A 288,358-nucleotide genomic window follows, 5' to 3' on the forward strand; every position below is an offset into this window, starting at 1 on the left:
TTTAGTTCCAATTTTTTACAATAGGTTTTTCTTTAATAAGTCTAGTGTATGTGATCCAATTTATTTAGCTACTTTTTAAAAAATATTAACTTTATATAGTATGCATTTTAAAATGAGTTAGTTTTTGTAAATACAACTAAAACTTTCTAAAAAACATTGAATAAGTAAAGAAATAATATCAAGTGTGACGTGTGCTCTTATTTCCATTCAGAATAAAGTCATTAATGCACTTAGATTCTCAAAGGTAATTACCATTTAGTTGGTTTCATTATAAAACCCACAAACATTTTTTTGCGTGTGTGGAAATAGGTTTTAGAATGTCTAGAAATGAGGGATTTTCAATGAGGGAAGTCTAACATTCTTTTTTTCCCTCTCCAGACAACAGTATCTTACAAATCAGTACCAAATGATGCACAAAAATCCCTAGGTATCTTAAAGAGGAAAAAATTATGTAGGTAAACAGATAAATCTTCAGAACATTTGTCTTTATGGGAGCAACTCCTGCTGTTGGTTTCTAATCTATGGGGCATTAGTCTTCTCTAAATTGCCAGTGGTGTCCCACAGCTCAATGATAAATAGAAATCACTGGAAGAAACAGCACATTCTTCCACAGAGAATTTCCAGACAGACACGGGCCTTTAAGAAAAATACATACATAAAATAGATTCTCTTCTACTGTAACATTTTTCACCCTGAGTCTTTACACAAAGTCATTTTTAGCTGAACAAAAAAATAGTTTTCAGTAAGCTGTAGGTAAAAGTGTACACTAACATGATATTTTAATGTTTAAACTAAACGAGGAAGAATGTTCTACATAAGACACGATTCCCCTTATATAATGGGTGACTAATCATTAAATACAGTTTTTCATTTTTGAATCAACATTGACAAACTTGTACAACTATAAGATTTTTGATCAAAGCTACTAAAAATAACTTTCTTTTTTATTAGCTTCTTTGAGGGACAAATTTAAGGACTTATTTCTGGTTATATTATGAAATAATTTTACTGGAGGTATTTCTCATGTTTTTGTAAAATCATCAAAATACTTGGATAGACTCTTCAGTGTCTAATGCTTTCAATGTTTGCTGTATACACCAAAAAAGATTGCACAAGAGGCAAATAAAAAGTAGAATGTGGACCTGGGGGTAAGAGGGAGGTACAGGAGAGATAAACAGCTCTACATATTGTCTTCACAGATGGCAATGATCCCTGCTTTGTCAAAACATATTAGCACTACGATTTTGCACTAAAAGTAGAAGGCAGAGCTTTTGGTTGAAAGTGTTAACTCTTCTTGATGGTTCTCACTTTTCTCTTTCACACAAGACATATCTATTGTTGTATGGTTTCTCTTTTGTATTTTTAATCATCATTTTTAAACCAAGGATTTCATGTTTATTTTGCACTGAGGCTCACTTCCTGATAGATTTCATGAACCAAAACCTGTTTGCTGAACACTTTCTGCAACTCATTTTCCAGTCAGATAATCGATAAATTACTTTCATTTTTCTTTAAAGAATGAGTTGCAGCTGGCAACTCATCAAGCTGTAGCAACTGTTGTTGAGAATTCTTATCACTGTTTTCTAGTTTCTCACAGCTAATAACATTTTATCTTTCTTTTTGAGCAAAGTTATGTTTAAAAATAGTAAGTGTAAGGTTGAAGGCATAAAGATACAGGCATTTTTAGGATTTTAGTTTTATACTGGTTGAATCTTTTTTTTTTTTAAGTGTAAATATGCATGTGAGAGAGATTGAGAGAGAACAGAGATAAAGAGACACTGAGGAAATAGAAAGTAGGAGCATCTATAAATGTGTTTGTGCCGAAAATTACCTTCAACCACACAACAATGCCCTCTAGCCAAACCAAACAACACTCAGAACACATCTGTAGCTGAACAAGTCCAGTGCATTTCTTCACATACCATGGGGAACCACGGGGCATCACAGTAAAGGCTGGTTAGAAACGGCAGTTTATGAATTTAGACTTGTATTAGGTGATTTTGGAAATGAAAACAAAACAAAGCTTGGATCCTGTCAGAAAGCAGAGATTCAGTACCCTAATAAATCTAATCTAGAAGGAGGGAAGACTAGATCAAAGTAAAGCTGTAATTGTTGGAAGCTTCAGTCATTCATATTGTCCAGAATGGGAGCATAGTGGTCACTTTATGTTTTGGGCAATTTTTGTGTTTTGTTTGTTTGCAGACATGATTGCAGAATGGTCTACTTTTTGTCTTAATCTTTGCCAGCCAAAAGGCTTTATCTGATGTTCATGCTCTGTGAAATTGTTTATGCTCAACAGCAGAACACCAAGGCTGAGCTATGAGTCCCATGTCAGCTCATAGCAAAACCAAGTTCCAGCTGATAATGCAACTCTTTGATGTCAGGAACTGCTTTACTCTCTCTTACATTTAAGAAACATATTCTGATCCCCTATCATGTGAACTGTGTTAAGCTAAAAATTAAGACAGAGGAAGGAAAGAAAATATCAAAGAAATATTGATAAGCTTATTAAATTACATTGTCGCCATTTTGTTGCAGAATGGATACATTGATTCTCAAACTTTTATTTTAAAAACTATGAACTTGTTATTACCTTAGAAAACAGGGCCTATGTTTTCTTTTAAATAAATTCTAATTTTTATTATTTTAATATTGTAATTTAAAAAATATCCCTAGAATATCAACCAACACTCAAAAAGTCATCAAATGTAATCAGTGATCATTTTCAAATAAATGGTATTAAAACATGCATACTTAATCATATTGGCTTTGAAATCAATTTCACAGTTACTAAAGCCAAATCCTTTCCATAGTTGGCTTAGAAGCATCACCATGTAGTAAGGTTAATTTAATACATTTTACATGGGTAAAAGAATTGAATGCCCTTCTACAATTTACTACAGTAAAATGAATAAGCTCTATTAATTTATACTCTATAGTGAATTTTTGCATTTTATAACAAAAATTTCTTAAAGTACTGAGCAGTTTCTGAAGGTGGGTAATTCATAAATATGAATTATTTAGTTTATATTCCAAGTGGAATAAAAGAAAAATTGTCTCTGCTATCAGAATTCCTGGGTTTTTATTTCTTGCTCTAACAGGTATCAATCGATAAGTGAGCTAGTTTTCTATGTTGTCTATTCCTGAAATTAAAATATTGGTAGTAATTCTCTTTCCAATCAAATATATATTGGTTAATTATTAAATGAGATGAACTACATTCAAGAGGATAGTTATAATATCTTACTATCCCCCAATTTTCTGTTTATGTAACTCTATCATCTTTGAATTCCTGTAAGAGAGTATACAGTTTAGCTAATAAACATTAAAAATTGAATCAATTGTTATTGATGAAATGAATGAATATATTTGAAAGTAATTTAAAAGTGGAAAAAATATCATTTATTTTTATTACTATAGTTTAAAAAGCTTACTAGAGAAAGAGAAACATAATTTTTATTTAAGTGTTGAAAACTATTTTTTCTTTTATTTTCAACTAACTTGAATGATGTTAAACCAGAAAATCTTAAATTTTACCAATTAACTGTACATTTAAAATTGAATGATTTAGTGTAAAACAATTCAAAAGAGTCAAAGGCAATACAAAACACAGAAAAGTATGCATTGATTACTATCTCATTCTGTTTTAACAGAGGGATATTTTTATTTGCTGCACTTCAAAAGACTACACTGAAAATTACTAAAAGTGGTAAATGTATCACTGAACAGGAATTTTAATAAAGAAAGATAAGCAGATATATTTGAGAAATGAGAAATATTAATAAAAGTCAAAATCAAAAAACAAAATAAAACAGAAAATGTGGTCAAAGTTTGGAGATAAAGAATGAAAGATAAAAAATTTGAAGAGATCAATGCAGAGAATTTTCTAAACCAGATTAGAGATATTAAATTCCATATTCATGAACTATATGGACACAATGGACAATAAATGCCAAGGAAATAATAATCAGATTAATCATAATAAAACTGCTTAAAAGCATAGACAAAGGGGAAATATTAAAAATACTAGGAGAGCAAAAGTCGTATTTATTTCAAAGTATCAAAAGCGAGAATACAAGTCAATATTATAAAAGAAACAATGAAATTCAGATGACAGTGGAGTCACAATTTAGTTTTTGGCATTGGGTAGAATCAGTGTGCTATCATACATAATGGTGAGAGATTTTTTCTGAAGATTAGGATGTCCTTTTTGACCACTTCTATTCACAATATACTGGAGGTTCTAGTCAGTGTTATAAGACAAGAGAAAATAAAGTTATCCAGTTTGGAAATGAAGAAATAAAACTGATTTTACTAAAAATTGAGCAATAGTCTATATAGAAATCTGATGAATCTACAAAAATCTGTGAGAACTAAGTGAGTGAGTTTTGCGTGGTTTAAGGATACAAGATCAAAATACCAAAGTCAATTGTATATTTATAAACTAGTAATGAACACTCTGAGTTTGAAATAATGACTTAAAATTAGTATTTGCAACGGCATAAAAATTTGAAATACTTAGGATGAATCTGGCAAAATATATGAAAAACCAAAAAACAGAAAAGCATTCCTGAGAAAAATTTTTAAAAGATCCAAATTAAAAAAGAGTTCTCATGAGTTGAAACATTTAATATAGATAAGATGTCAATTCTCCCTAAAATCATGTATGGATTAATCACAATACCTATCAAAATCATAGGCTTTTTTGGTAGAAATTTGCAACTTGATTCTAGAATACATTTGGAAATTGAAAGAACACAGACTAGCCAAACAAACATTGAAAAATAATTATTTGGGTGAACTAGACTCTTTCATATTTCAAGAATTATTATAAAGCTAAAGTAATCAAGACAGTGTGCTAGTAAGTCCACAGATATTTATATAGTTAATGGATCAGAGTACAGAATCCAGAAATAGAACACGTATATTGGCAAATGATTGAAGCCAAAGATGCTTCAAAGGTGATTCAATGGGGAGCAAATGTTCTCTTCCACAAAATTATAAGGAATAATAAGGTATCCATTTGCAAAAGTATATGATCTTCAATCCATACGTCATGCTATGCACAACTTACTTCATAGACCTAAATGCAAAACATAAAAAATAAAACTCTGATAAAAACTTTCTGAGAAAAATAATACTAAATTTTAATTCCTGACCTGGATTATGGTATTTAAAATATACTAAAGGAGTTCAACTCCTAAAGGAATACTGGAAGAGCAGTGACCTTAGATTCCTGCCATGTATAGATAAGGCAAGATAGTAGAAGGAATTTTCTGAGTAGATAGGAATAGGGGTGTTTTTTTTGTTGTTGTTTTTGGTTTTTTTTTTGCTTTTTTTGTTTTGTTTTTTGCCAGTGACTGAAATAAAAAAAACGACTAGCAAAACTTTTTTCTCTCATTAATAATTACCCTTATTCTTCCTAACTCTTTAATAGGAATGGATATTTTCTCAACATTATGTAAAGTGGCATGGAGATGTGGCCAAAATATGTTTACTATCCCTTACTCTCTTTCTGATTTCCCCTCTTCCTCAAACTCTGCTCAAGATTCATTCCCATTTCTAAATCACTTCTATCTAGAATTTTTGGAATCTCCACTGTCCTTGCCATCACAGTACTAGCTTAGACGTGGCTAAAATCTGTTCAAAGTGGATACTTAGAAGTGTAAAAGTTGGATTGGGAGAAGGTATGGAAAATTGTTGTGAAATCTGTATTTAAAAATTAGAGTTCATTTCCAGAGATTTCACACGTAATTGGAGAAGCTTCTGGAAAGGGTGGGTAAAGACTCCATCCTCAGATCTATCCTTGGCATTGCCATTGGATTATATAGAGGCCATAATAACTGAGAGACTTTTATTTATGGTAAAAACAGAGAAAATGGGGAAGTGAAGAAAGTGAGGCGTGATAAAATTTGTCAAGGTTTTTGTTTGGAAGAGAGAAGGCAACCAAAACTACTGCTGTTCTCCCTTATTAGTTGAAAGATGTTTTTCCTCAACTACTGTTCTTGAGCGATCTCTTAAGAGTTGAAGTCTACTTGTAAGACTTCTAGGTTGATGTCTGTGCCAGTTTGAATGTACTATCTCCCCCCCAAACACCATTATCTTTGATGTAATCTTGGGTGGGTAGGACTATCAGTGTTAATTAGATTGTAATTCTTTGCACCCCACCCAACTGTGGGTGATGACTCTGATTGGATAATGTCCATGGAGGTGTTGGCCCGCCCATTCAGGGTGGGTCTGAATTAAATTAGTGGAGCACTATATAAGATCAGACAGAAGGAGCAAGCTTCTACAGCCAAGAAGGACAATTTGAAGAAAGCATAGGAGCTGCAGATCAGAGACAGTTTGAAGATGGCCACTGAAAGCAGACTCCTGCTGCAGAGAAGCTGAGAGAGAACAAATATCCCAAGTGCAACTAAGAGTGACATTTCTGAGGAACTGCAGCCTAGAGAGGAACGTCCTGGGAGAAAGCCATTTTGAATCCAGAACTTTGGAGCAGATGCCAGCCACGTGCCTTCCCATCTAACAGATGTTTTCCAGACACCATCGGCCATTCTCCAGTGAAGGTATCCGATTGCTGATGTGTTACCTTGGACACTTTATGGCCTTAAGACTTTAACTGTGCAACCAAATAAATCCCCTTTATAAAAGCTGATCCATTTCTGGTGTTTTGCATTCCCACAGGATTAGCAAACTAGAGCAATGTCTAATATTGGTTCTTTTTATTCCCTAAATGAATATTATTTTGAACATTGAATGATAAATTCCCATAAATGTCAAGGTAATAGAGTACTGCTACTGGTTTCTATTGTGACATAATCAGATTAAAACAAAAAACACAAAAAAATGAAAGATTGTGAGACTTTCAAAACTAAAACCCAAGTATTAGTACACAATGTTTTCATATAGAAGGGCATGTTTATGTTTTAACCAATACAACACAATTTTAAATAAGATTGAAATAATTTTTTTTTAAATCAATCAGTGATTTATTTTTGCACACACACCCAAAAGTTTCAAAGGGCATTATTAAAGAAGAGATTTGGATGTTATAGAGGTGAAACGATGACACACATGCACACACACATTTAAACACAGATGCCCCTGAATTTCATTAAATTAAAATAATATTTTCAAATTAATAATTTTGGAGGCCTATGGACTACTTTCTACTATTTTGACCCCTTTTCATCCCTTTTACTTCTTCCTTTAAATGACATGGTATCAGCAATTAAAAAAAAATCTAGTACATTTTATCTTGTGTGTTTTATATCTTCAATACTTTATCATCTTCCTTTTTAATAGAAGTATTTCCATTATTGCAAACTTTTTGATCTTAGTAATTTTTATTTTCCTCAAGATTATTCTTTAAGCAGACATCTCATTTTGGTGTTTGTGTTTATTTCTGAGAAAAATGAGAATGCAACATTGAACACCCAGTTTCAGGTTGGAAGAAAGTTCATTGTTCACACATCTTTTGTTGAGCTTTGTTCAGAAAAGCATTGGGTGTTAAGCTTGTGTAGCACAGCTGGGCAGAGAAAGAGCCAAGAAGAATTGATTTGCTGAGCTAGCAAATATATATAACAGTCATCAGTAATTAAAAGGACTTAATAATTGTGGTAAACAAGTTGAGAATAAAGTTAATGATTGTAACTGACTTGGAAGGATCAAGGCTGTTTGAAAGCACAAGGGATAATGTTGAAACATTAAACCTTATTTTAAAATCTAAAGCCTTATGATAATGCCACCTAATCATGAAAGATGGAATAAAACATTGCCAAGGGAACCAAGAAATATTAGAAGTGAAAACTAAAACAAATAAATAATTCAATCTTAGAAATATTTATAGTATAAAATTATTGATCCTATGTTAAAGGAACACAAAATCCATAAAAATGTTGATTTACCCTCAATGTATTTTCACTATGAAATCACGTTTTTTTTTTTTGGTGGACACAGCACATATAATATTTTCAGCATTGATCTCCCTGTAGCTTTCATTGTGTATTGTAAATACAATTTTATTAAGAGCATTAGAGGCAATCCAAACTACTGCATGAGGGAATTATGAAATCTTGATTTTTTTTTTAAATTTACCTATTTTATTGGCATTAGTGTGCAGTCTTAAAATTAATGCAGATCAAATGTGTAATGTGATAATCAAATGTCAAAAGAAAACTATAAATTTTTTTTCTATCACCCATCTCTCCCCACTGCAAGCCTTTCCCTTGGTTTAACATTCTCTCCTGGTATTGATATCCTCCTGGCATGGAGTGAGTTGTTACAACAGTGCATTGTGGGAACACAGGTGCAGGGCACAACACAATCTTTCAGCAAATGATCTCTTTATTACTTACACAGTATAAAGAGTCCAGAAAAGGCACATAATCTCCTTGTTACTTAAATAAAGCAAAATGCCCAAAAGAACAGGGAAGAAGTCCCATCACATCCTGTCACCTGGGATGATGGAAACTGCTCAAGCCTGAGTCAGTCGAAGGTAGATCTGCATGTCCCACTTTACACTTGAAGAAGAGAGACAAGTCAATGCTGTTTGAGTGTAGTTTCTATCCACTCAGGAGGGGAGGCCTTGCCACTGGGAATTCTGTTGTGATGCACATTTGAGGCTGCTTGTACCCAGTTTCTGGGTACAAGTTCTGGCTGGGTCTTTTCATTGGACTTAACTTCTCCCCCAGGATGTGGAATGGCACTCACTAGAAAAGGAGGTGGGGTAGCAGAAAGTCAGCAACTGGAGGTTGGCCACTGAAGAGTGTGGTTGTCACTTACCCAGAGGAGGAGGTGGGGTGGGTGATGTCTGGACAATGACTACTTAACAGATGGCTGCCACTTCCTTAACCCCTGGGTGTCCATCAGGTATCTACCATCACCAAATAACATTCCTTTCAGCCCAAGTTTAGAATCACAGATAAAACAGGAGTCTTGAGTAAGACAGAATACAGGTTCCTATCCTTTTACATTGTATTTGAAAGGTAAACATATGCTGAAATGCAAACAAATTAGTCCAAAAAAGGCTTTTAAATATTTGTTTGTCTTTTGATAACAACTATATCATCCATGTTACTATATCTGGAAAGACCTAGATATGTGTTTAGGAAGTTTCACCACATATATTCAACTCCTGGCTCAAATGTGATTGACAATTTGTAGCTCTGCCTGTAGCAGAAGGAACAAAAACAAAAGCAAACAAAATAGACTTCAATCTGAATGTTGCTGCTTTTCAAGCTGTACTTATGATCTTCCCTCTTTGATGTTTTCTAACCTCATGGATCTCCTCCTTTAAAACTGCTTATGAAGTTGCAGTCACTATGCCCTCTGGATCTTTCTTTGTCTACTTTACCTGTTGACTTTCTTCATGGTTTCTCCAAAGAAGAGCAAATATTTCAGAGATTCATTGCTGTGGTGAAAACATTGTGTATCCCAGTTTGGACATGTTCTCAGTCTTGGTCCTCATTCCAGTGGGTGTGAACCATTGTAAAAATGATCTCTTTAAGATATTATTTCAGTTAAGCTGTAGCCCAACTGATTCAGATTGGGCTTTACTCCTGATTCCTGGAGTCCTTTATAAGCAGAATGAAGTCAGATGGAGGGAAAAGCTGGGGTGGGGTGATGAGGTTAGGAGGGAGACAGGAGCAGCCAGAAACCAGAAGGCAAAACCCGTAGGAAAAAGAAAATATTGTCCTGTAACTTCTCAGATGACAGAAAAAGCCAAGAAACCCCAAAGATTGCCAGCCAACCAGACCTTGGGGGAAAGCAATCCTTCTATCCTTTGAAATCTGAGCCAATAAATCCCTGTTGTTAAACCAGCCCATTGAATGGTATTTGCTTTCAGCAGCTAGGAAACTAAAACAATTGTGAATTATTTACATCTGTCCACTAAGACAACAAAGTTGTAGCAAACATTACCTACAGTCAATACACCTCTCAAAGGTAATTACCATTCTGATTTGTATTACCATAGATTAGTTTTGTCTGTTCTTGACTTTAATATAAGTGAAAACATTCAGTAGTTAATCTTTTGTAGCTGGCATTATTTTTTTTTTTTCAAACAACACAATGACTTTGAGAATAATAACTGTTACTGCATGTATGAATAACTCATCCTTTTTTATTAACATTGGGTTACTATAATTAAAGCTGCTATGGATGTTTCAAAAGATATCTTTTGTATTAATTCCTCACTCCTTACCTTTACCCTATCCCCTGGTAATTTCTATTCTAGATTCTGACTCTATGAGTTTACTTATTCAAATTATTTCATATCAGCGAAATCATACAATATTTCCCCTTTTGTGTTTGACTTATTTCACTCAACATGATGTCTTCAGGGTTCATCCATGTTGTTGCATGTGTCAGAATAAGGAGCTAATGTTTAAATTGTACAGAGTTTCTAGTTGGGTTGATCATAAATTTTGGTAATGAATGGTGAATGACAACACTGTGAACATACTTTACACTGAATTAAATATGTGAACATGGTTAAAGGGGGAAACATTAGGTTGTATATATGTTACTAAAATAAAAATTAGAAAAAAATTGGACTGTACAACACAAACTTTGAACACTATTGTAAATGATACACCATAGTTAATAGTACAATTATGAAATGTTCTTTTGCGAATTGTGACAAATGTACCACACTAATGCAAGGAGTTAAAAATATGGTGGTATATGGGTACTCTGTATTCTAAACATGATTTTTCTGTAAACCTACAACATCTCTAATTAAAAAAAAACAATAAAGCTGACATTCTGATCTCAAAAATATGTATATTATATATTATATATATACACACATATACATATATATACATTTTTGGTGGGCTTAACCACTCATTTCTGTTATATACCCAGAAATTGAATTGCTGAGTCATAATATTTCTATATATTCAATTAGATATTGCAAAACAGTTTTTCAAAGTGGGTGAACAAAGTTAAACACTTGCCAGCAATATGTGAGAATTCCATTCATTCTACATCCTTACCAAAATTGGCAATACTCCATTGTTTTAACTGCAGCTACTCTGGGGTAGAATAGTATGTCAATGCAGATTCAGTTTACATTTTTCTCAAGAGCAATGCTCTGAACAACTTTTCATTTGGATTGCCCTTTCCAACAGCCTGTTTTGAGATGTTTGTTTCTTTTCGTTTTCAACCTACTGATTTTTCTATGAAAGCACATTCTGTTATTAATGGATTGGAGCTATTAATAGGTATGATTTCTATCGTACTTTAAATATAGTGTATGGAAAACAATTACAGATAAATATGTTAAATGGATACGCAGAACAGCTCAGTGCCTTCATTAAGTCTTGCAAGTAATAAAAGTGTGTAAAAAAAAAGATGAGGCCCTTAATTTGAAAGGCTCATGGGACTGCTTCTGTGATAAATACGTGCTGGGAAATGGACACAAGGCAAGACTGCCAGGCAAAATTAATGGTGTTTTTGTCCCAGTTGAGTCATAAATATTACCAATTCCTTGCCAATTATTTGAAGTTGGTAAGATAAAGATGGGAAAATCCATAACACGATTAAAGAGCCTTAATTCTTTTCTCTTTTTTTTCCTCCTGTACACTAGATCCTCTTATTTCAGTGTTTTGGATTTTATATTCAAGTTCTGTTTGAGAATAAACTGTGTTTACTTAGGAGAATCCTAATCTAGTATTTCTTTTTTCTGAGATTCAAACTTTTTTGGAGACATGAGAGAACTGGTTAATATAAATATAATAAATATAAATTACCTTAATAATAAAAAGTATGAAAGAGAACATAGACATTTCCTTCTAATGATTTTTCAATTTTGTGAAATTGTAATTTTTCCTCTTATATTCCCCTTCCTCCAACTCATATTTCCAAATTTAAATGTCATCAAGTTTCAAATACTCAATATGTAAGTGATATTATCTACCATAAACTGAAAAAAAAATGTACATAACACTAGGAATACAATAAGAATTAAATGTAATGTTTACCATTAAAGAAAACTTCTCAGGAGTAAAACATGGAAACAACTAATTATGAATCAAATATGATAAGTGGTATAACAATATTTTATAACACCATGCATAAGTGTTATGGTAACAGAAGCTATCATTTTTTTCTATAAGCATAGTGAGAAATATCTACATGTAAGAGATGATATTTGAAATGGCTTTTCAAGGATGAATAAGAACTTACAAGTTAAAGAAAAGGGCAACAGACATTGATGGTAAAGAGAAAAAGATCAGCTCAGAGAAATATAAGAATAAGTAGGAGAAAAAGTATGTAAAAAAAAAGATATCCTAACCTCAGTCCTCATAACTAATAAAATAAATTAAAGAAAAAATAAAATCTCTTCTGTACTGTATCAATGCTTGGAAAGTAGAGGCAAAGAAGAGCCTGACAGTGAAGTTTCTTTACATATTCCTATCTCTTTGTCTATCCATATATCATTAAAAAATGGGTTGAGGTATTTTTAAAATTTTCGAAACAAGAAATGCTTGGCTAAATGTTGTGCATCTCTAAGTGGGGGGGGGGGTGAGGGTTGGGAGAGTGGGGTGGGAACTCAGGAAATAACTTCTACATATTTCTCCTTAATGAAAAGTATATTAGGTCTTTACCTTAGAACAATTCTTGCATTTTCTACCAACTTGTTTCTTTATATATTCTACTAGTTTTGTCTATCCTTAACTTAATGGGATGCTTTCCCATTACAATTACCAAATGTGTCATCATTGTTCACCCTATAAAAATGAGAAATAATTTTTTATAATCATCCTTTATTTGCATTGATTTATTGGCTTGACCATTTACAAATGAACTAAGACTTGTTTACACTGAAATGTTACCTTAAGCAGAAATGTGCATTTTGTCTCTTTCTCTAGGCTAAATCTATTTCAGAGACCTGAAATGGATGGGAAGACATGCTTTGTAATTAGATTGGTGGATTCCACCTGTAATAGTTTTTTTTAAAAACAAACTCTGGCATCTAATGTCCAACATTTATGAGTAAAATACGTAAAGAAAAATAATGAAACTTTTCTTGATTTCCCTTGTTTATTCATTTTACATGGACTGAAGTGTTGATAAAGGATTTTTTATTAGTATTTCTGTTGAGTACATTATAGGAGATAATATACAATACTACAAAAGAATCCAGATGGTTTTCAGGAGATTGTTTTCTACGTTGCACAAAATAAAAGGAAAATTGTAATATTTGGTTAACATGATTGAGAGCTAGTGTACTTAGCCTCATTTGTAATTCTGCTTGTATTCTTCCTTAGGGATGCCGCTAGCTCTTACAATTCCTGTAACTGGATCTGAAAGCATTGATGTCAAAGGTATGCAACTGTGCAAACTGGACAAGAGTGTTCTTTTTTCGGATTGATGCAGCCACATGCTAGGGTGCAAGGCTTTTCGTCCTTGTGCACTGTCCAACCTACAGCAGCCCAGAGACTCTACATGGGATTTGAAAGTCCAGTAGCCAAATATTTGTCATGCATAGGCTCACTCTCTTATGTTATTTTCCTATAGTCACATTTACGTGTGTAAACCCCACAAAGTGAATATATAATATCTCCGTATGTAGGATAATAAACATAGGTTATTTGTAGCTTTTTTATTTGAGAAGGAAATATTTTAGCAATGAGAAGGAAAAAGAACAGAATTGTAATATATAAGAAGTTGCAGGGTTTCAAAAAATAGAAAACTTCTGGTACTGCCAAATATTTCTTCAAAATATTATTTGAGCTCATTTCTTGCAAATACAGTGTCAAAAATTAAAATATATGTATATTTTAAAACAATCTTTTTTAACTGTTGTGCATTAACTTCCCATTTTCTCTCCCATCAGTTCCTGGTAGCCTCTGTTTTCTGTTTCTATGAATTTACAAATTCAAAGTATGTTATATAAATGGAATCATATAGTATTTGTCCATTATGTCTGACATTTCACATAGCATGTTGTTTTCAATGAATATCCATCTTAAAACACTGCTGGGGATTGAGTCTTGTCCCTGCAAAGACATATCCAAGTTCTAACCCCTGGTCTGCTTGGTGTGGGCTCATTTGTGAAAGGGATATTCAAAGGTTCTATTCAGATGAGGCCAAATTCATCAGGGTAAGGCTTGATTCATATGATGTAAGTCCTTATGGTGGAGGAAATTCATACGCAGCCAACCAGAAGAAATCAGAAGCCAGAAGTAGGTGAAGCCAAGACAGTGAGAGATTGCCGTGTGATAGTGTTGCCACCACCAGGATGCTACCCACTTTAGAGAAAGCATGATCTTGCCAACACCTTGATTTTGGACTTCCAGCTCCCAAAACCATGAGCCAATAAATTCCTGTTGTGTAATCCAGCTTCTTCTGTAGTATTTTTCATAGCAGCTCTGGCATACTAAAACAAGCATGTATGAGAACTTAAATCCTTTTAATGGCAGAATACTGTTTCATTCATTGTATGTATATGCCACACTTTTTAAATTTATTCACCTGGAGATGGTCACTTGTTTGTTTCCACCATTATGCTATAAACATTATTATGTAGCATTTTATAAGTAAAAAAGAATCGCTTACTTATGAAATCCATGACTTCTCCCATCACTTTTGGGTTCAGAAGAAGTACCACACAACCATCTATGGAAACTTGCTTCCCCAGGAGCAGCATTGTGAGGTGGTTACACAACAAAGAATGTTGAACAGTTGTCTCCTGGGGTGAGCCTTGACAAATAAGACATAGAATATGGGAAGATCAATTTCACATCCTTCCTTCCCCCAACAGGCTATTCTGAGGCTAGCAATTCCTCAAGTCTGTCTGGAAATTATACAGCAGGAGCAAGGAATCTGACTGTTCTTAAGATCTGTGGACAACTCAGTAGCACATCATCTTACATTACATTTGCTTTTCTTCTTTTCTACCCCAGACCCCTTTTTCCTTCACTCTTATTGCCCTGAAATTACATTGTCTAATAAAACCATAATATACAGCTCTGTCTCAGGCTCTGTTTTCTAGAATCATGGTCTCAGATAGAAAGTAAGCCTATGAACAGAAATATCAGCTACCTTGGCTAAAATGGTTTAGAGTAGTGTTTGACTTTTTAATACAGAAATTATGATTGATAACCTACCCACAGAATGTTAAATGAAAATTCTTGAAATCTACATTTTAGTTTAAGTGAATTAAAGGAATATGGTAACCTATTTTTAAAATGATGCAGTGATGTAGAAAGGTGGCAAATATTAAGGCCAAAAAAAAAACCAAAAAAACAAAAAAAAACCCGCAACTTGAATAATTACTGTTCTGATTTGCTGATGCTGCTGGAATGCAAAACACAGAAATGGATTGGCTGTTAACAAGGAGCTTTATTTGGGTTCAAAATTACAGTGTAAGGACATAAATTGTCCAAGGTAAGGCATGAAAAATAGGGTACCTTCAGTGAAGGATGGCTGATGGTGTCCAGAAAACCTCTGTTAGCTCAGAAGGCACATGGCTGGCATCTGCTTGTTCCAAGGTTGCGTTTCAAATTGGTGATCTCCAAAAGGTCTCTAGGCTTAGCTTCTTGGGGCAAACTCTGGGATAGTATCTCCAAAGCATCAGCAAAAGTCTGCTTTCAATGGTCATCTCCAAAATAATTTTCCAAGCTGCAGCTTCTCTCCAAAATGTCATTCACAGCTGTTCTGAGTTCCTTCTGTTTGTCAGCTCTTTTATATGGCTCCAGTAATTTAATTCAGACCCACCCTAAATGGGTGGAGTAACACATCCATGGAAATAATCCAATCAAACGTCATTCCCACAGTTGATTGAGTCACATCTCCATGGAAACAGTCAATAGGTTCCAAACTAATGAACACTAAGTCGTCTGCTCCCACAAGATTGCATCAAAGAACATGGTGTTTGGGGGACATAATACATCCACACTCTCACAATTACCAAATAGCACTTTTATTCATGTGACTATATTTAATTCAAGAAAAAAAGATCATCCTTCATTAAAATAAAAACATAAAAACCTTAAATATTTAATAGGGTTCCAAGATTCTTCAAATTTTAACATTAAAGCATGCTGAAGATTGAGAATAAATGAAGTCACACTGAAATGGAAATATCTTTAGAAAGCACATTTTTGTAGATGTCATGAATTTTAGGGTACTAATTCTGGCTAACGTGGTAGGTATTTTTTGGTATTTGTATCAATCTGAAATACTAATAATTCCTTAAGAATTTACACAATATGTTTTTGCAAAACCTGTTAAATCATAAATGTCCCATGACTGAGTATATAAGCTTGAAGCTAAGCACAAGCCATTTCGGTATGATGTGTTGAATATTACTTATGGAATGGTTGTTGGTGGAATAATAGGAAAACACAAGAATCTGGAACAGAATATAATATACAAATGTAGTGAAGATGTTTCTTTATAAATGATAATTAAAGATGCAGACTAATCAATAATTGCACAATGTTTTAAGGATTATGGGAAAAAACTATTAAACAATTGGAATATTAGGAAGCTGGCAAAGGTAATAGAAGGAAAACAATGAAAGTAACATAATTTAAATTCAAAATAAACCATTGTTTTGAACTTGCTTTGGATAAATTTAAATGCTTTGGAGTGTTCAATATGCTGATTTATATTTTCCATTTCCTAAAAGTTTTAAACTTTGGAAATAGTAAAGGTTAATTTGATAAGAAAATGGCCAATTTTATTACTAGTTTAACTGTTAGAATTTTTTCCTGGTCTGTTAGTACAGATGAAATTCTATTTTAAGAAGATAAAAAAAGAGTTATCTGGTTGCCTGCAAATCAATTTAATGGAAAGGATAAACAAATGCCAAAATGTAGTTTGTTAAATTACATGAAAAAAAGGGATATACATATGTGTGTGTGTATATATATATATATATATATATATATATATATATACACACACACATATATATTCCCCCAAATTTTATTACAAATATATATGATTTTCACAGACCATGAAAGAATAATCTGTTGCTTACATTTATATATGAATACTGAAGTAAAGAATCAAGTTGCCTAAATATTTTAATAAATTATTTAATAAATTATTGATGTATTTAAATTACATAGTCATTTAATAAATATTTATTGAGCATCTACTCTGCACCAGGAACAAGTTTACATATATATATACATTCAATATATATATACATATATATATACTGAAGAATCAATAGTGAGTTAAATTGGATGCCATTTTATATACACCTATGATAACTTAAGAAATCAATGTTTTGAGTAAGTGAAGAAATGAATAAAATGATAATTGAGAATAAAAAGAACAGGTGGCTACCTTTTTATTTGCAATTAAATGCTTTCACAATTATCTCTAAATGAAGCTTTCCATTTAACATTTGCCACAAGAAAGGAAGAATGAGAACTTAAGCAATTCACTTGTAGATCACATGTGCTCTAATTAGTGGTTCTCTTTATGAACTAAAAATGAAGAGTCCCTGAATTTGGTAATTTAAGGAGACTTTCCATATGGACTGGTATAACTATATGTCAGCTCTTTTCTTATTCCTTGAGATTCAGCTTACTCCTAAGCATCAGTCATTATGCTACCACTTCTATAAAACATCTCTGGTACAACTGTGTCTTTAATATTAATTTTCTCCTCTGTGACAAGATTCATAAAGATCTAGTAAATATGAGAGATTTCCTCTCAACTTCACTCCCAATTTGCTCAATGAGTTGCATATTTCTCTCCTGTCTACACACCATTCATTTTGTGGGTGTGGGAAAGAGGTGAATGTGATGCAGATCTTAATTCATTTTGTGGCTCATCCTGCACTCATCAAAACTATAACTTTAGAAAGTTATACAGGTAGAGTATTCCTTATGAAGATTTGGAGAAAACTAACTACAATGAAACATGTGACAGAAGAAATTTGAAATAGCATACTAGTACGAATATTTCATTTTCTACCACCAGCAGCAAAACTGTTCATAACTAAAACCCCTTATTCACAATGCTGAGATCCAAAACTCTCCAAAATCCAAGTTTCTTAGTACTATACTGATTTAGGGATAAAACCTGATGTAACAGGAAATTAGGCTGTTTTTAATCTTTATTTATAAGAGTTTGTAGAATATTTACACATTTATGTACATAAATATCGATTTGGTTGATTATGGTGAGCTCTCCCAAATCAAGTTTGGTTTGTTATGCAATATATGACAAATTAATATAATATCATCTAAAAACTTGTTATATTCTGAATTGCCAAGCAAAGTTGACCCCAAGGACTTTTAACCCCAGGGCATTAAGGACACACATACAACCACATGTCTCCGAATTATCTCCTAAGCCTTGACTATTATTTTTAAAATTCTTGTCTGTCTTTTGATAACACATACAGTCAGAAGAAAATTTTGCACTCCTCTGAACAATATATTTAACCAAATCTGATTTACTCATTTGAGAATAGTGTGTGGGGATGTCAGTGGGCTATCACATGGTGGTTTTGACGTTAAAATTCCAGAAAGACAACACAATACAAGATGGTGAGGAGCAGAAGATGAGCAAGACTTGTCTCTCAAAGCCTTACTGAATGATTCTTATTAGATAAGGTTTCTAAAATTGAAGTTCTGTTCCAGTCTCTTTAGCAATATGAACATATTCTAAACGGAGTATAAATCCTGATAGACATATTCTGAGACACATGATAATCAGAATGACAAATGCCAAAGATAAAGAGAGAATTATGAAAGCAGCAAGAGAAAAGTGATTCATCACATATGATATGTTACTGGTAAGAGGATAAATTAAATATTTATAATGGAATCAAATTGAGAGTTAAGAAATAGAACCTCATATCTATGGCCAATTGCTTTTTGACAAGTCTGACAAGTCCAATGAATTGTGAAAGAATAGTCTCTTCAACAAATGGTGCTTCGAGAACTGGATGTCCATATACAAAAATATGAAGGAGGAGACTTGTCTAACAACATATAAAAAACTAACTTGAAACATACCAAAGACTTAAATATAAGAACCAGGACTATAAGACACCTATAAGAAAATGTAGAGAAGCATCTTCAGGATCTTGTGTTAGGCATTGGTTTCTTAAACTTTACACCTAAAGCACAAGCAACAAAAGAAACAAATAGATAAATGGGACATCATCAAAATTAAAAACTTTCACGTCTCAAAGGACATTATCATGAAATTGAAAAGACAACCTACTCAATGGGAGAAAATAGTTGAAAATCACATATCCAATCAGGGTTTAATATTCAGAATATATAAAGAAACCTTGCAACTCAACAACAAAGAGACAAAACATAGTTAAAAAATGGACAAAAGACTTGAATGGACATTTCTCCAAAGAGGATGTACAAATGACTAAAACACACATGATAAGATGCTCAACATCACTAGCTACCAGGGAAATGCAAATCAAAACCACAATGAGATACCATTTCACACACACTAGAATGGCTACTTAAAAAAAAAAAAAATGGAACTCCCAAGTGTTGGAATGGATGTGGAGAAATAAGAACACTCATTCATTGCGGGGGGAATGCAAAATGATGCAGCCACTGTGGAAGACAGTCTAACAGTTTCTTAGAAAGCTAAGTATAGAATTACCATATGACCTGGCAATTCCTCTACTAGGTATATACTCAAAAGAATTGAAAGCAGGGACTCGAACAGATAACTGCACACTGATGTTCATAGTGGCGTTATTCACAACCGCCAAGAGATGGAAGCAACCCAAGTGCCCATCAACTTTTGAATGTATAAACAAAATATGGAATACACATAAAATGGGATATTATTCAGTGTTAAACGACTGAGTTTCTGGTTGATGCAACAACATGGTTGAACCTTGAAGGTATCATGCAGAGGGAAATAAGCCAGGCAAAAAAGGACAAATATTGTGTTATCTTATTAATATGAACTAATTTGAAGAAACAGACTCATAGAGTTAGAATCCATATCATGGAATACCAGGGGTGGGGTTAGAGGTAGGGAATGAGGAATCAATGCTTAATTTGTATTGAATTTCTATTTGGATTGATTATAAGTTTTTGGAAAAGGATGATGGTGATGGAAGCACAAAATTGTGAGTAGAATTAACAGCACTGAATTGTATATGTGACTGGTTAAATTAGGAAATTTTATCTCATATGTATGTTGGTAGAATAACCATTAGATGATAAAATTTAGGACTGTACAACACAGTGAACCCTGTTGTAAATGGACTACAGTTAATAGTATAATTATACAAATGTTCTTTCATGAATTATCATGAATGTTCCACACTAATACCAGGTGTAAATAATAGGGTGGAATATGGGAAAAATGCACCCTAATGGAAACTATGGACTATAGTAAATAGTTCAATAATAATATTCTTTCATCAGTTGTAAAGAAGGTACCACACTAATTCAAAGTGTTAATAATAGGGAGGGTTATATAGGGACACTGTATTTTTTACATAATTTTTCTGTAAACCTACAACCTTTATAATTAAAAAAATGACAAATTACATTTCCTGGAAGAAATAGTAAAATCATTAAATGACTTATGGTCTTTTAAAGGTTTATTCCTTTAAAGAAAATAAAATGAATGCAAAATAGGATATTTAACTGAGTACAAGAAGCTCTCTAGTCAAGACAAAATGGCCAATTTATCAGCATGGGGGACAGGTCAGTAATAATAGAAAACAAGCTATTGAAATAATTGAACAAGACAGACCTTATTTAATTAATGTGAATAATTAATATAAATTAAAATAGATTATGTTAGCAACTACTACTGGAAATGAAACAGAATTAGTGATCATTAAGCCATTGTGCTAATTCACCATTTATTTATACTTAATTTGTTGCAACTAACAGCAACTAAATTTGTAATGTTACAAATGTGTAATAATGTTGGAATTTTTTTTTCTTATTTTTAAGGAAATACCTGTGAGTGAAATGCAAGTAGGAAATTTATCATTTATTTCTCTCATAAATAAACCTATTGTATAGGTTTTCTATTTTTATGTATTTTTTAAATTTAAGTATCATACTATATATGATCCACTCTCAGGTCACTAAATCAGACAATACCAATACACTAACAGCCCCAGTGTCATCAACCCAGTGATGCCCTCTCTTTTCTCCTCGAAAATAACTACTAGTCTGTATGGTTGCAAAAAGACTTCAAAGCTAAATTTTTATAAGTATTTCTACTTAAAACCCACCCATATTCGATTAGTAATGATCAGCTCAGAAACACTGAAAAAAGGATACATTTAATGAAATTAATAAATAGAAATAAAATAAATGAGGAAAAGTATAATATAAAATTAGCTAAAATTTAAGGGAAACACTGAAATTTTACATGAGATTTTTTTTTAAAAGTACTCTGTATTGATATGTAACTGGTTTTTAGTAACTTTCCAGAGTAAGCAATTTGTTCACCCACAAATAAGTCAAACAAAAACACAAAGTCTCATGGCATAAAACAGGATTTATATAGATACCTCAATCATTGCTTATACATTGATAGTCACGATTCAGAGAAGAGACTAAATCAAGCCTGCAACACTTCATTTCTGTAATAAACACACAGTTTCATTAACAACCATGACTTTCTCAGGAAATATCCTAAAAGCTATTACCAGTTTTAATGGGGTTATTTTTTCTAGAAATAATTATGTATAAAATGTTTAAGATGTTTAGAATTGAGTGAAATAAAATATAGAATTTTAATTAGAAAATTAGTGAATAATATCCTTATTGAAATAGTCACGAATAAGAAACTCTAGAGTATGCTAGGATTCATTATTTGACAAATAATTTGAGCCAGAGTTGGATTTCAAGGAAAAGGTCATCTAAATCTGGATTAGGTTAAAAGGTATATCTTAAAGAGTGTGATGGGTCTGAGATTCTATCCTACTTTAAAACTAAAACCTTCATTTGTCACAGTTTCAAAGAGTCTGACAGAATAAACAAGACTTAAGTCAGAGGTAAAGAACTTTATTACCCCTGGCACAGAAGGCAGCATGAGCTTCAGGTTCACATTGGTTTCTGTAGGCCTAAAATTCCCATGGAGACATTGGGCAGGTGGCCCAGTGGATCAATGGATGCTACACTCACAGCGGTTTTGTGTCACAGCTGAGGAAACTCAAGTTCAGGAATTTTCTTTTTTTTTTTTAATGGAAGCTGCTAACAGAACTGTCCAACCTTTGCCCTGGAGGGAGAGATTATGTTATTATCCAGGTCAGGAAACAAATCTGTTGTCACAGAAAGAGACAGAATTTCTTTCTTCCAAGGTTATTTCTTACACAATCATTCTTGGAAAGAGCTTGGAACAAAAGATGATACAAGATGCAAAGAAATACCACAGAGAATTATTGCCCCACATAATGGAGCCTGGCAATTTTTAGATAGAATACCACAAAGTTAGCGGTATTAAATGATTACAAATTCATTTACTATTTTTAATAAGCCAAGAAAAATATTAGGGCATATATTGATAGAAATTGTTTTTTTATAAACCATATTTATTTTCACACAAGTACAATTATTGACATCTAAACAGTATTACTATGATATTTTGAAGAATATATTTCAGCAAAACCAATGACTTCAGTAATCTTTCTGGTGATATTTAGCACTTAAGATGTTAAATGTGCAATTTAAAAAAAATTGAGCCTCACCATAAAAAATTAAACCCAAGTTCAATACATGTGTATATACAGGAAAGCAGATGCATTATCTTAACTATCAAAAATTGGTGTGTGCTAATTGCATGGAACTTTGAATAGGAAGTGAGATAAATTAGGTTAGTATAGGCTGGAGTGAAATAGTGACACATCCCAGAGTAATTTGGGCAGTTAATACAAAATATATTTACAGCCTCCCCCTCCCCAGCCCTGAGGATCTGGGGGAAGGTGTGGATGTGTTGGACAGCCTCACCTGGACTGGTGTTGATGTTGTCACAAACATTGGGACTGGCGGTTTGATGTGCTGAGCCCTCGAGCATGGGACTTGCCTTTTTGAAGCTCATTACCACAAAGGAGAGTCTAAACTTGCATGTAATGGTGCCTAAGAGTCTCCCCCTGAGTACCTCTTTGTTGCTCAGATGTGGCTGTCTCTCTCTCTAACTGAGACATCTCGACAGGTGAACTCGCTGCCCTCCCCTCTACGTGGGACCCGACTCCCAGGGTTGTAAATCTCCCTGGCAATGCAGAATATGACTCCTGGGGATGAATGTGGACCCGGCATCGTGGGACTGAGAGTATCTTCTTGACCAAAAAGGGGATGCAAAATGAGACGAAATAGTTTCAGTGGCTAAGAGATTCCAAATGGAGTCGAGAGGTCACTCTGGTGGACATTCTTATGCACTATATAGATAACACCTCTTAGGCTTTAATGTATTGGAATAGCTAGAAGTAAATACCTGAAATTATCAAACTCCAACCCAGCAGTCTGGACTCCTGAAGACAATTATATAATAATGTAGATTACAAGGGGTGACAGTGTGATTGTGAAGACCTTGTGGTTCACACCCCCTTTATCTAGTGTATGGAAAAGTGGAGGAATGGGGATAAAAACTAAAGGACAAATGGGGTGGGATGGGGGGATGATTTGGGTGTTCTTTTTTCACTTTTATTTTTTATTCTTGTTCTGGTTCTTTCTGATGTAAGGAAGATGTTCAGAGATAGATTGTGGTGATGAACGCATAACTATGTTATCATCCTGTGGATAGTGGATTGTATACCATGGATAATTGTATGGTGTGTGGGTGTATTTCAATAAAACTGAATTTAATAAAAAAAAAAAAAATGGTGTGTGCTGCCTTGGCATCCATCTTACTTTGGCTAAGCTACTTGCCTCAACACTGACATTTGGCCTAAATAATAAACAGGTTTCCACCCATGGGCCATCCCCACCATAGACACAACTCCACAGAACCCACAGCTGCCTGCACATGATAAGCTAGCCATCCTCAGTGCCCTTGGACCTCCAATCCCTTTCCCTTTTCATGTGCATTTGCTTTAAACTAACCCATCCTTGGCTCCTGCAGGAGATCTTCTAACCTCCACTCCTGGGTCCCACTCCCTCTGCTTGTATGCTCCCCATGCACTCATTGAGCCACCCAAGCTAACTGTGCTTCCCATGGACTGTTCATAGCACCCCTCTCTTTCTGGGACCTGTGAGCAAAAAACTGTCTTTTCTCATGCATTATGGCCTCAGTTTCCCATTGTGTCACACCTCCAACCATATCTAAACTTAAAATCTAATTAACTAATATTGAAACACACATACACACACATATGTAATCAGGAGAGCTACAGGCCAGGAGAGTGAAAAACACATTTTCCCAAAGTGCACTCATTTCCTTTATATAAATCAGAAAATTAGAGACTATGGGTAAAACTAGAGAACACATTGTTTCTTGAAGTATTTTTGTAGTGTTTTAAGTAGTGGCATGTTTGAAGTAGGGATAGTCCATTCAATGATGAGCCCATTGCTGTGTTGTAAACACATAAATTTACATTCACTGTAAAGTAGTCTTTAATTTTCTCTAAGGGCATTTGGGTAAATTTTTTTCTCATCAGATTCTGTATTACATTAAATCAGGGTGAACAAACTACAATCCAGAGGCCACATCTGGTCTGCCACCTACGTTTGTGCAGTCCACAGCTAAAAATGTTGTGGTGGTTTGAAGCTGTATGTACCCCAGAAAAACATACTCTTTAATCCATTCCTGTGGGTGTGAACCCATCAAGTAGGCTCACTTGCTGAGGTTACTTCAGTTAGGGTGTGATCCTTCTCATTCAGGGTGAGTCTTAATCCTCTAACTAGAGTCCTTTATAAGTTGAATGAAAAGATTATATATATATTCAGAGAGAGAGCGAGCGAGAGAGAGCACACGCCATGGAAGCAAGAAGCTGAAATCCATGAAACCTGGAAGAGAAGGGAGAAACCAGCAAATGCAATCTTGTGCCTTGTCATGTGGCAGAGGAGCCAAGGATCACCAGCCGCTAGTCTTTAGGAAGAAAGCATAGCCTTGATGATGCCATGATTTGGACATTTTCTCAGACTCTAACTGTCAGCAAATAAATTCCCATTGTTGAAGCCAAACCATTACAGCTTGGAACAGCCAGGAAACTAAACACACATTTTTCATTATTTTAATGGTTGAAAAAAATCAAAAGAAGAATAACGTCTTATAAAATGCAATATCTATATGAAATACAAATTTTGGTGTCCAAGTTTTATGGAATACCATCATGCTCATTTTTTTACATATTGTCTGTGGCTACTTTTGTGCTACAATGGCAGAGTTGAGTAGTTATGACAGAAACAGATTGTCCTTGCAATGCCAAAAATATTTACTGTCTGGCCCTTTACAGAAAACATTTGTCTGTCCTTGCCCTAAAATTTGTAACTGCTAAAGAGATATGAAGACTTGTGTCAATATAGTTCATAAGAAATTTTACATGCACTTTATAATAAAATATCTTTTGTAAAAATGTTTTCACACAACTGACAATATAACACAGCCAGAAAGTGATGTAAATTGTTTTATTCATGAATCCCATTAATAAACTGAAAAGTAATCCAACGGAAATATAGAAAATATACAAAAGTCTATGGAACACGACATTTAGAAAACCATAAAATAATAAATGTGGTGCCTTAGTTTCATTGCTAGGAGAAGTATTGGGCCTCATGGTTTATTAAAATGATAAATGAAAGCTACTGAATAGACGGTTTGGGCTACAATCTAAATTTTATCTCAATAACTGAAATAGCAGAAGAAAAGAAGAGAAGTGAGAAGTATAAAACATTTTTAAAATGTTTATAAAGCACATTATATATCTTGGATTTTAAACATATTATCAATTACAGCCCATTCTTCCATCATCTATGTTTTCCCTTTTAATTGTGTCTAGAAATTGAATACATAATATATTGAGAAATCCTTGGGTGATTTTTATCTAAAAATCATATAAAAATTGTATCAAGAAATTGTTACCATACTGGAAAAAAGAAGATTTGCTACAAATTCTCCCATTAATAAGTACATTCAAGTATTAGTAAACACTTCTACCTTTTAGGGAAAGAGAATCCATGAGTTTTGTAATTTATCAGTCACAGGTAGGAATGACATAGAAATATACATCTTTGAAGTGAGATTTGAATAAAGGGGAAAGTATAGTTTAATGAATGATAAAGTCATTTTTTTGTATTTTAAAAATTTAAATTAAAAAAATAGCTATAAGGGGTATTAGAAAACAACTAATTCATCAAATTATCATTATGGAAGTGAAGGAACTGAAGATTGGAGGTAAGAGTGGGAGAATCAGAATCCAGTCTTTCTGACATTTTTCTCCTATGTAGGCTGTCATCAAATTTGACCACAATTTTGTGTATCTTCGGTTTTGCAAAACTGCTTTTTTCATAAAACAAGAATTTAATTACATTATTACTTTATCAGTTTTTCTTTACCAGCTACTTCAACTTTAACTTTATTGGTGAAAGTTTACCCATTTGTATAAGTAAATATTAGAATAGAATGACTATATGTCCAAATCATTGCATGAATTATGTCACCTTACCAGTAAATAAAACATGTGTCAATAGAATTTCCACTAATAGAATTCTGTGGGGTCGCTTTCCTTGTTTAAATGGCTCAACTTTGTGATTGGTGTTAAAAAATAATAAAATCACACATTAGTTATGGAGCAAAATGCAGGACAAAATTCTTGACCTTTTCTCCAAAGTTCAAAACTAAAAATGAGAATTGTTTTTTTCCTTGAATGACAAAAAATTTAATTATCAATCAAAATGAATATTACTACAGTGTAGAAAAGAAATTATTGAATGATGACTTGACCGTCAGATTCTGTTGCTTCATCTGATCATGGTTGAAATGATTTGTATGATTTCATATTACATCATGCTTAAAAACTTTGGATAACTTTTGAGTGGCAAAGTTTCAAAATATTGCATATAATTAGTCATGTGGTGTAATATATTTTAAAATACATTCTTCACTGAAATAGTATGTAAATCACATTAAATTGCCCAAGAGGAATAAAACCCAAACAATGCCTGTTAGTTTATCCATATGATGCTGTTATTCTCATATTCAAAAACTCTTTTGCTGTTTTGAAACATTAAGACTTTAGATGTCATGAAGCCATTACGTTTCCACAATTGCCCAGTTGTTTAGTGCTGTGATCACTGTCGTGTGTGTGTGTGTGTGTGTGTGTGTTGGGGCGGGGAGGCAATTGCCCACTCTAGCAGCATTCCATTCTGCTTTGCTTCTCAAATTTATTCCACGCAAACTAAGAAACTAAGAAAAAACAATTATAATTGGTAGGATAAAATAAACTAATCCATCTCAGTTACTTATTTACTTTTAGAAGGGTTATGATTTCTTTTCCAAAGACAATTAACAGAGAGATTATACAATATTTTAATTACCATATAGCAGGGCAATATTCTGTACTTAGCCAAATCATGCCTTCAATAAACTTAGGGATGTGCATATCCAAAAATAATATTCATTCTCAAAATCATAAGGGCAAGTTTTCTGTGGTCTGAGTGACAGTGGACTAGAATTAGTGAAATGGTAAAAGCAAATGATTTGCCAACTTTTTTTTTTTAAAGTGATTTAGACAGAAGTCTTGTCTATCCCAAGCATGGTATCTATTATGTGTTTAAAGGCCATGATTATTTCAAAAATAGGCCTTTGAAGAAACCAAGTAATTAGTCCAGTGCAGCTGGTATAAACATTACTGGCACAGATACTGGTATGATAAAAAACTTGGCAAAGTATTTTATAAGCAACACTCCAGAGCATGTCAAACAAATTAAGCACCTACATATTTTTTTAGAACCTAAGAAAATGTACATAGAGGACACCCAGTTTTGATCCTACATTTTAAAAACTCCAAAGAACAAAAAGAGCACTGCAACAGTACTACATTTTTGTTTACACAAAAGTTATACTGCATTTTAAATACTAGAATTTCACTGTTTTGTGCTCAATCCAGATTATTTCCTCTGAAAAACATGAAGGAACTCAATTATTTTCCTGAGTTACTGTTAGTTTTCTTTTCTCTGTGTTTTTGAAATACACATACTTATTTTCAAATTTGTTTTTCTCCATTTAAATTGTATTGTGAAATATATCACACATACTAAAGATGTTACAAAATATGTACACACTTTAAAGAGTAACTATAAAGGGAACCCTTGTGTACACTCTAACAAATAAGAAATAGAATACTAAATGAAGCTTAGAGACCCTATGTGTGTCTTGATCACATTGTTTTCTCTGCTTTCCTGTGTAACTGTGATCCTGAATTTTGTGATTTATTCCCTTGCTTTATTTTATAGCTTTATCCTATCTACATGTTGCTTAAAAATACACATTATTTTGCCTTTTCCAAAAATAACAATATTGTTTAAGTTTATAAAGTTCAAAAAGCAAAATTTCTGTTTATGTAAATACCCCCTATTTTTCTGTAATTTGCATTTCCTGTTAAATAAGATATATTTTATACTCATCCATAATGAAGCTTGCAGCTGCAGATAACACACTTTTCAGTGTATATTCAATCATCAAAATGCAACATAATATATTTATTCACCCCATATTTTATTTATAATTTCTTACTTCTTTACTAAAAAAACAATATTTTTAGTTTTTCAAAAGACTACATTTGTATTTATCTGTTTAATTTCTTCTTTCTTCTAGTTGCTTAGGGTTTATTCTGCTCTTCTTTTCATAACTTCTTAAAATGAAACTTAGCTTATTAAGTTTTAGCCATTCCTATTTTCAAAATAAGTATTTAATATATACAACTACATACATACATATATTCAAAGCAATATATACATATACATGCACTATAGCATGTTTGTATGTATGGGTGTGTGTGTGTGTGTTCAATTAGCACTTTAGCTTCAATCCAAACTTTCTACATGTATTTATGTTGGTTTTCATTGTAAATGTTTTCTAAATACAATTATACTTTCTTGAATAATATATATGATTTTATAATGTTCTAAATTTTAAAAATATTTTAGGGGTCAATATTTGATTTTACTGATTTAAAGCTGAATTGCAATGTGGTAAGTTGAATATAAATTGATGTTAAGGCTTAATCATATTTTTTTTTTTTAAATTATACTCCCTGTGCATATTCCACTAGTGTTTGGTGCAGAATTCTATAATTTGTCCCTAAGAACATGCCAGCTAATTTTTTTCTTCAATGTGTTTTACTCAGTGATTTTTATATTTACTCAATTAATCAATTACTCAGAGAAGGTTGTTAAATTTCACACTTTTTGTTAATTTCTCCATATATTGAACTTTTGCATTGCAAAACTTGTCAGTATATTCTTCTCAGGACTGTTGCTGATATTTGCAGATCCTGAGCAAAGTAGCCATATACCATATTTAAATGGTAAAAATTTATAAATTTAACTAATAAACTGTTATACTGTATGTGTTTTAATCCTTCCGTCTTGACAGATACTACATTCTTAAAAATGACCTGGAAGGCCAGACACATATTTATGATTATTGGACTCCTTGAAGTTTCTTGCAGGAAAGAGTCAGTGTGGGGAGGGCCATATTGTATCCTCCAGCTGATCTCTGTCCTCTTTTCATCATTAGCTCCACATCCCTAGTGAGTCTCCTATTGACCCCTGTAGACACCACAGCTTCATTCAGACTCCAGTTCCCACCTTCATCATGGTGTACCCTTCAGAGGTTGAACTGGCAAAAAAGCCATCTATCCTTGTAAGAACAGCATTATATGTGGCCATGAACTCTGTTTGGACACAATCTCCTGGTCCAGTGGGCTCCTCCTCCAATAGAGAACAGTTCATTGGCAGAGAAAGACCAGAAAAGGCTCCTTAAGAGTGCAAGCACCAGGCCAGTTTCTATTCTTGTTTTAAGTTCCAATCATATTACTGGTTTTATGATTTATACATGTTTAAAATTGTTTATCATCCTGGTAAGTAAAATACCTTGAATTATACAGTGAAATGTTAGCCCATCTAATGATTTTTGCCTTCCCATTTACAATGGCTGCCATGAATAAAACTATCCATATCTTTTTAATTAAAAATTGCCTAGACCATCTTTTCATGTTTCTCATGCAAACAGCATGTTTTAGATATATTTTATAACTTACCTAGATAATTTAGTCCATTTACATTATTATGATTACTGTTATTTGAAATTACGTCTAAAAATTTATTATAGGAACTATTTGGCACCTCTTCCCTTTTCATCCTTAGATGACTTTTTTAAGGTAACTTTTAAAAAAATTGTTTGATTTTCACTTTTCTCCTCTTGTTTGCATGTTACATACTTTACGTGCAATTCTTTTCTGTGCACCATTTTTGTGTGTACTAAACATTATCTAATGTTCATCACTTTTTATCTATTCCCCCCAAACCTGCAGATCTTAATGCTAGATTATTTTGCCTTTAATGTGTTTCCATCAGATTCTTCTGGTATATTGTGCAGTTTATGTTTTATAAAAATCTATTTTATTATGTTTCTATATGATATTTCAATTTTGGTAGAATTTCTCAATCTTGTCATCTATAGTTTTGAAAAAGTTATTTAGGTATTTTGATATCCATATCTAGAAACCCCAATATACTTACATTCTTAGTTTCATTTCTGGTATTTTTTTATTGTTGTTGTTTTTCCCATTTAGTTTTCCATTATTTGTTGTCATCCCCCAGCATGCTTAGTAATTTTGTTTAATGCTGGGAATTAAGTAATAATATTGCAGAGAGTCTCTGCACAAAGTTTTGTCTTCCTGACACTGGTTCTTTTGGCAGTCAGTTTGACAAAGTAAACATTACTTTATCCAGGCAATTTTATTGTGTTCAATTTGTTTCAATCTTCCTGAAACCTGTTCTATTCTGGTTTTTCCTTCCATAGAGGATGGAGTCATTTTGGGGTCTTAACCCAAAACCTATTGTTCCGGTTTGCTAATGCTGCCATTATGCAAAATACCAGAAATGGATTGGCTTCTATAAAGGGGGTTTTTTGGTTACAAAGCTACAGTCTGAAGGTCATGAAAATGTCCAAATTAAGACATCAACACAAGTATACCTTCAACGAAGGAAGGCCAATGGTGTGTGGAAAACCTCTGTTAGCTGGGAAGGCACATGGATGGCATCTGCTCATCCTGAATTATGTTTCAGCTCCTCTCTCAGCTACTGTGCATTCTTCAAAATGTTGCTCTTGGGGCTTTTTGCCTTCTCTTAGTTTCCCTGGAACAAAGTGTCAGCAAAAGTCTGCCTTCAATGACCATCTCCAAAATGTCTCTCTTGGCTGCTCTCCAAACTGTCCCTCTCAGCTGCTCTGAGGTCTTTGTGTTTGTGAGCTCTTTCATAGGATTCCAGTGATTAAATCAAGACCTACCCCAAATGAGAGTGGTCTATATCACCACGGAAATAACTTAATCAAACTTTTCACCCACAGTTGATTGAGTCACATCTCCATGGAAACACTCAAAGGATCCCAAACTAATCAACACTAATACATTTGCCACCCTCAAGAATGCATTAAAGAATATGGCTTCTGGCACGACATAATATCTCCAAACTAGCACACATATTTATCTCTATTTAGCAGGCACTGAATTCTGTCTCTGTCTCCTAGTTCCCTTGAAGTTGCTTGGTTTCCTGTCTCTTCACTGAAGGCCACTATCCAGCTGGCTGATCTCTTGGCAGGCTTAGTGTAGAAATCAGTCGATGCCTCAAAGAGGAAACATGGCACCAAATATCAGGTTCATCTTTCTGTGATTCTTCTTCCTACAGAATTTTAACTTCTCCATTCTTTACTTTTTTTGTAGCCATGAATTCTAACATTTTGGCTCTTTGAGGCAATGAAAACACTAAATTGATTCCTGCTTGGACTCTTGATCTCACTCTTCTAACAAATCATTAAAGGCTTCAAGTGAAACATCAACCTAGGGTTCAAAACTGTGCCCCTTTCATCTCACGGACATCTTTTCCATTCAAATTCTGGGATTTTAACATTTAAAAACAACTTTTTAAAATAATTAACATCTTCATCTTGTATTTATGTTTGTGTATATCTAGAAGTAAACATTTAAATTGATAGTTTTCTGATTAGTTAGAGATCATTCTGGAAAAAATGCAAAAATAATGCCTTGCCATACTCCACTGATTTTTATATGATTATTTTTAAATAATAAAATAAGCTCTTTATAATTCCATTATTTTTGAAAAAAGTTAAAAAACTTGCCATTATGTTATCTAGCACTATCAAATTTACATTCACATTCCATGAATCTCTATTTGCTCCATTTTATATTACAGTAAACACACAGAATATGTGGTTATCCAATAGTTTCCTTTAGGTTATTTTAGTAAGCCATTGTCTGCTCTGTTTTAGGTCTAATAATACAGAAACACATAGATAGAGGTATGCAACCCTGTCATAACAAAGTTTAGTAGTAGGTTACTCTGGATGTGGAGATAGCCTGGTATAAAAAGCAGCAGCACCTCTAGCCAGCCCTTCTTGTGACTGCTCATGTGGAATGCTGGGATGCATTTAGTAGCTGCATCCAACCCTTAAATCTTTTTCATGTCTCTCCTATATTCAATAATAAATAAAAGTGCTACAAGCTTTAGTATGAGTCATCCTTCTTGCCAACCTTACAACCTATTTCAGTTCTGTCATAGAATATTTACTATAGTTTGCTGGTTGACAAGAACAACCTCGTGGTTTATTTTGGCGTAGAGAACAAAGGAGATATGACACAGAAGTTGTTTCAGTGATAAGCTCTGTGGAACTTTGACTTTGAATTTGATAATTGACAAACTAATTGTGGAATTCTACTAAGTGCCTGGCTCTTTTCTGGCTGATGGGAAATTGGCAGTAAACAAAACAGACAACAACATCTGCCCATTCAGATCTGATATTCCAGTAGGGGGAAGACAAATAATAAGCAAAATAAATAAGTAAATTATACATTAGGTAATGAATGTGGTTTAAAAAATATACAGAAAAATGGGGTAAAGAGGGGCGAATGGACTGTCATTGATATGCAGTGCTTAAGGCAGATCTCACTGGGAAGCCAATATGGAGCAAAAAGCTGAAAGCAGTAAGGGAGTCAGTCAGTCTTTTCTCAAGAGAAGCAAAAGAAACAAAACTAGATGCCTTCAGAAGAAAGGAAAGGGGAAAACCAGAGTTTGGAATAGGAGATGGGGGACTGTGCTAGGCCCAAGGGGTGGACTCATAGCTCAGCCATGAACAGAGGCTGCCCCTATGCCATCCTGGATGAGTCTATCCTCTGGGGGCAGGCAGCCTCAGATGGAGGTAGCTGAATGCTGCAGTTTAGATCCTGACTGAAAAATGGCAGAGTTCTATGGATCATACTGTTGGTGTGTGCATTTTGTTAATAAGCCCAGTACTGTTAGCTCGGTGTTCTCACCAACCAGTTGGTATTCCATGAAACAACTGTGATGCAAAATTTCAAATTTTGTTGGCTATGTTCATGGCAGGGCCAAGTTTCAGTACCTGACTCAGTGGCTGCTATGCATGATACACATGAGGGTGAAGTGGAGCTGAATGTGCCATCATTTGGAGGACTGCTGAAGGTGTGCACAACAATGGGTCTACCTATTGGGTGGGAAAGTAAGTGTGTGGATGATAGCTGGGGGGGGTTAGTTTTGCCACTGTTCATAAAGGCACCAAGAGAGTTAAGTCTTGCTATGCCTATAGGAATTTAAATCTCAGTCGATTTTTATTAGGAAAAGGGAGCAGAAAAAAGGAGACAGACAAGTGTGTGGAATGACCAAATTACAGATGGATTAGAGTTGACGGCAAGAACTACAGATTTTTTACATAAATGACACAGATGCAAATTGAGATGAATTATGTCATTTTTATTGTTGCTACTCTAAGAATCCTGAAAGTCAAGATCTCAAAATTTGACATTGAATAATGAATGGAGTAACAGTCATACTTTAGCAGAAAACAGTGGACAAAGCATTCAGATCTCTTGGTGAAATAATATAAAAAGTGACAGACTCCAAAATAAACGAATGGACAGAAGACTGTGCCAATTGTAATCACCCCACCTTTTCCTCTAACTGCTGCTGTTATTAGGATGATGGCAACTGAACAATCCGCAAGCATTAGGCAAAGAGGGAATTGTTTAATCTGGACTATTTTGGCAAAAGCACTTTTTACAAATTTTTTTTTCTAAATGAGAGAAGTGAAGCAATGTCTTGTTGATTTTTCTACTAATCTCTGAGTAAACAAGAAGAAATGGCAACCACTTCCCTGGCCATCATTGAGGGAAATTTATGTTCAGGGACATTGATTGGTATATGGCACCTGCTTGTCAATAGGCTGACCAGGGTGCATAGGGCACAGGAAAAATAAGGGTTCACATGATAAACTTGCTGCAAGTGGAGTGTCTTCTCCTAACACCCCCATTAGATATTACCCCAGAGGACCAGAATTCAGTCAGCCACCCTAATTCTGCTACATATTTCTCTCCATTACACCCTGAGTATCATTGTCTTATTCCTGACTAGAATCTATTCTTGTTTCTACAGTCTAAACTGAAAATGAAATTTTTGGTAGCATTATCGATTAATTAATTTTTTCCTAAGTTTAAACTTAATATCCATTTATATTATGTTTCTTCCTGATTTCTATATAGTGTCTTTTTATTCTGACTCTCCTGAGGTTGGTTTTTCATTTTCTTTTGAAATAGGAAGATTAATTTGATTTTGTTCCTGTTAAATGTAATATTGTTAGACTTAGCCCACCTCCCCTGACTCATTCAATGCAACATATTTTCTTTACTTCATGCCCCAATGTCATTGCACATTTGATCATTATGCCAGTTCTGACATTCAACACAATAAAGATGTTTTGTAGAACATAGAAGATACCAGCCCTGCAAAATATGTTAATGCTCTCTAAATTATTCCTGTTTACTTGGAAAAAATATTCCTGTATTACTATAGGAAAATGTAATTTGGCATAAAAAATGAAGGAATTTATTTATTGGCTTCTCTGACTTTTCAGACATTTTATTTTAATGTTTTGAAAATATTATTTCATATTCCAAACAAGAGCACTGCAACTTTTAACCTATTTCTTGAAAGAAAGGTATAAAAGAAACCTTTCAATATACAATAGTAAAACTGATCCCTAAAAAATGAAGAATTAAAACAGATTAATTTCAATGTCAGTTATGATTAACTTTTTCCATTCTCTGATATGGAAGTTGCATTTTTGACAGTTATAAATATCATTCAGCAACATCTATAAAGCATTATATATCCTATTGTATGTATAGAATTTTTAAAAAATAAAAATAATTAAAAAATAAAAAATAAAAAGAAACGTTCTTGTACTCTCTGTCCTTGTACTGAGCATAATTAGCAGACAAAAATCAATATCCCTCTGGCACTCACTTTCATCATGGCTTAATTTAATCAAATTTTCTTTGGAAAATTAGCAAGTAGTATCAACAGTTCCTTTAATCTCCAAAGCCATTCTAATTATTATTATTTTAAAAGGATTTTTAAATTTTTAAAAAACTCACTTCTTATTTAAAATATACTAGCATAAGTATCTCAGAATAAAAAGTTAAAATTGGAACACTTCTATTTCAATGAGATACAATTTTGATTAAAATTGCCAAACACGTATTTCTAGAAGGGTGTCAATATAAACAGGAAAGTCTGATTAAAAGCAGTAAGATGTTGAAAGGAAGCGCTGCTGGCAGAGGATTTACTCTGGGGCCATCCACTCCTCATCTAGTAACACATTTTCTTACTTACACACTGTGAAGGTCACTGTGTTAGAAATCTTACTCCAAGGTGAAAGACTCTTGAAAGTCTGGGAGAGGACATGGCCTAAATGCATACAAGATGGAATATCCAGAGCTAATGTGTGCCAGGGTCAGAGGGAACAAATTTCAAAGCACAGATTGAGAAACACATCCCACCAGTGAAAACAGCTGCCCTTATGGCTTTATGCTGTTTCTGTGCATTTCCTCATTATTCTTTTTTTTTAACATTTATAAAATTATGTTGATTGTTCCAAACATTTTGATCTTTTTCAAAGCGGAAACAACTGTCTATAGAGTGTTGAACAGAGCAGTCTCCACATTTAGGTGATGGTTATTTCAGTGGTGGTGGTGAATGAGATGAAACTGAGAAAAGCCCAAGGTAGAAAGAGCAGCTTTCTGGCCAGTAATTCCTTTCCATTGGGACCTCTATTGCAGAACTAAATGTTAGAAGTTCTGATTTCTGATCAAATGAGGTGGGAGGAGATATCCCTTCCACCAAGGTTTGTAAGTTTAGATCTGCAGACCATCTACATCAGAATCACTGCAGTTGTTTGGTAAGATGCAGGTCCAGCACCCCTCTCAGATCTACTGAAACAGAATTTCTAACATTAGGACCCAGTCAAATGACTAACAAGAACACCAGGTTATTATGCATGCAAACTTTTAGAACAGCTGCTTTTCTCTCTTAAAAATATGAAAGAATAGACAGAAAAGTTACTTTTTAAAAAGGCAAGAAATCATAAAACAATAATTTTTAAACTGAGATACTATTAGTGAATTCAAACTTAATAACATTACTGCTCCAGAAGAATATAAAATACCTTACAATATGTACTGAAAACAATTATGTTCTACTTACAATAAACACAACTAAAGCAAAATATCCCACAAGAAGAAGAGTAACCATGTATTCAGACAGTAGTTCTCACAAGACTAAATATTAGATTCATCTATGAAGCTTAAAAAGAAAACAAGTAATTCCTGGGCAGTTTCCCAGAGATACTAATTTAATTGGCCATGGCCTGGGGTGGGTTAGGCTTCCAATTTTTTTTTTTTTTTTTTTTTGTAAACTCCCAGTTGATTCTAATACATGGTTAGGATATAAGAATTATGTAGTACAGAGGGCAAACATCAATCAAAAAGAATAGACATTTCAATACCAGAGTACAGTCTAATGTGAAAAGCATAAAAAGATCAACATTTTATCATGATAAATTACAACTTCAAATGACGTTATAATCATACTGCACAAAATTGAATAATTTAGCATAAAATTATAATTGAGAAATGCAAGGATAAATTGACAGAAGCATAAATTTAGATGCAAACTTTAACACAGCACTTGAGAACTTTCATAGATCAAATGAGAAAAAGAAATAAAATATATTTGCTATAATTAGTAAGAATAAGACTATATTAATACCTATATAAATATCCAAATGTGTATTGTATAAATAAATAGTATAGATTGATGTATAGATTTTTCATGCAATAATAGGACATTAAAAGAAACCACCTAATTACAAAATAGGGAATTAGTTAAACTAAACTTCCAAAAAAAAAACCACCACTCTGGTACCATTCTTTGATAAGAACGTGATTAATGTTTAGACATAATTATATAAAATAGAAATAACAAAACATATAACAAAACATCATTCCCTAATTAGTTTTGGTTTTGAAGCAAAAATAAATCTACAATGATCACAATTAGTATCTGCCATAGAACAAAATGATTTCATCTTGCAAAAATTCAAATTAAAAAGAGGTAGAGCACCTTAGCTTCACTTGGTTAAAAAAAGGAGGGAAAGAACCTCTTTCATTGCTCAGATGTGGCCTCTTTAAGCCAACTTTGCAGGTAAACTCACTGCCCTCCCCCCTACATGGGACATGACTCCCAGGGGTGTAAGTCTCCCTGTCGACACAGGACATGACTCCCAGGGATTAGCCTGACCCTGGCATCATATGATTGAGAAAGCCTTCTTGGACCAAAAAAGGGAAGAGAAATGAAACAAAATAAACCTTCAGTGCCTGAGAGACTTCAAATAGAGTCAAGAGGTCATTCTGGAGGTTATTCTTATGCATTATATAGATAACCCTTTTTAGTTTTTAGTGCATTAGAATAGCTAGAAGGAAATATCTGAAATGTTGAACTGTCATCCAGTAGCCTTGATTCTTCAAGATGACTGTATAACTGTATAGCCTTTATGGTGTGACTGTGTAATTGGGAAAACCTTGTGACTGACGCTCCCTTTATCCAGTGTATGGCCCACAGAATAAGAAAATAAAGACAAAAAATAAATAAGTAATAAGGGGGAGATAAGGGTATTTGATGTTTTGGAAGTTCTTTTTTTAATTTTTATTTCTATTCTTATCCTTATTTTTTTATTTTTTTGGAGTAAGTAATGAAAGTGTTCAAAAATTCATTGTGGTGCTGAATGCACAACTATATAAGGATGATGTGAGCAATTTTTTGGACACTTTGGATGATTATCTGGTGTGTGAATATATTTCTATAAAATTGCATTATAAAAAATGGAGGGAGTAATTCCTATATAACCAATACATTACTTACTACTTCTTAAGAGCTTCAAGTCCTTAATCAGCTGAGGGAGATACAGGATCATTTACTTCTTTAACATCCCAGTAAGCAAAATATATAACACCTTCTCATCAAAGTCAGGAATAAAGTTCTGATAACATCATGTCTCTAAGGACTGTAGTGGTAATTCATAACTACTACACTGAGTTACAATTCATAGCCATGGATTGAGAGCTAATATAAAAAACCCAATGGAGCACTTCATTGAATGAAGTCACACTTCATTGGCTTTTACTAGAAAGGAACAAAATGCAGGCTGTTTCAGAGTACTAAGAATATTTAGTTCAAAATAAATTTATTTAGTGTCAACTATATTCTATGCTCCAGTCACCATATAGTAACTTGGATTAGCTACACAGAGGCCTTGCCTTTAAGAAATCACTGTCTACAGAGAATATGAATAATGAATACTTAATGAACATCATGAAAAGAAAGCTGGTTTTACCCAAAAGAAACATCACTTCTGAAAGTAAGGTGATTATAGCTGGTTAAGGCAAAAAGAAGTAAATAATTCCATACCTGAGATAACCTTTCATAGGTGAATTGGTAATTTTAAAAGGGTGATAGTTCTCACTTACTGAAATTCACTAATTTATAATTCTATCTTTTGAAGTAAATATTATCAAGTTTTTTTTTTCTTTTGAAACACTGTTTTGCCAAAGATATTTAGAAAAGTGTATTATAATGAAAACAGCCATAATAACTTCAATATTTTCTCTATCAGATTCTGAACTAGTCCCTAATTCTAGGAAAAAGAGTATGGTATTGGCACAAGGGAAAAACAAACAAACAAACAAACAAAAACTAGAGAAATACTTTAGTATGCATGGGAAATTAATATTGCATAGCATATTAAAAGAAAGGTAACATTCTTTAATAAATTGCTGAAACAATCAGGTAATTCTTTGGCAAAATTTAAATTGCATTTGTGTCTTAAACTATTCAACAAAATAAATAAAAATATTAGAGTTACTTTTACTTGAATGCAAAGTGGGAGATATGGATCCAACTGTATTGAGTCAACAATCTACAAATATGTATTGATTTATTAACTTTTCCTTGATGATTTAATTTATCAGATATTAAGTTTAAAAAATGTTTGGGACTTTAGGATATTATTGAAAATACAAGTTATTGTTTTATTTGAAATACATCCATGGATATGATTGTTGTTGCTATGTGGATAAAGCCAACTGTACTGAGACAGAGAAAAGAAAGAAACAAAATTCAGAAAAGAAAAAGAATTTTGAAAACTGAAACAAACAAACAAACAAATACAAATAACCCAAAAGGAGGGGAGCTAAGATGGCAGCATAGAAAGGAGCAGAAGCTAGTTAGTCCTCCTGGAACAATAAACAACCAGGAACAACTAGTAAATAATCTGGAATAACTGCAGGAGGGACAAATGTGACTGTCCACTCATACACCAACCTGAATTGCAAGGAATGCTTGAGATTGCAGCATAAAATCTGTAAGTAAAAACTGCAGACCTGAGCCGAGAACCCCCTCCCCTATGGCAAACTGCAAAGCCTCGTGGTGCTGGAGAGCAGCACTCTGGAAGCAAGTGAATACAGCTCAGCTGAGCTCCAACTGTGGTTTTAATTAACAAGCATTGACTGCCCGATACAAGCTATCAATCTCCAAGCAGAGGCTTTTGGTGACAACTGACCTTGGAAAGCTGGAGGGTGGCCATGGACTGACCCTGAAGGGTGCTTTCTGTCCCTTTTATACCTCAGTGGAGAAAGCCTCAGCCGTTGTGCTCTGACCCAGACAGGGGTGGAGATAGCACAGACAGTGAGACTATTCGAATGTAAATGACCTCTTCCCAGAGGGTGTATATTCCTGAAGAGAAAAAGGTGGTGCCAAGTTCTATTACATGCCTTCCATTCAGCATCAGACCACAGAGCCTTGGGGAAAACAGGCACAGGCCACACCTCCTTACAACAGTCTGGAGTACAGGCTGACAGACACCACCTGCTGGGCAGAAAAGCACAGTGACTTGAGACGTCACAGGGTGTATCAATCAAAGACACCCTCAGGAAAAAGGATACTATTGCCTCCTTCTAGACCTGAGCCCATTCTGGTCTGGGAAACCTGACTAGGGTAACCAAGGAAACCAGATGGCTAGACAACAGAAAAGTACAGCCCACACTAAGAAAAACAGAATTATGGCCCAGTCAAAGAAACAAACTGACACTTCAACTTAGATACAGGAAGTTAAACAACTAATAATAAATCAATTTAAAAAGTTTAGGGAAAATGTGGCAAAAGAGATGAAGCATATAATGAAAACACTGGGCAAACATAAGGTAGAAATTGAAAGTTCAAAAAAACAACTAGCAGACTCTATGGAAATGAAAGGCACAACACAAGACATGAAAGACACAATGGAGACATACAACAGCATATCACAAGAAGCAGAAGAAAACACTCAGGAACTGAAGAACAAGACACCTGAAAGCCTACACAAAAAAGAACAGAGAGAAAAGAACTGAAAAATACAAGCAACATCTCTGAGAACTGAATGATTACACAAAATGCAAGATTGTACATGTCATGGGTATCCCAGAAGGAGAAGTGAAGGGAAAAGCGGCAGAAGCAATAATAGAGGAAATAATGAATGAAAATTTCCCATTTCTTATGAAATATATAAGATTACAGATCCAAGAAGCACAGTGTACCTTAAACAGAATAGATCTGAATAGACCTATGCCAAGACACTTAATAATCAGATTATCAAACATCAAATATAAAAAGAGAATCCAGAAAGCATCAAGAGAAAAATGATCCATCACATACAAAGGAAGCTTGATAAGACTATTTGCAGATTTCTCAGCAGAAACCATGGAGGCAAGAAGGAAGTAGGGTGATATATTTAAGATATTGAAAGAGAAAAAACACCAACTAAGAATCCTATATCTGGCAAAACTGTCCTTCAAATATGAGGGAGAGCTTAAAATATTCTCTGACAAACAGACAATGAGAGAATTTATGAACAAGATACCTGCTTTATAGGAAACACTAAATGGAGCACTACAGACCAAAAGGAAAAGACAGGGGTGAAATTTAGGAATACAGTTTTCAGAGATAGTAGAACAGCAATGTAAGTACACTGAACAAAGATGACTCTGGTTGAAAGAGGAAGGTTTGGAATATGTGGGGCACCAGAAGGAAAGAGGAAAGATAGACACTGGGACTGTATAACTCAGTGAAACATAGGGTGCTCATTGATTGTGATAAAAGGTACAAATGTTTTTACATGAGGTAGAACAAATGAATGTCAGCCTTGCAAGGTGTTAAAAATAGGGTGGGATTGGGGGAAAAATATAATCAATGCAAACTAGACTATAATTAACAGAAACATTGTATTCTGCTTCCTTTAATATAACAAAGGCAATATACCAAAGCTAAATGCCTATGGGTGGGGGGAGACATGGGGAAAGAGTATGGGACTCTTGGCATTGGTGATGTTTTCTAGCTCTTCACTCTACTTTAGTTTAATGTTATCTTTCCTTTTGGTGCTTCCTAACTGCTATTGTTTTTTCTCTCTCTCTTTCTTTTTTCTTTCTCTTTTTTCTCTGCCTTCCTTGACTCCTCCTCCTTCTTTGTGGAAGAAAAGGACATGTCATTATATAGATAGTGGTGATGGTGGCAGATACATAAATATGTGACTATACAGGGAACCATCGATTGTTTACTTAGGACAGAATGTATGGTGTGTGAACAAAACCATCTTAACAAAAATGGGTCAATGAATAAACATTGAGGACACTATATTGAGTGAAAAAAGACAGACACATAGGGACAAATATTGCAGGGTCTCACATATGAAATAATTATAATATTTAAACTCATAGATTTGAAATATAAGTTACCAGGATATAGAATGAGACTAAATAATGGGGAGCAGTTGCTTATTATGAGCAGAATGTTCAACTAGGGTGAACTTAAACATTTGGAAATGGACAGAGGTGATGGTAGCACATTATGAGAATAACTAACAGTGCTGAATGGTGTGTGAATGTGGTTGAAAGGGTAAGCTCAGAGTCACACATGTCACCAGAAGGAAAGTTGGAGGTTAAAAGATGGGAATGTATAAAGCAGCAAATCTTGTGATGGAGAATGTCTGTGATTTACTGTACAAATATTATAAATCTCTCTCATGACTTAGAACAAATGTGTGACACTGTAACTAGAAGTTAATAACTTATGGGCATATGGGAAAAATATACCCGTTGCACACTATATACTACAAATAATAATAATAATAATAACCCAAAGGTACCAAGTCATCATAGCATCTTAGTTCCTAGATACAGCTATTTTGGGGACATAGTTATGTGCATTTCTGTCTTTGAGTATCATGAGATACTACAGTGTCTAATTAATAAAATTTCCTTTCCTGCCTAATTTGTTTGTGTTGGATTTTTAAAATTATAATCAAATATGTAATACCTGATATAAATCACAAAGTGATATTCTAATGAAAGAATGTGCATAAGATCCCTGGAAAAGTCCTCTTTTTCTTAAGCTCAATAGTGAAGAATAAATCCTAAGTGTGTGTTACTTAGTTTAAAAATGGCTGTTACTGTCTTTTCTTAAATATGTGATTTAATACAATTAAAGATTATTCTGATTAACTGTTTAGAGATTTGTTTTATTTCTAAAAAATACTTTAAATAGACAAGTTATACATATAATAAGAATCTTAAATGATAAATTCTATACAGTTCAGATCACTGACAAATATTTAAGCAAGGAATACTTTTCTGTTAGTAACTCTTTTATTTGCTAAAAGAAAATGGACATTTCAAATGTTCTATAAAAAATTCTAAATGTTTTCCAAATGAATTATATTTTTGGCATTTTCATTTACATTCTAAACTGTTTGAGGTCAATAATTGTAACTTCATTTCTGTTCTTTTTCAAACTTTTTAAAAACACTACCTGCTATACTAATTTATCAGGATAACTGGCTAATATTAAAAATAAATAATCTGATTACATGTTGAAACAATTATATTAAAATCAGTAACTGCTGTTGAAATATTTTGTCCTATTGGGAGAAATACTAACTACATGTCAAGTGTTTAACTCTAACATAAAATGATGGAATTTTATCATTGCATTAAAAAAAATCAGTGGACTATTCAACATTATAAATATGGGCAATCTGTGATGTGAGCTTTCAGATAAAGGAAACAAAGAAAATTGTTGCCCTCTATAAGCAAAGAAATGCCATGCACGTCATAAGCAATGTAATAAAAGATAATATGAAGTATTAACTGACAAGAGCATTTTTTCATTTTCTTTTCAATAGTAGCTGGAAATTTAGAAGCATTAAAACTCTATGTGTTGGAGGAGGGGCAAGATGGCAGCATAGAGAGGAGTGGAATTTAGTCAGTCCCCTGAAACCACTAATAAACAACCAGGAACAACTAGTAAATAATCTGGAATAACTGCTGGGGGACAACTGTGACTGTCCACACATCATACGCCAGCCTGGATTGGGAGGAATGCCTGAGATTGCAGTATAGAATCTGTAAGTAAAAGCTGTGGAACTGTTCTGAGAGACCCCATCCCCCATGGCAGGCTGAGCTGCAAAACCTCACTATGGTAGAAACTAGCAGCTCTCTCCATGTGAGCAAATATAGTTCAGCTGAGCTCCAACTGGTGTTTTAATTAACAAATATGAACTGCTGAATGAAAGCTACAAATCCCCAACATGCATACAGAGGCTTTTAGTGACAACTGACCTTAAAGAACCAGAAGACACATCTGTACTGGGAAGGGGAGCCCAGAAGACACAGTGCTACCTCTGGCTGATGAGTGAAACTGGGAGGCTGTGTACTGGCTCCAAAAGGGGGCTTTCTGTACCTTTTCATCTCTCTCAACCTGAGGGAGTCAGAATAGAGATCCACAGCCATTTTCAGCTTAAAGTCCTATGACCCAGACAGGGGTGGAGATAACAGAGTCAGAGAGACTACTCAAATACAGATGATAAATTCCTGGGCAGTGAATCTTCCTTAAGAGTAAGGAGGTGGGGCCCAGCTTTCCCTTCAGAGCCAAATCCCAGGGACTAGGAGAAAACAGCTGAAACAGAAACTAAGGAGGCCACAACTCCTTATACCAGTCAGGAGTGACAGGCTGACAGGTTCCACCTGCTGGACAGGTTAAGAAAAGCACAGTGACTGTAAACCTCACAAGAAAGTCTGTCATTCCTCTAAGATAAACCCTGAATATAACCCCATTGTGATACCTGAACCTGTTCTGGTATTGGAAAATCTAACTGGGGTAACTGAGGAAACCAGATGCCTAGACAACAAAAAACTACAATCCATACTAGGAAAAACAAAGATGTAGACTAGTCAAAGGAACAAACTTACACCTCAATCAAGATACAGTTGAGATATTGTTTCCTTTAATGAAGCAATCTATTAAAGATTTTCAAAGAGATATGCTAAATCAAATCAAAAACCAAATCAACGAGTTCAGGGAAGATATACCAAAAGAGACGAATACTATAAAGAAAACACTAGGTGAACATAAGGTAGAAATCGAAAGTTAGAAAAAAACAACTAGCAGAATCTATGGAAATGAAAGGCACAACACAAGACATGAAAGACACAATGGAGACATACAACAGCAGATCTCAATAAGCAAAAGAAAACACTCAGGAACTAGAGAACAAGACTCCTGAAATCGTACACCCAAAAGAACAAATGGGGAAAAGAATGGGAAAAAATAAACAATGTCTCAGGGAACTGAATGACAACATGAAACACGTGAATATATGTGTCATGGGTGTCCCAGAAGGAGAAGAAAAGTGAAAAGGTGCAGAAGCAATAATAGAGGAAATAATCAATGAATATTTGCCATCTCTTATGAAAGACATAAGATTACAGATCCAAGAAGCACAGTGTACCCTAAACAGAATAGATCTGAATAGACCTATACCAAGACACTTAGCAATTAGATTATCAAACATCAAAGACAGAAAGAGAATCCAGAAAGCATCAAGAGAAAAGTGATCCATCGCATACAAAGGAAGCTTGATAAGACTATGTGCAGATTTCTCAGTTGAAACTGTGGAGGTAAGAAGGAAGTGGGGTGATATATTTAAATTACTGAAAGAGGAAAAACACCAACCAAGAATCCTATTTCCAGCAAGACTGTCCTTCAAATATGAGGGAGAGTTTAAAATATTCTCAAACAGACAATGAGAGAATTTGTGAACAAGATACCTTTGCTACAGGAAATACAAAAGGGAGCACTGCAGACAGATTGGAAAAGACAGGGGTGAGAGGTTTGGAACACAATTTTGGGTGATGGTAGCACAGCGATGTAAATACACTGAACAATGATGACTGTGAGTATGGCTGAAAAAGGAAAGTTTGGAGCATGTGGGACACCAGAAGTAAAGAAGAAAGATAAAGACTGAGACTGCATAACTCAGTGAAGCCTAGAGTGCCCAACAATTGTGATAAATTGTACAAATATGTTTTTACATGAGGGAGGCCAATGAATGTCAACCTTGCAAGGTGGTAAAAATAGGGTGGTATTGGTGAAAAAGAATACAATCAATGAAAACTGGAGACTATAGTTAACAGAAACTTTGTTTTATGCTTCCTTTAATGTAACAAAGGCAATATACCAAAGCTAAATGCATGTAAAAAGGGGACATAAGGGTGGGTATGGGAATCTTGGCATTGGTGATGTCATCTGACTCTTTTATTGTACTTTAATTCTATCCTTCCTTTTGTTGCTTTTTAGCTGTCATTTTTTTTTCTTTCTTTCTTTTTCTTTTGTCTAACTTCTTTGAATCTTCCTCCTTCTTTGTGGAAGAAATGGAGATGTCCTTATATAGATAGTGGTGATGGTGGTGAATACATCAATATGTATCTATACAGGGAACTATCAACTGTTTCCTTAGGATGGAATGTATGGTGGGTGAAAAAACTCTAAAAAAAAATGGGTTGATGAATAAACCTTGAGGGCAATACATTGAGTAAAATAAATCAGACTCATAAGGACAAATATTGCATGGTCTCACTGATATGAACTAATTATAATGTGTAAACACATAGACATTAAATATAAGTTAACAGGATATAGAACAAGGCAAAAGAATGGAGAGCAGTTGCTTATGAGCAGAAAATTCAACTAGGTTGAAGCTAAGTGTTTGGAAGTGGACAGAGGTGATGGTAGCACATTATTGTGAGAATAATTAACAGTGCTGAATGGTGTGTTAATGTGGTGGAAAAGGGAAGCTTAGAGTCACGTATGTCACCACTAGGAAAGTTGGAGGTTAAAAGATGCAAATGTATAAAACAGTAAATCTTGTGGTGGACAATCTCTGTGATTAACTGTACAAATATTAGAAATCTCTTTCATGAACTAGAGCAAATGTATGACAATATAAACAGAAACTAATAATAGAGGGGTATATAGTAAAAAAATTATACCTATTGCAAACTATCAAACTATGTTCTATAGTTAACACTATTTTAACATTCTTTCATCAACAGCAACAAATGTACTATACCAATACTATAAGTCAAAAATGGAGGGGGGTGGGTTAGGAGTAGGGGGAACTGAGTTTTCTTTCTTGTCTTTATTTCTTTTCTGGAGTAATGAAAATGTTCTAAAAATTGGGGAAAAAATGTGATGGATGCAGAAATGTATGATGGTACTGTGGACGATTGTGCACTTAGAACTTTGGATAATTGTATGGTGTGTGAACAATTACAATAAAATTAAAGAAAAAATTACCCCCACCAAAAATAAAACAAAAAAAACTGTATGTCATTTTTGTTAAGCAAATTATTTTTAAAAATTTGTTACTGTGTGTACCTTGCAATTTTATGTTATATTTACTGCATCAAGAAAGAAATTATGAAGACACGGTGACCAAAATTATGCCATATTTTAGATGACAATTTTCTAACAAATATTTTAAAACAGTAGTGACAAATACTTCTCTAAGTACTTCAACTAAGTGAAGATAATGTAAGAAACTGTTCAGCTTGGGATAGAATACGTATTAAGTGAAATTAGGAACTTACTATTTAATAAATCAAGACCTCAACTTGAGGCTTGCTCTTATGAAACTTAGTGTTGCAAGTTGGAGGCTGAGCACTCTTATAATTATGACTAAAAGGCACCTCCAGGAAGCCTCTCTTGTTGCTCAGATGTGGCCTCTCTCTCTAAGCCAACTCAGCAGATAAACTCAATTCTCTACACCCTGTGTGGGACATGACTCCCAGTGGTATAAATCTCCCCGGCAATGTGGGCCATGACTCCCAAGAATGAACCTGGTCCTGGCAGCAAGAGATTGAAAGTGTCTATTTGACCCTAAGAGGAAAAAAAAGAAAAGAAAGGCAACAAGCTGAGGTCACAGTGGTTGAGAGATTCCACATAGAGTCAAAAGGCTATCCTGGAGGTTTCTCTTTTGCAAGCTCCAGCTAGACATCCTGAATGGCCACAGCATAGCATGCTCTTACCTAAAATTAGTCCCCAATACCTAGGTCCCTAAAAGAGATTTTATAAAAGATTCACTTGCTAAGTTTTGCCTTTCAGAAAATTAAATCCACCAGAGTGTTCCTATGCCAGATAAGCCATAAAACCCAGAGGCAACAACCTCTTTCAGAACAACAATTAGATGCAGCCCCCTTTCCCATATTGCCAGCACTGCCTTTTAATATGAACAAGTTAGGGTGCTCACCCATAGACATCCCTGATGATGCAGAAAGGGATTAAGTGAGAGGAGGGTGTAGCAACAAACAAAATAAGATCTAACAAATGTCTATGAATATTGAACTTTATATAAATATGTTATTTCTTTTGATGCTAGGGTGTTGGAATAATGGGAAGGAGATAAATGACATGGTGGAAAATATAACCTACAACATCCTTTGAAATTTGCTCTATAGCTATTTGTTGAATTGTGCTTTGAAAGTCTTCACCATTCTGTATATACCCTATATTGCATAATAAGTAAAGAACTGAAACTTTGGAACTGTAACCCATAACAGTTTTTGAAATTACCTATATAACTATTTGCTGAGCTGTACATCGAATGTTAATACCCTCTGTATGTATGTTATGTTTTACAATAATGGAAATAGCTGACTTTGTGGAACTGTGACCCATGATATTCTTTGATATTTGCTCTCTAACTACTTGTTAAACATATTTTGAAAGTTATCACTGTTATGAATACATATTTAAGTTCACAATAAAAAATAAAGTAAAAATAGTCATCTAACAATGTGAATTAATACTCTGCAACCAAGTGTTTTTTCCATTAATTTATCCATACTAGATGGGTGTGTCTTTTGAAGGATCTTATGTTAAAAAATGATTTTTTGGTTAAATAAATATTTTCTACAATAGAAGTCAGGGTGATAATTCTAAGATCATTTCTACTAATGCTATAGATTTAAATAAAGTTTATATCATGTAAGCCTTCATCTAGTCTATCTTTCAGAAGTTTATATATTTCATAATATAATATGGTAGAGGAATTCCTTGGATGAAGACATTTAGAAAGAGAGACAGAATTGTCAAAATAAGGCGACTTTGGTTTCTTATCTACTAACCAGACAACAGAATTTCAGGAGCAAGTACACATATAGATATCTGTCAAATATTAAGAATTCTTTCCTATTATTAATCTACCCTCCCCTAAAATATTTATAAAATGTTATGCATTTTTTTTTTTGCCTACTTTCTTTTACTCATTCCCTCCCTATACTTGGGTATGATTGTTTTCATCAGTTCTCTTTTATGTTTGCACTTCCCAATCATCTATCAAGATTCAGATCAGATGTAAATGTACCTGCTTTTTTGTTTTTGTTTGTTTTGTTTTGTTTGACATTCACTCCCTTTTCTATATGACAGATTTACTTATGAGTCCCTTTTCAGAGCTTCATTTTTACCATCATTGGCATTTCATGTTGTATTTTATTATCCACTGTTTTTCAATTTCTTATCAGATTATAAGCTCTTTGAGGATAGAGGCTATTTTATTTGTTTTTGTATCAGTAGCATGGCCATTGGCATATAGCAGGTCCTTAATGAATATATGTACAATAAGAAAGTAAAAGAATGAATACCAGAGTAGAAGACTCTGTGAGCTAATCTTAGTTTATAACTAATTTTAACTAATTTTAGTTCATAACTGTGTCAGTTTGAATGTATTATGTCCCCAAAATGCCATTATCTTTGCATTTTTGGGGGGCAGAAGTTCTGATGATGGTTGGATTTGCTTGGAATGTGCCCCACCCAGCTGTGGGTAATGATTCTGATGAGATGTTCCCATGGAAGCATGGCCCCGCCCATTCAGGGTGGGCCTTGATCAGTGGAGCTATATAAATGAGCTGACTCAGGGGGAGGGAACTGAGTGCAGCTGTGAGTGATGTTTTGTGAGACGCAAGCTTGCTAGAGAAGAACGTCCTGGGAGAAAGCCATTTTGAGGCTGGAGCTTTGGAGCAGACGCCAGCTGCCTTCCTAGCTAGCAGAGGCTTTCCGGATGCCATTGGCCATCCTCCGGTGAAGGTACCCGATTGCTGAGGTGTTACCTTGGATGTTTTGTGGCCTTAAGACTGTAACTGTGTAGTGAAATAAACCCCCATTTTATAAAAGCCTATCTATCTCTGGTGTTTTGCATTCTGCAGCATTAGCAAACTAAAACAATAACTTTTTAATGGAGGGTTGGTGGGGTAGAAACAGGCAGAGTGATAATAGTTATAGAAAATAAAGCAAGATAGAGAAAAGTTAAGGAAGGAATGAAATGTTAAGACAATAGCAGGATTTTATATAAGAAATTGTGGCAAGTGTGTGTACAGATTGAAATTCTGAGGTCTAGCACTTAATTTCACAAAAGTCTGCCTCCTTTTCTTTTCCACTCCACTGCTATTAGATTTGGAAATAAGAAAAAGTTACAAATGTTTTGTACCAAATGTTACAAAAATGGTACTTTTAGTGCAACAAGTCTTGTGCACACTATCCTCAAGTGTGTTGAGATACACTCAAGAGAAACTGATGAGAGCGTGGGAAAAAATCAATAGAATTTTATTTTTAAAATTATCATCTTTGAAAGTGATTAATAATTACTTTTAAATAAAAGACCAATTCAACTTTCATTAGTTCCTTTAAAGATTAGCAAGGATTTAGTTCAGTTTTTAAATAAATCAATTACTTGTTCTTAAAAAAGGAATTATAAACCCTGATAAGAAATTGTAATGTGTGTGTGGACCTTTTTATATATCACACACATACGCATACAACCTTAACAGATAATAATTACTTTAAACCATTTTGCAAAAGTGACTTTGTGGTTTATATTAGTTTCCATTACTCAATGACAAACAGGAAAATTTGCCATTTTTACCATGACAACCTGTTAAATCTGTCATCTTTCTTTAGGATTTATATGCATCCTCATCATAAATCATTTCTATTCAGTTACCAAATTAATTAAAGATAGCTTAGGAACAACTTCCATTTTCCGTGTTGTTCTAAAGTCATCTTTTGCAAAAATAACAGAAAACTTTCTTCAAAGTAGGCATAAAAATGAAAAAAGAAATCACGTTGAATAGAAAAATCAGGGCGAATAATATCCTAAAGGTAAGGATCTTAAATGCCAAGTGCCCTTTCTAAGCCTCAACCATTCATTCTGAAAATGGCCTATCAAAAAGCTTAGAGGGAGCAGTTTAATTACTGTTCCTTTGACATATGCAATACATTTTCAGTAGCAGGCCCATACATTTATTTAAGGGCAAATGTTGCACAACGAAACTGTTCTCTAAGGTATTTCTTTCTATCATTTTTACCCACTTAGCCTACATAGCTATTTTTTCAATAACAATGTCTCTTTTGGACTTATTCTTTAATGAGCCTTAAATTATATTCCACTTTAGGAATAATACAATCCAGGAAAGGAAGTAGGAGGTCAGCATATTTACTTTTAAACACTGACTAAATTTAAATATGTGAGTGTGACTACCTTTATGCTTATATGTACATATATGTGTTTTTCTGAGAACTTTCTGCTCTGCATCTTATAGGTACTTACATCCCCTGGCTTATACATTGATATCTTTATGTTTGTCCAGACTCTTATTTCTGTAAGTGGATAAAGAAATTAACAGTCAAATTCCCTTGGTGAACTGCTCAAGGGTAGAGTCTATAATCATTCATTGTGCATAGCACCATCACTGAAACATAGTAGATATTCATAAATAATAATTGAATAAAATATACAATATCCTTTTAATATGTATCCTATTTTAAACAAAATCTGTCTCTCCATATATATGTGTTTGTGTCTATATATATATGTATATATATATATATATATATATATAGCAAGTCATATAATGCTTTTGAAGAACTAAAAAATCCTTTTCAGAAATAAAAATGAGTCATTAACATATTGTTTTGAAGTTTATTCAAAAAATAAACTATCAAATATATACATATATCTTGTTACAAAAAAAATAATGAAACTGCAGCAAAAACAAAGTTAAGATGAACTTGGTAAATTTTCCCATCTTATATTCAAATGTTCTGGTGGATCTGGCCAATGCAGCTCTTACTGCAAATTTAATTTTTAATCTTATTATATGCTTCTATCTTGTACAGCTGCAAGCAAAATATTTTTAATGGCTTCATTCTGGATAAAATTTGTCACTGAGAAGTATTATCTATCAATCTATTTTAATCACTTAAAACTTTTCCCATTTTAAAAGGGTTGTTTGAATAGTGAGGTTTCAGAAAGGGACTCAAACTGAAAATTCCAATAATCAAGAATTTTTCAGAGAATATTATGCCAAAAAAAAAGCCAAACAAACAAAAACAAACCCCTCCCTTTTATTAATCTTTGTAATCCCTCTTTGATTTAATAGGATTTCAAATAACTCTAAATATATGAGCCTCTCTGAATTTTGAGAAGCTTAAATCTTTCTTCCAAGCAAGAAAAGTGGATTAAAATTCAACCTTTGTGTTTAATAATTTGCATGTAACTGACCTATACTATGAGCATTTCTAAAGCCCTTAAGTGTTTTCTTCCCAGAAGTTGACATCTCTCTAGGACAACATCAAGAAATTCTATTTCCTTTGCTATATTTCAGCCTGAGAACACAAAAGTTGGAAAAAATTCCTTGCTAGATATTCTCTCCTCTCCCAGCCCACACATGCCCCCTAAAGCATTTCTCTGATTTCAAACATTTCATACTTAGCTCCTCATTTTTGTGGCAAGTATTCTCATTTGAAGGAAAATAGATTTTCTGAGAAAATCCTAAAGGGGAAAAAATAGATCTTCTTAATGAGTTGCCAATGAGATATCAATAGGATGTTAAAATAGGTCGAGGCCATGCTGAACTTTTCCTTTCTGTCTCAATATTCTAAATTTCCAGTAGCCAATATTGACTAAATAAACACCTCTTCTGTTTCCTCTGCACTGCTGAATCTACTTGGCATGCTCAAGATTTGTGATTGTAGCTCTTTTGAAACAGATTCAAGGTTACGTTTCTTTTATTTGTTAAAGTAAAGCAAAATATCATGTATGAATTAATTGTGTAACTACCAAACTTTTTATCACTTAGGTAAAAGTATTGAATATATGTGTATATATGTATGTTTATAAATATTGTAAATAAGTCCATATGTAGCATGTTCTTTCACCATTAGTTTTATATGACTCTTACCAGATGTGAACTAAGCTGCATGAGGTAAATATGGATGATAAATGAAGAGGCCACCAAACTTCAGCATCTACCAAAAAGGAAAGTGTAGGAGAGTCAGGGCAAGATGGCCGAGTGGTGAGGAGCAGAATTTTGTCTCTCCCCTAGAGCAGCTGGCAGTTACCCAAGAGCTATATGAAACAGTGTTTTCGGGGTCTCCAGTAACCAGTCACACATCGGACGCAAGTTTGGAATTGGAGGAAAAGCTGAGACAGCAGCGAACATTGCTGACCAAGGAATCTACCTGGAGAGGCCCCAAAGAGGAGAGGGGAGAAGGGAATAGTGCACCTGAGAGATAACTGGAGTTCTGAGGATTGGGAGAGTGGAGGGAGGTCCAGCTCAACTGGCAGTCGTCCTTCTGGGAATTCAGACCCCAGGGGCTGGAATTCAGATTCCGGCTTCAGTCAGCCATGCCCCTGACAGGATCAGAGTCACCAGGAGAACTAAAGGCTCCATACCTCCCTACACTGGTTGGGGAGCTGCAGGCTGGCAAGCGCCACCTGCTGAAAAGGAGAGGAAAAGCAACAATTCTAAAGGCCTCATAGGAGGGTCTCATTCTCAGGAAAACTCCATACCCTCCCAATGAGACCTGGGACTCACTAGACTGGGAAAATCTGACTAGGGTCAACCATATCTGAGGAGACCCACTCACAAAAAGGTTACATAGAGACAGAGCAAGAAACAGAAAAAGCAAGAGGGGAAAAATTCTGATCAACTAAATAGAACCTAAGTTAGAGGTCTAGAATAAGTTGAACTGAATAACAGAGGCCAGAGAACAAAGCCAACCAACAAGAAAACCACTAGGTAAAAGATAGAAAACAAGCTCCAAAATAAACTAATCAAGAAAATCAGATGCCTAGACAACTTAAGATAACAAGCCATACCAGGAAACATGAGAACATGGACCAGCCAAAGGAACAAACTAATAGCTCAGCTAAGATACAGGATTGGAGGCAACTAATGCTAAATAAATTTGATGAAATGAAGGAAGATATAGCAAAAGAGCTGAAGGATATAAAGAAGACACTGGATGACCATAAAGAAGAATTCATAAACTTAAAAACACAAATGGCAGAACTCATGGGAACGAAGGCCACAATGGAGGAGATGAAAAATACAATGGAGGGACACAACAGTAGATTTGAACAGGCAGAAGGAAGGATCAGTGAACTGGAAGAGAGGTCATTCGAATTCATATACACAGAAGAACAGATGGTGAAAAAAATGGAAAAATATGAGCAGTGTCTTAGGGAGCTGAGTGACAACATGAAACACACAAATATACATGTTATGGGTATCCCAGAAGGAGAAGAGAGGGGAAAAGGGGCAGAAAGATTAATAGAAGACATATTCACTGAAAATTTCCCAACTCTTATAAAAGACAGAAAATTAGAGATTCAAGAAGTACAACATACCCCAAATAGAATAGATCCCAAAAGACCTACTCCAAGACACTTACTGGTCAGATTGTCCAATGTCAAAGACAAAGACAGGATTCTGAAACAGCAAGAAAAATGTGATCCATCACATACAACGGAAGGCAAATAAGACTATGTACAGATTTCTCTGCAGAAACCATGGAGGCAAGAAGACAGTGGCATGATATATTTAAGATACGGAAAGAGAAAAACTGCCAACCCAGAATTCTATATCCAGCAAAACTTTCCTTCAAAAATGAGGGAGAGATTAAAACATTTTCAGACAAACAGACACTGAGAGAGATTGTGAATAAGAGACTGGCACTACAAGAAATACTAAAGGGAGTGCTACAGGCTGATAGGAAAAGACAGGAGAGAGAGACTTGGAGAAGAGTGCAGAAATGAAGTTTATCAGGAAAGGTAAAAGGAGAGGAAAAAATAAGATATGACATATAAATTCCAAAAAACAAAATGGTAGTAGAAAGTACAGCCCTTACAGTAATAACGCTAAATGTAAATGGATTAAACTCCCCAATAAAAAGACACAGACTGGCAGAATGGATTAAAAAACAGGACCCATCTATATGCTGTCTACAAGAAACTCACTTTAGACACAAGGACAAAAATAGACTGAAAGTGAAAGGTTGGAAAAAGATATTTCATGCAAGCAACAACCAGAAAAAAGTGGGAGTAGCTATATTAATATCAGACAAGTTAGACTTTAAAAGCGAAACAATTAAAAGAGACAAAGAAGGAAACTATATATTAATAAAAGGGTCAATTCATCAAGAAAACATAACAATCATAAATATTTATGCACCAAGCCAGAATGCCCCAAAATTCATGAGGCAAACACTGCGATCACTGAAAGGAGAAATAGATACCTCTACAATAATAGTTGGAGACTTCAATACACCACTCTCATCAATGGATAGAACATCTAGAGAGAGGATCACTAAAGAAACAGAGATGTTGAATTGCATGATAAATGAACTAGACTTGACAGACATCTATAGAACACTACATCCAACAACAGCAGGATACACTTTTTTCTCAAGTGCTCATGGAACATTCTCTAGGATAGACCACATGTTGGGTCACAAAGCAAGTCTCAACAAATTTAAAAATATTGATATTATACAAAACACTTTCTCAGACCACAATGGAATGAAGTTGGAAATAAATAAAAGGCAGAAGGTCATAAAATTCACAAACATATGGAGGCTAAACAACACTCTCTTAGAAAACCAGTGGGTGAAGGAAGAAATTACAAGAGAAATTAGTAAATACCTCGAGGCAAATGACAATGAAAACACAACTTATCAAAACATGGGATGCAGCAAAGGCGGTGTTGAGAGGGAAATTTATTGCCCTAAATGCCTACATTAAAAGAGAAGAGAGAGCAAAAATTGAAGAGTTAACTGCTCACCTTGAGGAATTAGAGAAAGAAAAGCAAACTAACCCCAAAGCAAGCAGAAGGGAAGAAATAACAAAGATTAGAGCAGAAATAAATGAAATTGAGAACAGGAAAACAATAGAGAGAATCAACAAAAACAGAAGTTGGTTCTTTGAGAAAATCAATAAAATTGATGGACCACTGGCGAGGCTAACAAAAAAAAAAGAGAGAGCAGATGCAAATAAACACAATCAGAAATGGGAAAGGAAATACAACAACGACACTGCAGAAATTAAGGAGATAAACAGAAGATACTATGAGCAACTATATGCTAATAAACTAGACAACTTAGATGAAATGGACAACTTCCTAGAAAAGCATAAACAACCAACATTAACTCAAGAAGAAATAGATGACCTCAACAAACCAATCACAAGTAAAGAGATTGAGTCAGTCATCAAAAAGCTCCCAAAAAGGAAAAGCCCAGGACCAGATGGTTTCACATGTGAATTCTACCAAGCATTCAAGAACGAATTAGTGCCAATCCTGCTCAAATGCTTCAAAAAATTTGAAGAAGAAGGAAAGCTACCTAACTCTTTCTATGAAGCCAACATCACCCTAATACCAAAACCAGACAAAGATACTACAAAAAAAGAAAATTATAGACCAATTTCTTTAATGAATATAGAAACAAAAATCCTCAACAAAATACTCGCAAATCGAATCCAGCAGCACATTAAAAGAATTATACACCACGACCAGGTGGGATTTATTCCAGGTATGCAAGGCTGGTTCAACACAAGAAAATCAATTAATGTAATACACCACATCAATAAATCAAGCAGAAGAAACACATAATCATCTCAATTGATGCAGAAAAGGCATTTGACAAAATTCAACATCCTTTCTTGATGAAAACACTTCAAAGGATAGGAATAGAAGGGAACTTTTTCAATATGTTAAAGGCAATATATGAAAAACCCACAGCTAACATCACACTCAATGGGGAGAGACTGAAAGCTTTTCCTCTAAGATCAGGAACAAAACAGGGATGCCCACTATCACCATTGTTATTCAACATTGTGCTGGAAGTTCTAGCTAGAGCAATTAGGCAAGAAAAAGAAATAAAAGGTATCCAAATTGGAGAGGAAGACGTAAAACTTTCACTATTTGCAGATGACATGATTCTGTATGTAGGAAATCCAGAAAAATCTACAGCAAAGCTACTAGAACTAGTCAATGAATACAGCAAAGTAGCAGGTTACAAGATCAACATGCAAAAATCTGTAGCATTCCTATACACATTAATGTGCAACAAGAGGAGGAAATCAAGAAAAAAATCCCATTTACAATAGCAACCAAAAGAATCAAGTATTTAGGAATAAACTTAACCAAGGACACAAAAGACCTTTACATAGAAAACTATAAGAAACTGTTGAAATAAATTGAACAAGACCTAAAAAAATGGAAGAATATACCATGTTCATGTATTGGAAGACTAAATATAGTTAAGATGGCAATTTTGCCTAAACTGATTTACAGATTCAATGCAATACCAATTCAAATCCCAACAACTTACTTTACAGAAATAGAAAAACCAATAACTAAATTTATTTGGAAGGGTAAGGTGCCCCGAATAGCCAAAAATATCTTGAGAAAGAGGAATGAAGTGGGAGGTCTCACACTACCTGACTTTGAAGCATATTACAAAGCTACAGTGCTCAAAACAGCATGGTACTGGCATAAGGACAGATATACTGATCGATGGAATCGAATTGAGTGCTCAGAAGTAGACCCTTGCATGTACGGACAACTGATCTTTGATAAGGCAGTGAAGCCAAAGCAACTGGGAAAGAGCAGCCTGTTCAATAAATGGTGTTTGGAGAACTGGATATCCATTTCCAAAAGAATGAAAGAGGATGTCCGTCTCACACCTTATACCAAAATTAACTCAAAGTGAATCAAAGACCTAAACATTAGCACCAAGACCATAAAACTCTTAGAAGAAAATGTAGGGCAATATCTTAAAGAACTTGTGATAGGAGGTGGCTTCTTAGACCTCACACCCAAGGCACGAGCAACCAAAGAACAAATAGACAAGTGGGATCTCCTCAAAATTAAACACTTTTGTACATCAAAGGACTTTGTCAGAAAAGTAAAAAGGCAACCTACACAATGGGAGATGATATTTGGAAACCACATATCAGATAAGGGTTTAATATCCCGAATATATAAAAGAATCTGCATCTCAATAACAGAAAGACAAACAATCCAATTAAAAAATGGGCAAAAGACATGAACAGACATTTTTCTGAAGAGGAAATACAAATGGCTCAAAAGCATATGAAAAAATGCTCAACTTCACTGGCTATTAAGGAAATGCAAATCAAAACCACAATGAGATATCATCTCACACCTACCAGAATGGCCATTATCCAAAAAACAGAAAATGACAAGTGCTGGAGAGGATGTGGAGAAAGAGGCACACTTATTCATTGTTGGTGGCAATGTAGAATGGTGCAACCACTCTGGAAGACAGTATGGAGGTTCCTCAGGAAGCTAAATATAGATTTGCCATATGACCCAGCTATTCCATTGCTAGGTATATACTCAGAGGAACTGACACTTAAGACACAAACAGACATTTGTAAACCGATGTTTATTGCAGCATTATTCACAATTGCCAAGAGATGGAAACAGCCCAAATGTCCATCAAAGGACGAGTGGATAAACAAACTGTGGTATATACACATGATAGAATATTATGCAGCTGTAAGACAGAACAAAGACATGGATCATGTAATAATGTGGATGAACCTTGAGGACATTATGTTGAGTGAAGTTAGCCAGAAACAAAAGGACAGATTCTGTATGGTCTCACTAATATGAACAGACATTAATGAACAAACTTTGGGAGTTAAAAACTGACAACACAGGTGACCAGGAGATAGAAAGAGGGCAGAGACCAGCCATTTGATGCTGAAGGGCTACAGAATGTTTAGGATTGATTGCATAGATCCAGAAATAGATAGCATAATACTGTGTGATGGTAGCATGGTATTGTAAGTACTCTGAACAAAGATGCCTGTGAGTAAAGCTGAAAGGTGGGATAGGAGAATGTATGACACCAGAGGTAAAGATAGATGATAAAGACTGGGACTGTATAACATGGCAAAAACTGGAGTGGCCAATGACTGATACTAAATATACAAATATAAAAATGCTTTTGCATGTGGGAAAGCAAATGAATGTCAACCATGTAGAGAGTTGAAAAGGGGATGGTATTCAGGAAAAAACATAATCAAAGCAAACTGGAGTCTATGGTCAATAGTAACATTATAATATACCTCCATTAAATGTAACAAAGGCAATATGCCAATGCTAAATGTATATGAGGGGGATACAGGGGAGGAATATGGGAGTGGTGTTATTTGCTGCCCTTACTAGTATACTGTATTGTATGAGATGTTATTTTTCTTTTTATCATTTTTTTCTTATTGCTAAAAAAAAAAAACAATTTTTCTTGTAGTAATCAATATGCTCAAGTGCTGATTGTGGTGATAAATGTACAACTTTATGATGACACCATGAACAACTGATTGTATACTGTGGATAAATGTATGGTATGTGAATATAACTCTATAAAATTGTAGGAAAATATATATATAGGAATAAAAATGTTGGAGAAAACATGGTGAGAGGGATGATGCCTCACCAATATGGACTAACTACAATGTGTAAACTCAGAATTGAATCTTAGAACATAGCCTAACGTGGACATAATAATTGTAATAATCCCTAGATTGTAAGCTCTTACAGCAGTTAACTCTATTCCTGAATTGTAATGCCTATCTCTAAACTTTGACATGCTGATCCCCTAGCGTATAACCTGATTGGTCTCTGGAACAATGCATATCTCTGAGACGCCTGAAACTCAGAGCTAGAGCTCGGCAGATATGAATGTCAGTATTAGTGCATAAAGCCACTGTCAAAAAAAAAAAGAAAAAAGCTAAAAAAGAGCCCAGACTTCAATTAGTGATATGAATGAAGCAGGTCTGGTTAAGACCAAGGCAAACCAAGCCAAAGGGTAAAGGTTGAAACTGATTGTGTTTTAAAACTTCAACTTCCATGTGAGACCAAGAGAAGAGGTATCTATTTGGTAAAGGATCTAAATTTTCTAAACGGTACAACTCTACAGTCGATTTGTTCAAACACCACAATTGCATGGAACTTTGAATAGGAAGTGAGATACAGTAGGTTAGTATAGGCTGGAGTGAAATAGTGACACATCCCAGAGTAATTTGGGCAGATAATAAAAAATATATTTACAGCCTCCCCCTCCCCAGCCCCGAGGATCTGGGGGAAAGTGTGAATGTGTTGGACATCCTCACCTGGACTGGTGTTGATGTTGTCACAAACATTGGGACTGGCAGTTTGATGTGCTGAGCCCTCGATCATGGGACTTGCCCTTATGAAGCTCACTACTGCAAAGGAGAGTCTAAACTTGCATGTAGTTGTGACTAAGAGTCTCCCCCTGAGTACCTCTTTGTTGCTCAGATGTGACCCTCTCTCTCTCAAACTGAGCCATCTCGACAAGTGAACTCGCTGCCCTCCCCCCTACATGGGACCCGACTCCCAGGGTTGTAAATCTCCCTGGCAATGCAGAATATGACTCCCGGGGATGAATGTTGACCCGACATCGTGGGACTGAGAGTATCTTCTTGACCAAAAGGGGGATGCAAAATGAGACGAAATAGTTTCAGTGGCTGAGAGATTTCAAATGGAGTCGAGAGGTCACTCTGGTGGACATTCTTGTGCACTATATAGATAACACCTCTTAGGTTTTAATGTATTGGAATAGCTAGAAGTAAATACCTGAAACTACCAAACTCCAACCCAGCAGTCTGGACTCCTGAAGACAATTATAGAATAATGTAGATTACAAGGGGTGACAGTGTGATTGTGAAGACCTTGTGGATCACACCCCCTTTATCTAGTGTATGGATGAGTGGAGGAATGGGGATAAAAACTAAAGGACAAATGGGGTGGGATGGGGGGATGATTTGGGTGTTCTTTTTCCACTTTCATTTTTTATGCTTGTTCTGGTTCTTTCTGATATAAGGAAAATGTTCAGTGATAGATTGTGGTGATGAACACATAACTATGTTATCATATTGTGGACAGTGGATTGTATACCATGGATGATTGTATGGTGTGTGAATATATTTCAATAAAACTGAATTTCGTTAAAAAAAAAAAAAAGGAAAGTGTAAGGGGGAGAGCAGAAAGAAAGAAAGAAAGAAAGAAAGGAGGAGAGAAAGAATGGGAAAAAGTGAGAAAGGAAGGCAGGAAGGAAGGCAGTTTGAACACAAATTGACAGCTTGTGTAAGTGTTTGGTCTTATGTAGGTGTTTGGAATCATAAAATTTAAAGATTTCAAAAGTGTATATGCTGGGGGGATGCTCTTGTAGATTGGCTGATTTTCAGAAGCATGAGTTCGTCACTGATTGGCTGGCTCTCAGAAGCCTGGCTAGTGATGCCAAAGGTCACGGGTCTTTTAGAACTGGTTTTGCACAATTCGTCTGGTGGTTACATGTTCCTAGAGCTGAATAACAATCAGTCCTTTCCTGGTAGGACAGAACTTGGGCACCTGCCAGTGAAAGGTGGAGGAGAAATCAGGGAGTGGCCAGAGACTCACCAGTGTTGTTGATTCTACTAGAAAATAAGGTTTCCTTTGTGAAGGTCTACTCAACTTGAATGTTATTCAATTTGAGTGTTGATCAGCATGATTTCATACTGATTTTACTTTGAATAAGTTATTGAATCATGTAAGGACAATGGTTGCACAAAAACATTTAAACTCTGAATGACATATCAAATGATCGTGACACAAGCAAGAAAAGTTAGAAGTATTATAATAGTTTTCAGACATGATCAAGAACACAAATGCCAATGATTCCCTCTCTTTCTTTTAAATTAGGAAGGTTTAGCCAGACTGCCTTTTCTTGAGTTCTGATATAGATTTTCTATCTTAACTGAGGTATTTGTGCAACAATGCAGACTCCCCTCTGGTTGACCAGAAGAAAGTCAGAGGCTGTCCTCTCATTCATTACTACCTAAACCAAAGAATTAAAATGGTGAGTTGTGCTTTGGGCATAAGCTATATTATTTACTACATTTTTTAAAAATTTATTCCACCTTAAGTTATTCAACCCTGTCATAGGATCATCATCTTCAGAAATTTGTTCTAATAATTGTTAGTTTTAGCTCCAGAAAATGGTTTGTCCCTCCCCTGTCTGTTAAAAGACTGTCCACTGAGGAAGATTTGCAGTCACACATTTGGAATGGTCTAACTTCATCCCACAGAAAACTAAGCCTTGCACCTGGAATAGCATCAGAAAGGAAAGAGTCACACATTAAAAAAAAAAAAAAGAAATCAGAAAATGCACAAGAGATGTGACCAGTTTTAGTGGAGTTCTAGTTATATTGTCTCTGGGAGTTGTCATGAATATCAGTCACTGTTATATCCCAAATATATTTATTTTCTCTAATTCCATAGCAAGTATATTTTCCTTTGTGTGAAAAGAGTATCATTACAGATGAAGTTGTTTGGTGTACCTTTATATTAAATACATTTTTTCTTTTTCCGTGCTTGAACTTATAGAACAGATACAACCTACCATTATTTATTCATTTGTGTTTTTACTAGGAGCTACCATATGCAAAATTCTATAAATTTGATGAACTAGCCGTTGCTTGGCAGAGCAGAATTAGAGATTATCCTCCTTAGTTAAACCTCGACTTGGTAAATTATTATTACTTTAAGGGGATATGTCAGATGAATTGTATAACCTTAAGCTAGTACTGAGGTAAAATATAGTCAAAAGGATAAAGTAGAAATACATGCAAAAAGGATGTGACAGTCGTGTTGTATCAAGGAGTATCTTTTTTCAATACTATTGAGCAGAAATTGTCTACTTCATGCATATTATAAGGATTTGTGTCTGCAGTTTACCTCTGTAGACAATCTGTTTCTAGAAATTTTCCAAAGAGCTTTAATTTAAGATTTTACCAGATCTAATGATGGGTGACATTATTTAGTTGGTAAATAAATACCCAAGAATAAATTCCTCTTAATTTAATTGTTTAAAAGTTAGCCAGAAGTATCCGATAAAGTATTTTTTTTTCTGTGATGTTCAAGGGCAATATTCCTCTGATATCTTTCCCAGAATATCAAATCACCTCCTTTAGGTCATTTAAGGGATGGTTAGGTGGTTAGAGGAAAGGAAATCTATACCTGTTTATGATAGAACTGAATAACTGGATTAATCTTTGAAAATATTTAGCTAATCAGCATGTAAAAGAAACTAGAAGTAAGTACAGACAAATTTATTTTTATTCACATGGGTCTTATCAGTGACTGATTCAGAAGGGACCAACTATGACTTCTCGAGAGGAAGATTGAAAGGGTATGAAGTAAATTGGGTCATCAGAGCTTAAAAATGTGTGATACTTTAGACAAATTTAAACATTCCATTCATCCCTTCCACCTTCCTCAGTAATAGGGAGTGATATGGACAGTGAAATATCTGAGTAAGAACAAGACTTAGCATAATAACTGTCCCAGAAAAATGTGTTCCCCCATCACAGATAAATTGACATGGCCCAGATAGGCAAAATAAAATCTGACCGTTTTATCTGCTGTAAGTATTGTAGCTTTTTGACCAGAGACAATTTTGAATCGTTAAAAAAGTAAACATGCTATTACTGTTATATAATTGTAACCTATAGAGGGAGGCTTTTATGTAAAATCAATTTGTCAATGTTTGAAAGATCCCATTGGATGCAGTTCTAGCCCATTTACAATCTTTACACTTTTACCAGAATTACACCGGTTACAGATGAGGCTTGAATTAGCCGTATCTTCTGCTGTTTGTTAAACCTTTTTTCTACCTGTTTTTGTTTAATATATTATTTATTTTTTCTGGACAGAATTTCATAGATAATTATGTAAAAAATTCTATTTAATATTATCTGGCTTTATGAGGCAGCTGTCCTGACTCTACAAAGTCATATATTATTTCATATTTCTTTTCAGAATCATCAATGATGACATCATTAATCCTCTCCACAGATGTGTCTTTCTATCATGCAAGAGGCCCTACCATGTGTACTATTGTCAGAATGGCTTGCTTAGTATGCTGTGCTTCATTATTTGTAAAAATTTTGCCATTTATCAAGGAAAACATAAACCTTTGGATTATGATGAGATTACACATAGGAAGCAGGAGTTCTGACAGGACAACATGGTGGCTTTGATGCAGATGGTCACTTAACAAATAACATAGGAACCACTATGGTTGGCCAAAGGTGTATATTTATCAATAGTGTCTTGTTTTCCTTGACAAAATGGAGGCTTGGAAATGACCACATGATCAATGAGGCATATGACCCCAAACACAGACTAAGTTAGGTGAACTCCCCTTATGATTTTACAAGACAGGAGTGATCTCAAGGTTTGGTAAGGTAGCAAAAGGCAAATTTTGATCAATTTGTGCAAACTCTTCATTATTCTAAAGTATCTAACACTTTCAATCTTTGGGGTTAGATTTGATTGGAAGTTTATTAGATTTCTCTCTCCTTGTATTTCACTGGACACACCATCCTTACACATTTGACGTTATAAAATAATCAAAGGTGACACAAAAATAAATGAGATCTTTTTTTATAATTAGACAAAAACAAGGGAAGAAAGCAGATGAAAAAGTACATTCATGACAAGAGTATTTAATGAATCACATGCCTCAGAAATAAGCATTCTAATTACCTCATACAAAATAACATAAGCAACACGAGCTCAGATAGTTGTTGAGATAGATTCAACTAGCAACAGATCAAGAAGATGGTTGTATTTGGGGCACAAGTATTCTGGTTACTTTTTTGGTCTGGGTATTCTATGGAATGACAACAATGAAGGTAGCTTCTTAACAATATTGGAAAAGCTTAATTTGATGAAGAAAAATATCAACATTAAATATATAATACAAAAGATGAATTGTTTTTTATGTAAAAAAGAGCTAACCTTGTAAGGCACACTCCCTTTGATTAAAGCAGAGAGATAGTCTCAAATAAGGATACGGACATTGCAGTCTATGCTTCCTCAGCCAGCACTCACATGACAATGGACTATGAAACCCAATTTCATGTAAATGTGTACCTCTTTGCTCACCTTCACATTCAAAGGGTGACTTTGGTACAGATTTTCTTGAAAAATTAAAAATAATCCAACAGGAATTTTCTCATTTTTCTTCAACGTCAGGTACGAATGCATTTGTCTGGGCCAATACTCCTTATTTCTTCTTCTGTCAGTATTGCTAATATCAAAAGTAATAATTTGCCTTTTGACAAAGTCATAAACTTTACTTTTGCTTAGGATCTTTGTTTTTCCAAATTTCTCAAATTTGCATCTCCAGCAGGTGTCATCACTTCCATTCCTTATTGTCAGATTATTTCTTGCTACATGATCTTCCACCAATGTATGGGAATGTTTTAGTATCACACACACGCACACAGACACACATGCTCATCAGTTGCCTCTCCAATTCTGTTTTCCTTCATAAAAAGATATTTAAAAGGAGTCTATACTTTCTGTATTTGTTTTCTGCTTCCTATTGTACCTATAACCCATTATAATCTAGATTTTATCCCTATATTTTATATTTTTATCATATATAAGCTATATTTTATCACACATAAACTATTTTTAAAGGTTAAAAATTACCTCCACATTGTAAAATGCAATACATATGTTTGTCCTAATCTTATTTTATTTCTTGGTGCATATCAAAGAGATGAACACTCCATTTACAAGTAATTATATTACTATTAAAATTCTAAATTCTACCACTAATTGAAAGTCTGTGCAATTCTTTATATCTTGTCAACTAGTACAACCCACATCTTAGAACAGCACGTACCTTAAGTAGGTGTTTAATGAGCAATTTTTGTGTGAATAAATGAGGTCAAGAAAAACCAAGAAAATAAATTCAAAGCCATAATAAAAATAGCAGTATTTATTAACCAATATGGTTGCTTATACTATTGGTATACATAGCTCAGTAGTTTCCTATAGACAAATGTTAATTTTTAAAAGTAAATAGTGGTAAGTATTCCATTCACAATATTTTAAAAAGATAGATATCTGGAAATAAAATTAACAAAATATGTTAAGTTGCATATAGTATAAAAATTAAAACTAGACTGAGAGAGAGAAAATGAGGAGCTAGAATGGAAAGTTATAGCCTGCTCTTGAGTGTATGAATACCCAATTTTTAAATGTCTATTTTTTAAAATGGATGTACATATTCATAGCTACCCCAATAAAAGTAGCACTGGTATCATTTTTGAGAATTAGAAATAAGCCAACTACATTTTGCCACCAAAAATAAACAGGTAGGAAGGAAACAAAGAAAAAAAAATGGTTTCCAACCCGTTATTAATCACATTCTAAAATCATAACCATTTTGGTAAGAAAGAGTAGATCACTAGAATACAGAAGGGTCTTGAAATAGCTCAAACTATATAGGTGCATCTATTGTATAATATTGGTGAGGGAAAGTTGATTTGTTTAATAAAAGTTTAAAGAAACCCAAATATTATTTTGGAAAGATATTTAAAAATGCAACTCACAACCTCATTTCTAACATCAAATGTTTTCTAAATGGCTCAAAAGTATAAACTTTTATGTTAAATTACAAAGATACTTTATACAAACATGGGTAATTACTTTTTAAGATATTTGAGAAAAGACTTTCAAAGCACATCACAAACATCAGAAGATTCATAATGATGGCTATAAAATACTTTTTTTAAAAAATTCAGTTTTATTGAGATATATTCACATACCATACAATCATCCATGGTATACACTCACCTGTTCACAGTACCATCATATAGTTGTGCATTCATCACCCCAATCTATTTTTGAACATTTTCCTTACACCAGAAAAAATCAGAATAAAAAATAAAAATAAAAAATCACCCCTCAATCCCACCATATTTTTCATTTAGGTTTTGTCCCCATTTTTCCACTCATCCATCCATACACCAGATAAAGGGAGTGCCATCCACAGGGTTTTCACAATCACACTGTCACCCCTTGAAAGCTACATTGTTATACAATTGTCTTCAAGCTTCAAGGCTACTGGGTTGGAGTTTGGTAGTTTCAGGTATTTATTTCTTGCTATTCCAATACATTAAAACGTAAAAAGTGTTATCTTTATAGTGCATAAGAATGCCCACCAGAGTGACAACTCTATTCCATTTGAAATCTCTTCAGCCACTGAAGCTTTATTTCATTTCATTTCACATCCCACTTTGGTCAAGAAGACGTTGTCAATATAATATACTTTTTAAAAACACTAAGGCATTGACATCCATAAAGCTATTATAAGGCAATCAAAAAAATTACAATATGTAGAGGGAAAAATGTAATTAAAAAGCAAAAAATAATAACACCTAAGGACTCATCATCTAGAAAAAGAAACACAAATCATCAATAATTCAATTTCCTGTTACTGAAATAAATCTAACTTTTAAAAAAGGTTTAGCAATATTTACCTAATAAACTGTTAAATATTTTATCTTGTTGTGGTATATTTAATTATGTACCTCAAATTAGAAATGCTGTTAATCTTAATCTACATTCCTGTGGTATGAATCCCTTATAAGCAGGATCTCTTGAAGATGTCATTTTTAGTTGAGGAGCAACCCAATTGAATGAGGGATTATGGAAGGCCGTATAAAAGAACAAAGGTGGGACAGATGGGAGAAGGGAGAGGATATTGTCATGATAAGTGAAGGAGCCCCAGCTATTGCTAGAAGCCACCACCAGACTGTTGGTCTTTGTGGGGAAAGCAAGCATTGCTGTTTCAGTTTGCTAGAGCTGATGAAATGCAATATACCAGAAATGGGTTGGCTTTTAAAATGGGAAGTTACTAAAGTATAAGTTTACAGTTCTGTGCCTGTGAAAATGTCCAAATCAAGGCATCAATAGGCAGCCCTTTGTCCCTGAAGACCAGCTGCCAGCAATCCTCAGCTCCTCTATCACATGGCCAAGCATGTGGTCTGCTCATCTCTCCCTTCTCTCCCGGGTTTTCATTGCTTACAGCTTCTGTCTTTAGTAGCTTCCTCTCTGTTTCTATGATTTCTCTCTGTTTTCTGCATGTCTTCTCTCAGCTTCTCTGGCTTTTCTCTGTGTCTTCTCTCTGTCTTTTTCCTCTTGTAAAAGATGCCAGTAAGAGGATTAAGACCCACCCTGAATGAGGTGAGTCACATCTCAACTTAAGATCCTACTCACATGGCTCCGCACCAATGGGAATAGATTTGCTTTATGAACATGATCTTTTGTGGGGTACATACAGCTTCAAAGCACCACAATTGCCAATACCTTGATTTTGGACTGCTAGCCTCAAAACCATGGACCAATGAATTCCCATTGTTTACACCAACCCACTGTGTGATATTTGTGATAGCAGCTCTGGCAAAGTCAATTATTGATATATGTTGTTGCTGAAGCAGTGGAGGAAAGGAAATCTCAATCACTGTTTTGGAAAATTTAATTAGCAAAACTTCTTATAGGAAAGATTATCAAATTACACTAAAATTAAATTAATAATTAAACTTCTGTTTTTAATATAGTGGAGTTGCCCTTTCTTTTAAAATTCCTTAAAAATAGATGAAAGCAATCAGGTAAGAAACAAAATAAGAAATTCATTTCTCTATGGAATTAGAGAACATCATTCCAAGAGCAGTGAATGTCAGATATGCAGAATCATCTGAAAAGTAAACAACTATGGCTGTATGTATCAGAAAACCTAAGAAAGCAGCTTTTTTACTTAAGCAGCACACCCTGGAGTGTAAGAACTAACTACATTGTCATTGCAACAGTAGAGCATTTCACAGAGTGGAACTTTCCCAACACTTCATTTACTTCCAAGGAGAAAAACAAGTGGACGTGGTGATTTAAGAGTTAGGCATGATAAACTCTGTTGCAGGAAATAGTCTATCAGTGAGATTTAGGAAAAAGAAATAATTTACATTGTAAGCAACACAGTAGCCTGTCAATCTAACTTTACTAGATTGAAGTAGTGGAATAGCAAACCACATATTTTCATACATAATTCTGCTTTCTAAGAAGAACATATATTAGCTTGGAATAGAGTACAAGACCTTCTCATTCAAGAACCTGATGCTGGCTTTACTGGTTCAGTAAAATCTCATGCCATTCAAATATGAATAATAAAAAGTAGACCAGTGGTCTAGTTTCAGCTCAGAGTTGTAGAGGGCTGGGAAGAATGTCACTTTCATCCTTACAATAAAGGAAAGCTTGGAAAACTGCAAATAAATGACTTTTCTTGAACCATTCAGAGAATGGACATCACAGGGCAAACAATGAACTCCAAATATAGTGACAGGCACATGCAGGAAGAAAGAGGAGAGAGCAGTTTGCTTACCTAGGGTAGATGCTACCAAGCATCATATATTCCAATTAAAGATTCACCTAGAAATTTTTACAAGATTTCTGAAGTCTGAGTGTAAGCTAGCATGAAAGTGTAAAATTCCTGGGGTCCTGAGTTTACAAACTCTTACCTGCTTTTCCTCCAGGAATCCTACAAATTGCTCACAAAAGATCTGGAAGAGCTTCCTTCAGAAAGTTTCCCCCAAAGTAATGCTGAAGGAGAGGAATTGTATTCACTGTCAAAACCCCGCACCAACACATACCTCCTAAGAAACAAAAGTTTAATCCTCAGTGAAAGATTACTCTGAAGTGGGAAGATTATAAAAACCTGCAGCTGAAGGAAATAGTGGGGTTTCTTTGAAGCTCAGGGAGGAAAATGGCAACTCCTACCCAAAACTGCATCCGGGACCCATCTTCCCTATCTCTCCTGAGGAACAAAAGCCTTAAACTGCATGAGAGAGGTCACAGAAATAGTAGCACTGGGAGGGGAACAGTAGGGGAAAAAAAATCTCTGTATCTGCATTACCTGTAGAGGAGTGGTTAGAGCACATACAAAGCACACATCACTGAGTACCAGGTTCACAGTGCCTGCTTAAGACTGAGACTGAGCTAAAATATCCAAGTACATCCTGTCTCCCACCCTTAATTTACCAAGTGTCTGGTAAAACTGAGAGTGGATTTTGACTGCGACTGGAAGAGACAGGCTCTCTGGAAGTCACACAAAGGGAAGACCCAAGAACTGGTAGAGACAGACACATGTTATCATGAAAAGAATGTGAAGTCTCTGATGCCCTGATGTTAACATTAGCAACAACAGATCTCAAAACTAGCTTCATTTCCTGACTATTTTAACACAAAACTACACACTAACCACCCAACAGAAGACAAGGATACTCATCTCCAAGTATAAAAATATTTACCTCAGAATCTATGTCTTATACAACATATCTGGATTCAACTTACATTGCAATGCATATAAACAACAAAGAAAACACAGACTGAAGAGATAAGGAGTGATCATCCAAACCAGATTAGATATGACAAAGAAATTGGAGCTATCACAGAGAGAATTAAAGTGACCATGATTAAAACATTAAAGTTTCCAAGGGAAAAAGGGAGACAACATGCAAGATGAGATCGGTAATTTCATCAAAGAGATAAAAACTATAAGAGAGAATCACATACAAATGCTAGAAATCAAAAGCACTGTAACAGAAATGAAGAATGATTTAGAGGAGCTTATCAGTAGACTTGACACCTTCAAGGAAATCATTAGTGAACTACTTCTATGAAATTTTGTTCTGGAGCATACACACCCATTGCAATAAAGCAAGAAAAATAATAAAAGGCATCCAAGTTGGAATGTAGTAAACTTATATGAGTGAAGAAGTAAAGTTTTATTTATGTGCAAATGACAAGATGATCTATGTAGAAAATCCTACATAATCTATACAAAAACAAGTAGATTTAATAAGTGAGCTTTTCAGTGTAGCAAAGATCAATATAAAATTAATTTTATTTTTCTACACTGTCAAGAACTGGAAATGGAAATTAAAAAAGTAAAAACAGTACTATTTATAAAAACATTTAAAAATGAAATATTATAGATAAATCTTATAGAGTTATACAAGGCTTGTACATTTAAAATTTAGAAGAAAAAGAAAAAATTCCTGAAGAAAATTAAAGAAGACCTGGCTAAGTGGAAAGATATACCATGCTTATGGATCAGGATACTCAATATTTTTAAAATGTCAGTTCTCCCCAAATTGATACATTTATATGATGCAATCCAAATCATAATTCCAGCTGACTATTTTTATAAATATTGTCAAGCTAATTTTATAATTCATGTGGAAATGAAAAAGATTTAATACAGCCAACTTTGTAAAATAGAACAAATGGATTGAATTTCTTGGAATTGAACAACTAATTTCACTCACATTCAAGTAGAGGGGAGTTAGCTCCACTTCTTGGAGAGGGGAGTACCTAAATACATTATTGGGAAATCATCTGTAAGAAAGAATTGTTCCTTAACCTACATTTATATATTTTTTTCAGCTAATCCAAAATCCCAAATTCTCTATTAATGCCAGGAAGCCCCATTTTATGGCATTTCCTGATGTCAGTGCTGACCTACAAAAGACAGTCACTATTAATATTCACAATAATCCCAGTGACCCCAACACCCTCAGTGTATTATTTATTGCCTATGGTGGTTTGCAGCTGTGTGTACCCCAGAAAAACATGACCATAGATTTAATCCATTCCTTTGGGTGTGGACCCATTGTAAGTAGGATCTTTTGATGAGGCTACTTCAGTTAAAGTGTGACCCATCTCAATCTGGATAGGTCTTAATTATCTTACTGGAGTCCTTTATAAGAGAAGAAAGTTCAGACACAGAGAGAGAAAGCCACAGAAGCAAGAAGCCAAAATCAGCAAAACCTGGAAGAGAAGAGAGAGAAGAGCAGATACCATCATGTGCCTTGCCATATGTCAGAGGCGCCAAGGATCACTGATAGCAGATATTTCGGAAGAAAGCATCACCTTGATGATACCTTGATTTGGATAGTTTCCTGAATTCCAACTGTAAGCGAACAAATTCCCATTGTTAAAGCCAACCCATTTTGTGGTATCTACTTTGAGCAGCCTAGGAAAATAAGGAAGGAAGGAAGGAGGAAAAAAGAGAAGAAAGAGGAAAAGAAACACAGGACCCTGTGGAGTTTCATGGGAAAAAAAAAATGTGTCAGTTTGTAGGTTCTTAGGTTTTGTAAAATAAGCCTACTCTAATAGATCCACTACCCTGAATTGTCAAGGCAATTCTGGTAACTCTCTATCATTTACTATAGCTCATGGTTATTGTCACACTTCCAGGAGCTATCCCAGTAATGTATTAAGACTTTCCATGTCATATAACCTGTATCATGGGGCAAGTGCTCCTCATTTGTTTTGGGTTAAACTAATTATCATACTCAGTCCATTCTAGGCCTTTTTGGGATCATTCATAAGCCAGTCCTAGTGCTAGGAGTGAAATGAGAATGAGGGCCATAATCAGTGAATATTCCCCCATATTCAGCATTATACTATGCACCCCATGGTTCAGGGCTCTAAATATCCATTCCTGCATGTGTATCTCAAGTTCATGGCAATATATGTTTTATTTATGCCCTATAATGCTTTTAGTAACTAAGCTATTTCCTACTGATTTTCCTGACTCCAGTCATAAATAGTGTTCTAGAGATCATGAAGAGAGGTATTAGCTAGACCCGAGGAAGAGAAGAGTTATATTGTGGCACATTCATAAGGAAAGTTCTCCAAATGGTTTCCATTTGAGGGGAGGCTGATTATTTTCGTGAAGACAGAGGAACCTCTTTGACCAGATCAACTGGTTAAGGAAAAGTTCATGGTTTAAGTTTTACGGGCTTATTGATCCTATGTTTTCATCCCAACTCATGGCCTCCCTCTTTGTTTTTTGGTGTCCTGCTTGGCATAAAAACTGTGATGTTGTTGGTTTGAATCTGTTATGCACCCCAGAAATGGCCATGTTCTTTTAATTAAGTCTTGTAGGGTCAGACTTATTGTTGGTGAGACTTTTCCATTAGGTTGTTTCCATGAAGATGTGACCCTGCCCATCCAAGGTGGGCTGTAATTCCCCTGCTGGAGTCCTCTATGAGATGACAAAAGACAGAGATATTTTGAAGCAAGCTTAGAGAGGCTAAGATATGTAATTCTAAAAAAATTTAGAATTTGCCCCTAGGAGAAACTAAAAGAGACAGAAAACATTCCAGAAGGAGCAAGAAGGACGCACAAGAGAAGCTGAGACAGAAGCCCAGAAATGTTTTGGAGAAATCCACTGAAACCAGTAGCTAATTTCAGGGGAGAAGTTTCAGCAGAGCCAGCTATGAGCCTTCCCATATGACAGAGGAACCACAGTTGCCATCGGCCTTTCTTCAGAGAAGGTATCTACCTCTTGATGCCTTAATTTGGACATTTTTATGGCCTTAGAACTGTAAATTTGCAACCTAATTAATCTCCATTGAAAAAGCCAATCCATTTCTTATATATTGCATTCTGGCAGCTTTAGCAAACCAAAACATCTGACAAAGTTGTTTGTTCAGTCTCCTTTGCATCTCTGCTTGCCTTATAATTAAACAAGGGCCCGATTTTTAGCAGTTTTCCCTGCAGCTACAGGAGATGAGACTCTAAATACTGCCATGGAAATTTGCCTGCCCTCACAGCATGCCCTAGGTTGATACCTGACTTACCCAAACACTTTTATCTGTCTACAAGGCATACAAAGCAGTTACTATAAACCAGATTATTCACAACCCTTATATCAATGGCTCTCAACATTAGCTGCATGAGGTAATCACTTAAGACATTTTAAATAACAGCTGAGGCTTGTATTCCGCCTAGGAGATTTGATGAAATTGGTCTAGGGTGGGGTCTGGGCATAGATATTATTTTAAACCCTTTATTAATGTAACACATACAGACAAGAACAAAAAATATCATTCTATTCCTCAGTAAATATCTACAAATAAAATGTAACTGTGTAAACTAGACTCAGATTAAGGAACAGAATATTATCAGCATCCAGAAGACTCTAATGTTCTCATAGTAATTAACCCCCAACAAAGGTAACCACACTCCTGATATATTGGCTAAGAGGAGTTTTGCTTGTTTTTGTACTTTATTATATGGAGACACAGAAGTTTGCAAAAGCTCTCTGGAGTTATCTGAAAATATAGACAAGGTTGAGAATATTACCTTTTAATTACCATTGTCCCAGTACATTCAAAGGCTAGTGCTAATGCATAAACTAATCTTCCATTTTTACCTCATCCTAATCCAGCACTAGTGAGCCTCTTAGAGGTTGTCTTGCTATAGCATACCAGGAAAGCACCATGCCTTTACCAGTTATGCTCTAATGCGGTAGGACCCCTGCCATAGAAAACCCCTGTTATGTTGATCTGCTGGAGCCATAAGGTTAAAGCAACAGGATTTGAGTTGACACATGTAAGAGAGTTGCCCTGGAGAATCGACAAAGTCTGCCTGAGTGAGGAATAAATACCTCATGTGTTTGTTAAGTCACTAATATTTTGTAATTATTTATAACCAAAGCATCAACTTCACATTATTCTTAAATAATACTAATTTTGACTAAATAATTAAAATCTTTTAGATGATTAGTTGGGTGAGATATTTTCTGAAACTCTCAATACCTGAGAATGACTACCAATTGATCTTCCATTTTAAAAGTAATCTGTAAGTGTTTGGGCCATAATCTTCATCATTCATTAATCTATGAATGTTTCTTGATTGCCTTTTGGAAATTAGCATTGTGAAGAGGAAATCAAATGCCAGTTGAAAACCAAATATTAAAATTTTCTCTTCATGTCTTAAGTGGCATCATTTTTTTTTCTTTATGATTAACATTCAAAAATTATTCATTTTTGTCTGGCTTACTGTGTAGAGATATAGTATTACCTTCATTTCAGATAAGGCATGTTTTATAATTATTTTTTCACCTTAATCTAAACTTTTTTTCCTTTCTAGAACTCCATAGGTACACATACATGTATGCACACACACACACACACACATGCATATATATATATATATATATATATATATATATATATATATATATACAATTTCTCATATATATACTCCATGTCACATGCCTTTTATCATCTTTTAAAAATATTATCTGGTACATAAATGAATAAAAATGAATGAAAATGAAAAAATAACTGACTTCATTGAATATTTAAATTTTATTGATCATGTTGTTCAGCTCTGGGCAGAAGCATATAGTTGTTCCTCAATATTCTTCTCTAGTAATAGAAGTTTTGCTGGCATTTGGATGCTTCAGCTAAAAACTAGAGTTCTGAGCCTTCCTTGCATCTAGGGTAATTTGGCTGCTAGCAAAATAGGGTGTGTGATTCCTGAGAAGCCTGATCTACCGTCAGGAACATACATGATCTAAACATCCGGCGCATTCCATTTTTTGTTTTCAGTGATTGGAATGCGGTGGACAAATGAGCAATGTCTTTGCAATCAGAGTAAAACTCAGGAAATAGTATAGAGGAACGATACATATTCTCCCACTTGGCTTGCATAGGAAATGTGGTTTTAAGTAACCCTGGCAGTCATGTTGACCATGAGACTCAGGATAATAACTTAGAATGACAGGAAAAAAAAAAAATAAGGCCACAATGATATCAGCAAGCTATAAGTTAAGGCATTGTTGAAGCCTGCCAACCTCTGGATTTCTGTTATTATGTGAATCAATAATTCCATTTATTTTTTAAACCTGTTTGGGTTGGGTTTTCATTTATATAGTCTTGAATTTATGGTTATTGATATCCTGAAGATATGTCAACTTTATTATTAAGATCAAATTTGCTCCACAGCCAACACCCCAACAACTGAAAGCTGCTTTCCTTCATTTCCAAGTTTTGCTACATTGAGCTAACTTGGACTAATGGGTTATCAGAGGATGTCTTCAAATTACTTTCCAGACCTGCTTTTACTTTTAATGAGATAACATATAAATACATTTGTCTTTCCCTTAATGTAGTTACAGCTTTACATATATATATATATTAGAGTTTGCCATATAAATAGACTATCCCCATAGTTTGTAGTGCTGAATAAGGATTATACCATTCTTTATATTTCTTAATCATTCCAAAAGGTATTTCTAGAGTAAGGAGGACTAAATTGATTCACTTTAGTCATCTTTAAGAACCAGAACTACAGGATAGTATTTTACTAAAAACTTACATAACTCAGTGTTCTTATCTGTATGGTTGAGGAATTTTTTCAGAATCCAACATTTGGACAGGCTTTCGGTAAGATATGAGTCATAAATAACCTCCATGTCCTTTCATGTGTTGTTTCCTGTTGTATTTGGATTATACGTTTCATTATTTTGTTGCTGTTTGGTATAGCTATTAAAAGAAGTCTAGACTTTTTTAATGGTCCTCATTTCAAATGTTGCTGATGCATGATAAAATTGCTTTGTTGTCTGTTCTCCCCTATTCTTGATCCTTTATTTCAGTGGGAATAGGAAAGTTCAATCCTGGTCTCCTCTTTTAACATCTTCAGATGAGTTTCATCCAAAACCCTGCTGATTCTTATTTGCCATTTTGGCATGGCCAATACTGAATGTTCTCTGGTTTCTGGAATTGACTTCTGCAACTATAAAACAGTAAGTATGGTTTCAGATCATATCCTTCTTCTTTGCCTTAATAGCCTGCCCTTGATATCAACTCTCACCTAAAAGATTAAAGTCCTCTTTCTTTACTTTGGGTAATATCCTCATTTCTGAAGACATTTCTTTCCTACAATTTAGTTCTATCTGCCTTCTATTTTGATGGCTTCCTTGAGAGTTTGTGCATATGGATGAAAGCTAATTAACTAGATTCTAGAACTGCTATTCTTTCTTGTTTTATTATTTCATTGGCCAAAGGGGACCTAGGTATTTTGGCAATACTTATTTGCTGACATTCCTCCAAATTCGATATTTTTTCTGAAGAAAACTACTTTATAGCTTCTCTTTTCCTTTATTGTTGCAATGCAAAGCCTTGATTAAAATTTGTATTGACAGAAAAGGATTACTGAATATGGATCTCTGGCTGAGCTTCAGGAGGTTCACGGACTTCTTAAAATTGAAGAAGAATTTCTTGAATGTACATGGGTATGAGAGATGTCTTATTTCTTTGAATGAATATACAATTTATATGAAATTAAATGTACAGATCTTAAGATTTTAGAATTGTTTTCAGTGTTTACAAAAAAGTTTACAATATTGGCAATTATAATCATCCATATACCACCCAAAACATGCTAAAAGATAATTCTACCACCCTAGAAATTCCCCTTGCATTTCCTTCCAATAAAACTAACCCCAATCAAAGGCAACACCTTCTGATATCTATCACTATAGATTAGTTTTGCTTTGTTCACAAAATTTGTATTAATGGAATAATACAAAATGTATTTTGTTGTCTTTTTATTTATTTTCAATATAATATTTTTGAGATTCGTCAATGTCATCACATGGGCAAATGAATGATTTATGCCTATATAATCAATGTGAATCTCAGGAAATAGTATATTAAAACAGCACACTCTCTTTTTGAGTGTCATTTGTATAGATATATTGCATACCTCTACCCATTCTCCAGTTAACAGACATTGTGTTGTTTCCAGTTACTGGCTATAACCAATAAAGTTACTAATAACATTATTTATACTTCTTGTTTAGGCATGCATTTTCATTTATCTTGAGTGGGTTGCTGAGTCATAGAGTAGACATTGATTTAAATTTGTGAGAAACTTCTAAAGAGTTCTTCAAGAGGATCACATAATTTTATTTTTTGATCAGCAATATATACGATTTTGAATTGTTACACATTCTTACCTACATTTGGGATGTTCTTTCTTTATGATGCTAGCCATTCTGGTGAATGAGAAATGGTATCTTGTGATTTTAATTTACATCTTCCTGATGATTAATACTGTTGTTCATATAGTTCATTTGTAAAGCATTTATGAAAATATTCCATATTTAAGATTTTCTAAATTTTGTGTTTGTTTTTCAACAATGGCACCATTGATATTTTGTGTGAAATAATTCCTAGGGGGTCTGTCCTATGCATTGTTGGATTTTTAGCAGCATCCCTAACTTCTACCCACTGGATGTCAGTAACATCCACTACTCAGTTGTGACACCAAAAATGTATCCAGATATTGCCAAATGTTACTTGGAAACAAAATCACACTTGGTTAAGAATTTCCATCATATTTTCATCAGCTTCTCAAAATTTAAAAATGGGTTTAATTGTTATTAGTTATGCAATTTCTAGAATATCTACCATATAAAAGCCTGTTACTCATCAATAAAAAGAACTATTGACAGTTAATTCCAACTAGGATAAGAACCCTTGGACCAATAACAGAGTGATACTGTGAACTTAAAAAAGTAATACAATGCTGAAGTAATGTCATCAACATGGCAATGTAAAACATCCCCTAGAAATGTCTTCCCTAAGAAACAACTAATTAAAGGACAAATCTCACAAGATTAGATCTCTGGCATGTGATAGAGAATGGAGAAGGACCTCACAAATGCTGAATCAAAGAAAAAGAAAAGACACACCAAATCAGGTAGGAGATTTACTTTCCAGATTCACCACCCCAGACCACTCCACATCACTCAGCCTGCACAGGGTCCTTCTTGCTGTAGAGGCAGAACTTGGAGCCACTCATGTCAGTGAGCTAGAACCTGACACATATCCAGGCACAGGGATCAAGTTCACAGAGACCAGGGTGGAAGACAAGCCACTGAGGGGTGCCACATATAAATGGGCACCCCAGGAAGGGGGAGGGGACTGCACAAAACTGTTGGCAAGAGGTGCACACACTCAATCTAGTCTCTGCTCACTGGATCACCTAAATATAAAACAGATCTCTCTGTATTGACCCACTTTCTGGAAAGACCCCTTCTGGTTCCCAGGGGTGGTATACTCTAACAAGGAATAAGTAGGAGGCAGAAAAGCTTCACAGAGAAAAAGGGGGTGAGGGAAGACTGACGGGTCCCAGACCAAAAAGTGTAAGGAAAGGGGGCAATAAATGAGGGAGAGAATTTAAACAAATTATATGAGCTGGGGTAGAAAATTCTGCACAAAAACAAGCAGAATAGACCATGATTTCCAGAGAAGGAACAGAGGAAAGGAAGCTTTCTCCTAGAGGTGAAGCAATTGCACTTAAATGGGGAATTTTAAAAATTGTACCACATATCCAGGGCAAGAATCATATGCAGAAGAAATGAGAAAATCTAAATAGTTGAACATGGTCTACTCAAATGGTACAGCATAAGTTGGATCAATAGTCAAAGAAGAGACTTAACCCAAAGCCAATAAACAACAAAACCTTAGGAAAGAGGGAGAAATTGACCTTCAGAGTTAACACATTAAAATAATTAGATGCCCAGTCATCAGCAAAAAATGGCATACCTTACTAAGAAATACGAACAAATCTCCTAAGTCAATTGAAGAAGATGAAGAAGAGTATGAATAAAAATAAACAAATGGTAGATATGGAGCTAAAGGATATTAAGAAGATAATATGTGAGCATAAAGAATTTGAAAGTTTAAAACAAAGCATAACAAATTATGGGTATGAAGGGCACAACAATGGAGATTAAAAATAACCAAGAGGCATATAACAGCATATTTGAACATGCAGAAGGCAGAACCAGTAATCTAGAAGATAGGAAACCAAATTCATGCAGTCAGAAGAATAGATAGAGAAAAGGATAAAAAAAAAATAAGCAGTGCCTCAGGGATGTGAGAGCCAGCCTGGGGCACAGACACATATGTATCATGGGTGTCCCAGAAGGAGAAGAGAAGGGGAAAGGAGGAGCATGAATATTTGAGGAAATAATTGCTGAAATTTTCCCAAATGTTATGGAAGACATTAATGCACATGTCCAAGAAGAGCAACATACTCCAAACAGAATAAACTCTAAGAGACCTACAGTGAGACACATACAAGTCAGAATGTCAAATGCCAAAAATAAAATAAGAATTATGGAAGCAGCAAGAGAAAAGTGATGCATCACATAAATGGGAAACATAATAAGGCTAACTGCCAATTTCTCATCAGAAACCATTCATGTGGAAGGTGAGTTGTATGATATATTTAAGGTACTGAAAGAGAAAAATTTCCAGACAAAAACTCCTTATCCAGCAAAACTGTCCTTCAAAAATGAATGAGCATTTAAAATATTAGCAGATAAACAGAAAAAGTTCTGCCTTAAAAGTATTGCTAGAGTAAGTTTTTCAGGTTGAAAGGAAAAGATAGGAGAGAGTGCCTTGGAGTGGTGGGAAGAAGTGAAGCTCTTCAATAAAGGGAAAGAATAAATGCAAAACCTAATAGTAATGTACTCTCAATATAATGGGAATGTAAAATGATGCTGCTTTTGTGGAAGATAGTTTGGTGGTTCTTCAAAAAGCTAAGTATAAAACTACCATATGACCCAACAGTCCACTAGCAGGTATATACCCCAGAGAATTGAAAGCAGGGATTCAAATAGATATTTACATCCCACATATTTTTTTCATTTTTATTCAATTCTATATATTTTTAAAACTTCCTCTGAGACTGCATTTTTGATCCATGGATTATACAGAAATGTTTAATTTCCACTTTTAGAAATGTTTCTCTTGTCTTTGTGTTATTGATTTCAGTTTGATTCCATTATGTTCAAACACAGTCTGTATGGTTTCAATTCTTTTAAATTTGTTGAGGTTTTTTTAATGGCCCAGGACATGGTTTATGTGAATGTTCTGTGAGCACCTGAAAAATAATGAGTATCCTGGATTGTTAGGTGGAGAGCTTTATACATGTCAAATAGTCCTGTTGGTTGATTGTGTTTTTCAGATCTTCCATAACCCCATTAATTTTATGTCTAGTGGCTCTATTAGTTGCTGAGATGGGGATGTTGAAATCCTCAAGTCTAATTGTGGATTTGTCTTTTTTCCTTTCAGCTCTATCAGTTTTGCTTCATATATTTTGAAGCTCTGTGGTTTGGTATGTGCATATTCAGGACTGCTAATGTCTCCCTGGTGGGTTGATCTTTTTAGTATTATGTTATGCTCCACTTTGTCACTGACACTGTTTTCCTCTGAAATCTAGCTTATCTGACATTAATATATCCACTTCTGGATTTTTGCATTAATATTTATGTAATTTATCTTTCCCTCTTTTTATTCTCAAACTACGTATGTCATTGAATTGGAAGTGAGTTTCTTGTAAATAGCACATGCTGGAGAATGCTTTTTAAATCCACTCTGACGATCTCTTCTTTCCATTGATATATTTAAATATTTTACATTTAAGGTTATTATTTACACGTTAGAACTTGATTCTGAGGTTAAATTACCTATTTTCTGTTTTGCTTTGTTTTTTTTTTTTCCCCCTCTAGTTCCCACTGCTCTGTTTTTCTTTTCTTGCCCACCTGTGAGTAACCTAAACATTTTTAGGGTTCCATCTTGACTTTTTAATAGTGTTATGGGGTCTATTTCTCTGTATAGTTTCCCTAGAGGTTGCTCTGGTTATGGCAATGTACATATATGACTTATCAAAGTCTATCAGTACCTTCTTTTTACCATTTCAAATGAAGTGTAGAACCTTTACTTCTACAAAGGTCACTTTTCCATTCCCACTTTTAAATATCATTGCTTTGAAAATCAGATGGTCTTATAATTTTGTTTCAATTAAAAGATGAATTTTTCAATCAATTTTTTTAAAGTCATGAAGACATTTTATAAAATGTCAGGAAATGGATAGTTGATCGCATGCACTCATATTTCTGCTATTTCCATTGTTCTTTTTATACTGCATATACTCCAAGTTTCCTTATTTTAGCATTATTTTGTGTTTGAACTACTTCCTTCAGGCAATCTTTGAGGATAGTTCTGCTAGCAACAAGTTCTTTTAGTATTCCTTTCTCTGAAAATACTGTTTTTTCTCTATTATTCCTGCTTGATCATTTCACCAGATATAGAATTCGTGGTTGACAATTTTTATCTTTCAGCACTTGAAAAATATTGTGCTACTTCCTTCTGCCCTCCATGGCATCATATGAGAAATCCACTGCCATTTGAATTGTTGCTCCACTATAGTTAATGTTTTCTCTCTGGCTGCTTTCAAAATTTTTTTCTTTGTCTTCAATGTTCAGAAGGTTAGTAATGATGTATCTTAGTGTGGATTTCTTTGTGTTTAACGTCTATTGTATTCACTAAGCTTTTTGCCAAATTTGGGGACATCATTTCTTTGAATACTCAGTTAACCCCATTCTCATTCTCTTCTTCTTTGGGGAATTCAATAATATGAAGGTTGGATCTTTATTTATTGTTCTACGATTACCAAAGGCTCTGTCTATTCTTCTGCTTTTTTTTTTTTTAATTTTTCATTTAGTTTATATTCTCTCTGTTGTTCAGATTGGATAAATTATTTTTACCTGTCTTCAAGTTCACTGATTCTATTCTGTGCCATTTCCACTCTTCTATTACATCCATCCTGCAAAGTTATTATATTTTTCAACTTTATGCTTTCCATCTTTTCTATAATTTCTATTTATTTGCTGAGATTTTCTATATTTTCATTTGCTTCAAGAGAAGTTTCATGGTCAAATTTTAGTGACTTATTGAAGCATTTATGAGGCTGACCCCAAATCCTAGTCAGGTAATTACAAGATCTGATTCATCTCAAGGATTTGTCAGTTGTTTATATGTTCCTATATAATTTATTTCATTTGGCTCTTGGAAATACAGGTTATTTCTAGTTGTATCCTGAAAATTTTGGCTGTTACAATAGAAGACTTTGGATCTACATAAACCTTTCATTTTAGCAGACTGTCACTTTGTTTAGTTTTAGCATGCAGATCCTGGTTTACATTTTTGGACTGTGGTTCAAAGGCAATTTAATTTTCAGTGTCTATATGGTGCAATTGTGGTCTACTTGGTTTATCTGATGCTTCTGTAGTTCCTACTGATCCCTGATGATCCTGCTTGAGTGGGTTCAATGGGCTTTCCTAGGCCAAGTGTTTTGATGCCTCTAAGTGAGGAAAGCAAATCTCTGGTCTACAGGGACAAAAAGCTTCCCAGACCAGGCAGCTTGCCGTGGTTGTGTTCCTTTTGTTGGTGCCACCAGGTCAAACACTATGTCTGGGTGAGAAATGGGAGTCCCAGGCTCAGTGTGGAAAAGAAGTTCTACCCTGGTAAACTGGATACTTTTTGTTCAATACCTTTGCTTATGGGGTCAAGCTGTTGACAGCAGGTCTCCGTTTCAATCCAGGAGGCAAATGAGCTCACCTGGGCTGTTCTTTGTTACCAGCATGAGGATAAGGAAACTTGAGCTGGGGTTCCCTTTCTGCTGTTTTTTTGGGGGTCGCAGACACCCTGCCCATCTCTTCTTCCCCCAGTTCTGTAGTCCTAGCCAGTTTGCCTTCCTTTCTCTACCTTTCAGAGTTCTCCTTTGGTTGTGTCTTACATTATTTCCAGTGATTATAGCTGCACTTAGTGGGAATGAACAAGGAGAAATAAGTTTTTGCCATCCTGTCCTGATGAGAAGTCAGGTACAAAGTGAAAGAGGTTTGTCTTAGAAATTCTAAATTATCAACTTTTCTAAGGGGTTAAAACTTTCACTTATATTTTATTAACCAGAACCTAATTAACCAAAACCTAATTTTGCCATAACCAATGTTTATCACAGATGCTTTCAGAGTTCTTGAAATTAGTTCTCCTATTCTATTTTTCTTTCTTAAACTGATTGTTATGTCATAGAGAAAAAATATATTGTAGAACCATAGCCAAAGTGTGAATGCATCTAATATATTTGTTTCTTTTTTCTTTTGTTTTGCTAGAAAATGCATTTGTACTTTACTGCAATTCAGAAGAAATATGAACTCAGAGTAACTCCAGTTTGCTGGCTAGAGGACTAAAATACCTTTATTATACCTTTCATGATGTATAGCTTCAATTAATTACTATATAGAGATAGATCTAGATCACTGAAATGGTTCTTTAATTTTTTTCTTCAGGTTCTACTAATATGTAGTATATATGCAAAGCACATGAAAACATGTTCCATGATTTTTCTGAGAAGAAACTGAGTGGACTGTCACACATATAACAGCATTAATTATAACTAGGTTACATTAATTATGACTAGGAACACAATTGTGTTCTCCTCTAAGAAAGGTAACAGAAATATTCTATGGCCCTTTAGCTAATATTAATACTGAGAATTTCCCTCTTTTTTTTTTTTTTTTTGAAATGTTTCTACTTCTTATTTCTTCAGTTCTATAGTCAAAGTGAAAAATATTTTGTGACCTTTTCTCTCTATTATTTTCTACACATACATTTTTGGCAACTTATAACCATAATTGTACCCCTCAATGACCAGAGTTAAAGATTGAAGCTAGTTTTGTTTACCCTCAAAGAAGGAATTTCAGTTTTTACTTATGTAAATTCTTCCAGGAAATTGATGTGATCTAATTCTGTGTTAACAGATAAATACTGAATTTTCATTGGTAGCACAATTACTGTTTTAGCACCTAGAGCAGCCCTAGAAATAGTGTGTATGAAGCAGGGAAATGCTCTCAGTTGATTATATAACAATACTGCATACAAAAATGTGGAGGATTTGCTGATATACTCATGGATTTTATTAAATCTGTTTATCTACAGAAACTAATTATTTACTATTCCAATAAGAAAAATTGAGAGTGGAAGTAGAATACCTTAATAAAAATTTTGCTATATTAATTTCAAAGATAGATTACCTGTTAATTTCGACCCAGTTTGGCATTAGACTCACATGAATTTCTGTTAATCTCTAACAGTCTACTCATTTTATGTGGATGATTTAACTGGAAGTAGAATGTAGAATCTTAATTCAAAGGAAATGTTTTAAAAATTGTTGAATTCTATAATTTCATTTGTCACTTACAACCTCTTTCAAAATGTTTTCTCTTTGGTAAACATCCAGACTAAGAAACTTATTTTCCTTTGATTTTCAGGATACAAATGTTCATTTGAGGTTGTCCTAAACCTGATCATATTACAGATTAAAATATACTGCAGAGCCAAATTTAGGGTTTGAAGAAAACTTTAAATAGAAGTGAAAGGGGAAATGATACTTTATTTCCAGGTTATTATTCATGAACAGGAAAATCTGACAAACAGCCACAGAGCATAGGCAATTATTTCTGGTAGTTTAGAGATGGCCCACAAAATCCTATCATACAACTTGTGGTCCTGGGAGAATAGACACTAAAGGGACCAGATCTAGAAAACTATGTTATGAACTAGAAATTATATTATTTTGATATGGTTATAATTTATGGATACTATAAAGGTCAGAATACCTGTGAAAAAGTAAAGAATTTGAATACCATTGCTATACTTTCAGTCTTATTAGGGAAAAGAAAAATAGTCTAGACAGGGTTAAAAATAATGCAAGGGGGATTTTTTTTTATAAACTACTATGTGCCAGATACATAAATAAACATTGCCAACTAAGTCAAAGCAGAACAAAACAAATGCAGGGTCAATGAGTTTAAGTAACTTGCTTCATTTTCTAACACACTATATTTTTCATAATACTTAAAACAATTTAATTCAATCAAAAAGCAAGACTTAATAGTTACTCAATTGTGTTCCCTGTGTTTGATCTTCCTAAATATATGTTGTTTAAATGAATGAGTGCTTTGAGAGGATATATCACAAGCAAATAGGAAAATAAGGTTGAGAATTTTAGCAAGTTTTAGTAAGATAAGGTTCCTTCTCAAAAGGATTTTCCAAATCCAAGCATCTTAAGGTTTCTTCTACTTTTAATTTTTTCCATGTAGTAACTAATTTTCCCTCTGTATTACTTTCCTGTGGCTGCTGTACTGAATACCATAAACGTGGTGGCTTAAAACAGCAGAAATCTATTCTCTCACATTCCTGGAGCCATGTGTCCAAAATCAAGGAGTCAACAGGTCTTCACTCCTCCAGAGCCACTGGGGCCAGACTCATTCCTTGCCTCTTCTAGATGCCGCTGGCTGCCGACAGGCCTTAGTGTTCCTTGGCTTGTGACTGTGTCACTCTAGTCTCTACCTCTGCCTTCACAATGACTTCTCCTTGGCATAAGTGTGTGTGCAAGTGTGTGTGTGTGTGTCAAATACCCCTTTGCCTCTGTCTTACAGGACATTTGGGTTTGGATTTAGAAACCACCCCATATAATCCAAGATAACCTCTCCACATCAAGCTCCTTAAATTAATCACATCTGCAAAGACCATTTTCCTTTGAAAAGCAACATTTACAGAATCCAGGGATAAGGACATGCTATTTTTGGGTGACTGTTATTCAGTCCACTGTACCTCCCTATGTAACTCATCATTGAATATTTTGAGTATTTTCCATTTGCCAATCTTGGTTAAGCTTACAAACAAATATAAACTATAATTCCTAAAGATAAGTCTGCCCTTTGGCCATGCGTTACATTAAACCAAAGATAGGTTCATTTCAGATTAAAAGGTTAGGAAAGAAAATTGGAAATTCTGGAGTTTATTCACTTGTATTAAATTCAGTATGAAATTTCATGTTATTCCCTACTGCATTCATTGAAATGGTTAAAAATTTAGTAATTATTTTTTCAATGCTTCCTTAAACTCGCTTTACTCAAATATCTCATCTATATTTCTCACTTGTGAGAAAATTTTCATTTCTATCTTGATATTTATTAATCTCACACTGAATAAAGAGCATAAAAGAAAATTGACTAGAGAAAATTGTTGACCTATATATTAGCTGAATAAATCAAAATAGAAAGAAAAATTAGGAAGAACTAGAGTGTATCTTATCTGAAAAATAGAATAATTGTGTTTGGTCTTTAAGAAATAAAAGAGACAATGACTTAAGAAACAAGGAATTTTGCTGGTTTACAGAAAACAATATATAATACTGGTGTCAATAATCTCATTGATGTTCCCAGACAGTGAAATTTTTTTTATAACATTTTAGTGTCCATTATTGGTGAACTGTCATTCTGGGATTTTGGAGGCAGCCTCCAACTGTGTATGTGGGAAAGCTCAGTGTGAAAACAGTTGCAATGAAGGAAGTCCAAATTCCTGAGACTGCTGTACTGTGAGGAAGTCCAAGTGTGCCATGGAGAAAAGCCATGTTGAAACAAATGCCTAACTAGCTCTCAATTTTTCCAGCCATCCCAGCTCAGGTGTCAGATAAATGAATGAAAAAGTCACCAGAGGATTCCAGCACAACCTATGCCCTTACTATCAATCACCTCACAAGGGACTCAGGTGAAAACCACCTGGCTGAGCCCAGTCAACCCCCAGAACTCTAAGAGATTGTAATGAATTGTTATTTCAAGTTACTAAGCTTTGGGGTAGTTTGCTACATGGCAATAGATAATTACAACATACATCTTCTCATAGATGAGGAAGTGGTGGCTCAGGGAATTTAAGTACATTGCTGAAGGCTATCAAAACAAGTGATAAGGTCTAGGATTCAAACCTAGTTGTTTGTTTTTTTTGTTTTTTGTTTGTTTTTTTTGTTTGTTTTTAATTTCAAAGCATATTCACCCTCCACCTTACCATACTACCTCCTCTAGCTGATTCGCCTTTGTCGTTTCCTTTCTTTTCCCACTTTTATCATCCTATTGTGGTCTCATCACCTCTTGAACTAATTTCTCTCTCTCTATCCTTCTCCCATCTCCTCTTTTTTTTTACCTCTTTCTTCTACTTATTTCTCTTCCTCTTTACTGCTTCCTCTTCTCTTCCTTCTTCTTTCTTTCTCTTTAGAAGGTAGATTATAGTTGGTAAGTCTGAACTATATGCTAAACACATAAGTGACAAGGAATTTTGTCCAATACTTCATTAAATATTCTCCCAAATCATCATTTGACATTGTATTCAAATTGTTGTCACTTGATTATGCATTTAATAAACCAAATTTTCTTTGAAATTTCTCTTTCTAATCTGATAGAAGCCCTAGTCTTCATATATTTTTTATTCTGGAAGGTGAGGGAAAAAATGAACATTGATATTCAGGTAATTTCAGATGGTGGTAAGTTCTGTGAAAGAAATGGAGTGATGTGACAGAGCACATTATGCCCAAGGCATAGTGTGGTCAGGAGACTATTTTGGAGAGAGCAGTCAAATGTGACTTCTATGAGAAGGTGACAATTAGTCTGAGACCTGAATGAAACCTATGAGCTAACCAAGTGAAGATTAAACAGGAGTGTCCAAGCAACACCTATATAAAATGCAAAGGTACCGAGCTTGAAAGTAGCTTGAATAGAAGGTACATTTGCCTGGAAGTTCATAACAAAGGAAAAAGCATTAAAATAAATGATATTGGGGAGATTTTCAGGAGAAGAATAAAGTAGGACATTGTTCTTAGTGATAGATTTGACTTTTAATCCTAGTATATTACAAAGGCAATGGAGTTATAGACTCAATGAGTTGCTGTGATCTGATATTGTGTGTGTGTGATCTGATTTACATCTGCTATTCAGGATGGTAAATGCAGAAATAAGGGATCATTTAAAAGGGTACTCTTGCAGGTGTGCCTGCGTATGTATGGGTGTGTTTATGAAATACTTTTTGCAATTTAGAATAGGCTGAGGGCCAAGAAGTGTTCATTGGTTTTAGCCATGTGGAAGACTGATTCCTTTAAATTATCCTTGAAATAATTCTTTAAATTATTTTTTTACTTTCAATAAGTTGATTTTTAATTTCTGAGATTAACATAAGCATTCTTGCCTCCATGGAAGGCCCTGAATGGAATGCCTTTGAGTGATGCCTTTTCTTACGGCTGCTCACTAGTCAAGGCCAGGCTCCTGTCTCACCTGCTCTAAGTACTGCACATCCTGTTGGAGGTTGTTCCTCGGCTGACCCAGGCTGAGACCAGCAATAAAGCCAGGGCCACACAGGCAGCTGATTGGAGCAAAAATCTGCACAAGCTCTCTGAACATCACAGAAATAACTCAGACAAATGGTTCTATTCAATTCACATTTTGACAAGAAACTCCTTAGATAACTGGCAAAACACTAATCGGTCCTTTCCATTAATGTAGATAAAGCCTTCAAATAGAAAAGAAAAAAAAATGAAATTCTTCTTCACACTATAGATCTATAGCTTTTGAGTCTTTTCTTTTGTGATTGTGAGGTAGAAGACGCAACTAGAGAGTGATTGACAAACCCCAGTCCATCAACCTGAAGTCAGTTAAAATACGAAAGCCAATAATGTGTGACATAATTCTATTCAGTGGGAATGAGGAATTTGTCTAATTAAATTTAAAGGAATTTTTGGTGTACCTCATAGTCAAAAGATATTTTGCTTTATAAATAAAGCATAATAATGCAGCTGACAAATATTAGCTATACATAAAATACTCATTTATGTAGTAATAAAGTATCAGCTTATCTCTCTTCAATAAATATTTAAAGAATATCAGTTTCAACAGGTATGGCATGGGTAGCTAAGTAGAGTGACAACCTATGTGGGCTGACCAAACATCAATGGAACAATTCAGTGGCACAGCCAAATGTTAGATGTGGCCCTGCTTGCATTCACTTGTGGGCCCTCTAAGACCATCACAGGTATCCATGATATTGTGCTGGAACTAGCCTCCTCCCATGCTTGATTTTGAAAATTCTTTTAAAACTTTAATTTTTGCCTTGATTAACTCTGATTCAATCTGTGAATGTGCTGGATTCCTCATCCCACTGCTCTCCCTTGGCAGGTAGGCAGAGACTCAGAATTTATCAAGTGCCTCCCTCTATGTCCTGGGCCATCATCATGACCAGACTAGCACAGGTCTCAGTCCACATGACCTCGTTGGAAGAGAAGTGTGTGTTTGTGTTGGGGGGTGGGTGGTTAAACTGTTTAGCCTCAATGTCTGCGTCATTGCTTAAATTCTTACAAACATTTAACTTACTCAAGTGCCTGTATAATTAATGCAGTAAGTAATGTGCCCCCAAGTATTGCATGTTTATGTTCTGTTTCTATAATTAGATTACAAACCATTGGGAATAAAATCAACACCTCATACATTTTATTTAACCCCTGGTGCATACTAATACAGTACACTGTACATGGATGATGCTCAAACAAAATTGGTCTATGATAAAAATGAATTGCAATTAGATATCTATATGCCTGTCTCCTTCACTAGCTTAGGTAAGAACTGTATTGAACTAAACCCTCAGTGCCCTCAACAATTTTCACAGGTTTTGGAGCTAGTAAAGAATATATGCTTAATGCACATAATTGTCTACCACACCTTCAAAATAAACAATATATCCATTTCCAAGGACAATAATTATATATACAGATATATCTTGTTGTTTTATAATTTGGTAATTTGTTATAGTAGTCCTTTCTATTTTCAGTTGTATTTGCTTTGCCTTTCTTAATTTTAAACTACGTGAGAAAGGGTGAAAATCTTTAACTTCAGGTGTCAGCCTTCAAAGCACTTACAGTACTAGGCTGCAGTGATAATATTCAATATATGCAATGATCAGTTGATCGACTGCCTGTCTCTGTTGTGATCAAAGTAAATATGTTTCACAAGAATATGGGGCATGCTAGCCCAGAAACAAAGGATGTGCCCCAAAATCTAAACTTGTAAATCTATGCATTCTTTATATCTTTTTGTGATGCTGGATACCTGTTTCATAGCATTGTTTCTCTGTTTACTTGAACACTTGAAAGGTTATTAAATTTAAAAGAAATATTTCTGCAAAATAAATCATTTAATCATGTTTAATGGATAAATCAAGAATCCCAATAGATATGATTCTGCTAAACCTCAAAACAATATTTCTTACAAAAATAAATGATAATTTTTCTTTACTTCCATACAATGATTAAATAATTTTATGACATTGTAAATATGGAAAATTAGGAAATATTATTAGTTGAAAGATTAGAAATAGAAATGAGAAAATAATGGACCTTGTTTCAATTTTTTTTTTTTCAGGTTTAGTTTTTCTCTTAATTTTTTTTTTGCTTTTTTTTTATTAAATTCAGTTTTATTGAAATACATTCACACACCATACAATCATCCATGATATACAATCCACTGTCCACAATATGCTAACATAGTTACGCGTTCATCACCACAATCTATCTCTGAACATTTTCCTTACATCAGAAAGAACCAGAACAAGAATAAAAAATAAAAGTGAAAAAAAACACCCAAATCATCCCCCTATCCCACCCCATTTGTCCTTTAGTTTTTGTCCCCATTTTTCTACTCATCCATACACTAGATAAAGGGGGTGTGATCCACAAGGTCTTCACAATCACACTGTCACCCCTTGTAATCTACGTTATTATATAATTGTCTTCAGGAGTCCAGACTGCTGGGTTGGAGTTTGGTAGTTTCAGGTATTTACTTCTAGCTATTCCAATACATTAAAGCCTAAGAGGTGTTATCTATATAGTGCATAAGAATGTCCACCAGAGTGACCTCTCGACTCCATTTGGAATCTCTCAGCCACTGAAACTATTTCATCTCATTTTGCATCCCCCTTTTGGTCAAGAAGATACCCTCAGTCCCATGATGCCGGGTCCACATTCATCCCCGGGAGTCATACTCTGCGTTGCCAGGGAGATTTACACCCCTTGGAGTCGGGTCCCACGTAGTGGGGAGGGCAGCGAGTTCACCTGTAGAGATGGCTCAGTTAGAGAGAGAGAGGGCAACATCTGAGCAACAAAGAGGTACTCAGGGGGAGACTCTTAGGCACCATTACATACAAGTTTAGACTCTCCTTTGTGGTAATGAGCTTCATAAGGGCAAGTCCCATGCTCAACGGCTCAGCACATCAAACCGCCAGTCCCAATGTTTGTGACAACATACACTAGGGGATCAGCATCTCAAAGTTTAGAGATAGGCCTTACAATTCAGGGATAGAGTTAACTGCTGTAAGAGCTTACAATCTAGGGACTATTACAATTATTGTGCCCACGTTAGGCTTTGTTCTAAGATTCAATTCTGAGTTTACACATTGTAGTTAGTCCATATTGGTGAGGCATCATCCCTCTCACCATGTTTTCTCCAACACTTTTACTCCTATATATATATTTTCCTACAATTTTATAGAGTTATATTCACATACCATACATTTATCCACAGTGTACAATCAGTTGTTCATGGTATCATCATAAAGTTGTACATTTATCACCACAATCAGCATTTGAACATACTGATTACTACAAGAAAAATTGTTTTTTTTTTTTAGCAATAAGAAAAAATGATAAAAAGAAAAATAACAAGTCATACAATAGAATATACTACTAAGGACAGCAAATAACACCACTACGAAGAATCCCATATTACTCCCCTATATCCCCTTCTCATATATATTTAGCATTGGTGTATTGCCTTTGTTACATTTAATGGAGGTATATTACAATGTTACTGTTGACCATAGACTCCAGTTTGCTTTGATTATGTTTTTTCCTGAATACCATCCCTTTTTCAAATTTCTACATGGTTGACATTCATTTGCTTTCCCACATGCAAAAACATTTTTGTATTTGTATATTTAGTAACAGTCATTGGCCACTCCAGTTTTTGCCATGTTATACAGTCCCAGTCTTTATCATCTATCTTTACCTCTGGTGTCATACATTCTCCTATCCCACCTCTTTCAGCTTTACTCACAGACATCTTTGTTCAGTGTACTTACAATACCGTGCTACCATCACACAGTATTATGCTATCTATTTCTGGATCTATGCAATCAATCCTAAACATTCTGTAGTCCTTCAGCATCAAATGGCTGATCTCTGCCCTCTTTCTATCTCCTGGTCGCCTGTGTTGTCAGCTTTTAACTCCCAAAGTTTGTTCATTAATGTCTGTTCATATTAGTGAGACCATACAGAATCTGTCCTTTTGTTTCTGGCTAACTTCACTCAACATAATGTCCTCAAGGTTCATCCACATTATTACATGATCCATGTCTTTGTTCTGTCTTACAGCTGCATAATATTCCATCATGTGTATATACCACAGTTTGTTTATCCACTCGTCCTTTGATGGACATTTGGGCTGTTTCCATCTCTTGGCAATTGTGAATAATGCTGCAATCAACATTGGTTTACAAATGTCTGTTTGTGTCTTAAGTCTCAGTTCCTCTGAGTATATACCCAGCAATGGAATAGCCGGGTCATATGGCAAATCTATATTTAGCTTCCTGAGGAACCTCCATACTGTATTCCAGAGTGGTTGCACCATTCTACATTCCCACCAACAATGAATAAGTGTGCCTCTTTCTCCACATCCTCTCCAGCACTTGTCATTTTCTGTTTTTTGGATAATGGCCATTCTGGTATGTGTGAGATGATATCTCATTGTGGTTTTGATTTGCATTTCCTTAATAGCCAGTGAAGTTGAGCATTTTTTCATATGCTTTTGAGCCATTTGTATTTCCTCTTCAGAAAAATGTCTGTTCATGTCTTTTGCCCATTTTTTAATTGGATTGTTTGTCTTTCTGTTATTGAGATGCAGATTCTTTTATATATTTGGGATATTAAACCCTTATCTGATATGTGGTTTCCAAATATCATCTCCCATTGTGTAGGTTGCCTTTGGACTTTTCTGACAAAGTCCTTTGATGTACAAAAGTGTTTAATTTTGAGGAGATCCCATTTGTCTATTTGTTCTTTGGTTGCTCGTGCCTTGGGTGTGAGGTCTAAGAAACCACCTCCTTTCACAAGATCTTTAAGATATTGCCCTACATTTTCTTCTAAGAGTTTTATGGTCTTGGTGCTAATATTTAGGTCTTTGATCCACTTTGAGTTAATTTTGGTATAAGGTGTGAGATGGACATCCTCTTTCTTTCTTTTGGAATTGGATATCCAGTTCTCCAAACACCATTTGTTGAACAGGCTGCTCTTTCCCAATTGCTTCGGCTTCACTGCCTTATCAAAGATCGGTTGTCCATAGATGTGAGGGTCTACTTCTGAACACTCAATTCGATTCCATTGATCAGTATATCTGTCCTTATGCCAGTACTATGCTGTTTTGAGCACTGTAGCTTTGTAATATGCTTCAAAGTTAGGTAGTGTGAGACCTCCCACTTCACTCCTGTTTCTCAAGACATTTTTGGTTATTCGGGGCACCTTACCCTTCCAAGTAAATTTAGTTATTGGTTTTTCTATTTCTGTAAAGTAAGTTGTTGGGATTTGAATTGGTATTGCATTGAATCTGTAAATCAGTTTAGGTAAAATTGCCATGTTAACTATATTTGGTCTTCCAATCCATGAACATGGTATGTTCTTCCATTTTTTCAGGTCTTGTTCAATTTCTTTTAGCAGTTTCTTATAGTTTTCTATGTAAAGTTCTTTTGTGTCCTTGGTTAAGTTTATTCCTAAATATTTGATTCTTTTGGTTGCTATTGTAAATGGGATTTTCTTCTTGATTTCCTCCTCTTGTTGCACATTACTTGTGTATAGAAACACTACAGATTTTTGTGTGTTGATCTTGTAGTCTGCTACTTTGCTGTATTCATTGACCAGTTCTAGTAGCTTTGCTGTAGATTTTTCTGGATTTCCTACATGTAGAATCATGTCATCTGCAAATAGTGAAAGTTTTACTTCTTCCTCTCCAATTTGGTTGCCTTTTATTTCTTTTTCTTGCCTAATTGCTCTAGCTAGAACTTCCAGCACAATGTTGAATAGCAATGGTGATAGTGGGCATCCCTGTCCTGTTCCTGATCTTAGAGGAAAAGCTTTCAGTCTCTCCCCATTGAGTGTGATGTTAGCTGTGGGTTTTTCATATATTGCCTTTATCATATTGAAAAAGTTCCCTTCTATTCCTGTCTTTTGAAGTATTTTCATCAGGAAAGGATGTTGAATTTTGTCAAATGACTTTTCTGCATCAATCGAGATGATCATGTGGTTCTTCTGCTTTGATTTATTGATGTGGTGTATTACATTAATTGATTTTCTTGTGTTGTACCAGCCTTACATATCTGGAATAAATCCCACCTGGTCGTGGTGTATAATTCTTTTAATGTGCTGCTGGATTCGATTTGCGAGTATTTTGTTGAGGATTTTTGCATCTATATTCATTAAAGAAATTGGTCTATAATTTTCTTTTTTTGTAGTATCTTTGCCTGGTTTTGGTATTACGGTGATGGTGGCTTCATAGAAAGAGTTAGGTAGCTTTCCCTCTTCAATTTTTTTGAAGAGATTGAGCAGGATTGGTACTAATTTGTTCTTGAATGCTTGGTAGAATTCACATGTGAAACCATCTGGTCCTGGGATTTTCCTTTTTGGGAGCTTTTTGATGACTGACTCAATATCTTTACTTGTGATTGGTTTGTTGAGGTCATCTATTTCTTCTTGAGTTAATGTTGGTTGTTTATGCTTTTCTAGGAAGTTGTCCGTTTCATCTAAGTTGTCTAGTTTATTAGCATATAATTGCTCATAGTATCTTCTCATTATCTCCTTAATTTCTGCAGGGTCGGTAGTTATATTTCCTTTCCTATTTATGATTGCATTTATTTGCATCTGCTCTCTCTTTTTTTTTTGTTAACCTAGCCAGTGGTCCATCAATTTTATTGATTTTCTCAAAGAACCAACTTCTGGTTTTGTTGATTATCTCTATTGTTTTCCTGTTCTCAATTTCATTTATTTCTGCTCTAATCTTTGTTATTTCTTCCCTTCTGCTTGCTTTGGGGTTAGTTTGCTGTTCTTTCTCTAACTCCTCCAGGTGAGCAGTTAACTCCTCAATTTTTGCCCTCTCTTCTCATTTAATATAGGCATTTAGGGCAATAAATTTCCCTCTCAGCACCGCCTTTGCTGCATCCCATAGGTTTTGATAAGTTGTGTTTTCATTGTCATTTGCCTCGAGGTATTTACTAATTTCTCTTGTAATTTCTTCCTTTACCCACTGGTTTTCTAAGAGGGTGTTGTTTAGCCTCCATATGTTTGTGAATTTTATGACCTTATGACTTTTATTTATTTCCAACTTCATTCCATTGTGGTCTGAGAAAATGTTTTGTATAATATCAATATTTTGAAATTTGTTGAGACTTGCTTTGTGACCCAACATGTGTGCTATCCTAGAGAATGTTCCATGAGCACTTGAGAAAAAAGTATATCTTGCTGTTGTTGGATGTAGTGTTCTATAGATGTTTGTCAAGTCTAGTTCATTTATCATACAATTCAACATCTCTGTTTCTTTATTGATCCTCTGTCTAGATGTTCTATCCGTTGATGAAAGTGGTGTATTGAAGTCTCCAACTATTATTGTAGAGGTATCTATTTCTCCTTTCAGTGATCGCAGTGTTTGCCTCATGAATTTTGGGGCATTCTGATTTGGTGCATAAATATTTATGACTGTTATGTTTTCTTGATGAATTGACCCTTTTATTAATATATAGTGTCCTTCTTTGTCTCTTTTAATTGTTTCGCTTTTGAAGTCTAACTTGTCTGATATTAATATAGCTACTCCTGCTTTTTTCTGGTTGTTGTTTGCATGAAATATTTTTCCACCCTTTCACTTTCAGTCTATGTTTGTCCTTGTGTCTAAAGTGAGTTTCTTGTAGACAGCATATAGATGGGTCCTGTTTTTTAATCCATTCTGCCAGTCTGTGTCCTTTTATTGGGGAGTTTAATCCATTTACATTTCGTGTTATTACTGTAAGGGCAGTACTTTCTACTACCATTTTGTTTTTTGGAGTTTATATGTCATATCTTATTTTTTCCTCTCCTTTTACCTTTCCTGATAATCTTCATTTCTGCACTCTTCTCCAACTCTCTCTCTCCTGTCTTTTCCTATCAGCCTGTAGCACTCCCTTTAGTATTTCTTGTAGTGCCGGTCTCTTATTCACAAACCCTCTCAGTGTCTGTTTGTCTGAAAATGTTTTAATCTCTCCCTCATTTTTGAAGGAAAGTTTTGCTGGTTATAGAATTCTTGGTTGGCAGTTTTTCTCTTTCAGTATCTTAAATATATCATGCCACTGTCTTCTTGCCTCCATGGTTTCTGCAGAGAAATCTGTACATAGTCTTATTGATTTTCCCTTGTATATGATGGATTGCTTTCCTCTTGCTGGTTTCAGAATCTTCTCTTTGTCTTTGACATTGGACAATCTGACCAGTATGTGTCTTGGAGTAGGTCTATTGGGATCTATTCTATTTGGGGTACGTTGTACTTCTTGAATCTCTAGTTTTCTGTCTTTTATAAGAGTTGGCAAATTTTCAGTGAATATGTCTTCCATTACTCTTTCTGCCCCTTTTCCCCTCTCTTCTCCTTCTGGGATACCCATAACACATATATTTCTGCATTTCATGTTGTCACTCAGCTCCCTAAGACCCTGCTCATATTTTTCCATTTTTTTCACCATCTGTTCTTTTGTGTGTATGAATTCGAATGACCTGTCTTCCAGTTCATTGATTCTTTCTTCTGCCTGTTCAGATCTACTATTGTTTCCCTCCATTGTGTTTTTCATCTCCTCCATTGTGGCCTTCATTCCCATGAGTTCTGCCATTCTTTTTTTAAGTTTATGAATTCTTCTTTATGGTCAGCCAGTGTCTTCTTTATATCCTTCAGCTCTTTTGCTATATCTTCCTTCATTTCATCAAATTTCTTTAGCATTAGTTGCCTCCACTCCTGTGTCTCAGCTGAGCTATTAGTTTGTTCCTTTGGCTGGTCCATGTTTTCGTGTTTCCTGGTATGGCTTGTTATCTTAAATTGTCTAGGCATCTGATTCTCTTAATTAGTTTATTTTGGAGCTTGTTTTCTGTCTTTTACCTAGTGTTTTTCTTGTTGGTTGGCTTTGTTTTCTGGCCTCTGTTATTCAGTTCAACTTATTCTAGTCCTCTAACTTAGGTTCTATTTATTTGATCAGAATTTTTCCCCTCTTGTTTTTTCTGTTTCTTGCTCTACCTCTATGTAACCTTCTTGTGAGTGGGTCTCCTCAGATATGAACAACCCTAGTCAGATTTTCCCAGTCTAGTGAGGCCCAGGTCTCATTGGGAGGGTATGGAGTTTTCCTGAGAATGAGACCCTCCTATGAGGCCTTTAGAATTGGTGCTTTTCCTTTCCAGTCCAGCAGGTGGTGCTTGCCAGCCCCCAGCTCCCCCACCAGTGTAAGGAGGTATGGAGACTTTAGTTCTCCTGGTGACTCTGATCCTGTCAGGGGCATGGCTGACTGAAGCTGGAATCTGAATTCCAGCCCCTGGGGTCTGAATTCCCAGGAGGACTGCCAGTTGAGCTGGGCCTCCTTCCACTCTCCCAATCCTCAGAACTCCAGGTGTCACTCAGGGCACTATTCCCTTCTCCTCTCTCCTCTTTGGGGCCTCTACAGGTAGATTCCTTGGTCAGCCTGAGTTGCCAATTAAAGACGGGGCTGGAGGCCTTCAGTAGTGAATATGGAATTCAAAAACACTGTGGGTATTCTGTTTCCCCTCAAGTCCAGCCTAGTCCCTCAACCTGGGCTTTCCAATAGAAAATAACCACATATATTACTTTTAGATTAAAAAAAAAAAAAAAAAAGTAGAAAAGAAATCAAGAAAAAGAAAAAAGGAAAAAAAAAAAAAAAGAGTCTCTTTTATAAACATCTTTCCCCAGCCTGGAAGTTTTGTCAGTGTCAGAATAGAGCATTTAAAGATATGCTTTGGGCCATTGTCTGATAATTACTCTCCAAACACTTCAGTTTCACCCCTGCCGGGGGCTATTGAAATGCAAAAAAATAAGGTATCAGTGAGAAGCCAGAAGGGACAAAATGTAAGGGAAAAAAAAATGGCTTCTTTGGAGTCTGGGAATGGGTGCCTGCTTTTAAGTGCCCCCACTTCTTGGAACCCAGCCCTTCTTTAGCACCCCAGCTCCCAAAGTTAGTTAATTAATTTGTTAATTAATTCTGCAGTTGAGGCTGGGTTGAGCCTCCCTTCTTGCCCTCAGCAGATTGCTGTTTTTTGGTGTTTTTTCTTCCCCCCCTTTCAGGGAGCCGGCAGCAAGACAGTCTGTGAGGTCTGGGTGGGGAGGGGCGCCAGACCCCTGGTCCGGGGAACTTGCAATGTTCGCTGCTATCTCAGCTTTTCCTCCAATTCCAAACTTGTATCCAATGTGTGACTGGTTACTGGAGACCCCCAAAACACTGTTTCATATAGTTCTTGGGTACTTGCCAGCTGCTCTAGGGGAGAGACGAAATTCTGCTCCTCACCACTCCGCCATCTTGCCCCGCCTCCTCCACCTTGTTTCAATTTTAAAAAGAGAGACCCTCTTTCCTCCATGGCCTCTACTAGATATCTTCAACATTTTAAAGATGCTTTTTTATGATTTTATCATTTGCATCTTAATATAGCCATGCAAATGGTTTATATAATGGTGTTTCATAAGTTGGATGCTAGTGTTTGCTTGAAATTCCGTGATTCTCACTAGGAAATGCTAGTAGATATTGGGATTGAGTCCCAAACATCCATCCTCCCTAGAACAATGAATCTCTGGGGAACATTGTAACACCAATCCCCTTGTCATGGTTCCTTTAGGAAAACTCATGTGGATTAATCCTAGCTAACAATACCTTAGTGGATGTCTATTACGAGGCATTTGAGAGAAGTTTCCTCATCCCTTAGAAAGAGATACAGGAAAAGAGAAAAAGCCAGAGAAAACTGGAGTCTCATTTGATAAGCAATAGTGAATTTAGCTAATTTTTATTTGTTACAGAAAATATAATCAAGCAGCATATAGATCTGTATATTCTCTTTGAATTGTTCTAGTTCCCCATAAATGTTATGCATACCTCTGTGATAGTCACATCTATATTTATGGGGAGCAATGCATGAATCAACTCTGAGGAAAATTTGCTAAGTGTTTTATGGTCCCTTCTTCCCCCTTTGGTGAAGGAGATTTCCATTCTAGGGTTATGGAGATGCCAAACTTCACATCTGGTGCTGTACAGATGTGACTGACCACAGTCTATTAGTCATATACACTCATGGTCCAGGAGAAGTGGACACCACACATCATGCATCACCAGACGGGAGCTGTACTCAGCAACAGAGTGAACAACTAACTAGGGGCTATGGGAGTTGGGTCTTGTGGTATCAAGAGAATGGTGTGTACCCTGGTTCCCAGAGGAGGATGTGATTGGCTTGTGAATAATTCCTCTGGCTGGCAGGAAACTAAAAATCTGTTACTTAGGGATGAGCAAGACTATACCTGATCTGTCTGATCAGCAGGGTTGTTGGGCTAGGGACCTTATCCACTGGAGCAGAGTGGGGATGCTAACTTTCAGGTAGGCCATTCAAGCTCATCCTACTTTTACCAGAGGTCAGGGTAGCACATAATATTAATTGTGGGATTTACACCATACTAAGAAAGTGTAGGAAGAAGCAACAATGATTATTTTTAAGTTCTACAGACTAATATAAGTGGAATTCAATTTAAAAAATAGCTCAAATCCAACTTACCTCAGGTGAAAAAAAATTTTTTAATGCAAAATGACCTTCATTCATTTGTTGAATGTATTCTTTCTTTCATCAAATATTCATTATGCCAGTACTACAGTTTATGCTAGATAATTTCTACAGTACATGAGGAGATGTAGTAGCAAAAGAAACAAAGATCAATGCCTTCATGGAGCAGGCAAGTTAAACAATAAATAATAAAGATGTGATATAAGTAATTTATTAGTATATTGATGGGATAAAAGTTATTGGAAAAAAACAGGTAAATTGAGGATAGCCAGATGTGCTGGGGGCAGGTACAGTTAATAGTTTTGCAAAGGGGTTAATATAGTCTTCATTGAGAAGGTGATTTTTGAGTAAAAGGAAGTGAGGCAGATAGCTATAATCATATCTTGGGGAATAACATTCCAAACAGCAGAAGAGTCAGTTCAAAGTTTCTAAGTAAAATATGCCTCAAGCATTTGGGAAGGAATAAGGAGGCCAGTGCATCTGGGGCTGAATAATATCATTTGGAGGTGAAATACGATGAGCACTGAGAAGTAACAAGGCAATAGTATCTCAAGTGCATTGTTGACCAAAGGTAAGAAATCGACTGGTGCACAAAGTGAAATGTGAAGTTATCTCCAAGGTATAAAGTAGAGGAGTGATACACCTGACTTCTGGTTTACAAAGAACACACTAGCTGATGTCTTAAGAATATATTAGAGGGAAGGAAGGGCAGAAGCAGTTAGTATAAAGTCAAGAGGTGATAGCAACTCTGAGGAATGTGCATGTAGTGGAAGTGGTAAGAAAAGTCTGAGTCCTGGGTATATTGTGAAGTTCAGGTGGAAGGTATAACAAAGGGGATTTTGTGACAAGTAGGACAGGGGCTGTGAGAAACATCAAGGAGGATCCCACCAAGATTTTTATTCGAATGAGTGGAAAAAAGGTTGTCATCAACTAACATAGGTAAAATTGTAGCGGGAGTAGTTTGGAGAAGAAGAACAAGACTTGAGTTAGGGAAATATTTGTCATTGTCATTTTGATTTGTGTATTAGACAGCAAGTGGAGATGTTGAGAAGGCACGTGGATATGTGACTCTAGATTTTGGAAACAGATGTGTCTTGGAATTATACATTTGGGAGTCATCATTCTATACATGGAATTAAAAGCCATAAAACCTAAATCCCCAAGGGAATCAGTATAGATACAGAAGAGTATATAGCCTTAGGAATAAAAGGAGAAACCAGGAAAGAAAAGGGGATAACAGTGATGAATTAAATGTAAGGAAAATCAGGAAGGTATGGATTACTGTAAGCTTAGTGAAGAAAGTGTTTTGAGGAGGAGAAGAGTAATAAACTAACAAATATTGCCGGCCGGACAAGCAAGATGGGAACTAGGAATTGACCTCTGGGTTTCGCAATGCGAATTTCACTGGTCGCTTTTACAAGGATAGTTTTGGAGAAATAATGGGATTGAAGCTTGAATAAAGTATGATTAAATGACATATTTTTTGTTACCATCATCTCTTTTATTAAATTAAGACAATGATAATAAATATTTTGTACATCGAATTAGATTTTAAAATATTCTGCTGCTTGCATTGGTTTCTTGTCTTCTTACATACATAAAAGATAATCGGTAGAGATGGATTTCTATTTCAAATGCACTTTTCAATATTTCCTAAATAAAAGAGAAAAATGTTGAAAAAGTATTTTCTAGTTGTCAGGGATTGAATCATGTACCATGCAAAAGACAGTGCAAATCTTAATCTATGTTCCTATGGGTGTGAACCCATTTCTAAATAAGACCTTTAAAGATTAGTTAAGATGTGGACTCTTTTGTGGGTAGCATCTTCTAACATCCTATTCAGATGAGGCCAAATAGAATTAGGATGAGCCTTAATCCATATGACTGGAGCAAAGAAAATTTGGGTGCAGTCAGTCAGAAGAAGCTGGAAGTCAATGGAGATCAGAGGGACAATCACAAGGAGAGAGAGACAGCCATATCGTGCTGGGATGCTACAGACTCTGGGAGAAAGCAAGCCTTGCCAAAGCCTTGATGTTGCACGTCTAGCCTCCAAAACCATGAGAAAATGTTTCTGTTGTTTAAGTCAACCCATTGTGTGGCATTTGTCACAGAAGCCCTGGCAAACACAGAAGACATAGAGTTTGCATTTGCATTCTGTGTTACAAGAGTACAAGCCCCAACTCCTAGCAAAGAGCTTCCCTATGAAATTGTGAGGTCCTGCACACCTGTGAAATTAATACCCTTCCCTACATGTTCCAAAATATTATGACTATGCTTGGCAAATTATTATTGAAAGCAGTGGTGATCAATATACTAAGCCTGATATTCTTCATCATTACACCAGTCCTCATTACTTTGTGTAGGTAGTCAGAAGGGTCTGTGTGGAAATAAGAAAAAGGCAGACCTAGCAAACATGACACAGGAAGAGTGGTGAACTACTGAAGATGACTGGGGATATTTGCAGCATCAAATTTGTTAAAAACAAAACAAGCAAAAACAATCATAATTTCATTCAAATGTAATCATTTGAATCAAATCAAATCTACTATCACATAGATTTATGTATAAAATTAACTAAATAGAATTTCTCAGTATATAACTTGTAATGTGTCATGCCAAAATATAAGCTACAAATATTTAGTAGTAGTCCTATATCTGAAATATATAAGCATGAAAGATTCTTAATGCTCTTCAGTGCTACTTAACACAGTTGATAAAAATCAAACAAGTAAAACAATTCTCAATATACTTCATATTTTAGTTCCTGCCACAAATGTTGAAAAGCAAAGTAAAGCACGAATACAATGAATAAAGTCAGTTCAGATAATCAAATCCCATTTAAGCAGACAGTTTCTCCAAATTCTATTTTATTCGGCCAATATCAAATATACTAATTAGAAAGTTCAGGACTAATTTATCATTTTACATGTTTTTGAGAGGAAATTGAACATATGGAACTGTCCCAAGACCATGTTATTTTTTGCTTTTTTTGGGTGTGTGTGGTAGAAAATTATCCTACTTTCATTTTGCCTTACTATATGTTTTCTAGATTCCTAAATATTTTTTCAGCAACACTTCTAAAACATTAATACTTCATTGGGAATAGATGCATACTTTAAATATAGCCTCAAATTTCCAGACTTCTTATTCATTTGCCATTTATAAATGGTATCCTTTCTATATTCATTGGTCTAATGTGATTTTATTCAGGTATATTAATTAGAAAAACACTTCTAAATTATAGATGTACTATGATTTTCTAACTACCTTATTATATACTAAAGTAAAACCACACCTTGGAGTTTCTTCCTGAAAATCCCTATCTTTCCTTTCTTCACCTAATACCCTATAGTTTCCCAAAGGGAAAAATAAATAAAGGCTCTAATAATGTACAGTTACTCTAGGCACACATTGTCTTGATTTGGGATACTTTAAATGACAACAAGATTAATCAGTCTCCACTGTGTTTATTAAAACTTTGGAACTTGTACTACATCTTTGTTCTTTTGAATTTATAAATGATAGCATAGCTTCCTGTTCAAATCGGTAAAGTTTCTTTTAACTATTTGAATGATATGTTTTGACACAAAGTCTCAAATGCCTTAATTTAAAGCCAAGGTTATGATCAATAATGGTTAAGATTATGAGTGAAGGTTTACTGATTTCCTTCTTGCTTGTCACCTAGAGCTCTTGCGAGTGGTTTCCTGTTACTATCACACCTGTGCTTAACCCTTTCCTCCCCATGTCTAATTCTACAAAAAGGCTAGACAGAAAGTGGGGTATGCATAAAATTCAAATAGTTGCATTTGCTATTATTCATTAAGATGTGGCTCTTACATTTGCAAGGTTGTTTAGAGAGAGCGTTGCCCAAATGTCTCAGTTATACATATTGAAACCTATACCTGAACAAATACAGCAATATTTTAGGCTACTCATGAAACCTTTCTTGGATAACCTACAGTTTCACTGTAATTATAGTGAAACTGAAACTAGAAAGAATGTCCAGGAAAGTACGAAAGATAATATAAATATTTTTTAAATCACCACTGGACTTTCTTAACTGATCTGTCCTAAAATACTTGAAACACAACTTCTTTCTTAAGAGCATGAACTCTCTGGGTTGCATAAGATTTTTTTGATCAGTTGTGTTGATTTCAAATGCAGAATTTCCTCATCATAAAATAACATCTGGAGGAATGTTTGAGCTATCATGTAGTTTAGTCTTCCATCTACATATCTAAAGTAATCAGAACTTTGCTTAGCCTCTTCCTGAAATTGTTTTCAAGAGAGATGTTTAAAAAGAAAACTAATTTTTAAAACCCATGCAATTTATTTACTTTGTATATGTATGCATGCATGATATTTTCTGTGAGAATCATAATCAAATTATTCAAGGTAATTAAATGGGTATCATCATAAAAACATTTGTTTTCTCTTCTAGATGCATGCTAATTTATTTCCTCAGCTTACATATTAATATTTTCAAGTACTGAAATGGTGATGAGTATGACTTAATAAGGAATATTTCTATCGTCTTAAAGTAGGGTCACTTTTCACCTGTTGCTAATATGCAGAATTTTATTTTCTTAATGATTTTCCCCAAAACAATGGGTTAAGTTCTGTTCTGATGCCATCCATTTAATAAAGATATGTGTGAAGTATAGTTTATTTAGTAACTGCTTATGCCATTAATTTATGCTAGAGATTTTATAGAGATTATCAGATGTAATTCTCAGATATCTATTCAATAACTTATTATATCTCATTTAAAAAAGTGCTTTAAAGAATAAAGATATTAAAGTAAATATGCAAGATCGTATCTACTAAATATCAGAACTAGAACTTCAAAAAGTCATGTGTGTTTTCACTATGCTGCAGTATCTCCATGGATTATGCAAGACAGTTTGCATAATCATATACCACATGACTTCAGTCTGAATAATTATGTTGGATTCTCCAAAGCCATACTTTCCAATACAATAGCCACAGGCCTTGTGTGGTTACTGAATGAGACAAGCCTGAACTGAGACATGCTGTATATGTAAAATTACACCTATTTCAAAGTCTTAGTTCTTAAAAGTAAGACAAAATATTAATATTGTATATTGGTTGCATATTGAAATGATAATGTATTTGAATAGATTGGTTTAAATAATGTATTATTAAATTTAATTTTATTTGCTTCCTTGTAATTTTTTAGTATGTCTACGAGAAAATTTAAGTGCAGTTCACATTTCATTTCTACTGGGCAGCATTGCTCTAGAATATTGTCAGTTTACAATAAATGACACTATTAATGATAATAGAGGTGAATGCAGCATCATAGTAGAGCTGTAGAAAAATTACACCCAGGTTGAATAAAAAATATGTCAACCTCTCCTGAGGTTCTTATTTCATTTTCGCTGGAACTCGAGGGAGCCACTCTCATTATACCTGTCACATATAGTGACAGGTGTAGTTACAACTGCAAAAGGATCTTCTTTTTTATTTCTCTTTCCATGTTCCCAGAATGAGGAATATTTCACCTTTCATCTGGAAATGTGCCATTATTTATCTCAGGCCCAAAGCTTTATATTTTAAAACTTTTTGAAAGGTGCATGGGTGGAAAAGATACATTCTTTTTCCTGTATCCAATATCTTGAATAAAATTATTTTATTAAATAAAACTTAATAAATTAATAAAATGTATTTTCAGTTGTTAGATATGAAAATATAAGCTGCTCAATATGGACAATATGTTTTACACTATAATAAGCATAATATCTATATTCCAAATGTGATTAACAGAGTCATTATAGGAATACCTCAATTACATGAAATAAAAAAAGAAAAGTATGATGTGAATCTGCATGCATTAGAAATATTAAAAAATTAATCAGATGCATATTTAATTAAGGTGACAGAGAAAGATCACACTTTGCCTTAGCTCATTGTTTTTTGTGCATCTGTCTGTAACTTACTAGTTGCTATGAGCAGCCAGGTCTAGACCTGCACTTCAAGGGAAGCAGTTATGTAAATTATTCTACCTCCTTCTCTCTTTGAAGCATGTCTAAGTGAAAGTCTAGGAATCCTAGACTTCATCTTGTAAAATAGGTAATTCCTAATAATTGGCTTGAGGAACCTATAAAAATCTCTTTTTTTTCACTTGAAGTAGTATCTACGAGGGTTGTTCAGAGCCTTTTGAGTTGTTCCGTGCCTCCTGGGATTATGGAAGTTATAAGAGGGAATTGGTAAGGGCCCAGAACTCTTAGCAGTATTTTTTCTTACAGTGTTTGGGGTATCACATATAGGCAAAGCTGTAAAGTTTCATCAGAGAATTTAAGATTTACTATGGATTATGAGATTAGCCACCCTCAGATTCTGATACAGGCATTTACATAGCATATTAATTAGCTGCCAAATACTAGGAAATACAAAGATGAAAAACTAATAGTCAAACACTATGTGTCCGGAAGCATAACAGCTAACAGTTCTTAAAAGACATTCCTGATCAAAATTATTAAATGCTGGATAAATGCAAAACAAAACAAAACTTTAAAAACCATCACTGAGCTAACAAAATATAAATGTTCTGCAAGGACTGAAACAGAGAAAAACATAAACCTGGGAGTTAAGGCAGTACCAAGTTTGATATTCACCCTGAGGGTCATTGATTTATGTTCACATTTCTTTTTTTCCATTTTATCAAAATGACCATGGAAGCTATTTTAAAAGCAGAATATTGATATTTTTAAAATAACATTTGTAATTAAAGACATTTTAATATTAAGCAGTGTGCATGAATATAATAATCATCAAATTGTACATGAAGGTTGTCCCTAAATAATCTGTTTTAATTTACACAAGTTTAAAAATACCTAGCAGCATTGATATCACAACCCTGGATTCTAATTCCAGGAGGATTATCTCTGTCTTCAAGCCTTTAGAAACAGAATTTGAAATCAATTGAATCTCCAGATGATGTAGGTGCATCATGTCAATCACTCCTATGCAGGTGAAAATACTAGAAAATACGTAAAAATGATGTGTGAAAACCCTTGAATTTGTAAGTGTGAACAGGGTTAAGGAAAAAGGTGTTGGCACACAGCCACTAAGATTATCAAGAAACCACGAGCATCCTAGGGTTGACATCATATATTCAGAAATACTGTGGGCATGCATGCAGAAAAGGGCCGCTCAGTGGGACCTTAGTCTTGGTGTGATGCAGCTACCATCAGAGACAAGGTTCTAAAAAAGGGAGAGAGCAGCAAAGGCAAACCTGGCCTCTTTTACCAACCATCCTCCAATTTCATGTTGCAATCACTGTTAACCGAACCTATCCTAAAGCTAAGTTAATAAACTTTATGAAATTTTGTGGCTCTTTTTATTAGCAGAGAGGTGACTGAACTATGGGGACACATGATATATTTTGATTCTTTAATAATGCAAATGGCAATATTATGTATTCTATTCATATCATTAGGTTCAAAATCGACAAGATAATTTAAGAAGACTCCAGACTATGTTTTCTCCCATGTAGTCAATTAGAGCCTTGGTATATTGACATGCAAAGGCACTGAGAATTAAACACAGAAATATTCTTTATGTCTCATCTCTGCAAATATTACGCTATAATAGGTGAAGTAATGACTTTTATTTTATGTAAAACTCAAATAATTAAAAAAGAAGACCAAGAAAATAATATGTCCTCTTACAGAGAGAACATTTAATTTCTTAGTTTCTATGACTACATATTGGAGAAGAAATTTGTGGTATTTGTTCAATCAGTAAAAATTTACATTGAAATATATTAAATTTTAGGATGGAGTAGATTTAATGGAGCTATAAAATGACCAAAATGTGTCCCCTTTACTCCAGGATTTTATTTGAGGGGAAATAATATGCATTCAATAATAGAAGACACACTATAAGTGCTGCAAGAGATATGGTCACACTATTGGTAGAAACACATAAGAAGGTAATTTATTTCTGAACGGAATTATCCAGAAAGGCTTCAGGAAAACAGGCAGCTTTTGACTGATAATAGGTGATAGAGACAGGGGAATGTGTAAATACTTAGAAAGGTAATAGAATGCAAACAATAATTTGGGATTGAGGCAGGTAACTCTGAAGAGGTTCAAGGATTGTTATATCTTAATTGGAAAATGGGATATATTTCCCCAGATACAGGAGACAAAGCAACAAATGTGAGTTGGGTCATATTTGAATGGAGCGGAACACTATATTTAGGTATGTTATAGTCATAATGAAATTTATAATGAAAATTATAATACAGATCTATCAAAGAGATGTTAGCATGCCTAAATAATTTATTCTAATCCTCAGGTGATTTTTAAATGATTTTAATCCATAGATTACATTTTAGTGAAGAGTGAGAAAAGGATAATGTAAAATAATCTAGAAATAATTGAATAGGAGAATACTACACACTTACATATTCTTTTTTTGTAATACTGCGTACAATAACATCCTAACTAAAAAGAATATACCCCAGAAAATTATTCATTGGAGCATTATAGAAAACTTCATTTCTAGAGATTACATAATCTTTGAAACAATAGAATTTTTCGAGGATGTGGAAACACTCCTACGTATGTCTTGATAGATGCAGTGGAATTTATTAAGTCCAGTGCCATATTTCCCCACTAAAACAAAAAAGAAAAAAAAATTGGGGTGGGGGAGACATTGAGGAATTATAGGTGTGTGATTGGAGTAGTGAGGATGGTCATGAAAAAAGACATAATGCACAATTTAAAAATAATCATAAAATGAACAATAGCTTAGGTTACATCTAGGTTAAGAAAAATGTTTGGAACTGAAGCCCATGGCTTCTCAAACTGTAACGTGTACAGGGAGCTATTTAAAATACAGATTCTGATTGGGTAGTCTGAGGCAGAGCCTAAGATTCTCCCAGGTGATTCTACAGATGATAATGAAGGTCAAAAGAGCACTATAAAAAAATCTCTAGACAACCAACTTTAATTTCCCTAATTTTCCAACCGCCTTTGCCCATTAGAATTAAAATAATATGGAATTTTGTATTAAATAGGACCTTGATTTTCTTCACTTCTGCACAAGCTGCCAGGGAAGCCTGAGTATTCACTCTTTTGGTGACAGTGTGAAGTTCAAACTCTCACCCTGGACTCACCCTTTAAACACCACAAAAATCCCAGGCCAGTCTCCTTTCCCTTCTTTGTCAAGCTATATATTGGACCAATTTAAGAAGCCTACCCTGCTCTCACCAGAAAGCCTCATTATGTAACAAAACTTTCATACCCTCTTGGTTTGTGTGTGTCATCATCAATCTCTGAACTGCATTTTCAGTTTGGGTCCATCCTCTGTTTATGAGCTCTTTACAAAACATAGGATAAGTAAGACATTTCAAATTTACCAGATACGGACAAATCATTTTCTAAAGTGTATGTAGTAATTTGTAATCAGCACATGACAAAAATTCCCATTTATTTAACATCTTTCCCAACCCTTGATACCTTTTAACATTTAGTTTATGTGAGCCAGGTGCTATATAGTCATATCTCATTGAGTTTTTATTTTTTATTTTCTTGATTTTTAGTGAAGTTGAAATAATTCTTTCATATTTCTTCACCACAAAATCTCACCGCTATATTTTCTTCTATGACATATCTGTAAATGTTTTTCCTTCTCTCTTTTTATTTTAAAATCTAGCTGGTATTGACTTGAGGGATTCTTTACCATAAATATTAATCCATATTAAGTTTATAATTAATATATTACTAATGTTTTCTCCTATTTAGCAGATTGTACTTTCAATCAATTTAGGGCATGTTTTGATGAACACAATTTCTAACTGTTGATTTTATAATTTATCATTTTTATCACTTTCTTGCATTTAGTTTAATATATTGGGGTATTTGGTCCCTTATTTCTGCAAAATGGTTCAAAATTTTTACATTTACATGTTCACTTAAGTCTTCAATGTGTCATCTAATGATTTATGTATGATATGAGGATTTACTTTCACCTTTTTTCATCATGGATGACGAATTTGCCTAGAACTATTTATCTTAAAGTCCATCTCTCCCAATTCACATGCAGTACCATCCCTGCCATGTAACAAGTGAGCCAATACATGTGGAGTTGTTCTTGGACCTTAAATTCTATTCAATTGGTTAATTTGTTTATCCACTTTGATCTACAAGGTTTAATTACTATATATTGCTACATATATACTTTATATTACTATATATTTTTAAAATATCTTGATATCTGATACAATTTCTCCCACCTCATTATTTGTCTTCAAAAGTGTTTTTGTTATTCTTGGTCCTTTACTCTTACATTTAAAAATTAGAATAAATTTCTCCAACTCTTAAAAAATAAATCTGTGGAGGATTTATTTGAAATTACATTGAATGTAATCTACATATTCTGTATGAATCTAAATGAATTCTATAGAGTTCTATATATATGAATTCTATAGAATCTACATATTTAGGACAGAGATTACCTTTTTGTTTATTTAAGTCTTCTTCATAAAGGCTGACATGTAAATTATATTATACCTTTTTGTACCATTGTAAAGAGTAACTTTTCATATAAAATGCTTTCAATTTCTTTCTGTAAAAAAATACAATTGGTTTTGTACAGAAATCTTAAATCCAGCTATATTGCTTATTTCAAGCACATCTTATACACTGTTTTGATTTCTGTACATAGAAAATGATGTCATTGGCTCTTGAACAATAAATGTAGTTTAGAATATTTTGACAGTTTATCAGCCAGACAAATTATGTATTATCATTGTTTGTACTGTGTTTTTAGTTTTGCTTCCCTCACTAATGTTTTGCTTTGTGTTCTAGTTTGCTAATGCTGCAGAATGCAAAACACCAGAGATAGATAGGCTTTTATAAAACGGGGGTTTATTTCGCTACATAGTTACAGTCTTAAGGCCACAAAGCATCCAAGGTAACACCTTAGCAATCGGGTACCTTCACCGGAGGATGGCCAATGGCGTCCGGAAAACGTCTGCTAGCTAGGAAGGTAGCTGGCGTCTGCTCCAAAGCTCTGGCCTCAAAATGGCTTTCTCCCAGGACGTTCCTCTCTAGCAAGCTTGCTTCTCTTCAAAACATCACTCACAGCTGCACTCTGTTCCTTCTCTTTGAGAGAGCTCATTTATATGGCTCCACTGATCAAGGCCCACCCTGAATGGGTGGGGCCACGCCTCCATGGAAATATCACATCAGTTATCATCTACAGTTGGGTGGGGCACAACTCCATGCAAACAACCTAATCCAAACTTTCCAACTTAATCCCCACTCTTATGTCTGCCCCACAAGATTGCATCAAAGAATATGGCTTTTTCTGGGGTACATAATACATTCAAACCAGCACAGTTTGCTAATGCTGCTGTTACACAAAACACCAGAAATAGACTGGATGTTATAAAGGGCATTTATCTGGCTACAAACTTACAGTCTGAAGGCCATGAAAATGTCCAAATTAAAGCAGCATCAACATGAGTATACCTTCACCGAAGGAAGACCAATGGCATCTGGAAACCCACTGTTAGCTGGGAAGGCATGTGGCTGGCATCTGCTGATCCTGGGTTGTGTTCAGGTCCTCTCTCATCTCCTGTGTGTTTTCAAAATGTTTCTTTTGGGGTTTTTTGTCCTGTCTTAGCTTCTCCAGAGCAAACACTGGACTAGCATCTCCAAAGTGTCAGCAAACTCTGTTTTCAGTGGCTGTCTCCAAAATGTCCCTCTCAGCTGTTCTGAGGTCCTTCTGTTTGTGAGCTCTTTTATAAGACTCCAGTAACTAAATCAAGACCCACCCTGAATGGGTGGTGTCCATATCTCCATGGAAATAATTTAATCAAACATTGCACCCACAGTTGATTGAGTCACATCTCCATGGAAACACTCAATCAATCAAAGGATTCCAACATAATCAACACTAATATGCCTGCCTCCACAAGATTGCATTAAAGAGTATAGCTTTTGGCAGGACTACTATATTCAAACTAGCACATTCATTCCACCTCTTGGACCCCCAAAAGACATATTCTTTCCAAATACAAAATGCATTCATCCCATCACAATATCACAAAGGCTTACATCCTTTCAGAAACAATAGGGATCTTGGCTTACAACCTTTCAGAAACAAGATCACAACAAAATCAGTCATAGGTGTGGTCTTATCCTAAAGCAAAATTCCCCTCTGGCTGTGGGCCTGTGAAACTTAGAAAATGTTATCTGCTGCCAATATAGAAAGGAGGGACAGTTATAGGATAAACATTACCATTGCCGTAGGAAGAAACTGAGAGGAAAACAGGGTTCATGGGACGAAAACAATTCCTAAAACCCACAGGGCAAACTTCATTAGATTTCAAAGTCTGAGAATCATTTATAGAACAATGTTTCATCCTTGAGACTTGAGAGAGCAGCAGTCCCACACTTTACAAAGGCTTATGCAGTGGCTCGTTTCTCTCCAAATGCTGGGGTGAGTATTCCAACATATATCCACACATTGAGGAGACCACCTTCTTCTTGGCCACACCCTCCTCAAGTATCCAGGCAGCACCCAGACTCTTCCTCTCTGGGAGAAAGGTGCTTGCCTCTCCAGGCAATGGGATGGCAGCCAGGCTCTCCCTGGGGAATGTGCTCCACCCTCTCTGAGGCCTGGGGCAGCAACACTCTTCCTGAGCATCCAGGCAGATGGCCTGTCCTCTGCCTCAGGGGCAAACTCACCCTTTCCACATTCATGGGTCACTCTGCTCTCCTTGCCCAAAGTTCTTGACTCCAGACTTCAATTTCCATGATTCTGTCCTTGAAGAATTTTTTCTTCAATTTGTTCCTTCTCTGTCCCCTCCAGTCCAGACTGTCTATACAGATCTTGCAAAAATTTTGTAGGCTTGGCATGTAGTTTACAGAGGTCAAAGCCATCAGACAATAGGACTTTCCACAAATCCTTTCTGGATAACTCCATCTCCAATCCTGGCTTGTACTGAAATGGCAGTCAGTTTCCGTGTCTGGTTAAATCCTCATGTGGGGCTGTAGCATTTGGGGTTTGATTTTCTGGAAGCCCAGAATTTTGCAAATTTTCAGTTTCTGGTTTCTTTGTACCCAAGAGTTCAATTCTCAGCCTATCTCTGTCCTCTCGAATTTTACTATAAGCTGCAAGGAGAAACAAGGCTACTTCTATATTTAGCTTGGAGAACTCATCAGCTAAGTATTCCAGCTCATTGCTTTCAAATTCTGCTTTCCATCTGATACCAGGACTCAATTTTACCAAATTCTCAGCCACATTAAAACAAGGGTCACCTTCCTTCCAGTTTGCAATGACATTTCTGTTCACGGCCTCATCTGAGCTATCTTTAGAGTCCATATTTCTACCAACAGTCTCTTCACAGTCATTGAGACCTTTTTCATCAAGCTCCTCACAATTCTTCCAGAATTTTCCCCTCATCCATTTAAAAAGCTGTTCTAGCTTATTTGGTATTTACAAACCGAGCAGCGCTCCACTCCTGGTACCAAAATCTGTTCCAATTTGCTAATGTTGCTGTTAGGAAAAACATCAGAAATAGATTGGTTTTTATAAAGGGGGTTGTGCAAGTTTGAATGTATTATGTCTCCCAAATGCCATTCTCTTTGATGTAGTCACATGTGGGCAGATGTTATCAGTTTTGATTAGATTTCTTTTGAGTGTTTCTTTGGAGATGCGCCCCACCCAACTGTAGGTGATAACTCTGATGAGATAATTTTCACAGAGGTGTGGCCCCACATTTTTAGGGTGGGCCTTGATCAGTGGGCAAAGGGAACTCAGTGCAGCTGTGAGTGATGTTTTGAAGAGGAGCTATAGCCAAGAGGGACACTTTGAAGAAAGCACAGGAGCTGTGGATGAGAGACATTTGAAGACAGCTGTTGAAAGCAAACTCTTGCTCTGGAGAAGCTAATTTTGAGGAACTGCAGCCTAGAGAGGAACGTCCTGGGAGAAAGCCATTTTGAAACCAGAACTTTGGAGCAGACGCCAGCCACATGCCTTCCCAGCTAACAGAGGTTTCCCGGACACCATTGGCCATCCTCCAGTGAAGGTATCCGATTGCTGATGTGTTACTTTGGACACCTTATGGCCTTAAGACTGTAACTGTGTCACCAAATAAACCCCCTTTTATAAAAGCTAATCCATTTCTGGTGTTTTGCATTCTGGCAGCATTAGCAAACTAGAACAGGGGTTTATGTGGTGACAAAGTTGAAGTCTGAAGGCCATGAAAATATCCAAATTAAGGCAGCATCAACACAAGCATACCTTCACCAAAAGAAAGCCAATGGCATCCAGAAAACCTCTGTTAGCTGGGAAGGCACATGGCTGGCATCTGCTGATCCTGGGTTGCGTTCAGGTCCTCTCCTCTCTCAATTCCTATGTGTTCTTCAAAATGTTTCTCTTGGGGTGTTTTGTCCTCTCTTAGCTTTTCCAGAGCAAACATTGGGCTAGCATCTTCAAAGTGTCTGCAAAAGTCTGCTTTCAGCAGCCTTCTCCAAAAAAACTAATTAGACAATATTATTTTTTAAATGTTAATGTGCTTTTGGATTTATACACATATTAACCACTGACTTTGCTTTCCATTCAATTTCACATTTAGGATGATTTTCCTTCCTGAGTTACAACCTTTAGAATTTCCTTCACCAAGAAACTTTAGTTATGAATACTCTTTTTTGTTCCACATTTTTTCTTTATATTTTTCATTTGGCATAGATTCTGGTGTGAAAAATGCTTTCCTGCAGCACATTAAAGATAATATTTTACTGTCTCTTGCTTTTATTGTTGATGATTTAAAATCAGATATTAACTTAGTTGACATTCTTTGCAGGTGAAGTGTCTTTTCTCTAATTGTTTTTAACATCCTATTTTTGTCTTTTGTCAATGTTCAATATGACATGTTTGGCTCTAAATGTAATTGTATTTTTCTTGCTTGTTGTATGTTCATTTTTAAGCTTTATCTTTACAAATAATGGCTTTGCTTCATTCTCTCATTTTCATCTGGAAAACTTTAATAAATATATGCTAGCCCTTTTTTATTTTATTCTCTGTATCTCGTAACCTGTCTTTTATATTATTCTTATCTTCATCTTTCTGGATTGTATACTAGGGGTCAGCAAACTGCAGCCTGTTTTTATATGACTTGTGAGCTAAGAAAGTTTTTAATTTAATTAATTTAATTCATAATATTTTAAAGGGTTGGCAGAAGAAGGAGTCACAGAGGCCATATTTGGCTCACAAAGACTAAAATATTTACTATCATGCTATCTAAGCTCGGTTTAAAGTATAATTGCATTTTCAATGTCAGTTGAAAAATGTATTACCTGTAGAACACTTATATGGGTCTTTTTCAAATATACTTGATCTTTATACTTTTATAATTACCTGCTCATATATTTAATATTTTTTAAAAAAATTTAAACAGATTTATTTCATTTTCTAAGTCATTTTGTTCATAATCATAGTGCCTCCCATCCATAAGTTTATCTTTGAAGAAAGGCTTGTAATTGCATTTCTCTAGAAGAATATTCCCAACCTGGAAAATAATAGCATACAAATAATATCACACTAATCCTTTAGCTGAGCACCTGAAGAAATGGTCTCTCAATAACCTATTCTTGGTCATTTTACATGACCACCTTTCATCAGAACTTGACAGGACTTGACTACTTTCTTCAGGACTACAAAATTACTAAGACACCTCTCTCTCTCCCCCTCCACCCCCACTCTCTCTCTCCCCTCCCTCTATCTCTGTCACTCATGTTTTAATATTTTTTTTTCCTTTGTGCTCTTCGTGCTCAATTTCCTTTACAGGTTTCCTATCAGCTACTCACCTTTATATATGGATACACTCTAATGATAAATCTTCTGTCCTTCAGAATTTGCTCATTTTCCCCAGGGATGCTTTTCCATTCACGTAGTTCCACATTTTATTTTATTGCCAATGCCTTTCACATCTGTGCTGATCTCCTGAGCACCAGAAATTCATATCCAACTGCTTACTAGATTTTGCAAAATCACAATTCTGTTCCCCCATTAATGCCTGATATCTTTTCAAAATGTGCTCTTCCTCCAACTAGATTTTATACTTTTTGGTAGTTTGGAAAAGATTATAAACTATTTTGACTATCCCCCTGCACCACATTGTAAATATCCACTAATTGTGGGTAGATATGTAATTTCAAGCAAAAAATGCAATTTGGGAAGTGATTGTATTTCAATAAATGAAACAGAGAAGCTCTTAAGTGATTTCAAATTAAATGTGTACCTCAAAAGAAATAAACTTTTTATCAAGTATTTCCTCATTTTACTTAGTTTTATACCACAAGAAAATAAAAAGAATTCTAGAGGATTTAAGCTTTGTGTTTCCACAGATCTTTCAGTAGTGGCTTAATATAGAACCTGTCAATAAAACCTTCCCACCATTCAATATTTAGATTCTGTTTCCCTGAAAACTGTGTTTTCAGGGTCACAAAACATGGTGAGGGCATGCAAATGATTATTGTTTTCTTTATACTTTGAGTAAAAACTCCACAATGCTTTTTTTTTCAAATGTCCAGCATTATTTCCTATCAATGAATGCCATTTTTAACTGCATGTGCTTCTTTTTTAGGTTTATTTGCATTTTCTATTTTTCTATATCATCTTCAAGAAACCATCTGTCCAATCTTATTTATGTAGGATACATTTAAGCTCTGACAACACAAGAGCAAAAATGTTGCTTGGAGTTATAAACCATTATGTAAAAACATGGGATGTTGTGTTTCAACAACATACCCATAATCCTTAAAGCATGGTTTTATTTTTTGAGTAAGAAAAAATGCTACCATGTTAAAATCATTTCAAATAAAGTTAACTAATATTCTAAGATTGAATTTATTATGAGACTAAATGATGAAAAGGTTAGGATTTTTCTAGCCAGAAAGAATGCTTACTGTGGAATGAAAGAAAACATTTACAGAGGATATGGAGGTCAGAAAAATAGGAGTACTATGTGATTTTTTGGGGAATATTATTTCAAGACTATTCAAACTCCTCAAAATTGTGGATAGTCAGCATGGAAGTTAAAAACATCTATAAGATGAAATATACATAAATAAAAGAATATTTTTAGCACACTCATAATGAGTTATAAAGAATTCAGGAATTCTTGGGTATATCTATAAACTTTAGAAAAATACTATGTGAATAGAAACTGTCACATAAAAGATTCCCTGGTTTTATTTTCAAAAACAGAAAGCACCAGTTTAAGTATTTATTTCTTATGTCATTTTTCCAAAACATTTTTTAGGAGCTATCATCTTATTAAATTTCAGATAAGAAGAGTTAGAATCTAAAATGGTTAAATAATTCCCAGTTCTAAACAGGAAAAAGTTTTGCTGACTTAAGCTGTCCCATTGTCTTTATATGAATATAAAGGATGGCAAGAAAAACAATCCTTTCATGTTGATAGTTGTCAATTATGAATGTACAATATAATGCCTGAATAAGTGCAAAACATTAAAAATTATGAAGAAATTACTTGTTACAGAAAACCTCCAGCAGATATAGTATCTTCATCCCAAATTTGCACTTTGATCAATCATATAGGCCCTTAGATCCCATGACCATATAAACTTTCTGGACAAATTTTGATATAACAATATGAAAATGGGTTTCTAATGCCCTATAAACACCTACTGCCTCACTTCCACTAATTCTTTCACCATAGAAAAATCCTACATTTGGTTGAAAATCTGCTTATCTGCTTCTTTTACATGGTTTGCTCAAGTTTTAGAGTCTTTAAAGTATGAAAATGCCATGTTCTGACATGTCCTTTTTGCAGGATTGATAATATATATATATATATATATATATATATATATATATATATAACTTCATTTTACAATTAAAACAGTGACATATATTGTTTAAAAATTCTAAAAATAGAGAAAATAAAAAGTAAAAGTTTCCCACCTTCACTTCAGTACATTGATTCTGTGCATATTTGGGGGCATAATCTTCCAAAATTCTATGTGTATGTGTGTGTAAAATACATAATAACCATGATTACCCCATAATGCTATTCTGCAATTTTCTTTGGTAATCTTTCTAATTAGAGTATATTTAGAACTTGTCCTTTTTAATATATGGTCAGTAATTTATTGCATGGGAGAAACATAACTTCTTTATCTAACCCCCTGAACATAATACTTTGAATTGTTTTAAAACTTTCATTATCCCAAGAAAGGCTGTAGGGAACATCTTTGCGTACTTAGTGCAATTATTTCCATGGGGGAAAACTTATGGATTTTAGTATATTTTGTAGTTTTGGTTGATATTCCTAAATGGTTTCTAAAAAGGTTTTGGTGAATTACACTCCTACTAACTGCAAATGAGAGTACCTATCACTGGCATTCCTGCCAGAATTGAGTATTATGGATGTTTTTCTTTCTTTTCCAAACTAATAACAATTACCAACAACTACTTTTCTCTAAATTTCAATTAAAATATCCTATCAATTAAACACAATGAGGCTGAGCTATATTTAGCTATTCATTATTTCCTCTCTTATGAAAAAGAAGACTATTATCCAAAAGTAAAGTTTACTGGAAGTAGTCAAGATTGAACCAATATATATAGAACTGTCATGGAAGTTAAGTACAATCTCTGTATAAATTCGCATGCATCATAGGATCCCAGGAGCATATTTGTGAAGTATATATTGAATTTGGGAAGCAAGAGGTATCTTTTCATTGACTTTTATAAATGGCTGTTATGTGTAGGAGTCAATGTGAGAGAAAAGAAGCATTGGGGAATGTATTCTGATTAAACCTTTAGAAAGTTCACTTTCTACATCAGGTGCTTATATCTAGAGAATTAATGAAGTCAAGATTAAAAATGCTTTTCATGTTGATACCTAAAGTACAGATTAAAGCAAAGTTGCCTCTCTTTTCATTTCAAGAGTTTGGGGAAAAGGAAAACTTAAAAATGGCTGCTTTCTAAAAAGATCTTAGATTTTATCTTTAAAGCATGTAGTCTTTACATTTCCTCAGACCACGCGGGACCATGCATTTCTGCCCAAGGGCAAACAAATGTCACTCCCTCAGAAACCCATCAGTGCCAGGTCTAAAAAGGCCAGAGGAGTTGCTGCAGGCAGAGCCAGCTGTGGTTTCCAGTCTATCTCAGGTTGACTCTCCAGCTCTGTGGGCCAAGGGACTTAACAAAGCATCTACACTTTGGGCAATGACATTGCCCCAGTGTGGTTGCTTATAGCTATTCAACAACAAACCAGAGAATGACAGAATCTTTTCATGTTACTCCAAAATTATGAAAGCCCATGTACCCATGTCTAAAACCCAAGGTTATGTAATAAAATGTACAGAACAAAACCATTTATTTCCTCTGTTAAATTTTGACAATGAGTAGGTGAGTCAAATAGCAAATACAGTACTCTTTTCCCAATATAAGAATAGCCTAAGTACTAAATCTTAGATCTACATGCTTTAAAAAAAATATGGAAAAATCAAGCACTATTTCTCTCAGACTAACTTTCATTTCTAAAAGGCAAGATGCAGACTGTGAATGAGATGAAGTTGTCATATTAGATCCTACAGTCTTTTAAAATGGAAAGTTAAATGAAAGTTTCATGGTCATGATGAGAGTGAGAAAATTCTTTTCAATTTTTAAAATTTTAAAATAACAACTCCAGTCACACTAGGAAAGATTGGGCAGCTAAGGAAAGCCAGGCAATTTGTTGACATGGCGTGTTGTGTGTCTTTCTGTTCTTGACCTGAAGCTTTAGCTTAAAAAAAACAAAAAATCAAATTTAAGAAATAGTTTTTAATGTGATTACCAACCAAATTATAACTTTTGTCAAAATTATCAGGTAGCCTGGAATAAAATGGAAATTGACTTGAGTAATCACCAATAGAATTCTATGTATTTTACTGTAGTACTTAATATCCACTCTGAAGTCATACATCCCTGATTCAAACAATGGCTCTGCCACTTACTAGGTGGCTGTTATTTACTACATTGTTTCTACTTTGATGAAGAAATTCTCTAGTATAGCTCATATTTCATTTTCTTATTTTTTTAATCTATATTTTGGAAATTATTTCTTTTTTTTGCATTTCTTTAAGTGCTCTTTTGCTTTATTTTATTTTACCTTTAGGGGATGAGTTAAATTAGGGTGCTATTCCTTAATAAATATATTAGCTAAAACAGATGTTAATCAAATATTAAAAAATTGTCTCATCCAACTTTGTCCAGAATATTGCTATGCTTAATTCATATTTCCAAATTATTGAATGCCATCCTATTGCTACACATATGCACTATTTTATATTTAATATACCATTTCTTTACATTATTTATTTCCAAAATTGGTAATTTTATTAAACCATGTACAACACTATGCCCTAATAGTACTATGCTGTGAATAAAATACACTACAATAACTACAAGTAGTAAAATCACCTCATCTACTCTTACTACTATTATTGCTTCTACTGATGCTCTGCCTAGCCCACATAGGCTGAGTATTCTTATGTGCTGGGTACTGTTCTGAACACTTTATTAAATATAAATATAACTATTTTAATTCTCATAATAACACCATGGAACATTATTTCTATTTCACTGATGGAGAAGCAGAGGACCGAGGAGGTTCAACAACTTTCCCAAATCACAAACTTTTTAAGTGATTTGAACAAGGATATGAAAACCGATATTCCCAATCCAGAGTCCACTGTTTATGCACTATAAATGCAATGGCTCCCTGACAGAAATGCTTTAAAAACAAGGTGTTCTAGTTTGCTAATGTTGCCAGGATGCAAAACACCAGAAATGGATTGGCTTTTATAAAGGGGGTTTATTTGGTTACACAGTTACAGTCTTAAGGCCATAAAGTACCCAAGGTAACTCATCAACAATCAGGTACCTTCACTGGAGGATGGGCAATGGTGTCCGGAAAACCTCTGTTAGCTGGGAAGGTACATGGCTGGCGTCTGCTCCAAGTTCTTGGTTTCAAAATGGCTTTCTCCCAGGATGTTCCTTTCTAGGCCACAGCTCCTCCTCAGAATGTCACTCTCAGTTGCTCTTGGGGCGTTTGTCTTCTCTTAGTGTCTCCGGAGCAAAAGTCTGCTTTCAAAGGCCATCTGCAAAATGTCTCTGTAAGCTAAAGTTCCTCTGTCACCTCCTGTGCATTCTTCAAGGTGTCCCTCTTGGCTGTAGCAAGCTTGCTCCTTCTGTCTGAGCTTATATAGTGCTCCAGTGAACCAATCAAGGCCCATGGTGAATGGGTGGGGTCACACCTCCATGGAAACCATCCAAAGAAAGATCTCACCCACAGTTGAGTGATCACATCTCCAGGGAAACATCCAATCAAAAGTCTCCAACCCAATCAACACCAATACATTTCCTGCCCACACAAGACTGCATCCAAGATATTGGCATTTGGGGAGATAATACACCCAAACCAACACGCAAGGTTAATAATCTCACCAATTGTTTCCCACTTTTTCCTCTTTAATGTATTTACCTCTTACTTTGGAAAGTGCTTTTATTTGATATTTCCCTTTAATGTTGATAGTATATAAATATTTTTAATTGTTTTGGGGCCCTATTTAAAGAGATTATCCAAAAAGCCTATCTAAATAAAGTGTTATTCCAAAGTTGATCAAATGTGTTTTTATATTTTTCCCAAAATATGTATTATATATACATACTATATATATTTATGTACTATATGAAAACTATATTTTATTTTTCTTCCAAGAATTTTTTTAAATTTGAAATGGAACCTAAATGTACTTGGTCCCATTTTTGCAAGTGCTTTTGAATATTAAAGTTGGATTCAATACTTATTCTCTACTTTTTTGTTTTTACTTCTTTAATGTAAAAAATACATATAAAATAATTTTGGGGGCTGTCTGCTGAACTGGCCTTTACAATATTTTCATTTTCCTAGTCATTATACAAGAGCAGAGAGAATCCTATGAGTCTAAAATAAAACCCATGATTTATGAAATTTCTGACATGAATTAGTTCCCATCTGCTGTAAGGGTTGAGAAAAATGTGAATTTTTAGATGACCTACAAAACTTTAAGGACAGGAAGGAACATCTAGTCCTCTCCCTCTCTTTTTCTTGGACCACTATTCCAGACAAATACAAACCTATCCATGTCTAAAAATCTCGAGAATATGATTCCTTAATATACCTGTTCAACTGGTATACAGTTAAAACTGTACTGTTTTAACTCTCACATTTAATTGAATCTCTGTGTTGCCAACTTTATTGCCACTAGTTAAGTCTGTTTCTGTTTTTCTCCTCTCTATGGAGATGGAGAACAGCTGGCCAATATCTTCTGTGTAAAGGAGTTCAAATTCTCGAATACTGTAATTAAAACATTTCTTTGCCTTTGACTAACATTTTCTAGGGTTTATTTGAGACTTTAATATATTTCTAAGAGTTCCTACAAGTTTTTAATGTTTTGGAATACTTTTTTTAATGAAGCCCACATTTTTGTATATAAGGTATGGTCTGAGCAGCTGAGTAATAAATGAACGGTTGTGTATGAATTTATTTCATTATTTTATTTATTTTGGACACTGCTATCAGAGACATGAATCCTCCAGATAGATTTCATATTTAAATTTCTTCAGGTGTGGAAATGAAGAGAAATAAAACAAATTAAAAGAAAGTATTCTTTCATATTCATATCAAGTGTACTTATACAATAATTTTGCTTGGAGATCTTATTAAATTCATCCACGAACTGGTAATACCTCGACAATAGGTTGTTTCGTTCAACAACAAATTATTAGTTGTTAATGGAGCCTCATGACCTGTAACCTTGGTCACAGCCATTCTTTGCACAAGTGTTATTGGCATTGGTTTCTGACACAAATCTAATTTCATCTTGAATTTGTTTGGCAAACACTGGTAAGAAAAGAAATCTGAATGTAAAAGAGTAAAACATGAAAATGGAAGCAATTATGCAAAGTACACTACAGGATCCAGTCAGGAGGATTTTTTACCCTCCAAATATAGTCAAGGGCTGGGTTTTGTAGACATTTTCTATAAAGAGCCCAATAGTAAATAATGTAGGCTTTACATGCCATAAATCCTCTACTTTAGCTACTCAACTTAGCCACTGAAGGACTAAAGAAGCCAGAGAGAATACTTAAATGATTGCACATGGCTGAGTTCCTATAAACAAACAAAACATCTCTACCTCTGGGGAGGGACAAAAGTACATATAGGATTTTACCATCAGATACCCCTACTGTTGGAAGAGGGGCAGTCTAATTCAGGAGACTCATCCCCAAGTTCCGGACTCACAGAATCAAAGACTGAAGCTGAGCCAAAATAAAGAGAAAAAAGAAAAAAAGAAACCTTGCATACCACTTTGTCTCTTGCTCCCATGACCAGGAGAGGAAGCAGTCCATAAAATTTAATAGTGTCCACTGCCAAAGGAGGGTCAAGAGTAGGGAGAGACACTTTCTCTGAGGTGAAGAAAAAGAGGACCTAAAACTGAGGATAAAGCAAACAATGAGAAAAGAAAAAGAAAAGAAAAACCCTGACAAATTTGCCCTCACCTTGAACACATGGTAAAGCTAAATAATAATAATAATAATAATAATAATAAAGAATATTATGCACTGAGAATGATCATAGCAACAACAAAACCCAAAACTAGCTCAGTTCCTGACAAGATTTTCTTACATTCTCACACTAAGGTACACACACATACACCACACACATAGAAGTGTACCCATTTCCAGGCATTGATATTATTTACCTCGGTTTCTCCCGTCTTTCACATGATATCAAATTTTCAAACAAAAATTATATGATACATGAAGAGACAAACTAAGCACTGGAAACAGACTCAGCTATCACACAGATGTTGAAAATATCAAGCAGGGAATTGTTAGTAGCAGGGAACTGTTAGTAGTACCAGTGAAAAATGAAGAAAACATGAATGCATGGATAGAGAACTCCAATGAGAAATTGTAAAGTATAAAAAAAAGAATAAAATATAAAACTTATGGATGAAAATTACCCTAACAATAAATAATGCCTTCAGTAGACTTGACAGAGCTAAGGAAAAAAATCAGTGACTGTGAAAAAAGGTCAATAGATTTTATCCAAACTGAAACATAAGGGGTTAAAAAAAAGTGGGGGAAAAAAAAAAAGATCGTATCCAAGAGTTATAGGGAAATATTTTAAAAATCCAACACTTGTGCTATTAGAATCTGAGAAGAAGAGAAAGGGATACAAAAGATAGCAGCCAAGAATACTCTAAAATTAATTAAAGACAATAAATCAGAGATCTAAGAGCTCATAGAACACCAAGTGTGCCAGTTTGAATGTATTATGTCCCCCCAAATGCCATTGTCTTTGATGTAACCTTGTGTGGGCAGACCTATCAGTGTTGATTAGATTGTAATTCTTTGAGTGTTTCCATGGAGATGCACCCCACTCAACTGTGGGTGATGACTCTGATTGGATAATTTCCATGGAGGTGTTGGCCCACCCTTTCAGGGTGGGTCTGAATTAAATTTCTGGAGCACTATATAAGATCAGACAGAAGGAGCAAGCTGCTACAGCCAAGAGGGACACTTTGAAGAAAGCTCAGGAGCTGCAGATGAGAGACAGTTTGAAGATGGCTGTTGAAAACTTGCTCCAGAGAAGCTAAGAGAGGACAAATACACCAAGTGCAAATAAGAGTGACATTTCTGAGGAACTGCAGCCTAGAGAGGGATGTCCTAGGAGAAAGCCATTTTGAAACCAGAACTTTGGAGCAGACGCCAGCCATGTGCCTTCCCAGTTAACAGAGGTTTTCTGGACACCATTGGCCATCCTACAGTGAAGGTACCTGATTGCTGATGTGTTACGTTGGACACTTTATGGCCTTAAGACTGTAACTGTGCAACCAAATAAATCCCCTTTTATAAAAGCCAATACATTTCTGGTGTTTTACATTCCAGCAGCATTAGCAAACTAGAACACCAAGCATTTTAGACATAAAACAAAGCCAAAGCATATAGATGTATCTTATTCAAATTGTTAAAAACAGAGTCTTGAGGCAAAAAAGACACATTAGATATAAAGATAAAGATCAAAGAACTTAGAAATTATGTAAGCCAAAAGACAATACTGTGACATCATTAAAGGGACAAAAGAAAACACCTTCAACCCAGACTTTTATACCCACATGAAGGTGAACTACATTGTATTTTAGGCAAGCAACAGTGGGAGACATCATTTTCAGCATAACCTGCCTTACAAGAAATGTAAGGGAAGTTATTCAAGAAAAGGAATATCCCAGGAAAAGTTGAAAATGCACAACAAATGAATAATCCTCAAAATGATATAAATGAAGATGATGTGGGTTTGTGTCCTCCAAAATATACGTATGTTAAAATCCTAACCTCCAATACCTCAGAATGTGATCTTCTTGGGAAATAGGTGTATTGCAAATAGCATTTATTAAGATGAGTTCATAATGGAGTCGGGTAGACCCTTCATCCAATATGACTGATCTCCTTGTACAAAAGGGGAAGAGAGAGACACACAAGTAGAGAACAGCAAGTGACCAAGGAGATAGGTTGAATTGCTGCAGCTGCAAGCCAAGGAATGCCAAAGATTGCCACAACATGCGAGAAGCTGGGGAGAGGTAAAGAAGAATTCTACCTTACAAGTTTCAGAGGGATGGCCCTAATGAATTCTTGAGTTCAGACTTCTAGCCTCTAGAACTGTAAGACAATGCATTTCCATTTTTTAAGCCAACCAGTTTGCTGTACTTCGTTACAGCAGCCTTAGGAAACTAATGCAGAAGGTAAATATAAAATTAATTATTGTCTTAGTTTTAACTGCATTAAAAAAAACAGACTGTCTAAAGCAATACTAGTAGCAATATAGTGTGTGCTTATAGAGTGTGCTTTTAGCCTACATAAAATAAAATATATGATGACAAAAGCAGAAGAGTTAATAACAATACAGAAATCAAGGCAATGTAGTATTTGCCAGATAATGGAAGTGCTGATCAATTAGAGGATTCTGAAAAAGATCATTGATTTCAACAAAGGTACAAACACAAATCAGCAGAGAATGGATCGTGTTTTCAAAAACTAGTGCTAATAAGATTGGATATCCATATGCAAAAAAAAAGTGAAACTTGATCCATACCTCTTAACATATACAAAACTCAAACCAGGCAAAACATCTGAATATATAACTGAAAACTATAAAACTTCTAAAGAAAACAGAAATTCTTGTCACATTGAGTTAGGCAAAGATCTTTAGATATAATACCAAAGGCATGGTCCATAGAAGAAAAATATTGAGAGAAAAACAAGGAAAAATTGGATTTTACCAAAACCTTCTGTTTTTCAAAATGTAATTTAAAAAGAAGAAAAAGAAAAGCCACAGACTAAAAGAAATCTCCAAGTAACATGTCACATAAAGATGTATATCCATAATATATAAAGAATGCTATATACTCAATTATAAATAACATTAGTTAAAAAAAATTGTTTAAAAAATGGCAAAATCTGGATACTTCAAAGAAGTTACACAGTTGGCATATAAGCACATGCAAAATATTCAACTTAATTAGCCATTAGGTAATATATATTAAAACCACAATGAGATAAAACAACACATTTACTAGAATGACTAGAATCATTAAATCTGGCTATATACCCTGCTGGGAGAATGTGGAGCAACTAGAACTCTCATTTATTTATGGTAGGAATGCAACATGGCACAGCCACTTTAGAATAACCTTGGCAGTACTTTTTAACATACACTCACTATATCACTCAACGTTACCCCTGTAGGTAGATTCCACCTGTCTCAGTTTGCCAGGACTTCTATAACAAATAGCACATGCAGGTTGGCTTAAACAACAGGAATTTATTGTCTCACACTTTGGGAGGCTAGAAGTCCACAACAGAGATATCTGCAGGCCACACTTTCCCCAGAGTCTGTAGTGTCCTGGTGGTGGCACGATCTCTGCCTCCATCTCCTCCTGTCTCCTCCTCTGGTTTCTACTGCTGTGTCCAATTTTCTTTGCTTAAAAGGACTCTAGTCATATTGGATAAAGGCCACCCTGATTCAGTTTGGCTTCACCTTAGTAAGGTTTTAAAAGATCCCAATTACAAATGAGTTTACACCCACCAAACTGTGGGCTAGGACTTGAACATGTCTTTGTGGAGGACGTGATTCAGTCCACAACACTACCCAAAAGAAATCAAAGCATGATCACACCAAGGATGTTTATAGTGGCTTTCTTCATAATCACCAAATGTCTCTTGATATGTAAATATATGTGCAAATTATAGTGTTTTCATTTACTGGGCTGTTATTCAGCAATAAAAAAGAAATGAACTACTCACATACAAACTATGTGAAAGATCCTCAGACATATTCTGCTAAGTGGGGGAAAAAAAGCCAGATTCAAAAGACTGTGTGATCAAAATGACACTTCAGTTCTGGGATCTTGCTAGCTAAAACCCATAACCACAGTCTAATCATGAGAAGAACAAGATACAATTTCACTAGAGATGCATCCTACAAATATTTGACAGTACTCTTCAAAATGGCTAGGGTCATCTAAAATAAGGAAAGTCTGAGAAACTGTCACAGCCAAGAGAGTTTTAAGGAGACATAACAAGTAAATGTAATGCTGTATTATGAATCAGACCATGCAATAGGAAAAGACAATAGGTGAAAACTAAAACTAAGGAAATTTGTGTGAATGATAGTCTTTACTTAATAATACTCCATCAGTATTGGTTCATTACTTACAACAAATATCCAACCATAATAATATAAATTGCTAATAATAGAGGAAACAGTGAGTTTCTCTGTACTCTCTCTTCAATTTTTCTGTAAATATAAAACTTTATGAAAACAAATTCTATTTAAAAAGAAGGAGAATGTACTATACATTTCTTTTTATATGATATCCTGGAGAAGGCAAACTACAAGGATAGGAAATTGGTTGTTCTCAGGAGATTTGGGCAAGGATTTTTTTAGGGTGCAAAGGAATCATTCCATCTTCTGGTTCATTGACTTCATGCAAATGTCAAACTTACAGAGCTGCACAATGAAAAGGATTAATTTTACTATATTTAAATTACACCTTAATAAGAAAAATGAAAAAAGTACAATCTTGTTAATTAAGAGGAAATTAAACAGCAATAAAATAGAAAAACATCAATAATTCTGCAAGCTGACAATCTTACAGAGGGTCAAACTAAAACCAGTAACAACTTGATCAAACTTTGAAATTAGGGAAAAGGAAAAAGAGAAGATGATTTAAAATAAACATTAATCAAAGTATAAGACTGAAAGAATAAAATTAGTTATAATAATCATTAAAATAAATTAAATGACCTTATTCACCCATTAATAAAAATGCAGTCAGATAGAACTAAAAAGCAAAGCCCACCTATGTGTATTATTTTTAGAAATCCAAAGGAAACCAAATGTGAACTTTAATGTAAAGTAATGGACAAACAGATTCAAGAAACAAAGAAACAAAAATAAAGTAGTGGTGACAATCTAAATATGAGATAATGCATAATTTAAGGTTCAAAGCATGTTAAGAAGCTAATAAGGAGAATTACAAAAGCCAACACCCACAAATTATAAAAAAGTTTTAAGTTAAAACCTTTTGTACCAAGTGAAAAAAAGCCGATAAAATGATGCAGAAAAATAATCTGTAGTGCAAAGAAAGCTTACAAGTATGAATATAAATATATAGTGAAATAATGTACTATTCCTCTCACATATAAACAAAAGTTAGGCAAAGTATAGGTAAAACACAGATAATTTAAATAATACATGCAGCATATATGATTAGTAGATATTCAAAGAGATTCTTGCATTTTTACATATTTTTGTGTGTTCACCCATAGGACATTTTCAAAAATTGATCATGTGTTTACCCAAATAATTTAATAAGCCTAAACATGTGATTTTAAAGATGGCATTCTTTAACCACAAATATATTTATAAATATATGATAAGATGAGCAAAAGACATTAAATGATTATATACTAAAAAACACAATCTTAACCATTTCATGCAACAATAAACATGGAAAAATAAATTATTAGTCACATAGGAAGTGATGAACTTTAAACTATTGGGACCACTGTTTTTCTATTAGAGGACCACTGTTCCTAAGACTTTGGGAGAAAAGATACACAAGTGTCCTCCAGCTACAATAAAATTAGATTTTGAATATGATATATTTTTACATTTTTGGGTTCACAAAATTCAATATATCCATTTACCTATATGTCTACATTGTTCCAGTTTGCTAATGCTGCCTTATGCAAAATACCAGAAATGGATTGGCTTTTATAAAGGGGGCTTATTTGTTTACAAATTCACAATCTGAAGGCCATAAAAATATCCAAATTAAGGCATCCACACAAGTATACCTTCACCAAAGGAAAGCCAATGCCATCCAGAAAACCTCTGTTAGCTAGGAAGGCACATAGCTGGCATCTGCTGATCCCAGGTTGTGTTCCAACTCCTCTCTCAGCTTCTGTTCATTCTTCAAAATGTTGCTCTTGGGGTATTTGTCTTCTCTTAGCTTCTTTGGAGCAAAGTGTCAACAGAAGTCTGCTTTCAATGGCCATCTCCATAATATCTATCTTGGCTGCAGCCGCTTTGAGCTCCTACTGTCTGTTAACTCTTATAGGACTCTAGTGATTTACTTAAGATGTACCCTGAATAGGGGAGGGGGGTGGTAATACCTCCATGGAAACAATACAATCAAAGGTCTCACACACAGTTGATTGGGTCACATCTCCATGGAAACACTCAATCAATAGGTTCCAACCTAATCAACACTAATACATCTGCCCCCAAAAGACTGCATCAAAGAACATGGTACTTGGGGCTTGGGGGTACATAATACATCCAAACAAACACATACATATGCATATGTATCTTATTCTTGTCTTTTATTGCTTCTTGATATATAAAAATCTACTTCTGGACAAGAATGAGAGAGGGAGAGACCTCTGCTTCTGGTTCTGATAGAAAAACAGCACCTGCTAATTTTGAATGCTCATATTTTCCATCAAGGGTAGTATTAAGAAAATCAAGGAGAATGGAAATATATAGCTGCAATTTCAGTGAAACTAAGAGACAGGGTACCCACTAATTCAATTGTTCTGGTTTGCTAGAGCTGTCATTATGCAATACCAGAAATTGACTGTTTTTTATAAAGGGGATTTATTAGGTTACAAATATACAGTTCCAAGGCCATAAAAGTGTCTGAACTAAGGTATTAACAAGAGAATACCTTCACTGAAGAAAGGCTGATGGCATCTGCTGGTCCTTTGCTCCTGGATTTTGGTTTCAAAATGGGTTTCTCCAAAATGTCTCTGGGCATTTGTCTCTCTTAGCTTCTCTCTCTTGGCCTCTGTGCATTCTTGCTTGTTCTCCCAGAATATTTCTCTCTAAGCATCCGGATGTCCTCTCTTAGCTTCACTGGGGTAAACTCTGGGCTTCATCTGTTAGCTTAGCATCTCCAAACATCCTTCTGTCTGCATCTCCAAGCATCAGCAAGCATCTGGGTCTGTGTTGGCTCTTAGCTTCTTTCTTAAATACTCAGGTGAACTAATCAAGACCCACCCTGAATGAACAGGAGGTTTCACACCTCCATGTCAATAATTTAATAAAAGTTCTTGCCCACAGTTGGGTGAGTTACATCACCATGGAAACACTCAATCAAAAGTTTCTACCCAACAAGATTGGATTAAAAGATCATTGCTCTTCTGCAGTCCAATACAGCTCCAAACCAGCACAACAAATACCAATAAGTAGTGTTAAAACAATTAAAAGCATCAGAATCTCATTTAGAAGCCACAGGAGTGCAATTTTGCAGTGGCAAACTATGGAGCCTATGAAGGGGACCTAGGAGCTGGAAGATTCCACAACACAGTAGCAAATTTCATTTCCTGAAGGAAGAGACAACTCTATGAACAGCAAGATATATTTATATTGTGATATCCAGGTGAGGTGTAAAAGGAGAACAAAAAATACTGAGAGGTATCACAGAAACTATCTCCTTCCAGAAAGGAAGAGAAAGAGGCTAGACCTTCTTAAATATACTTTGCTTCACAGTTTAGATCTTAGAAGCATGCGAATGTTTTACAAATTTTGAGAGAAACTGAATAAAGAAGATAATAAAATAATTTCTTAACAAAATGTAATATATTAATATCAGTAGTGAATACATTCCCCAAACAAAAAGGAATCTGCTATATGATGGAGACAGTATCTCAGCACTGAGAGTTTTTAACAAATGATTTGGGGCCAATAAGAACCAAAAAACCTAGAAAACATTAGGTTGACTCCATAACTCACAATCCATTCTGGGACAAATTCCAAATGTATCAAAATGTAAATGTAAAAAATAAAACCATAAAATTATTAAAAGAAAAGTTTGATACATTTCTTTATAAATATGAAATATGGAATATCTTTTGAAATATGATTCATGGAATGACAAGTTCTAATGGAGGACCAGGAGGAGAGAATAGGGAGAAAGGAGGAGGAGCAAAATACACTATAACAGGTATTGACTGAGAATTTTCCAGAACTAATAAAAAATATACATTCATAGATAAAGGAATCACAAAATATCCAAAGTAGGATAATTGAAATAAATTCATGCCTAAACATATGGATGTAGAGCAAAGTGAAGATCTTTAAAATACATGTAGAGAAAACAGATCACCTGAGAATGGAAAAAGGAAGAAAAAAAAAAAAAAAGACTTCTAAAAAGTACAATGGAGTTCAGGAGTCATTGAAGCAATATTTTAAATTTCTGAGAGAAAACATCTGTCAACCAAGAACAGTGTTTCCAATGAAACTCTCTGTTAAGAATGAGGGAACGATGGTAAGCTGGTACACTTTCAGACTGAGAAAAACTTACAGCATTTATCAGGAACAAACCTATAAAAAGTTGTGAAGGATATACTTCAGGAAGGACAACAACAACTACAACATAAGACCCTGAAAAGATGATATGAGATACAAAAAAGAAATAAGAGCAAAGGAATAAGTAAATTGTAAGTTAATATAAATATATAGTGTCTCTGATGATAGTGTTCAGGTTTGCTAATGCTGATAGAATGCAAAACACCAGAAATGTTTTAGCTTTTATGAAAGTGCATTTATTTGGTTACACATTTATAGTCTTAAGGCCATAAAGTGTCCAAGGTAATGCATCAACAATCAGGTAATTTCACTGGAGGATGGCCAATGGTGTCTGGAAAACCTGTCTTAGCTGGGAAGGCAAGTGGCTGGCATCTGCTTCGGAGTTCTGGTTTCACAATGGCTTTCTCCCAGGATATTCCTCTCTAGGCTGCAACAGTGTCAGGGCCTGTGTGGCTCTTTTTAAAGTACTCCAGTGATCCAATAATGATCCATGCTGAATGGAAACATTCAATCAAGAGGTCACACCCTAATCAAAGATGTCACTCACAGCTGGGTGGGTCATATCTCCATGAAAACACTCAATCACAAGTTTCCAACCTCATCAACACCAATGCATCTGCCCCCACAAGACTGCATCAGAGATAATGGCATTTTGGGGGACATGATACATCCAATGTGGCAGAGATAATAATAACTAATTTGTAGAAAAATCTGGGAAAAACCTAAAATTTAGAAGATTAATTGCACACAAGTCCAAGGAATTTGATGGAGGCAAGAATCTTCTGAAGGAATCAAAATTTTGCTATTTTTTCAAGGAGGTAGATGAGATATTATCACTAGACTTTTCTAGTGTGTTATTAGCTATGTTCATTTTCAATGCAATAGTTAAAATTATAGAAATACAGAATATAATTTCCAAAAGATTAGTTGGAGAAAGTGGAATAAGAAAGAAAAATTGATCCTAGAAACAGACCACTAAAGAATTAAAATTTTAAAAAATTGAATAAAACAGTACAAATACAAAAACACAGAGTAAGATGCTAGAAATAGCTCTATATTAGTAATCAGAATATATATTTGGGGAATAAATCCACCACTAAAAAGACTGAGAATTTCATAAAGATTTTTTTAAATCCTGCTATTTGCTGTTTAAAGAGTGTTTGCAAAAGATTGAAAATAAAAGATGGAAAATGCCAATAAAAAGAAATCCAGGGTAGATATGTTTGCATCAGAAAATACAGACTTTAAGGTATATACAAGATTACTGGAATTGAAGTTTAATCATCTAAGAAATTGTGACAATTACAACCTGTACATACAAAATAAACTAATCATAAAATAGAAACCAAAACCAATAGAAGTATAAGTAGAAATTGACAAACACATCAACGTAAGAGATTTTTAACATACTCTACTAAATAGAAAATCAGAAGGAAAAAAAAAAACGTAAAGAGAGTCTGAACAGCAAAATTAGCAATAAACTTAAAGGAGACACATAGAAACCTGAATCCAATAATTAGATAATATACTTCATGTTTTCAAGCACACGGAAAATTTACCAATATGGACTATGTTCTTGGCCCACCAAAATCAAGTTTCCACTTGAAGTTTCAGGACAGATTGGTAATTAGCGAAGGACAAACCTTGAACAAAATGCAACCAGTAGCTAAGAAACTAACATGGAAACATTGTAAACATCTTTGGAAGCTGAATTTCTCCTTAAATTGCAAGAGTGGCTGGGAGAAGCAACAAAGGATAGCAAGCAACTAGTTCTAGTCTTGTTTCTCCTGCAGTTGCTTTGAGAAAATAATTGCCCTCTTATCATCACAGAAGTGAGAGACTGAGAGTGTCTGAGATATAGCTGGAATCAGGATGCACAAAGGCCTTTGAGAATTCAAGGTTCTAGGAGATAGATGAAGTTTGATAAGAACAAGACTATGTGGGGCTTGCAAAACATTGTATAAATTCTGGATTTTATTTTAATGGATAAGGACCCCATCTTTACAGTGTCATTGTCTTACACTCTTTAACCTCATCCTCCCGATTAATTGAAGAGGAAAAATATTATGTGCAATAATGTTAATAAAGTTGTAACTTCTTAAGAGGTTAACATTAGCATTTATTACTGTAAATAATAAATATTTATATGCACACAAAAGCTATCATATACTTGAAAATAACCAATTCTCTTTATTATTAATTGGAAGCTATTAATAATCTTCAGTTAAGTGAATACTGGTCATCAACCTACTTTTAAAAGGCACATACCTTTTTAGAGTCTCTAATGTGGTATGGAATATTTATTACATATATTCTTGGTTCTGTAACCTCTAGGCAGAATTGAATCAAAAGTTTGCTTTGGAAGATAAATGCCAATTCTTATTCATATCTCTAGAGAAATGTGAAAATATAAACTAATCAGATGGGAGGTATTTATTTGCTTATGAGAGTTCATAGTTTTTAAATAAAAAAGGGAAGAAAATTAAAGAAAAAAGTGAATATTCTCCAAAATGATTAATAAGGATTTGTTATTGCTTCTTGTTGTCCACCTTCCTTCTACCAACATACTCTATTCAAGAAGGGAATTTCCTAACCCTTTGACTGTCTTCGCTATGATATACAGTATATTAAACATTCACCCATCATTTAAAATATCACACTCTAATTAAGAAATATTTCTGTCAAAATAAAGATATGAATGAAGTCCTTACTAGAAATTAATTAGCATGTAATCATTTGCACTCAAAATATCTATGTGCCCACTTCCCAAATGTACAAAAGCAGAGATTGTTGCTTTTCTTCTGGGTTCCAAAACCTTTTTTTGTATATCTAATATCATATTTCCCCTTCCTTTAAAATAATTTATATTTTGGTTTTTTCAGACAATTGTGATGAGCTTCTTGAGGGCAGAAAGTATTTTTCATTCATCTTTATATCTTCCAGGTACAGCGTATTTTCTTTCCTTATAAATATTTCTTAATACTGATTAAACGAAGGCTTGGAATAACACCATGTGCTAACTGAACATGATTAATTAAGTGATAAATTCCAGAAAGAATAAAAGATTTGCTAGGGTGTACATTTTTAACCTTCTTTCCTATCATTTTTCTTATTTTTTCCTTAGAGGACAACTATGTCAATGAACCTTATTTGACTAACAAACTTGATTCATTATAAAAATATTAATTTCTAATTTCATATTGATAAAAGGGCTGTAACAAGAGCATATAACTGTAAATACTGTGAGAAGTAATAATGTTATTTTAAATATATTTACATTGCATATTACAGCCTTCTTTGATCTATATAAAACCAGGAGCTCAAGGCCTTTATCCAATTTTCTAGGGTAGTGGCTAAACAAAGCTGCCCTATTGCATTAACAGTGATTTTCCACACATAGATATTGAGAAAATCTTATTAACATGATATTAATATGAAATATCATGATTATTAGTAGAAAATAAATGTGCCCATTTTACCATTAGAAAATGTTACCAATTACTAAACACAAAATCTAATAGTTCAAAAGTCACTTATATTAAAAATCTAAAATATTTTTAATTGTGTGTAGTAGAAACTTTATTTCTACATGTTTAAATATATAAATAAATATCGAGAAAAATACAAAATTGAATTGAAAGAGCAGAAAATTTTATCTGCTACTTACTAAAAATAATATAACAAAGCTATGAATCACTGAATAAAAACCAGAAAAGCAAAACCAATCACTAGAAGAAAACAAATATTTTCAACTTGAAATAAAAGAAGAATTCCCTAGCTGCTTGTGAAAAGTATAGGATATATCCCAGAATAAAAAAGACATAGCTTTTAGTCAATCCCTCCTTGACCTACTATGTCTGGGTAAAACATTGAATTGCGGCTGATTCTCCACTCTACATAGACTTTTTTTTTTATTCAATTTTATTGTGATTGTTCACATACCACACAGTCATCCAATGTGCACAGTCAATTGCTCAGAGTACCATCATACAGCTGTGCATCCATTATTCCAGAAAAGAAATAAAGTTCCAAAAGATAAAAAATATGTTTTGTTTCCTGACTTATATTGGCTTTAAGTTTATTGAAATAAAAGATTATTGAAAAATATGAATATGAAGTAAGGAAAATAGAACTCAGTCTTAGGAAAGGAAAATTTTTCCTAAATTTTTCAATAATTAGTTTTAGACCTCGTATGAATCACTTATCCTCTCCACAACTGTCAAATGATTAGCTGGAAAAAGTGTCCTCTGTATACTTTTATAACACTAAAGCCATGAAGTAGAAGGTGTTGATGAACTTGTCAATTAAGTGAAATGCAGATGAAGGTACTGGAGCCCCAGTGTAGAGTGAGTGAGTGTGTTAATGGTCTGGGTTTCCACCTTACAGAGGTAAAAGGAATATTGATCATTTACTATTCTAACTTAACTGTGAGTGCTAGCAAATGACAGTTCTGACCTTGTTTTGATTGAGAGACTTAGCTAAAGTTTCATTTTAATCCTGCACAATTATCTGCAAGGTCTTCCCTTCCAAAAGGCTATTTCACACCCTAGTTCTTACTTTTCTGATTTGATTTTTTGCAGTATGCATTTGTGGATCCAAAGAATTGGAATTGGTCAACATTTCATCTCCACCTCTAAATCCATTTGTTTCATAATTTATTTGGTAAGTAATTAACTTTACTAGATCATTTATTTTAAAGAACCTGATAAATCATTCTAATGAGCACCCATGGCAACTGGGAAGTGGAAGAAAAACAGTTCCATGACTATTTTGGATGCAATAACCTTTCTTGTATTTTAAGTGAGTCAAATTACTGTTATTTTAAATAGTGCCCTATGATGGAGGAGAAGGGACTAATCACCCACTTTATGTAGTAAAATAACTTTATGCCAAGAAAATCAACCTCTTGATTTTAGGACAGCATGATATGTTTTCTCAATTAAGAAAACACAGTGAGGAACCAGGTAAACAGCATTTGCAAGCTCCAAGTATAATAGCTACTTAAATTTATTAGGAATTATAATGTTCCCAGGATCCACATGCTTAATACAACATTAATGAGGAGATGAGTGTGACTCTTTGAATGAGTGCCCAAAAGCTGCTTACCTGAAATAAAGCAGCAAAAATACTACTCTAAAGCCATGCTAAAATTGGCTTAGTAATAAAATTACTTTACTCTAAGCAGCAAAGATGTTCATTAAACTCTATTATTTTATTGTAACAATATGACCTAAATACAACATTACATACTCATTGATAATTTTGTTCCCTCATAAAAAATGCACTTTTTGCATGGGAAAAAATGTTCCAGAAAATATATATTCTGAGGTGACCTTGATTTTATTAGGAATGTTCTCTTAATTTTCTGCTAGTAAGGGTTGGGCTTTAGCAAAGAGAAATTGAAGAATAGGATCCACCTTTTCAGAACTCCCTAGCTGCTTGTGAAAAGTATAGGATATATCCCAGAATAAAAAAGGCATAGCTTTTAGTCAATCCCTCCTTGACCTACTATGTCTGGGTAAAACATTGAATTGAGGCTGATTCTCCACTCTACATTGACTTTTTTTTTTATTCAATTTTATTGTGATTGTTCACATACCATACAGTCATCCAATGTGCACAGTCAATTGCTCAGAGTACCATCATACAGCTGTGCATCCATTATTCCAGAAAAGAAATAAAAACGAAAAGAAAACTCAAATCCTCCCATACTCCTAACCCTACCCCACCCATTATTGACTCATAGTATTGGTATAGTACATTAGTTACTGTTGATGAAAGAATGTTAAAATACTACTAACTGTAGTAGATAGTTTGCAATAGGTATATTTTTCCCTATATACCCCCCTATTATTCACTTCTATTTATAGTGTCATACATTTTTTCTAGTTCATGAAAGAGATTTCTAATATTTGTACAATTAGTCATGGACATTGTTCACCACAAGACTCCTGGTTTTATGCATTCCTTTATTTTAACCACCAACTTTCCTTCTGGTGACATACATGACTCTAAGCTTCCCCTTTCCACCACATTCACACACCATTCAGCACTGTTAGTTATTCTCACAATAAAATGCTACCATCACCTCTGACCATTTCCAAACACTTAAGTTCAACTTAGTTAAACTTTCTGTTCATAAAATGCAACTGCTCCCCATTTTTTAGCCTCATTCTATATCCTGTTAACTTATATTTCATGTCTATGAGTTTACATACCACAACCAGTTTACATCAATGAGACATCCAACACTTTTCCTTTTGTGTCTGACCTATTTCATTCAACACAATGCCCTCAAGACTTCTTCATCATCTCATTTTTTTGTTTTTTGTTTTTTTTTTAAGATGGTTTTCTTCCCCCATCATACATTCCATCCTTAGTAAACCATCAATGGTTCCCTGAATGATCACGTATTTATGTATTCACCACCATCACCACTATCTATATAAGGACATCTCCATTTCTTCCAGAAAGAAGGAGGAAGAGTCAAAGAAGGTAGAGAGACAAAAGAAAAAGAAAAAGAAAAATTAAAAAAAGACAGCTAAAAAGCAACAAAAGGAAAGATAGAGTTAAACTAAAGTACAATAAAAGAGTCAGACAACATCACCAATGTTAACAGTCCCTACCCTTCCCTTATATCTCCCTCATAGGCATTTAGCTTTGGTATATTGCCTTTGTTACATTAAAGGAAGCATAGTACAAAGTTCCTATTAACTACAGTCTCTAGTTTGCATTGATTGTATTTTCCCCCAATACTGCCACATTTTTAACACCTTGCAAGGTTGACATTCATCTTATCTCCCTCTTGTAAAAACATATTTGTACCTTTTTGACACAATCATTGAGCACTCTAGGTTTCACTAAGTTATACGGTCAGTTTTTATCTTTCCTCTTTCCTTCAGGTGTCCCACATGCTCCTAACCTTTCTCTTTCAGCCATACTCACAGTCATCTTTGTTCAGTGTACTTACATGGCTATGCTACCATCACCCAAAATTGTGTTCCAAACTTGTCACTCCTGTCTTTTCCTATCTGTCTGTATTGCTCCCTTTAGTATTTCCTGTAGCACAGGTATCTTGTTCACAAACTCTTTCATTGTCTGTTTGTCAGAGAATATTTTAAACTCTCCCTCATATTTGAAGGACAGTTTTGCTGGATTCAGGATTCTTGGTTGCTGTGGTTTTTCTATTTCAGTATCTTAAATATATCACCCCACTTCCTTCTTGCCTCCATGGATTCTACTGAGAAATCCACACATAGTCTTATCAAGCTTCCTTTGTATCTGACGGATTGCTTTTCTTTTGCTGCTGTCAGGATTCTCTGTTTATCTTTGACATTTGATAATCTGATTATTAAGTGCTTTGGTGTAGGTCTATTCAGATCTATTCTGTTTGGGGCACACTGTGCTCCTTGGATCTGTAATTTTATGTCTTTCATAAGAGATTGGAAATTTTCATTGATTATTTCCTCTATCATTACTTCTGCCCCTTTTCCCTTCTCTTCTCCTCATGGGACACCCATTACACTTACATTCTGTGCTTCATGTTGTCATTCAATTCCCTGAGATGTTGCTCCTATTTTTCCATTCTTTTTCCTACCTGTTCTTTTGTGTGTAGGCTTTCAGGTTTCTTGTTCTCCAGTTCCTGAGTATTTTCTTCTGCCTTTTGAACTTTGCTGCTGTATGTCTCCATTGTGTTTTTCATCTCTTGTGTTGTGCCTTTCATTTCCATAGATTCTGCAAGTAGTTTTTTCAAACTTTTAATTTTTACCTTATGTCCACCTAGTGTTTTCTTTATATCCTTCATCTATTTTGCTATATCTTCCCTGAACTCATTGATTTGATTTTTGATTTGATTTAGCATATTTCTTTGAAAATCTTTAATTGACTGTTTCATTAAAGTGAAACAATATCTCAACTGCATCTTGATTGGGATATAAGTATGTTCTTTTGACTGGGCCATATGTCCACCATTCCCAGTGTAGCTTGTACTCCTCTGTTGTCTAGGTATCTAGCTTCCCCATTTATCCCAATCAGATTTTCCCAGACCAGAATGGGTTCAGGTCTCAGAATGGGGTTATATTTAGTTTTAAGTCTCCATGAGGGTGTGTCTTAGAAATTGACAGACATTCCTGTGAGGTTTCCAGCTGCTCTGCTTTTCCTAACCTGCCCAGCAGGTGGTACCTGTCAGCCTACTGCTCCAGGTTTGGCCCCTTTATTTCTTAACATAGGTTGTTTCCGTTTTGACTGTCTCCCCACAGGTCTCTAGGAAAGATACTCCCTATAGGGAGCTATCTTTTGCATTTCAGTAGTTTATTTGTCTCTCTGACTCTGTCAACTCCACCCCTGCCTGGGTCAGTGTGTTGTGACCTGAAAATAACTGAGGCTCCGCTGAGCCATTCAGGTTGAGAGAGAGAAAGAGGGAAAGAAAGCTCCCTTCAGAGCCAGTTCACCACCCCCCGATTTTGCTCTTCAGTCAAATAGAGCACCTGGACTTCTGGGCTCACCCTCCAGGGCACAGGTGCTTTCTGGTTCTCTCAGGTCAGTCTCTAAAAGTCTCTGTATTATTTTTTTTTAATTATTTTCCTCTCCATCAGCCCTACCTCCTCTCCACTGGGAGTGACCTCAGGGTACTTTGTGGCTTGTCTATGTTTGTAGCTTGCATTCAGCAGTCCACATTTGTTAATTAAAACCCCAGTTGATTAAAACCCCAAGATTACTGCTTTCTCCCACAGTGAGGTTTTGCAGCTCAGCCTGCCATGGGGGGGAGGGGGCTTCTGGCATGGTTCCACAGTTTTTACTTACAGATTTTATGCTATGATCACAGTCTTTCCACCCAATCCAGGGTGTACAATGTGTGGACAGTCACAGTTGTCCCCCAGCTATTGTTCCAGATTGTTTGCTAGCTGTTCCTGTTGTTAATTAGTTGTTCCAGGGGACTAACTAAATTCCACACCTCTCTATGCTGCCATCTTAGCTCCTACTCTGTCTCTACATTGACTTTTACATGAAGAATAAAAATGGAGGCTCTACAAATATTAGCAGCCCTCTCCAAAGATCATTATCTAAGTCTTCATGCAATTCAGATATGACCAAAATACATGGCACTTTTAACATTAAACCTCCAATTACTTATTAATTATATAGGTGTAAATACCTATATATTATTTATTTATGTAATCTAAAGCTTTACATAAATATCAATTAATATCCTTAAACTCACAGGGCTTCAAATATTTTATTGAATGATATCCACTTAATAAAAAGGCTGGTTCCTAGGAACAATGCACAGAACAAGATGGAATTGATTCATCAATCTCAGACACAGCAATTACTATTAAAGACAAGATATTCAAGTAAAAAATTCAAATGTGATAATTGTTGCTTACCAGCATAGGATTCTGTGATTATCTACAACAGAAATTTATAATATATTTAGAGGGGCATGAAGAAAGCTTTTTACAAGATGGAATTTTTTTAGACTGAGAATATCCAGTACTCAAGAAAATTAAAGGCAGATGGCAACATAGATGAGGACCTTAGAAGTTAGAAATACAGTAAATGAACTAAATAAAAGAAGACCATTATGATTGGAAGAGAAGTGATGTCAGCAGAAACAGCAAAGAAAGGAATTCTAAACAGTTCTTTTGTGCATAAAATAAGTGCAAACACTGAAAAAAATTGTCAAAATCAACTCTTTCAGAACATTGGAAATTGAGAAAGGGCTCATAACTATCTGGAAATATTTTTTTCAAGAAAAACACTTCAGAATATCAGTAAGCATGGTAAGTTTTGTGGTGTTTAACTTGAACTATTCTCATCACTATCTCCCCAGTTCTTTTGTAGTCTTGAAAACCAACAGGCAAAAATCACAGTGTACATCAGTAGCTCATTTGGCACTGGAAATGGAAGAAACTCAGAGGATCATCACTAGCAGAACTTTCTTACAGTGTATACTAAAGTTTTCCCCTCAGGTTGAAATAAAAAAGCACTACAGAATCAATCAAATTCACATAAAAAAATAAAGAGCATCAGTGAATATAAATATATAGATAATTATCACAGAAATTATATACGTATATTTTGTAACTTTTTTCTATGTATCATTTAAAAGACAACTGCCTAAAGCAATAATTATAAATCTATGTTGAACATTTAATGTACAGAGATGGAGTTTGTATGACAATAATGGTATAGAATCAAGCTACATAGGAGCAATGCATTTGTAAACTACTGAAATTAAGTTGGTATTAATAAGAACTTTATTGTTATAGTTAGGGTGTTGATAGTAATCCCCAAGGCAAATGCTCAGAAAATAAATCAAAAATAAGTAGTAAAATAAACAATAAATATATAGAATGGTAGAAAAGAAAATATCTATTTGACACCAAGGAAGTCAGCAATTTAGAAATAGTGGGGAAAACAGATTTAAGATTATAGGAAACAATATTAAAATGGCAGATGTATATCCTACTTTTCAATAATTGCTCAAAGTATAAATTATACATTCTAATCAAAGGCAGAGATTGGCAGAATAGATTTTTTTAAAATAACATTTAATCCAACATCAAGCTATCTACTAGAAGCACACTTCATATTCAAAGACAAAATAGGTTAAAAGTGAAAGGATGGAAAATGATATACCATGCAACCAGCCACCAGAGAGCTGGAGTTACCACACTGATATCAGAGATAATGAACTTTAAGACAAAAATTGTTATTAGACCAAAGGAAGGACATTTTGTAATGATAAAAAAGTCAATCCATCCAGATGATGTAATAATTATAAATATATGTGATCCTAAAACAGAGCCTCAAATACATAAAGCAAAAGCAGATGAAATTAAAGGAAGAAATAAAAAGCTCAATGATAAGCATTGAAGACATCATTACCACTTTCAAAATTGTATAGAACAACCAGACAAAAGCTCAACAAGTAAACAGCCTTGAAAAACACTATAAACCAACTTGATGTAACAGACATTGATAAGAAAAATTCTGCCCAAATATATAATATACCTATCCTCAGTGCATTCGGAACATTCTCTAGTACAGACCATGTGCCAGGATATAACACAAGTCACAATAAATTTAAATGATTTGAAATTATACAAAATGTGTTATCCGACCAGACACAAATGAAATTAGAAATAAAAGAAGTCAACATTTCATTCACAAATATTTGACAATTAAACACCATGCTCCTAAGTAACCAATGGGTTAGAGAAGAAATCCATAGGAATTTGTAAAATAAGAGGCATGGAAACAAAAAGACAACATACCAAAACTTATGGCATGCAGGTTATGCAGTGCTTAGAGGGAAATTTAGGGGGAAATTTATAGGTATAGGCACTTGTGTTAAAGGATAAGAAAAATCTGAAATGAATCACTGATCCTTCCTCCTTAAGAAACAAGAAAAGTAGAACAAAGAAAATATAAAGCAATCAAAAGAAAGGAAATAAATACTCAAGTGAAAATGCAAGAAAAACTAAAGAAAAACAACAGAGTAAATCAACAAGCCAAAAGTAGATTTTATGAAGAGATCAGTAGCTAGAATGACAAAGGACAGAGAGAGGGTCGGAGAGAGACTGAGAGAGGACATGATTCAAATTGCTGAAATCAGGAATGAAGGAATGAAAATAGGGACATCACTACTGACTTTACAGAATTAAAGAGGATTACAAGGGAATACTATGAACAATGTATGCCAAAAAAATTGGATAACCTAGTTGAAATGGACAAATTCCTAGAAAGACACAACTTACTAAACCTGACTCAAGAAGAAAGAGAAAATCCTAATAGATCCATAACAAAGGAATTAAATTGGTAATATAACACTTCTCACCAAGGAAAGGACAGGATCAAATGGTGCCAATGGTGTGTTTTACCAATATTTAAATAAGAATTAACACCAACCCTTCATAAATTCTACTAGAAATTAGAAGAGGGAATACTTGCCAATGCATCCTATAAGGAAAGTATTCTTATACCAAAACCAGACAAAGGCATTACAAGAAAGATAAACTGGAGACCTTTCTCCCTCATGAATATAGACAAAAAATATATTTAATAAAACACTAGCCAACTGAATCTTGCAATATATAAAAAAAATTTCCCATGAACAATTGAGATAAATCTCAAGAACACAAGATTTGTTCAACATGTGAATATAAATGTAATACACCATATTTACAGAATAGAGGACAAAATAAATGATCATCTCAACAGATGCTGGCAAGCATTTGACAAAATCTTATGTACTTTCATGGTAGAAATATGCAACAAACTAGGAATAAAAGGGAACTTCTTAAGCCTGATAAAGACTATCTATGGAAAACTCACTGTATATACCATAATAATGGTGAAAGTCTGAAGCGTTCCCTGAAGATGAATAAGACAATGATGTCTGCTCTCACTATTTCTTTTCAACAATGTATTGTATATTCTAGGCAGAGCAATTGGGCAAGGAAAAAAATATCCATATGAGAAAGGAAGAAGTACAAATCTCTCTCTTTGCAGAAGACATGATTCTATTTATTGAAAGTCCAAAGGGATACACACACACACACAAACTATGAAAATTAATAAATAAGTTCAGCCAAGTTGTAGGATAAAGGTCAGTATACAAAAATGTATTGTATTGATATACACTAGCAATGAACAACCTGAAAATTAAATTAAGAAAATAATTCCATTTACTGTTGAACTAAGTGAATAAAATAATTAGGAAAAATTTAACAAAATAAGTGAAAGAATTGTATACTGAAAACTACAAAATATTGTTGAAATAATTTAAAGAAATAGGAAAACATTGCATATCATTTACTGGAATACTTAATATTGTTAAAATGGCAACGCTTCCCTAGCTCAGCACATATTCAATGCAATCATTATTAAAATCCCAGTTGCCTTTTTTTGTTTTGCAAAAATTGAGAAGCTGATTCCTAAATTCATGTGAAAATCCAAGAGACTCAGAATAGCCAAAACAATTTTTTAAAAGAAGAATAAAGTTGGAGCCCTCAAACTTCCTGACTTCAAAACATATTATAATGTACCATAATTGAGACACGATGGCACTGACATAAGTATAAACATAAGGTCAATGGAATAGAACTGGAAGTCCATAAATAAATGCTCACATTTATGGTCAACTGAATTACAACAAGAGAGCCAAAAAAAATCAATGGAGAAAGAATATAATGGTCTTTTCAACAAATGGTGCTGGTACAACTAGATATCCACATACAAAGAAATGAAGTTGAGCATATAATCTCATAACAAATTCAAAAATTTACTCAAAATATATGAAATACCTAAATGAAGAAAACCAAGTTGTAAGGTATAAATCTTTGTGACTTTGGTTTAGATAAATGTTTCTTAGATATGACATCAGGAGCAAGAGCAACAACAACAACAAAAATAGATAAACTGAATTTGATCAAAATTTAAGACTTTTGCGCTTCAAAAACATCATCAAGAAAGTGAAAATACATTCCCCATAATGGGAGAATCTAGTTCAAATCACAAATCTGGTAAGGGACTAGAATTCCGAGTATATAAGGAAAACTCAAAACTCACCAATAAATAGTAAAATAATCACAATTTAAAATGAACAAAGGGAATGGTGAATGGCAGCCATTACTGTGCTGCTGTCCTGGTGTGGGTGATGCTGGAGAGAAGATAGTCAAGAAGAGAACAGCAAAAATTGCTGAGCCACAGAGAGGAAGTTGCTGAGCGCCCCCAAAAAAAAAAAACCCAAAATAAAAAAGAACAAAAGATAGACAATTCTCCCCAAAAGATATATAAGTGGTCAATAAGCACATGAAAGATGCCTAACATCATTATTCATTAGGGAAATGCAATCAAACCATATGCGTAGCACTTCACATGCACTAAAACGATGGCAATAATAAAAAGATGGGCTCTGGTAAGACTTGATAAAGATATACGGAATTGCATGGATCCTTCACACTAACATATTGCTTGTGATAATATAAAATGCTGCAACTATGTTGGAAAGAGTTTGGCAGTTCCAAAAAAATGTTCAACTAAGAGTTAATTTGTGACCCAACACTTTCACTCCCAGGTATATACCCAAGAGAACTGAAAAAAATACGTGAACACAAAAGCTAGTACGTGGATATTCAGAGCAGAATATTTCACAACAGCCACAAGGTGAAAACAACCCTATTGTCCATTGATTGATAAAGGGTTAAATGGAATGCACATAAGTTGCAAAGGAACATTATGGAACCCTACAATGAATGAAGTACTGACACATGCTACAGCGTGTAGGAATGTTCAAAATTTTATTCTGAGTAAAAGTAGTCAGACACAAAAGGGCACATGTACAATTCCAGTTATATAAAATGCCTATGATAGGCAAATCCACAGACACAGAAAGTAGGTCAGTAGTTTGGGGGCCACTAGTATGGGGAATGGGGTATGGTTGTTAAAGGGTAGGGGGTTTCATTTTGGGTTATAAAAGTGTTTTGGAATTAGCCATTAATATTGGTTGCACTACTTTATGAATATTCTAAAACCTATGTAAAACTTACAACAGTGTGAATTTTATGGTAATTAAATTATACCTCAATAATTAAAAAATAAATAGAAAGGGAGAAATTTGTGAAAATTAAGGCTTGCAAGGGAAGAAGTGTTTAGATATGCAAGGACGCTACTGAGGAAGTCATGGACACAGTGGTCATCTCCTAGCCCTTATCTACCGCCACTTTTCTATTGTGTGCATATTTTTCAATATGTTTCACATCCCAGGGCAGACATCAGGATTAACGGAATGGCCTAACCATATCTTAAGCCAGAAACTGGGGACAAACAGCCCCAGCTCTTGTCGTGGTGGGAACTCTCAGTGGGAAGGTCCCTTCCCCATGGGGTTGTATAAGTACTCAACACTCCAACAGCACAGGGTCTCTCTTCTCCTGTTCACAGTGGGGTAAGCAGAACTGCCATCCACAGACCCTGACCCAAGCAGTTGGCCTCCCTGGGAAACCAGCCACAATGGATTTTTTCTCATGTTGTTTTGGACCCTTTGTACTGTGTAAGTAATAAAGTGGTCATTTGATGACAGTTTCTGTGCCTGAGCCTATGATCCCACAAGGCTCCACAGCCTCTTAGGCCAAGAATTTGTTTGGAAGCAAGTTTCAGGAATGTGTTTTTAAATGGAGGAAAGATAGGAGACTAAGAGGATATTTGCCTTTTCAAGAGCACTCTGGCTCCACTCGATTTCAATGAAGCATGAGTGCATTCAGTAAGACCAGTTGGCAGACGACTGCAATATTGGAAGCAAGTCAGCATAGTGGAATTTCCTAGATTAGTGGAACAAGGGATGGTGTTACAAAGCAATGTGAGTGATAATTAAGAGGTAGAACACACAGAACATTCTGTTTGATTTTATATGGTGGTTTGTAATGTTTTAATTAGCACGATAGCACTAAATGTGGCCAATTTGAATTTTCATTTGGGCTTAAGTTATAAGCAAAACTGGAAACAGTGAAATAGCACACATAATCTTTAGAAAATTTATTGAGTCTTATTTTTCTTTCCTGCCTGGCTTTTGTAAAGACCACCTAGTGTCCTGATGATGACAAACTTATAAGGATAGGCAATTAAACACTTCGAAAGACCAAATTTGTTTGTTTTTTTAATAATCTGACATCCATTATCTTATTGGAAATGTGACTACCTAATTGTTAGAAATTACGAAACAGAGTATCTGAGCTAATGTACTGTAAGATATTAAAAACATTAAACATTTTTAATTGAAAAAGCATCACTGAATATAACATTTGGAAAATAAAAATATTGAACTTATAAACAAGATGAAACTTGGTATTATGAAGCACAATAACAGTAACAAAACAACTCAAAAAGGAACACAGTGAGGATGGTTATGTTACCTATCAGTAAAGAGAAACAATCCCATGGAGTGAAACAGATATGCCCAAGTTTAATATTAAAATAATTGTTTTAAAGAATCCAAGTATTGTAAGTTATTAATAGAACAGCATTTATATTTCACTATCTTATGTTTTACAAAGAATTTCCATATTTGAGTTTTGATACTGGTTCAGTAAATAGACATTATCAAACAAGTAGAGAAGATGAAAAAAATACAACAAAGCATGAGTGACATATATGAGGCATAAGCCTCTATTTTTCTTTCTCAGACAATATCTAGCATTTAATCATAATTTAAGAAACTTACAAAAATGCAACAAAAGATGACACATAGTCATGAAATAAAGTAATAAACAGTACAAGACCGGCATGATCTAGATGTTATGTTGGAATTTTCAGACCAGGACTTCACAATAACTGTGGTAAATACATCAGAGGAGCTACCGTGAGCAGTGATAAACATGCACGATCACATGGAAATACTCAGCAAAGAGATATAACTATAAAATAGACTCACATGGAAATGTTATAAATTTTTTAAAAATGACATCAGAGAAAAGAATTCCCTGAATGGGTTCAACAGCAGATTGCACACAACTGAAGAATAAACCAGTGACTTAAGATTCAGTAAGGTTTGTTGAGTTATTTTCAAGATTGTAAGGGCATATCTCTCTGGTTGCTGCCATTTTCTTAAAGTATCTGTTGATAATGAGAAAGGAATGGGAAGAGAATTAGGGGAGGTAGGAAGCAGAGGTAGAAACTGGTCATTGCAAACAATAAAGAGGAAGAATTAACTAGAGAAAGACTTGAATTTAAGGACCAAAACTATAAGTATTTCATCATGAATCTGCCCAATTTTGGGGGTTTCTATTGCATCTCTCAGTAACTTCATGACAGGCATAAATAAGATATGAAGAAAGAAAGGGGCAATGGATTTAAAAATTTCTAAGGGTGGGTAGGAATAAAGGATTATAATATCTGATATAGAATATGGTTTAATATCCGATGACAAGTTTCACTCTGTGAATGTAGATGTTGGGGATTAAGGTAGCGATAAGGGGAAGCTCTCTGAATTTGAAAGGGCAAATGTTTGAGAGGTCCTGTTAGATATCCAAATCATCCCAAATTACGGAAGAAATTGTATTAGAGAGGATAACTCTGAGCCAAATGCCAAAAATTCATGAATGAAGGTTACTAAGAGATACATAGATAATGATGAAAAAAGGAGCAAACATTTTACAGCCAGTCCTAATTAGCATCAAAGTATCAATGGTTCTTAGAAATAAAGAAGTTACAGTGACCTTGGGGCCAATATTAGGACCATATCACCTTCTCTTCATTCTGAGCTATGTGGGATCAGATTAAAATTTTCCAACTGAAAAAGCAAAAGAAAAATGACCTCGAGGGACAGTTGTGTTTAATTTTGGCAAAGAATTAGTGAAAACTAGCAGAAATAAGTGAAAATTGTAAGCAACATTTCCGTTTTCAGGGCAGAAGTTGAAGGGAGTGCCTTGAAGTAGTTTGGGAGAGGCTAAAGAGATATATTAGGAAGAAGACATGTAGATTAATGAAATTATGATGAAGACTGGGTACAAGAGTAAAAGGAATGGTATTTGGTACGATGAGTGGCTTGCAAAAATTGGTGGTTTGCAGGATTTAATCTCAATAATATTTGTAAACAGAATGTTTATAACTGAATTTTGTTGAGTTTTGACCTTTTCTTGATTTTTTTTGATGGTAAATTTGGTATTTATATTCTGGCCTGTTATAGTGAGATTTTAAACATTTTTACCTACTATGCTTTTCTTTCTAGAATTTGAACATACACATTACATTTAAATATCTGTATATAATAGGTTATTCTACAATAACAGGCAAGTCTAAATCTCAGTGACTAAGGACAACAAAGATTTATTCACTATCAAGTTGCATGCCTGTGGCACATTGGTTTCCTCATTGTAGTCACTTTGACTAAATTTGACTACATTTCCATCATCTTAAGATGTCACTATCTTAAAATGCCTTCAAGGAATGTTATGGAGGAGGAAGAGAGGATGGAGAACCATGTGGCCATTCTTTATTTCTGTTCATATTTCATTGATCAACACAATTCACCTGGTCTTTCTGACTTCCAGGGACCAAGGAAGGATAATTTTCTAGCATGCCCAGATGAAAGTGAGGGTCAAAGTATTGAGCAGTGATAATGTCTCCATGATTGTATAGTCATAATAAATATCATTTTAATTTTATTTTTAATGACTTAAGTGTTCACTGTTAAGCATCTGGCTGTCATGCAAGTTCAATTTATTTTTCTAAAGAGCATACAGATGCCTTTGAGTTTTTTTGGTATTTTCTTCTGTTGTTTTCATATATAAAGAGCAATTTGCCAGTTAAAGAACTCTTGGTTTAAATAATTATCCCAATAAATCTCATTTGGTTTTACTTGTTTGATATATAAAAAACTCTGAATGTTATACTAGATGCTTGTAATATTCTTTGTACTTGAATTATGGTAAATAACCAGGAAATATCACTCCAGAGATTGATATTGACTAAGTTTTCCTGAAACATTGATTGATCCCCGTAGATCTTAAAACTGAGTTCATTTTATTAACTTTTTTTTTCTTTTTCAGTATTTCTGCCTCACACTCATTAACAGCTCTAGTCATCCCAAAACAGGTCTTTAAAATGGTCTATGTTAAGCTTCTCTTTATACTGAGTATGTTTCTGGAACTTAAAATATTATCATCATTATCTACACATAATTGAGGAAATTCCTAAGGGGACTTGAAATTACTGAGTGAATTAATTTTGAAGCAGTGTCAATGTTTCATTCATTAATCATCTCATCTGAATATGCTGGAAAAGGGTAAGTTCAAATATCTTAACCACAACCTAAATATTGACTAAAGTTTCCAGGAATCAGACCCCTTATATTGATCAAAATTCTTGGATTATTGTTCCTAAATTTCTGCTCTATTCTTTTCCTCATTTATTTCAAAAATGGATAACTTTTTTTAGAATATGGCCAAGGTTGATTAATCCCATTGTAGCCTATCTCCCAAGTGATTAGAACTGAAAAATGTGTATGGAATACATATAATAAACAACTACGGAGGACTCTGTAGAGTGTACAAGCACATGGATTGGGGAGGGAGGTCAAACATAGAAGAATGACTAATAGGGCATCAATAAGTTTCCTGTTTTGCTACATTTTGTTTTGTTTTCTTCATTTATCTCTCATCTTTGACTCAAGGAAAAGTTGATTTAGCAAATGCAATAGTGGGCTCAGTCAGCCAACTCCTAGAAAATCTCTACTTTTTGGTCAGATAACTGAGGAAAAAAGGTCTCTGTGATCTGGAAAGTGTGGAAGAAACCTTCCTTTATGCTCTTCCCCCTTTTTCCTCATCCTACCCTGTCCTGAAGCCAGCCCCATTGGTGGAACTGTACTGCAGAAGAAGACTGTGGCGAGGTAAGTACTTAAGACTTGGAGACAAACCTGTTCTTCCGTATAGAGGAAGCAGAAAGAGGGATCCTGTTTTGTGAAGTCATTTTTTTCTCTGGCTCTGCCCCAAGGCTAGCTCCAGACCTGAAGCTGCATTGTAACAGCAGTGATGGCAGCCATGGTGGTAATGCACTAACCAAAGACCATGACAGAAAGTATTTTATGTTCAAGAGAACTGGGAAGTGTGAAGAGTATGGTTAATCTCCATTATTTTTTCTCTCTTTCTTTTCAAGGCTTTGTCCCAAGGATTGGCCTAGTCACACTGTAATGCTCAACACTGCACAGATCAAATATCTGAAAGAAATCCATCTTTTTAGCCATAGAACTTTTTAAAATGGAACTCTAAGAACCAGGGCATGAGGTGGAAGTCCCTGACAGGGAGAGTTTGAGAGAAGAACTTTAATTCCACATATGAATCAGTCAACTCTTGGGCTCAGCCTGAAATACCTGCATGTCTGGAATGTACATGGAAAAGCATAAAAAAGTTTTTGAGAACTGAAATATCATATAAGCCACAGTTCAAATTGCAGACCAATCATTGGGAAGTGCATGTGAAAAGCAGGGCCACAATATAGCAAAGTCTTTTGAAAACTGATCTTACATTGGAAATACCCACAAAAGGTGAATCAGGATGTATGGTGAAACAAATCAGATTAATTATGTGTCAAACAAGCAAACAAAAACCTACATTCTCAAGAGGATTTAACAGGACCAGATATTTCATAATATAATATTCAAAATATCCAGAATACAATAGAAAATTACTTGCTTTACTAAATGCCATAAAATATGACTATTTATCAAGGGAAAACATAATTTACTAATGCCAAACAAAAGATGTATCAGGTGTTGAAACTATTAGACAAAAACTCAAGACCACTATTGTTATGTTGTATGAGGAAAGATAGAAATTAAATGAAAGGAAACATAGAAATTCTCAGCAAGAATAGAAACCATAAAAAAATGGAAAGTTTAGAACTTAAAAATATAGTATCTGAAATTGAAGAATTTACTGGATGGATTCAATTGCAATATGGTGATGATAAGAAAAGAGAAAGTAAATTTGAATATAGCTCAATAGAAATTATACAGTCTGGGAAGCCAAGAAATAAAAGATTTCTGAAAAATGAGATGAGTCTTGGGAACCCTGGAACAATAGCAAAGGTATAATGTTTGTATCATTGAAAGAATGAAGATGCTGATGCAGATGAAAAACTATGACTGAAAACTTCCTAAATATGGTGAAAGAAATAAACTTAGAGATTCAAGATGCAAAGTAAGGGGATAAATTCAAAGAAACTTATGTACAGCCACATTGAAAGCAGGCAAAGATAAACATGTTGTTTATAGGGAAAAACACAAATGGTGACAGATTTCTCATGAAAAACACAAGGAGGACAGAAGGAGATGGAAAAATTTCTAAGGAAAAAGAACAATTGACCCAGAATTCTATATCCACTGAAAATATTCTTTGAGAATGAAGGCCAAGTAAGACATTTGCCAATGATAGAAAACTAAGAAAATTCATTGCAAGCAGACAGACTCTAAAAGAAAGTTCTACTGGGAAGTAATATCACAGGGGAAATTTAACTTTGTGAATAAGGAACAGTTTCAAAACAGCAAATATTTGGGTGAGCTTAATAGAATGTTATCTCCACATGAGTTCTTTAATAATTTATGAATATTGAAAATAAAATTGTAATATTTTTGCAGGGGGTTATACAATGTATATAGTGTAATATCTACAGCAATTTTAATATTAAAGGGGGAGGTTAAAGAACTTTTATAGTTGTAAAGATTCTGTGTTGTACTTTAAGTGGTAAAACATTAACTCTATATAGGCCATTGAAGTTAGGTAACATTAAATAATACAAACAGATACAGCCAAATACAGTTACATCAAAATTAAATATTAAAAAAAATACAATAATCCAAAAAAAAGACAAGAAAGATGGAGCAGAGGAACAAGAAATAGAGGAGGAAACAGAAAATAAGTAAAGGAAATGGTAAGCCTAAACGAAAGCATATCAACAGTTACATTTACTGTAAATGCCTGATCACATCAATTAAAGTGCAAAGATCATTACATAAAAACAAAAATCATTTTAAATAAAATGATATAGATGGATCAAGAGTGAAAGAATGGAAACAGATATACCATGAGAACACTCATCAATTAACGTAGAAGGGTTATAGACAAAGAAGATTTACTAACCAGGAAAATTTCCAATGATGTAGAGGGACATTGCATAATGATAAAAAGATCGATGGTCAAGAAGTTATAACAACCCTAAATTTGTATGCACCTAACAACATAGCTTCAAAATGCATGAGGCAATACTTGAGAAATAGACAAATGCATTATTATATTGGAGACTTTAACACTCCTCTTTCAGTAATAGATCAAGTAACCAAGATTAAAACTCAGCAAGAATACAGAAGCACTAATCCACACTGTGAACAAACTGGATCTAATTTACATGAATAGACTATATCACCAGCAATTGCATTCTTTTCAAGTGTATGTGGAATATTTACCAATATAAGCCACATACTGTTTCATAATATAAGCTTAACAAATGTAAAATATTTTATATCATATGAAACATGATCCCTGACCATAGTGGACTTAAATTAACAATTATTAATGCAAACATAATAGGAATGTCTTCAAATACTTGGGAATTAAACAGCACATTCCAAATATTCAGTGGGTCAAAAAGAACATCTCAAGGGAAATTAGAATATACGAATTGCAGCTACTGACGTGTTCATTTATTTCACATTGTTATTTCAATTAGTTTGTGCACTGTTGTTAAGTTTATATACCCCATACCTATGACAAATAATCTCAGCAAGCTAGGAAAAGAAGGAAATTTCCTTAACCTGATAAAGGGCACCTGCAAGCAACTTACAACTAGCATGATACTTAATGGTAAGAGATGGAATGTATTTCAACTAAGATCAAAAGCAAGGCAAAGATGCACACTTTAACCATTTCTATTCAACATCATCCTGAAAGTTCTAGCAAGTGTAATATCATAAGAAAGAGAAATAAAAAGCAGATTGAAAGGGAAAAAGTAAAACTGCCTCTGTTCATAGATGACATGATTTTCTGTGCTGAAAACTCCATGAAATCAACACAAATGCTCCTAGAAACAAAACTGAGTTTGGCAACATTTCAGGATATAAAGTCAATATAAATAATTCGTTCATAGTTTCTGTATACCAAGAATGATAATTGGAAATTGAAGTGTAAAACACAATTCTACAAAAGCACTGACAAATTATATTTTTAGGAAAATATGTAGGATCTGCATGACAAAAACTTAAAAAAAAAATTGTAAGTGAAAGTAGCAAAAACTATCTAAAAAAAGGAGAGATAAACCCATCATAAATTGAAAGATTCAGTTTTTTTTTAAGTTGTCAATTGTCCCAAAATTGATCTAGAGATTCAATGTGTTTCCAATCAAAAACCCAGTAACATTTATCTTCATAGAAATTGCCAAGAGGATGCTAAAGTTGACCTGGAAAGACAAAAGAACAAGATTAGGTAAAATAAGTTTGAAGAAGAACAAAGTCAGAGGACTCATGCTATATTATTTCAAGACTAACTAAAAAATTACAATAGCCAATAAACAATGCTATTTGTAAAAGGATAGACACAGGGCCAATGACAGACAATAGTGTACAGAAATAGAGCCACATAAATATGGTCGCTTAAATTTTCACCAAAATGCAAAGATACTTCAATGGATTAAGCAGTCTTTTCAACAGATGGTGCCAGATAAACTGTACATCCACATGCCAAAAATTAACTTACACATACACTTGAATGCTGTTTACAAAAAGCAAATAAAAAAAAACAAATGAACTTTAAAATGGTTTATAAATGGTCTTAATGTAAGACATAAAACTCTGACACTTTAAGACAACAAAGAATAAATATTTGTGAACTTGGATTAAGCAAAGAATTCTTAGCAATAACAACAAAAGAATAATCTATAAAAGATGAAATTGATAAACTGATACACTTTTTGCTCTACTAAAGACAGTAAGAGAATGAAAGAGAAGCCATACACTAGAAAGAAATAGCTGTAAAACACATTATTTGACAAGGTACTTGTACCTGGAATGTATATAGAGCTCTCAACACTCAGTAATAACAAAATGAACAACTCAGTGAAATTGGAAAAAGATGTAAAGAGACACTTCACCAAAGAAAATCTGAGGTGGAGACTGGGTTGTCTGCAAAGGTGTAGCATGAGGGAATTTGTGGGTGATTAAACGGCTCTGTATCTTGATAGTATTGGTGCCATACAACTGCTTGCCTTTGTCAACACTCATAGAACCAGATGTAAAAAATAAATTTTATTGTATATCAATTAAATTTTTTTAAATGTTAATGAGCTTATTCTTAGTTTTGTTTTCTAATGTGTGAATGATTTTGACCTCTTTACAGCCTCTGAACATTCTCCCAGAATATGATAAAAATCATTTTAAAAATAAATATAAATCTACATTTGACATGAAAAAATTAATTTACAACCCAGAGTTTCATTTCCTATATAAGGAAATGAAGAATGTATGCATAGGCAAAGTGGCCGTGGATGAATTGCCTTGCTTAGTGCTCTGCACCTCTCCTGGGGGATCTCATTCATATAGAACATGCATTAAATAGCTGTTAATACCTTCTCTTGTTACAAGATCTCATTGCAACAGACATTGAGGGAATGTTGTTATGTGAAGAAAAATATATTTGAAAACTTAATCTGTTTCAAAAATGTTCCAGATGGTGAAAACCTGGGAAAGTTGCTTATCCAGTTCTTGTGTTCTTGTGTGTGTGTGTGTGTGTGGTATTTGTTAAGTTCCTTTCCAACTCTAAAATTCCAAAATATTAGCTCTACCTCTTTAATTTAGTATCCTTACATCAATGCTTTAAAATAATTTCTGAGCTCTTCTTATTATCATCCTAAAATATGTTCTTCCAGAAGCCCTTAGAAACCAATGACTTTCAGTGTAGTTACCTTCAACATATACTCCAAGTCAATTCTGGTGATATCCAGAAACTGGAGGGCCCTATTTTAATACTCTCAATAACTTTTCCTCTTCCAAGTATTCGATTATAAGTATATGTGCTATTGTTTTAATATAAGAATATTTATTTATTTATGTGCAGATAATACAAATGTCTGGAAAATTTAGTACTTGCCCAACAACGAGATGATAATTTTACAGCAATCATAGCTATGTGAAAAATGCTCATAGAGCTTAGTTGATGCATAAATAATATGGACCGAAATGTTTCCTCAAGTACATTACCATTTTTATAGCAACTTGGTGTATCAATTGAATATAAATGAAAGATGTGTAAGAAGGCCAAATCTAGGATATTTGATGTCCATTTAATGTCTCTTGACAAGGATGGATATTTTAATCCTCAAATTACCCTTCAAAGGTCCTCAGTCCCAAATTGGTATACTGATATGTCATATCTTAATAAATTGTGACTTGAATGATAACACTTAATTTGATGGGAAACACAATACAATGACTGGCCAACTCTGCTGCAGCAGATCCAGATGCTGTAACATGTTTAAATAGTTTAAATTAGCTTTCTATCTCAGAATAATTTGAATCATCTGGCTCTCAGCTTGTTCAAGCATTTCAAATAAAACTCTTCTGATATGGTCATGCATTCATGCTATTTTTCTCTTTAATATAATTTGGTTGAAGATCATTTGTAATTAGTTGTTTTTGATAAATGATTACACATTCAGTGAAAAAAATCATAAAATATTTGATCTATTCCTTACTTAACAATGTGATCATTAATTGCTTGTGTCACCTCAGCTAGGTTACGGTGTCCAGTTGTTTGGTTTCTGTTTCTCTGGAGAACCCTGACTAATACAGCAGATTTCACCATATAGACATACTATTCTGGCTACTAAAGTCCTGATAAAGGGACAATTTTCCCCTTAAACTACATCCTTGCCTTAAACTATGAAAAACAAACGCTCATCCTCTTTTGATGCGTGGACACGTAGATTTCTCTGGAGATCTCTGCATTTAATGGTGGGAGGCACTGTGTGATTCTCAGTGTAGAAGTCGAGGTTAGTGTCCGCCCTGAAATCTCCCCGTCGCCCAGCTCCAGACCAGAAGGACAGAGGAAGCTCATTTTGACCTCAAGTCAAAAACAGACCCAATTCCAACTTTTCAATATTAAAACTGTTTATTTTCTGAATAACTTCTTTTTGTATTCCTCAGCTACTTTGGAACTTAGAAGAGAAAGTGGCCTTCCAGCGTCAAAGCCTAAATCTTTCCCTTCATAGTTCAGGAGCTCCCCACTACCTCAAATACTACAAGGGAAACCCAGAAGTGCAGGAAGGACATAATCTCACAGAATATCTAACCACTGATGGTCTAGGTGTTGAAATCTATATCTTAAAATCAGGAAAAAAATGTATTTTTCTGACACTAATGGAGACATGTTATCTATAATTTTTCATGAATGTAATCTTTTATCTTATTGGACCAGAAAATTTTACGATATGGACTTAAACTTTGGGGAATAGTAATCCCCAGGTTTTGTTTTAGTTCTATGCTCTAATCTGTTACCAGTCTAGAAAAGTGAGTATCTTTCATGATCCAAACCTTCAATTTTGGTGAATTTTAGTTTGAGATGACCAGCATCAAAGTTCATAAAATAATGTTACACTGTTCCCTCTGGTTACTTTTCTTCTTCAGAGACTTCACAGTGTTGAAACATGCCTATGCCAAGACAAATTTCTAGCACTCCTAAGCTCTGAAGCCAAAATGCCATCTTAATATCACTTTTCTCCATAGTACCTAGTATCAATTACACTTCAGAGTGAATCAGAAGAATGTTCATATTTATGGTATTTTTTAATCCAATTGTGAACACTGAAAATAAAGTTATTGATGAGTACACTGTGATAAAATTAGAAGCAAAAATAGTGTTATTGGCCAGCACATTCTAGAGCATTCATTTTTCCAGAATTGTTGGCAGTGTTAGTGGTGATAAAAAATGGAAGATATCATGGAAGGCTTAATAAATGAGGTAATATTTGATTTGGGCCTTAAGTGATGAATAAGAGTTGACTAAATAAAATTTGAAAAAGTTTAATATATTGCAAGCACAAAAAGTGTTTCATTATTGTTAGAGCTTATAGCTCCTATGAGCTCCTACAGGAGCTAAAAGAACAAACTTGATTACCAATTTAATGGACATTGGTGACTTTTAAAGAGATATTTTAGTAAAGATTCAATTGCCATATTTCCAATATTTTGCAAGATATATGTTTGATTTTTGAGGTATTTTGTGGAAAAAACAGTGATAAATGGACAGATAATCAATGTGTACTGTTTTCTGTAGGAATAGCAATCATAATAATAACCAACATCTGAGAATGTAATATGTGCCAGACACTCTACAATACAATGAACGATTCTTTTGATGTCCCACAAAGGCCTTTTTTTGTTAGGTATGTAGCACTAATGTTACAGATGAGGAAACCACAACTTAGAAAGGTTAACTACTTACTCAACATTGCAGAGCAGAAAGGCTGAACCATGAATTAGAATGAACGTGAATTTGAAGCCAGAGCTCATATTCACTCAGGTGAGATTCAATGGGAACCAGTATAAAATCCAGCAGTCATAAAAAACAATAGTATTAAGTATGAGATGGAGCCAGTGGGCATAATAACAGACTTTGATTTCTGTAAAATTCTACCTGATATGATGAGGCTGCCAAAAGTTATTTCTTTTTTACTTATAGAATCATAAAATTAAAATAAAGGGCATGTCAGATCTGTTCTCCATTTACCCATTCTTTTATTCTGTCCATAAATATGTTTTGAGCCTCTCTTAAGTGCTAGGTACAGAGAAACAGAAGTAGACAAGAGGAATAAGATCACCACTTCATGGAGCTTAAAATCTAGTTGCAAGAGAGAAATATGTTAAGTAAATACAAAAAAAAAAAAAAAAAAAAAAAAAAAAATCCAACAGCTGGTAAAGTATCATAAGCTTTATGAAAGAAAGCAAAAGAAGATAGTTGAAATTATAACACCTGGAGCCCAATTTAGGTTGTTGGCTCACAGATATCTCTCTGAAGTTAGGGCATTAGAGTGGAAACTAAATAATTTATAGGAATTAATTAAACAAAAAGTTACTTGAGGGAAGGATGGAAGTAAAGGGAAGAGGAGGGGAGGGGGAAGGGTGATTAAAACAATTTTTTTACATCGGGTAGAATTTGATAATCTTTCCTCAAAAAGGAATAGAATGGAAAAGGAATACGTGAACTTTAAAGAAATATACACTCCCTTTAAATTTATGTGTAGAAAAGGATTGGAGTACCATTGTTAGTTCTCAAGAATGGGATAAACATATTTTGGCATACTGTGTCCTTTTCTTGATATTTTTTCATGAAGTTGTTATCAGAATTGCAGTTGCATCATTTGATGTATAGGGAGGTTTTTACCATAATGTCACAAAACCCCTGGCACTAGACACATTATGAAAATTATTGGGATACTAAATAATAGTTAGAATTTATCAACAGAATAGTAATGTGGATTTTAAAACCTTGGGAGAGGGGAACTATGCTTTCTGATGGTGCAATCACTGACTATTTAATAGAGGACATGGAGAGGAGTACAGCTTGGAGGGCCATATTTGAGCTAAAAGGTTTGTCCTCATGCCTTTCTTTACAATAATTAAGACCTTCCCTCACCTCTTCTCCCCATTTTGCACCCAATTAACTACTATAAAATGCATCTTCTTGAGGAAAACTTTTGCATCACAACCTCTGTGATTGAAAGTCTATGACCTCTGTTCTCCTATTGTATTTTGAACATCTTATTTCACAGCACTTACATTGTATTGTAATTATCTCTTTACAAGTTATTTTTCCAACTAGCTTATTGAGGTCAAGTACAATAGAACTAAACTTAACTGATTTTATAGTTGCTTAAAAAAACGTTTATATAAATTAGACTGCAAGATCAAAGGACAAATGCACAGGAAGAAAGAAACATGTTAATTTTCAAATTTCAAGCTTTTACAAAACAAGTTTCTGAGTAATAAATATTGTTGAAATTCATGGTCATGCCTTTGCCACATTGACAAACTAGAAGAATGTGTTTCTTTGGATTCAACCAAAATTAACATTTGACTTAAATTTTATTTGGAGGTTTCATTTCAAATGTATACATCATTTCCCTGAAATTTCCCAACATTGTATGCCATTTTAAATAATATGCAATCTAATATAAGGCAGTGTAACTAATTCCTTGGAACATATCACTTACTTGGATAGAGAACAATATATTTGAAATGTAAAAATAACCCATTTTCACTAAAAAGAAATGTAATAATATATTACAAAGTGTATTTAGACAGACAAATATTCAAGGCATGTTTTGTTATCTTTTTCCTCCTGGTGAAAGTTTTCTTTTTTATGAGGGTCCCAAAAAGCCATTATCTTGGTTCCTCAGAATACAAAACACATTTTGCCAAATGTGTGTAACAGAAAGATTTACCTTTATGGTATGCAAGAACCAATATTTTTAGTATGTAGATGTCACAAATTGCCAGGGGAAACTCCGCAATCTTCACACTTTCTTTTTTTTCTCTCTAATCTATTAATATTCTTCTGGATTTCCTATTGCAACTACAGCAGTGAGCCTGTGATTTTCATTAGACCAAAATGTAAATAGACTTGACAATTGAACATATACACAGAGAATGAGTAAATGTCCCTTTCCTTCCCACCTTGCCTACAACAGTACACAGACATAACAGTTTCATCTGCTGCTATTAAGGCTAATGGGAAATGTCTAAATGTCAAGCCAATTTCTATCACTATGTACTAAATAAGTGCTTTTGGAATTACGATTAAGATTGCTATTGAAGAGAAACACTTATTGAATTCCTGATGCTCTAATATTTTTTTTATTTTTTGAGCAGCAAGAAATTTTAAACCATATATGAATACAGAGATAATTCCTATATTTAAATATTAATCATCTAAACTAGAGATTTATTTATACATTTCTTAAAAATATGCCTTTGACATGATTTGGAATAAAATGTGACTATTTTGATAATGTTCAACAGCCTTTCTGGTATATTTAATAATAATAGTTTGAATTAATCTGAAGGAAAAGGGAAACAATTTAAGTGGAATATATCTTAAAAAAGTAGGTCATGATATTTCCACATAATTTCTATCTAATTTCCCACATTTAAGCCTGAAATACAGTTGAGCAGATATGAACAGTACATTGTAATGGAGGCATAATTCTATGAATTTTTAAACCATGTTTTGTTTTCTTCAGTATAGGTGAAATATAGAGATCATAGTAATTTAAAAAATTAAATCTGGTTTCTGTTATTAATTCCATTTTATATCAATTTGTATATTAATGTTGCTTTATAATTTCACAGAATTTTATCAGAATTTATTTTATTTCCCCAAGAAATTGATGAAGAAATTGACCAAACATTATTAATCTTGCTTGACAGAATGGGAAACTAAGTTAGAGGTTGTTTACCATAGAACTATTGCACTGCTTTCTTTAAAAACACCACTTCCATGCTATCTTACTGTATCTTGAATAGAATATTTTAAATGATAAATTTCAGTGTCATACAGCTTCCTGATGATTCGTATCCTATCATACTTTTAAATATATCATTTGAAAAAAGGCATGTATATATTTTCATTATACTCAAGTTCTAAGCTCACTTACTGTTTTTACTTTATCTTAAGCAGATTTATGAAAGTGTGAACAAAACCCTGAAGAGATTGAGAAAGGTATAAAATTATTATATGACAAAAATTTAAAACTTGATTCATATTTACAGAAATAATTTTTAATAAAATACTACCATAGCTATGCAGAGTATCTTATACTAATTTTAAACTAACACACAATTTATATATTTCACTTCATTTTTATTTGGAAAAATGAGTTTGCAGATTAATTCTCCAAAATGTTTCAATGTACAAATAAATTTTACATTAGTGATTTTTATGTATGTCAGAATTTACAATGATTTTTATGTGTTGCTAATAAAAGACTGTTTTGATGAAGATGATAAATCACATTATGTAGTTCATGAGACAATTTTACAGTCACATTTTTATCCATATTCTACCCAAGAGACTAACAAGTTGCTATTTATGACTACAAAAACATCATCAAAATTTGATTGGTAGTTCTAATAGAGAAGTTTACTGCCTTATGCACTTTTGATAAAACTGAAGCCCTCCCTAATATGTAATTGCCATCATTTCTGACAAAAATCTGGAGGAAGAAGGGCCACCTGCCAAGTTGTGCAGTTCATCTAATTCACTTAATCATTTATAAAATACATGGTAGAATAACTTATCTCCAGATCCTTAACAGTAAGCGGCCACTACAAAAACAATTTATTCATTTTTTATTATAGAAAATGGTATTTGCCTATGGATTTGTGTAATCTATGTCTATAAAATATGATAACTGGGGAAAGTTTTGAGAATACAGTAAAAATTTAAATAAAATTCAAATATCATAATTATGGTCTCCAGAATAAGAAAAAAAAACTGTCAAAGGAAGTAACAAAGGTAATTTAATAAAGATGGTATTTCAAATCATAATTTCAAAGGGTTACACATATTTATGACTAAAGAGTGCAATGTCTATACTAATAAGACATGCATGCCAGAGAAAAAGGTGGAAAGAATTAATTAATGGAAATACAATAGAAATGGGAATCTTTAAGTAGCCTTAGTCAACTTGTGCTAAATTAAATAGAATATATGGGAATATTAGTTCAATATAATGTCATCACATCTATGGGTCAAGAAAGCAATCCTTAGATCATCTACAAGCATATTGAGAAAGCATTTGTTTCATTTGCTCAGCAATTTCTGTTTCAAATATGTATGTATGTGTGTGTGTATATATATATAGTGCAAACTTTGGAGGTTTTATGAATACATATAAAATGAATGCATACATGCATGCATTAATATATATAAATATATACAAATACATTTCTTGAACACTTACTAAGAGCCAGACATTATCCTAATTGATCCACATGTAATTATCTCTTTTGTTCAACACAGCAATCCTATTAAATTAGGAGCTATTATTGTTCCCCTATTGCAAAAAATAAATTGAACTGCACAGAGTTTTGATAAATTTTAAACAACTTTTAATAAGATAAAATTTCTCTGTAATTAATCAAAAGGTCAATTTGATCACAAGTAAAGTAAATTTAATGTGTTTAATATGAAATATGAATACTATGAATAATATTCATATGGAAAGTGAAATGAATATGAAAATGTACCTCATGGCTTTCATCTGGAAAAAGCATATTTAAATAATTAGAATATTTCTGAAAAACATTTACAAAACAACCAACAGAATTCAAATTTGGCTAATGAAACACTGGGAGATTAACTAAATATATATAATGTCTCATTTTATATAAGTGAAGAAAAAATCATTTATTAATAAACAATGTTAGTGTAACTTGTACATTGTAAAACAATAAATTTGAATTTCTAGTGTACTGTACAATAAAACAAATTCCTAACAGATAAAAGTTTCAAATATAAGAATACAACCACAGGAGCAACTGAAATTATAAATATATTTAGGTTTAGTTTTAAGTAGAAGGGAATTGAAAAGCAGGACACGTGACCTGGCAGCAATAAAGAACATGTTAATAAATTTGACTATGGTTTATAACAATTAAAAAGAAAAAATCTGGCAATGAGAGTTTGCAAAAGATATACAAAAATTAGTATAAAGAGATAATAGAAATCAATAAGATAAAGAGTAAATAACTTTAGGGAAATTACTGATTTTAATGAGGAATTAATTCACACAAATGCACACAAAGTTGTTTACATGTAGAAAAAGAAAATGTGTTCCAAGTTGCTCCATCTCATTGAAAATTAATCTAAATGCAGACTACAAATACAAGTTAATTTTATTTATCATGTTGGAAAATATTTAATAACAGCATTTTAATTGCTTTAAGAGTAAGGTGCTCTCACACCTTCTTAGTGAGGCTGTAAATTGGAGCATTTCACAATATATGCAAAATTATAAAATATGCATCTCTTTGACACAGAAATTGCTCTGCCGTCAATTGACTTTAGTTATATGGAAAAGTACACATATTTGTGAAATTAGACATTGAAGTATATTAGTTGTAATGAAGGAAAAATCTGAAAACAATCTAAAACTTCATGAATAGATAAATTACAATATAAATTATAAAATCTAACCAATGTAATGATATACAGACTTTAATGAACTGAAGTAAAGTTTTAGGTGATAATATAGAAATATCTCCAAGAAATGAAGTGCAAACTAATATGAATGGTATGACCCATTTGTTCTAAACATGTACTATTTATTATACAATTAATTTGGCATTTACTTTTATTTCAAGACAAACACTTTGTCAGTAGAGCCTTTGAATTCAAATTTAGAGTGATGTGGAGGAAAAATATTTTTTATTTTATGTATCTGTATCAATTTGAATACTTTACTTACACATTCATACACAAGCCAAAATTTCAAACAATATTGGAAAATATATTAAAATTATAAAATATTTATGAAACCAGGATTACACTCCATAAATTTATCTTTTTGTTCATTTCCCTCCAAATCTAATTTAAAGGTTTCATAATATCCATCCCATAATATGGATACAAGTCACATATATCCTTTTATATATAATACTTATGTATAAATAATACTGCAGTGGGCATCATACTGCATTAAAATATGAGTATTTAAGTCAATTCATATTTTAGCCACATTGATTTTCAGTATTTACAATATTTGCAATTTACATTTGCTAAAATCCTCAGGTACTAATCACTCTCATATAAAATTGTCAATTTAATAAATCCTAATTAAATTAAAGATCAAACATACAAAAGGATTAGGCTTCCAGGAAGATGGCTGAATAGGAGAGGCAGAACAAATTTCTCCCCCATGGAATAACCATAGAAAAGGCAGAAAATGACTAGGACAGTGGTTCTAGGGTATGAAAGGCCAGAGAAGGACCTCTATAATACATAGTGGGGAATTGGATGAATACATGGAGAAATAACATGTGAAAGGATGAGGTGAGTTTTCAGTCTTTACCACCACCAGGGTTGGCAGCTCTGCGTTCCTGCAATCCCATTGCAGCAGTCAACTGGGAAGATAACCCTTCTCAGCCTGCAGCTGGGAGCTCCCATGAGGGAACTTGGGAAACAAGGGACTTGTGTTAGCCACAGACACAAAACTTGGTGCAGCATGCAGTGCCTAACCCTCAGTTGTAAGGGGCAGATGTGGGGGCCAAGCTCTTAGGAGGACTGGGGGCCTTCCCCTTGGGAGGAGAGGAGATAGAGAGCAGAATAGAGCTGACCCAACAATTTAGAGATGAGAGAGACTATGTTCCATTTCCTTTACTCTTCTTCCATGGAAGACCATGGTGTACATGGGTATAGAGTCAGGGATAAGGGAGGGTGCCACATGGAAGCATCAGGAGCCCCTCCCCACCCAAGGCCCACAGGTGCACAGTGGGCAGAGAACTTGCAGCCCACCAAATAACAGGACACTTTAATGCTGGCTGAGGGCTGGGGAAGTTGAAACTCTTAGCCCAACAGCCTGAGATTGATTCACATGGAGGCCTGGGAATCACCAGACCCATTGTAACTTTAAGGGGATTCTGTGCCACACTGCACAATACCCACTCACCACCTGGGGCTTCCAGTCTCCAGTGCACATGGAGAGCTGCTGTGCTGATTGGATTTCCACCTGGTGTGTACCCCACACAATGCATAGCAGGAGTCAAGGAAAAGCATGCTTGAAGCAAGTTGTGGTTCTGCCAAATTTTATATAGATGTCCAAACAGCCCTGCATTTCCCCAAATAATCTTATCAATAACCAACCAACCAAGATAAGTAAATGCCATGAAATCAACAGAAAATCGCAAAGCATATGAATATTCAAGAAGATATGGACAAGCCAAATGACCAAATTAAAAAGGCAGAGGAGACTCAGAACTTGGAATAATTAAAATGCATATAAATCTCATACAAATCTTGAAAACAACTTTAATGAGTTGGCTAAAGACATAAAGGACATCAAAAAGACACTAGAAGAGCAAAAGAAGAATTTGAAAGAGTAAATAGAAAAACAGCAGCTCTTATGGAAATTAAAGATACTGTAGATCAAATTTAAAATATAATAGAGAAACACAATAGCAGATTTGAAGAGGCAGACGAAAGGATATGTGAAGTAAGTACAGGGCAATTGAATGCGAATGCATGAAAGAAGAAATGGTGATAAAAATTGAGAAATTTGAAATGGATCTCAGGGAAGTGATGGACAACATGAAGTGCACAAGCATAACAGTCACTGGTGTCCCAGAAGGAGAAGAGAAAAGTAATGTGCTAGGAGCAGTATTTGAGGACATCCTTGGAGAAAACTTCCTAATCCATATAAAAGACAAAAATATGCATAGCAAAGAAACCAAGTGAACTCCAAATAGAATAAACATAAATTGACCCACTCCAAGACATATGCTAATCAGATTGCTACATGTTGAAGAGAAGGAGAAAGTCCTGAAAGCAGGAAGAGAGAAGTGATTCACCACATACAAGGGAAAGCACATAAGACTAAGTACTGAGTACTCAACAGGCACCATGGAGGCAAGCTGGTAGTGGTATGACACATTTAAGATTGTGAAAGAGAAAAATTGCCAGACAAGAATTCTTTATCCAGAAAAGAACTTCTTCAAAATTGAGGGATAGTTTAAAATTTTCACAAGCAAACAAATGCTGAGAGAATTTGTTAACAAGAGATCTGCTCTGCAAGAAATACTAAAGGAAGTTCTGCTGACTGAGAAAAAAAGGAAGGAGAAAGAAGTCTGGAGAAGGGCACAGAGAACTTGTTAACAAGAGATCTGCTCTGCAAGAAATACTAAAGGGAGTTCTGCTGACTGAGAAAAAAAGAAAGGAAAGAGAGGTTGGAGAAAGGCACAGAACTGAAGAATATTAATAGTGGTAATTTAAAGGTTAAAAAGAAGGGGGGAGGGGAATAGATCTGACAAATTAAAACCAAGAGGTAAGATGGTTAGTTCAAGAACTGCCTTGACAGTAATAACATTGAATGTGAATGGATTAAACTCCCCAATTAAAGGACACAGATGGGAAGAATGGATTAAAAAGTATGATTCATTGATATGCTCTTTACAGGAGACTCATCTTAGGCCCAGCAACACAAAGAGATTGAAAGTGAAAGGACTGAAAAACATTTTCCATGCAACCTGAAACCAGAAGAAAGCACAGGTTGCTATGGTAATATCAGACAAATTTGACTTAAAAAGCAAAGATGTCATAACAGACAAAGAAGGACCCTATATATTAATAAAAGTGACCATTCACCAAGAAGAAATAACAATCATAAATATTTATGCATCCAATCAAGGAGCTACAAAGTACATGAGACAAACATTGGCAAAACTGAAGGGAGCAATAGATGTTTCTACAATAGTAGTGGGAGAACTTCTGTACACCACTCTCTTCTATAGATAGAATAACTATATAGACAGAGGACCAATAAGGAAATTGAGAACCTAAATAATATGATTAATTAAACTTAACAGACATATATAGATCATTGCATCCCCAAATACAAAGAAGTACACTTTCTAGTGCTCATAGAATTTTCTCCACATAAGATCATATGCTGGGGCACAAAACAAGTCTCAAAAATTAAAAAGATTGAAATTATTCAAAGCACATTTTTTGACCATAATGGAATGCATCTGGAAATCAATAACCACGAAAGAACCAGATATTTCACAATTACATGGAGGTTAAACAACAGACCCTTAAACAATCAGTGGGTCAAAGAAACTGCAAGAGAAATTGGTAAATATCTAGAGATGAATGAAAATGAGAATACAACATATCAAAACCTATGGGATGCAGCAAAGGTGGTTCAAAGGGGACATTTATAGCTCTAAACACATGTATTAACATGGAAGGAAGAGCTAAAACCAAAGACCTAACTGAACAACTGAAGAAGCTAGAGAATGAACAGCAAACTAACCCTTAACCTAGTAGAAGAAGAGAAATAACAAAGATTAAAGCAGAAATAAATGATCTGGAGAGCAAAAAAAAAAACAACAATAGAATAAATAAAACCAAGTTGGTTGTTTGAGAAGAGCAATAAGATGGACAAACCCTTCGCTAGACTGACAGTCAAAAAGAGAGACGATCCAAACAAACAAAATCAGAAATGAGAGGGGGATCATTTACCATGGATCCTGAAGAAATTTTTAAAAATTATAAGAGGATACTATGAACAATTATATGCCAAATACTGGACAACTTAGAGGAAATGGACAATTTCCTGGAAACACATGATCAACCTAGACTGACTTGAGAAGAAATAGAAGACCTCAACAAACCAATCACAAGCAAACAGACCCAATCAGTCATCAAAAATCTTCATACAAATATAAGCCTAGGGCCAGATGGCTTCACAGGGTAATTTTACTAAACATTTCAAAAAGAAATAACACCATTCCTGCTCAAACTCTTTCAAAAAAATGAAGAAGAAGGAAGACTACCTACCTCATTTTAAGAAGCTAACATCACTCTAATACCAAAACCAGATAAAGATACTACAAGAAAGGAAAACTATAGACCAATCTCCCTAATGAACATACATGCAAAAATTCTCAACAACATACTTGCAAATCGAATCCAAAGGCACATCAAAAGAATTATACACCATGACCAAGTGGGGTTCATTCCAGGCATGCAAGGGTAGTTCATGTAATACAACACAATAACAAATCAAAAGGGAAAAATCAAATGATCATCTCAATAGACACTGAAAAAGCATTCAGCAAATTTCAGCATCACTTTTTGATTAAAAAACACTTCACAAGATAGGAATTGAAGGAAAATTCCTCAATATGCTAAAGGGCATATATGAAAAAACCACAGCCAGCATAGTACTCAAAAGTGAGAGATTGAAAGCCTTCCCCCTAAGATTGAGAATGAGACAAGGATGCCCACTATCACCACTGTTATTCAACATTGTGCCAGAAGGTCTAGACAGAGCAACTAGGCAAGAAAAAGAAAGGAAAGAATCCATATTGGAGAGCAAGAAGTAAAACTTTCATTGTTTTCAAATATGATCCTACATTTGGAAAATCCTAAGAAATTGACAGCAAAGCTAACTGAGCTAATAAACAAATTCAGCAAAATGACAGGATACAAGATTAATTCAAAAATATCTTGTATCCTAGTTTGTATACACTAGTAATGACCTAACTGAAGAGGCAATCAAGAAAAAAATTCCATTCACAATTGCAACTAAAGGAATTAAGTATTGAGGAATAAACTTAACCAAGGATGTAAAAGACCTCTACACAAGAAATTACAAAACTTTACTAAAACTTTACTAAATTACAAAACTTTACTAAATAGGTGGAAAGATATTTTTGTTGTTCATATATAGGAAGGCTAAATATCATTAAGTTATCAATTCTGCCCAGGTTGATCTAGAGATTCAACACAATTCCAATCAAAACTCTAACAACATACTTTGCAGACTTGAAAAAGCCAGCCATCAAATTTTATTTGGAAGGGAAAGGGGCTTCAAATTTTATTTGGAAGGGAAAGGGGCTTCAAAAAATAAGTGGGAGGACTTATTCTTCCTGCCTGCCTTTAAAGACTACTATAAAGCCACGGTGCTCAAGACAGCATGATACTGGCACAAGGATAGATATAATGATCAATGGAATCAAATCAAGAGTTTGGAAATAGACCCCAAAATCTATGATAACCTGATTTTGAAAAAAAAACCAAATCCACTGAACTTAGACAGAACAGTCTCTTCAACAAATTGTGTCAGGAGAACTGGATATCCATATCCAAAAGAATGAAAGAAGACTCTTCCCTCACACTCTATAAAAAATTAACTCAAAGTGAATCAAATACCTAAATATAAGAGCTAGTGCCATAGAACTCCTAGAAGATAATATAGGGAAGCATCTTCAAAACCTAGTAATAGGAGGTAGCTTCTTAGACCTTACACCTAAAGCACAAGCAACAAAAATAAATAAATAAATAAAATAAGAGGTAAATGGGAACTCCTCAAAATCGAAAACTTCTTGCTTCAAAGGACTTTGACAAAGGGGCTGAAGAGGCAGCCAACTCAATGGGAGAAAATATTTGGAAGCCATATATCTGATAAGAGACTGATATCCAGCATGTGTATCCTTCAACTCAATGACAATAGTACAAACAGCCCAATTATAAAATGGGCAAAAGATACGAAAAGGCTTTTTTCTGAAGAGGAAATACAAATCGCTAAAAGCACATGAAAAATGTTTACCTTTACTAGCTATTATGGAAATGCAAATCAAAACCCAATGAAATATCATCTCACACCAATAAGAATGGCTGCCATTAAACAAACAGGAAACTACAAATGCTGGAAGGGATGTGGAGAAATTGGGACTCTTATCCATTGATGGGAATATATAATGGTACAACTGCTGTGAAAGAAAGATTGGCAGTTCCTCAGAAAACTAAATATCAAGTTACCCTACGACCCAGCAATTCCAGTTCTCAGAAGATCTGAAAGCAGTGACATGAATGGACATTTGCACACTGATGTTCATAGCAGCATTATTCACAATTTCTAAAATATGGAAACAATTCATGTGTCCTTCAACAGAGGAGTGAATAAACAAAATGCGGTATACACACAAGATGGAATATTATGCAGCAGTAAGAAGGAATGAGGTCCTAAAACGTGACAACATGGATGAACCGAGGATATTATGTTTAGTGAAATAAGTCAAACACATAAGGAGAGAAATTGTATGATATCATTAATATGAACTCCCTGGATAATGTAAAATCAGTGTCTTAAAATGTAGAATATAGGGGACCTAGAGATAGAAGCTGGAGAAGAAGGGGGAATGATTACCTAATATGTACAGACTTGTTAATGAGGTTGAACTTAAAGATATGGGAATGGACAGGAGTGATGTTAATGGGATTATAAGAATTAGTGACATATTGAAGGAGAACATGATTGAACAGGGTTGTTTAGAGTGATGTATCGCACAGATTATCACTACAAATAAGGGATGACACTTATATAAAGAGTTAACAACAGAATGGTGTATGGAAAAGCTACCTTTTGCGTACTATGGACTATATTTAATAGGAATACCTTACTAGTACCACACTAATACTAGTGATAAATAATTGGGGGGGGTAAGAGCTATGGGGTGTTTTGGGTTATGAAAATTGTTTAAAATTGAGAGTGATGATGATTGTACAACTAAGTGAGGATAATGTGAGACACTGATTGTTTATTTTGGACAGAATATTCACTATGTGGAATTAGGAACCCCCTACTTAATAAGTCAAACCTTTGATCTTCATGCTTGCTCTAATGAAACCTACTGCTGTAAAGGGGAGGCTAGGCCTACCTATAATTATGCCTAAGAGTTACTTCCAGAGAACCTCTTTTGTCACACAGATGTGGCCTCTCTCTTTCTCTAAGACCAACTCTGCAATTAAATTCATTATCATCCCCCTACGTGGGACATAACTCTCAGAGGAGTTACTCTTCTTGGCAACGTTGGACACGGTTCACAGGAATGAGCCTGGCCCTGGCATCATGGTATTGAAAATGCCTTTGTGACCAAAATGGGGGAAAGAAATGAAACAAAATAAGGTGTCAGTGGCTAAGAGATTTCAAATATAGTCAGGGGGCTATCCTGGAGGTTACTCTAATGCAAGAATGATCTGGATATTCCAAATGTCACAGTATTTTAAGCCTGATTCAACAGTGGTCCCCAAAATTCTAAAGAACACCCAAATCCCTATCTGAGACTGTATAAAAATTTCACTCATTAAAGTTTATTTTTTGGAAACTTAAATCCTCCACTGTGTTTCTTTGCCAGATAAGTCCCAAAACCAAGGGGCAACAGCCTCTTCAAGAACACCAACCAGACACATCCCCTTTGCCGAAAATGCCAACACCTCTTTTCAATATGAACACATTAGACTGGTCACTGCCCAGATATCGCTGAAGATTGAGACAGTGATCAAATGACAGGTAGGAATTGTAACAGAGAATATAGGATTTAGCAAAGGATTATGACTACTGAATTGTTACATAGATTTTTTTTTTAGTCTTTAGTGTGTTAGAATAGCGAGAAGAAAATAGCTGAAATTGTGGAACTGTAAACCATAACATAAAAATTTGCTCTATATCTACTTGTGAAACCATACTGTGAAAGTTATCACTTTTCTGTATATATGTTATATTTCACAATAAAAAATGTTTAAAAAAATACAAAAGTATATTAAATAAAAATTGAGAGACACACCCAGTCTCTTGCTCCCTCAACCCCATTTCTCAAGGGTAAATAATATAGTTTGCTTTTTTCTTGGCATTTTCATATTCATATATGTAATTACATGAAATGTACTTATATGTGTTATATATTTATGATCACTTCCTATAATTTAGAGTAAATAATCTTAACATGCTAAAGTGTGTTAAAAAAAATCTAAAAGTATCCTCCCATAATCCACAAATATTTTTGCATCACTACAACCTGTAGTTATGTCGCAGTCATGAGATATTTTCTTATAATTTTGTCACCTTTAAGTTTGAAATAGAAATTTGAAACAGAAAGGAGGATAGAGTAAAGGAGGCCATGAAGTAATTACTTTGGAATCATAGCAATGATTGAGAATGTTGCTAAATTATATTTTAGAAATGGGATTTTGCCATGTATTGGGACAGAGTGTGAATGAAATAATTCGAGTTCACATTAAGAGTTCACTGAAACACCACTATATTAGTTTAGCATATACCACTGTGGCATTACAATAATATAGTATTGCTGTTCTGTATGCATCTTCAAATTTATAAACATGGAAAAACATCTAGTCCTCAGACTACTGAATACCTTAAAATGTTATATATATGTAAATGCATATTTGGAAGACCATGTTTGTTGGTAATCCAAGTCATGGGGGAGGTTTTAAGCATCTCTCAATTAGTATTAGATGTGTTTGCCATTGCTTAAAGTGATTAGAACCACCATAACTGTCCCACCAAGTCCCTTTCTCTCTCTCTCTCTCTCTCTGTCTCTCTCACACACACACACACACATGCACACACGCAATCTCAAAGGGCATTTTAACAAACAAGCAAATAAAAAACAATAGAGATGAGCTTACTGCAGTAATGCTGCTTAAATACTTGACCTGTCAACTTGAACTAGTTAGTTAATCTACTTGGATTACATTATTATCTATTGCTCATATTTTACTCTCATGGGGGATTGTTTATTTACTAGAAAATATTCTTTATCAAACCTGTCATATTTTTATGATGTATTTATTTTATACACTTTCCATATGTTCTCCAGCAAATTAAGACATATGGTTCATATGGTTCATATAGCATGCCATATGCTGGCAATAATATGCTTTATGTTAAAGCAAAATGCACTTTTAATTTTTGAAGTAACTCAATATAAATTATGTTTTTTCTTTTATGTTACTCTCATTTCAAATATTTTAATTGCACTTACAGATAAAGTCTGCAACTCATTGTAATTATACATTAAATATTGCAAGGAAAAGGGAAAATAAATTATGACGTTACAGATAGCACTCTAAAGGTTATATGTGTCATTGGCAAAAGTAGAGAAAATTTTAGATTTATTGTATATAGTTTCTAAAATATCATATTTGGAGAAAAACAAGAAGGTCCATGAAAATAAGAAATAGTCATTACAAGAGCAAACATGAATAATACATATTGTCCTTTAGTGCATTAAAATACTAGGTCTAAACTAAAGCTTGGTAGATGAGAATATATTTTCTTTCCAGGGGTCTTCTTAAAGAATTTATAAAGTGCAGGAAGAATAACATCTTTCCTTTTTCTGGCTTCTTCCTATTTTTTGCTTTGTTATAGATAAAAGAATGTGCAAAGGAGGGGATGGCTTATCTTATATTTCATTTTGAAATTCCTATAGTTCAAGAAATTACTTTGGTGCTACAGGATAGAAAACTAATTCACACATCCTCTGTTTTCTATTATACCTTTTACTTGTACAAATAAATTAACACGTACTTTTGATTTTTATTTCTCCTGAAAAGTGCTTAGTAATAGTTAACTCCTAAATTATGGCCCAGTTAGGTTAAAAAGAATACTATCTACCAAGAGTTTTCCTGAATGGGTTTAAGTAGAGTTATTAAGACCAAAGACAATGTTTGGCATTGCTTCAAAGGGAAGGATTAAGTCTAACATTAGAATATGAGTTAACATAATTTGGTGCTCATATATATATTGCTGGTAAAAAGCACAAGTAAAGGAAACCACACATTTTAACTTCTCTCATTATTAAAATAGAGAGTGAATAAAGATTAAAATTCACAGAAAATTATTTTAACTTAAGGGATAAATAATACAAAAACACCTACTCAGCATTAGCTTTTTTCCTTATTAATTAAGGAATTATCATTGCCTAATATCACCACTAAATTCTCCCAGTGGATTATGTCTGGCTGGAAATTTACACAATTGCAATTTTTCAAGGGTGACTCCACACCTAGTTTAACTTTGTTCTCCCAGGACAGTTAGTGTCTGACACCTAGTTGATGCTGAAAAAATAGTTGTTGAACTGAATTAACCTAATTTATAGTAATGAAATACAGCTTTGCCTTTCTTTCCTTAGCATTTAGCCTATTGCTTTGCATGTAAGGAATGTTCGCCATGCTTTTCACATTGAACTGAATAATATGCAATGTCTGAATTGGTCATACGTACAGTATACAGTGCCCAGAATTATGTAGTGCTTGTCATTATGGAGTAAATAACATTTCTGTTGTTTCCATTTAGTTTTGATTAACTTTTTAGTAGCACACATTTTAGTTATTTTATTTGAATTCCCAATGTTTGAAATGTGATTTAAGCTTTAATCATATTGGCTCAGCAACTAGTAATAAACTTATTTTCAATCATTGGAAGTTGGTAGTGGAGTACATTTTGATGTAAAAATTATTTTTGAGTGGATGTTTATAACCAAATGAAACATCAAAAAAGTTTTATGCAATGCCAGTCTGGAATATTTAATTATGCTGTAATTTATAGTAACATAGTACATCAACTCATAACATTGGTTTCTTATAATAGTAATATACTTATTGAAAGGGCAAAATTGGCTTGGAATACTATAAATGTTAATTATTAACTTTATAGGTTATACATCATTTCTGGTTACAGTGTGATTCAAGTTGTCAAATCAGGAATATATCAGTTTTTATTTATCAATAAGACATATTTAATAGCAAGTATTGGAAAGTTTAACAATCTTGGATTGATTTCTGTTATCTTGAATGTTCAGGCTAGTGGATTTTCTTTTAGAAAGAATTCAACTTGACAGGAACATATTGTGTCACTGGAAGAAATGATTAATCCTTATATTCATGGATTAGTTAAATGACAATGTGAAACCTTGTCTTGAACACTAAGCTTAGCCACAAAAATTTTCCTTCAACTAATAAAATAGGGAAAAAAGCTACCTTGGAAATCATTACCCTGGTAATACACATATATATAACATTTTTCTTTAGTCTTTAATTATATTTCTATTCTAGAATGAATGAATATTTCTCTTATATGGATTTAAATTTTACTTTTCTTTTTCTATCATAGAATTGAGTCTCAATAATAAATATTTTTTAGATAAAATGCATTTAGTGGCATTGCTCTAAGCATTATTTTTGGTTACAATCATTTGTGTTCTAAAGTAGAATAATGTGTCAAGTATATTTATTCTCATGTCACTGATCTTAAATATTAATAATGCCTAAATGCTAGAAAGTAGTTGTAAACACTTTGCTCTCATTTGCAGTAAAGGGAATAGCCATTTAATTTGTATTGTATTAAATTGTTATTTTATTCTTGTTTTATATTTTCCTTGAGAACTTATTTTCTAGGTCAAAGATGTAGTTTAAGATATGCTATGGCAACATGATTTAAAAATAATCACTTAAAATTTGTCATATTGGAAATAATTAACAATTCAATGTAGGGAGAAAAAGAATTGTGAATTGTTAAAATGTGCTAAATTAGCAAGAAAAGTAAAGTTGGTATAGAAATTGATGTGGGTCTTTTTTATGAATTTTTAAAATAAAATCAAAGACGACTATCTCCTAAAGTTTAAATTAGGATGAGGCTAAGTGACCTCTTGTGTAATATGTAGGCTACTGTATCTCAAAATGGATTTTAAAACAGAAAGATTTTATGCTAAATTTTATTAGATTGAACCATGTGAAATTGTCATTTTTGTAGAACAGAAATTGTGAAACAATAGCAATTTTACATTCTTCAGCATAAGATTCTTAAATGTATCAATGTCTTCTCCCTCCTAATCCTGGTTTATTCCTGTAAGCAAAGGATAATACATATTGAAATAATTTTCAATGGCAGCACTATAGAAACTTTGCATCACAATAAAATGTGCTCAACATCCAAATTTGGTAGTAACATACCTGCTCATTTGGACAATGCAAGCATATGTTATTACAAAGAATTGAATAGAGATTTACAAAGTCATTTTATTTTAGATCTGAGGGTATGGTATAAGTCATTCAAATAATTTATTTTTCAAAAAAGAAATATGAGATTTAGAGAAATAAACCGACCCATTGAATCTCACACTGTGACTACAACTGACAGTAAAACTTATGCCTTCAAATTTCCAATCTTAGTGTGGATTTTCAAATGAGATTTAACATAATTGGTTATATGGCTTTTGAAGTGAAAAATATTTAGAAGAGAAAGAAATGCAGTAGCACAAAGTCTATTATAAGAAATAGGCAAAGAAGAAAAAGGATTCCTTGATAAAAGCTGGGCCTAAGAGAAGAGTCAATACCACACACTTCAAGGATGACAATTCAGGCAAGTTTAGTGACACATGGAAATCTAAGAGTCACCCAGTCTGTAGTCTTGGGAGACACAATGCTGAAAGTATTAGAGGCTGACCAAAAATTTATTTTATAGAAGTCAGGAAACATGAAAATAAAAGTCAGAAAAGTAACTAAGATAAAGTTCTAGACCTGGGTCAGAAACAAAAGTAACTGAGAGGAATGGACAGTTCCAGTTTCTGTGAACAAGGAGTTCAGCAACCACAAGTTGTGTGGTGCAGGGTTAAGAAGTCTGATCTGAAATGCTACCAACAAAGAGTCATTGTAAAACACAAAAGTCCACTGGATTGAATGAGGGAGAAATGGATATCTTCTTTCCAAGCTAGAAGAGATACAATACGGCTAACCTGTCACTGAATACGTCTTACGATTCCCTCGGCTTGAAGTAGAACTGGTATAGGCCTTATCATAAAGTGATTGCTCCTTCAAGATGCTTCTAAAGGGTAGAAAAAGCAAAAGGACAACCGATTCCAAAAATACATATTACATTTTACTAGTGCCTCTCTTCTCGGATCCCATGATATTTTTATTTTACCTCCATTTTAACACCTACTCCTTTCTCTCCTGCTTTAGATTCAGGTGCTTCACGTTGCTTTCTCTAATAGGTTGTCAATGGCTTAAGGATGGTGTTAACACTAATATCTCCCACAGCAATTAACATGTTGCATTACATGTAGTAAAATCCTGTTACCGTATTTGTTAAAATGTGATGCAATTCTACTCAGTACCCTTCTCAGTAATTATTACAATAAAAAATGTGTGTAAAACTGCTTTGGAAATCTGTATTCTCTGCAATGCAAAGAAGTCCTATGGTAACGAACTTTTACTGAATGCATACAATGAGTCCCGTGCTGTTCTAAATGCTAAATTTGCATTGACTAATCCACTCGATCCCATCAACAATCCTATGAAATAGGGACAATTCTTATCCTCATTTGTCAGCTGAGGAAAATGAGTATAGAGAAATCAAATAAATTTTCCATGGTGTAATGGGTACATAGGTATTTACGTTGATACGAACATTGATGGCACAGGAGTTTTGCAACTTGCAGTGACATTGTATAAATATTCATCATTAATGCAGCCTTATCTGCTGTTTGCCATTCAAGCGGTTTTCTATAAAGGTTAAAATTTTAAGAAATGCCTAGATCTTACAGTCTTATATATTTCCAAAAGGAGTTTCCTATAGATTCTTTATGCAGTATATTGTACAGGGAGAAAGACCAGAATGTTGTTAAAATAACAAAATATGAAATCTTGGAAGACTGAAACTGGAAATTATTCTTCTGTTTTTCATTAAAGAAATGGCCCAAAGGACAAGCATAATTATTTGATGTGTTATGGGAAACATTAGAGAAGCAATTATTGAACAAAATCAGAATAGAAATTTAGTTAACCAACTTGCTACTTATCACCTTCTTATTTATCAAAGATTTGATACCTACATTATAATTAATGTGATGATTATATCAGAGCTGGTAATTTTTGAGATTTTTTTTTCTAATTAGGAAGTACCCTTTTTTCATCACATCAGGGCATTTTATAGGTTTAGTAGCATACCACTTGTGTCAATTGAACAGATGCAATGAAACGTCAGTCCCTGTGTGTTGATTAAATTTATGTAAAATAGGAATTACTGTAAAGATTTTACTAACCTTGAGAAAGAGTTAATGAATTGTTCACATAATTCAATAATTAGATACTATTGACTTCACCAAATCCATGAAGAAAGATTTAAAAAGCAAATTTGAGGGCCATAGAACAACGTCTATTAATCAAATGTAAGAAAAACTGATATGGTGGAATATATACAAACAAATGTACTTTATTAAGTTATGGGGATTTTTAAGGATAAATTTGATCATATGACAATATTTTTATCTCGATTACTGAATTTAGACTGAACCTTGACACATTTCAATGTCTTAAGGACTCATAAACACTTTTCTGTATTCCTTGTAGAACTTGCCTATCCCTTGTAAATTGGATATACATGTTTTTGCCTTTTCTAACTTAGAAACTGGTACAAACTAGCATCAAAATAAAGAACCCTAGTCCTTGTTTTCTCAGTTATTGCTCTCTTGTAGTGTGACCTTCTCTAAGTGACCTGCATACCCCTGCCACCTGCCAGCCATGCCCTGCTTCCTTGTGGCTTTTCCCACTTGATGACTAATCTCACCCACTGTCTTCCTCCTTTTCCTGTTCCCTGAGTGCCTGCCTATTTTTGAGTAAGACTGCAAGTTCAATCAATGACAAGATTCACATTTTTTTTTTTTTAATTTAACCCAGCCCGGTAGGGAGATGAATCTACCATCTTCCCAAACCAACAAACGGTTAAGCTACTGCTGTCTTAGAATTACTTAGAGGAAGAAATTAATATTTTATAGAAGTAATTTTCTTGGAGTCATCTTTCTTAACAACAGTAATGTCTCAAACAAATAAATACCTGACCACTCTCTGGTTGGGTAAACTCTAAGAAAGAAAAAAAAAAAAAAAAAAAAAGGGATCCAGGTCAGGATAATTATTCCAAAGACTTAGTAATTGAATGTCTGATTAGAGTAGGATGAAAGCAACTTGCAAAGCATTGTACTATATCCTTTCCATTCAATCTTTTTTATATACAGAGATGGACATTGAGATGGCTATTTTAATGTTTAGCAACCAAAGATTGCTAAGAGGTGATCTGACCCACACAAAACGGGAGGAGGTTACAATGAATACAGAAGCTGGGGCTTAATGCAACAGTCAGAGACTAAATTCCCTAAACCTTTATTTTAGAAGCAAGTCCTGAAAACAGGACTTGGAAATCTCTGAGACATTAGCCTTCTTAAACAAATATTTTATGGATCATCAAATGTAGGACTACTTTAAATTTTAGGGCAAGGTCTTATTTTTTAAATGAAATAAAAAAAAAAATCTTCCTTTAGGTATGGATGGTTCTCAAATGGCTAACAGCCTGGCTAACAGAAGCAACTGCCTGGTAAAACCAAAAATCATTACAAGTAAACATTCATATAGTACTAAAGACAGCATGCATTTTCACTTTAGCCCTTAATTATACTTTACCATAGAAGATACCTGACTCCTATCAAAATTGCTGAAAATTCTGTGAACACTACATGGCATCATACCCTGGCTTCAGTTTTCTGCCATGTATCTATGCCTTATAGCCACTGGTATATAGCCTCCTCTGGGAAGGAGGACTTTAAAGAATGATCTGCATTGCAATACAATTCCAAAGGTTTGCTCATATTTAACAAACATGCCCCTGTATAAACATTTGAGGATTTTAGGTTAAAAATATCATAGGCAGCAACTATTTTTTATGGAGGGAGAGTATTACATAGATTTCAGTATCACTTTAGTAAAGCTTCCTTAAATTATTAAAATGGTCAGTTTAAAAGAAAAGAATAAATATAGATAAATAAGTTTTCATGTGTGTTTTCTGTAATTTCTCCCAAAATAATATTTATGTGCCCAATTAAAGAATACATCATATGCAAATAATATTAAAAATTATAATACATTTTATTACTACCTCTATGAAGTTTGACATATATCTTGTATCTGAAACTTTTACTTGCATTTTGGTTTGTATTTGATTTGTTTATAACATCTTTCTTATTGTTACTAAAAGAAATATACAAATCCATGGTCTTGGTACTTCTCCACACATGTATATTTTGCTGTGTTTTCTTAGGCTATCCTTTTCTTCTCAGTGGCATAATCACAACTGTCAATTTTAAAAAATGAGAATGACTATCCATAATGACAAAGATAATGACTGTAAATTCTATTTAAGTCACAAATGTAACTTTTGGCCATCACTGGCTTCAACAATGTTTAAACAGGCTTTGACTTGTATGTTGTTGAATTAATTGGAACCTCATCCATTTTACTCTCAACTATGAAAACATACTGTAATATTTGTGAGTGGGTAATATATTATTGTGGGAATAATAGTGAATGCACTCCTTTTTTTCTATAAGAAGCAGAATTCTTGAAACTCATATCACTAATATCATCAACTACTATTGCAGCAGTTGAGAATTGACGCCCTTAATATACATTTTGTTGTAAGCACTATGGATTATCGTCCCTACAAGTGACCTAAATTAGAATCTCTGTTTCTTTCACTGAAGTATCATTATTCTTTCTTTACAGATGACTTTGCCATCTTAATTGGAACAATTAAAGAAAAACATCAGTAACAATTTAAAAAGTGATTGAATCTGTCAATTCTGCAGAAAATTGTTTTCCCTAAAAACATTGACAAGTATATTACCTTTATAATTGTTAAAATTTCTGATAACTCAAAAAATACATCAAAGATGAAAACCACAAAAAAGTTCTAAGTATGTGTGCTGGTTTGCTAATGCTGCCATTATGCAAAATACCAGAAATGGATTGACTTTTATAAAGAGGATTTATTTATTCGGGTACAAATTTACTGTTCTAAGGCTATAAAAGTGTCCAAACTGAGGCATCAACAAGAGGATACCTTCACTGAAGAAAGTCCAGTGGTTTCTGGAACACCTCGATCAGCTGGGAAGGCACGTGGCTGATGTCTGCTGGTCCTTCGTTCCTGGGTTGTGTTTCAAAAATGGCTTTCTCCAAAATGTCTCTGGGCTTTTGTCTTAGCTCCTCTCTCTCAGCTCCTCTCTCTCAGCTCCTTGGCATCCCTGCTTCTTTCTCCCAGGGCATTCCTCTCTTAGCTTCTCCAGGGCAAACACTGTGCTTCATCTCTTAGCTTAGCATCTCCAAACGCCCTTCTGTCTGCATCTCCCAGTGTCTCCAAGCATTAGTGTCAGCACCTGTGTTGACTTCTTGTTCTCTTAAATACTCTAGTGAACCAGTCAAAACTCACCCTGAGTAGGCCAGCTCCACACCTCCATGGAAATGATTCAAACAGAGGTCCCACAAGATTGCACTAAAGAACATGGCTTTTTGGGCAGACATATATATTAAAACTGGCACAGTATGATTGATCATAAATTTTTGATTTTGAAAATACAAAATCCATGTCCCACCATTATGAAACCAAGACTCTGTGTTTTGTGTTCTACGTGTGTAGGAACCAAATTTTAACAGTCTAGAAAATGAAATTAAGTGGAGTGGAGTGAAGGATCAGCAGATGCCAGCCATGTGCCTTCCCATGTGAAATAAGTACCCCGGATGCTGGCAGACTCTCTTCAGAGACGGTTTCATCCTGTTGATGCCTTAATTAGGACATTTTCATGGACTTAGTGAGGCAAGCTAGATAGGTCAACTGAGGCAGTGAGACACCCCTAGGGCCCAAATGCAGGGCAGGAGGTCTGAGGTAACATCAAAACTTGCAACAGTGCTAGGAAACTGCTACATCACAAGTTAGAGAACACACTGCCTCACTTGCCAGTAATGCAAGGTAGGGGCTTCCCAGACCTTGCCCCACTTCTTGATAGTTAAAATAAACAGAAAGAGGAAGAAAGAAGAGGTTGAGTAAAGGGGAGTGGGGAATTTCCAAACCTAGCTTTAGCTTGAGGCTTGGCAACAGGCCAGCATATAAAAACCTGAGCACAGCCAATCCAGGGTGCATCTCTCTCTTAAACATGCCCACACTAATTTCTCTAGCATGTACTTTTCTGATAAACTTCACTTTTGCCTCTACTACTTGCTTTCTCATCCTTGAATTCTTTCTCGAACCAAGAACCTAGAGCTTGGCTCCAGTGTCAGCAGAACTCTGGTTACATTAGAACCATAAATTTGTAAGCTAATAAATCCCCATTGTAGAAGCCAAGCCATTTCTGATATATTGCATTCTGGCAGCTTTAGAAAACCGAAACAATAAGCTTAAGTAAGGTATTCCTGTAAATGAAAGTTGAGTAATAAGTTACACCTTGATTTATACAAATCCTCATGGAGACATATCATAGGACATTAAAATATATTCTGAAAAGCGTCTATAAAGAATCATAATATTCATCCAACACTATTGACACTTCATCATATTTTTTAAAAAATTAGAGTGATTTTTTTCCCTACAGAGCATAGGCTAAGGAAATACAACAAAATAGCATGTAAGAGAGAGTGTTAAAAACAATGGTAAGAAATCTGTATTGAAATGATAATGAAATTTTACTGGCACTACTACTAAAGCAAAGCAGAATAGTGACACTGTCAAGTTTAGCCACAGAACAACATGGCCCTGGATTAAATCTCTACATTGTCACACATCTAATGTGATGATTAAGTGAATGATGCACAATTGGTGAAGGACAGATAATATTCATATATTAGCTGAAAACAGAAATACAGAAACATTTTTCGATGTGTAACACCCACCCAGTTCTCAATTACACTCCAATTCCTGAACGTATTCACGACAAGCAATTCTTCGAAAGTGTTTCGTAAATCTCCTTTCAATGAATATTGGTTAAAGAAAATGTGCAAGTTTTAAAACTTCTCTTTTATTTCCTTTTGAATGAAAATCTTTGAGATTGAAAATACAAAATCTATGTCCATTTTTATTAAAATTGTAGGAAGGGAAGAGAAATTCTCATTAGGCATTAGCAGAAAGCTTAACAAAATTGCATGCAATTATATGGGAAGGAGGACTGGGGAGTTATGAACTTGGTTATTTTCCTAAAAAGATTTGCCAGCAAAGTGTTGAAGGTGTACCCTCTTTTCCCCTTGCTGTGTATAGTAAAATGTCAGAGGCTGAGGGAAAGAGGAATTATTCATGCACCCCTGTGTTCACCAGGCAGTGTTATCTCTAATCTAATTCAGATGCACTTTTTTGTTTTGTTTTGTCTTTGTTTTGTTTTGTCCCCTTTATTTGGCTAGTTTCCTCCCATCCATGTGCTGAACATTACCCTGCTGAATTCTTGTTGGAGACCCTTTTTGAATCTATGGACTTCTCTCTCTGTGCAGTGATTTCTTTCCAGTGCTTTGTCCTATGAACTCAAGTCTCCTTGTTCTCCCTGAAACTCAGGTCCAACGCCTCTACTTCAGGGGTCCACTGGGCTCCCTCTGGGTCTCCTCCACCAAACCACAACCTCTCAAGGCAATAGGTTGGGCCAACAGAGCACCCTATTCATCTGTTTCTTGACTCTCAGGAATCACTGTCTTCATTGACTGAAGCCTAAATTCTCAAAAAAGCAGTTTCATGTGTTTAGTCCAGTTTGGTCCAATATTGTCCCTGTTATTCCATATGGACCAAAGCAATCATCTTCACTAGATTTTAATTAATAAATTTTCAAATCATTTAATCAAATTAAATTTTATGTCTTTTGAAAAATGTATTTAAAATTATTTAATCTAGGTGCAATAATGTTAAATCATGACTAAATTCTGAAATATATACTTAATTTTTAACTGAAAAAACATTTTAATTTATTTAAAACTTGAGGATGATAAATTCATTCCTCACAAAATACATATGTGAATTCTAAAAATTTTCAGATGAATAGCCTGCCTTTTCATAATTTTGATTTAAAAACTAAGTCTGAGATCATTTCTATATCAGATATATAAAATTTTACCTATAAAATTAGGAGATAATTTTATATAACTAAATTGTGAATTTTTAAAAATCAATTTGCATTAATAGCTTCAACATTAATAAATGTATTTATGTATTAAATGGCTACATATCCCAGATATTATTTTTTCATACCATACCCATTTCATTTGAAAATTTGAAGCTCAAATTTTGAAATTATAAATATTGGGGTTTTAACTATTATGAACCATTTCATTCTACCTAATTATTTTCCTAAAAATATACAAATAAATATAAAAAATGTATATGTACGTGTATATATACATATATAGTCAGAATGAAATGCATTTTTATGTTTTTAACTATCTTTTAAATTTTTTCTAATTCTTGAAATTATATTAAATATTGTTTTAATTCCCAAGGCATTCTTTATGTGCTTAAAGAATTTTTTTAATGCATTTCCTCCGGTGAAATTTAACATATACACATAACAGTGATAACTTTCAAGGTACAACTCGACAAGTAGTTAGAGAGCGAATTTCAAAGAATGTTACAGGCTACAGTTCCACAATTCCAGCCATTTCCCTATTGTGAAATACAACACATACACAGAAGCATGACAACCTTCAAAGTACAAGTCAACAAGCAGCTACATAGTCAACTTCAAAGAATGCCATGGGCCATAGCTCCACAGCCCCAGCCACCCCATTTCAGCCATTCCAACACCACAGCATCCAAAAAAATATATTTGTATAAAGATACAGTATTCATAATCCTTTGTTAAATCCTATCTTGTCTGTTGTTACCCCTTCCTCTCATTCATTACTTTCTCAGTCTTCAGGAGTGTTTAGGCAGTGACCACCCTAACTTGTTCATATTGAAAATGGGGCGTCAACATTATGCATCTGATTGTCGTTCTGAAAGAGGCTGTTGCCTCTTGGTTTTACCCTTGTCTGGCATAGGAGCACTGGTGGATTTAAGTTTCTGAGAGATAAAACTTAGTGAGTGAAACTTATAGAAACTCAGATAGGAATCTAGGTATTTTGGGACTACTGTTGGCTAGGGCATGGCATACTGTTGCCATTTGGGATATTTAGCTGGAGCATGCATAAGAGTAACCTTCAGGACAGACTCTTGACTTTATTTGAAATCTCTTAGCCACTGTAACCTTATTTTGTTACATTTCTTTTCCCCCTTTTAGTCAAGAAGACCTTTCAATCCCTTGATGCCAGGGACAGGCTCATTCCTGGGAGTCATGTCCCATGTTGACAGAAGATTCATTTTCCTGGATCATGTCTCTCGTGGAGGGAGGTTAAAGAATTTATTTGCTGAGTTGGGCTTAGATAGAGAAAGACCATATCTGAGCAACAAAACTGGTTCTCCGGAGGTACCTCTTAGGCATAATTATAGGAAGCCTTAGCCTCCCTTTTACAGCCCTAATTTCACAAGAGCAAGCCTCAAGATCAAGGGCTTGACTTATTAAGTTGGGGGTTCCTAATCTCACATAGCATACATTCTGTCCAAGACAAACAATCAGTGTATCACATTATCTTCACTTAGTTGTACAATCATCATCACTCTCAATTTTAAACAATTATCATAACAAAAAACTTAAAGAATTATACTACCTGATGTTTTGCAAATAATTTTCCCATTTAAATGAATCTGACTTGGTTAAAAGCATTTCTAATATTGAGAGTTTCAGAAATCCCATGACATAATGTGTCCACCCATCTCGCACTTGGCAAACTAAAATTTCCATTTGTTCTTGTTTCTCTTTTGAGAAATCTAGGAAATTAGCTTTTTGCTTTTAATGAAACAGACTATTTTGTTGGTTATATGTTAACATTATGTTACTGAAGTATTTAATATATCCCTAGGGATTAAGTGTGGCAATTATTAGCAACAGTAATGTGTGTGTAAATATGCATATATATGTATATACCAAATATTTAATGTTATTTGTTTAAATAAAAATATGATAGCATCCAGGGCCTCAAACCTCTTAGGATATAGCAGTTTTATATATTTCTCAATATTTTGAAAGTATTTTAACAGATTTTCTAAAACAACTTTCTAACTTTTTCCTTAATGCAGCTGTTGGTCTCTGAAATGAAGAATGGTGCACACACATAAACTGAGCTGAAAGTATTCAAGTTCTTCCTTTGGAGTGAGGACATATCTTCTTCCCAAATCATCAGCATAAGAAAAACATTTTGCCATGAAATGGAAATAATTCAGCAACTAATATTTTTTCAAGAGTATGTCACTATTTATTTGTCAACAAGTGATAGCATAGATATTTTAATTAAGTAATATAGATCTTGATTTAACCAGAATATAGCTATGCTTTGTCTTCAGTGCTCAACTTCTTTGAAAAATTTTCCATCAGGAAACCTTAAGCACATTTGGCAAAGTCAATACACTTCAAATATGAAAGGGAATATGAATTAGTGAGAGGTCAAGTTCAAGATATAAGACACAGAATGAATATTGCTTAGTGTCACTAAATGAAAATTCAAATGTATGATATGAGATTTATGACATAAGCTAAAAATGAGAAAATATTTTCAGACCTGTACATCAATATTTTCTTCAACTATATGAGGCAATGAGAAAACCCTGAAGAAAGTTTTATACAAAACTCACTCTAAACATTTAAAAGGCCAAAGGTAATGGTAATGTTTTTAATAATTCCATAAAAGGTAACCACCTGGCCAAAAGAATATACAACACATTCTATATCTGGCACAAATTGATTTATTTTTCTGCTCCAAAATATTTATAAGGTATCATAGATACACATAAACTTGGTAAGAAAGGGTGTAGTTCTCCAGGGAATAAATCTAAAACTAGGTCTTGTTCAAAGAAATTTTCTATCAACAAAATGTACTGACAGTAGCTTTAAAAATATACAACCAATGGCTGCTATCATTCTGTTAACTTTCTGCTATTGCTGCATTTTTGATAGATATATAACTGTCTTGAGCCAAGAAACATAAATTCTATATCAAGCAAAGTAATGTCCATTAGAAATATTATTTTGAAAACTTTTACTATAGCAGGGGCAATGAAATGCCAGACCATAGTAACTCCTTTAAATGATAAGGTGAAAGAAATTTGGCAGTGTCTGGTGAAGAGGCTGTGCAAATTTCACAGGACCCATCACTTGATGACATCATTCCTCCTAGTAAAGAAAATCTATGGCAGAGACCAGAAAATAAAGGAAATTAGAGTTAACTGAGCTTGTGTTCTCCAGACTGTTTAACAGGGAATATTTCATAAGATTTTTATTTTGTTTTCAGATTTCACATTAATAACAGAGATAAAGAGAGGAAAACTATTACAGATATACTATAGTTCTCCATTTTAACTTCATTTCAAGGCTATGTGATATGAATACAACTTACAGCAAGTCATATACATAAAAAGTACCATGACCTAATAAATGACTTTATTATAAAAGCATTGTAAAGAGATTGTGAGCCAGGATAATCATAATAATACTATTTAAAATAACAGAAAATCATTGTTCTTCTATTGCTACAGCTTGTTTTTACATAGATCATTATATGCAAACAGTTTTAAGATACATATACACAATATGTTTGAAGCATATTTTATATATTGCAGACATGAGTTTAATATGTATGTATATATTAAAGCCCCTTTGTAAAATCCAATTTGATGATAATTTATCAGCAACACACATGCACATACACATATACATATAATCAATTTATGAAATCTTTATTTACGCTTCTCAATGTCAATCTCTCAGTGTACCCTCATAATTCTCTAGGAGACATGCATTAAAATAATCACATCAAAGACTTAAAGTACTTACTTGACAAACCTAAAGTCACCCAGATAGTAAAACACAGAAATTAAACTTGAACCCAGGACTCTCAGCTTCCCAATATATTAGCTAATTCAATGCCACTTCATAGACAAGTCATTTAATATAAGACAATGAGAAATCTGAAACAAGTGAGTCATAAAGGATCCATGATGTTAGAGGGTTAAGGATGTACAAATGTGTAGTAACATGTGTTTTAGGAATTGAAAGCAATTCAGTGTAGCCAGAGCATGAGGTAATATGAGAGTTGGGGTAGCAGAAATGGGAAGGGACTTTTTTTGGAGAAGGAATTTGGTAAAATATTATGAAAAAGCTTTACATGCCATGTTTTGTAAGCATGTAAGGTTTAGCTCAGAAGGCTTGGGTTGCTCAAACTCTGCATATTTGAGAGAAAGTTCTGCCTCCAGGACTGACCTTTGGCTGACTTTTTAAATATTCTACCTGATAATACTGTTTTTGTATGCCTGAAGCCTTGGGACATGGTGTACACAAACTAAAAAAGTTTAATTTAAGAAGGTAATCACATTGCTAAGTTGTGATTTCACAAAGTCCATGAAGGCTTGTTTTGCTTAAGGATGGGGGAAGGTTGGAGTCTAAGTAGCTAAGGTCAGTCACATGGGCGCTTTTCGCTTAAGTGACTGACCCCGAGTAAAAACCCTGGGCAGTAAGGCTTGCCTGAACTTCCCTATTTGTCAACACTTTGCACATGTAATCATACATAATCACTGTGAGAAGTAAATGCATACCCATGTAACTCAACTGAGAGAATACATGGAAATGTGTCCCTGGTTCTCCTGTGCTTTGCCCCATGAGCTTATTTTAATCTGTATGATTTCACTGCATTAAACTGCAACCATGAGTATGACACCTGGTTATGAGTTTTGTGAGTCCTTCTAGAAAATCTTTGAGACTGGCAGTGGTCTCAGGGGACCCTGGCACAGTTTGGAATTTAAATTTTATTCTCTATGCTTTGCTTTGCTAAATCTGATGAAATGCAATATACCAGAAATGTACTGACTTTTAATAATGGGGATTTATTAACTTACAATTTACAGTTCTTATGCTATGAAAATGTTCAACTCAAGGCATGAACAGGATGATATCTTGACTCTGAAGGCAGGCTGCTGGCATCTAGGAAACCTCTGTCACATGGGAATTCACATGCTTGGCATCTGCTGGACCTTCACTCCTGGGTTTCATTGCTTGCAGCTTCTGGTACCAATGGTTTCCTCTCTGAGATTTTGAGTCCTCTCTTAGCTTCTGTGGGGTTTTTCTCTATGAGTTTCTCTTAGTTTCTGAATGTGTTTTATCCTCTTATAAAGAACTCCAGTAAGTGGATTAAGACCTACTTGAATGAGGTGGTCACATCTTAATTGAAATAACCTAATCAAAAAGGTTCCACCCACAGTAGGTCTGCACCCACAGGAATGGATTAAAAGAACATGGCCTTTTCTGGGGTATGTAACAGCTTCAAACTAGCACACTCTACATAATTGGAGATTCCAGTAGTATTTATAAAAAATTGTGCTTTATATTTAGTCATTCATTTAATAAATTATTATTGAGTACCATCTATGCACCAGCCCTATTTTAGGCTGTGGGAATTCTACAGGGTATAGACTAGATAAAATTTCTGCTGTAGCTGTCCATTTGGGAAGAAGATAAAATAAACAAATTAATATCAGATTCTAATATGATTTGTATTTTAACAAAATAATAGACTCTAGCTATGTGAAGAAAGTTTTATTAGGGGCATTGGGGAGGACCAATACCCCCTAAGGATTTTGCCCTATAGCAAATTGTATCTGACAGTCTAATATTAGGGCTTTTCCCCCAAAGGGTTTGATTTCAATTAATGCAAGTGCAAGATATGAAGACAGGCAGTAATTTAATTGGTAATTATTTACACATTGACCTTGAGACACTTTGTTATAATTTAGTATTTCTATATGTAACATGTAAATATCTCAGAGCCAAGCTGAGAAGAATTAAGTAAGGAAATTGGAGAATGGTTGATGTCTGGAATAAGTGCAGACTGTTTTCCAGATCCCAGAAATGCTTTCTCCTTTCTCAGTGGAAATTGCAAAACACTTAGATTTTACCCTCAAAATGTTGACTAATATAAACCAAGAATCTAGACTTCTAAACCTAGTGAAAATATCCTACAAAAATAAAGCAAACTGAAGAAATTTTCACACACACAACAACTTGGGAGAATTATGTCCAGTGGATCTACATTAAGATAAATAAAAAAGAATATCCTTCAGGCAGAAGGTAAATGATCTAAAATAACATTTCAAGTATGAAATAAAGAATAAAGTATAATATAAAGGATTAAAATATGAGTAAACCTAAATAAATGTTGACTATTTAACACAAGAATGAATATATTATATACACACAATTAAAATATAAGACAGAAATAGCAATAAGGTAAATCAAGGTAAATTAATGTTTAATGACATTAAACTGTTCTAAGACTCTTATTTTCTAAAAAGAGGTAAAATATTATTTTGTATTATAGTAGAGTAATTTAGGATACATCTATGGAAACAATAAAGGAGGAGTAAAATAGTCTATAACAAATAAACTAAATTTGAAAAATGTTAAAGAATAGATTAATAAAAAAAGGCAAGAAAGTAGAGACAAAAGAACATGAAAAATGTGGGACTAGTAAAAAACAAATAGTAAGATGATAGATTTGAAACAAATATATTAAGAATGACATTAATACAGACTACATTTTCTAATTAAAAGGAAAATATTCTTATGCACACATGCACAATAATCATATATATATATGCTGCTTTGAAAATAAAGATATTGTATGCAAAAAGTATATAAAAATGTAGGCATGAATTACTAACTGAAGGAAATTGGTGCAATTATACTAAAAGATGATAACGTATATATGAATCCAAGAAGCACAACTAGAGCTAAAGAATGATATTTTATAATAAGTCAATCTACTTTGGAAATATGTAAATTTATTGAACATAACTTAGTCCCAAAATATAGCCATAAAATCTTGAAGGAATTAAAGTAACTAACAGAAAGTAGTATGAGAAAGAGGTAAAAAATCAGTATGGAAGATAACAGAGTAGGGAGCTGCAGGACTCAGACCTTCTACCAGAACAGCTATTAAATAGACAGTCTGAAACAACTATTTTGAAAATCCAGAGGCCATAAGAACACTGTATATCATCCAAGGAAAAGTGGGTGGAAGAGGCTGATAAATTATGGTAAAGAACAGTGAATTGCTCTTTCTTCATGGTAGCTACTGGTGCCCATCCCCCATGCTCATGGCAGGCTGCCGTAGGATCCAGTCCCTAGGTAGTTCATTGGTCACAGAAAGACACATACAAATCCTCTTCCCCAAGTTCATGGATGGGCATGGCTGATCACTGATCACAGTTTTTGATTAGCAACTTCAGGTCAACAGAGGCCTGGCTCTGAGGGCAGCCATCATTTCAACCTCTCCCAGACAAAAGCAGAAAATGTCAATGTTTCAAACCACCCTGGTAACAGTAAATGATATGGCCCAACCAGAGGAAGAGAATAAAAATCCAGAAAACACCAATGAAGAACAAAATGTGGGCATACTGAACAAAGTCTTTTTAAAAATATCAAAAATGGCCAAGGAGATAAAGGAAAATAAGAAGAAAGATTAAAGGATACAGGGAAAACAATGAATGAGCAATATGTAAATTTTAATGAAGAGATAGAAATTTTATAAAGGAACCAAACAGAACTACAGGAGTTGAGGACCGCAATAACTGAAATGAAAAGTGCCGAGGAGGGTTTTAAGAGCAGATTGGAGCTGGCAGAAGAAAGAATCATGAACTCAAAGACAAGGTACTTGAAATGAGTCAGATTGAGCAGTAGAAAGAAAAAGTTATAAAAAGTGAAAATAGCTTAAGATACCTCTGGGATATCAACAAACATATTTATATACACATTATGGAAGTCCCAAAAAGAGAAAAAAGAGAACAGGGAGCAGAAGGAATATTCAAAGAAATTATGATGGAGAACTTCTTAAATTTAGCAAAATACATAAATATGAAAATCTAAGAAGCCCAGACAACACCAAAAAGGAAAAACATGAAGAATAATACACCAAACCATATATTATCCCACTATAGAATGCAAAGACAGGGAAAGAGCTCTGAAAGCTGGAAGAGAAAATGTTATGCATAGGGGAGCATCAATTACACTAAGTGCCAATTTCCCATCAGAAAACATGGAATTAAGAAGGCCATGGGTTGAAATACTTAAATTGCTGAAAGAAAACAACTGCCCACCAATAATTGTATATCTGGTGAGACTTTTTTCAAAAAATAGGGAGAGAATAGGACAATCCCAGATAAACAAAATCTGAGGGAGTTCATCACCACCAGACCTACCATACCAGCAAAGCTAAAGGGAGCTCTTCATACTGAAAGGAAAAGTCACTAGACAGTGGTTCAAAGTGGCGTAATGAAACAAAGACACATGGTAAAGGTGAACATTTGGGTAATTATAAATGCCAGTAGTATTCTAGTGTATTGTTTGGTATTTTAGTTTGCTGAAGCTGATGAAATGCAATATACCAGAAATGGGTTGGCTCTTACAATGGGGATCTATTACTTTACATGCTTACAGTTCATAGGCCACAAAAATGTCCAAATCAAAGCATCAAAAGGTGATGCTTTCTCCCTGAAGAATGGCTACTGGCAAGCAGGGGCTCCTCTGTCACTTCAGAAAGCATATGGCCAATGCCCTTCTCTCCCGGTTTTCATTTCTTCCAGTTTCTGGCTTCAGTAGCTTCCTCTTTGAGCTTCTCCAGGACATTTTCTGTCTTTTATCCTCTTATAAAGGATTCCAGTAAGAGGATTTAGACCAACCTTGAATGAGGTGGGTCACACCTCAATAGAAATAAAGTAATCAAAAGTTCCCACCTATAGTAAGTCTATATCCACAGGAATGGATTAAAAGAACACGATCTTTACTGGGATTCATGCAGGTTCAAACTACCAGAGGTATGTAATTTTATTTCCTACTTCTTGCAGGTGCTAAAATGCAAATGCATAAAAAGTAATCATAGATCTATGATTTTTCACAGGCAATGTACAAAGTTACAAGTGATAACAAGTAGGAAAAAAGGGAGGGGAATTAGAGAGGTATAGGAAAAGTATATGTTCATGCAACTGAACTTGAGTTGTTATCAAACTACATATAATTGTCATATATTTAATGTGTTAAATATCAACCTCGTGGTAACCACAAAGAAAATAGATGAAAACTATATCCAGATATCCAAGAGAAGGAACTGAATATGGTACAAAGCAAAAAAAAAAAAAAAAAAAAAAAAAAAAAAGAGGGACAAAAAGAGTATAAGACAAGCAAGGTCTAAATAGCAAAATGGTAGCAGAAAGTCCTAAATTATTGACATTAAATGTAAATGGATTAAACTCTCCAGTCAAAAAGTGGATATTGACAGAATGGATAAAACAGCATGACCCAATTATATGCTGTGTGTGAGGGACTCACCTTAAAGTCAAAGATATAAGTAGGTTTGAAAGTAAAAGGACAATATATATATATATATATATATATATATATATATATATATATAGAGAGAGAGAGAGAGAGAGAGAGAGAGAGAGAGAGAGAGTATATACTATGCAAGTAGTCACCAAAAGAGAGCTGGAATAACTATACTAACATCAGATAAAATACACTCTAAGATAAAAACAGTTTTGGGTGCAAAGATGGTCATTATACACTAATAAAGGGGACAACTGAACAAGAAAATGTGACAATTATAAATATATATTCACCTAACAGCAGAGCCCCCAAAATACAAGCAAATACTGAAGTTTGATGTGAGAAATTGATGGTTCTACATTGATAGTAGGAGACTTTACTACATCACTTCCAATAATGAATATAACATCTGTCAGAGGATTAATAAGGAAATACAAGATTTGAATGACACTCTAAACAAACTAGAACTTACAGACATCTATAGAATGCATCACACAACAAAAACAGAAGACACATTCTTCTCCAGTGCTCATGGGTCATTATCCAGGATAGAATATAAGTTAGTTACAAAACAAGTCTCAAATAAATACAAAAATATTGAAATCATACAATGTATATTCTGCACAATGGAATGGAGCTAGAAATCAACAACCCAGGGAGAAAATGAAAACCCACACATTTGTGGAAATTAAACAACATGCTCTTAAACAACTAATATGTTAAAGGGGAAATAAGAAGCAAAATTAGAAAATCTCTTGAGAAGAAAAAAAATGAAAATACAGCATGCAAAACTTATGCCATGTAGCACAGACAGTGCTGAGAGCAAAACTTATAGCCCTTACTTAAAATAAAAAGGAAGACTTCAAATCAGAGACCTAACCTCACACTGGAAAATGTAGAAAAAGATGAGAAAACTGAAGTCAAAATGAGCAGAAGGAAGGAAATAACAAGCATAGAGATAAATGAAATGGAAAGTAAAGGAAAAAAAATAGAATCACTAAAACCAAAAGTTGGTTCTCTGAAATTATCAGCAAAACTGATGAACTATTAGAAAGAGAATACAAATAATGAAAATCAGAAATGAAATAGAGGACATCACTACCGACCCCACTGAAATAAAAAGGAATATGAAAGGATATGATGAACAACTGTATGCCAATAAATTAGATAACCTAGATGAAATGGACAAATTCTTAGAAACACACAAACTACCTACATTGACTCAAGAAGAAATAGAATATCTTAACAAATCAGTTACTAGTAAAGTAATTAAATCAGTAATGAAACCCCCCCCAGAAAAGAAAATCCCAGGGCCATTTGACTTCATGGGGAAATTCTATTCAACATTCAAAGAGGACTTAACTCCAATTCTGCTCAAAATCTTCCAAAAAATTGAAGAGGAGGAAGCACTCTCTACTTCATTCTATGAGGTGAAAACCACCCTCTTACCAAAGTCAGATAAAGATTCAAAAAGAGAAGAAAACTGCAGTTCAATATCTCTTAAGAGTATAGATGCAAAAATCCTCAAGAAAATACTAGCAAACCAAATCCAAAAGCATTTACAAGAATTATACACCATGATCAAGTGGTATTTATCCCTAATATGCAAGGTTGGTTCAATGTGAAAAAAAATCAACTGATGTAATACCCCACATTAAAACAGTGAGGGGAAAAAAACAACATATGATCATGGCAATTGATACAGAAAAGGCATTTGGCAAAATCCAGTTCTGTTTTTTTTTGGCTTTTACAATGGGGTTTTATGAGGTTACAAATTTACAGTTTTAAGGTCATGACAATGCCCCAATTAAGTTATCAATAGGATAATACTTTCTCTGAAGAAAGGCCAATGGCATCTTGGTTTCCTCTATCACATGGGAAGGTACATGGACAGAGTCTGCTGGGCCTCTCCCAGGGTTAGCTTTTCATTTCTGTTGCTTCCTCAAAAATGTCTCTGGGCCTCTGTCTTAGCTTCTCTGTCTCAGCTCCTGTGTATCCTTGTTTGTTACCCTCTAAGCATCTGGGGGTCTTCTCTTAGCTTCCCTGGGGCAAACTCTGGATTTCATCTCTTAGCTTCTCTCCTGGTTCTGGTTCCAATAGCTGTCTCCGAAAATGAATCTGCCTTTTATCCTCTCATAGAGGATGCCAAGTAAACTAATTAGGACCCACTTAGAGTGGGTGAGGTCACATTATAGAAATAATCTAATCAAAAGATCCCACCCACAATAGGTCTGCCCACACAAGATTGAATTAAAGAACATGACTTTTTATGGGGTACCTAACAGATTCCAACCAATACATTCCACCCTCTGGACCCCCAAAACATATGTTCTAGCCATATGTAAAATACATTCATTCCATCACAATGTTACAAAAGCTTAAATCATTTTGGTAACAATAGATAAGTACAATGTCTTATCAAAATCAGTTACAGGCATGGAAAATTCTCCTCTGGCTGTGTACTGTGAAACTTAGAACAAGTTATTTGCTTCTAATATACAAAGGAGAGACAGTAATAGGATAAACATTCCCATTGCCATAGGAAGAAATTGAAAGGAAAACAGGGGTCATGACACCCAAACAATTCCTAAAACCCATAGGGCAAACCCTATTAGATTTCAAAGTCTGACAGTCATTTATAGAATGATGTTTTATCCTCAGGGCTTGAGATAATGGAAGTCCCACCCTTTCCAAAGGCTTATGCAGTAGCCTTAGTCTGTCCAAATGCTAGGGTGATTGCCCTAAAATATTCAAGTATTGGGGAGAACACCTTCTTCTTGGCTCCACCTCAGGGCCCATGCTCAACCCCTTCAGAACAGTGAGGTGGTAGCCAGGCTCTCACCAATCCCCGGGAATGTATTCCACCCACTTTGAACTCACCCTCTCTACATGCATGGGTGGATCTGCTCTCCTGGCACAAGGTTTCTTGACTTAAGCTTCCTTGGCTCTGCTTTTGAAGAAATTCTTCCTTCAATCTGTCCCTTTTCTGTCCCTTTTAGTCCAGACTTGCAATGGTTCCATTTATACAGATCTCTTGAAAAATTTGTTGGCTTGGTATGCAGCATACTAGGTCAAAACCATCAGACAGTAAGACTTTCCAAAAATCCTTCTTGTAGAACTCTATTTCCAGTCCTGGCTTGGACTGAAATGGCTATCAGTTTTCATGTTTAATTAAATCTTCTCATGGGGCACTATCATCTGGGGTCTCACTTTATGGAAGCCCAGAATTTTCTAACCATCAATTTTTGATTCTGAGTTTCTTTGTACCCAAGAGTTCAGTTCTCAGCTTCTCTCTTTCCTCTTACATTTTACTATAAGCTTCTCTGAAGAAAAGCCAATGGCATCAGGGGTTTCCTTGTCACATGGGAAGGCACATGGTTGGAATCTGCTGGACCTCTCCCTTGATTAGCTTCTTGTTTCTGCTACTTTCTCCAAAATGACTCTGTGTTTCTGTCTTAGCTTCTCTCTCTCTCTCTCCTCAATATGATAAAGGGCCTATACAAAAAGCCAACAGCTAAACTCTACTTAATTGTGAAAGACTGAAAGCATTCTAAGATTATGAACAAGACAAGGATGCCCACTGTCAAAGTTATTGAACATTGTACTTGAAGTTCTTAACAGAGTAATTAGGCAAGATAAAGAAATAGAGGCATTCAAATTGGAAACAAAGAAGTAATACTTTCCCTATTTGCAGATGAAATGACCCTATATACAGAAAATCCTCCAAAATCCATGACAAAGTTCCTAGAACTAATAAACAAGCTCAGCAAAGTGGCAGGGTATGAGATCAACATCAAAGACCATACTGTTTATAAACACAAGCAATGAACAATCAGAAGAAAAAATCAAGGAAAGTATTACATTCACAATAGCAACCAAAAAAATCAAATATCTAGGAATAAATTTAACTAAAGTTGCGAAGGACTTGTATACAGAAAACTACAAAACACTGCTAAAGGAAATTGGAGAGGACTTAAATGAATGTAAGGATATTCTGTGTTCATGGATTGGAAGACTAAATATAGTTAAGATGTCAATTCTACCCAAAGCAATTTATAGGTTCAATACTATCCCAAATTTTCAACAACCATCTTCACAGATATGGACAAGCCAGTCATCAAAATTAAAAAAACAAAAAACAAAAAACAAAACAAAACAAAACAACATTATTTGCCTCAAAGGAATTTATCATGAAAGTAAAAACACAACCTACACAATGGGAGAAAATATTTGGAAAACACATATCCAATAAAGGTTTTAACGTACAGAATATATAACAAGTTGTACATACAAGTTAACAAGAAAAAGACAAGACACTCAAAAAAAAAATGGGCAGAAGACTTGAGTAGACGTCTCTCCAAATAGGATATGTTAATGGCCAGAAAGCACATGAAAAAATACTCAACATCATTAGCCATCAGGGAAATGAAAATCAAAACCAAAATTAGATATCATTTCACACCCATTAGAATAGCTGCTATTAAAACAAAAACAAAAACAAAAACAGAAAAAAAAAAACAGAAAATAACAACTGTCAGAGAGCATGCAGAGAAATAGGAACACTTATTCATTGCCGGAGGGAATATAAAATGGTGCATCTGCTGTGAAAGACAGTTTGGTGGTTCCTCAGAAAGCTAAGAATAGAAGTACCATACCCCAGCAATCCTGCTGCTAGGCACATATCCCAAATAACTGACAGAAGTTTGAACAGATATTTGTACACCTATGTTTATAGCAGCATTATTCACAATTGCCAAAAGATAGAAGCAACCCAAGTATCCATCAATTAATCAATGGATGAATAAAACCTGATATATATATAATGAGATATTATTCAGCTGTAAAAATGAGTGAAGTCCTGATAAATGCAACAACATGGATGAACCTTGAAGACATCATGTTGAGTGAAATAAGCCACACACAAAAGGATAAATATTGTATCATCTCACTGATGAGAAATAATTAGAATAAGCAAACTCATAGAATCTGAATCTGGAATAAAGGTTACTAGGGTAGGGGGTTGGGATAAGGAATTATAAGTTAAGGTTTAAAATGTACAGGGCTCCTATTTGGAGTGATAGAATTATTCTGACATTGGATGGTGGTGGTTGTAGCAAAATATTGTGAATGTAATTAACAACACTGAAATATATATCTAAATGTGTTAAAAAGGGAAATGTTAGATTTTTTAAAAAAATCCATAGAACTACATTATGCAAACAGTGAGTTCTATCATAAATAGTTAATGCTACAATTATAAAAACGAACTATCATCAATTGTAACAAATATCCTACACCTGTGCAAGGTGTTATTAATAGGGTGGTATATCAGAATCTTGTATTTTATGCATGATTGTTCTGTAAACCTACAACTTCTCTAATAAAGAAAAAAGATATGAAATAAAATAAAATAAAATAAAGTAAAATAGAATAGAATAGAATAAAACAAAACAAAACAAAACAAATTAAATTAAATTAAAATAAAATAAAACTGATATGGGCAGAGAAAATTAGAACACCATTAAGAAATCTAACCAAGTCATGACATGTGAATAGTTTACAAAACAATTACAGCATATATATGCTTTTCAAATGTACACAGACTCTTTATTAAGTTTTTATGCTGGGCCTTAAATCACATTTCAACAATTGTAAAGAATTAAAAGTATGTTTTCTCACCATTGCATTAAGCCAGAAATTAAATACAAAACAAAACTTGAAAATTTACAATATGTTTGGTAATTAGCAATGATTATGAAATATTATTTGTACATAACATGTATCAAAGAAAGAATCATAAAGAAGATTAGGGCATGTATTGCACTAAACATAGTAAAACATGTATTCCTAAAATTTTGATATTCACTTATACTTTGTGTAGAAGGAAATTTATATACATAAATGCACATATACAATAGAAGCCTGAAAATCAATAATTCAAGCATTTTTTCAAAGTTAATAGAAGAACAATTTTAAAGAAAATTAAAGAAGAATGGCAAAGATAAAGATATGAATATAAAGTAATAAATTTGAAAAAATATATGGAAGAAATATTAAATGAAAAGGTCCTTTCGAAAGACTAATCAATTTTGATAAAATAATGACTACAGATGAAAAAATGAAACTTGTCCTCCTAAAAAAAGTAATGAAAGAAGATATAATATACCAGTATCAGGAATAAAAAAGAGGATATCCCTATATTTTGAATTTAAAGCCATAAAAATATAATGAGGATGATATGAACACATTTATACCAAAAATAGGTGAAATGGGAGAGATGAATCCCAATATAACATATGAATGCAATGACAAAAATAATAATAATAACAATGAGATGTTGCCTTACAACCAAGCTGGCTTTATTCCAGAAATACAAGATAGGTGTAAAATCCGTGAATCAATCAGTATAAACCATCACATTAACAGAACAGAAAAAAAAAATATTAAAAGAGGAGCTATTTTGAAGAGAAAGATTGTTTCTTTTCATTAGATGCATAAAAACTATTTGATAAAATCCAACTTAATCTCTTTACAGATTTTTATGTTCACCTAATAGAAGAAAACTTCCTTTAAAGAGACCTCCTACTATCTTAGTGGAGCATCATATTAAAATGAGGAAAATTTAAAACTTTTTCTTCTGAGATTAGAAATGAGACATTGAAGCCCAGTATTACTACTTCTCCTCTTCAACATTGTGTTGAAGATCCCAGCCTGTGAAATCGATAAAATAAAATAATAAACATAAATCAATTATTCATTTGATCAGTTGTTGCATTTGTAAGAGATATAAGTGCAAAATAGAAAACTAAAAGAACTCTACAGATAAACAATTAGAATTTAAAAGAATTTAACAAATACACCAGATACAAAAATAACATACAAAACTCAATTGTATTTCTAAATAGTGACAATGGTTAATAAAGAGAATATTTCCAATAATATCAAAATCACCAAATTCCTCTGAATGAATCAAATAAAAGAACTATAAAGTTTCTATACAGTAAAGAACAAAAATTATAGCATTCAATTAATGAACACAAATAGAAGGAAGCATACATCTTGTTCAGTATTGAAAAACTAAGTATTAAAAAGGTGACAATTTAACTCACGTTGATCATAGATTCCATGCAATCCCTATCAACATCCCAGCGCATTTGTGCATGTGGAAATTTACATAACGTTTTATAGGAAAATAAAAAAGATCAAGAATAGCTAAAGAAATTTTGAAGAACTAATATGGAGGATTTTCACTTCTAGATACCAAGACTTATTAGAAAGATCAGTAGTTATGATGAGGTGATAATAGTATAAGAATAAACAAATGAACTAATGGAACTGAATAAAAAGTCCCCAAGAGAAGCAAACATAAAATCAACTACTAAATTTTAATGATAGTAGCACTGCAAGGCACTTGGAAAAGGATGGTCTTGCAATAAATATTCTTGAATCAACTGAATTAACCATATGGCAAACGAAAAAAGAGCTTGAAATCTATTCCATAGTATAAACCAAACTAATTTTAATCATAGAAAAAGTATTGAAAATAAACATATGATATAATATGGAATAATTTATTCATGACTTTGCAAAGGTTAAATAGGACCAAAGAGCACTAAACATAAAGGAAACGATTGGTAAATTGAACTATGTTAAATTTGGAAACCTCTTTTTATCAAAAGATAATACACAAATCTCAGACCCATCTATTTTGGATAGTTTAGATTTGAATGAAGATGAACGGGAAGTACTCATTAGCAATATTAATAGGCGTTTGACCCCACAAGCTGTCAAAATTCGAGCAGATATTGAAGTGGCTTGTTATGGTTATGAAGGCATTGATGCTGTAAAAGAAGCCCTGAGAGCAGGTTTGAATTGTTCCACAGAAACTATGCCCATCAAGATTAATCTAATAGCTCCCCCTTGGTATGTGATGACTACAACAACCCTGGAGAGAACAGAAGGTCTCTCTGTCCTCAATCAAGCTATGGCTGTTATCAAAGAAAAGATTGAGGAAAAGAGAGGTGTCTTCAATGTTCAGATGGAGCCCAAAGTGGTTACAGATACAGATGAAACTGAACTTGCAAGGCAGCTGGAGAGGCTTGAGAGAGAAAATGCAGAAGTGGATGGAGATGATGATGCTGAAGAAATGGAAGCCAAAGCTGAAGATTAACTTTGTGGAAAAGAGTCCAATTTAAGGAACATAAAGCAGCCCTTCCGGCTGTATAATCCTAGACTTGAAAGTTTTCCAGTATTGAAAACTTCAAAGCAAATATTTTTTATTTCCAAGTATTTAAATGTTCAACAGACCATAACATGAAATGCCCTCCTAATTGTCAGCTGTTTCACACAGTAGCTCCAACAGATTGAGCATTTTTTAAGGGAGTGGCCTAATTTCACTGGAGACAAATCTTTAAGGTAAAACAGTAATAAAATCTGGCCTGTGATTTCCATTTCTGATGTCTGCAGACTGGCACCCGTTTGTAGTTCAGTGCCTCTGTGCCATTTACCAGGGGCACCCACAGCAAACAATCCCAATCTTTCTATATAAAATGTATTCAAGCAAAAATTAAATAAATTTCTGGGATATTTAAAAAAAAAAAAAAAAAAGATAATACACAAAGAGGAAAAGATTTTTCTAATACACATAGCTAGCAAGGACTTGTATCCACAGTATATAAACTCTAAATAATTGAGAAGTAGACAAAAATCCCTGTAGAGAAGAAATAAGGTAACACTGGAAAAAGGATGTCACAACAGAGTTTGTAAATTGTGAAAAAAATAAGAAAAATTTATCAACATAGTCATCAAGAAATTGTAAAACAAAATGGTACTAATACACATATCTGAATGCATGAAGTAATTTTTAAGACTGAAAATACCTGTTGTTGGTGAGGACATGGAGTAACTGGAACTCTTTTACATTGCTGATTGTAATATATACATCACCAGCCCTTGCACCTCTAGCTCTGTACACAAAATAAATATGCAAGATAATTTATAGAAAAATCATTAGAAAGCAGTAGTCCAAAGATTAAAACAACTCAAATGTCCTTGTGGGATATTTATACATCAGAATGTTATAAAGCAATGAAAATGAATGAACTATTGTCAGAAGAACTTTCATGGATGAATTTCACAAGCATTAAATGAAAAGGGCCAGGCAAAAATGAATATTTGCTCATGTTTCCACTTACATACAGTTAAAAAATAATTACAATTGATCTGTATTGTTTTAAGTCAGCATTTTTGTTAACTTTGGTGAGGAAAGAATTAGGACAGAAAAGGGTCATGAGATAGGTGCACAGGTGATCAACTGCCCTGGTTTTCCTGGGAGTGAGGGAGTTCCTAGGATGTGAGGCTATCAGTGCTACAACCAGGAAAGTCTAGAGCAAAGGCAGAAGAGTGAGTAGGTGATCTTATGGAAAGAAATTCTATTTCTTGACCAATATAATAGTCACTGTGAAAGTACTATAGCTGCACAATTACCACTTGTGCAATTTTCTGTAACAATAGTTTATTTAAACATAAGAAAAAGAATTCTCTCAGCATACAAAGCTCACAGATTTTCATTCAGTTCACTATACTGAATTCCAGCTCTTTGTCATCCATGTGTGCCACAGCTCATGTTTCAAAATCCAGGAAAGAAAAATTAACCCATTGCTCATAGTTTAGACCAATTCTAATTTCATTTCCAATTACAATTTTCCAGTGGATGTGGTGGGGTGGGATAATATGATTGAGAGCACTAACAGTATCTTCTAGCTCTTGTGTGTAGATCAGCTCCCCAAAGTTAACTGGGGAAGTGATAAAATCACTCTAACAAATGCAAGCATGCTAGGTGGTTGAAAAACAAGGTATGTCCATAATTCTAGATGTCCATTAATGGACAAATGGTTAAATAATTTCACACCTACTGTATGTTAATTTATATGTTATTTTATGAATATTTCTGGCAACTATGATGCAGAAATACAGTGGAATCAAGGGAAGGTGAAATGTCAGATTTATGGAGATACTCATAGCAGTAAGTCAATGTGGTTCTTAGCTCTCCAAGCTCTCCAGCCTCCTTTCAGAACGACCTATCAGATACCATTGTGGAAAGCCCTCCAAGGGAAGAGTTCAACCTCCCTACTGCTGTCTAAATTTATTTGGAAGTTGAGAAGAAGCCATGAGACACACAACTGAGTGTTTGATTACATAACAAAGGGACTTCTCTGGACAGAGATATGGTCTTGCTATTCCAGAGTTTAGGAGGTATCAGCTGAAGGTCTTGAGTTCTTTTGTTGAGCTAAATTTGCAGATCTGTTAAGTTAGAAGAGAGAGAGAATTTACCACCAGGGCCATTGAGGTTTGTCTCTCTTCAGACTATCCTCTGTCCCTAGAGGACTTAATTGAGTATACCAATCATCATAAGCTCCTTGCTGATGTCAGGTTGCAATAATTTCTACAACACTGCCTGGAATTGAAAAATCAGTAAGTTTTCTTGCAGCTGGGTCTGGTAGAGGAACTACTGATGTATCAACATCACAACAAGTTCCCTTTATGAGTATCTGTGACACTCAACAAACTTTAAACTCTCAATTTGTTTTTTTTTCTTATCCCTGGAAATACACTTTATACATTTATATTGTCATAAATTTCTCCTTAAATACAAATTTAAATATAATATGCTGTCTCATACTATAACTTCTCACATCTCTGCCACAGCACAAAATAATAATAATAATAATAATAATAATAATAATAATAATAATAATAACTGGTAGTAATAATGTGTTTAATGACTATTTATTGTTCCAGGCCCTATTCTAAGGGTTCTAGTGGAGCAGACCCACCTGAATGTTATTGTTTTGACCATTTAGCAAATAAGTGAACTGAGAACTGTGACACTGAGGGAAAAAGTAATTTGCCTAAATTCACTTAGTGACAGCATATTAGAAACAGGATTTCATTCCCAAGGAGGCTGACTCTGAAGCTTCTTTTCTCAAGTAATACACATGTTGCCTTCCGAACTATCCTAACCAGTGCAGTTTTTCTGTTGACTCTTCAACAATGGAATAAGATTTTAAATTTATTTTCTGACTTTATTTTATATAACTTAAGTTGTTGATAATCTATGGTAAATGTTTCACCGCTGTCTTAAACACTTTAAGAATATTAGACCAGTAATTTAAAGTGAACAAACAGGAATTAATTAAATATTTATTAGTATAGGAATTAGGAGCAAATGCACAGATCCAAATGTAGAGTCATCACAGGAAGGTAAGGTGAGACAACACAGTGATATCAGTAGGTCCAAACATCTAGGATACACAGAGAGAAGTGTGCTGTCATCTTTCCCTCCTTCAAAATATCCTGGGGCCAGGTCCTCTTTTTATGCTAATTGGAAATTAGAAATGATAACAGAAAAAGGAATCATTTCTAATATAGATATATAAACTAAAAATAGCACTATCTTACCTTTTAGTAGGAAGTGGGTGGAAATGTTATATTAAAAAGCAAATAAAAACTGGGGCAGAGAAAATGCAAATTCTGATAGTTGAGCTGCTTGCCTGTCAGAGGGACGGAGGGTCCTAGGAGACAGGCAGAGAGTAAGATTTAGAAAGGAAGAGAGAAGCCCCGGGGGCAGAGAAAAGCGCTTGTCTACCTTTGTAGAATAGAGAGAATAGGAAGACAGAAATTAGTACCTGATGTGAATTAAAAGGGCAAGTAAAAGAAAAGGAAAAGAGGTGGAACTTTTTAACTGGAACTTTGAAAGTTGACAAAGAAGAGGTTGACATATTTGACTACACAGAAGGGAAGCATGTTTAAATGTTGCAAATGAATTCATATGTAATTTGCTTAGTAAATTTGAAATAATTTTACCAGCTAATGTGATGTTCTTTAATTTGACCTACATAAAGTGATAAAACATATGCTGGGTGATAAAAGAAAAAATAATTATAGACAGACAACTTCAATATGCCATGTGGATGACACTACTTAGTAAGAGTTTAATTTTTAAATATCAAGCTTTATAAACTACTAAGTTTAATTTTTGCAAAATTTGTGCAATATGCCCACCCCTATCATTGGGGAGTTTAATTAAAATCTACAGTTCTTTGTTAACTGGACCCAATATATCAGTTTACACATTTCCCTCTCTTCCCCCATGTAAACCATATTGGCTCTTAATTCTCTTCAGATGCTGTTTTAATTTTAGAAGTAATGTTTCAGTAAGTAGAAATTAAGTGAAAAACAGGGAATCCAGGTTTTCTTAGAGAAGGAAAAAAAGTCATTATTATAATTAAAATTAATATTTGAAAAATTGATGAACTATGGCTACAAACTGATTCTGACCTAAACCAAGAGCCATCTGAAATAACACTTCCATATGTCTCTGTCAATTAGCAATTATTGTTCAGAATAGCTAAAAAAAAAAAAAAAAATAGCATCTATGAGGCTGCTGAAACATTTGGTCCCATCAATTTTCTAGGAACTCTGGAAGCAATAGCAGGACTTTAAATCAAATATTGTGAATGGCATATTTTTATTTTCTCTACATGAGGCTTTTTTAATTACCGTAAGAATGGGTCTTTTGCAGATTCTCGCCTTGGTGAAATTCATTTTAGCCCAGGATTGCCAAAATCTCTCTATATTTTGGATGGGAATTTTCCAATATTAGCACGTAATAGCACTTTTTATTTTAATTAAGTTCTGCATATTCATCTGCACAACTACAATTTTGATGAAGTTTAAATCAAAATAAGTAAAATTGACTTAGAAAATTTTATTTTTTGTTTCTTTTTTTATATGCATGCTGTTTATATGACATTTTACAATACTATACAATAGTAAACATGAAGCTGTTGTCCTTTGCATACTAAAGACCTCAGCACAGCCTTCATTATCCTGCTTTGTGCTTCCATGTTAGAAAAGAATAGGTAGTAGTAATCACTTTATATCCAACTCTTGAGGATTTGTCTTTGTTTTATCCTTGAATTTGTGAATGTCAGGGACTGCCTTAGTCTAATATTTCTACTTATTCAGACTATGTTAACAAAATATTTACATAATTTGGGGAATAAAGTGGTGTGGGAAACTATCATTTACCTCAACTATAAATACAAAATACAACTGGTTTTCAAGTTGCACCTTGCAATAAGTGTAATAGGATAATATAAAAATTAGCACATTTTGTCAGATAGACTATGTTTCACCACTAGTTTAACAGCCTAGAAGAATGAAACAGGAAACAATTTTGCCACAAGATGCCATGGCAAGCTCTTTTCCACTTCTCTGAATTAGAAATAACAGGGCTAACATATCACTAATACAATCAAGAAATAGACTCTATAGTCAGCATTAAGGGATCACAGCAAAAAGTTAATATAAAGATTTAAAACATGCCGAATTGTACATGTTTCAACCATAGCTAGACGTTTAAGAATTGTACTAAAAAAAAAATTCTAAAAATGCATTGAAAAGAAGTATATGTGAATTTTTGCAGGATATATGATATCAACTATTAGGATTTTATTACAGAAATGAGACATTTCCCTTCTCAATTTGTTTTCCACAGTTCTATAAGAAAATCATCAAAATGCAAACAAATATGTTGGATATATGTTTTCTAATTCTATAATCCTAAGTAATGGCAGCCTTTAAAGTCTATGTATGTAAGCTTTTAACTGAAATATGATACACAAGCAGAAAAGTGCACACACATACATGCTTAATGACAATGAAATTAGTAATTATGTATACTAAGAGAGAGAGATGTAGATATAGATATATAAATATTATTGAATATCTGATCTTCAAACAAGCAAAATTCCCATACTAAATAATAAAAAGATATAACAAAATAATATAATATATTCTGTGAGCTTATTCATTCTCTATAAAAATAATGTGTTTTCATGAAAATTTATCTAAATACTAACATAAATTAAAAACAGTTTGAAATTAATGATGTGTAAGTTTAAAAAAATAATAATTCCTAGATACCTATACTCTAAGTAATTTTCTGAATGCACCATATCCAGAAAAAAATTGAATTTAAATTTTTTCCTACACGGTTCTGCCAGTTTGAATGTATTATGTCCCCCCAACGCCATTATCTTTGATGTAATCTTGTGTGGGCAGACATTATCAGTGTTGATTAGATTGTAATTTCTTTGAGTGTTTCTTTGGAATGTGCCCCACCCAGCTGTGGGGGATGACTCTGATTGCGTAATTTCCATGGAGGTGTTGCTCCACCCATTTGGGGTGGGTCTAAGTTGAGTCACTAGAGCCATATAAATGAGCTGATGGACAGAGGGAACTCAGTGCAGCTGTGAGTGATGTTTTGAAGAGGAGCTACAGCCAAGAGAGACACTTTGAAGAATGCACTAGAAATGAGAGAGGAGCTTCAGCTTATAGAAACATTTTGAAGACAGCAGTTGAAAGCAGACTCTTGCTCCAGAGAAGCTAGGAGAGGACAAATACCCCAAGTGCAACTAAGAGTGACATTTTTGAGGAACTGCAGCCTAGAGAGGAACGTCCTGGGAGAAAGCCATTTTGAAACCAGAACATTGGAGCAGATGCCAGCCACATGCCTTCCCAGCGAACAGAGGTTTTCCGGACACCATTGGCCATCCTCCAGTGAAGGTACCCTATTGCTCATCTGTTACCTTGGACACTTTATGGCCTTAAGAGTGTAACTGTGTAACCAAATAAACCCCTGTTTATAAAAGCCAATCCATCTCTTGTGTTTTGTATTCCGGCAGCATTAGCAAACTAGAACAATGGTCTTCAAGTTGATTCCCATTGTGTGGAATAGACCCCCACGTGGAAGCAAGAATGTGTGTGTTTGTGTGTGTGTGTGTGTGTGTGTGTGTCTGAATGGCAAGATTCTTTCCAATTTTTACTGCTTTCTGAAGTTCATTTTATTGAGTTTCCCAGCTGTCAAGACACCTGTATCCCACAGCTGATATGCTGGATTTATATTTCTGTGTTACAGAATTTCTTTTTTATTATAATGGTGCTGTTATTATTAATGCTCCTTCAAAAAGTTACCCAGTTTATTATTATTTTTCAGGATAACATATGTTCCCATACATGTTTTCAAATACAGCTTCCTTTATTGAATTTCAGCTTTTGTTTTCCTAAGAAAATCATTATCTGAAATTGTTATTACCATGCTGGAAAATCTTTTTGTGAAGTACAGCTGTTCAAGTGGCAACTGCATAATGACAGGTATTTGTAATTCTTATAAATATGGAAAGATCCATGTTTGATTTCATTATAATATTAAGTAACATGTCCATAAAATAGAAGGAACACTTTAAATTGAAAAAACTATACTTGTTTCATTTCCTTAAATATAACAAGCCTTCACATTTTACAAGAATCAAGAAAACCAAGAATAGGAAACAGTTTTTTCTCCCATTCTTTATTTATTACCTATTCTTACATTATTTACAAAAAAAGGTTACATGAGTGGTACAAATTTTAATTAAAATATTATCTTTTCTAGAAAGTACTACCTCTTTCTACAGACTATACTAATACATATTCATTTTCTGACTATTGAAATTAGACATTTTCTAATGTCTAATATATATAATAATTGAAAAGAAATTACATCCAAAATAATGTATTCTGTACAAAAATTATATCTGATGAAGTCAAGTCATAATTATGTGTTTTAATAATTCACTTCTATTTAAAATACAATGGATAGATTTTATATTTAAAGTTTAGTGTCGTAAAGTGTAAGTTAAGATATATTTTAATTTTCAGTGTTGTTTCCTTGAATGATATTATCTGAAATAGAACTAACCTTACCATCAATCAGTACTTCTGCACTACAAGTAACATAGTAGTTTCAATTAAAACTTAAAGTTAATATCTTAACAATCGTAAGGATATACTATAACAAACCTACTATTTATTTATATTTATCATAGGAAATATAATGCATTTTTAAGATATGTTAATTCTCATTCTTTGAACAAAATAATCTAAGCATGATGCACATAAAACCTTTTGATTAACTATTATATTTGATTTATCAGAACTCTAATTTATTTTGTTAATAGCTTATGGCATTTTGACAATAAAACAAGAAATGAATTGTATGAAATACAAAAATACATAAAATTTATTCAATTTAACTTATATTCTTTACATTTACATTTTTAACTTATATTCTTTAGATTTACATTTATGTATTTTTACATTTATGAAATATATATGCAAATATAGAAATATATAAAAATATATTCTATTTCACTTATATTCTTTTCCTCATAGTCATTATTTATTTTATCAATATTTTCATTACAGTTTTAACTATTGTCTTCTGAATACATCTTACACATCTTGAATTCATGAGATACAGATACCCCCATTAACTGTATTTAATACAAAGGAGCAAACTGATGTTTCTTGAACAACTTCTATATGCTGTTCACTATATTGGATGATTTATTCTTATTGTATCAGTTAATATTTATAATAACACAGAAAGTTTTTTTTTTTTTTTTTCTTAACCATATTAGGAAGCTGAGATACCTGAATGGAAAGACTTGCCCAAGGGTTCTGTGTGTATCCACAACCATGCTTTTTCATGATACCATGCTGTCTGATCAGAAGGGTAACAGTGATATCTAGTTCAAAGAAAATTTAAGAAGATGAATGTGGTACACGTATATTGAGATGCAATTTTGGAAGAGATTGGCATTTGAATGATAATATATAGTGAGCTGAATTAGACAAATTTGAAAGAAGGAACAATGCAATACCTTGAGCAATGAGTGCAAACACTGGGTGAGTGAGAATTAAGTGGCATGCACTCTTGTGTATGTGTTCATGTGAAATAGATGTTTCCATTTTGTGCATAGGCTTAGAACTAACTGTGGGCTTCAGCGGAAAAATTAAAATCAATTACAGGGAGGTATTAATATGTTATCATTCTTTATATATAAACAGTTGATAGGATTGGCCATAGTATTTTGGTATTCTAGTCAAATATAAGTAATATTTGTTAAGAATCATATAGTTGTTTTGCCACATATAATACCAATTAGAAAGATTCTGATGTCAGAAAAAAAATTAATTCTAGATAATGGAGAATTGATTAGTGCTACTCAGGTATAACTGGGCTTCTGCTCTGGAGGGTGATAAATGAAGTTTAGTGATTTGATGTATTCACCAAATTTTCTTTAAAGCAAAGTAGAGCTACCAAACTGGAGTTGTAGCACATTTCATACTGAAATTAGCATAACAAAACACACTAAGGATACTAAGAAAGAAGGAGAAAGAAGGATTTTCCAGGAAGGAAAATGAATACTGACAACCTTTTTTTTTAAAAAAAACAAAGAAACACAGTCCCTCTTCCTCCTTTCCCCTTCTCTTCTGGTAACTTCTAACATGCTTTCTATCTCTGTGAACTTGTTATTTCTAGTCATCTTTTATAAGTGATATCATACAGTTTCTTATATGTCTTTTTTGTTTCACTGAGCATAATGTTTTCAAACTTCTTCTATGTTGCAGAACATCTGATAACTTCATTTTTTCTTATAGCCAAACAATAGTCTATTGTGTGTATGTTCCACATTTTGTTTATCCATTCCTTTGTTTGATGGACTTTGTAGTTGTTTCCAGCTTTGGCTATTGTGAATACTACTACTATAAGCATTGTTGTACAATATCTTTTTGCGAACCTGTTTGCAATCTCTTTGGATATATACCTAGAAGTGGGAATGCCAGGCCAAATGGTAATTCTATAAGTTAACCTGTTGAGGAACTGTCATAGTTTTTTATAGTTGCTGAACCATTTTCAATTCCCACCAACAATGCACCACAGTTCCAATTTCTCCACATCCACTCCAACACTTGCTATTTTCTGTTGTTTTTTTTTTTTTTTTTCAAATAATAACAGTCCATATGGGTGTGAATTGATATCTCACTGTGGTTTTGATTTGCATTTCCCTAATGGCTAATGATGTTGAACATCTTTTCATGTGTTTATTGGCCATTTGTATGTCTTCTTTGGAGAAATGTCTATTCAAGTTCTTTGCCCATATTTTTAAATTCAATTCGGCTTTATTAAGATATATTCATATACCATACAATCATCCATGATGTACAATCAACTGTTCACAGTACCATCACGTAGTTGTGCATTCATCACCTCAATCTATTTTTGAACATTTTCCTTACACCAGAAAGAATCAGAATAAGAATAAAAAATAAAAGTAAAAAAGAACACCCAAATTATCCTCCCCCCATCCCACCGTATTTTTCACTTAGTTTTTGTCCCCATTTTTCTACTCATCCATCCATACACTGGATAAGGGAGTGTGAGCCACAAGATTTTCACAATCACACCATCACCCCTTGTAAGCTACATTGTTATACAATTGTCTTCAAGAGTCCAGGCTACTGGGTTGGAGTTTGATAGTTTGAGGTATTTACTTCTAGCTATTCCAATACATTAAAACCTAAAAGAGTTATCTATATAGTGAGTAAGAATGTCCACCAGAGTGACCTCTCAATTCCATTTGAAATCTCTCAGCCACTGAAACTTTATTTCATTTCATTTCATATCCCCCTTTTGGTCAAGAAGATATTCTCAGTCCCACAATGTTGGGTACAGATTCATCCCCAGGAGTCATATCCTGCATTGCCAGGGAGATCTGCATCCCTGGGAGTCAGGTCCCACATAGGGGGTAAGACAGTGAGTTCACCTGCTTTTGACCTTTGCCCATTTTTTAATTGGGTTGTTTGTTTTTCTGTGTTAAGTTATAGGATTTCTCTATATATTCTGGATATTAAACCGCTATCCAATATATAGTTTGAAATTTTTTCTCCCATTCTGTTGGGAGATAATTATTGATAATTTCCTTTGATAAACAAAATGTTTTAATTTTGATGAAGTCAAATTTATCTATTGTTTCATTTTTTGCTCATGCTTTTGGTGTCATAACTAAGAATGTGTTGCTGAATCACACTTGATGAAAATTTGCTCCTATGTTATCTTCTAAGAGTTTTAGAGTTTCAGCTCTTATATTCAGGTCCTTGCTCCATTTTGAGTTGATGTTTGTATATGTTGTGAAGTAGAAGTCTAACTTCATTCTTCTCCTTGTGGATATCCAATTTTCCCAGCACCATTTGCTGAAAATAATATTCATTCCCACTACAGGTACTTAGCACCCTTATCAAAAATCAATAAGCCATAGATGTGTGGGTCTATTTTTTTGATTTTCAGTTCTATTCCACTGATCTATTAGTCTATCTTTGTGTCAATACCACATAGCTTTGATTACTGTTAGTTTATAACACAATAAAATTGGAAGTATGAATCCTCCAGCCCTTTTCCTTTTCAAGATTCCGGACCCTTGCAATTGTTTTTCCTATTCTCTGCTTCATTTTCCTCTGCTCTAATCGTAATTGTTTCCTTTCTTCTGCCAACTTAGGTTTACTTTGCTCTTGTTTTTTCTAATTCCTCAACATATAAAATTAGGTACTAATCTGAGATCCTTCTTCTTTTATATAATATAAGCATTCAGAGCTGTAAATTCCCCTTGAACACTGCCTCACTGCATCCCAGAAGTTTCAGTACGCAGTCTTTGTTTCCTTCCTCTAAGTATTTTCTAATTTACTTGTGATTTAGTCTTTGACCCCTTGGTTATTTAAGAGTGGACTGTTTAATTTTCATGTATTTGTAAATTTCCCAGTTTTCCTTGTGTTATTGATTTCTTGCTTCTTTCTACTGTGGTTACAGAAATTGCTTTTTATGATTTCAATATACAAAAATTTAAATAGACTACTCTCATACCCTAACACATGTTCTGCTCTAGAGAATGACCCATGTGGAGTTAAAAATAATGGATTGTCTGACATTGTTGGGTGAAGTGTTCTATATATGTCGGTTAGATCTAGTTGGTCTATTGTGTTTCTCACTTCTTGTTTTGTTAATGAAAAGAGCTTTATTCTAAATTACAAATGATCCTTCAATGTGCAAACATTTTTCATTTTTAGTTATTATGTGATTAAACACTGTTTCATTGTGTCAGTTTACTAAGTATGTATGAATACCTTGGCATGTTTTGGACTTTCCTTCTTATTTTTATTGTTATATCAAAAAATACACCATTTTCATAAATAATACTCACTCATTCCTTCTTTCATTGCACACATATTTATTGACCATCTACAATGTACCAGGTAGAGTTCTAGATATTGGGTTTATGGCAGTAACAATATAGCCTTTCTATCCTCATATTTCTCCTATGAAATTTGCAATATTTAGTTCTTTGGTTTATACCTTTATTTTTGTATATATTATCAGTATTATCTTTATGATTAGGTCAAGGTCTTCATATATACATCTTAGTATTTTTTTCTTACATTAACTTATATTTGTTTGCCTTTAAATATATCACCTGTCATGATGTCTTTTTAAAATGCCTACCAAATAATCATAGTTTTAAAAGCCAAGCAAAGAACAATCTCATTGCATATACCTACAAAAATTAATAGTAGTGCAAAAGGTATGCATAGCCAGCAAAACTAGTAAAATTAATGTGCTGATCCAAACCAGATTTGCAAAAATGCAAGTGCTGCAGCTTTTATTTCACATAGTTTAAGATAAATTTCAAGAAGAAAGCAACACTTTTTTTCTTTATAAAAGCAATAATTAGCTTAAATATACACTTTTGGAGACCAAAATATTTGTAAAAGCAAAATATGAAGAAACTCTTTGTATACTTGTATTTCCTTCAAGTAGATGCCTGTTTTCCAAATCTGTTTGGAACAGTTCCCAATCTGTCTGGAATATACACACACATGACCATTGCTGTTCACATTATTTGCAAATCCTACTGATTTTTAAATAGGAGCATATAGCTTTCAACAATTTATTTTATAATTTAACTATTTAATACTTATTAATGTATATTACTTGTGTATGGGATAGAGAATATCATGTGAAAACCTGTTACTAATTACAGTCTAAGGTTTTGATGTGTTGAAACAGGTAAGGATATTTTAAAGAAAGCCTCTTCTACATAACAAAACAATAAATCTAATGGCTAAGGAGGATCAACTTTATGACTAGTAGTACAAGAGGAACCAGAAAGTGCTTTAAACAGCAGATTTGTCCTGAACTAAGAAAGAAGAGAAGAAATTACCTCCTTTAAAATTTACTGGCATGAGTGGAGAACTAGATACTTGTATTTAAGTCTATAATTTAAAAAAAAATGTTTATTCACAGCTCACTACATAACTTTATACATAAAGGTACATCTTAAATATCAGTGATAAACCAGCAGAGGCCAAAATAAGATTAATATTTCATGAAAATTTTATCCAAAGAGGTAAAATAGCAGCAATACACAATTTTTGTGTTTTAAACTAAATATCAAGAGATGAGTCTCTCTTCTTTTTAAAATAAAATTTGTGAGATAAGTGATGTAAAACTTGTGGTTAAAGAACTTTCAGTTCAAGAAGTAAAAGAAAACAAAACAATGTAAAATCAAGTAAAAGAAAAAGGATAAATCTCAAAGCCCTTTAAGTAAACAGTGGTTAAAATTAAACTTGGTTTTAACTGCATAGAAATTGAAGGATAAAAATAAAGGTTAGAAAAGTTCTTAACAGGTAGCTGTATATTGAGATAGTTGAGTATATGAAGGCTAGATAGAGATTTCCCTCCAGGAGTATTAGCTAAATGAGACCAGCAGAAATTGTGTATGTTCATGCAAATGTGTATGTATGCATGCATACACAATTATATATATGCTCATATATATATATTGTAATATTGTATAAAATGTATATGTAATGGGAAACAAACATATATAGATGATGTGGAAGACGTGCTGGAGGAGTAAGAAACAAAGAATGGAGGTCAGCGGTAGATACAGGGGTCAAAACTTTAGGGATATTAAGAATAAGAAACTTATTCTCTTGAAAGTAATGGAATATGGAGGAAAATAAAAATACATCAGGAGAAAGAAAACAAAAAAATTCAGTCAGTGGAATTTGTCTCTCATAAAGCTAGGCCATAGATTACAAATGAGAAATGTAGCATTGAGGAATAGCTGTAAAGCTTCTGAGAGAAATTTAAAGTTTCTTCAAAATACTTTCTTTAACAAGAATTTGTTAATCCCAAGAATTATTATAAAAAGTGTGGAATATTTTTATATTGTGGTTTAGAGGAATGTCATCAATTTCACAATACAGAATATACTTCATAAAGCATATTTTAAAAAAAAAAGTTCAAACTAGATATTTCCATTCTGGGTAAGATGATGTAAATGCACACTAAATTTCCTCTCGCACTAGATGCAAGTAGTAAATCTGGATAGAATGTGTGAGGCAGCTAGTTGATGTCTCTGTGAAGTAAAGGGAAAAACACCAAAATTCAAAGTACTGCTGAATTGGTAGCAAATTTGACATTTATTTTTCTTTGGGTGTTCCCTAGTCTGGAACCCAGAAGTGAGTGCTGCAGTGCAGACACAGAGAGATACTAGATGGAAGAGTAGAAAAGGGAACTTCTCAACCAGAGAAAGTGGGGAAATTTCCCATTTTTTTCTCCCCTTTTTGTCTACACACTTGCATTCCACACACCATGCAATCCTGTGTTGGAGGTGACTGTGGCAACAAAACCAGCCAATGGAAACAGCAGGGGCACAAAATTTGAAAGAAGTGAACTTCCCTGCCTGTTACATGAAGCTGTGGCTCCAAGAAAGTGAGGCTGAAACCAGTATTTTTTCCATTCCCTTTGTCTTCCAGAATCTATAGTGTCATCACAGAGGTGGATTTTCTAGCTGTCGTATCTAAAAGGTCATCCCCAAAGAACCAAAAAGAACTGGGAGATAGAGAGGGACGAGTCTGGGAAATCAAGGCTATTTATAAGCCCCCAGATTCTACACAACCTGCCCATGTGTGGATATGTCCTTAATCAGAATAGAAAAGACTGAGAAGTTAAGTAATGGCTAGAACGCCACAGAAGTGTCAGCCTGATCACTGAGTGGTGCGTGAGGTAGGGCAGACCCAACAGGATTGCTTGAAACCTGAACTAACCTTGGAAGCAAAGACTACGGAACGCAGTTTGGAACTTATGGTCTGAAACTAATAAGGTTAAATGCCAGGTAAAACAAACATATCAACATTCTTACAGGATTAAAAAGACCCAGTCTAATTAGGTAATATTCAAAACGTTCAGAGTACAATTAAAAATTTTTTCAGTATACAAAGAACCATGAAAATCTCAACTTGTGTGGAAAAGGGCGATCAGCAGATGCTAACAAGTAGATCCAGATGTTGACATTATCTAACAAAGACTAATAAAGCAGCTGTTATAAAGATTTTCAGACAAGCCATTGTGAAAACAAACTTTAAAATTGATGACATTGGTAAAGAAATAAAGGATATATAGAAGATACAAATGGAAATTTTAGGATGAAAAAAAAAACTGAAAAGAAAAATTCACTTGAAGAACTCAATAGCAGAGAGGAAAAAATAAACAAAGGAAACAGTCAGTGAAATTGATGATAAATCAATCAAATTATCCAATTTAACAACATGGAGAAAACATATAAAATAAAAATCAACTATGTAACAACAAATGCTGTAAAATTTGTGTCATCAGAGTCCCAGGAGAGAAAAAAGAATGAAGTGCTGAAAATATTTGCAGAAATAGTATGAAATGATTCCAAATTTAGTAAAAGACATAATCTTATGACTCAAGAATCTGAGTGAACTCAAACAGGACAATCCTAAAAACTGTACACATACACACATCATAGTAAAATTTTGAAAATTTAAGTAAAAGAAAAAATCTTGCCTAGAGCCAGAAAAAAAAAAAAAAGACATCTTTCCTTTAGGGAGTCAAAAATTTGAATTGCTGTGGACTACTCATTCTAAAGCATGGATACCAGAAGATATTGACATAATATTTTAAAAAGAAAGAAATGTCAACCCATAATTCTACATCTAGTGAAAATATCTTTCATGGATTATTAAAGCTCTTCCTTTATGAAAGAAAACAGAATTCTTAGCTAGCAGACCTGCACTAAAGAATAGCCAAAGGAAGATCTTCAGATAGAAGGAATATGATACTAGAAGGAAATTTGAACATTAGGAATAAAGGAAGAGAAAAATCCATAAATATCTTGGTAAATATACCAAACTATTCTCATCTTGAGTACTTTAAATATGATAGTGGTTGAAAGAAAAAAAAACATAACATTGTCTGAAGGAGGTTATCATATATGTAGATGTACTAGATAATATATTTATATGCAATAAATAGCATACAGGTAGGAGTGTAAGGGGGCTTATAAGGAAGTAAGTCTTCTATACTTCAATTACAGTAATAAAATATTTATTCTAGATAGATAGTTTAACCACAAGTATATATTTTGTAATGCCTTAGAACAACCTCAAAAATAATTATAGAAGGAGATATGGTCAAAATTACAATAGACAATTTCACATGGAAAACTAAAATACATTCAAATAACCCAAAAGAAGAGGAAAGGAAAAATAGGAAGAAAAACACAGAAGGATCATACAGAAAACAAGAAATTGGAGACTTAAGCCCTAAGAAATAAATAATAGAAATCCAATAAAGTGGTAGTATTAACATATCAATAGTTACAATTTATATAAAAATGCCTAAACACAACAAATAAAAGGGCAGAAATTGACAGAATGATGTTTTTAAAAAAATGACAAAACTATATGGTCTCTGTTAGAAATTCACATCAAATACAGTGAAATAGAAAAAGAAAAAAAAAAACTACCCACAAATATCCCTCATGAACTTAGTTTAAAAGTTAAAATAAAAATGAAGAAATATTTACCATAAATATGAATCAAGAGAATCAAGTAATTATATTAATATCAGGCAAAGTATACTTCAGAACAAAGTAAATTATTAGAGGTATTGCATATTGATTAAATGGTCAATTCACCAGGAAGACATAGCAATCCTAAGTATGTATGCCTTATACCACATAGCTTCAAAATAATGACACAAAAATTGATAAAACTTAGAGGAAAAACACAAAAATCTAAAATTGATAGAGACTTCAACACTTTCTCAGTAATAGAATCAGTAGAGAGATAATTAGCAAGTATGTTGAAGAACTGAACACCACCCACCAATTGGTTCTAATTGATATTTCTAGAACTCATCCAACATCAGAATAAGAGTTCCTTACACGTACACATGGAACATTCACCAAGATAGATCATATCTTGGATCATACATCAAAATGTAACTAAATAAAAAATTATAACCATACAAAATTTGTTGTCAGACCATATAGAATTGAACTAGAAATTGATACAAAAAGATAACAGGAAAATGACCAAGTGCTTGGAATTTAAATAACATACCTCTAAGTAATGTGTCACAGCAGAAGTTTAAAGGGACGTTAGAAAATCTTTGAACAAAAATCAACATATAGTATATAAAAATTTGTGGACTGTATGTAAAATGGTGCTTAAAGAGATATTTACAGCATTTTATGCTTTTATTAGAAAAGAAGAAAGGTCTCAAAGTGAGAGTCAACTCTTCCCCCCTAATAAAGTAGAAAAGCTAAAGCAAAATAAGGCCAAATCAAGCCAAGTAATTAAAAAAAAATATAATGGGTCTTGCCACCATATAAGGAAATTATTGTGATAGTTAGAAAAACACCAACATGGTCTAAACGTGGCAAGGTTCTAATCTTTAGTGGGCAATTTAGGAGAGGAAATTGTATAGTGTTTGCTTTAATAATTTAAAAAATTTTTTCTGACATTTGATGGATAAATGTAGCCCAAGCAGTTTCCTCACTTATTTTCAACATTTCATTGTTCAGTCAATGGAATAAACATTCAATTGGTAAAAAGGAGGTTATCCCACAGCCATTTCCAGGCCTCTCATAAAATACAGAATTTAGTGCTAGTGATATTTGACATAAAAGTGGGGTTTGTTAAAGATGATGGAAATAAAAGTAATTCTTTTGATAGGTCATCCATTCTGCATTTGTGGGGCATTGACATAGTTCCTTACAGTTCTATTTACCAATTCACATAATCTGAGATTTGTGCTAGGCAAATGAACCTGAACATGTAGAATAATTTTAAAGGAGTAAGAATGATTTTAGAAAGACTTTAATATATCTTAAAACTTCTCCTGAGAAGTTGCTAAAATTAATTATGATATGCATTAAAAAATATTCATGCACACTGATATTCATAAGAGCATTACTAGCAATTGCCAAAATAAATGAAAACAACCCAAGTGTCCATCAACCAACAAATGGGTAAACAAAATGTGGTATATACATACGATACAACGCTATTAAGTCAAAAAAAGGAATGAAGTTCTGATTCATGCAACAACATGGATCAACGAAGACTTCATGTTGAGTAAAATAAGCCAGACACAAAAGAATAAAAATTGTATGGTCTCACTGATATAAAATAATTACAATAAGCAAATTCATAGAATCAGAAACTAGAACATAGGTTTCTATAGGCCAGGGTGGATGTAGGGAATCAACAGTTTTAATGCTTAAATTGTACAGTTTCTGTATGGGGTAATGGAAAAGTTTTGGAAATGGATGGTAGTGATGGTAACACAACATTGAGAAGATAATTAACAATACTGAATTATATATTTTTATGTGATAAAAGGGGAAATTTTAGGTTGTATATATATTACTGGAATAAATTTTAAAATACTCAAATTGCCAAATGATTTCATATAGTTTATTTAACAATCTCATATGAAAATATTCCTTTCTCCTTAGTTTTGTGGGGATAACTCTGAATTTTGGAACAATTTAGCATCATCTCACTTCTAACATGCGTGCTTTCTTTTCATTTAACAAGAAATTAAAACAACATTTTCTTTCCTCCAGCCCCTCTTCTATTCTTTTATTGCAGTCTTTCCTCCTCCTTCATTCAAAGACCGTAGATTATTTTCCTGCATGTACTAAGGGGAGGGATTGATAGTCTTTCTACTCTCACAATTCGGAATTTAAGGAAATCTTGAAAAATTCCACTTTGAGAAATGTTTCTGTGGTTCACATGAAAATTTCCTAAAGATTTCAGGAAACTCATGTCTTTATCCATCCAAGTTTTTAAGGAAATATAATTGAAAGCCATAGGAATTTGAGGCAAATTTTGTTCTAAATGCAGAGATTTTTACTTTAGTCCTTTTTGGTAGCAGACACATGTAGTATGGCAGAATTTTCCTGAATTTTCAAAGTCTCAAAATTAATTTAATATTGTATCTTATTCATTGTATCATTTTCTGACCATTATTTAGTCAGAATTATGACATTTCAATAATATATGCTGTTGAAATATTTGTTTTATTGAATAATACTTGAAAAAGGGTCTGCATCCAATGTATATTTGAAAGAAAATATAGTTTCTCTAACATTTTCAAAAAGTGTTATTACTCCATTCCATGGCATTTGCCTTTCACATATTTTCTATTTCTCAAAGTTATTAAAAGTAGAAAATCTGTACTTACTTCCTAACTACATGAAAACATTGATTCGGTGTCTTGTAAATGGTATATATTCATTGCTAGATAAGGTTGCAGAATGACTAATGTTATCAGTATAACATTGTCTTGTTTTTACTGGCAAAAAAAAAATTCACTTCACACACTCAGAGACAGGTATTCAATGCTTACTTGTTTTGTATGCAACTTTGACAGGTAAAAATATTGATAAAATTATTGTACTGTGTCATGGTAACTGCTTTTCAGAAGTAACTTACATGTGATCATTTCTCACCTAAGAGATCAGTAAGAAGAGAGAACTAGTGAAGTGTTTTAAAGCAGCATATAAGACATGAAGCTAAATTGCTATTTTCTAATGATATTTTTTCATTATAAACAATTAATAATTGTTTTTATGTTTGTTGTCTCCTAAAGAACAAGTTAAAAAAAATGTGTGCATGTTTGCAAAAATCAATGTTTTTAAAATAGAAACTATGAACTTTAGTTATTACAGTTATACAATAATTCTTTTTAAAGTCAACACTCTTTTCTAAAGCTGAAATATACTGTCAATATTACATTTGTGAATCAAAAATTTTACTTCTAATAATTATATCCTTTTTTTTGGTGCACTTTGACTACATTTGGACCTAAGATCTACATGAGGAAAAGTAAAGTACTTTGTAGTTTATGACATAGTTTGTTTTCTATATTTCAAAGCATAGACCTAGTCACTGAGGGCCAAACTCACTTAACAAAACCACTGAATCTGATTTCAGTCAGATTGGCTTCTTCATCTTAATATTTGGAATTCCTTGTGAATGAGATAATTTTAGAGCTAAACCAACCATTGCCAGGACCTCTGAATCCAGTTTCCCAAATTGATTTGACGATAAAATCCCAGTAGAGAAAAGCATTCTTAACCCTTTTCGAGATACTGAAACTACCCAAAACTTAGTAAGGGAAAACATTTTTTGTACTGACGTTAAAAGAAAAAATGTTAATTAACCAGTATCTTCTGCTCATTTTATTATTTATCCTGGAAAATCAGCAGACTTGTCCATCCTTGCCCTACAAATCTTAATTCTGTGTTTTAAGCAGGATAATTACATACAGTATGTATGTATATGCATGTGTATGCATATATATGTATGTAAATATATATACACTCTTATGTATGTATATATTTGCTAGATTGTTTAAGTTTCAGTTTTCCTATAGAAATGCATTTTGTAGCAATATCAATTTCTGCAGTCATAATTATTGAATATATTTAGACATTTAAAATACTCTTTTAGAGAAAAGTATGATTTTAAGTTATAAAGGCAAATGAAAATAAATTTTCATAAATGCTATTAATTTTAAAGCTTCAGGAACTGCAGTCTAATATTCCAAAAATTTAAATCCATATTTATGGCAATTAATTTTGAATTTACAGCAGAAATAAACATAAGCATAAAACTATGAATCATTTGCAGCAAACCAAAGTTTTGCCAGAAATGTGGAGAAGAATGAGGCCATGATTATAATATTATGTCAATTAGGATATTAAAGAATAAAATCAGCAACTTTGCTGTATAAAATATTCACTCAAACAAATAAATATGGGTCAAAAATATATAAGAGATCCCATGATATATGAGCATAACAGCATTGTACCTGTATAGAATGTAGGGACCTTTCTTTATCTAGTTTAGTACTTGAATATTTAGGAACAAAAGGACAGGACTGCTTTCCAGTTCAAACATGTACAAAGTACCATGAACCCTTTCCAGACCCATGCACATATATGCACACATGTGTGTATGCACACACACACACACACACAAAACACAGACACAAAACAAAAGAAAGAGAGCCTGCTGACAATAGATTAAAGGAAAACAAAAAGTAATGGAATATATTAAAATATGCTTATAAATTAATGATTTGTTTTCCTCCTAATTTCTTAAGAATCATGCATTGGAGTGAAGGAATTAAACTTGGACTTTCTGATCCCCTTTTCCTTCCTCTGTGAAGAGGCTAATTTCTGCCTTCTTGTGTCCCAGCGTAGTTTGAAACTCAGATAAAATAACAAACATGCAAACTGTAAAACACTCTAAAGGCAGCTAGAAAATAAACCCAGTTTATGGAATAGTTCTTTACATACAAATTATTAAAAATGATGATGCAACCATAATTTAAAATATACAACAAATTTTAAAAATGTTTCTAGAGATTTCTAAATTATATCTGAATTGTAACACATTTCTTCTTTCTTTAAATATTATTGTTCTACAAGTATAAAGAGAAAGATTTAGATTGCTACAATCATGTTATCTATGTTCCTTTAAAACTCAAAGCTATTATAAAAAGGTGTGTCTGCACTTAAGCAATATCTGTCAAGTGGGATTATAAGGATTGATAATCTAAGGAATGGATTTTTCTGGGCTGTGGTCATAAGAAATGATACAGTGCTTTTTGCCATCTCCAAGACACAATAACAAAAATGTCAGTGATAAAAGTCATAATCCCTAACTCAGTAAGTCAAGGTTAGGAACCTTAGCTCTCTTGAAATTATTATTTTAAAGCCCTTGCTCATAACTATTTTATGTTTCTTTTATATTTTAACAAATTAGTAAATACTGTTTACTAGTAAGTAATTAGTACTATTAAATTTATTTCTAATAATTATTAAGTCATTATTATGTGATGCATGGATATTGTGTGTCATCCATTCCCAAGCAGATGATATGCATTTATTGTTCTTTAGTTATTAGGATGGCATGGAAGAATTTGGCACTATTTAACACACACATACACACACACACACACACACATCCTAAAGGCAAAAGAGGGTTACTTATAATTAACCAAAATGTGTAATGTTAAAATATCAACTTCTACTACTTCAGCAATATTCAGAGACTTTTGCTTCTCTACAGCATATTGATGGAAAGTTACTTAAAATCAGATAGATCTGTGTTTAAATCCTAGCTTTGTTACTTATTAGCTAAGACCAAAATAAATTTTAATTAATTTCCCTAGCTGAAATTTCTCATCTGTAAATATCAGACTATGCATATTTTCCCATCAAGGAATTGTGATTTTTGAATGTGACATATAAAATACCTAGTATGTGCATGACCTATACTCATAAAATTTGTCCCGCAATGCTAACTTATTCTTCCATTCTACTAGACAAATTAATAATATAACAGTGTTAGTGGGAATGAAATGTTCTAACACTTGATTTTCAACTTCTTCTTTCTGGGTTTCAGTCCCTGCATTCCAAAAAAAACAGCTCTGCTGGGGTGAACAATGATCTCCATATCATTCATTACAATAGTTCTCTACTTCAGTCATCTTATTTGATCTGCAGTACAGTCAACACTGTCTGCACTTTGTAAATCTTGATTCAGTCTTTCCATGGCTTTCATGACACAATTATCTTCATTTTCTAGCTTGTTTTGAAATTCCATTTATATCTTTTTGTATTCAGTCTTAAATATTTCATAGGCAACTCAAATTGAGAATACCCAAAGTCAAATTCATCAGCTTTCTTTGCTAATGTGGTTTTCTTACAGTCATTCTGTCTATGAATTCAACGCTTTCTCCAAAAACTTAATTTTCTCGATAAATCCTCCATTTCCATCACTCTCTTTCTCCATCACTAATTTTACTTTTTGTATTTCCTAAATGTACACTGAAATTAACACTTCTCTCCATTTCCATCACCTCCACCTAGTCCACCATTTTCTCCTGTCGCGACTACTGCAGTAAACCTTTAGCTGGATTGCCCGTGTGTTCTACGATTTTACTTCACTCTTCACAATGCATCCAGAAGAGTTGTCCATAAAGAAAAGTGTGACTCTGCATTTCTTCTGAAAAACACTTAATGGTTTCCCATTGTTTTTAACATAGAATTTCTTAGCAAGGCCTATAAGACAATATATGGCATACCATTCCATGTACCTCCACCCCACAACCACACACACATATACTGTTCGTTACTTGCTCTTCTCTCATGCCATGCTACATACACTTTATAAATTCAGTTAACACTCACCTTACCCAGGTCTCTTTTCAAGATCATGTTTCTTATACTACAGTAGTTTTCCACAAGTTGATATCTCTTTCTTCTCCCAAACCTTTCCTGAAGCCCCATGATTTGGTCAAATTTCCCAAATTTGTTATCTCATTGTACCAGCTAGGTATCTTCCATGGCATTTATTGCAGCTGATATTTACACTTTGGTTTATTTTTCTCTAGAGCATAAGCTTCCTAAGGGCAAATACATTTACCTGCCATTTTTTCCCAAAGTGCCTAGCAAAGTGCCTGGAACATCCCTGATATTCAATAAACTTGTGATAAATAAGTGAATCACCTAATAAATGGAAGTGTACAAGGTGAAGGAATCAGCAAAATCATGGTTGATACCCTGGGAAGTTCAGTACAGAATACTAGTGAATGGCTAATGGTAACATTGTACTTTTTGAGTACTTTGTTTACACCAAATCCAGGAAATTCTATAAATCTACCCCACCATAAATGCAAAGAGTTTCCTGGACACACTACATATGTAGTTTACTGATAGTCCTTAGCAGAATACAGTCTATTTGGAGAAAATGTAAACTTCCAATATTTGTAGAATCATAACATAGATGACACAGAACCAGTCCAATGAAAAGGTGAGAGATCTTTAATCAAACCTATGCTATGATTTCAGTAAGTTCCTAGAAAAAAAGCAATTGCTGAAAGGTCTTTGTGAGAAAAAAAGACATGTATTATTCATTCTGTTATATAGATAGAGGCTTAATGAAACTCTGGAATAGATATAAGGAAATCCAAATTTTGTGACAAGTGCAATTTATGCCCTGTGTAAGCATGAACTTTCTGATTGGAGTTATTGTTTCCCAACATCATGTAAGAATATATGCTGTGGAGACAAACTGTGACTAGGTCATGATTATAACTCACAGGTTGGGAATCTAAACTCATTCTTTGTACATTTGTATCATTTATCCTTTGTCATATCCCATTATTTTCCATTAGTGCTTTAGTGTCATTGATAATGATCGACACAATAGGATTTTTCCACGGTTGACGCTGGTACCCATGAAACAAACCAGATATTTCTATCATGAAGTGATTGATATCAAAATTAATTTGCTTTTTTCAAATTTCACAGAGTTATTCAGAGTTTAAAAGTGCAATTTTTTATCCTTAAATATTTTCAGAGAAGACATCACGTAGACATTGAAGAAGGTAGTGCAATTATATTTGCATTTTCCTTTTTTAATTCAGATAAGTATTACCCTAAATTATCCTTTTTTATGAGACAGTTTATTTCTGAACAAAGAAAGTGAGGAATATATATATAGTAATAAAAGTTACAATCCTTTTCAAATTCTTTATAATGTCCAATCTGTGTTTACCTTTTGGCTCACCGGGTCATACTTGTTCTTCTTTTGTCACGACCAACATTAGGAATCAGTGAGTTGTTTAGCTATTTTTCATATATGTACAAGAAGATAATTTGATTTTTATTTAGTTTTGGTTAAGCATTTTACATTGTCTCTTTTATCATCATCATCATCACCATCATTTACATGAAGAAAACCAATATGTACAACACATGGCTGTATGGAGTGCTGCTCCCACTGAATTGAATCCTACAGCCTCTTAAGTTCTGTATTTTCTGCCAATCTACTCATTCTTTTCCTCCCTTCTCAGCAGTTTTCAACTCTATTTTACCCAACCATTCAACTGCCATGCCTCATTAGGGGACCTTCTCACATGCTTTGAAATAGTGCCATACTGAATCAGCAGAATAATTTGGTTTTATGCCAAGCTTACCCAGAGTTATTGAAGAAAATCACAGACAGCCCAGACTGTACCATTACACACAGTTCTTCAAATTCAACTGCACATTAAAAGCTAATTGAAAAACAATTTCTTGAATCACCTCTTTCTCCCAAGAGTGGCTCCTCCAGGATCTACTCACTACCCTCTTCCTCTAAAAAGATACCCTTATTTTATGCTTTTCTGAACCATTCATAACCAGTTTCTTCACTTCTATCCCATCTCTCCTTACAGCTATCATTTAAAAATCCATTAATCCATCCACTTTTCTTTTTACTATTCTGGAAAAAAGTGTTTATCCTCTTTTGTAGCAAAACATCTTGAAAAAAACTGTCTACATTTGATCTCTCCAGTTTTTCTTTTCTCGTTAGGAACTGATCCGATTGACTAATTCATCAACCAGCAATGGATGTGATGATGCACTGCTCAGCTTCCCCTCCAGGACCAAGAACTCATTCCCCATGCTTCCGGGGGTATTGCCTGCTAACACTTTATACTTGAGTACCTTTCTGGGAATAGCTTTCTGGCAAAAGAAATTGTATTTCCCAATATTAAGTCTCCTTGCTGGGAACAGCCTGCTTCCATTGAGTGACTGACTAATTGATGCAGCTATCCATACTATTGCTCCATCACCTCAATTTGAGACAGCTGTGAAGGATGAACACCCATCTCAATCCTAAAGCTCCTTCATGGTTTTGCTGAGTCCTTTGCTTTTATATCAAGCTAATGTGTCTAAGCATCAAAAAGGGTATATTGGAAGAAGGCCTGTGATGCGCTGCCCAGATTCTCTTTTTCATAAGAGAGTCACCCATTCCTCAGCTTCCAAAAAGGTTACCTGAAAACGGTTCAAAGCTGAATCTCTTCCCAGGAATTGCTTTCAGCTCAAAAGGTGCTTCTTTACCCAAGATTATGTCCCCTCTCTTGGATCAGTCCTTATTCAAATGGAGAGGTTAAAAGGCCCTTCTCCTCCATTTGGATAATGCTTTAGAGTCATCCCATCTCTAGACTCCAACACTATTGACAATTTTCTCTTTTCCAGCATACGACTCTCATTCCCTTGTGGGTGTCATTGTTGAAAACATTCTCCAGTAACTTTCTGCAGAACTAACTCCATCTCAGAACCGACTTCGGGGTAAAACACCTAATACAAACTCATAGTCAGTCAGCCTACTAATGCTCTCTAATGGCTCTCCACTGTTACTGTAGGTGAAGATCATCCTCCTTAATATGGACACAAGGCTACAAAATATCCAAGCTTTCCATACTGTCCATGTTACACTCCATTCTCGACCATGCATTCCTATCAGCATGACAAATACTCTATATTCTCTAAAGCAAGCCTCTGCTCATGCGGCAACCTTGCTTTGACTGTTTATTCCTTGCTTTTCTCCCATTGTCCAGTGGGTACATAACTTCAATTTACCCTTCAGTCTCAGCTTAAGGGTTGGTTTGTTTGTTTCCCCTTTTCTCTGAAGTCTTCTTTAACCTCCCACAACTTTGTTACTTACTCCTGCTGAACACTCCCTTAACATTCCAAGTATTCAGTATCAATGACCTCCTCATACTATTAGAATTACTGATTTATTTTTGTCTCTCTGTCATTAGAGGCACATTTTCTAAACTGGTAGCATCCATGGCAGAGGACACTAGGCCTTTCCCACACTGCTTCAAATATCAAAGAAGATCAACAAGTATTAGTTGAATAAATTATATGTAAGTAAAAAAAATGCATGTATGCCTAAGTATTTGTTTGGTCCATGAGCTTCATATGTGCTAATTCATTTGTGAAGCATGTATGAAACAGGTAGTATGATCCAGTCACTGTACTAGGACTTGTGGATAAAAAGATAAATACTTTGCTTTCCCTGCCCCAAGATAGTTTAATTTTGATGTAGTAGAGGGAAAGATAATTATAGTGAAATAAATTTATGGGTATTTTTTCAGTACCTTATGTAATATAAAGATGCATGCATGTACATGGTAAATAGTAGTACTTGAGAGAAAAGTGCCATGAAAAGAATTTAGAAAAATTATTCCATTACAGTGTAGAACAATTGAGGTACTAGGGGAAGACAGGCAAATTTAAAGGTTTGTTGCTGAAAACCAGGCAAGAAAATATGATAGTGGAACTAAAGTAATGATTATGGAGATGGAGAAAACGGGAATGAGTTAAAAAATAAGAGATAGGTTTGATAATATGTGGAGACTGAATGGATGCAAGAGTTAAAGAAGAATGTGGATCCAAGAATGAGTCAAGTCCTCATTTTTGTACAAGTGACTGGATAATTTGTGCTATTGTTTACAAGAATAAAGATCTTAGAGTAGAAAGAGATCTTTGAGGAAAATATGAATTCCATTATGATAAGTTATTTTGAGATTACTTCATGTTACTCAATTGGTGATCTGTTATAGATTATTCATTCACATACATTCACCATACACTTTTTCTCCATAGTACAGCAGTAATCATTTTAGAAAATGAGGCAAAAAGTGATAATCATGCATAGTTCCTGCTTTCTAAGGCTGTTTGGTAAAAGGAGGCACAAGCACATGAACGTTGTACCTTGGGTTAAGTGCAATGACAGATACATATGTGTATATATATATATATGGGTTTCTATATGCCCGGTCTGTCTGGAGATGCAAAGGGAGTGAGAAACCAGAAAGACTGTGAAGGCTGGCATCTAAACTAAGTCCTGAGATATAAATAATATATAAAATGATATATCAAAAGCAGTTCAAGTCAAGGCTGAAGTAAATATTTCTCAATAAACAATGTTTGAAAAAATAACTTTTTGCAAAATAAAATCATATTTCAACTTACAGGTTGTATCAAATACATTTCAAACTGATTGAATTATTAAATCTAAAAAACTAAGCCATAAATAATTAAAGAAATAAGATGAGGTATTCATATTGTAGCTAATTGAGAATGGGCTTTCCCATGTAGATAATAGTTCAAATTACAAAGAAAAGGATAAACAAAATTGACTCTAAAATTACTTAATTATTATTGATTATTTGACTTGTATACATCAAATAACCAACAATAATTAATGTGCTATTAATATTAGAATACAAATTTTAAGCTTCATAATAAACTCTCATGACAAAGCACTTGTCTTCTGTTGCATAGTACATATTTGTTGAAAGAAAAGACAAATTCAAAAAAAGATAAAGGATGAATTATTATTTAAAATATTCATCTCACTAATATTTAGTATATTAATACATTTATGAAAAGTCATATGAAGAAACTTCTATATATTAGGTAGCTGGTTAAATTCTCCAAATATTGAGTAAGACAGTCATTCCTCTTGCTTGCACAATGTTTTCAGTCTAGTGGGAAAATCAACAAAAAGTAAAAAAAAAACAAAAACAAATAATTAACACACTGAAATATATATCTGAATGGGATTTAAAGCAGAAATGTTAGATTGTATGTATGATAACAGAATGAAAATTAAACAAAAAATCCTTAGACATACACTACACAAACAGTTGACCCTAAGTTAAACCAGGGCTATAGTTAATAGGACAATTATAAAAATGTGCTATCATCAATTGTAACAGATGTTTCACACCAATGCAAGGTGTTAATAATACGGTACTATATGGGAATCCTGTATTTTATGTATGATTGTTCTGTAAACACAGAACCTCTCTAGTAAAGAAAAAAACAAAAAACAAAAAACAAAGAATCTGTCTCTCACAAATCCATGTATTTACATAATTATGTATATTCAAAAGCACTGGGCTGTTTATTCACTGGAGAAGAAAATAGTGAGTTCGATCAGTATTGGGGTATTTCCTCAAAGATCTAAAGGGAACAGTAAAGGAAAACTGAGTTATGGAAATGACTAATGAGTCATAGAAATAATATACATTGTATAAGAAGGTTAGTGAAGAGTGGAGGAGAAAGGGAAATGAAACATCAGGAATGCATTTGCTTATACTGATTTGTATGCTTCGGCAAAGTGGAATAACGATTGGGTTACAATTAAGCAATGGAATTAAAAGGGCAAAAATAGAAAATTTAATTCAAAGCTTAAAATATTAAATTGTAAATATTTGATGTGTAGTCTTTCTGGTCAATAAGTGCAGCCACAGGTCCAAAAGTAACACTAATGTAATATAGAGGTGAAGGTGGTTTAATAAAAAAGTGTTGGAGGAAACCAAGTTTAATTGTTATTTAAGTGAAATGTGTGTAAAGCACAATCTTCAATTAAATCTATTTTAGCTTAGCTGACCTTTAAAACTTTACTTTCCAAGCTGTTTCTCTGTTCAACCTAATCCAGAGTTAATTCAAAATCTCCACAGTCTTGATTTTTTCTTCTTTTAGTGGTTTTTATAGATATATTTCTTCAAAACATAAGTTGTAAAACAAATTGTAAACTGTAAATGCTAAAACTAAAAACAAAGAAAGAATTCAAGTGAAAATAGCATCTATTTTCCCACAGAGCTGTCATGCCTCATTAAGTAAATGTAAATTGTATTCTTCTATTTATCTACTATGAAGTAAAGAAATCTTCAATCCAAAATTAATACTTTTATTCAATTGCTTGTAGAAGAAAGAGGGGAAGTGATTGCATTAGGAAAAAAGACATTTCCTTGTCTGGAAGTATTGTTTGCTATTTTTCTATAATGACAGAATGAGTTGTTAAAGTGTCTTTTTAAAGTAGGACATATCCGATTTTCCTTATGGAAATTACCACCTTACTGATGATTCTATTTTTTTTCTCACAGAATTACCTTACTAATTACATATTGTAAAAATTGAATTGCACTAGAAGCTATTTTTTACACAAATGTTTGAACACACATTGTCATGTGTCAAATAAAAGGCCTGAACTTGTTCCCATTTAATTAGAAGATATATAAAATATGATTAAATATTTTGAAACAATTTTCCTTAATTTCTGTAATAAAAATCTTTGCATGACTGTCTTTGTTAATTCAGTATACTTATGAATTAAGTAAAGTTAATTATGCAGTACTTAAAATACTTAAATACTTAAAATACTTAAATACTTAAGTACTTAAAATACTTAAAATATTTAAAAAATATTTTTAAAAAATATCAGAAATGGGGAAATAGGAAAGCAATATAATAACAATATCCCTGATCCAACTGCCCAATTTAGGAATATAAAAGAAATATATATTTACTAAATATAAATTTAGTAAATAGTTCATATGGGATATTATCTGCATGTTCTTACCATTTTTACCCATTTGTTCTCCCTGCAAAAACTATTGGATTTAACTTTTTATAGACATATACTTGCTTTTTTTATATAATACTAACTGTAATTATTATCCCTAGATATATTACTTGACTGCAATATTTGGGGGAATTTTAAATACAGTATCACCCTAAATACATTTTTCAATGACTTGCTTTTTTAAAAAATAGCATTATTTCAATTATTGTATTTTATTTTAATTATTGTATTTATTTCATTGTCACTATGATATTTAAAACCTATTCTACTATGATATTTAAAATCTGGTCATTTGAATTGTTTTAGATGTTTGTTACATAGAATAATACTGCAATAAACATTTTTTTATAAGTCCCCTGGTGAACATATGGCACAGTTTACCTAGGATTTTAAATAAAAGAATACAAATCACTTTGGAAAATGGTTGTACCAATCCACATTCCTTCAAGTAGAGTCTAAGAGTTACAATGTCTCTAAATCCTCATCAGAACTTGACTTTGTCAGACTTTTAATTTCTGCAAATCTACTGCATACAAAAAGGAGTAACTATGGTAAAATTCTATATTTGCCTACTTGTTAATGAGATAGCACACCGGTTACATGTTTCTGTTTGTGCTTTCCCTTCTATATAATGTATATATTATGTCTGTCTATATACACACACATGCACACACCCACACACATATATACCTACATGTATATAAATCTAACTGGATTTTTTTCTTGTTCTCATATTGATGTACTGATATTTGAACTTTCATTGATATATGTGATAAATATTACCTCCTGCTTCATTCATTGTTTTTCCTACTTCTTTATGTTGTCATTTGATAAAAGGACACTAATTTTGATGTATTTGCATTTATCATTTTAAGCTTTTTTGCTTAGCATCTTTGAGATCCATTTTAAGACTTTTAAAATTTTAGAATGGGGGATGGCAAAATGATGGCATAGAGAGGAGTGGGATTTAGTTAGTCCCCTAGAACAACTAAGGAACAACCAGTAACAACTAGTAAATAATTTGGAATAACTGCTGCAGAACAACTGTGACAGTCCACACATTGTACATCAATGTGGAGTGGGAGGAATGCCTGAGATCACAGCATAAAATCTGGAAGTGAAAACTGTGGAATTGTGTCGGGAGCCCTCTCCCCCCACCACACACACAGTAGGCTTAGCTGCAAAACCTTGCTGTGGTAGAGAGCAGCACTCTCCCAGCAAGTGAATATAGGTCAATTGAGCTCCCACTGGGGTTTTAATTAACAAATGTGGACTGCTGAATACAAGCTACAAACCCCCAAGAAGCAGACAGAGGCTTTTAGTGATGATTGGCCTTGAAGAACCAGAAGATTCTTCTGTCCCAGGAGGGGGGGCCCAGAAGACCAGTTGTTACTTCTGGCTAATGAGTGAAACTAGGGGGCCATGTACTGGCTCTAAAAGAGGACTTTCTGTCCCTTTTTCTTTCACTCAAATTGAGGATCTCAGAGGAGAGAGCTGCAGCCATTTTCAGTTCTCAGTGCTATGACCCAGACAGGGGTGGAGACAACAGAGTCAGAGAGAAAATTCAAATGTTAATGATAACTCCCTAGGGGGTGTATCTTCACTAAGAGGAAAGAGGTGAGGTCCAGCTTTCCCTTCAGAACCAGACCCCAGAGCCTGGGGGAAAAGAGCCAGAACAGAAACTGAAGCCAAAAAACATCTCCTTACACCACTCAGGAGTGACAGGCTGATAGGCGCCACCTGCTGGGCAGGTTAGGAAAAGCACAGTGACTAGAGACCTCCCAGGAAAGTCTGTCATTCTTCCAAGATACACCCTGAATATAACCCCATTCTGAGACCTGAACCCATTCTGATCTGGGAAAATCTGACTGGGGTAACCAAGGGAACCAGATGCCTAGACAACAGAAAACTACAATCCATACTAGGAAAAATGAAGAAATGACTCAAAGGAACAAACTTACACTTCAATCAAGATACAGTGGAGATATTGTTTCACTTTAATGAAACAATCTATTAAGAATTTTCAAAGAAACATGCTAAATCAAATCAAAAAACAAGTCAACAAGTTCAGGGAAGATATAACAAAAGATATGAAGGCTACAAAGGAAACACTGGGTAAACATAAGGTAGAAATCGAAAGTTTGAAAAAACAACTGGCAGAATCTATGGAAATGAAAGGCACAACACAAGAAATGAAAAACGTAATGGAGACATAAAACAACAGATCTCAAGAAGCAGAAGAAAACACTCAGAAACTGGAGAACAAGGCACCTGAAAGCCTACACATAAAAGAACAGATAGAGAAAAGAATGAAAAACATAAGCAACATCTCTAGGAACTTAAAGACAAACCAGAATACAGGAATGTATGTGTCATTGGTGTCCCAGAAGAAGAGAAGGGATAAGCGGTAGAAGCAATAATAGAGGAAATAATCAATGAAAATTTCCCATCTCTTATAAAAGACATAGAATTACAGTTCCAAGGAACACAGTGTGCCCCAAACAGAATAGATCTGAATAGACCTACACCAAGGCATTTAATAATCAGATTATCAAACATGAAAGACAAAGAGAGAATCCTGAATGCAGCAAGAGAAAAGCAATCCATCACATACAAAGGAAGCTTGATAAGACTATGTGTGGATTTCTCAGTAGAAACCATGGAGGCAAGAAGGAAGTGGGGTGATATATTTAAGATACTGAAATAGAAAAACCACAGCAACCAAGAATCCTGTATCCAGCAAAACTGTCCTTCAAATATGAGGTAGAGTTTAAAATATTCTCCAACAAACAGACAATGAGAGAGTTTGTGAACAAGATACCTGATTTACAGGAAATACTAAAGGGAGCACTACAGACAAACAGGAAAAGACAGGAGTGAGAGGTTTGGAACACAATTTTGGGTGATGGTAGCACAGCAATGTAAGTACACTGAACAAAGATGATATATGGTTGAAAGAGGAAGGTTAGGAGCATGTGGGACAACAGAAGGAAAGAAGAAAGATAAAGGCTTGGACTGTATAACTTAGTGAAACCTAGAGTGCTCAACAATTGTGATAAATGTACAAATATGTTTTTACATGATGGAGAACAAATGAATGTCAACCTTGCAAGGTGTTAAAAATAGGGTGGGATTGGGGAAAAATACAATCAATGCAAACTAGAGACTATAGTTAACAGAAGCATTATATTTTTATAGTTATAGTTAACATAAACATTATGTTACTTTAATGTAACAAAGGCAATATACCAAAACCAAATGTATATAAGACGGAGGCATAAGGGAGGAGTATGGACTCTTGGCATTGGTGATGTTGTCTGACTCTTTTATTCTACTTTAGGTTAACTCTATCTTTCCTTTTGTTGCTTTTTGCCTGCCATGTTTGTTTGTTTTTTCTCTTTTTCTTTTTTCTCTCTACCTTCTTTGACTCTCCTTCTTTGTGGAAGAAATGGAGATGTCTTTATATAGATAGTGGTGATGGTGGTGAATACATAAATATATGACTATACAGGGAACCATCAATTACTTACTTAGGATGGAATGTATGGTGTGTAAACAAAACCGTTTTGAAAAAAAAAGGATTGATGAAGAAAGCTTGAGGGCACTACATTCAGTGAAATAAGTCAGGCACATAACAACAAATATTTCATGGTCTCATTGATATGAATTAATTATATATGTAAGCTCATAGACATGAAATATAAGTTACCAAGATACAGAACAAGGCTAAAGAACTGGGAGCAGTTGCTTATTATGAGCAGAATGTTCAACTAGGCTGAACCTAATGTTTGGAAGTGGACAAAGGTGATGGTAGCATGATATTGTGAGAATAACTAACCATGCTGATTGGCATGTGAATGAGGGTAAGCTCAGAGTCACATACGTCACCAGAAGGAACGTTGGAGATTAAAAGATGGGAATGTATAAAACAGTGCATCTTGTGGTGGACAATCTCCATGATTAACTATATAAGTATTACCAATCTCTTTCATGAACTAGAATAAATGTATGACACTATAACTAGAAGTTAATAATAGAGTGATATATAGGGAAAATATATACCTATTGCAAACCATGTACTACAGTTAGTAGTACTTGAACATTCTTTCATCAATAGTAACAAATGTACTGTACCAATAGTATGAATCAATAATGGAGGTGAGGAGGTTAGGGGTATGGGAGGATTTGACTTTTCTTTTTTTGCCTTTATTTCTTTTCTGGAGTAATGAAAATGTTCTAAATTTGAAAAAAAAATAATAATTGTGATGGATGCACAGCTGTATGATGGTACCGTGGGCAATTGATTGTGCACTTTGCATCTTTGGATAGTTGTATGGTATGTGAACAATCTCAGTAAAATGAAATTTTAATAAAAAAGTTAAAAAAAAATTTGGAACAGTATTAGAATTAAAGAAAAGTTGCAAAGATAGTACAAAGATTTCCCATATACATCACACATAATTCCCTCTGTTATTCACTTCATACATTTGTTAAAGAAGAAACATTGATACATTATTGTTAACTAAAGTTCGTAAGTCCATTTTTTATTCAGATTTCCTTAGTTTTTACTGAATGTCCTTTCTCTGTTCTAAGATTCCATCCAGGATGGATAACCTGGCTGAGGGAGTGTTTACTGTGATTCCTGCTGTAAAGTTGGTCTCTGCATTCCCCCACTCCCTTCAATACCACACTCTTTGGAAAGGAAGCACTATGCACAGCCCACACCTAAAGAGTGGAGGGTTGTGTTCCACCTCCTTGAGCATGAAGTATCTAAGAAATTATTTGGAATTTTTCTGCATTGGGAATTTGTCTGTTCTTTTTCAATTAGCATTTATTTAATCAATTACCTAAATATAGACTCATGGCTATTTCTCTTATGAATTGGACTATAATTTAATACACCTTCAGTTTATTACTTTTTTTTTTCTATAGCTTTGCCCATTGGAGGCTTTTTTAGTTAATGTCTGTACCGTTTGTTATACCCCCATGATTGCGTATGTGGGTGTATGTGTGTGTGTGTTCAGCACATCTGTACTTTCTGGAAATACAAGATGATCCAGGCCCATCTTTTATATTTCCCACTGAATGAATCCACAGCTATATCTTCAATTTACTATTATTGCTTCAGATTTGAATATACCTGTGTTGGTAATTGATATATCAAACAGGCAGAAAATCAGTAAAGAAACAGATGGCTTGCACAGCACTATCAATCAATGTGATCTAATTGACATTTTACAATACTGCATCTGACATCAGAAGAATGCACAATTTTCTCACACTCTCATGGAACATTGACCAAAATAGATCACATCTTGTGTCATAAAATATACTCTCACAAATTTAAAAGGATAAAAATCATAAAGTTTATGCTCTCAGACCACTATGGACTTAAACTAGATACCAAAACAGAAAGTAGCTGGAAAATCTCTAAATATTTGGAAGTTAGACATCACACTTTGAAATAACACATGGTCAAGAAGAATGCTCAAGAAAAATTTAAAGCAATATTGGGAATTAAATTAAAATGAAAATACAACTTAAAATTAGAGGAAAATTTATAGCATTAAATATTTATATTGGAAAATAATAGATATTTGAAATCATAAACTTAAGACTCCACTTTAGGATACTAGAGAAATAAGGAGAAATTATGCCTAACACAAAAAAGAAAGATATAAATTAAAGCAGAAATAAATAAAATTGAAAAAAAAGGAAAAGAGAGAAAGCAAAATCAAAAGCTGGTTCTTTGAAAAGATCATGAAAATTAATAAATCACTAGAAAGGCTAACCCAAAGAAAGTAGAGAAGACACAAATTAACAATATGAGTAATGATAGAGAAGTCATCACTTTTGATTTCTTACACATCAAAAAGGGTAACAGAGAAATACTACAAAGAATGCTATGCCCACAAATTTGATTACTTCGATGATATGATTCAATTCCCTGAATGACACAAACTGCTGGAACTCACATTCAAAAAATAGATAACCTTAATAGCCCTGCGTTTATTAAAGAATTGAATCAATGATTAATAAATTTCCAGAAAAGAAGCACCAGGGCCAGACGGTTTGACTGGTGAATTCTATAAAATATTTAAGGAAAAAAATAATACCAATTCTCCCTAATCTTTTCCAGAAAACAGAAGCAAAGGAAACACTTCCTAATTCATTCTATAATGCTAGCATTACCCTAAAACAAAAAATCAGATTAAGATAATAGAATAAAAGAAAACCACAAATATATTTCATGAACGTAGATGGAGAATCCTAAAACAATAAGCATATCTAATCCAACAATATATAGAAATAATCATACATTATGAGCAAGTAGGATTAATTCCATCTGTGCAAGGTTGATTCAATGTTTGGAAATCAGCCATTGTAATCCACTATATCAACAAGCTAAAATAGGAAAAGCATATGATCATATAGCTGATGCAGAAAAAACATTGGACAAAATCCACCATCGCTCATGTTGAAAACTCCTACCAAACCAGGAATAGGCAAAACATCCTCAACTTGACAAAAACGTCTACAAAAAAATCTATGGTTAACATCATACTATTAATTGTGAGAGACAGGATGCATGCCCTTAAGACAATGAAAAACAAAACAAAATAGAGCTGTAGTTAAAGGAAATAACTTTTTGTATATTTAGTAATGTGTACTAATATGCAAACATCATCAGTGGTTAATCTTGAATGGTAAAGAAAGGTCAGACTGGCTTCCATTCCCAATGCTTTGCTGGCTTCCATTACCAAAAGGATCAGATATCCCTTCTCAGCAACCCTATTTAATGTTATACAGGAAATCCTAGCTAGAGCAAAAAGACATTGTATTAACTTCTAACTTCGTTTTTGGAATAAACCCAACTAATTGAGAAGGCATTCTTTTTTTTTTTTTTAATATGTTGCCAATTTAGACATGCTAAGATATTATTTATATTTAATTAAACTAGCCTAGTTATTTCCCTTTATACTATGAACCTTTTCTAGTTTCAAAATTAATATGTTGATATAGCTCCAGATAGGTTCTATGCAAAGCAAGACCAGCCTCATCAGATGTGGGAGAAGAAATTGCTTCTGCTGGTGAGGGAGGCCACCTGAGAGAATCTGGAGTCAACTGAATTCATGCCAATGTCTGCATTAGAATTCTCAGGATGTTACTTTTCCCTATAACAAAGCCTCAGATTTCACATGGTATACCTATTGAAGATGTCACTTCAATCAATGTTTCATTCATGTCCTTCAGGATCAGACTCTATCTGTTTCATGGTCACATGAGCACTATAGCTTTAAAAGATAAAAGATTTGGGGGAAATAAAAGAGATTCTGTAGTTCTCTGATTGCTTCTTTTTTATCAAGATATAATTTATATATAGTATAATTGACCCTTTTTTGTATACAGTTTTATGAATCTTGAAAAACACTTGAGTCACGTAAACACCCCCGATAGATATACAACAGTTCTATCACTCTAAAATTCCCTCATGCCTTTCTGCAGTCATCTGTTCCCTCACCCTCTGCCTTTGGCAACAACTGCTCTTATGTCTGTCTCTATTGATTTTCTTTTTCCATAAAGAATATCATATGAATGATATAATATAGTATTTGGCCTTTAGAGTCTGGCTTTTTTCATTTAACATAAAACATCTGCACAAAGCTCTACTATCGGAGATTATTTAGCTAATCCTTACAGGAAGTTCTGTGCAAAGCATTGGGAATGGAAGCCAGTCTGACCTTTCCTTGTCATTCAAGATTAACCATTGATGATATTTGCATATTAGTACAAATTACTAAATATACAAAAAGTTATTTCCTTTAACTACAGCTCTATTTTGTTTTTGTTTTTCTTTCATTATATTTGGCACTGAAATAAATTTGTTTTTGCAATTCAAGGAAAATTGACGTGAAATCAATTGTTGGGTTGAACACTGATCTCTACTTTGGTGATGTGACCACTTGACACTCCAGTACTGAGTCCAATGGCTGTATACTCACTTCTGGCCATTTTAGGGGGAGTTTTTAAGAAAGATATTATTTTCTTTTTTTCTTCTCTTCTTTTTAATTTTTTTTCTTAACGGAGCAGGCATAGAAAGCACTGCTCTTTTTTCTCTGTCACTCTGCCTTGAAAATAAATATGTTTTGGAGGGCAGAAGCAGTCATCTTGTGAACAAAAAGTAACAAGCCTGGAGAAAAAAATCACACTTTGTGCAAGAGAATACAGTGAAAGAAAAAGCAGGAATATTTGATCAGCTGAATTGATGCAGGCTACATTTACTTTTAGACTTCATGTTATGTGAGAAAAATGCTTATTTTTTAAGCCATTTTAAGTTGAATTTTCTGTTACTCGAATCAGAAAACATTCCTAGCTGAACCAGTCTAAATAGGTTGGTTTACCAGACCTCCATATGTAAATATTTTACACCTTGTAAAAGTTTTAAATAGAAAGCAAACATGAATTTGCCTTTGAGAATCAATAATCACTTTTTCTCAATAAGCTATTAATATGTGTATGTTCAATATTCTTACCTTCGATTATGTATTGCCAGACATTGATATGAGATTCAACTAAATGTAAGTTGCATTGGTGGCTTGTCTGTATATATGTATGTGTATATATATATATATTTGTTATATAACCTTATTTTTTTCCTGTTGAATTAAGAAAAGTTGTGTTCAACTTATGAAAGAGAAACTCTGGCATAAGATTAAAAGTCCATATTCTTCTTTGTCTATAAAAAAATGGTAAATCATAGGAACAATTTTATATACATCATTGATAGGGCATAATTATAATGGTGTGAGACATTTGGGGGCCTTGGGAGGAAGTGAGTATATTTTGCCTGTGGGAGAGATGTGAATAATTGGGGATCAAGGAGCTGATTCAGATGCCCTCCAATGATCCTCACATCCTAGAATTCGCAGCTTTGTGTGAGTCCCTTCTCTTGAGTGTGGGCTGGATTTAGTGACATGCTTCTATAAAATAATCCTGCAAAAATGATAAAATGTAATTTCTGAGATTAGATTGCAAAAGACTACTTTTTCCATTTTGGGTTCTCTCTCTCTCTCTCTCTCTCTCTCTCTCTCTCTCTCTCTCTCTCTTTCTCTCCAGATACATGTATGTATGTATGTGTGTGTGTGTGTGTGTGTGTGTGTGTATATATATATATATATATATACATATCTCAGAAGGCTTTTTTTGACAGATATGAAAATAAGATTATAAGATCTCTAAGACTGAGTAAAGACTGTTATACAGTAAATTTTAGAGATTTAATTCTTCTCATAAAGCCAAACAGTAATGAGGTGCAGGCTACCAAAATGCTGCATGGTGTCTTAGAGATGTACCTTATTTGATGATGTAAGTAAAAGAATCTCCATTTCTAATTGTAACATTTTCCAGATCTCTGTTTTTCACCATCCTATAACTCAAATATCACCATAAACTTCCCCATCCCCTAAACACCAAAGAATTACCATGAGGCTCTATAAAAGCCCAGTTTCCACTGGTATGTTTGTCCCCAACATAAAGATGTCCATTAGCAAAGACCTTATTTTCCAGATAGCCCTTGATTTCTTGTAAGCTAAAACAAACAACTGTGGTAGCAAAATGGTTATCTTAGCATTGTTAATTGTGAAGACTAACCCATTTGATATAAAGTATAGAGTTACTATCCGTTTAGTCAGTCACTTGTGCACTCCACATATAGTTATTGAGTGCCTACTGTGTTTTAGACAATGGTCTAGACACTGGAGATACAATATGGAATAAAACAAAAGCCATGCTCTAATCAATATTATAGCCCTAAAGGTGTAAATAGATAATAAATAATAAATATCATGCCAGATGATGAAAATGCCCTTGAAAGAAATAAAGCAAAATTAATGCTGACTTAGAGGGCCTGGGATTATTTATTAACTTTTTAGTGGTATTCTGGGAATGCCTTACTAATTTTGTGACACTTGAGCAAAGACCAGAAGGTAGTCAGGGTACCTTGCAGGTGGTAAGAAATGAGCTTTCCTGGTAGGGCAAACTGCAAGTGGACAAATCTTCATGGAAGAACATGCTCGCCTGTGTGAATAACCACAAAGAAGTCGGTTTGACAGCAAGAACGTAAGAAGCAAAGCATAGGGTAGAAGGAAATGAAATTACAGAAGGAAGAAGGGGTCGGGTTATGCAGGGCTTTGTTGACTATTGTAAAGACTTTGACTTTGATGAGGAGTGCTGTAGGAAGGCATTGGTGAACTGAGCAGAGGAGTAACAAAATATGACTCATGCTTTTGAAAGGATCATTCTGGTTGCAGTATTCAGAATCGACTCTAGAATGGTAAATGCAAAAACAAAAAGCATATCCATCTCTTGTCTTGATGAATGCAGTAGTCTACAAACTGGAACATGCCAGTAGGAGCAATGCTGAGAATTCATTAGATTCTGAATATACCTTAAAGGGAGTATGAACAGATTTGCTAAAGAAATGACTCTCAGGCAGAGTAAAAGGGAGGAGTCAAAGGTGATTACAAGGATTCTGGGATGAGATTCTAAAGAACAGAATTGTCATTTAAGGATTAGGAAGAACAAGTTTGGGGAGGGGCACAAGTTTGGCTTTGGACATGTTAAGTTTGAAATAACTCCTTGTTTGTAGGAAGCAATGTCCAGTAGGCTGCTGGATATGAAACAACTGGGTTTAAAGAAGTTTGGGTTGGAGATATAGTATTAAGGAATCATCAGCCTAGAAATGAGCCTGAAGAGATCACCTAAGGAACTGGTATAAATAGAAAAAAGAAGACATCTGTGACTGCATTCTAGAGCACCACAACGTTCAGAGGTCATTCGTTCTCTCGTCATTCCCAATACAGATTGTTCAGGTTTGCTAATGTTGCTGTTATGCAAAATACCAGAAATGGACTGGCTTTTATAAAGGGGATTTATCTGGTTAAAAAGTTACAGTCCTAAGGCCATAAAAGTGTTCAAACAAAGGCATCGAAAGGATGTATCTTCACTGAAGAATGGACAGTGGCATCCAGAACACCTTTGTCAGCTGGAAAGGCTGGTATCTGCTGTTCCTGGGTTTCATTTCAAAATGGCTTTCTCCAAAATTCTCTGGGTTTGTCTCTCTGAGCCTCTTCAGCTCATGTGCATCTAACCATCTGGAGGTCCTCTCTTTGATTCTTGGGAGAAAACTTTGGGCTAGCAACTCATAGCTTGGCATCTCCAAACATATTTCTGTCTGCATCTCCAAGCATCAGTTTTCAATAGCCTTCTCCAAAATGTCTCTCTCAATTGCTCTCCAAAATGTCTCTCTCTTACAAGACTCCAGTGATCTAATTAAGACCCACCCTGAATGGATGGGGTCCACATCTCCATGGAGATAATTCAATCAAAGGCCTAGCCCACAGTTGATTGAGTCACGTATTCATGGAAACACTCAATCAAAAGGTCACAACTTAATCAGAAAGATTAATAAATCTGCCCCCACAAGATTGCATTGAAGAATATGGCTTTTGCTGGGGGACATAATATATACAAACTGACAAACAGATGCTGTACAGATTTGGATACTGAGCTAGGTATAGAGTTCTGGAATCTGTATGAACAGAGACACATAATGAAGTACCTGTGTGAGTTAGGTTACAAGGGCCATTATTCTGATTTTCCAAAATTTCTTAGAAAGAAATTTGCTTTTTTTTCCCTCTCTTTTAAAAATAAATTGTATAAAGGTCAAGCAGTTTTCTTTTAGGTTTTAGTCTTTTGGTGAGCTAAGAATTCTTAATATGAAACTATTGTAAATTAAACCAGTGATGAGTGACCTAGACCTAGACAGCTAATAGACTAACATTAACCACAGTATCTAAACTCTTATTGGACAGGATCTAATCTGATTGGTGTTTTCTCTTACAAATCTAAGAGGGTATTAATTATAACCTTTATGAGAATAGAAAATAAAACTGCAAAAACACCATCCTATAATTGAGTTATACGATCAAGTGTAAATATGAGGGGTAATGAATTTTACCTACTCCCCCAATGCAAACCATAGAACTTTCTGGGTTTTAGAAAATCAGAAGCACCAGTAATACTGGAAAGCTACTCAAAATGTGTTTCAAGAAAACAATAACATAAGCATTACTTGGGAATTAGCTAGAAATGCAGTCTTTGGTGCTAACCCAGATCTACTGAATCAAACCTGCATTTTAATAAGATCCCCAGGTGGTTGGTTTTCATACTAAAACTTGAGAATAACTTTCACAGAAGATACAGAAGAATTCCTGAGATGTGCTGGAAAGAAATGGAGTATTTGAATGATATATTCTAAGTTAGTTCACAGTTCCTTGAATTTTTTATGAAAATGGGCTGTTGCTCTTATTCTGTCAAGATCATATTCCTGAGAAGCTACAAGCCTATTGACCTCACAGCATCAAATAATTTACTGAACTGTCTAAAGAAAATGTGGCTCAATTTGTTCTTGCACCCATCTCAGCCTTACACACGTTAATCAGCTGCCTTCCTCCTTATGAATAGAAACTGACTATCAAGATGAATTGTCACTTTCTCAGAACAAACATTGGAAAATTTTCTTGCAAAGGCTGATATTTGGAAGATGATAATATTTTCCAATTCCTTAAAATCTTCACCATGCTGTATAACCAAATAGCCAGAAAGATTTAATTCAATTCCCTAAGATACCAGATAGGATGTATAGGGTTGCTATGGATTTGAAGGCTTGTGAATGATAATTTTCATGGTTAAATATAAAAAATAATAATGTATGTTGGTATAAATAAGAAATACTTATTTCATTTAGAGTATGACCTATTAGGTAGAGGGCATACTGAATTACATTTTCACTGGTTTGGGGAATAGTGAGTTTTAACTACTGTATTAGTTTCCTAGTCTGTTCAAGCAAATAACATGCAATAGGAATTTAGTTGCCCACACCTTTCAGTATGGAAAAAAAGTCCAAATCAGGGCACCATCAAGATAATTCTTTCTTTTCCAGTACTGTGGCATTCTGGGGCTGGCTGCTAGTAATCCTTCTTACTTAGTTTGGTACATGGCAAAGCACGTGAAGCCCTCTTCTGGCGTCTCCTTTCTCTTCCAGGCTCTGTTGATTTCAGCTTCTGACTACTCCTTGTGACTTTCTCTGTCTGAATTTCATTATGCTTAAAAAGGACTTCAGTAATATGTTTAAGGTCCATCCTGGCAGTGGGCCACACCTTAACTGAAGAAACCTCATCAGAAGTTTCTACTTACAATGGGTTCACACCCACAGGAATGGATTAAGTTTAAGAACATGTTTTCCTGGGATACATACAGCTCCAAACCACCACAACTATCAATTGTACTAAATAGTATATGGACTGAAATATGGAATGTTAATATAAATATAGGTGACATAGGCTTTCTTTATGATTCCAATGAGTTATGTCTAGCTATCCATTTGTATCATTCCTTCTTTACTCATAAATGTAAATCTGTGATTTGTGTGTGTTCCTGACATGCCAATATGATACCTGCTTAAACATTTTATGATGTTTTAAGTCAGTATCACTGTTTAATTTTAAAAGACATGTGTCTAGAAGCTGTCACATAAATAAAAATGACATGCTGCTTTATATTTTTTATTAAACTTCAGACAAAATAGAGCTCTGCCAGGTAGAGAAAAAATGAAAGTCATTTCTAAATTTAGGTGCAGAGTAAACCATGGCTAAGGTTGGCAAATTCATAGCAGAGACAACTATTTACAACAATAGTTGGTAAACTTAAGAGAAAGAGTTGCCTGTGTTATTTTTTAAAAACCTAGCAAAATTTACAATAAATTTATTGATATCTTGAGCTGTGATTTTTTTTCCAGAAAGCTGTGCTCCACATTTCCTTAAACGAGTGTCATTTCATTAGTCAGTCCTATGTTCTTTACTTTATATTCTTAGGATTTAATCTGATAGGATTAAATTTAGAAAATTGACATCTCATTTATATTCAAAATGTTTTAAAATACAATTATTGAAGAGATTTTATAGGTAAGAGAAAAACATCATTGGAGTTTAAAAATACATCTTTTGATCAAGTGCTCTAAGATTGAATTGGAAATGGGACAATGACTTTGAAAAAATAAAACATCGAATTAAATTATGTAGTAACGTTTATCCATTTTGTTTAAGCTTACAAGATGGAAGCTTGGAAGACGGAAAACATAATTTTGTTTTTTAAAAATACAACAAAATTTTATGTCCTGACAGATAAATCAAGTTTCAGTTTACAAATTTATTTTAATTTCAATTAGTCCATTTGAAATGTTAAGATAGTTCAAATTTATTAGATGGTAGTTGTCTAAAAATAACTGAACATTTATCTCAGCGGGAATTTTAAAACAGATTGTTTAAATTTTAGAAGAAATGGCCAAACAATAAAAATGTGCTTATGTTTCTGCAGAGGAAAAGCTTACAAATAGAAGGAAAGTTAATATAGGTTAAACAATTTATTTCTATAAATTCATCTGTACTAATTTATGTATATGTATTTTCATTTTTGGTAATTTAATTGAATGCTAGACTATTTGTCTCCTGAAACTCTAATCTGAGTAAGAACAATCACAGACCTCTATATAATAGCAGTGTGATGTTTCTTGACACCCAGCAGGCAACTACAAGGTCTGGAAGAAAGAATTTTGAGAGAGTAAATGGAGTAGTGTCTTTCTGAAAATGAGGAAAATTGATGAATCTCTATTCAGCAGAAGCATCCTGCCAGTCTGAGCTGTCCAATGCTGAGCTATCAGTTTCCCTTATTGCTACACTATGGCTACAGCTTTACTCTTTTTTGAAGTGCTCTTTCTAGATAACAATAAAAGAAAGATAACAAGCATCAATATTGTGAAAAATCCCCCATACAAGCTCTCTGCTAAATAGAAGTTAAGAAACAATAGATCAAGCTCCTCTGGAGTTCAGGGTTTGGGCAGAATCTCTTCAGAATGATAACACTCAATACCTTAACTCTATTTGCTCTACCTGTGTAATTTTCCTGAACATACCTCTATATTGCTTATTTTACTTCTGCAAGCTTATGACACTAACAGTTAACAAAAAATGTGAGTGCAGCCTTTAAGTTTTTCCATTTTACTTTTTTTCATATGTAAGTAGTGCTATTATATAATATTAAAATAATTCATACCTCAGTTAAGATAGAAAATAATATCAAGTGAAAAGATTTGGGAATTTTTCTAGAGGTATATATACAATATATACATCCACAATATATACATCTATTTTGATCCCAGCTTGCCACAATATTCCTTCCCACAGAATAACATTTATGTATCCTCTATTAAAAAATAACACATATAGGAGGTATTTCTAACTACCTCTATATCTTCACTTGAAATCCTCATCCAGCCTGCCTTACTGTTCTGTTGGGACAATGCATGTTAAACTTCCTCATCCCAGCTTAGCATGTAATGCCTGTTATCTCTTGCCAAGCATAGTTCTGATTTCTACACAGCTTCCTATTTGGGCAAGACTTTAAAGGTTCTTATCATTTCCATTTCAAAGTGAACTTAGGAAAGTAGGAAAACTCGAGTTCAGCTCTTAACAAGATGATACCCTTTGAAATAGCCATTCCAATATTGTCCTTGAAATAAGATCTGTAGCATGCCATCAATATTTTTTTTCCCCAATTCTGCTGTGGCTTTTTCACTTGCTAGATCATATAAAAAATAACTAACATTTTTTCCTGAGTACATCTGTTAAAATAATTGAAAAATGGTTTTAATATTGTCTTCAGACATACGTAAAAATTATACAAAACACACAATTGTTATTTGCTAACATTTTGGAAGAGAACAAGATAGGGAAAGTTTCTTGGCAGTGACACATTTTGCTTTAGTTGATTTTCTATTATCACAATAAGATATATTTCATAATTCTTCATTATATTAGCTTTCAATATCCAATCTACAAATGTGGATTCATGGAGGCACTTAGAATATGTTTTTGTACATTATTACTATTATGAATGTCAAATAGTGATTAAGTGCTAATAAGAGCACTATATTTTACTTGGTAGTAGCTGAGGTTTTGGTAATATTCAATGAGCATAAAATCAAAAGCATTCATTTTTTGCAAATTTTCTATAATGACCTTAAAAACACAATTTATTTTCAAATAAACAACTTAAGCCTTCTTTCTTCAATTTGGCATTAGATTAATAAGCCATAAGTTTTGGAGCCCATTTTTCACTCAAGATATGCATATTTCAAAAAGAGTGTTTTAAAGAAATTTTCATGTGCATTATCATTTGCTAAGTGAAAAAAGAAATACATTTTAAAAACTAAAAGACTTAGTATTTTCCTCCTGGAGAAAGCGGCTGCAACAAAATTTCTTGTGGTCACCATACACCTCTTCTCTCTTTCTTATTTAGAGATACAACCTCTGATATTTAACTAGAAACCTAGCCATGGGTGGAATGAAGGTATCTCCTAGCCTTTCTTGAAGATTCCTAAACAGATAGGAAAGGATTTAATAAAACCATAATTATTAGGAAATTATATTGTTATCAATCTAGAGAGAGAGAAAAAAAAAACAGAAACAACAAATCAAATACAAGATTTAGAAGATTTTCCAAACTTTCCAAATAAAATAATCAAACTACAAAAGCATGACTCTCTTAAAGCAGTTATCAAATAGTAAAAGTAACTAAAATTTAGATATTATCAACAACAACTTAAAAGGGGACCTTAACAACTAGAAAAATATTTACTGATTTTTGTAATTGAGGTAATATTATAAAAGTGAGTACTTCCAAAATCAATCTATGGATTAGTTGGAATACTAATAAAAATTCAAGTAACCTTCTGGGGTGATTTGCTAAACATTATCATATTTATATGGAACACTAAAGATCTTTAATATAAATCAACCTTTAAAAAAAAAGATGAAAAAAGGAACAATTTTTCCTATTAATGAATTACTTATTATACCATAATAATAAAATTAGTATCATTTGCAGAAGAATGACAAATTGGCCAATGTACCAAAGTGGAAAATTCAGAGATAGAATTCACATTAATTAAATTAGGAATCAAAGATAAGGGAATGTTGGGGTTTGAATCACGTACTTCACAAATGATATGTTCTTAATCTTAAACTGCTTTCCTCTGGGTGTGAATCCATTTGTAAATAGGAGCTTTTGAAAATGTGATTATTAGCTAAGATGTGGCCATATTGGAAAGGCTGGGTCTTAATCTGTATTATTGGAGAGTTTATAAAGATACAAAATTTGGACTTAGTCCAGAAACAAGTAGACATAGAAGCCAAAAGTCAGAGAAAGCCACAGGAGGAAAGAATGAAGCAGATCTCCATGTGATGGAAGACTGTCATCACCAGCACGCTACCAACTCAGTAAGAAAGCATGGCCTTGCTGACATCTTGATTGTGGCCCTCTGACCTTCAAAACTGTGAGACAAGAAATTCTTGTTTAAGTCAGCCATTGCATGGAATTTGTCATAGCAGCTCTAGTTAACTAAGATGGGGAGAAAAGACAAATAGTTTGGTTGGTCATGGAAAATTGGCAAACCATATGTAAAACAAAACTGCCTTCTTTCATGAAACATTTGCTCTCTAACTTGATTAAAGGTCTAAATGTAAAAGATAGCTTATAAAGGAGATAGAAGAAAATGGGCAAAAACTTTTAAAACCAAGTTTTACTTTTCCAAACTATAAGGCAAATCCAGATGAATTTGATTAAACAAAATTTAGGATTTCTATTAAATGAAAGATAGTTTGAATAAACTTAATATAAAGAATTTGAAGTAGATTTTTGCAATATCTTAAACAAAAACACAAAAAAAATAATATCTTGAATATACTAGGAAGCAAAATGAAGAAAACAATAATTTAAAACAGACAAAGGATATGAAGATACAATTTACAGAAGAAATAAAAAGTTTAGCAAACATGAAAGGATACTCAACATCATTGGTAATCATAAAAATGAAAGTAAAACAATAAGTAGATATCATTTTAGAAAGCAAACTTGCACAGATACAGGGATTACATATACATCTTTCATAATAGCTATTTCTCACCAGACTTACTATGGTAACAAAAAACTCCACAAAATTTCAATGGCTTACAATAACAAAAGTTTATTTTTTGCTCATGCTACATATCAGCTGTTGCTGGTTATGCCTCTGCACAGCTCTGCTTCATGTCTTCATATGTCTTTACACATTTCATTCAGGAGTCTGAGCTGAAATAGGATGCTGGATCTGGAATGTTCATTCTCCTGACAAAGGCAAAGAGCAAGGTAATTGGCAGAAACACACAGTGGCTCTTAAAGCTTGTACTTTCAATGAGTATATGTCATTTTCCTATGCCTTTCTCCAATCAAAGCAATTCAGATGGATACTTCTTCCACTGGAAGTCATTGCAAGTTTTATGGTAGCAGGTGGCAAAATATGGGAAGTGAATTGTGAGGAATAATATAATAATCTGTTACACACACACTATGATCCCAAAATTCTTTTCCTGGCACACCCCAAAATTATCAAGTGATTCATTAAGGTGGCATGTACCTGGATGTAGACGCAGCACATTGCATGTAGGAGGCAAACTGCATGTCATATCCATTCCTAGGGGAATGGAGACGAAAATGTTCCATGGAACACTCAACATGGAATATTACTAGAACAGCAACTGGAAGCAGTGGATTAAATTTGGAAATTATTAGCTGAATGTATCTTAAAACACATACGGATTAATGAAAAAGCAGTATGAGTAAATAATGTATTAAAGATTTATTAAAATCTTTATATATACATAAAACAGCAATATAAATAAAAAAGTGCGTATAAAACAAAATGGAATGGTTGTCTGGTGTGGAGTGTGAGAAAAATGGAAAGAGTTGTATAAGATACACTTACCTAAAGTCAAGTGATCAAATAAATGAAATTTGTATAACAATGATAATAGTACATGAAAATGTTGAATTCAGGAATATTATTAGTTTAACTGTATATAACTGAGGTGCAAAAATGGAAGTAATTTCAAAAATATCTTTGAATTAATCTCAAGGAACTTTCTCATTCAAAAATAGTCTCTCAACAGAGAATAAATCATAATTCAATAATACAAGATACAGAAAATCCATATATTTAGGTATTTTCTAAAAAAATAACATATATCTTAATATACATGGATATTATAGATGTGGTAAAAGTATAAAGAAAATCCAGAACATATTGAACAAATTCTAGGTAATGGCTTTTTGGGAGGGGAGGTGTGAGAAGGGATGAGAATTCCCAGTTTCTCATGCAGCTTGCTGTTTGGGCATGCTATTTATGTCTATCTTATATTTCATCCTTGTGTTCTGCACACATAAAGGATTTTTGTATTAAATATTTAATAAAATAACTTTAAAATTATGCATTTATTTTTTAAGAAAAAATGACTGTAAGTTTCTGAATTAAGATAATGAGGACTGAGGGATAGTAACAGGGACTTAGGTAGAAAGAGAAATACAGGAAGAAAGAATCTTCCAGAAAGGCAGAAACTAATCAACCCATTAGTTCTGACCACTAAAACCATCAGATAAACACATCACGACTTTCAGTTCCTAAAAGGGAGGACAAATATTTATTCCTATCAGGGTTTTCAGGAAAGACCGGTCATGCTTGTCTAACGTTCACACCTAAAGACTGTTGATCAAGGCAATATTTCTACTTCTAAGATCACTGGGATGATTTCTACTCAAGTTTGAGAAGTAGAAAGAAGTACAGGGACACAAAATAGCTGTAAGCTCCCAAAACACTAGGTCCCTGAATTAAGTTGGAATCCCTCGTGTTAATTCTTTTTCCAGATTTCTTAAGGATCATTTTGCCTCCATTCATGTCTGGAATCTCACATGTGGACCTTGATATTAAAACTACACAATTTACCCTTGCAGCTCAGGCTGCATTTGACTCTGCTGCTAAGCACAGATAAGCTCCTTGTTTACACTTTCATGTTATGTGTGTGTCTCCTACGTCAGAGGTTGTACTTGATCTATATTAAATATACACTGGGGAAAATGATATTAGGGAGGGGAGAATTAAGCTGCACTTACTTATTACTCATTATACAGAGAATTTTAAGTCTTAAATTGTCATCATCTGTCACCTAAAAGTGAAGAAGCGGCTGAACAAAATAGCCTGGCTTAGTCGAGAACAGACAACTAATTAATGGTAAATCCAGATTCTCTCAAATCTCTTGACAATTAGTGCTCTTTCTTCCACAGAAGTGGAGTTTAGTCAAAATTCTCCATTGTCTGACAGTGCTTTAGTATCTGCTTTAAGGGACCAGTAGGCAGACCTCTAGTACTTTCTCTCAGCTTTGGCCTGAGTAGCTTTACATTTTTCCATTTTATTAGGGTTTAAGAAATCATCTGTGGAATAGAGTATTTTTTGATGAAAACAGGAAACCATTGTTTTACATGACATTTTGTATTATATTTGCACAAAATTAGAGTATTAATTATATGTTTAATTCACATACTACCATTTTCAATAAGTAGATCTATTTTTCATTCTTTCAAGAAACATCCTATTGAATGTCTAGTATGTGACAATCACTGTAAAATACTGGAGATATAATCGTAATCAAGACATGGTTCCTGATCTCAGTTTCCTTCAGGGAAGGATAGAGGCAATCAGACTATTGAGATTTAGTATGAGGAGGACTTTAAAATAAGTATGGGATACACACAGGAGGGCCGTTCAATCTGATCTGAAGGGTTCAAAGTAGGATAAATGCAGAAATATCATGAGCAACTACAAGATCAAAACATACTTGGGAAAAATGTTCCAAGTAGAAGAAAGGGCATGAACCAAGAACTTGAAGTGTGTATAAGCACTACATCTTTTAGAACCTAAAAGCAGTTCTGAATGGATGAGGGAGTAAGTAGGTCATGGTAAGAGAGCTAGAATATGGGCTTTATCAAGAGACTGATTGAGTTTGAGTCCTGGTTCCACAGGGAGACCTTGAGAAAATCCCTCAAATTGCCCACATGTACACTTTTTTTTTGGTAAAATCTTGTTAGCAAAGGTGATTCCCTCATAAAATAGGACAGTTCTAAAGTATGCACCATGCAAAGTATGATATAATTCAATGAAATAAAAAACTGGTTAAGAATTGCGGTTGTTTAGCCAGATTTTATTTGGAATCATGGCTCCATAACAGCATGACCTCAGATAAGACACTTGACTGTACTCTTTCTCTCTCTCAATCAATTCATCTGTAAATTGAGAATAATAATAATGCATTTCATATTGATTTTTTATAGAATAATGATTTAATATAGTCAAAGTGCTCATAAAATGTGTGGCATATAAAAGCTGCCCAATATTTTCATATTTTAAATTCTGTGTGTATTTATGTATATATGTATATACACATAGTATATATATACATCTATCACTCACTCTATTTATTTATCTATCTATCTGTATATCTCTCAGAAAGTTGATATCATGTATTAGGGATTAGTGAGGAGAAAGAGACAGGGCTGAAGGGTACAAATTAAAAGAGCAAAATCAGGGAAGACCATGCCTAAAAGATGACATTCAAAGAGACCTGAGGAAAAATAAAAATGTGGATATTTGTGGAAAGAAGAGTTTCTGTAAAGAAAACACCAAGTATGAGCAGAGATTGATGTTGCCTGGTGAATTTGAGAAAGAGCAAGAAAAGCAGTGTGGCTAGTAGGGTGAGGTGAATGCCAGTAGGAGTTAAATTCTGAGAGATAATGGAGTGTGTGGGGAGGGGGTGCATGCCATTTTTGGGATTAAAGTTGTAAGAAATTTAACTATTCAGTTATTATTCTGAGTGAGAAGGGAAGGTTTTACAGAGTTTTATGCTGAGGAGTGTTGTGAACTTCTTCACTCACTGCTTGGTTTAGGAACAGATAAAGGCGGGAGTGGAGGGGCGGAGTGCAGCAGGGGTACAAGTAAGGAATCATTGCAATAGTCCAACAAGGAAGGGATTGATGCTTGGACAGAGGTTATAGCAATGGAAATGGAGGTAAGTGTTTGGATCCCAGATCTATTTTTTAAGATAGAGCTGACAGCATTTTCCAAACAGGTTGGATATGGGCAAATGAGAATTAAGTTGAAATAATAACAGAAGATATGATAGATTACAAAAATGTCCACAGTAGAATGAGGCAAAAAATGATCCTGTGCAAACTTCAGGCCTAGACTTCAAGAGACCTTGATGCTTCCTCTCTTGCTGCATTTGGGATCCCTGCACCCTACCATGTAGAGAAGTTGGTAAGCCCTTTGGATGGAAAGAAACACATGGTTATCACCCTCCTGGTAGCCAGCCAATCTCCAGATGTAAAGTACCTAGCCAACTAGCAAGACAACTGTCCAATTGAGAAAAGCGTCAATTGCCAAGTCACAGAATTGTAAGCTAAATAAGTTAATGTTTACTTAGCCAAAAACATTTTGAAGTAGTTTTTCATATTGCAATAGAGAATTGCTACAAACGATGGTCTAAGAAATCTTTGCTGGAATTGGGCCAGAACATCACTGTCTCCCATAGACTGTGGTATAAAATGAAATTGCTTAAAATTTGAAAACCAAATATCTGTATATTTGAATTAGCCTTAAAACTCCAAAGACCATAAGTATGTGGCATATCTCAGTAGCACCAAAACAGTCACACAGTCACATAATGGTTAAACATTTCTCAGTTGTTTATTGTAGGATCAGTTTGTAAATACTGCTCTTTATAGCTTTATAAAACTATATGTGTTCTGATTTTACTCTCATTTTCAATTGCCAAGAAGACATTTCCATATCTGCTTCCCACACTATATTTCCAACATATCCTTCCTCTTCTTCATTTCCAGTTGATGTCTTACTTCCAATTTCACTAAGGAATAACAATATTCAAAAGAGAACTTCCGCTATAACCAAATAGCACATCTGCCAACCTCCCTGTATCTTCGCCCATGTAACATATTTTTTATTAGAGAAATTGAATGTTTACACAAAAATCATGCAAAAAATACAGTTTTGACATACCACCCTATTACTAACAACTTTCAGTAGTGTGGTACATTTGTTAAAATTCATGGAAGAACATTTTTTAAATTGTACTATTAACTGTAGTCCAATATTTCAAGTAGGGTTCAGACATATTACGTATTTGCCCTACTTTCAGCTCTACAGATGAACTAACATGTTTAATGCAATTTTATTGAGATATATTCACACACCACAAAATCCATCCAAAGTATACAATCAATGGCTCACGGTATCATCATATAGGTATGCATTCATTGCCACAACCAATTTTAGAGCACTTTCATTTCTCCAAAATAAACAAAAAATAAAATAAAAAATAAAAAGGAACACCAAAAACATCCCACATGCTTTATGCCCCCTATCATTTATATATTTTTTTCCTTATTTTATTATTCATATGCCCATACACTGGATCCAGAGAGTGTCAGTCACAAGTTTTCACAATTACACAGTCACATGATAAAAGCTATATAGTTATACAATTAAAGAATAAAGTCTACTGGATTACAGTTCAACAAATTCAGGTATTGCCTTCTAACTATTCTGATATACTAGAAACTAAAAAGTAATATCTATGTAATGCATAAGAATAGCCTCCAGAATAACCTCTCAACTATATTTGAAATCTCTAAGCCACTGAAATTTTATTTTGTTTCATTTCTTTTCCCCTTTTGGTCAAGAGGACATTCTCAATCCCATGATGCCAGGGCCAGGCTCATCCCTGGGAGTCCTGTCCCATTTAGGAGGGAAGGTAGTGAGATTATCTGCAGAGCTGGCTGAGAGAGAGAGGCCACATCTGAGCAACAAAAGAGGTTCTCTGGGGGTGACTCTTAGGCATAATTATAAGTAAGTTTAGCTTCTCCTTTGCAGAAATAAGTTTCATAAGAGGAAGCCCCAAGTTTGAGGGTTTAGCTTATTAAATTGGGAGTCCCTAATGCTCATGAGAATATCAGGAGTTCCTCAGGTGGGGAAGTTTAATATTTCCACATTTTACTCCAGTCCCTCAAGGGGACTTTGCAAATACTTTTTTTACTTTCTGCCCAAAATGCTCTGGGATATATCAGGGTATTACACTAACCTGTACAGAATAACAAGATCTCATTCCCTATTCTAGGTTGATGTAATTATGTTGTTTAAATAAACTGACCATACAGGTAAATCTATATAGCATGCTACAGAGGCTATAAATTTTGTACCAATAACAAATTTTGTACCAAAAGCAATTAAAACTCAGAAATAGATATGACTACTCTAAAAGCTTACAATCTAGGGACCGTTACAATAAGCCTTATTGAACATTTTGTACTTCTGCAGTGTTGGTTGCCCAATCTCTGCCTGCATTCTATCCCCTGTAACCTACACCTCAAATTAAATTCTCAGGATTTGCTCATTATAGTTAGTTTATATTAGTGAGACCTTACAATATTTGTCCTTTTGTTTCTGCCTTATTTCATTCAACATAATGTTCTCAAATTTCATTCACCAAGTTGCATGCCTCCCAACTTCAATTCCTTCTTGCAGCTGCTCAATATTCTGTTGTATGCATATACCACAATTCACCGTTCTGTTCACATTTTGATGTACCCTTAGTCCATCTCCATCCATTGCAAATCATGAATACTGCTGTCACACACACCAGTATGCAAATACTTATTTGTGTCCCTGCATTTAGTTCTTCCAAGTATATAGTAAATAACAGGGTTGCACAATCATATGGATATGGCAACCCTTTACTTAGTCTCCTGGGGAACCACCACACTGCTCTCCAAAGGGTTACACCATTCTACTTCCCTACCAACAGTGAATAGGTATATCTCTTTCCACATCTTCTCCAGCACTTGTATCTTTCTGTTTATTTTTTAAACAGTTTTATTCCTGCACCATACAATCCATCCTAAGTTAATCGATAGCTCCTGGTATAATTACATAGTTATTCATTCACCACCACAATCTATATGAGAACATTTCCATTTCTTCCTTGAAGAAAGAAGAGGGAAAAAAGAATAAAGAGTAAAAAATTAAAAAGAAGAAACAACAACAACACAACAAGAATCCCCTACCCCTCCCTTATATCCCACTATATTGACATTTTGCTTTGGTATATTGCCTTTGTTATAATTAATGGAAGAATATAACAGTATTAATGTTAACTATAGACCCTAGTTTTCACTGATTGAATTTTTCCCATAGACCATACCATTTTCAACACCCTGAAATGTTGGCATTCATTTGTTCTCCCTTATGTAAAAACTTTCTTATTTTTCTACATTTACTCACCATCACTGTCCACTCTAGTTTTTGCTAAGTTATACAGTTCCAACTTTATCCTTTGTCTTTCCTTCTGGTGTCACACATGACCCTACCCTTCCTCTTTCAACCATAGTCACACTTGGCTTTGTTCATTATACTTACAATATTGTGCTACCACCACACAGTATCATGCTATCCATTTCTGGATCTTTACAGTCAATCCCGTTGAATCTTCTGTACTATTTCAGCATCAAATTCTCAATCTCTACTCTCTTTCTACCTCCTGATAACCTGCATTCTTAACTTGAACTCTCAGAGTTTGCTCATTATAGTTAGTTCATATTAATGAGATCATACAATATTTGACCTTTTTTGTTCTGGCTAATTTTGCTCAACATAATGTCCTCAAGGTTCATCCACATTGTTGCATGCATCATGAGTTTAATTTGTCTCATTCCATCATGTGGATACACCACAGTTTGTCCACTCAGCCACTGATGGACATTTGGGCTGTTTCCATCTCCTGGCAATCATGAATAATGCTGCTATAAACAGTGCTGTACAAAAGTCCATTTGTATTCTAGACTACAGATCCCCTGAGTATATACCTAGTAATAGGATTGCTGGATCATACAGCAATTCTATATGTAGCTTCCTGAGGAAACTCCAAACTGCCTTCCAGAGTGGTTGCACTATTCTACATTCCCAAAATAGGTGTACCTCTTTCTCTACATTCTCTCCAACACTTGTATTTTTGTTTTTTGATAATGGCCATTCTCTAGATGTAAGATGGTATCTCATTATGATTTTGATTTGCATTTCCCTAATAACTAGGAAAGTTGAGCATTTTTTCATATGTTTTGAACCATTTGTATTTCCTCTTTTGAAAAGTGTCTGTCCATGTCTTTTGTTCATTTTTAATTTGGTTGTTTGTCTTTTTGTTGTTGAGTTGTTGGATCACTTGTATATTCCAGATATTAAACCCTTAACTGATACATAGTTTCCAAATATTGTTTCCTGTTGCATAGGCTGCCTTTTTATTTTCCTGGCAAAGTCCTTTGAGGAACAAATGTGTCCAATTTTGAGGTGTTCCCATTTACCTATTTTTTTTTTTTTTTATTGCTCACTTTGGGTGTAAGGTCTAGGAAACCACCTCCTATCACAAGACCTTTAAGATACTTCCTTACATTTTTTTTTTTCTAAAAGTTTTATGGTCTTGGCTCTAGTGCTTAGGTCTATGATCCACTTCAAGTCAATTTTTGTATAAGGTGTGAGATAGGGCTCCTACTTCATTCTCCTGGATCTGGATACCCTGTTCTCTAAGCACCATTTGTTGAAGAAGCTATTCAGTCTCCCGGGTGAGTTGATTTGACTTCCTTATCAAAGATCAATTGTCCGTAGATGAGAGACACTATATCTGAGCATTCAATTCAATTCCATTGGTCAGTATACCTATCTTTATGCCAGTACTATGCTGTTTTGACCATTGTAGCTTTGTAATATGCTTTAAAGTCAGGTAGTGTGAGACCTCCCACTTCATTTTTCTTTCTCAATATATTTTGAGCTGTTCAGGGCATCCTGCCCTTCCAAATAAATTTGATTATTGATTTTTCTATCTCTGCAAGTAAGTTGGGATTTTAATTGGTATTGCATTAAATCTATAGGTCAATTTGGGTAGACTTGACATCTTAACTATATTTATTCTTCCAATCCATGAATACTGTATGTCCTTCCATTTAGTTTGGTATTCCTTGATTTCTTTTAGCAATTTTTTTGTAGTTTTCTGTGTATAGGTCTTTTATGTCCTTGGTTAAATTTATTCATAAATATTTGATTCTTTTGGTTGCTCTTGTAAATGAACACTTCTTTTTTCTTGACTTCCTACTTAGACTGCTCCTTACTAGTGTATAGACTACTACAGATATAACTGATTGTTTCATGTTGATCTTTGTTCTGGTTTGCTACTGCTGCTGTTATGCAAAATACCACAAATGGATTGGCTTTTACAAAGTTACAAATTTATAGTTCTATGGCCATAAAACTGTTCAAACTACAGCATCACCTAAAGAAAGGCCAATGGCATCCATAACAACTCTGTCAGCTGGAAAGTCATTTGGCTGGTGTCTGCTGGTCCTGGTTGTGTTTCAGCACTTCTCTCAGCTCCTGTGCATCCTTAGCTTACCATTTCCAAACATCCTTCTGTTGGCAACTCCAAGCATCTCTGAGCATCTCTGTCAGCTACCCAGCTTCTCTTCAAAAGTCTCCCCCAGCTATTCTGAGCTCCTTTTGTCTCTGAGCTCTCTGATAGGAGTCAATTGATTCAATTAAGACCCACCCTGAATGGGAGGGGCCCACATCTCCGTGGAAATAATTTATTCAAACATTTCCACCCTGATAACAGACTAATAAGTCTGTCCCCACAAGATTGCATTAAAGGACATGGCTTCTTGGGGGGTATAATATGTCCAAACTGGCACAATCTTGTATCTTGCCACTTTGCTGTACTCATTTATTAGCTGTGGTAGTTTTGCCATAGATTTTTCAGGGTTTTTCTACATATAATTTCATGTCATCTGCACACAGTGAAAGTTTTACTTCCTCCTTTCCAATTTGGATGCCTTTTGTTTCTTTTTCTTGCCTAGTTGCTCTAGCTAGAACTTCCAGCACAATTTTGAATAACAGTGGTGACAGTGGGCATCCTTTTCTTCTTCCTGATCTTTGAAGGAAAGCATTCAGTCTTTTTCCATTGAGTAGGTTGTTAGCTGTGGGTTGTTCATATATTCCCTTTATCATGTTGCGGAAATTTCCTTCTATTCCTATCCTTCGAAGTGTTTTCATCAAGAAAGGATGCTGAATTTTGCCAAGTGACTTTTCTGCATCGATCAAAATGATCATATGTTTTTTCCCTTTGATTTATTGATGTGGTAATTGATTTTCTTATGTTGAACCACCCTTGCATACATGGACTAAAACCTGCTTGGTCATGGTGTATAATTCTTTTAATGTGCTGCTGGATTTGATTTACAAGTATTTTGTTGAGGATTTTTGCATCTATATTCATTAAAGAGATTGGTCTGTAATTTTCTTTTCTTGTAGTATCTTTGGCTTTGGTATTAGGGTGATGATGACTTTAAAGAATGAGTTTGGTAGCTTTCCCTCCTCTTCAATATTTTTGAAGAGTTTTAACAGGATTGGTATTAAATGAACTCACCTTTTATTAGCTAAGACTACCTTAGCCATTTCAGGATTAGACGTTATTTACCCTTATGTTTTCAAGAACAATTTTTCACTGATGCATCCCACCCTTCAAGAATGACTTTTTATGACATTTTAACCATGAAATTATTGATCATAGCATTTTCTACTTCCATCATATTTTCTTTAGATTATATTTAATTTAAAATAATATTTTTTCCCTTGTCCTTCTAAAGCATTTTATATTATTTGTAAATTCATCTAATTTGAGCTCAGGAATTATATTATGCATTAAGCAACAGAGGTATAATAAATATCAGCTCCAAGGTCTCAAACTCCAAAATCTGAAATTTAAGTTTCCTAAAACCATAAAGTCTCAACTTATCACTGATGTCATAGAAACTGTTTATTTTCTATCTTCTAAGCAATAAACATGGTACATCAGATACAGCACTCAAGATTTTACGAAAATATTTTAATAGAGTGCTCTGGAAATTTTTATGGTTTACCTTTATGTTTAAACATAATTTTATTAAGCATTTCATTTGGATTTCACATAATCATTTTATTAGGCTATGAATATGAGATCAAAATGATTTAGAAATCAATTTAAATTATAATAAAAGTAATGAGTGAGAAATCTGGTGTTCCAAGAACTAGAGGTCATAATGAAGATGAGAACATTGAAGTAGAAGGAGAAAATGAGAAAAGTTGAAAAACCCAGATCACATGGCCAGATAAGGAATTGCTGATTTTGAAATATTTCAGGTACAGCAATTTTAAATGATGATGAAATAAGCAATGGGGTTGTGTTTGTGAGTGAATAAAATGTAGTGGAAATGTTATGAATAAACATGATGGATTCAAGTAGCTATGAAATCATGGAAGGAAAGGATGTAGAAGAAGTAGATGGCAAGAATTTTCAAAAGTTGTAGGATACCAACAAAACTGGATCAATGATCTCCCATAATGAGAATGGTGAAAATTGAAAAAAAAAAAACTAGTTATTTAAAGTGAAATAGTATAAGGTACTGTTAAATAGTAGATATAAATACTCCCGCCACATACACCAAGTTGGCTGGGGAGCTGTGGTACATTTTATTATTTGTTCAGAATTATTTACTCCTTCTCCACTCACACTATACTTTACTATAAATGGAATATTATTTTTCACCCCATGGACATTCGCCTTGCCCATGTGACTTACTTTGTTCAATAGATTTTGAAAAAAACTGACATATATCATGACTAAGAAGAAGTTTTAAATGTGCTTATGTTTCACTGGTGCCTCTTCATTTCTCTCCACCATGAGAACAAGATGCCTGAAATACTAGCTATTCCTTCACTCAGAATTCTAGAATGACATGGTAAATGAAGTCAAAAGTAACTGAGCCAGACAAGCTATTCAGATAAAGTGAAGTCATTACTGAACCGAAGAATTCATGTAACAAAAAAAATGCATATTGCTGTGTGCATTGAAAGACTATTTTCTGTTGCTTTGTTTGTTACCAGCATAAAAAGTGACTGATCCATGGGCTCATAAAACAATTACCTAAGTTATAGTATAAAAATGTAAAGGACCTCTGCAAGTGGAGGAAAAATGGGACAATAAGAGCTTGTTCTGATAGCCAGTATCATTGGATACTATTATTCAATGTGCCTCTCTCCTACTTCCAGTCATTGATTTATGGAATTTACAGAAACCTGGAGGGTAGTTCTAGATCTTTTCTTTCCCATTCTTTTTAATGTATTCTTTTGTTGCAGTGTTTATCTACATTGGGTTCAATTTTCAGATATATCCCTTGTAACAAATGTGTTATATAACTCCACATGGTCTATATACCTCCATTTGCCCAGATATTAATATACCTACCATTATTATTTCATAAAGTATGGCATTAAAAACATTGAGTTTAAACACCACCATTCTGGGGTAGTCAAAACTCTTACAGGAAATTATCTGTGAAATATAAATTATATTAACTCAGAAAAATGAGTAAAAGATATATAAAACAAACAAGAAAATTAAAAGTGCCTATAATTCCACTATCTATGAATAACCACTACTAAAATATTTTCAACCATTCTTCCCCCACAAAACTGAGATAATACTCAATGTGATTTACTTAAAAATATATATAGCATAATAATTTCCTAATTTCATTATATATACTTCTATTGCATTTAATTTTATAATTTGAAATAATTATTTAGCCAATTGCTTATTATTTGGGTTGTAGTTATTTTAAGTAGTTCTGCAAAGACTAAAAAGATACCTCAATTTATTTAATCACAAAACTTTGAAAATGATTTATAGCTGAATTGTGCTGCTGAAAATTTTCCTCAGAGAAATACCTTAATGTAAGTGTGTGAACTGGGCTTATCACTGATGTCTCTTAATATATCCATAATACTGAAAGAGAAAATGCCTGAGTCCACAAAACTTTAACATTCTCTTGCATTTAGGGGCCTAAAACACCAAATGGCAGAGCTAACTCTTGACGATATTTTAGTGTACTGGAATAGCCATCTTCAAATAAAGGTTAGAAAATAATATCATGTTTCTAACTGAAACGAGCCCAAGCTTTTGACAGATAAGCTCAGGCATACAGAAATTCATGAGAAAGAAAAAAGATATATACATCCTAATAACAGTAATATCCTAAGGGGGACTTGCATGTCCTAAATTCCAATTGCCATGAGAAACTTTATTCTTTAGAGAAGGCTGCTTGGACTTTTGATTACTGAAAAATGGAAAACTCTGGATAAGACAGGGATAGACACCAAGACAGTGAAGCAAATGAAGTTATCTTAAATTCTTCTTTATTGCAATGTCCAACATTTTGTTTGCATATGATAAAAAGGAAAAATGGCTCTCTAGTCTTTTTTCCTCTCAAAAAATATTATGTAATAGAGAGAAATAAGTAGAAAGTGAGTAGAAAAGTTTTTGTTATGACTACATTTTAAATGTGACATCAGGCTACTTCATCCATATAACAGAGTGTTCATTAAAGTCTTCAAGCTGCTACAACAAAGGTATTCTGTCAAGGTTCCTGTGCACTTCCCCTTTAGTTTCACATTTTTAATTGGTTTAACCAAAAACAAGATAATGTCCACCTGGTAACAGGAAGATATCCAAGTTTCACATTAGCTTTCTTATCTCTAGTGGCTATCTCTAGCAATACAGAATACTAATGAACAAAATATAAAGACCTCTGTGACAAGAAAAAGGAAAAGGCAATCTTCATTTTTGGAAAGTTTTACCACTAGACCACACGGCTCCCTGCAATTTTCTCTAGTGTGGTCTCAAACATATTGTAAGAAGATTTCCAATGAGTTGAATTCTTTTTGTTAAGGTATTCTATTGCCAAGCTGTTAGAGTAATGCAGCTGGGTCTAAAATTTTTGGCGTTTTAGTCAAAGCTGAACAGTGTCCATAGATTTTTCTGAGCCATTTCCAACATACAGTAGCAGCTGCTGTGTTTATGTACAATACCACTGTGCAAGTAGCAATTAAACTGCAAAATTCTAGATTCATAGTTGGGAAGCAGCAGGCAGTCAGCACACAACTGGCATTGAGGTAAAACAGAAAAGATCCCTACTTTTGAAATGTAAGTCAAGCTAACAAACCCCATGTTGCTGTATACATAAAATGATGGGTAAAATCCAATGGTATTTATGGCACAGACTTTAAAAAATAATTACAAACAGTATGAACTGTTTGGATACATGATAAAACAATTAGTATTTAAAATTCATAGCTTATAATAAAACAGTTTTTTGGTGTATGTACTATGTGTGCAGATTCCTAATACTAACACATAAAGGCCAATGACTTTGAAGCAATCAGTTTTGCTTTTGACATTTGGCACATATGAAAAAGATTACCAATATGACAACTCTCCGATGAAAATAAAAGGCAGCTATTGTCATGGGCATCACAATTACTGGGCATTATGTCTCCTTGAAGTTGTAGATATAGTGTAAATTTTCCCGTAAAGGACTATCTTTAAATCCAGTAGACAATACTTTTCAGCCTGTCATTAGCCTCACAAGGCATATTTTAGATGTGATTGCATTCTGGGATATCAACTGGAACAAGTGTGCCTCAAGTGAGCCTATCTACCCTGATTAACAAAGCATCAAATGCTATAATTTCTCATATGTTATTAAATAGATCTTTTCTTGATTTTAGGAGATTATACTCTCATGACTAACACATTTAGGAATTAATTCATTTAAAAATATGTAGCTGTTTATTAAAGGCTATAAAATGTAGTTTGGATTTAATTGATGCTTATTTCATTATCAAATGAAAGAAGCCTTAAATATAAGGGTCAAAAATCTTGAGTTTATATATTAACCTAACAGAAAACAAACAAACAACAACAAAATCAAGGGATCTAATCTATTTTCTCTACCCTTGATCTCTTCATAATATTTCAAATACTCCCATAATTTCAAATATTAATTCTGTCTGTACCTTTGCTCACTTCTGACACTCCTCAATATCACTGAATTCCCTTATTTTTAATATCTTGACATATAAACACTGATGGGAAGGTAAAATGTGGGATACACTACTGAAAAGAATTGACATTTGACCCTGAATGACTCATTAGTTGTAAAATCTTGAATCATCACTTAAGCCAGCTTAAGACCTAGATTCCTTTAAATAATTAAATCTACATCCTTCTCAGTATTAAGTAAGTCTGAGTTTCTCAAACGGTCCTAAAGGGCATTTGGAGGCATGATTGGAGCAATAACAGGTCAATTAAACTCTAAACCTCATAAAGTTGGAAGTCATGTCATCTTGTTCACTGTTGTCTCCCCAGGCTCCCACTTCATGCTTACCATAGAGTAGGTGCTCACTATATATTTAATGAATAGAAGAACCATTTTTACCCCAAAGATAAGTAAAACATACTTAGTTGCATAGGTAGTGTGAAACAAATTTCTTTCATATTCAAATAACATAGATATACTATATAGCAAATTGTAAAGTGTGAAGTTTTAGGTAAAATGGGGATTTCAAAGATACTTTTCATTTAAAGTGAATATTGTTTCTCTATATCATGGTACTTCTTAAGAGATTTACATCCACACTTGGAATGTGGACTGCTATTTGGCTGTCAAAATCCATTTTTTCCATTGTCTTTTACTAATATAGTTTTAAAGGGGTTGTCCATCCACCAACCCAATTTCCAAACCTCCATGTTAATAAAGCCTGTTTGTTTTCGCTGATCTCACTGTTCTTCCAAGACATACATGTTAACTACATGACCAACGCATCCTTCTATCTCTGTGTAATCATTTGAGCAGTCTGGGGCATTGGATTTATTGTATGCCACTTTTTGTCCTAGTCATAGAAATGTTGCATGCAAAGGCCCATGCACCTCTCTTTGCTAAATTAGATGCAGAGAGTCCACGGTGGGACCCCAAGACTCTGAGAAGTGGAAACAGATGGAAAGAGCCTATGTCTTTGAGTCACAGCTTAGAGGAGAAGCACCCAAAAGTCTTATACAAACAAGAACACCCACATTTGTTTAAGCAGGAAATAAATCTTTGTAACCACAGAATGGTTTCTTTTGCCCTAAATAAAACAGAAATTCTTATCTAACAATGGGGTTTAGGCATAATAAAAACCATGCGTGTATGGGAATGTATAATACGGTGAATCTCACGATGGACAATGTCCATGATTAATTGTACACGTATTTAAAAAGTTCTTTCATGAACTAAAACAAATGTATGCCACTATTAGAAGGAGTTAATAATAATAGAGGGATATAGGGGGGAAATGTACCTATTGTAAATTATGGACTATAGTTAAAAGTATTTTAATACTCCTTCACCAACAGTAACAAATGTACTACACCAATACTGTGGGTCAATAAAATAGGGGAGAATAAAGGGTATGAGAGGATACGGGCTTTCTTTTTTCTTTTTATTTCTTTTCTGGAGAAATGAAAACATTCTAAAATTGATCATGGGGATATATGCACAACTATGTGATGGTACTGTGATCCAGTTGTTGTATGCTTTGGGTGGTTTGTATGGTGTGTGAGTATATCTCAATAAAACTTCGTGTAAAGAAACACCAATGTATGTGTATGTGTGTGTGTGTGCAGAATTGGCTTAGTTGTCAGCTGGCAGGTGATGAGAAACTTCACATTGAAACTTGGAAAGATCTATGCAATATGTTAGCAATACATTTTGTAAATTGTCACCTGCAATAGCATGGAGGGCTGACTGTATGCCTCTCTACTACAGGATATGAGGGAAGGAGTTGTAAAATAATGTCTCAGTTGTATTCTTCATTGTTATTGACTATTTTTGGAAAGACATGAGAAGAAAGAGAGGTGCTTAAGAAGGAACTGGATGATTCATTAGTAGAAAAATAAGATCAAATACAGATTTCCTTTTGGGGTTGGAATCAAACTGCATCTGTATCTTAAACAGTTGAAAATGAAATTTTAAAAATTTTAGAACTGCTAAAACTCATTGAATAAGGTGATCAAGGCCATACCACACCTACAGTATCATCCTGGGAGAGTAGCAATGAAATAATTGAGTTATATCTATGAAAGACTGTTGGCATTGGTTAGCAACACAGTGTAGTGATTAGGACTTACTAAATTTTGAAGGAATTGCATTGTGTAAAAAAAAAGACTAAATATTTAATCATAAGGATAATTAGAGTCATCAGAATCACTGTTTAAAAAGGTGGTTGTGGGCTATTGAAATAAATAGGATCAAAGGAGGATAACCAATACCTACTTGTGATACAATTCTCCCTTGCAAAGAACATGAGAGTGTTCGGCATCTTAAAAGGAGATCAAAACATATTTTATTAATAGGAGGGTACATTGTGGTAGAATCTGCCAATAACTGGTGTCCCATTTTGACAGAGCATATAGCTCCACCACGTTTCTAGACCCCTTTGCTTCTAGGTCAGATGGAATGTGGCTAGAAGTGAAGTATGCCATTCCCAAGTTTTACCCTTGAGACATTCTGCATCTTTCTCCTCAGTTTCTCTCTTTTCTCCTCAAGCCACCTGAAGCAGGGGACCCAGAAAAGCCTTCTAAGAATTGAGAGGATGCCAAAGTCCAAAGGGAGAGTGAATTCACGGGGCTTCTTAATTTTTTTCTGTGCCACAGGTTCATTGGTGTCTGGTGAATTCTATGGTCCCCACTCAGAATGAGTCTGATTGCACAGAATTGCACCTTTAGACTTACAATGGAACCAATGACACTGAAGAAGATTTATGATAATATATAAAATATGAAATGATGACATAATACATATGCTCTTTTATAAATATGTTAAATAAAAAGATATAAAAGTGGGTGCAATCGTTCTTATAATTTACAAGTAGCAATGAGATATAAGCGATGTTTCAAGATATCTTTGACAACTATAAGGCAGTATCTTGTACGGCAAAATCTGCTACTGCTGAAACTGTTTTTTGCCTTTCATTAATAATTAAAGAAATGCTATTTTCTTTAGAGGTTACAGAAAATAAATATTTAAAGATGTACGATTTTTTCTGATCCAAATTTATGAACACTGGCGAGGGTGGGGTTTGGGGGTCTGTGAATTCCAAGAGGTGAGGAGTTGCATCCCTAAATCACCAGTTAGAGAAAAACAACTCTACCTTAAACACTGTCGCTGGATTTTGGATCAATAAGAAATGAAACTTTAATGTGAGAAGACTGTGCTCTAGGGGTTTATTTATTACCTCAATATAGCTTAGACTACCATGAGTATTTGCATCTAGGTGCACATGCCCCTAAGTTCTTGTCAATGGAATGTGAACAGAGATGATATATTCCATCATGAACCTGATCCATAAAACCTTGCGTGTCCTACTCCACAATGTTTTCCTTTCTATTGGGTTAGAATTGTAATGATCAGAATGCTTGGGGAGACGCACGGTGAAGAAGGTAAACTCACAGTTGGTGTGTATGTGAAGCAAGGCATTTCCCCCTCCACCGCCAGTGCCACCTCCTCCCAGCTTACATGGCACATTCAACCTAAACCTATTAAATAAGTGATACCTGATTGTCACATTATTATATCTTTTGGTCATTTGTTACAGAGCTTTTGCTTATACTAGCCAGCACAAATCTCTGCTGTTTTGATTGCTTTGATGGCAAAAATATTAAAGAAATCTTATAAGGATCAGATTAGGTGATATATGAGAAAGTGGTGCTTTTCTGGTTGCTTTTTAATTATTTTATCTCGAGATAATTGCATTTTCATATGAGGTTGTAAGAAATAATATAACGTACCCTATACCTGACTTCTCCAAAAAGGATCATCTTATGAAACTGTATACAATCTCATAACCAGAATAAAGACACTGATACAGTTAAGATAAGAATAACTCAATCTCTCCATAACCATAAACTCCTTCATGTTTTCCTTTTATAGACACACACATACTTCTCTTCCACACCCCTACCCCTGTTCTTAACCTATAGCCATCACTAATCTTTCTTCATTTCTATAATTCTGTTGTTTCAATTATAGTATGTAAATGAAATCATACAGTATATAACCACTCAGGATTGGCTTTTTTCACACAGCTTAATATTTTGGCAATTTTTAAAAATAATTTTGTCTATCAATAATTCATGCTTTTATTTTTGAGTATTATTTCATGGTTTGTAGGTATCACAGCTGGTTTGGTTTAAGCATAAACCCATTTTGGCTATTCATAATAGCTTTGGCTATTATAAATAAAGACACTATCAATATTTGTGTAGAGGTTTTTTTTCATGAATATAAGTTTTCATTTATCTGAAATAAATGTCCAAGTGCAATTGCTGGTTCATAGAATAATTGCATATTTAGTTTCTTTAAAAAAAAGCTGTCAAACTGTTGTTCAGAATGACTGTACCAAATTACATTCCTACCAACAATATATGGGTTACCCATGTTCTCTACATTCTTGCCAGCATTTGAAATTATTACTTATTTATTTTAGTCATTCTGAAAGACATTTAGTGATCACTCATTGTAATTTCAATTTGCATTTCCTCAATGCCTCATGATGTGGAACAACTTTTCACCTGTTCATTTGCAATCTATATATTCTCCTCAGTGAAACAGTCCATGTCTTTAGCTCATTTTCTAATTGGATTGCATTTTTGAGTTTTCAGCATTCTTCTTATTCTCTAGATACTAGTTCTTTGTTGGATATATGGCTTGAAATATTTCTACCAAATCATGGCTTGTCTTTTCATAGAGCAATTTTTTTTTTACTTTTAATTAACCTAATTTATCAAATTCTTCTTTCATCCATTGTGCTTTTGGTGTCAAGCCTAAGAACTCTACATAGTCAGAGGCCCCGAAGTTTTCTCTTTGTTTCTTTTCTAAAAATTTTATAATTTTACATTCGACTTCGTGGTCCATATTAACTTTATTTTTATATAACATGTGAAGTTTATGCTGAGATTTTTTTTTTTTAACCTATAGCTCCCCAGTAGTTCTCCAGCACTATTTGTTGAGAAGGCTGTATTTTTGTCATGGAATTGCTTTTGCACCTTACCCAAAAATCAGTTTGGCATATTTGTGTGTTTGTGTGGGTATATTTCTGGATTATCTATTCTGTTCCATTGATCTATGCATCTTTCCTGCTATCAAAATCACACAGTCACGATTAGTGAAAACTGTCAGTCAATAGACTGATTTATACCACCTTTTTTTAAAAATCAAAACTGGTTTACCTATTCTATTTCCTTTGCTTTTCCATATCTGCTGGTTTGGATGTATTATGTCCCCCAAAACACCATTATCTTTGATGCAGTCTTGTGTGGGCAGGAAAGTTATTGGTGTTGATTGGGTTGCAGACTTTTGATTGGATATTTCCATGGAGATGTGATCACCGAACTGTGGGCTAGATTTTTCTTTGGATAATTTCTATGGAGATGTGGCCCTGCACATACAGCATGGGCCTTGATTTGTTTATTGGAGCACTACATAAAGCTCAGACAGAAGGAGCAAGCTGGCTACAGCCAAGAGAGACACTTTGAAGAATGCACAGAAGCTGAGAGAGTAGCTGCAGATGAGAGACAGTTTGAAGATGGCCGTTGAAAGCAGACTCTTGCTCCGGACAAGCTAAGAGAAGACAAACACCCCAAGAGCAACTAATAGTGACGTTTTTGAGGAACCGCAGCCTAGAGAGGAACATCCTTGGAGGAAGCCATTTTGAAACTAGAACTTTGGAGCAAATGCCAGCCATGTGCCTTCCCAGCTAACAGAGGTTTTCCAGACACCATTGGCCATTCTCTGGTAAAGGTACCCAATTGTTGATGACTTACCTTAAACACTTCATGGCCTTAAGACTGTAACTTTGTAACCAAATAAACCCCATTTATAAAAGCTGATCCATTTCTGGTGTTTTGCATTCTGGCAGCATTAGCAAACTAAAACACCATGCAGATTTTAGATTTATCTTGACTATATCATAGAATTGCATTCAAGCAAGATACCAATTTCAGGAGAATTTATATCTTTATTTACTTGGGTCTTCTTTGATTTCTTTCATTAGCATTTTTAGCTTTCAGTATACAAACACTTTACATATTTTGCTATATCCACATTTATGTATTTTTGAGTGATTGTATATGCCATTGTATTTTCAATTTCTGTTCCCACATGTTCATTGCAAGTATATTGACATTCAATTGATTTTTGCTTATAAATTTTATATTCTGCAACTTTGCTAAACTCACTGATTAGTTCTAGAAATTTCTGCATAGATTCCTTGGTATTTTCCACACAGACCATAATATAATCTTCAAATAGGGACAAATTTTTTGTTTTGTTTTGTTTGTTTTTTGTTTTTGTTTTTGTTTTTGTTTATTTTACTGGTTTCTAATATGTATATCCTTCATTTTTTTTCTTGTCTTGTGTGTTGGATAGAAAGTCTGATACTCAGTTAATTAAGAATGGTGAGAGTTGACATCCCTGCTGTGTTCCCAATCTTAAGTTTGGTAGCTATAGTTTTGTTTTCATTTTTTTTTTTTTAATTGTTAAGTATTTAGCATATTAGAGGATGCTCCATCACTTTCTGTTTCTTTGAGTTTATTTAAAATCATGAAAGTTATTGAATATTGTCAAATAATTTTCCTGCATCAATTATATGAGCATGTGATTTTACTTCTAAGGCTGTTATCATGATGGATTATTACATTGCTAGAATAATGTAATACTTGAATATTGAACCATCTTTACATTCCTAGAATAAATCCCATTTAGTCATGGCCTCTAATTTTTTTTTATTTCTTTCTAAATTATCTTTGCTTATATTTCCCTGAGGCTTTTTTATCTATATTCATGGAGGATATTGATTTGTAATATTTTTTGGACTGCTTTTTCTGGTTTTAATATCAGGGTATTACTAGGTCCATAAAACAATTTGAGAAGTATTCCCTCCTCTCCTGTTTTCTAGAAGAAATTGTGTAGAATTAATGTTAATTCTTTAAATATTTAGTAAAATTACCCAGTGTAACAATATGGAACTGGAAATTTATCTTTTTCTAAGCATTTAAATTACAAATTCAATTTTATTAATAGTTATAGAGCTATTCCAATTAACTATTTTATATTGGGTTAATTTCATATTTTGCAGTGAAATTTTCACGGAATTGGTCCATTTCATGTAAGTTGACAAATTCATCTGTATAAGTTTTCTGTGGTATTCCCTTAATATTCTTTTGATGTCTTCAGGTTCTGCAGTGAAAGCTCCTGTTTTTTTTCTGGTATTGGGAATTTGTTGCATCTCTCATTTACTCTCTGTAATTTTTGCTAGATGTGTATGAATTGTATTTTTTTTTCAAAGTATCAACTATTTTTCATTAATTTTCTCTATAATTTTGAAAACTTAAATATCCTTTATTTATGTTCTTATCTTTATTCTGTCCATTCTTTGGCTTGTTTAAGTTTATTTTTATCTTCTTTTTACCTACATTCTTGAGGAAAATATTTATATCACTAATTTGAGACTTTTCTTCTATTCCATTGTAAGCATCAAGAAATACAAATTTCTCTATAAGCACTACTTTAGTTTTGCCCCACAAATTTTGATATGCTCTATTTCCATTTTCATTCAGTTCAGAGTATTTTTTTTTTTTATTTTCCTTGAGACTTCATTCTTGATCTATGGATTCTTTAGAAGTAAACTGCTTAAATTCTTTTTAGAGACTTTCCTCTTATCTCTCTGTTATTGATTCCTATTTTGATACTTTTGTGGCCAGAGAAACACTGTGATTTCAATTCATTTAAATTTGTTGAGCTTTGTTTTATGTCCCTTGATATGTTCTATCTTTGTATTCTTTACACGGACACTTGAAAGGAGTGTTTATTCTGCCATCAATAGGTATAGTGTTCCATAACTATACAGTAGATCCTTTTTGAAGAGGTATTGATTTCTTCTATATCCTGGCTTGTTTTTGGTATAATGGACCTATTAGTCATTGGGAAAGGGGTTTGAAGTATCCAAGTATAATTGTGAATTTGTCTAATATTTTGCCCTTTTTTTTTTAAGCACATTTTAGATTGCCTTATCTTCTTGGTGGATTGAATTTTTTGTAATTATGTAATGCCCCTGGCAGTCTCTCATAATTCTCTTTGCTCTGGTGTCTATTTTATTTGATATTAATATGAGCATTACAGTTTTCATTTGATTAAAATTTATATGATACATTGTTTCCATCCTTTTAGTTTCAACCTACCAATATTATTATATTTTAAGTGAGTTTCTTGTTGACAATTTATAGTTGGGTAATGATTTTTAGTTCACTCCACCAATCGCTAGCCTTAACTTGATTTATTTAGACATTTTATTTTAATACATTCATTCATATGCTAGTGTTTAAATCTGCCATGCTGTTTTTTATCTGTTTATCCCCTCTTCCTTTAAATCTACTTATACATTTTATAATTCCATTTTTATTCATCTATGGTATTGTTAAATGTTTCTGTTTATATGCCCCTTTTAGTGGTTCATCAAGGTGTTGCATTATGTATACATCCCTTACCAAATTCTACTACTGGTTTCAAAATTTTATCAGTTTGAGTCAAGTGTAGAAATCTTACCTCTCATTACTTCCCTTTATCCTTCCCTACTAAGGATAAAATCATATTAAATACTTCCTCTGTAGACATTTAGAAATACATGTTGCAATTTTTGATGCAAGCCTAAAGCATTATTTAGAAAATTCAAACAGAAAATGAAAATGCATTGTATTTGTCCATACTTTACTCTTTTGGTTTTTTTTTTCTTCCTTGCTAATGCTTCAAGATTCCTTCTTTTATCACTTTTTTCTTTGTGGAGAACATCCCTTAGCCATTCTTTTAGGGTAGGTCTGTTAAATACAAATTCTCTGCAGTTTCATTCATTCAAAAATGTGTTGATTCTGTCATTTTTGAAGGATTTTTTTACTGGATATAAAAGTATTAATGGGCAGTCTTTTTCTCCCATCATCTCAAAGATGTTTTGTGACTTCCTTTTGGATTCAATTCTATCTTTTGAAAAATATGCTGTATATGGAAATGTTTTTATTATATAGATAAGGTGTTGTTCTCTCTTGCTGCATTCAAGATTTTTTTTTCTGTCTTTAATTTTTAGAAGTTTGGCTGACATGTCTTATTGTAAATTTCTTTGGTTTATCCTGCTGGGGTTTACTCAGGTTTGTGTCTGTTGCCAAATTGGGAGTATTTTCAAAAATTAATTTTGTAGTACTATTTCAGCCCCTCCATATTTCTCCTTTCCTGGGATTTTGATGACTTGACTGTTAGATCTGTTGTTATAGTTCCACAAATCCTGAGACTCTACTAATGCTTTTTTACAGTCTCTTTTCTCACTGTTGTTTGGATTGGATGATGTCTATTGTTCCATCATGAAGTTTGCTGATTCTTTCCTCTTCCTCACCATTCTAATTTGAACTCATTCACAGAGCTTTTATTTTCTTTATTGCCTTCTTAAGGTCTAAAATATCAATTTGGTTCTTATTTATATTTTCTATTTCTTTGCTGAGCTGTACTATTTTTTTTTTTCACTTTACAAAAGCATGCTTATAAATGCTAATTAAAGCATTTGTGTGATGCTGCTTTACATTATGTGTTAGTTATTTCTAATATTTCTCTCATTTTGGTATTGGCATCTATCGATTTTCTTTTTTCATCCAAGTTGTGATTTTCCTGGTTCTTAGTATGATGACTGACTTTCAATTAAAACCTGGACTTTAGGAGTATTGTGTTATGGGTCTCTGGATTTTATTTAAAACTTTTGTTTCAGTTGGCTTCTTCTGACGTCTCTTCAGCAAGGGAAAGAGTTGTCATTGCCTCATTATCGCTAAGTGATTATTGAATACCCATCAATCCAAAGGTGGGGAGAGGCTCCTTGTTATTGGTTGAGAAGGGTAAGAATTCTGGCTTCCCTCTAGATCTCTGCTGGTATTGGCCTGCTGGGAGGAGTAGGAGGTTCTTATTATTATTGCCCATGTGGTCTCCAGTAACAATCTGAGAGAATTTTGCCTCCTTACCACTGGTCAGTGGTGAAAATCCTGGCTCTTCAACAGGCCTCCTCTGACACCACTCATCAGTGAGGGTGGGGACACCTTATTTTTGTAGGTGGGGGGAATGGAAATCCAGCCTCCCCCCCCCCCCCGCCGCCATCATGTGGTCTCCACTGACACTGTGGAGAGGTTTTCCTGGTTATCATCTGGCAGGGTGAAACTCCCAGTTCCCTACCAGTCTTCTGGGACACCACACAAAAGGGAAGGGGGGTTGATGTAATGGTGCCTCATTATAATAATGTGAGCATGCAAGTCCAAACTCCCCATGGGGGCTTTGATGTTATGGTTACAGTGGGGACACAGTTTTCTCTGTGGTGATCAGCTGGATTGAGTGGTCATTGACTAAAAGTTTTCTGTCTTGCTAGGTTTCCCCATTCCTGGTGCTTTGCTTGAGAGAGCAGTTTTTGTTGGAGCCTTTATTGTCTTCACCCATTGGTGTTTCTGGGTTGCCAGGTTCTCCAGCAAAGAGTCTGGGGTATACAAAGCAATATGAAAGAGTGATTACCACTGCATTATTCCTTGGGTCCTGAGATCCCAAGGTGGCCTGTCTTGTTCTCTCCACCTTCAGTGATTTATATATAATATTTATATAAAATGACCAGGGTTTTTAGCTGTACTTAATGGGAGAAAGAAGGAAAAGCATCTTTACACCATCTTCCTAGAAGCTGAAGTTGTGAATATGTATTTAAATGCATTATCACATGTAATATTACTTGTACCAGAATGTCTGAGCTCAGAACATATTGCAGTGCAAGACAGTAATTTTACAGTTGAGACAACTGATGCTCAGGAATGTTAAGTGGATTGTTCAAAGGTTCTCAGGAGCAGGAATACAGCTTTTTGGGGTCCTACAATGCTTTCACTCACCCTCCTTCACTGAGTCATGATTTCATTACACATGAATACTTTATCTCCCCTCAGCATTTGAAAATATTAAATTAATTTGTACAATATGCCAATTTAATATAAACATATGCAATAATATGTGTTATGTTCTACTATTCCACTGTATTTCACTTGGGGTTTAGAGTATGTTTCAGTTTGAATGAAGTCCACTCCAATACCACCTGATTTCTTCAGCTAGAATTGCATTCAATTGCCTCAAACTATGACACAGCTACTACTCTGCTGCTTGCCACACCTTCACATTGACAGAATAAGTATAGATATGATCATTCCTTAATATCCTTGTTTTAACTCATCCCAGGTCAACCGAGAAAGTATTTGGTGACAACTTTCAACACAGAGGGAGAGGAGACATATTCCTTGGACTGTGATGTTGTAACAATTCATAAGATCTTCCATATTTTAAATGGTTATACTGTAACAGTGACAACCACTTTCATGATTTGACCTAGTATTGAAAGAAGTGAGTGATTGGTTCTATGTATGCAGATCAATTGTACAGACTGATCGTTAACTGTACAGTGTGATCGGTTCTATGTATGGAGATGAATGTGGCTGTTTCAATCTCATTGAAGTTTATACAATATGACAAGAAAACATTGTGCACCTTTGTCTTCTGACATCAATTTTTGCTTTTGAGAAATCTGCTGATAATCTAATTCTGATCGTTTATAAGAAAACTGATTTTTTTAAAGTCTTGTCTATTTTACCTTTTCTTTTAAATTCAGTTTCCATGTTCTTATAAGTGGCATATAGATGGATTAAGGGGAAAAATACAAATATATTTGTGGGCAGCCAATTCAGCACCCGGCAGTCGGCCTAGTGGCACGGTCCTTGGGCCTTCAGTACATGTCGTGGTAACCGTTCCGCAAGGCGGAGCATCGAGTGGCACCTATGACTCCTGCCAAAAAGGAATTTGTTTCTTGCTGCTGTTTCTTATATTCATACCGCCTCTTTTTCTCATTTGACGTCTTTTGGGCTCTGTGGTGGTGACATGCTCCCACACCTAGCTACAGTAATGAGCCAGCAGCTTACCCTGAATTAGCGTCAGCATAGTGAAAATGCCTGCTCCTTTCTTAGAAAACAATAGGTCACCCTTTCTGCTCAAAATCCCCCTTCCCAAGCTTTGAAAGAGTTAGCTAGAAGAAACAAAAAGGCAATGATTAGCAGACTCTAAAACATGAACACAAAAAATAGTTATAGGTTGCTTGGTACTAAATAATAGGAACTGCTCTGCCTGTGCGTAAACACTGTGTCCTGCTGCGCTCCCGGGAATCTGTCCCTGCAAACCCATTGATCACTGCGTAAGAATAAATAATGTCTGAAATTTAGCCAAACTATTCTAGTATTGCTTGCCTAAATGCTAGTGCGTATGTTACAGAAAATTATAAAAATAAAGCTCTGATGCTCTGCTTGGTCGGAGATTCCATCTTCGTACCCGGACACAACAAGGTGTCTGTCTCGTTTTTTCGCCTACTCCAGCCCCCCTATCAGGACCCTGCCCGTTGCTGAGGGTTAGGCCAGCCCTCGGCATATATTCATTGAATATATCTAGAATTAGATTCAAAAATAACTTCTCAGGACTTAATAAACTTATAGAATAGGATGATTATGTGTTGATTCGACAAGTCTGGAATAGTCTCCTCCAATCTTTTTTTTTTTTTAGTATAGTCTCTCATACTTCTCTTTATTCTATCATTCTGACACTTTTCCTAAACATCCTCTGAACATTCTCATTCCGTCTCCATGTCTTCTTAATTTTCTTCCAAATTCCCTATCTCTTTATCATGTCTTTTAGACAAAGCTCGTGAAAAAATACAAACTTAAAAATATTCTCTACCATAGAATGTCCCCTGGGGTGTCAGTTATATATAGACAAATAAACCACATTGAATATACTCAGAACCCACTCATTCTGGAGGTCAAAGATTGCTGGCATTTTCTTTCAAATTTAGAGTGAGTCCTGATCTCTTCAGTGCATCTATACTTTTTAGCTTTCCTCACAAGAAAGCAATGAACTTTTCTCCAAAGACACAAGCTCAACTCTCCATAGCTTCCTTTGTTTGTTTCCAGGGTCAAAATGATATAGTACATAGTTTTTTTAAAAAAGAGCAAACATTCAAAACTATCATATAGCCTTAATGGTTGACCTGGTTTGGATCTGTTATTTACCTAGGAAAAGATATGTTCTTTTAATCCAGTGTTGAGGGGTAGACCTATTGTGGGTGGGACCTTTGGATTAGGTTATTTCCATGGAGATATGACCCTTCCCATTCAAGGTGGGTCTTAATCCCTTTGCAGGAGTCCTTTATGAGAGGATAAAAGGCAGAAACACTTTGGAGAGAGCAGAGAGAAGTTAAGAGAGAGAGAAAACACCACAGGATAAACAAGAAGGACCATAGAGAAGCTGAAACAGAAGTCCAGAGACATTTTGGAGACAGCCACTAAAACCAGAAGCTAAACTTTGGAGAGAAAGATTAGCAGAGTCAGCCATGTGCTTTCCCATGTGACAGAGGAACCCCAGATGCCATCACCCTTTCTTCAAAGAAGGTGTCATCCTGTTGATGCCTTAACTGGGGCATTTTCATGGACTTATATTTGTGAACTAGAAAATCTCCATTGTAAAAGCCAATCCATTTCTGGTATATTGCATTCTGGCATCTTTAGCAAACCGAAACATTTTATTGAAACATTTCTGCAGGGTAAAATTTCAGTTTTGTTCTTGCAGTAATTTGGAGTCTTATTTCCTCCTACTTTTCCTAGATTTTGATGGAATTTTAAAATATTTCAAAACTTTTATTTTATAATTAAAGATACAATGATTGAAGACAAACAAGAACAGCTAACCTTCCTGTTATAAAACAAATCTTCAAAAGGTAATTTTTAGTGAATCAGAAATTACTGCTTAGCTATCTGAATACTATAAAATATGCAAAGTACAAAACATAACCCCTCTCTTTAGTAAGTTAAGGATTAATTTAAATTAAAATAAGAAGAAAATATAACAGGAATGGGATGCTCTGGGAAAGAAATATGTCTTGAGTTACCATATACACCCATATAGAGGGGAAAGGGAAAAACAAATCTCAATATTTCCATGTGTATAAGGGAATACTGAAGAAATTATCCTTGTAAGATTTTTCCTGCAGAACATATGGCTTTCAAATTCTTGAATGCTCTGGAATGGCACTCAGACGAACAATAGAAAAATAATCAAGGAAAATAAAGTTTTAAATAAGCCTCACATATTCCCCCTAATCACTTGTACACTCTATTTTACTGCCACCCCTTCCCTCAAAATTTCCATACAAGGTTATTCCAGGGCTTTGAGGAATTTTTTCCCCTATGTTTCTCGGTTTTCCTCTTCTTTTAAACTGCAGTGTCTACAATTTTCCCGAGTATGTATTGTAAGTCTTATATGTTTATTTTTCTTTAAAAATACAAAGGTTTTAAATATAAAAAGCTATTTCTGCCCAGTGAAATGGCCTTTTGCTTTCTGTCTCATGGTCAACTCAAAGTAAAATAAAGTGCTCCATTAAATCTCTTTTTAATCATATAAGTGCCCTGATGAAATTGTCTCACTATACAAAACCATTATCTTAGACACAAATTAAGGCATACACAGGACATTAGAATGGTATTTAAAGTGAAATATTTATGAAGTGATTTAAATACTAACGACCCAGCATTCCTAAAGGAGTCACAAAATTAAAGGATAAGAACATTCCACACCAGCACTTCAGTCTGTGAGTCTGATGCATGTTGTATATATTGTTCCTCATTCCTCAATTCTTAGAAATGCAGCCAGGAAGTATAAGCAAAAAAGGGTCTGTGGAGAATGAAGAATTATATTTGAAGGATGTGTCCTCTCTTTTTACCCTTGGATATTAGTGTCAAGTGCAGCAGAACATGGTCTGTCAAGAAGACTCTTACCTAGTAATTTTGACTATCTCAGATACAATGTTGACCTTCGTGCTGTAGAGAATGCTTTATGTTTTAGATAAATGTAAACCATCTAAGTGATCATCAGCCCATCCTGCCACCAGGGATACAATTTATTTGCAGCTCTCCGCTCTACCATTCTCAGTGCATTGGTAATCTCTTTCCTCATGGTGACAAGCTGGCTAAGGCAGCTCTGGTTGTCACATGCAGAAACAACAACAGCCAACAAAGAAGAATACATTTCCCATCAGCTGTACCTCTTTGATGAATGAGAAAACCTTTCCCAACCACCTCCAGCAGACTTCACTTGATCCCATTGGCTAGGTTTGAGTACATGTGTATTGACCTTAATCAATATAGATCCATCTCCTGGAGTGGAAAGATTCTCCTGAGCACATGGATCTACAGATGGCAAATAATCAAACAAAACCAAGTTATATCAACAAGAGGAAAAGGGTGGGTTAGTTCTTATTAAAAAATGGACTGTACTTGCAGTAGGACATGAACATATTTTATAAAGAAAAAGAATTCTGAACAAGAAAACAAGATTCATAAAATTGAAGTGATAAGTTTTAATTCTTTGTTTAGTGTAGAATCTCTTAAGCCATCAATATGAATTTATAATTCTTAATTTACTCACAACTCTAACATTTGGTAAGGCAATTTCTTTAAAATTGGAACTTTGGAAGAAGCAATACGAAAATGAGAGGGGACAGAATGAGGAAAACTTTTATCTGTCTAAAGTAATACTGGATGAAATTTATAAAACCATGGTAAAATGTAACTCAGAAATAACACAAAACCAGTGGTTATTTGGCATAGAAATTGTCTTAGTTTGCAAGAGAAACAAACATTTGCCAGGCCATGACAAATACCATGGAATGGATTGACTTAAACAACAGGAGTTTATCGTCTCACAGTTTTGCAGGCTGGAAAACAACATTAAGGTATTGGCACGCCGTGTTTTCTCTGAAGTCTGTAGTGTTCTGAACTTGACTCAGTCTCTGCCTCCCTCACATGGCAATCTCTTTCTCTCCTCTAGCTTTTACATCTATGTCCAATTTCCTTTGCCTATGAGGACTTCAGTCATACTGGATAAGGCCCACCTCATTCAGTTTGGCCTTACCTTAGCTAATAACATCTTCATGGGTCCCATTTATAGTCAGGTTCACACTCACAGGATGGGTAGTTAGAACTTGAGCCTGTCTTTGTAGAGTTCATCATCAGTCCCCAACAGGGGTAAACAATGCTTTGATCCACAACAGCTTTTGAACCATCAGTGTCTGAAAACCAAATGTGACTTCTGATATTCTGGGTGATAATTCTAAGTAATATTGTTTTTAAGTTTCCAAAGTGTTTATAATATTAGGAAACAGAAAGAGAAAAAAATCTTGACTAATACTACAAGCATATAATACATTGTTTAAATTTAAAGGAAAAAACTACAATTCACTGGGTAACAGTTGTTCTCTGAAGCATTCAAGTAAATGAGGTAGATTATAACCCCAAAATCAAGCCAGGGAATCTATCACAGATGACCTTAAGAAGAGTAGTAGTTATACCTCTCATTAATGCATATTAAACATGAAAACCAAAACAAAAAGCATGGAAGTTTTTATTTGACTCTCTTTAGTTTATTTTAGTTTTTATTCAAATGAAACATTTTGTATATAAAACAAAACAAAGTCCTTACCTAAGTAATATAATTAAAGTCATCGGATGTTCTAAAAATATCAACATCCCATATTCCAGAGTTACCATATTTTAGAGCTTACGTATGTAAATATAACTCTATTTAGGCAAATTGTCTTAAGTGTTGCCTCAGTATTAAATATAGGAAGTACTTTTAGGTATGATATATTACAATATAGTCAAGATAAAAAATTGTAGTTTTAAATGGCTATTAAATGCATTAATATTTTCATTACATAAACAGAAGGTATCATTAAAGAATTTTCATGGCATCATTTAATTCAAGTCAGAAAATACATAAATGGAACCTACCTAAAATAAGGCCCTGTTGGGACACTGTGTGAATGTGTCTCTTCAAAATCCTATAAGATGAAAGTGATTAACTAGTTCTGAAGAATTATTTAAGTCATTAACATATTAGCATTTCTCAAGAATAAATTTATACCTTACTCCAGTGATCATAGAAAGAACTATAAAAATCACTCAGTTACTGTTTGAAATGTTTGAATATTATCATGGAGTATTATTGCAAAAAACACCTGGAACTGAGCAAGAGGCCTGAACTCAAGGCCTAGTTCTGTCACTAAATGTTTCAGTGTCTTCTTTTTTTTTGTCAGCTTGAGGATAAAATCAAAGTGTTGAGCTAATTAATCTCTGACACAACATAGCTCAAGCATTCAATGAGACCATGAGGCAAAACAAGAGGTCTTAACCCTAGTCATATTCTAAGATTTTTATGAGTTACCATAAGTACTTGGTATTGGTTAAGGCTTGTAGTTTTCCCGACTTCCATATCACTTCATAATTTGGGGGTGGGAGGGGGAATTCAATACCTGGGAAAACTTAGTTAATAAGTAGCTAAGGAAATAATGAGTGTTTTAAGTACTTAGTCACTCAACTCTAATAAAAAAATAGAAAGAAATATAGTTGGTCCATATATCTGCCAAAGTTGATAGCCATGAATAACATTTAACTCCAGAATGTTTTGCCCTTAGGAAACTTATTTAAGTCACAATGTAGTTAATTTCAATCCCTTTATGCATTATTCATCTAAGTGTTTTATAATTTATTGAAGTTAAATATGTTTTCAAATATAACAGATTGATATCAAAATAAGCCTTTTAATGTCATTAGTAATTCTTATTCTCATTTTACAGAGGAAAACTAATTTGAGGTTCAAATCATGTAAATGGCTTACCTAGTAGTGAGTCATATCTTCTTTCTATAGTACTTCTAATTAGGAAGAACTAGTACTGATGCAATTTGCATTTAAAACTGATCATTGGGTATAAGCCAACAATCCTGAGGCAGAGAACGGAGACAAAAGAGACTGTAGATCATTTTCCATTTTACCTGTAGAAATTATAAAACAATGGAAAAGAAAAGTTTTGTTGAGAGTTTACTTTATGCAAGAGACAGTCCTAAGGGCTTTATTTAATAATCTACTTTAATTCTCATAAAAGATCCCAGGAAATAGTTATTATTATTTCACCCATTTTATGGACTAGAAACCTAGGATCTAGAGAGGTCTGTTAACTTGCCTAAGTTTATACTGTAAGCCAGTAAGCAGTTATCAAAGGAAGATTTCATCTTTTCAGGAAAGTTTACTGTTTACTATAACTCCATATATCAGGAATTACATTTTATAATTTGAGAGACCTCAAAAGTGCATTTTGAAGGGACTAGAGCTATATATTGAGTAGTCTTTCACACAGAGATGATACTTGAAGATATGTGACTTGCAGATATTTCTGAAGAAATAGATATAGGTATAGGTATAAATGTAAAGGGGAGTGCAAGAGAGGGGAGCAGACGGCCAATGTGGAACTCCCCCAGGCAGGGAGAAAAAGGAAAAACTCAATAAAGAAAATAAAGACATAATAGAGTTCGAACCAGAAATGCTCAGTGTCATAGAAGCCAAGAAAGGGGATCTAAAAGGAGATATTTAAGCCTTTTAATTGTTGCATTTATTTCCTAATATGTTTTTAGCCTTGAGTTTTTCTTTCTCATTCCTTTAATTCTCTTACACAATTTCAACATTAGAACTTCCCTAACATTTTGCCTTTCTTTCTCTCCTTTTACTTTTCTGTTTAAAAAGCCTCTCAAAGCATTCCTATAGTTGAGAGGATAAATTCCAAATAATCTTAGCTTGCATTTGAAGACCTCCAAAATCTGGCCTCAAACTATTTCCTAACCTTAGATCCTAGTACTCTCCATCAATATGATTGATTGAATAGAATATTTTACATACTTCTAAAAGCATAGTAAGTTTTGAAAATTTCAAAACTATTCTTATTTTCAAATCAATATTATTATTTACAAAAAATATACTTTTTTTTTTTCAAAATAGGCTTATTAATGAAGAAACATTATCTCAGGCATTTAATGTGTTATGTATTAGGTAAGCTGGACGATCCAATTATTCCAGATGAAGATGAGGATATGTCTCTTTTATAATTTTAATTTGACAGCAGAATAGCTCAAAGATTTATGTTATGCTCACTGAATAATGAACTTTTCTTTTTTGCTTCTTACTATTAATATTTCAATAATACTGGCAAACAAAACCTTACAGTTCTATTTCTTGTGTGTTCAATTCTCATGTACATGAACTTATTTGATCATGGATTGTTGACAAAATAGCAGAAATCTATAGCTTTTCATAATATGCTTACAAAAAAAAAAAAAAAATTCTCTTCAAACAGCTGCAGAATGCCAGTGATTATGTTGGTCAGTTCCAGTGCAGCAAAGTCAGGCAGTTAGCATTTAACGCCTCTGCAAAAAATAGCCTGCATAATTAAATGTAAAATAGAATTGTTCTTCCTCTGACCCATCCAGTGGCTCATTCTCTTTCCCTGGGTAGAAAGAAATGGGAAAGGGCAAACAGCTGAGGATTCATAACAGCTGTAGAACAACAGCTATGGCTGATTCTGTCTCCTGCCAACTGCAAATTTTCATTTAAACATAGTTTCATGAATTGACATTTGAGTATATAGGCAAAAGATTTCTAGTAATCCATATTAAACTCCAGTGAAATCCATCTGTTACTAGGGTCATAATGGAAGCATTTATGTGAAATTCCTTCTATAAATAATTTAATGAATAATATTTAGTTAGAAATTTTTCATTAATCATGTAGATGTCAAGCAAAGTAGACTGAAATTCTCCTGTTTAGAATAGCTCTTTACCATGTTAAAAGTAAGGAAATAAAATATCAGTACAAATAATATTGTCCTGAGGAAACGAACTATTGAGGGAACCAGGTATTCACTGGCTTCAGAATGCACAGACTAAATTCTCTTAGGGAAATGATGCATTGTTGCAGAGTTCTGGAAAGAAATGCAAGTAAGGAGTAAAGTGAAAGCAATGAAATATAATACCTTTTTTTTTTAGGCTTCATGATAAAAATGATACAGCATCATTTAGCAAACCATTGACTTTTTTGCATTGTGTGAAATACACTAGCCTAAGCTTGAGGACAAAGTGAGAAAAAAAAGCACAGATTTTGTCCTTAGAGGATTTACAATCCTGTTAAAGAAGCCAGCTTCAACTTTGAAACCAGAATAAATGTGACAGTAACTGAAAATCAGCTAGCACATAAGAGCATTATGATTATATAGACAATAAATGAAGGATAATGGACTAGTCAAAACAGATTTGTTTAAGGAGGCAAACCTTGAACGTGTTTATGAACATGGATTTGTGGAAAGTAAGGCAGACAGCACTAACAATAGAAGAGCACAAGCAATGAACAAGGCGGATCTTTCAAGGTTGTTTTGAATTGAGCTGCCATTTCCTCTGACTCTGCCTCGTACTCCGTTCCCACTTGCTCACTATGATTTAGACACATTTGCTTTTTGCTTCTGGGTGCTGCTGGTAACTCAGGAATGCAAAGTAAATAGATTTCTGAGGAGGGTGCATGACTCAACTGCTGCTGGTACTTTTCAGAGAGTCTAAAAGTGCTGGCTGTAGGAACATAGAAGAAAGCTGGAATGCTGGAACCCACTGCTGCCAGACATGTATGCCAACTCCACTTAAGTGTACATTATAAATAACCCCGTCTAGAAGAAGAAAGTCAAAGCACAGAGAGGTTAAGCAACATACCTGGGGCCAGGTGGCTCACAGCAGTTGAGTTCTAAACCCACACTGGCCCTGCTCTGTTGCAGTCTCTAGAGAGACCCAAGTCCTACAATGTTTCTTTTATTATCACACTTAGGATACTAACAAGTATCTTCCACAACACACTCCGGCTGTCTTCTGTTAGCTGGGGAAATGGAGGTAGAAGAGGTGTAAACTATGATTGCCTGCAATATATTTTGTTGCTAAATTGTAGTGTCTATCAGGAGACAACTGTTAGTAACCATTGACTTTCTGAATAAAAATTACCTGAATTTAGGTTAAATGCAATGCTAAAAGCTTTACTTACTGCTCTTAGGTCACCAAGGAGCTCTTTTTCAAATTATTGCAATAGTGCCCCAGACTGTGAGAAACAAGCACTATACCTAAAAAGGAATAAATGCTCATCTGCTTGTGGAGAAGAAAGGAAATTTATTCACCAAATTGTGGTGGCTGGCATGCAGAACAATAGAACACAGTACTATTTATGCCTTAAGCCTAACATGCAAGTCCCTGCCCTGTTTCTCCATTGGCTGGATACTCCAGAGGTTACAGCCTATTGGACAGGCCTAACTAACCCACACAAATTTGAAACATTTGAAACAAGTCTCCACCCCTGACTATAACTGTTATGCCCATTTAAGACACTGACACCACTCCTAGGCTTACTGTGGCCTCTTTCCTTTGCTCCTAAACTGCAGAGCCAGTTGGTAAAATATTGTGAGGCTATTTTAGGAGCCTCCACCCTGAGTCTCCATCTTGCAAGAACAGTGGGTGGATAAACAGGAGAACTGGCCGCCAACTACAGCTTGGCTTCTTGACCCTCTGCCATCCCCCTAAACTGCCCCCACCCTGTGTGAAAGCTAAACTTAATCTCATTCTCACACAGACCAAAAGAGGTTCTAGTTTAATTTCAATGAGAAACTGACTGAAGTCAGATCTGAAAAGCAGAAAATGTTTTTTTGTTTTTTGTTTTTTAGCCCTGTAGTGAACAATTTATTTAGTATGGGTGAGAACAAAAAACAAATCAGAACTAAATTTCAGTTAAGGGAAGTAGTACCATAAATGTGTCACAATTATAAGAATAAACATAATTGTCCTCACTGATGAAAAATGACATGATGTCTACAATTCTACAATTA

At 34.1% G+C, this 288,358-nt stretch overlaps 1 protein-coding gene across 1 annotated transcript; it reads left to right on the top strand.

The window, feature by feature from the left end:
* The first annotated feature begins 13,279 nt into the window (after window positions 1-13,279).
* On the top strand, window positions 13,280-203,513 carry LOC119530605 (eukaryotic translation initiation factor 2 subunit 1-like). The gene is made up of 2 exons (XM_037831522.1): window positions 13,280-13,334; window positions 202,599-203,513. Exons 1-2 carry the CDS (start codon window positions 13,280-13,282, stop codon window positions 203,087-203,089), a joined length of 546 nt encoding a protein of 181 aa, XP_037687450.1. The 3' UTR covers window positions 203,090-203,513.
* The last annotated feature ends 84,845 nt before the right edge of the window (window positions 203,514-288,358 follow it).

Source organism: Choloepus didactylus, chromosome 3, assembly GCF_015220235.1.
Source record: "Choloepus didactylus isolate mChoDid1 chromosome 3, mChoDid1.pri, whole genome shotgun sequence".
Taxonomy (NCBI): Eukaryota; Metazoa; Chordata; class Mammalia; order Pilosa; family Megalonychidae; genus Choloepus; species Choloepus didactylus.

Excerpts from the sequence above, each read along its gene's own strand:
- LOC119530605 (XM_037831522.1), top strand. The coding sequence starts at position 13,280 with ATGCCGCTAGCTCTTACAATTCCTGTAACTGGATCTGAAAGCATTGAT. Across the intron at positions 13,335-202,598 it reads TGAAAGCATTGATGTCAAAG|ATAATACACAAATCTCAGAC; the intron begins GTATGCAACTGT and ends TTTTATCAAAAG.